At 39.8% G+C, this 220177-nt stretch overlaps 1 protein-coding gene across 12 annotated transcripts; it reads left to right on the forward strand.

Moving 5' to 3' along the window:
* The first annotated feature begins 9387 nt into the window (after positions 1-9387).
* Positions 9388-218827, forward strand: OSBPL6 (oxysterol binding protein like 6). 12 transcript variants are annotated; one of them, XR_013828658.1, is made up of 27 exons: positions 9394-9524; positions 97084-97276; positions 97793-97907; positions 126652-126909; positions 150943-151029; positions 157439-157561; positions 160086-160139; positions 161193-161306; positions 161423-161593; positions 164153-164285; positions 170717-170820; positions 171384-171476; positions 175902-175976; positions 181394-181559; positions 185300-185433; positions 193492-193599; positions 195276-195413; positions 201483-201570; positions 202379-202632; positions 203389-203526; positions 203870-203933; positions 205454-205532; positions 207254-207398; positions 209372-209516; positions 211557-211683; positions 211831-211893; positions 213289-213417. XR_013828658.1 is itself a non-coding variant. In XM_079923836.1 (27 exons), the coding sequence occupies exons 4-27, from the start codon at positions 126808-126810 to the stop codon at positions 214886-214888; spliced, it is 2874 nt and encodes a 957-aa protein (XP_079779962.1). In that variant the 5' UTR covers positions 9394-9524; positions 97084-97276; positions 97793-97907; positions 126652-126807; the 3' UTR covers positions 214889-218827. The 12 variants fall into 12 exon arrangements, 11 of the variants coding, with proteins under 11 accessions (XP_079779963.1, XP_079779958.1, XP_079779962.1 ...); XM_079923836.1 differs by lacking the exon at positions 211831-211893 and adding an exon at positions 214780-218827 and having other exon boundaries at positions 213289-213411; XM_079923841.1 differs by lacking the exons at positions 193492-193599; positions 211831-211893 and adding an exon at positions 214780-218827 and having other exon boundaries at positions 213289-213411.
* The last annotated feature ends 1350 nt before the right edge of the window (positions 218828-220177 follow it).

The raw sequence follows: 220177 nt of genomic DNA on the forward strand, positions 1-220177 counted from the left end.
CCTCATCTTAGAAATAAAGCCATAAAGTTACTTGTATTTTTGTCTAGTTATTTACTTTGCCTTTACTGTTTAGTGAACATACTTTGGAAATGTCAGTGGGTATCAGCTCTGCTAAATGGAACCAAAGAAAAGAACTTTGTGTTTGGGCCAGAATTCCTGGGAGTCAGGTGTGGATAGGTTAGGAGAATCCAAATGAGGACACCTAAAGAAGTGTCTCAGTGAGACAGATCCAGCGCCCCCCCCATCTTGACACTTAATTCTGGACCTACCCTTTAATAAAAGCTCGGAGGGTAGGGTATATTTTTTCATTCATCTATATACATTTAGCCTTCCTCTGTCAAGGCTCACATCCCTTTAGGGACATTGGTCTCCATCTGTTTAGTTTGTGAATTAGGTTTTGAAAAAAGAAAAAAGAAATCTAGATCTTATGAATTACTTTTGGCAATTTCCTCTCTGTATATTATGTTGATGAATTTGACTACCACTGTTTATTAACATCTCCAAAGTAATTTAAAACAACAGCTTTTGTTTGTTTGTTTTGGAAGTTGAGACATATACAGTGACTTGAATATTTCTACAGTTCTGTGATTATGGAATGGAGCTTAATAATAAAGACGATTGCGAGGTTTCATATCTATGAGGCGACTGGTTTGACAGATTGTTTTCACCAGGAAATGCTGATGTTAAAAAGGTAAATATATGTAAAGATCAAAACTGTCCTTGTGTTAGATGAGGGAGCCATAGCTCTGGACCTTGTGCTTCAGAGGTCCTTTGTGGTCCTCCTCCAGCCATGCACTCTTCTTCAGGCATAGATGTGCAGGACCCAGCTGGTATGCCCACCAGAGCCTTTGCTCCTCTTCTACACCAAGGACCCTGGTGCCAAGGGGCAGCTGTTTGAGAAAAGTATGGATGGAGCTTAGATGTGGGGGCTGGATTGTCCTCCTGTGTGAGCACGAAGACCCTCCTGGGATGGGTGAGAGCTGGAAGCGGGGAGAGAAGAGATGTAGGACACAGGCGTGAGCCTGGGCGTATCTTCCTGCACTGCCAAGTCATCCGGTTAGACTACAAGGAATTTGAATATTCTGAATACATTCCAGGTCATTACAAAGAAACAATTGTCAAGGTAGACTAGAAAATATTTCATTAAACTGTTTGTTTGATTTACAACTTTTGATTATTTATACATATGGTGTGTGGGCCTCCATCTGTATACCTGCCCTGGTCTCCAGGGCAATGTACCTTGTCCAGGGAATGGGAAGGTGCTTGAGGCCGAGAACAGAGTTCTAGAGCTTCCATGAATCTATGTGACGGTGGGCAAGTCACAATCAGTGCCTCAGCTTCCTCTTATGTCAAATGAAAATCTTACCTGTGTATTTCACAAAGTGGCCACGTGATAAAATGAGAAAATGAACTTGAAATGTTATATCTAAATAATGTCATGTAATTTGTGTAGCAATACATACTGCTGCTGCTTTTGGTATTGCCCATACACCTAACACTAGTACCTAGCTCTTCTTTTCTATATTGTATATCACATTAAGACATACTTACATCTCATGAGCTAGTTTGATATTATGGTACAATCTTAAGAATCTTACCAACCTAAACCTATCCTGACACCAGCTTTGAGAGCATAAGCCAAGAGCAATAGAATGCTTATTTATTTATTTATTTATTTATAATGCTTTTGAGGACCATTTCATCTAGTGTTTCCTAGCCACTTTCAGTGTAAAGACTCATAATATTAAAAGCAAACCAACAAGTAAATAGTGGGCTAATTCATAAGAGAATTCCCTGAGAAGAAAATCATAACTAAAACCTACTATGATCTTAGTCATACTTTTAAATGAATTGTACTTTATTAATCACAAGAGCATCCATGTACATTTGCAAAAGCGTAGGTCGTATTACGTGTGAGGTGGTGATTCTGTTTAGGGCGGTACCTTCTGTGTGTACAGATTCTCAGACCATGTGTTGATGAGTCCAAGGCCTCCTAGTGGTTGTCAGCAGATTGAAGCTTATAATCAAACAGGGAACAAGGCAAGTCCAACAGGATCTAGGAAAAATACAGGAAGCAGTCTGTGGGAGTTACAGTCATATTCAAATCTGGAACAGATCAGCAAAAGTTTCATGAAAATCATGACATTCGTGTTTCATCTCCAAGGAAGATTTTTGGAAAGCAGAGGTAACCCAAGTAATATTTGTCTCGAGGCGTCTACATAGGAGACTCTTGTAACATGTTACTGTAATAATCCTTACAACAACCTTACTAGGTTTGGGAAATTAAAAAAAAAAAAAAAAAAGAGCCTGGGGCTCAGACAGAGGTTCAGAAACACATTCAAAGTCAAACAGCTAGGAAAGGTTGAGCTTATAAGCTGTCTTTCTGACTTTTCTCTTTCCAATTTACTGGTTTTTTCTCAATTTTCAGTTGTTTTCTTACTACTTTTCTGACTTTTGGGAGGGGGATATCTATGTACCATCTACAGTATTTTTTACCTTGTATGTTTTTAAATAGACTCTCTTTTTTAAAAAATATTCTTAAATGAATGCATTTTATAAACAAATTTATACCACAAGCTAGAAACAAAATAAAACTAAGTGTAGTGAAAACCAACAAACATAGAATGTCATTAAATTCTGGAACCATCCTACTAGGATCAAAGGCTCTGAGCCTGGGGTCTGCTTGCTCTTTGTTAAAATGGGACATTTTCAAGTGTTAAAGGGAGATATTAAAAACATATAAGCACCAAATTGAGCCTTGCTTCTTGAGGTAAATCAAAACCAAAAAAAAAAAAAAAAAAAAAGGAAAAGAAAGAAAGAAAAATCTGAAAAGACTAACTCTGTAATTCAATGGCTTTAAAATACATGTCTGGGCACCACCTAAATCATCTCACCACACTTTTGTTACATGCCCTATTCTTTGTAGTAGAAGAAAGTCTAGAGATAAACAGAGAGAAATGACCCTTTCAGAGAATTGGAAGAAAGATATCAAGTGCCCCAGTTCAGCAGCATCCATCATTATGCTAATTATCCTTGAAGAGCTTTCAACTCCCTTAGCATCTTTGTCCATCAGGAAAGTTGAGTTTGTTCCCTCAGCCCCTCTGGAGGGAGGCCTGTACACGGAGGACTCAAGTAATAACAAGGGCACTTTAAGGATCTAGTCCTCCCAAAGGGCCTGTAGGCTGAGAAGGTATGTTCTGGGTCTGAGTTCACTTACAGGAAAGTTGTTTTTCAAATTAGGCCCTAGGCTATGAAGCACAGAGTGCATTCGGTTTTGCTGATTTTATTCAACAATTTTTGGGGGAGACTTCATTTTCAATTTTTGTGGAACTACGGGGCTGGTCGTGTCTGTGCCCAAAGAGTCTGTTTTTCCATGTGGGCTAATCCTGTGTTTGAGTGTGTGTGTTTGTGTGTGTTTTATAAAAACCCAGAGAATGGAGCACGGTTGAGTTGCTGGTCAGCAAATGGTATGAGCATGGTGACGGTCACCCTCAGGCCTTAGGATCCGAAACCCTAATGCCTGGATGTCCGGAGGCAGCAAGGCCCATGTCCCCTCCCACAACCTTAGCAGCAAGTGAGTGTACAATGGAAATAAGTCTCAATCATAACTCAAGCAAACACTTATCGCTGAGTACATCAAAAATCCAGTTGGCTCTACCTTTAAAACACAGATTAAATTCAACAGTTGCTTACCTTCTGGCCTGATCCAGCTTTATCACACACCTGAACGATGGCCCAGCCTCTTACCTGCTTCCACCCTTGACCCTCTATAGCCTATTCTTAACACAGCAGCCAGAGTAGCTCTTTTAAAACAAGTCAGATCATTTCACTCCACTGCATAGACCTGTGATTGATGCCCATCTCACTCAGAATAAAACCAAAGTCCTCACAATGGCCTACAGACCGTACATGATTTGGGCCCCATTCCCTCTCTCTCCTCATACTCCCTTCCAAGCTCATTCTATTCCAGGCACTCTGGCCTCCTTTGCCCTTCCTGGAAGACACCAGTCATGCTCACTCCCAAGGTTTTGCAGTGACTGGTCTCTCTGACTGGGATGGGAATCTCCCATCCCCATACATCTGCTTGACTAACTTCCTCATCCCCTTCAAGTCTTTCCTCAAATGTCATCTGCTCAACGAGGCCCAGCTTGACCGCTTTATTTAATACAGTAAGTCCCCTACACACAAACAAGTTTCATTCTGAGAGCGTGTTCGTAAGCCCAATTTGTTCGTAAGTCCAACAAAGTTAGCCTAGGTACCCAAATAATACAGTTGGCTATATAGTACTGTACTGTAATAGGTTTGTAATACTTTTCACACAAATAATACATAAAAAACAAACACAAAAAATAAAGAGAACATTTTTAATCTTACAGTACAGTACCTTGAAAAGTGCAGTAGTACAGTACAACAGCTGGCATACAGGGGCTGGCATCCAGTGAACAGGCAAGAAGACCTACTGACTGGAGGAGGGAGAGGAGGTGGGAGATGGTAGAGCTGAAGGATCATCAGCAATAGGAGACGGAGGGCAAGCTGCAATTTCACTCACGCCTGACATTGATGGAAAGCACCTTTGCATCTTGGAAAGTTCGCACTTGAAGGTTCGTATGTAGAGGACTTACTGTATTGCAGCTTGGCTACCCACTTCCATTTATCTTAATGTGCTCAACTTAATGTGCTCATATCACTTACGACTTTCTAATATACCGTGTAATTTACTTACCTGTTAGGTTTATTGTGGATTGTCTGTCTCCCCCTGCTGGAATGTAAGCTTTACGAGGGCAGACTCTATGTTTTGCTCACTCCTATTTCAATCACCCAGAATAATGCCTAACACAATAATGCCTAAGGCTCAATAAATATTTATTGAATCAAATGAACGAAGCAGGTACCCAAACCACCTCAACTTCCACAACTTATAACCTCAACAAAATCCTAATTCTCAATCCTTTTAGGCACTCTGATAAGCATTCTGAATGAAAGGTTCACTCTGAAACGGAGATAATATTCTGTGGGCTGGATCAGCAAGTCATCTGAGCAGATCATGACAATGTGGGGAATAAGCGCATGGGACTAAATGGAGTTTGGGACATGGAGGTTAGGCTTCTGAATTTGTCAGGTGTTTACACATTTTTTTTTAATTGAAGTACAGTTGATGTACAATAATACATAAGTTACAGATGTACAATAGAGTGATTCACAATTTTTAAATGTTATTGTGCATTCGTAGTTATTATAAAATATTGACTATTTTCCACACAGGAGTTCTTTTTTATTTTTTTCCCACACAGGAGTTCTTGATGGCAATATTCTTGGTAAGAAAAGATTCAAAAATATGTGTGATTTTTATGAAACATTGTAGGAATTATGGGGGGGATGTATGCACACATTCAAAAACAGCACCAAGTCTGACAGACAAACAAGCTGCAGATAAGGATAGATCAAGACCCCTCACCCTAGAAGCACTAGGTAGTATTGTACCCTTCCTGCAAGGACTCATTGTTTCAAAGAGTTTGCCTTTTGATTTTCTCCCTGTGTTCCTTTGGTATTGTGAAAATGGTAAATTTGTAAAAAACAAAAACAAAGAAACAAACAAACAAAAACCCCTTACTCTACAAAAAGTAAATTACAAAGGGAATGCTCATCTTTATACTCAACTTTACAACAAAATGAGAAACGCGGATAGGATGTTTCCGTAGCTAGGGAAAGATAGTAGTTATAATTTTCCAGCTGAGATTTGATTTATTGTTTTCCACGCAAGGAGCCAAAATGATGTTTCAACAAAGGTAAAATGAGCCATTGTTCATTTTGATAATATGGGAGTGATTCACTAAAGTAGGTTAATTTAGTAATAAAGTAGTGAATAATTAAGTAATAATAAAAATATTTTCAAGCCTGAAGACTCTTAATGAAAAAATACTAAGCAAATTATGAATATTTTTCTTGCTTGTATAGGACACAGCTACAGTACCTCCTCCGCTTCTCTTGGCCTCACGTTTCTCTTGGTCTCTGAGCTGCTTACCCTGCCTCAATTGCTCTACAGGTGACTGACCCAGTGCAGGCCTCCTGGAGCAGATCAACCGCAAGCTTATGCCCCTGGCCAGTGAGGTTCAGTCAGGGAAGGAGAAGCATTCTGAGTATGTTAAACAAGGAACTTATTAAAGGAATTAGACTTCCACATTTGCTGGAGGAGCTGGGGAATTGAGTCTAAAAAGTGGTTGTTGAAAGATCAGAGGCCAGTCCTGACATAAGCGAAGGAGTCCAAGCTTGCAGGGAAATCTGGAAGCTAGGCACATCCAGCTGCTGTTGTGGCACCACAAGGAGGGCTGGTGGAGATGCCTATGGAAGGTGGTGGGCTCTTTGTGACTACTACCTCTGAGACTCTGTGAAGAGTCTGTTAGCCTGACTGTGGTCACAGTTATTCAACCGGGGGAACGCAGGGCAGAGAAGAGTGAGAACAAGAACTCTCTTACATCCAGACATTTGTCTCTTGCCACATCTAACCAATGATGACCTTCAGAGTTTAATGGCTGCTGCTTCATTTTTGTTGAAATGAAACTCAAATCTCAGGTAACCTCAGTTTTATCCACCCAGACAAATACAGACCTTTAAGCATATAAGAAAGGGGATTCTGGAAAACATAGTTTCCAACATAACCAAGTTGCCTATAGAACAATACCATGTCTGCAGGGTATGGGGTTTGTTTCTCTTTGCCAGAGGGATCAGATGACTGAACCTGGAAGTTGGGGGAGTTAACCACCAGTGCGGTAAATTTTGACCAGTGGGAGATACGAGATGGGAGGGAGCTTGCAGGTAAATTTCTTCTTTGGTCCTCGCTTTAATAGACTGTTGCTGGGCATGTTTTCTATAGAGCCTGTCCATAGACACAGCACATGGCCAAGCAATTGGCTGCGTCTCCTCAGGGTCATGAAGCAAAGACCAGGTTGGTAATATATTGCCATGCATTTGCTTCCCATTCTTCCCTGTTGCACGTCTTTTTTCCTCACTCTTGATGCCCTGAGACTGCATCATTCAACGAAGCATTAGCATTTCAGCCTTCCTAAGAAATCCCAGCTAAAATTGCACCCATAGAAAAATTGCAATGAAAATGAAGTGTGAGAGTTATATGAAAAGAATTGATGGTGAGAGCTATGATTCCTGTGAGGCTCAGTTTATTTCCATATGATAAAGTTATAGCATTAGTAGTAGTATTTAAGAATATCATTATCTTCCTTCACTGAAAAGGCCTATGAACAAGTATTTCTGAGACAAACTGAAGGACTGAATCAGGAAGCAGAGATCCTTTTAGCCAACATATGACTTGTGACCTAAACTCTCAGCAAGAATACACTTAATGAAAACATTGCTTTCTGGCAACCTCTGAGCAATAACCCTGCCATAGCTCAAAAAGCAGTGAAAAGCCTGTTATTCATTTTACATATGTACGCCAGTCTGTTTTCAAAATATTGTGATATACAGAGTAGAAAAACTGCCTTGATGTTCCATGTCAGCTCACTTTATTCCACCCATTTCCTCAAATGGATGGGTGTAGTGCCATCACATCTTCTATGATCATTAATCAATGAGACATGTAGGAGACTTCCCCCTGATCTTTAGAACCTATTTTTAAAATAATAAAACAGGGAATTCCCTGGTAGTCTTGTGATTAGGACTCGGCGCTTTCATTGCTGAGGGCCCAGGTTCAATCCCTGGTCGGGGAACTAAGATCCCGCAAGCCATGCAGCGTGCCACACCCCGCCCCCCCCAAATTAGTTAATTAATTACAAAAATAAAATAATAAAACAGAGATACTATGGAATAGAGGGAAAGCATACAAGCATTCTTAAGGTAAAGCATGAGATTTAGGTTGTGATAGTTCCTTTCCCCTCTCTACTAATTTATGGTTCTCTGCTATTAGAGGTTTAGTGAAAAATTTTGAGAAACAATTCTTTAGGTTAAAGACTCTGTGTGTGCTCTCTCATCTCCTTTCACACTCGTATTTTCTTGTATATGGGATTTGGATTTTTTTTCTTTCTTTTTGGACAGAGAGAGCAGTTTCAGTAGAGTTTCTCTCAGTGGAACCCAGATGGAAGGGGTGAAAAGATGGTGATAGTCAAGTGAAGGTCAGAGCCCCAGTCGTTCCCTTGAGGAGACTTTCTCCACAGGGAAGGAGTTAAGGTGAAACTGTGACATGTCACAGGGTTCAGCATCTATTATTTTATGACAGGACGATATGAGAACGTTGTTAGTGAGGGTGGAAGTAGCTAATCCAAAAAGTGAGACTGGAGATTCAAGAGAAATTGTGTGTGGGAATGACTATGTTTCATAGCGAAGCAGGGTTTTTATCACTACAGAGAACAGTGAAATGCCATCACAGTTGCCTCTGTGGGTACCAATATCTTCAAATTTTGAGGGCACCTACCCCCCGACTCATCCAACCTGGACCCCTAGAGAGCCCACAAAGCACTCCAGCGCTGTTTCTCTAGTAGTTCCTGTTACTATCCGTGCTCTCTGGATTTTTTTCTCCTGAAGGTGGTGATGACAGAAATGTCTTGAGATACTTCCGACGTTTCCCCAATCATCCCTTTACAGAAGAAACGTCTGTGCAAAATTACCCCGTCTTTCCCAGCAAATTTGCCTTTAGATTAATCTGCCCTTGGGTATAGGCTGGGAACGGTTTAAGGGTAGAAGAGTTTAAGAGGCTGGGAAGGGTCGTAGTGAGGTGTGTCTCTGGGCCGGGGAAGTTTTTGCTGGGGAGCGTCAGGGCCGGCGGGGAGCAGGCACACACAGTCCCGTTTGTTTATTGATCAGCCTGAGCGACGGCCTGAGACAGGGGCCGGGCGGCGCCTCCAGGGAGGTGGCCGGGCTGCTGTTCCCTTCTGAATCCGCTCTCCAACGGTGCTGGGAGCGGCTGCGCTCCAGGCCCCGAGCGCTGAGACCATCTGGGTCCACCCCGTGCGAACCAGGGCTGGCCCACCTCCGACGTCTGGAGCTAGGGCGAACTGGGTCGTTTCTACGGCGCTCAGGCCCAGGGATGTCCGGTCAGGGGCTCCACAGCTGTGATCTCTGGGCACCAGGGGTGTTCCCACGGGGGCCGGGCCGGGAGTGAGCCCAGGCAGTGAGACCCCGCGCCTCGGAGGCTCGGCGCGCCCAGTCCGTGGCTCTCCGGGCAGCGCGGCGAGGGTGTCCAGCAGGTCCCGCACGCAGCTGGAGCTCCGACCGCCGCCGTTCTACTCCAGCCCAGCCAGCCAGCCAGCCAGCGGCAGCCGGGGGCGGGGAGTCCGGAGCACCGCCCCTCCAGCGCGCCCCGCCCGTGGGAGAGGAGGGGCTGCGGCGCCGCGGACCACTGGAGGCGCAGCACCGCCGTCACCGCAGCTGTGGGCGCCGGAGACCGCGGATCCACGCAGGCGGCGCCCGCGCCTCCGCTCCCCGGCCGGCCCTCGCGCCCTCCCGACCGCCGGGGCCGTCTGCAGCCTCCCGCCGCTGCCGCCGCAAGGTCGGCGGCGCCGCTGCTCGTCTTCCAGGTAGGTGTCCTAGCTGCGGAGGGGACCTCTGGAGCGGCGCGACGGTGCCCGCACCCCGGCCCGCGGGCATTGTGCGCGGCCGGAGGGCCGAGGACCCTGAGGGACGCACGGCCGGGCAGCCCGGCTTGGGCCTCTGAGGCATCGAGCCCTCCGGGGGTTCCCCTGGCCAGAGAGCCCGGGGCGGCGGTGCCAGTCCCTCCCCGCGGCCGAGGTGGGAGGGGGCGTCTGGGTCCCCGTCCGCGCTCGCCGCCCTCCCCTCCCCCTCGTAGTGGGGAATTCCGGCCGCCCGGCTCTAGTTCCTGCATCCCCCCCGCCCAGCCCCGCGCCCCGGCTGCTGGGATGGAAGCTGGGGCAGGGACAGGGACAGGGACTGATATAATTGTCTGCGGAGAACCCGACCGGCGCGCCCGCGCCCTCTCCAGCTAACGCCTACGCCTCACCTTTCAGGGAAGCTGGGGAGCGGAGAGGAGCGGCTGGGGAAGTTGTGCATTGGGTTTTATTGTGCGCGTGCACTGCGGACTGCCCTCTCGGGGCACCCCTGCCCACAAGCTGCTGGCGCCCCTGCAGCCTTTCCTGCAGCCTTCGTCCACACCCCCGGCCAGGGCCGAGCCTGCCTTCTCCGGTTCAGACCGGGACAGGGTTTTCATTGCAGTCAAGACGTGCTTCCCCTGCATCCAGCGGGAGCTGCCTGCAAAATGTGGGGCCGGGGATGCTGGGCGAGGAGGGGATGGGAGACCTAGGGAGGAAGCCGGGAAGAAGTAATGACACCAGCACATTTTTTAAAAAAGCCTCTGCTGTATACAGACACATGTGCATGACATCTTTAAAGCTGTTTTTGAAAGTTATGACCAGATACTGATTTTGTGGCAATCTGTTATATACCTGAAGGTAGCTTAAACAGAGACCTAAAGCTGGGGAAAGCATTACATAATGGACGTGAAGCAATTGACACGAAACTAAGTGAACCCATTGGGTTGCCAGATTATTTCTTCCTCCTGGATGCAAAGTCCTGTAGGCTTTTTCTCTATAAGAATTTCCATTTTTAAATCGCTGGATTAGTTTTAGCAAACTGTGCTTTTTTTCCCCAAATAACAAAATAATTTTTCTTGACTATCTTTTCTTAAATTTAAAAATTGCATGCTAATGGATAGTTGTATATCATAGAGCTGATTAGTATATGTGGTCTTTCTCCAGAGGTAAAAATTTTTAATATTCCTGCTCAATATCATTAACTTTGTTTTCCTCTTGGTTGTATTTTTTCTCCCTCCCTCCTCCCCTTTTTGTTTTTTGGAAGCATTTCTACAGTTTTAGGTACTGCGAGCTCACAAAGTTGATATTCCTATCCAATGCTACAGCACTGCAGATACAAAGACTAATAATAAATGAAACAGAAGACCTCACAGTAACTCAGAGTGATCAGGGTTCCCAAGGTCGAAGGGAAGCTGCAGTGTAACCGGGCTATAATCACCTACAGAGAATATGCATAGCCCTCCTTGGGTTATAAGGAAAGCCCTGATTGGTGGAATATTATTCCTATTATTATTTTACCCCTGGATTTCGTGTGTTTCCCCCTAAAACTATTTTTTTTTCTCCAAGTAGAAACACAATATTTTGAAATTAAAATCTTTGCTTTTAGAAAGCCTAAAAATCCAGGGTTTGCTCATATTTTCAGTTTTCATGTTGATAACTCCATTTTACATTCAGCGGATGGATTCCTTTTGGGATATCTCAGTTTCAAATTATGATGGTTTATCAGATGTCTCTTGCTTATAATATAATGTGATTCTGTTAGACTTTTACAGGATCACTTAATATATTTAAGTTTTCTTGTCCTTAGCTGGCTTTAACTTTACGTTAGTTAACTTTATTCCAAGAAAAAAGGTAAAGTCCTTTCAAGAAGAAATATTTATTTTTGGAGATCTGTAGCATCACTGCAGAAGTAGAATTAGGTTAATGCCTAAGTAGATAAAATTGTTTTTAAAAATTATTTTTGGCTGCGTTGGGTCTTCGTTGCTGCGCGCGGGCTTTCTCTGGTTGCAGCGAGCGGGGGCTACTCTTCATTGCGATGTGCGGGCTTCTCATCGCGGTGGCTTCTCTCGATGCAGAGCACGGGCTCTAGGCACGCGGGCTTCAGTAGTTGTGGCACGTGGGCTCAGTAGTTGTGGCTCGCGGGCTCTAGAGCGCAGGCTCAGTAGTTGTGGTGCATGGGCTTAGTTGCTCCGCGGCATGTGGGATCCTCCCGGACCAGGGATCCAACCCGTGTCCCCTGCATTGGCAGGCAGATGGATTCTTAACCACTATGCCACCAGGGAAGTCCTAGATAAAAGTTTTATGTGACTTTACTCATAAAACTGTTGGACTAGGGAGAAGGTATAATTTTTATTAAAATGTCTTGGTTAAGTAACATGCAGTAATCATTCAGTGGATACTTAACTTATTGAGCACCTGTCTGTTTAGGACATTGGTCTAGGCATGTGGGAGATACAAATAAGAGTGAAAAGATGCCCCTCTGTCCTCAAGAGTTTGTTGTCTTGTTTGGAAGGATAAGACATGAATTCTCAAAATAAGGACTTTTTTTTCTTTTTTTACTTCAAAGGTTAAGTAATAATTCTAATACTTTTTAAAGTTTGTTTTTAATTTTGAAAAAAAGGTCTCATACTATCTGTTGATGTCTGAGACTTTTTTTTTCCCACTCAACGTTATGTCACTAAGATTCGTCCGTATTGTATGCAGCTGTAGTTCACTGACTTACACTGCTGTACAATATTCCATCATTTGTCTGTAACACAATATGTTTCCCTGCTCTCTTACCAATGGCCTTTTTTTTTTTTCCTCATTTTTAAGAAGATTGCAAAGAGTGATGCTTTGATCATTCATGTTTCCTGGGGCACATGGGCAAGTGTTTCTCTTGGGTAAATACCAAGGTATAGAATTGTTGATTGTGTAGGATGTGTGAATATGCAACTGATAGATATTGCCAAATTATTTTCTAAAATTGTACTAATTTACACAAGCCAGGGAAACAAGCAAACATGAATAATCAAATACAAACAAGCATAAGTGTGTGCGTGTGTGCGTGTGTGTCGGATTGCCTTCCCTTGGCGTAGTGATTTGGAGAACACATTGCTGGTAATTCCAAAAGCAGTTGAATGACAATGTGGCAGCATCTTTAATACAAAAAAAAAAAAAAAAGACCTCCCCAGGAAAAAAGCTTGTTGCTTACCAATAAAGTCAGAATTTATCAAAAAAGCTCATAAGAAAGTAAAGGACTCTCTTTTTTATTATTATTATTAATAATAAAGCCTCTGTTATTCAAGGATGATTATCTACATCCCTTGCTTCAGCTATACATTCCTTACATCCCCTGCAGAGATGTGTGTTTATATGATTTGAAATCCAGAGTGAACTTAGTAGTTTTGATCAAGAAAATGAACTAAAATTAATTTTAGGGGTAACTGACATGATGTCCATCTCAGTTACTGAACTTAGTAGTCTGCTTTTCTAGTGGTTCTGAGTTTCCATGAACTTTGGAGGCAGTTCTACGTCCATCCATTCGATCACCAACCCCTTGTCCGGTCACTTCTGTGGGTCTCATGTGGCAGTGACATGGGCACATTGAGTGTCATTCTTCTTCATTCAGCCGGCGTTTATTGAACACCTGGTATGTGTCAAACACCATATTAGGTGCTGGGTCATAAACATGTCTGCCCTCAAGGATCTACCCAAAACAGACTCTACCAAAAACAAATCACTGTTGAATATGTATACGTGTGTGGGGTGGATCTGGCTTTGGTTTTAGAATTTGCATGAAGTATCTATTTTTTCTTTTGTTCTCTAAACTTTTTCCAGATTTATGTTTAGACCTCCTTGAGTTGGGAGTGCTTAAATATAGTTTTATTTTATTGGCTTTTTAAAAGCAGAAGCTTTAGAAGGACTTACTCATGGTAAGTCCTTTTGTCATGTTATCAAATAGGAGAAAGACAGAGGTCAGGGAAGAGATATCTGGATAGGTGAATTCAGATTTGCTGGGAATGGACCATGACTTAGTATCGAATTGATTTTTAAAGGGAAAAATAGAAAATAGACAAAGATGAATGGTTATTAAGAGATCCAACTTGGGTATTACAGGGAACTGAGTATATTGAGTCACGATGGTCTCAAGACGAATTTCCTGGTGGGTTATATGAACCCATTTTCTTGAAAGTTTGTATTCACTTACTTTGTGTATGTATGAATGTAGTTTTTATATTAAAATACATCATAATGCAAATGTTAAATATTTGTAAAAGGATTATGTTAATAGAGTGGTGAATTATGGGAAGCAGAAACGTCCAAGGACTCTTTCTTACAGTGGTTTGGCAGGTTACTTGAAAGTAAAAACTACCCCGTGTGAGGGAATTCCATCTGCTGGGGCCAGTGTCTCAGAAAATCTATATAGTAAGCTGACAAAAGGCAGAGCTTGAAAGGAGGTAACTCCAAGTAGTCTGATAGCCAGGACTGTCTAAGGGATAACTGGGTTAGAGGGAGCATTAAGTATGTAACTTCACTCTGAAAATAAGCTTAAGTAAGTAAATAAATAAATAAGCTTAAGTACATAACAATAAGTTTAAATAGGTAAAAAACATTTAAGTAAAATATTGCCAGAGTATCATTTAATATGTTTCACCAGTGTTATGAGACTGAGTACAAAGAATTCATGATTAATACACAAAAGTTACCTTCTCCTTAGAGATGATGGATTATATATTTTTCTGTTCAAGAAAAGCTAGATGTCAGTTTGTAAAATATATGAAGAAAGGACCCAGACACTGGAGATACTTATATTTGCTTGATGTGCTGATGCTTGAATGACCTTTATATTAGATTCATGAGGTGTTAGAGGTGAAAGGACTTTAAAAAATCTTTTATTCCAATTCCCACCTCTCCCATTTCCCAGGTGGAAAAACTGAGGCCCAGAGACTTGCCCAGTGAGGTGCTAGCACCATTAGCAGATAATGTGTCAAATAATTTACTTCTTCTGGTGGTAACAGGAAATAAAGCTCTTTCCTAAATTATGAGTATATGAATAAGAAGATGAACCAATAGCAACCTCTGCAGTGGATTTTAAGCTTCCTTTCTGTCATTCTCTTTGAGTGGTTGGTGTAGGAAGTGAAGTCAAGCATATCTTTTAAAATTTTCTTAGATTTTTAGAGAGAAGGCTTTGTTTTTGAGGGTATGATGAGAGGAATAAATGCTACAAATATGATTATTTAAAATTTTTTCATGTTTGCTATTTTGATACCCATAGCTTTGTCTTTTAACTCAATGGACGGGAAAGGATAGAGAAAATTAAATTATCCTGTGCTTCTTTTCCTTTGTCATTCTCTTTCCATAAGCTAATATGAGACAAAATCGAAGTGTAGAGGGAATTGAGTCAGGAATAGAACATCAACTTTTATTTTTTTATCTTGCATCTTATTGAGGCAATTCTCACTGTAGCTCTTGAGACAGACCTATCCACCTTTTGAAAAGAGTGTGGAAGTAGAAGGGAGAACACAGCAGTATATTTTCAGAATCTTTTTTTCAAAAGTCAAATCTAAAATAAACCTGGCCTCAATTTCCAGCAATAGCTTTATTTCACAGCTCCTAAACCAGTGCTTAAGTTTTACCATAAATTTGAAGAAGTTACCTTAATGTTTTTTATACATAATACAATGTTGCTACAAGTAACATACTGTGATCAACTACTAAAGTTTAAAGAATAAAGTATCTAAAAGAACCTTACAATTAAAAAATTTTTTTGTTACATGTCATTTCTATAGATAAAGTGGAAAGTCTGATTCTATTTTAAATTAAGATAACATTTTTGCTTTCTGTTTGACTGTAGCAGCTAGACAAGCTTTTGCATATTCGCACCCCATCAGGCAACAATCTGAACAGTTTTTGTTGTATAATTTCCCTAGAATAGAAAAAGTAGCACAATTTGAATGGCATGTTGATTATGAAAAGACATCAATGAAATTCTTTTTGATCTCAGTAAACCTCCAGTTGAAGCAAGAACTATAAAAAGAGTGTGATCTCCAAGGTAGGCCAAGCGAATGTAGGATCCATGTGAAACTTCAGGAAGATAGCAAGGGAAAGGAAGAGATCAAAATCCACAGGAACTCAGAATGATGGAACAGGAAGGTCAGGGAAGGAAGTAGATGGATATATCCCAGCTTGTTTTCCAGTTTTATTTCAAAAAGGGCCAACAGAGGAAATAAAAGTGTGAATCTAAAGGCTTTTGGAGATCAGATATTATAGAAGATGTCTATTTCTACACTTAAAAAAACCTTTTAAACATCTTAAAGAATACAGAAGGCATAAGATAAAAGATTGATAAATTAAACTTCATTTAAGAAAAGATAGTATGTGTAACAGACAGGAGATAAACATCACACCAGGAAGAAACTGTTTATAACATGTTGTAGACCACTGGTAACTTCTTAATATCCAAAGTACTCCTATGTATCAATGAGAAAAAATGACTGTTAATCTAACAGAAAAAGGGGCAGAGGAAATGAACAAACAGTTCACAGAAAAGGAATTACTAGTGGCACTTACAAATATGAAGTTATGCTCAACTTATAAGAGAAATGCAGTTTTAAACTATTTTAACCTGTTAAATTGGCAAAGATCTTAACGTTTGTTAATTCCTTGGGGTGGCAAGGCTTTGGGGAAACTGACAGGCTCATGCATTGTTGGTGGAGCACAGCATCTATGGATAGCAATTTGGCAATATGGCCAAAATGAAAAATCCACCTGCCTTTTCATGCCAGGAAATCTAAGAAATTTTGCCACAGATATATATTTGTACATCGCAAAATGAGTTTGCATCAAGACATCCACCATGGCATTGTCTGTAATGACAAAGATTTAGAGCGAGCTAAAGATCCATCAATATGGGACTGGTTAAATAAGGAGCAGAAACGAAACTAGGCAGCTGTTAAAAAGAATGAGATCATTCTATATTTGCTGTTGTGGCATGATCTTTCAGATGTAAGAAGGGAACAGATCAAGGTGTAGAGAAGTAGGTGGCCATTGATGTTAAATATGAGTTTATAAATATGTTTATGCTTGTGACTGTGGAGACTGTCTCTTGAAGGTGACCCAATAAACTGGTAACAGTGACTGGCTCTGGGGAAGAGAGCTGGGTTTGGGATGAGAATGGGAAGGACACTTATTTAGCACACTAATCTAGTGCACCTTTTACTACTATTTGAATTCTTAAATACCTGAACATATTATGTATTCAAACCAATATAATTTTAAAATTTCTTGAGGATCACTTGTATTGATCAAGAATGTTGAGTAGTTGTAACCAGTAGCATTCCTTTGCAACTTTCGGTCCCATTCTGTGTTGATAAAAGAATGTGGTAGTTGCCATAAAGACTCACCCTCATTACTACCCTGACAGGCTAAAGTTCAAAGAGGAGGGAAGCTGGAAGCGGTTGCCCTTTGGGACAGTGTTGGCGCACATTGCTTCTCTGCAGTTGCCCTGCCTTTGCCACTGTGCCCCCAGCTAACTGGTTTTACTGGAAAGGAGACTCAAGGGAGTTGATTAGGACCAGGGTACAGATGACAGTTCAGGGAGAACAGACATCGAAGAAGGTGGTGGCAGAAGCCTGAGGCTGGGAGAGCACAGAGAGCGAGATGGTAGTAATTGCTACCCCGACTCCAACAGAGGCAGCTTACAGTACTAAAATAGAGAGAAATGTTATTTTATGGGCCACGGTCTTGAGGTCCTCTGCTGCCCCTGAGGTTTGGTATGGTGTCTAGGAATCTGCCCGTTCTGGGAATCACACTATCTCTTTCACCCTCCTTGTTTTGTAGCTAAGATGATCCCCTTCATCCCTTGAAATATCCATTCCATGGAGTATTTTTCTAATTAGTTCTGAAACCATTTATATATTCTGCTCTTAAATGCATACACTCATAGAGTGATAGTTTCATCATGCCTTTGCCCTCCTAGAGCCCACAAAAGGATATCTAATACTAAGCTACAGAATAGTAAGAAGGAGAAAGCTGAGGAAACAACTGAATGGTTAGTGGGTCATAGCTTTGGGAAGTATGTGCTGATATGAATTTTAAAAGCAATAATATGAATAGTTATGAGTTATACTGAAGAAAAGGAAAAACTTGGTAACAATGAAAGGTATTGTACTGCAAAATAATTTTCCTAAAAAGAAATAAAAATAGTTTAATTATCATCATTAATATATATTTATGCAAAGTTAATAGACATGGCCTTCATTTGGAATTGGTCACTTTAAATCAGGAAGGACACTCACCAGTTACACAGTGGGGAAATGTTACATCAGTCTCTTTCTTTTAACCTCTAGACATGAAGTTAGGATTAAGTATGTATCCTAATAAATGAATCAAGTAAATAATATATTCCTTTTCTCTGTGGAAGCTCTGATATTATAGTAGGTATGTTCTTTTTTTTCTTGATGAAATTTTTAATTTTAATTTAAAATGATACAGAAAGTGAAATATATTATGTGGGTGCCTGATAGCCCTGTTAATTACCAGTAAAGCCATTTGTTCAAAGTGTCCTGACAAGGCATTTGCCCGATTTTCCACTGATGATTTCTCAGCATCCCAGCTTCAGGCAAGTCCGATGGGCAGTCAGTAGGTGAAAGGCACAGACCGACAAGGTGACCTGGATTTTGATTTCCGAAGATCTCCATTCTCTAAACTTAAGCATTGTCAGGATACCCACACTACCTGTAATACTAAAATGTGCCCATTTTACATATTTAGCTTTTATAAAGACGCAAACTATTCATCATAAGCCAAAATGAGTAAACTTCTCGGAAACAAAGTGCTTACATAAACATGATAAAAGTAAATAATTCTTCCATTACTTTAGGATTTTTAGGTCCCATTTGGTCAATTACCTCTTCAGGGACATCAAGCTATATGTGGTGCCCTGACAGAGTGCCTCAGCCTCACTCACAGAAGCAAGGGATCTGAGAATTGTCTTGTTCTGACTCATACTTGAGAGAGAATATAGGAGGAGTGAAACACTAGAGCAGTATTTGGCTGCCCAGGGATGGCCTGCAACCCAGTCCCTGGGGTGCTTGTGGATAAACCACAGGAGTAGCTATGTTCTTTTTAAGTTTGTTTAGAAACTAGGAGGAATAAGCAGCAGCCTCATAGTGGCATACCATGGGAAGCTTTGGGGGTGAAAGTGGGATGATTTGAAGAGCAAAGAATGATAGAGGTGGATGGGGAGAGGTCAGAGAAGCTCTTTATCACAGAAGAGGAAGCACTGGCAGGCCCTGTGGGTCATGTGTGCCAGTATCTAGGAGACCCTTTCCATAACTTACCAGGGCTGTTGAAATTTCAGGATGCATTTGATCCTTAATCGGTGTATCTAATGTGTCTTAATTCCTAATGGAATTTTAGGGGTAGGTTTAATCTGACATGAATGAACATGTATATTTCTTTAAGAGATTCGGTAGCATATGTTAAATACATGTGAACATGGTATTGTGCTAAACTGCTTCTTCTTGCCAGGCATTAGCTTCTTTTTTTTCACTATATCCCTCTTTGAAAATAGCCTGCTATCTTGTGGTGCTTTTTATCACAATACGCACTTTGGAGAAGCAGTATGTTTTTGACAGGAAGAGCTCTGGAGCAGGTATCACGGCTACCCAGGTTCTGTTCCCAGCTTCTCCTCTCGTTACGCACCTGACCCTGGGCCAGTAACCTCCGGGAGCCTCATCTGAGGGTAAATCTGTGGTTGTTGGAGTGACCACATTTCCAATTAGCATGTGAAAACACTTAGAGAACTATTAAGTCCTATGAAAGTGCAGTTATTAATCAGTACCTTAAATTCCCATTTACCTAGAATCCAGATAACCAGAAAACCAAAATAACTACATTTTTTCTGTAGACTTGTCCAGTGACAACTGATTTAATGCTAAACTGCCCAGTGGCACTATAAACTCAGAAGTTACTTGGAAATCAAATACCAATTACAATTACATTCAGTAGTTTTGTTTGTTTTTTAAGTGGTCAGCAGTCTGGTTCTTTGAAAATTAGTTGATTATATGTGGGAAATCAAAGTAGAAAATCCCAATTTCTGACCAATTTGGGGGAAAGCAGGCATCAGTCACGAAGGTCAGTCCACCTCTGGCTCCTTCCAAGGGTGCTGCCCTTCCCCCACTCCACCAGCAGCTTTTTGTCCCCTCGCAGCCTCAGTTCCCTTTCCACGCCCGGGGCTCTCTTTCCCCTTACATCATGCCAGCCACCCCTTAACTCATTCTTCCTGAAACCCCTGGGCAGTCACTATTCCCTGCAGCCCTGCGGCTTCTCCATTCCCCCTGTTCCACTGTGTGACTTCCTTTGGTTGCCTCCTTGTATGTTTTGCTTTCCCAAGCAGAAGGGGGCTCCTTTTTTTTAGGACCAGGTCTCGTTACCATTCCTTTCTGTCTTTCAAGCTCCTTAGATGTCCACTCTCTGGGACATTTGGTTGCTTCCCTCTGAGCACGCTTCCCTGCTCTGCGACTCTTCATTTTTCTGACATCATCAGTAAAAGAAGTGTTTCCCAAAAGTGACACCTCCATTAAACATGAACATCCCCCTCCCCTTAATTTTAAACCTTTAAAAAAAAATAGAAGTCTCTCTAGAATGTTTTATATGCTTCAGATAAAAAAAATTGCACATAGAGAATGCAACAACAGAGCCCGTTAAAGTGACGCTAGTAACTTTAGACTAAGAGTGTCCATTTTTGTTCACGCCTGTAATACAGAGGACTTCGGTTGTGGGGCAGCACGAATTGCTCCTTTACCAAATAACCCTAGAATTCTTCTCCTTTGACTTTCAACTGACTTTTTTCTTCCCCCGGAAGATTTTTTTGCTTTCTTCTTCCATTAGCAGTCAGCCTTCTGACACCTGTGCATGCTGCCCTTCCACAAGATGACATACAGGAAGTACTGAAGTAATTCTTCTTCAGCCACATCTTTGAAGTAGTAAGTAAGGAATACTTCTTACCGCTCATTTTTCTGAAGCTGTTTTTCTTTAGCTCAGAGGTTCATTTTCCAGATAGTACATGATAGTTAAGATGGTATGAAGTCTCTCTCAGTGCTAGATAGATCTGGTATTAGACTTTGTTATTAGATTATGGGAGGGTTTATAGTTTCTCTGAATATTGGCAATGAATTATCATTCTGACATTCTCTAATCCTATCATGTTTCTAACAGGATCATTAATTTATTTGACAAAATATTTGTGCTTAGAAGTCAGAAAAGGCCCCTGCTCTCCTGGAACTGACATGATAATGAAGGGAGACAGTCAGTAAAAGTACATTGCTCTTTTAAATTCTATTGAGAACTATAAGGACAATAAAAGTGACTGATGGGGCAACAGCAGTTGTTGTTGGTGGTGGGAGTATTACTTTCCTAGGGCTGCCAAAACACAGTACCATGAACTGGGTGGCTTAAAACAATAGAGACACATTCTCAGAGCGCTGGAGGCCAGAAGTCCAAAATCAAGATGGATCCTTCCTTGTCTCTTCCACCTTCTGGCAGCCCCAGGAATTTCTTCGCTTGTGTTTATACTTAAAGCTTTTAAGCCTCCTTCTTCACATGGCCTTCTTCCCTGTGTCTCTGTCTCTGTCTCTCCTTTATATAAGGACACCAGTCATAATGGATCAAGGGCCACCGCTACACCAGTATGACCTCATCTTAACTAACTACATTGCAACAACCCTATTTCCATCTAAGGTCACAGTCTTAGGTATTGGGGGTTAGGATTTCAACATATCTTTTTTGGGAACATGATTCAGCCCATTGCAGTGGGCTTCTTTGGGTGGACTGACCAGGCAAGACCTTGCTAGGTAAAGACATTTAAGCTGAGCCTGAATGATGGGAAGGGGCAGGTTGTGAAAAAAGTCTGGGAGCAGATCCTTTCCCGGCAGAGGGAACAGCAAGTTCAAGGACCTGGAGAGTGAGCCTGTTGGAGTGGAACGTATGTACCTTAGGTTTTACACTCTTAAAAGGGGCAAAAATATGTCTGGTTCAGGCAGGTTACTTTTAAGACAAAGGAATTTTACTTTTGAGCACTCTTGAACACTTTTTGCTTTTGGTCAGGCAAAGACCGAAAAAATTTTTCTTTAAAACATTAAATGCTGAGAAATCAGGCCTTCCAGCAGTAGCTAATCACATATTAAGAATTTTGTTGATTAGAAGTTCAGTTTGCATTTTAATAGTAGAATTCTCCATCACTGTATTTGGGTTTATTTACCTAAAAGCTTTAAATATAACAACAACCGAGAATTAAGCAGACTTTGTAATAGTGAAGATTATTTTCTAGTGGTAGGAAATTAATTAAGGCTAAGTATACTCTTTAAAAACCTGACGTCATATATTAAAGTGTCATTTTTCAACAAGATTGTAACTTTATTGTTGTTGTCCTATGTGACACCTATGCAAAGTAGCATTAGTGTGATTTTTGTTACATATTTATGAAAAAATCTTAGTTTTTTTGAATTTAAAAATAGATAAGAATCTAGAAAAATCTATATGGAAATAAAAATTTCCTAAGATAGTCAAGAAGATGCCACATTAGACTGGCAATACCGTTAAGCATTCAGAAGTAGGATAAAGTAACTTAAAACATTGTAATATTTAATGCAAAGTTGACATTATGAAATATGCAGTAGTACATAGTATACGTGTACATTTAGCCAGAAGCCTGGTGTCATTAATACAGATATATTTGTTTATATTACAGAGAAAATATATTACTTACGAATAACAAGTTTCTATAAAAAGTTGTGAGTTAAAAAATGCTTATGTAAAACTAGATTTTTATGGTGAATGACTATTTAGGTAGGGTTTAGGATTACAAGACCAGACTGGAGCCAAGGCTGTCTGGGTTCAAATCCTGACTTTGCTTCCTGCAGATGTGTGACCTTGAATAAGTCATTCTGCCCTAGTTAACTCGTTTGTAAAAAGGGAAATATAAAATTAATACCTAACTCAAAGCATTGTTGGGAGGATACAGTGAGTTGATGCGTATATATTTCCTGGAAAGGGCAGATAGTAAGTGCTAGCTGTTATTATTTTTAGCATGTTAATTGAAAATTAGACATATTAATATTCATTAGTTGGAAAACTTATTATGTAAAATGTAAATATAGTCAATGTCTCTTATGCCTTCTTACAAATCAAAAGCTAATTTGAGATAAGAAACGTGTCAACAGAATTTGCAAGGCTCTGTTTTAATGTTAATAATCTGTTAAAAGTATTTTATACGCTTACTCATTTACTTATAGCAATGACTATGTTCAAGAGACTTTGTTAGGTCGTAAGGGAGAAGGAAAGATGATTAAGCTGTTGATCGTGCTTTTAAGAACCTGCCTACCCAATAGGGCAGATAAGACATAATTTAGTATAACACGAAGTGTAATGAGGTAAGTGTCATGCCAAGAAATGTGATTTCGTGGTGCAAGTGTCTCTGGAGGTTGGGAAGCATCTGAGAAGGTTTTGTGGGTAAGAGGGGCATGGGTAAAAATGTAGGAACTGATGACATTTTTGAGGAATAGGAAGAATAGGAGAGATCTGAGGTAGAGAAGGAACAGTTAGATAAATAGGCAAAAGACTGAGCGTCTTGTCCCCAAGTCAAGAGAGGAAGGAATTTCTAGGAAGAGAAATGGGCTATCACAAAGACTATAGAAAATGTAAGGGGAGTAAGGATCGAAAAAAGACCATGAAAAACATTCCCTCCTCATCTTCCTTTGGGCCAGAGAGACTTTGTTGGGGATTCATTGGCTTTTCTTGACAAAATAGCATGTAGTAGCAGAATTTCTGGGACATGACATATAACTGAAAAAGCATCAGGTCAGTTAAGGTAGAGTCTGTTTATACTGATGTGATTCAAACACAGTGAAATTTCTAGGATGTTTCTGTTTGGTTTTGTTTTTAAATTCCTCACAGAGCACTTTTAAGACTACCTACCATTCGTTTAGCATTTTTTTGTTTTTGTCTGCCATACATTGTCCTAAACATTTGCGATGATCATCCTCTCACGTAAAGCCTTGCAGCTGCTTTTGCAGTAGATATTGTTACTTCCATTTTACAGATATGGAGGCCATGGTCCAGAGGGGAGGTGACCAGCTCTCAATCCTTGCATCTATAATAAGTGAACAAGCTGGAATCGAACCCAGCCTGTCTGTTAGATAATAATTGTTTAGTAACCTCAGGCATTTTAGAGGGAGAGCTGTTAAGACCAACATTTACTGATGACCAGCCACACTGGCCTCCTTGCTGTTCTTTAAATAAACCTGGATTATTCCCACTTCAGGGCCTTGGCACTTGTTCTTTTCTTTCTTTAGGACTCTTTCCCCCCAGCTTTGCCTGATGGGCTCCTCCTCAGCTTTCATGTGTCAGCTTCAATGGCAGAGGGGCTTCCCCAGCACCCCACTGAAGTCCGTCCATCACAACTGGTGCATCCCAACCTGAGAACAGCTCCCTCCTTAGGTGTTTTTTTTTTTTTAAACATCTTTATTGGAGTATAATTGCTTTACATTGTTGTGTTAGTTTCTGCCATATAACAAAGTGGATCAGCTATACTTATACATATATCCCCGTATCCCCTCCCTCTTGCATCTTCCTCCCCCACTCCCTACCCCACCCCTCTAGGTGGTCACAAAGCACCGAGCTGATCTCCCTGTGCTATGCTGCTGCTTCCCACTAGCTATCTATTTCACATTTGGTAGTGTGTATATGTCCATGCCACTCTCTCACTTCTCCCCAGCTTACCCTTCCCCCTCCCAGTGTCCTCAGGTCCATTCTCTACGTCTGCATCTTTATTCCTGTCCTGCCCCTAGGTTCTTCAGAACCTTTTTTTTTTTTTAGATTCCATATATATGTGTTAGCATATGGTATTTGTTTTTCTCTTTCTGACTTACTTCACTCTGTGTGGCAGACTCTAGGTTCATCCACCTCATTACAAATAACTCAATTTAGTTTCTTTGTAGGGCTGAGTAATATTCCATTGTATATATATGTGCCACATCTTCTTTATCCGTTTGTGTGTCGATGGACACTTAGGTTGCTTCCATGTCCTGGCTATTGTAAATAGTGCTGCAATGAACATTGTGGTACATGACTCTTTTTGAATTATGGTTTTCTCAGGGTACATGCCCAGTAGTGGGGTTGCTGGGTCATATGGTAGTTCTATTTTTAGTTTTGTAAGCAGTCTCCATACTGTTCTCCATAGTGGCTGTATCAATTTACATTCCTACCAACAGTGCAAGAGGGTTCCCTTTTCATCACACCCTCACCTCCTTAGGTGTTTATTTGTTGTTGTTTGCCTCCCAATATTCAATGTCTAGCTTAGGTGCTGCTTTATTCCCAGGACCTAGTTCGTATTTCAGTAAATATTTGTGGAATGAATGAATGCATAATATCTCAGAGCTATTGGATTTTAAGAACTTGGTGAGATTTTTTGGTTGAAGGAAATGTTAGAAGTATCAGTTCATCTCTGATTATTTCTTTCTTATTTAACCGTACATGCCTTTTTTCAATAACTTTGAATTGAAAACTGCATGATATTTTAAAGGAAAGTCCTAAAAATTCCTTATGTATTGAAAGTGATACAAGTTCATTGTAGTAAAATTTGCAAACTGAGAGAAGTATATTTTATTTATTTATTTTTAAAATTTATTTATTTATATATGGCTGCATTGGGTCTTTGTTGCTGTGCCTGGGCTTTTCTCTAGTTGCAGTGAGCAGGGGCTACTCTTTGTTGTGGTGCGCGGGCTTCTCATTGTGGTGGCTTTTCTTGTTGCGGAGCATGGGTTCTAGGTGCGTGGGCTTCAGTGGTTGTGGCACACGGGCACAGTAGTTGTGGCGCACGGGCTTAGTTGCTCTGCGGCACGTGGGATCTTCCCGGACCAGGGCTCGAACCCGTGTCCCCTGTATTGGCAGGTGGATTCTTAACCTCTGCGCCACCAGGGAAATCCAGAAAAGTATATTTTAAAATCAGCTATAATATTGCTTCTAGAAGCTGAATTGTAATATTTGGGTATGTTCCTTTAATTCTTTACAAATTGCTTTCTGTTACTCAACAATGTATCATGAGTATTTCTTGTGTCATTCATTATTCTCCTAAACTTCATTTTTAAAATAGAATTTCTTTTTTAGAGCAATTTTAGCTTCACAGCAAAACTGAGCAGAAAGTACAGAGATTTCCCAAATGCCCACTTCCCCCAAACAAGCCCAGCCTCCCCTATCAATACCCCACTCCAGAGCGGTACATTTGTCACAATCGGCAAACCTACATTGCCACATCATTATTACCCAAAGTCCATAATTTACATTATGGTTTGCCCATGGTGTACATTCCATGGGTTTTGACAAATATATAATGACATGTGTCCACCATTATAGTATCATACAAAGTAGTTTCACTGCCTTAAAAATCATCTGTGCTCTGCCTGTTCATCCCTCCCTCCCCACAGCCCCTGGCAACCACTCATCTTTTTACTATCTCCATAGCTAAATTTAATTTTTAATACATGCAGAATATTGCATTTTATGCACATACCATACTTAATTCTAGTTAGGCAGTTAGGTAGCTTTTTGGCATTATAAGTAACCTGATAAATGGCCTTGTGTAAAGATCTTTGTGTACAACTCTGGTTATTCCTTAGAATGGCTAGATTAAGGATTAAGGGATGTGAACATTTTAAGGCCTTCGTTACATATCCTCTAGCAGTCTAGGCCTCCAGATTTTTTAAAAAAAACATTTTTTGCTAAGAATGTATGAGAGGGCTTAGTAAAAAAAATTGTTCAAGCATGGTGAAAACGTAGACACACTAATAATAGCTGATATATATGCAGTTTACTATGTGTCAGACATTGTTTTAAGCACTTTATTTGAATTAACTCATTTAATAGTCACAGTAATGCTATTGATTACTGCTGTTATCAGCTCCATTTTAGAGATGAGAAAACTGAGGCACAAAAGGTTAAGTAATTTGGCCAAGTAATTTCCTTAACTGTAATCATGGGATTACTATTGGGACCTAAGTCTTGAGTCGTTATGTTGTGTTGAGTGTTCTGTGCTCTTCTGGCCCATTATCACCAGTAAAAACTAACCAGTTATCACCAGTAGTGTTAGGGAATCATCACTGTTATAGAAGTGGTAGCATCAAAGACATGACAACTAAAATGACCATAGAGAATTTATTAGCTCTTAGTTTTTCAGTTAATGAATAAATATTCAAACAGAAAGTTTCCCTCAAATTCAACTTTATCTAACTCACTCAACATTTAGTACGTCATTGGTGTTTAGTGACTACTATTTAATGAGAGCTTACGAATTTTTTTCTTTTCTGAGAGGAAATTGGCTGTATCATATATGTATTGGACACTTTGTATTCTTAACTCTGGTTTTGCTGACTTCAGTGTATAAATACTATCTGGCACATAGTAAAATAGGACTAAAATTATTAATCCCAATTGGTGATTAAAAGAAATATAAACTTAAAATCCAGTTTTCTAAATTCAAATGAGAGCTTCCATGTGTCAGTATGTAAAGGCAGCATTTCAGTTTTTGACTTTACTGTGGAAATTCTGCTTTAAACAAATACAAATCAACATTCTTTTCCCTTCTCTCTGCTATTTCCCCCAAGCCCCAACCATTACCCCTTCCACACACTTAATATTTCTGTTAATTTGCTCCTGAGGATGCTTGCATATTTGCTGCTAAGTTTTTCTGGGTCTTTTTAGAGGACGGACTGATTTTACTGCCTAGGTTTGGGGCTCCATCCTATGGTTCCCTGGGTTGCAGAGCTATCGAGTCTTCAACCTTTAGCTGCCTTTGAGTGACTGTTCAGATGTCATGGGAACCTCAGTGGGACTGATAACTGTCAAGGGTTGTTTTTTATTTTCACTTGTTAAATCCCCCAAACTAATGCTATTAAAGGGCTTTCAATAGAACTAGAAGGCGCTTTCTGTTTATCTTTTTAACTCCCACGTCATATAGCCTTATACGTAGTGGGCATTCAGTAAGTTGTTGAATATGTAATTTTTGTTAATTGATTCATATAAAATTACACTGTACATTGTTTGCTATTATAAATGCTAATTATAGGTTTGTTTAGTTTGTATTTACACTCTAATCTTCCGGAGAACTGAAGAAAAAACCTGTAGTTTTTCCTTTAAACTTTAAAAGGAAACACAACACGTATTTGGATAAAGCACTGCTGTACTTCTATTCTTAAATGTCCATTATAGGGTAGTTAACCGACAATTATTTGTTTCCCTGTAGAAGAAATATTTTTAAAAAATATCTTGAGAAGAATGCCTAATTATTCTTTATGAGCAGGTCACATAATGAAATAACGAGGTTTAGGGATTACATTTTTCAAAGCCAGGAATAAAGTAAACAAAGGCTAAAATGAATTTCTTTAAGTTGGAGATACTAGAGATTTTTAGTTGATTCTTTTTGGTTTAAAACAGACCATTTGACATTTCTCTGCAAAGCAATAACTTATGAATTAAACACAAGCAAGGTTCTGTTTCTTCAGACACTTTAACAGCTACCCACAAATCATAAGGTAACTTTCTTCATTTCTCCTCTGCTGGCATAGGTGTGATGACTGTACTTAAAACAGGAAATTAGTAATCTCTTTTTGAGGGTGATGGTAGAATGTTATCCCTGACAAATTAGCTCGTATATCTGCTCCTAGGTTTTAGTTTAAATGTGCAACTCAGATGATAATATTACATCTAAAATTGCTTTAGGTGACTTCCCTAGCAGTCCAGTGGTTAAGACTTTGCCTTCCAATGCAAGGGGTGTGGGTTTGATCCCCGGTCGGGGAGCTAGGATCCCACATGCCTTGCCCTCCAAAACCTAAGACATTAAAAACAGAAGCAAGGCACTTCCCTGGTGGCGCAGTGGTTAAGAATCCGCCTGCCAATGCAGGGGACAAGAGTTCGAGCCCTGGTCTGGGAAGATCCCACATGCCGTGGAGCAACTAAGCCTGTGCGCCACAACTACTGAGCCTGCACTCTAGAGCCCATGAGCCACAACTGCCAAGCCCACGCTCTGTAACTACTGAAGCCTGCACACTCTAGGGCCCGCATGCTGCAACTAATTAAATAATAATTTAAAAAAATCTTATATGCCTAACCATGTATTTACCATTTATGTTCCTTTCATGCCTTTTTGTAGACCCATATTTTTATCTGGAATCAGTTGCCTTCAGCTCAAAGGACTTCCTTTAACATTTCTTGTGTCTGATGGTGATTAATTCTTTTAGCTTTTGTGTTTCTGAAAATATCTTTACTTTGCCTTCTGTTTTGAAAGTTATTTTCACTGACTATGAAAATCTGAGTAGGCAGTATTATTTTCTTTCAGTACTTTAAAGATGTTGCTTCCCACTTGAAGAGTTTCTAATGGAAAATCTGTTGTTATCCATATTTTGGTACACATGGTATCTTTTTTTCCCCTTTGGCTGTTTTAGAGATTTTCTTTATCATTAGGGTTTTGAGCAATCTGATTATGATGTGCACTGATGTGGTTTTCTTCATGTATCTTGTGCTTGGGATTCATTGAGCTTCTTAGATCTGTGGGGTTTTCATTTTCAAGAAAGTTTGAAAATTTTCTGCCATTATTCAAAAGTTTTTTTCTATTCCTTCTTCACTTTCCCTTCTTTTGAGGTACTGTATTTGCCTGTATATTAGACCATTTGAAGTTGTCTTACAGCTCACTGATACTCTGTTCAATAAAAAATTTCTCTTTTCTTGCTATCTTACTTTGGATAGTTACTACTGCTATGTCTTCACATTTAGTAATCTTTTCTTTGGCAGTGTCTAAAACATTAATCCCATCCAGTGTATTTTTCATCTCAGATTTTGTTGTTTTCATCTCTAGAAGTGGAGATGAAATGTCTTCCGTCTCTCTATTTAACTTTTTGAGCATACAGTTATTATAACTGTTTTAAAGTCCTTGTCTGCTAATTCTAATATTTGAATCAGCTCTGAGTTGAGGGGATTGATTGATTTCTCTCCTCATTAAGAGTCATATTTTCCTGCTTCTTTGTGTACCTGGTAATTTTTTATTGGATGCCAAATATTGTGAATTTTACCTTGTTGGGTACTGGATATTTTTGAATTTCTGTAAATATTCTTGAACTTTACTCTGTAATGCAGTTAATTTACTTGGAAATAGTTTGATTCTTTTAGGTCTTGCTTTAAGGTTTTTTAGATGGGACTAAAACAGTGCTTAATTTAGGGCTAAGTATTCCACAGGACTGGACAAGACACTTGTGTTTACTCTGTCCAGTGTCCTCTGAATCATGAGGTTTTCCAGTCTGGGAGATGGGACCAGATACTGTTTTTGATTCTGCATGACTTCAGGCACTACGCTGTAACCTCTGAGCCTTTCTGCTGGTTCTTTCTCCAGCTACTTTAGTTTCCTTACAGCTGTGAGAAGGAATCAACTGCATTCTTGAGGGGGACTCTCTGCACATCTCCAGAATTCTCACCCTGTGAAGCTCTGTCCTTTCCTTCGAACTATAGCTGCCTTGGTCTTCTCAGACTCTCAACTCAGTAAGTCTGCTGATCCCTTCCTGGATTCCCTTCCCTTTGCCACAGCTGGAAACTCTCAAGGCATAGGCTGGTACAACTTGGGGACTCACCTCACTTTCCCATCTTTCAGTTCACTATTTTTGTTGTCTGATAATGTCTTGAAAACTGTTTCTTCGTGTGTTTGTCCACTTTATGGTTGTTTCAGATAGGAAGGTAAATCCTGTCCTTGTTATTTTATCTTGGCTAGGAGTGGAAGTTTTCCTGGGATCTGTTGAAAGTGAGGAGACTGACAAAGGAGTAAAATAGAGAACTTCAGGGGTTGTGGTAGAAGTTTACATGGTCAATGTGGTGAATAGGAAAGCCTAGCTGAGGTGGTAAGAGTTTCTTCAGCAGTGTTCAAAGCAACTGAGTGAGTTGGCTAGTGGTTTTATTGATTTATTATTTATTGTTCTTTTTTAGATACTGTTTGTTTGTTTGTTAAGTGCCTATTCTGTGCCAAGGTCTTGACATACATTATTTCTCACCCCTACAATAGGTCCAAAAGGTATTGTTATTGATAATCCTTCTCTACCCTAACCTCAGCCCCAGCCCTTCTCAATATTAGAAGGGGAAGTAGGATTGTCAAGTGAGTGCTGAAGTCCTGCAGCTTATAAACTGTATAATCCTATTTCAAACCCAGATCCTTGGACCTTCAGAACCAGTTGGTCCATAGTACTTTCTTCTTGCCAAGATTGAGATTTGTGCTGAGTGAGTGGGGAGTTGAGAGTGCTAGAAAGGGAGAGGTGGAAGGGACAGCTTATGATTAACTAGATCAGGAAAGGAGGGGGTCAAAGATGAAGGCTGATGTATGGGAAGAAGAAAAGTTGCAGAGGCCTTAAGGTCTCCATTGTGTTCACAATGGCTGTAATGGCCTTAAAGAAATAAGGGAGCATGTACTTAGTCCTGGATGATGACAATGACAGTGAGGTGGGAGAAGGAAGGTCCCCAGAATTTTACCTGATCTTCTAGTTAATCCTGGACCTCTAATAATAGTTCCAGATAGATTATAGACCTGAGAAAGGTAAAACAGAAATATTCTAGAAAAAGTAAGCAAAGATTTTTTAAACAAGATGTAAAGAATACTCACCATAAAGAAAACACTGTATTAAAGTTCTTTTCATCAAAAACACTGACAGAGAGCAAAAAAGCAAGCAATAGAGTAGAAGATATTTTCAGTTCATATATCCAAATCCTTTTTAGGTCAGTCACTTGGACAAATGAGAAGTTCCATTTACTCATTTATTGAAACACTAAAATGTTTTATTCTTTCTATCAGAAATTCATTAACAAACACCATGGCTTTGTATATTTCCAGAATTATTTGTCTAATCCTCTTAAGGGCATTATACTACTAAGCAGCACAGCTAAGTGTTTGACCAGTTTTAATTAGAATGATCATTTGTCACACTTTAGAAGCATTTGGCTCTTGACTATGGAAGTATCAAGGCTGGGCAGAGAAGTATTAATTCTGCCATCTTTTAAGGTTACATTTCAAACTGTTAAAACTAGTCACACCTGAGTCAGTATATAACCTTCAACTATTCAAGCCTGTTCGGTATGCTGGTTAATCAGATTATGCATCTAATTTTTCCACAATGTAATATATGAAGGCCATGTGATTAGGGTTTATCTTATTGGCTATTTTAAGAAAGTTAGCATCTATTTTTTGTCTTGTATGAAGAATTAAAGAGTTTTCCAATAGGTAGAATGAGACGAAATAGGATTCTTGGATTCTTGTTTGGGTTAAAAGGCTATTGCACATTATGTCAACACAAAGGAATGTGAGAACTCACAGATTATGTAATATTTTGTGGTCAGGGATTACCAAGTAAGACGTAGCAATGAGACTGAGTCCACAGCTGCATGTGAAAGTCAGTGTCACTGCTTAACAGTTTTACAGTAGACCAATGGGACACAAAGTCAGAACACAAAACCATGAGGCCACAGTAGTATAACCTATATACTTAGTGATATTATTATTTCTCCTCTGGTTTTCAAGGTGAGGAGAGAGTTAGAAATTTTGATTCATGTTGAATCACTCTCAGAAGGATTTAATTCAGTTATCAAAGGCTTTAGTAAACTCTTTACCAACTCTCCTTTGTAAGAATTGGGTTTTTTAAATGAGAAAGTCTTCTAACTGTTGGGTCCCTGCTTAAAAAGGTGGTGCTGAGTGAGTGCCTCTGTGTGTGTGGGTGTAGTGAGGTGGTATATTAGTTTCCCATGGCTGCTATAACAAATTACCACAAACTTGGTGGCTGAAAACAACACAAATTTATTCTCTTATAGTTCTGAAGACCAGCAGTCTGGGCTGAAATCATGCGGTCAGGAGGGCAACTGCTCCTCCAGAGGCCCCAGGGGAGAATCCATTCCTTGTCTCTTCCAGCTTCCAGTCTGCCAGCATTCTTTGGTGTTCCTTGGCTTGTGGCCTCATCTCTCCAAATCTCTATTTCATCTCTACATTGCCCTCTCTTCTCTGTCTGTCTTTTCTGTTTGTTTCAAAACTCCCTCAGCCGCTCTCTTATAAGGATACACATAATTGCATTTAGGGCCCACCTAGATAATCCAGGATAAGCACTTCTTCTTAATATCCTTAACTTAATCATCTATATTTATATATTTTTGCCATATAAGGCAATAGTTTTTCCTTGGCCATAATAAAGGTAATATTCACAAGTTCTGGGGATTAGGAAGTGAATATATCTTTGGGGGGTCATTTTTCAGCCTACCACAGTTGGTTTTTCCAGCTGTGAGTACACCTGCCATCAGGAGATGCCTGCAGAGGTACATTAGTGAACATCTGGATGCCATGAGCATGCAGGGAAAGTCACCTGTAAGAACCCCGGGTGTGTTGGGCTGGAGTTCCAGCTCCTGGGTGTGTGAGGAGGGGGAGAGATGGAGGTGGAGTGAGTATTGTGAAAGAATCTTGAGGAAAATATCAAACATTCAGAGGCCTTTCTAAAGCTAAGTAGTAAATGGTTTGAGAAAGTCTAAGAGGTAGTGACTTTCAGCTAATATTGAGAAAATGTTTTTCCTTCTCAGCTATTTGATGATTAACAAATATTAACCAAATTGTGGAGATTGATTTTGGAGAACTTGTATGCCAAAGTGATGATTAGTAAGGTTTTATTAGAAATGAAGCATTGTCCAATAGAATACTTTCACTATTATTGCTCACCATTTGGTCTTAAACCTTTTTGTTTTTACCACACTCTTTAAAAAATGTGCGGGCTTCGTTCTAAGCACTTTTTATATTATTAATTAACTTTACATGTATTGTACTTTCTTTTATTTATTTATTTACATTTAAAAATTCATAATAACTCTAGGAGATCAATAATGATCTCCTTACAGACTCATCTGTAAAGAAACTGAGGTACTGAGAATTAAGTAACTTGCTCGTGGTCACACAGTTAGTAGTGTATTACAGGATTTGAACTCAGTGTCTATACCCTTAATTGTACGTCAGGGTTTGGCAAGCTTCTTATATAAAGAGCTGGATGGTAATTACTTTAGGCTTTGCAGGCCATAATGTCTCTGTTGAAGCCACTCAACTCTGCTGTTATAGTAGTGAAGCAGCCATAGGTAACATTTAAATGAATGGATGTGGCAGTGTTCCAGAAAAACTCTGTTACAAAACAGTGGCAGTGGGTCAGGTTTGGCCTGTCTGGTAGTTAATATTATTTTCTCTTTTTAAATCCAAATTTTTCTAGGAACTTGGGCCAGTTCAGTCTGGAAAATTCAGGTCCTTAAGATCTGAAACATCTTTAGTTTTGTTGATGATTTTCTCCTCTTACTGTATTCTTTTTTCTGGAATCTTCTTATTTGAATATTAGACTTCCAGGATTCACTAGTTCTCTAATTTTCTTATCTCTTCTTGTATTTCTTCATTTTTAATCTTCTTCCCCTACTTTCTGAGAAATTTCCTTAAGCCTTATTTTCCAGCCCTTCTCTTGATTTTTTCATGTCTGAATTTCCTTTTTTTTTTAAACATTTCTTTCTTGTTTTATGGATACAGTGTCTTCTCCTACTCCTTTAAGGATATTAATGTTTTCTGTTTCCTGTATAACCTCTGTTTCCTCCATGTTGCTTCCCTTATGTTTGCTTGTTTTGGTCTGTCTTTCATGTTAGAGCTTTTCCTTAGATATCTGGTGATCCTTGATTGTTTACTTCTATTTAAGAGTGAGGCACCAGGGAGCTGATTGGGAAGCTCCCAGCACGCAAGGGGGCTTCTAAGCTGAGGACTTCACAGACAGAGCCAGTTCCATGAGGAGGTCCACCCTCATTGCCACAACAATATCTTTAGGTTTTTTTTTCCATTGGTTAGGAAAGATTTCACAGAGAACAATCTCCCAAGCGTCTCCCTGAAGGCTACAGGCCTGGCTGCCATTTTTCTTACCTACTAAGTAACTTAAAAGGCTTTTTAAGAAAATGTCTTTTCCTCTTTTGTCCATATTATTGCTATATATTCTGAAAAAAATAAGACTATATTAAACATAAAAGCTGTAGCTACATTAAAATTGTTTTTAAGTCAACAAAGACTCTAAAATTCATCTTCCTCTGCAATTAGGATAGACCAGATACTTTACCATTAGATGATTCAACCTATTTGATGGCCATCCTTTGAATATTGTGCCTTGATGGCTTTTCAGGTTTGGATATCAATTTTGGAAGACTAATGTAGTCTTGTACACTGGACATATAAATGACCACTCTCTCCTGGGATGGAGCAGAGGCCCAGACAAGGACTGGGGTGAAGGTGGTCATCTGAAGCCAAGCTGCCAAGTCCAGATGGGGTGACTACATGGATAGCCCCCGAGATAAAGCCAGGGAGGTCCTGAGCCACCTGGAAAATCCTGGGAAGTTCAGGCAGAGAACCTGTCTGTGTACAAATAGGGGAGTAGCTGCATGGCTTTTGATGTGGTTCCAGAGACTTTGGATAATAGTATGTCCTGAAGGGCCAAGGGCTCGCAGTCTTCGACTGATATCTGACCTTGCCTCTCAGGTTGTTGCTGGCCTCAGAACCACCTTTTCCCTCAGGGCTCCTGCCAGAACATGGTTGCTTCCAGCGCTTGCTGCTTCCTTCTGACCACGGCCTCTCGTCATCTTTGGTAGGGAATCCCTAACCCTTCTCTATCCCTACAGCCCTGCTAGGGCTGAGTCTTTGCTCTACCCCCCTCTGATGTGTCCCCCACATCCTTATCTTGGGGTTTGGATCTGTCACGTGGTAGCCACTGGCCCCGACTCCCAACTGCCGCCCCATCATTACCCCTCTGCCCACATTCCCAGCCTGGAGCCAGGTGAATCCTTTTCCTGCTGCTAGTGGGAGTGGCATCTTTGGCCACTCTGGGACTGCTGACGAGGAAAGATACACCTTTGGAATACTAAGTTGTGCCCAATGTATTTAATTCACAAAAGCCTTGTTATAAATGGTGGTCAGCAGCTCTAGTTAAACTCTTACGGTTTAGCATATGGCCTGGGCTCCACCATTTATAACACAACTTTTAAGGAAAAATGGGTTTTTAAGGAAAAATGGGTAGTAGACTCCGCACAAGTTCCCATTGGTAAGATGGGGGCTGCCTTGTAACAGCATGCAAAGGAGGAAAAATGTCATCATCAAATATTCATTAAGCTCCCGCTGTGCATCCTGCTGTTGTAACTGCTGGATCTGTGGGCCTCCCCGCTGGGCCTGTTTTTCTAAGCCACAATAAGGCACCTTACAGATTGCCCTCTGAACCTCAACACACTGTAGAGCTTTCTCTGACATATCTTGTATTGTACTAATGGGGAGGATTCCTAGTCTGAGAAAGTGCAATTTTAATTTAAATGCGTCCTTTCCTGGAGCCTAAGTTCTTTTAGTCACTGAGCTTGCACTAATTCGTGTGATTCTTTTGGGGGCTGGGGCACTCTTCTTAGAGCCTTATAAAATTAGTACTTCCTATTGGTTCAATGTTTTCTTTCACGTGAGGCACTCTTAGAATTATGTGGCCCATAGTGATTTTCAAAAGATTAAAGCAATGTGTCCTAATGTGAGCCTTGCAACTAATTGCCTCAACTAATTATACATAAAGGACCAAGTCATTAGTGTTAATAAGAAGTGACTTCGGAAAGTATAGTTTGACCCAAAGACTGAATAACTGTTGCAAACAGTAATCAGTGAGGTGATATCCATTGTAGAAAACACCTTAGCTGGAAATTATTCATGTCCGTTCAAATTAGGTTTTCCCTCGGTTGTTACCATATTTTTAAAAATTTTATTTTATTATTATTATTATTTTAACATCTTTATTGGAGTATAATTGCTTTACAATGGTGTGTTAGTTTCTGCTTTATAACAAAGTGAATCAGCTATACATATACATATATCCCCATATCTCCTCCCTTGGTTACTATTTCTTCTTCAGTGAAAAATGTACACCTTTTTTTTTTTGGCGGTACGCAGGCCTCTCACTGCTGTGGCCTCTCCCGTTGCGGAGCACAGGCTCCAGACGCAGGCTCAGCGGCCATGGCTCATGGGCCCAGCCGCTCCGCGGCATGTGGGATCCTCCCGGACCGGGGCACGAACCCGTGTCCCCTGCATCGGCAGGCGGACTCTCAACCACTGCGCCACCAGGGCAGCCCAATGTACACCTTTTTGAATGTGGAGGCTGAACTAAAATGGCTCCTGGAAAAGTTTCTTGTGTAAGTGAATGTGCACTCTGTGAATGTGGGTCTTCTCGACTGCTCCTCTTCAGGATTTTCTTCCACCCACTTAAAATGTCTGTGCTCCCAGGGCCCTGTCTTAGGTCTTCTTCCCTCCCTGTACTCCTTCCCTATTTGACCTCATCAGGTTCTGCGGACTCATCGGCAGGCGGACTCTCAACCACTGTGCCACCAGGCAAGCCCTCAGGCCATTTGATCTTGTATGCTCTTATCCCTAATTCACGACAGCTCAGACTCACTGGCCATCTTTCAGGTGCTTGAAATCATCTAGGTCCTTCCCTGCACAAGGCCTTTGTACAGATAGTTCCCTGGACCTGGGATGCACTTCCTCTTATGCTCTGCCTGGCTACTGCCTACCTACCCTTCTAGTCTTAGCTGCAGTGTCATTCCTCAGCGACATTTCAAAAGCCCTCCCCAACTGATTAGATTCCGCTACTAAATATGCCAACAGTATCCTGTACTTCCTAGCACTCATCATAATTATAATTGAATGAGCATTTGTATAATTACTGTTTTGATGCCTGATTCTCCTACTAGCCTGTAAACTCCCTGAGAGCAGGGACCATGCCTGTCTAGATGGCTCACCATTCACTCCCCAGTGCCTCTCATTACAATTATTTGTCAAATGAATGTATAATGAATACGGTTGGACAGAAGCCGTGGCATATGTTATGTGTATTTGCACTTAGGTTTGAATATGGGGTATCTGATGTTCTAGGACTTGAACACTTCCCACTCCATAATGAAGCAATACTGTGAAAGCCTTATTTAGATCTTGTTAACTGTTCAGCTGTTGCACTCTGTCGCCCTCTATTCTAGAAGTAGATTGTATCTGTCAGGGTTCTACCAGAGAAACAGAACCAGTAGGAGAGAAGAGATTTATTGCAGGAATCAGCCTTCTCACGTGATTGAAGGAGCCAGCTAGACAAGTGCGACATCTGTAAGGCAGGAGGTCAGGAAGGGCAGGCTGGAATTCTTGGGCGTGGGGCACAGGAAGGCTGCTGTTCACAAGCAGAATTTCTTCTTCAGGGAAGCCCCAGCTCCACTCTTCAGGCCTTTCAAGTGATTGAAGCAGGACCACCCAGATTATTTAGGATATCTTCCATACTTAACGTCAGCTGATTATGGACTTCAATTACATCTACAAAATACCTTCAGAGCAACACCTAGATTAAATTGAATAACTGGAAACTGTAGCCTGTAGCCAACTTGACACATAAAGTTGACCATCAAAGAAAACTTTGATGCAAAGCACCAGTTTAAAAACATAATTAACTTAAAAAACAAAAAACCCCACCAAATTTGACACTTCTGGGATGGAGAATGATAATTAAATATTTATTCAGTGGGCTTCTTATTTGCTATGGAAATAATGCCTATTTTAAAGAGATTTTTACCTGTTCTGCTGAAGTATTCCAAATAACCTCATTACTCTACTATGCAAAACAAATTTGTTACTACCTCAAGTGTGAATCAATAATAAAATTCTAGGAAAGTTGGCTCTTTTGTGTGTAGTGCTTCTAACAGGTGGACAACTGTGTCTTCTCAGGTGACTTTTTATTTATTAACACAGCCAACATTTACTGAGCACAGAGCTGGGCAGTGGAGATACAAGAAGAGGCAGAATACCGCCTTATATTTTGGAGCCTTGTAGTGGATTTAAGTAGACAAATAGGTAATCAGATAATTACAGGCCTGGAGTTCAGTGGGGTTGCAGTATGGAATGCTATGTAGATGTGGTTTGGTGCCAGAGTGTGAAGTGCCCTGAGTGCCAAGCTTGGGGATCCATCTTTATTTGGCTGGATCCTCTCTGTTGAGGAGGGGCACGTTCATATTATTTAGGAAGAGGAATCTGGTGTGGAAGTGAGGGAAGGAGAGAATGTTAAGGGCAGGAGTCTAAACTAGAAGCTAGATTCTAGCACTAGCAGTGTTTATCAACTGAGTGAGGGAGAGAGAAGATTTGAAGGTGACGTTGAGGTTTATTGCTCTAAAGATGGGGGCTATGACAAGATGAGTAATGGGGGTGGATGGTACCAGAGGAGGAATGGATATTTAGTGCTGAGGCAGGTAAAAAGATGAAAGGTAACACCTGCCACCGACTGAGCTTCTGTACTAGGTCTGGTGAGTTACACCCATTATCTCATGTCAGTTGAGATGCCAGTGTGACTTCTAGCCTGTATGAGATCACCTAAGGAGAGTCCTGAACAAAGGAAGATGTTTGAAGAAGATGCTTGGTGTCTAAGATTCTTTTTTAGGTCTTCTGCCTTTTTATAGAGGATAATATAGGTACTCCATTTTGAAAGTTACCTGACAGTGGATTCCAGGAGGTCTGCTTATAATTTTTTTTTTTTTTTTTGCGGTACGTGGGCCTCTCACTGTTGTGGCCTCTCCCGTTGCGGAGCACAGGCTCCAGATGCACAGGCTCAGTGGCCATGGCTCACGGGCCCAGCCGCTCCGCGGCATGTGGGATCCTCCCAGACCGGGGCACGAAGCCGTGTCCCCTGCATTGGCAGGCGGACTCTCAACCACTGCGCCACCAGGGAAACCCTATAATTAAAGATGAATGTCAGCTAGTAGATGTTGGAAAAGAAAAAAAAGCTAACATTCATGAATGATTTCTGTGTTGTCTTACACCTCCCAAATCAAATAGAAAAAGCAGAGTTTTTTTTGGCACTGAACATACCTCTGGGTATGTGAAATTGTATTCACTAAATCTGCTTTCCAAAAAGGCAAGTGCAAGGGGCTGTCACGGATCAAATCTGGAAAAATTGGAGCATTAAAATAAATAATGTGGTAATATATTATAAACCATGAACTGAAATAAGAGTTAATTGATCAGTAAATGAATGGGAATGGGGGAGGGTAAGCTCTTACAGGAAAATGCCAACCAATATATGTAGATGGGTAGAAAACAGGAAAATCATCATTTGGCAAAAAACATCACAGTGATGATTGATGAAGGCAGGAATTGTCAATGGATGGGTGGAGGTTTGATGAAGAACAGATATTGGCATAGTCTTATAGTATTTTCCACAAAATACTCATTAATTACAAAGAAGGAAATGGTGAAGACTGGCAGACACATAGTTGTCCAGGTGGTCAAGGTTAACACCGTCAGTGTTGGGGTGATCCGACATCCTGTGCCTCCTGATGTGATGTACTGAAAAGAGCACAGCATCATTTCAGTGGTCTTCTTGCAAGGAATACATGGCCTGAATCCATAGTCACATTGAATCCTCACAGTGTTTTGGAGCAGGTGTTTTTAATCTCCATATTACAGAATAGGAAATTGAAGCACAGAAGTTGAACAATTTACCTAAAATCAAAAATGGTAAGTGGCAAAGCCAAGTTTCAAAATCCAAGGTGAATTTCTAAACTTGTGGTGTTTCAGTCCTACTATAAAGCCCATGGGTGTTAGTTCCATTAACAATTAGATTCTACAGATAGTGCCTTAGGGTCCAAGGGTGACATTTAGATGAGTATCAGTAGGGAGCCACAGATAATGAGTCTTGTATTGCTTATTACACTAGTAGTGGGGGGAGGGAAAGCTGAGTTTTATGTCAGCATCTGAATGGCTGGTTCTTAGTGAGTCGTTATCTATAATGAGCACATGTTGCTGCTGAAAGCCATCCCATCGGACCCCTTTCCGCAAGATTCTCCGTTTGGAGTGGAACAGGAACTAATTATGCACTATTAAATCCAAGACCCATTTCATATTCAGAGGTTCCAGTGGTAAACCTCACATGTCAGGAGCAATTAGTGACCTTGTGACATGTCATCTTCAATATGCCGAACTGTGGACAATAAATCCTAGCAGGATGGATGGATTTAAATAACTACCTCCACCATCACCCTAGTGCCATCTGAGCAATGCTATTTCAAGGCGCAAATGCAGGACATTCTCCTAACTAGTATTATGAAGATTTCAGAAATGTGGGAATATAGTTAATTCTGAAAGTTTTCAGATTTTGAGTGCCTAGGAAAGGGGACAGAGATATTGGCAGAGGATGAAGTCACGCGATATGGTCTACGAGCTGATCATGGGGACACTGCTCCCACGCAGCTCCAATAGAATGACTGCCGTGTGCCGATGAAATCTGGGTGTACACATAACCGAAAGCTCGGATGAACAGGCTTGGCCAAGACTTGGCCAAGAAACGAAGTTCTGTTGTGCTAATTGACTATCTTGGATTAATGGGAAGTATTTAAGTTGAAAAATGAGCAAACTTCTAACTGGAATTTGATACCTTTGTTTATAAAATATATTTCATATTCTTGTTCTATTTTATAGAGAAAAATGAAGAAATTAAAACATCTTTTTAGAAGTAAAATGTGATGCTGCAGAAGCATCATCAGTTGAGTTGTATACATAGCCTTACTGTCGCTTGTGGTTCTGCTGCTTTTGCTGACATTAGGATTATCTCCTGAGGTGGGATTTTCCTGTTGATTTTGGATTTTTGCATGCTGCTGAGACACTCCATGGGAAAATGCAGTTACAGGAAGTTGCTAGCGTGTGGCTGAGCAGTGCAAGCATCTGAAAAAAACAATTGCTCTTGTGGGATAACTGGACTGTATCCATTAAGCCAGGTTCTGCCCCAGAATGCTGGCTCCCTTATGGGTTTAGATCAGCGGTAATTGACTCTTCAGCCCACGGAGGCAGCGCAAGGAATCCCTGTGGTAAAGAACCTCTTTGTCTCCCCTCCATTCTGGGACTTGGCTATTTCAACTAGACTATTCACATTGACTGTAAATTCTAACCACCACAAAACAGGCCTCTGGAAGTCCCGATTATGCACAGCTGAGAGATTGCCACTTAGCAAATGCCTAAGAAAACAAGAGAGAAAAGAAAAAGAAAAGAAAGAAGAAATATAAACCTGAATAAAAATAAAAATAAAGAATTTGAGGGGCATCGGTTCAATTTGGGTGGGCATGGAGTATTGTCAGCTATCTTAGTGTGGGGTAGAAGCATCACTAGGGAATACCTAATAAGCACACAGTACTATTGGAAGGAATGCATTGTAAACTGAATACATAGGCTGTTAATAAATGAGCCTGTCATTATTGAGTGAAACTGAAGGATGCACCCTGCATCTGCCCTGCAAGGGTAGATGAAGCTATGAGTGTGCTTTCTTGGAAATGTAAATTCTAAGATTGTTTAGTCCTAAACCTGTTTGTTGGGTGTGTGTGTGTGTGTGTGTGTGTGTGTTATAAAATTTTCACTCTCCTTTTCCAAGTAATAAACTTCTAAATAGCCCCGTAATGATATTAGCTGATCTTCAGTTTAAGGATAAAAGTTAATACTGTCTATCAGTCAAGTACAGTGTATTCTTACAGAGACGTGGGTTGAGTTTGCAAAGGTGTGGCTTTGATTAGTGAGTGATACTCATAGGATGATTGATTCAGTCAGCCAGCCATGTTTTGGGGGGTGGAAGGGAGCTGGTCTCACAATGGATGATGCATGAAGTAGCAAACTTGAGATAATTTTACTTGGCAGAACAGGTGAAAATGAATGGTTTTGCTTTCCTGAGCCCAGATCTATACTGTCAAGTGACCCCTCATAGGCACAGCATTTAAACTGTCCCCACTAGAGTAAACCTCCATGGGGCCCTGGTTGAAAAATCCTCTGTTAGATCCCACTTGCAGATCCCACGTTCTCTGTTACAATGTTGGCTTTTTTCTGTTTTTCTGTGGTGTGCATTGGGATTGGAGGGGAAGGAAGGAAGACATTTGCTAAGAAAATCACCCTTATGGAGCCTGTAACCAGTGATGGTTTGTAGCATGTTCCCTTCTAACCCCACGAAGTTCTGATTCTGTTGTTATGTCAGGGAGCAACCCTAGGCTGCAGCTTTCTCAGGTACCATCTTGGCTTCTAGGAATTGATGCTGGTGATGTCATTTTAGTCTCTTGTCCATCCATCTACCTAAAATCCATAGATGTTTAAGGACCTTCTATATTCTAATTCGTAGAGACTCACATTTTACGAAGAGGTTTAATAATGCTGACCTAAAGCAAATTTGCTGAAAAAAATAAAACAGTCTTGGTATGCATGAAAGGTAGTTACAATTTCTTTTTAACACTTCAAACTAAATGTTATGGGAGGTAGTATCTTTCATGCCAGAAAAAAAAATTAAGATAGAACCTCCCCCAGGAAATAAAAATCACTCATAATCCCACTCTCCAGATTTGGTGTTAAATACCCAGATAACATTTGGTGTTAAATACCCATATTTTCTTCCCTAGGATTTATTTTCCTATATATCATTTACTTATTTTCTAAAAAAATGGACACATGCTACTTTATAAACCTCTCCCTTTCCTTACCCCTTGCTGCAACCAGAGAAAGTATTTGAACTACTGTTCCATATTGGTGACTATATTTACATCATCACTTAGAATGGCTGTGAAGCCTGTGCTGGTTGTGTCCTTATTTTTGCTATAATAAGCAATACTGCGATCAACATCTTTGTACACATGATTGGGCACTTGCCTGATTATACACTTAAGATAAACTCTTAAATATAGAATTTATTAGATCAAAGCAGAGCCTATGTTGAAGGCTTAGGAGACTTGTTACTAGAGTGCTTTCCCAAAAGTTTATTCTGATTCCTTATTCATCTGTTACGTGAAAGGTGGTTTCTCATTGTTTTAAATTGCATCTTTGTTTTTCAGACTGAGCATTTCTCTGTATTGTATTGGCCATTTGAATTTTGTGGTCAATTGGCTAGTTCGCTTTTCCCATTTTTCTATAGGAATATTCCTGTCTTGGCTGCTGTTTTGTGAGAGCACTTCATGTGTGAGGGACATGGATTTCTTCTCTGCATTGTAGGTATTTTCCCTACTAAATTGGAATTTTGATTGAGACTTAGTCAAGTATAACATTAATTTGGTGGGTATGAGCATGTTTTTCAATGTTGAGTCTTGCTATTTGAGAATAATGTTTTAAACACTTCTGATCTAAGGGAATTATGAAAAGTAAAAGGACACAGAGTGACTTTTTCCAGGCCCTTCCATTTATTGCCTTGCCTCGGGGTAGAACTCTTCCTGAATCATTTGAGAAACTGAGTAAAGTGTTTTCACCAGCTGAGTGATTGGATTCCATCTGGTTGGTTTGTAAAGTGTTCTTTTTCATGATTTTAGCACACTCACCTATTGTGTTCCTTCTCTAAGCTAATATCTTTGGCTCTTCGAAATAGTCTGTTTGCGTGGGTCCTTGTGGCTTTGGGAGCCTGACAGTTTTACGATTATGCAAATGTTATGAGATTATCTTGATGGATGCTCCCTGAGCCCTTGGCTGACTGCACAGAGACTGAGCCTTTAACTGTCACAGGGTTGGCTAGTGTGACCTTCATATCGGGCTGCGTAAAACATGCTTGCCAGGCATCCTAGGACAATTTGGAGCGGTTGCCTGGGTAACCTCACTTGCTTCTAATTGAACGCCCCAAGTCCCAGTGGGAATGCCACATCTGAAGGGAGGAACTCTGTCCTTAGAGTAGCAACAGAAGTACATTTGTCTGTTTTAGGACACTCTACTAACATTGAGGGCAGGTGAGGTTTATGCTATGATCTGATGATGAACTCAGGGAAGGGAGAGAATGAAGGAAAGAAAAAAGGGAATCAAGAGAACAGGGAAGAAGAGAGGCCGGAAGGAGAAGGTTGCATTGAAGTCAGTGGTAGAAATCAAATAATAAATACGAGCAAATGGTTCATGCATAAGAAAACACTATAGCCCAGAGTGAGCAGAAAGGCATTGAGAATGAAGACTGAAAAGTTATGCTTAGGAAGACGATCCGTGGTCAATAAATGAATATCTGGGGAGACAAAAAGAATAGTGGAGGGACTTCCCTGGTGGCGCCGGTGGTTAAGAATCTGCCTGCCAATGCAGGGGGCAGGGATTCGAGCCCTGGTCCAGGAAGATCCCACATGCCGTGGAGCAACTAAGCCCGTGTGCCACAACTACTGAGCCTGCACTCTAGAGCCCACGAGCCACAACTACTGGGCCTGTGTGCCACAACTACTGAAGCCCGCGCACCTAGAGCCCGTGCTCCGCAACAAGAGAAGCCACCACAATGAGAAGCCCGCACGCAGCGACAAAGAGTAGCCCCCGCTTGCCGCAACTTGAGAAAGCCTGCGTGCAGCAACGAAGACCCAATGCAGCCAAAAAAAAAATTTTTTTTAATTAAAAAAAGAATAGTGGAGACTTCTGAGAAGTATACAATAAAAATATTTTTTTCACTGAAACAGACTTGTGTATATGATGTATTTGATCAACTCTGCTTTAAGGAACTAATGTTGTTTTCTTTCCAGTACTCTCCATTGTAGCCTGAATAAATCATGAATGATTTTTCTGGAATCAGAATGACGCCACTCAAAATCATAGGACACACTTTTACTCGTTACTTTCATGAATCAAAACCATTATAGATTTGAAACTAGTGTGGTTAAAGTCCTTTTTTTTTTTTTTAAACAAAACATCTACAATATTCCAGGATGGTTATTATGACAGGAAGCAGTGTTTTAGCTGCTCAAATAAGCGGAACGCAGGCTCAGGTAGAAAGGCATTGCGTGGTCCTGGGAAGAAAGCCTAGCTGGGGCTACCAGTGAGCTGACCATTCTCTACTCTCAGAACCCTCAGTCAGGTGCTTAATTCGTCCTATTAAAAAAAAGTCTGTGACTCACTCCTGAAATACCCAGAACTGCTCTTAAGAGCCCCCCTTTTTCAGATCTCAAACCAGGTGCAAGAGAGATGCAAATTTTACTCCAGTTGAAACTGGCACATTTAACACTTGATAAAATGTGCTGTCCAAGGTAGTCCTTCAGTCAGTGTTGGACAGTGACAGTGTTGTCCAGATTTCAGGCCCTTGGAAAACTTAAGCTTTGCTCAGATATTTTCTAGAGATTGGATTTTGCAGTTGCAGGTAATCATGGTTTCAGTCAGAGAACTGGCGGGTAAAGGATGGCATATTCTAAAGGTTTAACTGAGGAGCATTTAGTGAAGGAATGATTGAAAGAGGTAAAGACAGGATCCAGAGAACCCCCAAGTACCCTGGAGCTAGCAACTGTGGAAACTGTTGACTGTCTCTAGGTCAGAAGGAACAAGGAAGGAAGGAAGCATTGTTCCTGGGACCTAGTGAGTGAAAGCTCTGGCCATGGAGCTGTAAGTGTAGAAACAGCTATAGCCAGGACAGAAACAGGCAGGGAGATGGGGATGAGTGTAAATACCTTGACTCTCCTCTCCTCTCCTCTCTTCTCTGATCTCCTGCTGGTGTCTTCTGTTAGCCACATCCATCTGGAAGCTAGAGGTAAGGGATCTTGGGTGATGCAGTCTGTAGAGGTCAGCTTCCTGGAGCACAGGGAAGGGCAAGAGAAGGTTGGATAATGGTTCTGGAAGTGGGTGGCAAATGGAGAAGAACTAGTATGGTGTGCAACTTTCCTCTGTTCTCTAAGGATCTCTTTTACCCTTTGAGAGCGTAAGCATTTAGAAGAGAAGTTATTTATGAAAGAATGCCATTTGTAGGAACTGGCAGTAGAACAGGAACACCAATCAGTCTTATGATTTTCCCAGTTGACTACTCCCTTGTTTGTGCTACATCCAGTCTAGTGCATATTCTACAATTGCTGTCATTTCTTTAGGCGCGTCTCTCCCCCTCTAAACTTCAGGTCCTTTGGATTATGAACTTCCTTTCATTTGTCTTGGTCTCCCTAGCATCTAGCCAGGTGTCTGGCGTGAAGTAGGGAATTATGTCTTGAGTAAATGATGGAATGACTGCTCCTAGCCTCTTTCAAGATAAATTTGACTTCTATAGTGTTTTGTTGTTGTTGTTTTTTTGTTTTTTTTGCGGTACGCGGGCCTCTCACTGTTGTGGCCTCTCCCGTTGCGGAACACAGGCTCCGGATGCGCAGGCTTGGCGGCCATGGCTCATGGGCCCAGCTGCCCCGCGGCATGTGGGATCTTCCCGGACTGGGGCACGAACCCGTGTCCCCTGCATCGTCAGGCGGACTCCCAACCACTGCGCCACCAGGGAAGCCCTTCTATAGTGTTTTTCATAGTTAAACAGTTAATCCTCTTTCTCCAGTGCTGGGTCTTCTGCACTATTCTTTTTCAGTGAAAAGTAGGAAGAATTCAGGAATCTCAGCTCCCTACCAGCTGAAGCTCTGGCATTGTTATTGGTCGCAGTAGAAATACTTCTGCTCTCATTGTGAACCGTAAAATAACAGTTTCATTGAGCATCTCCTGTGTGACCAACACGTTTACTGATCCTTATACTAGGTATGAGACCATTACCCATAGAACATGTATGGGGAACAATCTAAAACTCAATGAGGCTTGAGCGTGGTGGTGCCAGTCAAATGCAAAAGGTTTAAAGAGAAGAGGGATCAGTGATACTCTGTTGTAGACTAAGTTAATTCTGAGTTTGACCTTAAAAATATGTATAAGGTTAGAGGAAGGAGAATGAACTTGCCCTACCATATATCAAGACCTGTTATGAAGTTATAGAAATTTTTTTTTTTTTTTTTTTTTTTTGCGGTACGCGGGCCCCCCACTGCTGTGGCCCCTCCCGTCGCGGAGCACAGGCTCCGCATGCACAGGCTCAGCGGCCATGGCCCACGGGCCCAGCCGCTCTGCGGCACGTGGGATCCTCCTGAACCAGCGCACGAACCCCCGTCCCCTGCATCGGCAGGCGGACTCTCAACCACTGCGCCACCAGGGAAGCCCTGAAGTTATAGAAATTTAATGTGGTACTGGCACTAGGACAGGTAATTGACCGGTGGAATAAAATAAAAAGCCCAGAAACATGCTGTATTAGTCTGTTAGGGCTGCCATACAGAACACCACAGACTGAGTTGCTTAAACATTAGAAATTTATTTTCTCACAGATGTGGAGGCTGGAAGTTCAAGATCGAGGTAATGCCGGGGTTGGCTTCTGGCGAGGACTGTGTCCTTGGCTTGCAGATGACTGCCTTCATGCTGTGTCCTCACATGGCTTTTTCTCTGTGCATGTACTCCCTTGGTGTCTTTTCTTCTTCTTATAAGGACACCAGTCCTATTGGATTAGGGCCACACCCTTATGACCTCATTTAATTTTACCTCCTTAAAGGCTGTATGTCTAATTACAGTCACGTTGCGGGTTAGTGCGTCAACATATGAATTTTGAGAGAACACAGTTCAGACCATAACACATGCCTACACACAGGTTTAGAACTTTGGTATATTTCAGATCAGTAGGAAAAGGAAGGACTATTCAGTAAATAGAGCAGAGAATAAATGGTTATCCTTAGGAGAAAAGATGAAAACAGATCCTTACTTCATACCCTATACCAATAAATAAATAAATAAATAAACTCCAGAAGGATCAAAGTCTTAAATGCCAGAAAAAACTCCACAAAACATTAAGACTTTAAACTTGGTCATAGGAAGGGATTTCCTAAGGTTGTATTTTTTTTAGACTTTTAGTCTTCAAAGGAGATTTCTTCAGACACAAAAAACATTTACTATAAAAGAAAGATTGACAAATTGGACTATATTAAAATTAAGAGTTTTTAAAATCTAAACAAGCATTATTGAAATTATACGATGCCTGTTATTTGCTTCAATATAATTTGTTGGAACGGAGGGGAAATAGGGGTATAGATGAAACAAGACTGACCATGAATTGATCATTTTTGAAATTGGGTGATGGGTACATGGGGTTCATTATACTAGACACACAAAAGATGAAAGGATTAGTAGAATATACAAAGAAGTCCAACCAATCAAGGAGAAAGGCATGAATAGCCCACTAGAAAAATGGACAAAGGATATGAATGGGTATTTTATAGATACAGACAAGGAAGTACATATGGCCAAGAAATAGTCCCAATATGTTCAATATCATTTGTGATTTGGAGGGAAATACAACTCAGGGCCACAATGAGGTACCATTTTATACCCATTCAATTGGAAAAATTGAAAGGTGTGTTAATATCAAGTGCTAGGGTGGATGGGGATCTGGAGCATCTCATACCCTGCTAATAAATTGGTACAGCTACCTTAGAAAATGGTTCTGGCATTATCCCATAAAGTTTACCACATTTCCAACATTTTGCTTCCCAGTATATATGTAAAAGAAATTCTTGCACATATGTACAGAAATATTTATGGTAGCACTGAACACAACATCAGAAACCTGGGAAACCCCCGATGTCTGTGGGCAAGAGAGTGGATGAGTAAACTGTTGTATATTCACCCAGTGGGAGATATGCCAGTCAAAATAAAGTATAATGAAAGAGTTGCAGCATAGATGTTTTAACAATATAAAATGAAAAAATTCTAAAAATATTACATATAGTGCTCTTTTCTCGAAATTTAAAAGCAACTAAAATCATAACCATAGTTTTTAGGAATACATGTAGATGAGATGATAATGTATAGGAAGGAAAGCAGTAGAATATTGAGTGCGGGATTCAGGATGGTTGTTACCTCAAGTAGTGGGAACCAGGAGGATGAGACTGGGAGGGCTATTTGGGTAGATAAGTTATTGTCACAGTTATTGTTCATGGTTGCATATTACAATATTAGATATGAAGAATGAGTGAATGAGGGCAGCATGTGTGGCCCAGGGATGTGAATGTGTTCATATCAAAGATGGTGATTAACCCAATTCTGTGCAATTGAGGTTGAATAAAACAAGAAAAAGGATTAGGATGAGTAGAAAGGGAACAGTAGCAGAGCACATTTACCACCAGAAATTTGGAAATTGTATATTTTTCATAGGAGGATAACAGGCTTCAGGCTAAGTAACTATTACAAAGAGACTGCAAACAAAACTAACTGTTCATACAAGATAGAAGGTCTCTCTCTCTCACTTTCTCTCCCTCATTCACATAATAATTTAGATCATCGCCATTGAATAAAAATATAATGTGAGCCACTTATGTTACAATATTAAATTTCCTGGTAGCCACATTAAAAAAGAAAAAAGTGAAATTAATTTTAATAATATATTTTACTTAGCTCAATATAATCAAATATTATTCCAGCACATAATCAATATAAAAATTATTAATGAAATATTTTATATTTTCATTTTAGTAAGTCTTCAAAGCCTTATATGTATTTTATACTTATAGCACATATCAACTCAGACACTAAATTTTCATCAGAAGTACTTGATCTGAGAGTTCATAAAATATACAGTTGAAAAAGTAGTTTCACATACCCAAGATGTTCTAAACACAGTTAAAAGTTTTCCATTAACTGAATCAAGCATTGGTATTTAAGATAATTAATATTAAATAATATTAAAGATTCAGTTCCTCAGTCTCACTAGCCATCTTTCAAGGGCTCGGTAACCACATGTGGCTAGTGGCCATCCTAATGAAAGAGCAGTTCTAGTTCATTAGTTAGCAAGATGTGCTCCCCCAGCATCTCCCACCAGATTGGGAGCCTTAATATCACCTTGGACTTGATAGAAATGCAAAGTGTAAGTCAGAAATTGGAGATGGGCCCAACACTCTGGGTTTAACAAGTCATGCAGGTGATTGTAGTATACACTGAAGTTTGAAAACCACAGATATAGAGGCCATTCAGAGACAACTGTCTATTACCTTGTTGCTCTCCAATCACTTGTAGTATTGACTTCATCTACAGAGTAGAAGCTAGCTGATTAGGACCACTTTTGCATCCTACCTGTAGGAAGATTGAGAGCTGGGGAGAGAGGAGTATAGTGGGCAAGCAATTTCCTTTTTTAAAGGCTGAATTGCACACATCCTTCTGCTCAGATCCCACTGAGTAGAGAGAGCTGAGTGGCCATACCTAGCTGCAAGGGAGGCTGGGCACTGTAGACTGGCTGGCTGATCCTGTGCCAAGCTAAAATTTGTGGAGGTGGGGTGGTGGAGGAAGTTCTGTTCCTGAAAGGAAGAAGGGGAAAATGGACACTGAGGACAATTTGCAATCTCACCACAAAAGATGGGTGCAGTTTGATTTAGTTTGCAACCTATGGCTTAGGCTTGGTTTTAGTATTTCATTGGCATATTGGGTTCCTTGGAAAAGTCGAATAGATGAAATATGGAATCATATAATGCCTAAGGAAGTATTAAAGATGTTATGAAATATGTCTAAACTTGAAAGGTGCCAGAGTGAATTCGAGTTACTAAGATCAGCCCTGACCATCCTCCTTTGAAGTGAAGAAGGCTTTCTTTGTGTGGCACATTTGTGGAAGGCAGGACTTAGCCTTAGGTAAGATTGTTCAAAGAATGAGTATATAACTGTCCCAATTCCATTCTACATAGATAATTGCCATTAACACTTTGATATGTCTACTACCTAGACTATAAATATTTTTTAATGAAATTATACTTTCTTGCTCTTTTGTAGTCTGCCTTTCCTGTCTAACTTACAGCACAAATACATTTCATGTCAGTAATATAGATCTGCATTGTTGAAGACTACATAGCATCCTGTAAGTTAATCAGTTCCTGTTGTGGGGATATTTCCATTGCTTCTACTTTGTTTTATAATTAGCACCACAGTGAATATCTATGTACATTTCCACCCACAACAATTCATGAGTGGTCCTTTGCCCACATCCTCACCATCTATAACATCCTCTTAAATCCCTGCAAATCGATTAAACATATTAATAAATTTAAACAAATAAGAGGTTAATCTTTGTTCAAATTTACGTCTTTGACATCCATTTTAAGGTTTCTTGAACTGTGCTCCCACCACCTACGACTGGACGCAGGTGTTCTGGGGTTCAGAGCCATAAACTGGGTAAAACAATAGTAACTTTTCTCACTTCACAGACAAAATAAATTACAGTATAGCTTTCCTCTATTTGAAGTTTTTCTTGTATGTTTTCCTTAAATGTTTACCATGTTTTGCTGTTTGCCTATTCTAAAATCTACCTAAGATAACTTGATATCACATAAAGATATCTATTACGTTTAAATTTACAAAATCAGTAATTTATGGTGCTTTCTCACGAGTGCCTTCACTTGAAAGAGGTAAGTTCGGACACCTCTAACCCAAGAGGCATAGGGCACTATGGCTAAGGGAGGGGAAGGCTCTGGATTCAAAGTGCTTGGATTTGAATTCTAGATTTGGCACTCCCAGCTGTATGATCTTGGAAGTTACTGAACCTATCAGAGCTTCAGTTTCCTCATATGTAAAATGGGATATAGTACCTATGTTATAAGGCGGTTGTCATGGTTAAGTATGAAGGTTAGTAGTACCCTTGCCTCAGCTCACTAACTATTAGCCACTCTTATGATTTTCTTATAGAGGAGGAAACTGAGTTACCTAGCTCGTTACTCTCAGGGTTTGAATAGCATGTTACATCTGCCTTTTTTCTATTGTCTTAAAATCACATGAGGTATTGTTCTTTATTTCCAGAACACTGAGTTTCCATTCAGCCCAATACATTTTTCTGGATTAACAGCTCCAAACTGGTCTTGCAAAAATAGCCCCAGCAATACCCTTCCTTAGAACCTTTCCATTCAGTGTAGTGGTGGTAGGACCTCCTCCTGGGCCTCAGGTCTTCTTGTTTAACTGCTGTGAGAAACATTTCACAGTGACTCACCACATCTGATTTTTTTTTAACGATCAGATAATTTGAAATTGCTACTGACATTGGATAACAAATCATTATATAAAAAAGATTTCCTAATGGCTTGACTAGAAACTGTCCATGGTGTGCTGCCTGGAATGTATTCGTTTTCATAATATTGGGAACTGTAAATTAATATTTTTCACAGCTTACAATTCTTCAAGCACTTTCAAAACAGCTGATTGAAGAAACATGTTTAATATTCTGAGTGTAAGAGTAGCAAGGTTTACTTCTTCAGTCTTTAAGTTTGGAATCAGGGCCTTGCCTTTCAGAAAAAAAAAAATTGAGAAAATACTCAACGGGAATCCTTGAATCGGCTTCAGAAACAAAATACGCAGTAAAAGTGAAATTAGAAATCAGATAACAGCCACTTCGTTGATGAATTTCTAATTCCTGTTAAATGGCCTTGCTCTCCTGAAGCTTGGCCTGTCGGGTTTGCTTGGCCTTATTTTATCATGGCTGCTTCCTCTGCATAGGTCGAGGCTTCTCAGTGGGCTGCAAGCAGGACACCTTCATGTCTGGCAATTCTGTTTTCACTGTTAATCCACTCACAGTAACTGGAATTACTGTTGACATTATTATTTACTCTAGTTGGTTGTTAAAATATTTGGTGTCAAATTAAAACCTTATCAGAAGCCAGAGCCCTTAATTTCTCTGACATTTTCAGAGCAGACCTGGGGGGGGATCCCTCATCCTCTGGGAATGTAGGGTGGTGATGACGTGGTGGGGGCAGTGACGGGGATTTCAGGTGGATGTTCAGTAGTTGTAGCATGAGTTCTAACATCATGGGAGATCTGGCCATGGACAAGCTATTTAATCTCTCTCTTTACCCATCTTTCATAACAGTACCTACCTCATGGGTTGTTGTGTGTATTAAGAAAGATGATCCACTTGTGATGAGATTAGTAGCACAGTATCTGGCACATAGTAATTCCCTTATGATTACTAGTAATTAGTTAGTATTATTATTTACAATAATAGAGACACTGAATTCTAGAGACACTGAAAATACTCTTGCTGACACAGTTTTATATATTGAGACAGTAACAGTTCTCTAGTGCCAGATTATAGTATTATAGATTATAGATTATAATACTAATCATAAAGTCTTAAAATCATAAAGTCTTAAAAACTAATGTTCACTCAGTATTACATTAATAGGAGAAAATAAGAATATTTTCATAACAGTTCTTCATGTTAATTACCACGTACATCTGAAGTCATATAATTTACTCAGTTTCTATGGTACATGTTATAACACTACTTCAGAAAGTGAAATGTTAATAATAATGACAACAGCAATAATAACTTTTGCACTTATATCTGAATTAATAAGGAGAGAATGCCTGTGCCATTCAGGTTAACATTGTTGAAGATTTCACAGTTGTAAATTACAAGCTTTGCTGGACTACAGTTCTTTAAAATAAATAACATTTCCGGCTGTAATATAACCCACCAACTTGTTATCAGTGTGATAGATAGCTAGACAGACAGGTAGTCATTTTTTAAAAAATTTTTTGTTTTGAGTTGATTGTGGACTTACAGGACATTGCCAAAAAATGTACGGGGAGGTCCCATGTACCCTTCACTCAGTTTTCCCCAAAGGGACCATCTTACATGACTATAGTATAAGGCAAAACCAGAAAATTGACATTGGTACAATCCACAGAGTTTATTCAGACATGCAGATACTTTTTTCAGTCTATAGCTTGTCTTTTCATCCTCTTCATGGGGTCTTTCATAGAGCAAACATTTTTAATTTTGGTAAGGTCCAATGTATCAACCTTTCCTTTTTTTTTTATTACTGGGTCATGTTTCTCAAAAGCTGGTCCACACAGCACCTGCTTTGGAATCATCTGAAGTGCTTGTTACAAAGCCCATTTGCTTGGGCCCCACCCCAAATATTCTGAATCAGATTCTCAGGGATGGAGTCTGGTAGACTGTTTAATTTAAGAAGCTTCTTAAAACCTGAGAACCACTGATTCACAGTTTGGCTTTGGGTTTTTTCCTTCTTGCTCTTCTTTGTCTATGGGTTGTCCCATTCATTTCTGCCCCTTGTATTATCAAATATGTGTAGATAACTTCTATACAACCTCTGATGAGCTCTGGAATAGCTGTGTTGCTGGATACTTTCTGCTACTGTACGTAGAAGGTCTTAATAAATAGATTATTGGTTAGATGTTACTTTTCTGGACCCCTATATATAAGATGTAGTAGAATAAAAACCATCCTAATTATTATTTATAGACTGTCAGAAAGCCTAGACATTGGTCCTGATGCTTGAAATTACTTAATTACATAATATTTGGGGGGAGGGTGTTTAGTTATATAAAATATATGTAAATATACATTATATAGTCTTGGGGTTATTTGTATCTTTTTTGGTCTAATACTTGTACCTCTTCTTCCCTTTATTGGAGCAGATAATTTCATGGAATCTGTATTTGGAGAAGAATTTACAGCACTTGATGAATATCAGTTTTCCTGTGGCTTAACAATCTAATATTTAGATGTTTGATTGCTCTTTTAAAAAATTTAAAGTATTTTTAAAATAAAGAATATAAAGACATGCATAAAGAATTCCTTGCATGTCTTTAATAGCCCTCTGAAAAATGACAGTTTCATATCTGGATGTTTTATTTGATTTTGGAACGTAATCAGAATATTATTAAAATGCCGATTTTAGAATGTCTTAATTTTATATCATTTGTTTGAACTAGTTAGACTACTTTTTAAAATTTATTTATTTTTACAAATTAAATTCTCATTTTTTGTTTTCTCCTGAGTCATTTGCTCTGTTCAATCCATGTTTCTAGCTGCTGCAGTCCCTTAAAAATTAAATTGTGCCTTTAAGATGATAGGGCATGCTGGAACAGGCCTTGTGCTAAAAGATAGCAGCTAAAATTATGATGCAATAAAACTGTGTTTCTTATATCTTCACCTTGGAAGAAAATGATACATTTAGGGAATAGTGCTTAATGTTGTTTGTGTCTTCAGACAGTACAATCGGTTAGAGTCCAAAAGGCAAGAAAGGAGAGCTAATTTTGTCTTGTTTGTAAAGTTGGATCCACTCATTACCACAGTAGAGAATAGCGATAGCTGTGGGTCATGATGTCCATCCTGTAATAAGGAATATTATGTGCTATTCTATCATGATACCATCTTTCTACATGTGCAACTCTCAGGAGAGTTTGATGTCAGAGAGGTTCGAGTTCCACGTGGGCTAGCTAGCCCTGGTGACACAATCTCGACTAACTTCAGATGGCCATGTCACTGATGTGTGCTGTGGGATATACAAGATCTAGTGATAGTGTGATTGGTGTACCTAAACAGAGGCATATTGGTAAGTAAGTGATCTCTAAAGACTGATGCTGGTAGGAATATATTAAGGATGGTGCAGTCTAGGATGGAGTACCCCCCCCCCCCCCCCCCGCAATGAATGTTAGAATTAGTCTACAGCCATGGCTTTGTCTTGGACCTCATCATAATTTGAAACAATTTATCCTCTAACATTTGAGACCCCAAAGAGTTACTGTCTTTGACCTTGGCTTCCTATCACTTTTTCTCCCCTCATTCTTCCTCCTACCCAACATAGTATCTGTCCCCCCCATGGAACGCAGCCTCCTTTATGTCTTCTCAGTTCATCTGGTCTTGGCATCATTTCCATAGCTTGGACATCACGTAAGCTGACTCAGCAGGACTGCCTAGTTTTTCTTACCTCTTGTCCTTCACTGATCCACCTGGCCAATCCTGACCTTGAGAAAGCTCTGTCATTCTCTTATCTTTGGCTCCTAGGATAAATAACTTTTTTTGTTGTAGATATTCAGGGAACTGAGTTGATTTTTTTTTTTTCCTCCTGCTGGGCCCTCATGGATACTTGGTAAACCTTTCATGTCCCTCTAATTGATTCCACTTCCACATGGGCTGTTCCAGGTGTTTTCTTCTCTCAAGACCCTAGTTCCATCCCCATATCTCTGCAGAATTCTTGCTGCTTACTTTTCTAAGGAGATCAACGTCATCAGATATGAGTTCCCCCAACTTTCATTTTGATCTCCAGTTCTCTGAATTTTTTGTCTTGCTTCTATTCCTCCTGTTTCAAACAACTTGAAAGGTCTTTTCCAGTTCTCAGCCACCTGCTTCTACCCTTAATCATATACCGTCCCATTCTTGTGGGACCCTATTTTGTCATTATCTCCTTCCTTTTTTGTAACTTAAATTTGGTAACTCCTCACCATATGAAAATGTTTGTATCTTTCTTGTTCTTTAGAATAGGATTTCTGAACTATCGACATATTGATACTTGGGCAGTATCAACCTTGCGTCGTAGGGTCTGTGCTGTGTATTGCAAGATGTTTAACAACAATGCTTTACTCACCAGATGCCGGTAGTACTCTGGAGTTGTGACAACCGACAATGATTCCAGAGGTTGCCAAATGCCCCTTGAGGGACAAAATTGCCCCCAGCTGAGAACCACTACCTTAGAAAGTCTTCCTCCAACCACACCATTCCGTCCATTACCATTCTCCTTTTCTTTTAATTTCCATTATCACCAAGTTTCCCTTGTGGCTTACTCACACTCCTTATCTCCCTTTCCTCACCATTCAGTCAGTCGTGAATCAGGCTTCTGACACCACCCATTACGGCAAATATTCTGAGAGGACCAAAGTGCCCTTCTGGCAGCCAAATCCAGTGAGTGGCCTTTTCTCAGTTCCTTAATTTTTTGCAACTTTTGACACTGCAGCCTCATTTCTGTGGTATCTATCTTATGTATTCTTTTGTGTCTACTCCTATCTCCCTGTTTCCTTTAGATCTCCTTTCTCCTATACTTTGTAAATATGGGCACTGTCCTCTGTGTAGCCCTCAGCTGTGTTCTTTTCCAGTTCTCATGCCTTCCCATTTCTCTTCTGGTCATTGCTGTATAGATGACATCTAAATATAGATTCCATCTCAGCTGAACTCTAGGCTTATGTGTCCTTTTGCCCTTTGACTATCTCTACTTGATCTTCTATATGACACATGAAACACAATATGTTTTTACATATTTAAAAACAAACTCCTTCCCTTCCCTTCTTTCATTGATTCCTGTTAATGGGCTCACAGTCCTTTATTTCAATGGTTCTCAAACGTTTTTAGTTGTATACCACAACAGTAAAAAGTTTTGTGCATGTTATATCCAAAACATGATATTTATTAATAAATATTATGTATATGGTGGTATTGTTATAAAACATAGGAAGTAGAAATTTTACAAAGATAAAGGAAAATGAAATTAGTACTTAAAATTTTAACAGTAAAATTTTTGTTCTCTCTAAAATATTATCAATAATTTAATATGCTTCATTTTTTAAAATCTGGATTTGATACCCTGTATTGAGTACAGTTTATTTTGATTCTTGATTTTAGTGTTTTAGTTGAAAAAGGTACCCTACAAACACACGTGAATTCAAATAGAAGAAGTATATTTTTAGCTATGCTTGTGAAATTGTAATTCTTAAGTAGAATGGTTGTCAGGTGCTGGGGAGGAGGGAATGGGGGTTACTATTTAAGAGGTACAGAGTTTCAGTTTTGCAACATGAAAAGAGCCTAGAGGTAGATGGTTGCACAACAGTGTAAATGTCCTGAATGCCACTGTACACTTAAAAATAGTTTAGATGGTAAATTTTATGTTATGTGTATTTTACCACAATCAAAAACAATAATTTAAAAAGTGCTCAACTGAGAACCAGTCATATAATAATCACTTAATAAAAGTTAATGTTAATAATTGCTATTATTATTTCTGTACCACTGTCCTTGCTAATTGTTTCCACAGGCCCATTCATACTTCTCAGTGTCCTAATTTTGATTCAGTAATTGATCACCTTGCCCATTGGTTCAATAATTAATCACATAGTTCCTTATAATACATAGTAGGCACTTAAGAAACAATTATTGAATAAATGATGTGACAACAATGGATTACAATCACTTCTTCCTTTTTTTTTTTTTTTAACTTGAGGGACTTAGTTCTATGACCATGGGCATGGCTTATGATTAAATGTTTATTTTGATCTGATACCTTAAATGTACTAATGGCATTCTGCACGGTTACATACTCATGGCAGAAGTTTATATTTAAGGCAGTTAAGCACATATAGCACAGATAGACTTTTTTACTCCAGAAATTATGTTGCTTCATATTGTGTATTGGTCATTTAAAAAGTTTTATTTTGTGACTTTAAAAAAGGTGTCTTATAAAGTTATGCCAAATTAACATGATTGCCTTGGACAAGGGTGGCTTTAAGATGATTTTAACATATATCTTGTGAAAGAGTGAGAAGCTATGTTTTTAAGTAGGTTAGATATGGAAATTGTGCACTCAGAAGAAGAAAAGGGAACACTTCAGTCTTAATCTTTCACAGCTAAAACTCTGTGTTTTACTTGCCTGCTTAACCAGTATTTGAGTCTTCCTATCTCATTTGACAAAGTACCTGCCTTTTCTTTCTTTCCTCACTGGCTACCGGTAACCGTTTTGAGCAGTTGTCTACCTCAGCAGCCACATTCCAGTAAAACGTAGTCACAGTTCCCACATCTCTCTCGGCTTCACTGTCTCCTCCTCCTATTTCCTCCCTCTCCGTGAATCAGCAGCTGTAGATGACATCATCTTTTCGTTTGGCAGTCGGGCCGGTGTTAATCATCGCTCTGCCAGAAGTCAAGTGTGGCAAGCGTGCTTCAGCAGTTTTTGCTCTTATTTAAATTGGTGGAAATTTTGAATGAACAGAGCATTTGAATCATGGAAATTTGGTTAAAAAACCAAAAAGCAACCCAGGGATCAGATATGGGTTAGGAGTTCCTGTAACCTGAAACCATGAATCAGTGATGGGTGCCGATCATTGATTTCATACCATCCTGTGGTGCTTTGCAAAATGCTACTAGCTGGCCAAAATGGGAGTAGGATAGTAATGCCTTAAGTTTTTATCAAAGAAATGTCCGATGAGCTCACTTAATCATCTAAGCCCTGTCTTAAACATTAAAAAACTATCATTTTGTTTTTTTTATAATACAGCTGCGAAACAATATATAAATATATGTACGCATAAAGCCTTCAAAAATGTCCTTGTATTTTCAGATATAAAATTTATTTATATAATATTATTTAAATTATATTTCATATATTTTATTAATATATTTATATAAGTATATAATTTATAAGCTATATAAAATTGTTAACCTATATAAAAATTTATAAAATCTATAACCCCATGTAGCTGGTATATTACAAAGACTACTTTCTCAGGATATAAATTGCTCTGCTTGAGACTGAGCACTGTTCACAGTTCTTCGAGAGGACCTGTGTTCCCCTCTCATTGGCCTGCTCCTTGGCAGGGAATGAACTGTATCTGGAGGTGAGTGAGAGGGTGGGAGTGACTCCTTCAAAGAAGACTGGACAACCTTTACCTGGTTGAGCTACTAATCTAGATCATAAGAGTGAAGTGGCACATGCATTACATTTCTGTTTCATTTAATCCCAGCATTTACTTAACATTTCCACATGGAGATCTCACAGGTATCTTTAACTATTTAACATTTTGGTCAAAACCAACCTTTAGATCATCCCCTACTTACCAACTAAGCCTGTGCCTCCTGTCTTTGTGTGAGATATCTCCTCATTCAGTTAGTTGCTCCAGCCAGAAACCTGGGATCTCGTTTGATGCCTCTCTTCACTCACTGCTCTCCCCCCATATTGAACAATCCTATCCAGTCATCTCCAAAATATATCCCAGACACATCCTCTTCTCTCATTTCCATTGCCATAGCTTCCTCATTTCTTGTCCTCCTCCATTCATTCTTTTAAAACTACAAGTCCCATTCTGTCTGTACCCTGTTTGAAGCCTTTCACCACCTCCCATTGCACTAGGAAACAAAAACAACAAAGCAAATTCAAATCCTTTATTTGGCGCTGAGTTATTTGGTTCTGACCTACAAGCATCACTTCATTTCACTCCTTCCTCCCCTTGCTCACTCTGCTTAAACTCCACGGGTCTCTTTTCAGGTCCATAGTATGCCCAGCTCTTCCTTGCCTCAGAACCTTTGCACATGCTGTTCCTTCTGGCTGGAGTTTCTCCTCCCACTTTGACCTTCAGTTTTTAGCTTAAATGCTGATTCCTCTGAGAAGCCTTCTCCTACTCTCAAGTTAAACTCGGTCCCTGTTATTATTTTTCCCCATAGTACCGTATCTTTCCTTCTAGCATTTAATATTTGTAATCATATGCTTAGCTGTTTAATTTTTTAATCTGTCTTTCCCATCAGACCATAAGTCCAGGAGAGCAAGGGCAGGTCTGTTTGGTGTAACACCATATCCCCAATTCCTAGCACTGTCTGCCACATAAAAGAGTCATAATATACTGCATGAGTGAACAAATGAATATCTTTTATAAAAAGAGAATAATAATAATATCACATTCCTAACATTTCCCCCGTAGTGTTAAAGGTAGTAAGTAGATGGCTGTCTTGAATTGAAGGTATTCAATAGCTGGTGCTACTACTCTCTGTGCTTTTAGAGTTTCACGTGATCCTGAATATCCTGGTGTTTCTATTCAGAGGGAGACTACCGCTTATGCTTATTTCATGGTTCCTGACGCTTGGTTAACAATTTAATTTTAAATCACTACTGAGATTTGCCTCGAATGCAAAAAAAGAATTTTATCTAGGTTGTTTAAAATGTATGAGCCTTGGGCTGCCCTGGTGGCGCAGTGGTTGAGAATCTGCCTGCTAATGCAGGAGACACGGGTTCGAGCCCTGGTCTGGGAGGATCCCACATGCCGCAGAGCAACTAGGCCCGTGAGCCACAACTACTGAGTCTGCACGTCTGGAGCCTGTGCTCCGCAACAAGAGAGGCCGCGATAGTGAGAGGCCCGCGCATCGCGATGAAGAGTGGCCCCCATTTGCCACAACTAGAGAAAACCCTCGCACAGAAACAAAGACGCAACACAGCAAAAATAAATAAATTAATTAAAATGTATGAGCCTTACTGTACTGTGTAGAACAGCAAAAGTAATTTGCTGCTTTGGTCGTGAAAAAAATGTATTTTCTCCACGTGTGTTATTTTTTCCCCCTACAAAGTGCCAAGTAACAGATCCGGTATTATCTCTGTAATAAGAAGATTTTGATTGACTAGTAGGTAAGGCTCTAGCAGCCATAATTAAAACGTACTTTTCCAGAGTATGCTTTGTTTCAGGGGTAACGGGGATGCAAATATGAAATGACATGATGGATTTGACTGCAGCAACTTCTTACTTGGTGATTCGGCAGTGTGTCTTCCGCTTCCAGTGGGTTTCTACCGCAGGAGGGCTGTGTGGGGAGTGCCTTTCTCCTTGCTCAGCTGGGATGTGGTGGTTGATTTTTCTCTAGATGCCTTTTCTAGATCCAGTGGCTGAGTATGCTTGGAGTATGATTGCTTACCGTTTTCTGCTTAATTTAAAAAAGTCACTGACTGTAATATATGGAAACCTTTTCATAATTGCACTTCTGCTAATTTGAAAATGCTGTTACAAAGCATTTTCTGTTGTTTGCTAGGAGTCTTACTAAAAACTCAGGTTGGGAACCAGGTTTAAGTATGGTGGTGTCCCTGTGTAGTGGTGTGGGACATAGAAAACAGTGCAGCCTCACGCTTTCATGAAGAGGAGGCTGGTTCTTAGTCCAAGTTGGTGCGTGGTAAACACCTGGGTACAAAATACTGTTAGACCCTGTGTGGAATGCACACGGATTGAACTGATCCTCCTCTAGTGGGAAACAAGTGTACGTGGAATAACTAGAGCCAATGATTTATGCACAGGGGTGTTCTGTCTTCAAGGTGCATCCACATATACACTGTGTTTTGGGGCCTCAAAGCAACCCTATGAAGTAGGTGGGAGCGTGTGTGACTGTTACTGTTCTACCTAATTTACTGATGACAAAACTGAGCTTCGGATGACTTACGACGTGTTCATGGGTATATAAGTGGTAAGTGGCAGAACTGGCACACAGACCTGTGTCTTAGACTCTAAGCTCCCAGCCTAAAACTCCATAGTACATGCTATAGGAATTCAAAGAAGGGGAGGATGTTCATGTGCCGTTGGGGTGGTGGCTTGGGGCACCCTACACAGCCCCTGCACTCCTTGCTGTCATGGTTTTGGAAGAGACCCTGAAAGCTGACCTCTTAGCCTCCAACCAGATGCTGGCCCCTTCCTTTCTTGCTCCATCAGTTCTATCCTCTTTTTGGTGTTTCTGCACTTCTGACCTTACCACTGGTTCTCTCCTGTCTCTCTGCTCCCAGTTTTCCCCTTGATCCAACTTCCCTTTCATGTCACCATCCTCTGTCTCCCTTCTTCCCTTCACCGCGAGAGCATTTCCTGAATCTCCTGTATGAATGCAATTCACCCCTCAACCTGAAACTTACTTATCAGTAAGATCCCCAGTGGTGTCTGAGTTCCCATCTTGGCCCTTCCTCTCCTTGGTCTCCATGCAACCTGCCTCTGTGGACCAGCCATCATTTCTTGAATGTCTCGGCTTGCGGGTTGGATTCTGGGCACCTTCTCTTTTGGCTTCATTCCTGCTGCTGCTCTGTCTTCCAGTGCTCTACCTCCACTCTACCCCTTAAGTATTGACACCTCTAGAGTTCCATGGTCTTCTGAGGCATGAGAACTGAATTATCCATGGCCATCTCTTCATGTCCAGTGGCTACCTTGTCACCAAAAGATGGCCACCAGTTCCTGTGCTCTCCCGAGGTTCTGATCTCTACATATGATATCACACTGTGCCCAAAATGGAACAGAAGTTCTTTCCATCTATTATGGAATCATTCTCCAGTTTCCCAAAATAGAAGCCTTGGTGTCATCTTCATATGGGGTCATCAGGAAACCTTGATGCTTTTCTCTTAGAATTATTTATGTTGGCCTCCTAATTAGCCTCCCTTTCAGTCTCACCCCACTCCAGAAAGTCTTCCATTCCACTTCTACAGTTACCTTCCTCTGAGTTTAGTCTCATTATATCACTCTCCTGATTAAAGGTCCCTGACTCCCATTTGTCTTCCCTAGAGGGCAAGAGCCAATTCCATTCACAGTGACTAGCAATTGGGCCCTGAATGCAGTAAACACTCAAAAATATTTGTTGAGTGAATAAATCTGGTTCCAATCTCGCGTGTCAACTTTACCTCCCTGTGACCTGCCCCCATGCTGTTGTGTACCCGACTTCTCACCATTTCCCAAACATCTCCAGTTCTTAACTGTTTCCTGCTTTTGTTGGTTTTATACTTCTGTGTCCCTTATTAAATTTCAACTCAAACCTGTTTTCTCTTGGGCACCTTATAAATTATTTTTCAGTTCTGAAGAAAGCATCCTTTGGTCTTTTTCTTCATTTCTTTGTTGAATTCAGTCAGCTTTCATTGCATCTCTTCCTTTTTTGTTCTTGTCTATTTCTGTTGTTAATTTTTGTATTTCTGATTCTAGGTGATTTTTTAAAAAAATTCTCCAAGTGCTTGTGTGAGGATATTTAATTCAGTTTGGAATGTGGTGTTAACGGTTTTCTTCTGCTTCATGGTTTTTGGTGGGGAGAATTTTCAGCAGCTGTTTGATCTTAGGCTGAAAGTTTTCTATTGCTAGGCGTTTCGTGGGTGTGTTTCCTGGTTCAGGAACTCTCATTTCTGTCAGAGGGGCAGTTTCTTTAAGGGATGATGATGGTGGTGGTGATGGACCGTGAGGGTCTGAGGTGTTGCAGTATCCTTAATTGCTCCTTCTAAGGTCCCTCACTGTGATGGCGCTACTCCTTCCTTTATTTCTTTCTCATCCAGAAGCGGTACTTCTCTGAGGCCTGGGTCTCTCTCTCACATCCAAGGCCTTTCTTGACATGTAGCTGGTACTGAGAACTACCAGCTCTCAGGCCTGTGTGCGGTATGTGAGCTCTTGGTGCCGGAGCTTCTTCCCCCTTTGCGGGTAATTTTGTTTGTACTTCATCTCCGTGCCCCTGTTCTCCTTTTCGCAGAGCTTCCCCACTCTTCGTGCTCACTGGTTTCCAGCAGCATCAAAGCAGTAGCAGGAGCTGCACTGGAAATTGGTGTTTATTTCTCCACGCACAGGCAATTTGAAGTCTGTGGTATTCTCTGTCCCTGATAATGCTGAATGGCTTGGGTCTCGTGATCGTATTTGCCCTCTTGTTGATTTTGTGGTCTTTGGGGGAGGATGTGTAGAGTGATTTGGGTCCGTGCAGCTGTCATTGTCCTCCAAACCTGAAAGTTCCTGCAAGGAAAGTTATATTCTCCCCACTTTTAGATGAGAAAACGTAAGAAACGCTAAATGACTTGGCCAAGATTGCACAGATACTATGTACTGGGAGAAAAGGGGACCTTCTTCTTTCCCTTACATCAGAAAACGTTTAATCTCCTGTTGTGAAGCTTATTTATGGTTTGGCAGAGGGTCATTGTAAACTTTCTTGATAAATTTTAAGAGTGCTATGGGGAAGTGAAGGTCCTCTGAAAGTGTTTAGTGTTTCTCTAAAAGAAATTTCAGGTTTGGTTGGGGGTGTGAGGGTATGTAAATGTGTACAAACTGAAAGTTTGTGTGACTTTCTCTTTTTGCAACGAAATGAAATTTTTTCTGTCATTTTCTCTCAGTGCATATTGTTGAAGATCAACAAAGAATGAGGTCCAGTTTGGGACCCTGATGTCAGTTGTGTTAGGGTTAGAAAAGGACAGCCACTGGTGGAAAACATGGTTCTATTTCGTTAAGGAAGGATCAGGAAATACTGCTGTCTGTGCCTGCAACAGCGTCTGGTTCCTTTCACTGCAAGGAGGAGGATGGAGACGTTTGTGTCATGTCTTCAGTCTCAGTGTTTCTCCTGCGCTTTGGTTTGGGGATTTGAGGACTAAGAGTGTTGGATATTTTCGAGGAAGAGATGAGAATTCTCTGGCTTGTTCATTTTCTCTCTATATGAGTAACATTTACTTATGCTGATATTTGAAAAATAAAGGAGTACTAAAAAAATCACCTAAAATCTTATTATCCGGAATTCACTTTTGTTAATTTTCTGGTATTGTTTGCCCTGCTGGTAGTTTTTTTGTTTTGTTTTGTTTTATTGTGTATTTTTTAAAAAAATAAAATACTATATTGTGCGTGCTAGTTTGTAGCCTACTTTTTTGATGTACCAATAAAATGTGAACATTTTTCCAATAAATCATCTATGACATGATGTTTAATAGCTATACATTTAGTCCCTTACATAGATGTGCCATACTTTACCTAATCAGTCTGCTATTGTTGATTTCGGTTGCTTTAGGTCATTTTTGCTGTTACAGCATTATAGTGAGTGTTCTTGCAAATGTATCTTTGTAAACACTTCTGATATGTAAGGAGTTACTGATTCTCCTGGTAAGATTGATTGTCCTTTTTTGGTTTGGAGAAATAGAATGAAATGTACAGAACCTTTTTACGTCTGTTTCCTTTGCTTCAACTTTTCAGTCTTTGTTTTGTGTTTGAGTTTAAGGAACCCCCTGCAGGCTCATTCCTTGACCCTCAGTTTTTCTTCCTCCGGGCTTACTCTACATCAAATTATTCTATTTTCTACAACTTCGGGTGCCATCTCTATGCTGTTGACACCCAGACACTGACCTTGTAGCCAATTTATAAGTAAATCTTCAATTGCTATTATAAAAGCTCTAACTAGATGTTTGATTCATAATCTGACAGCAGCATACTCTAACCCTGAACATGCATGATACTCCCCACTATCTCCCAGCAGGAGAGTTCTGGACTACAGAGCCGAGTTTTCTAACTGCCTGTTGGACATTTCACTAAGGTCACCGATAAGACATTTCAAACTTCAAGTGCAAAATAATAACTATAGCTGCTAATATTTTATTGAGATTATTGTGTGCCATGCTAAGTGTTTCACTTTACATGCATTAGTTTATTTTATCCCAACAGCCATATAGGTGGTACCATAATTCCCATTTTACAGATGATGAAAACAGAGGCACAGAAGCTTACATAGAAGCTAGTAAATCTTACTGTGCTCTTCACAGATAATGCTGTGTGGTTTACAAAATGGAGTTCTTGATGAACTTCACCCTGTAGTGTCTTCCCAAAGTATTTGTTATCTTGGGAAATGGTGCGCTACTTAGGAGCTCAGACTAGCAAATTGGGAGACATCCTTGGTACCTGTTTCTCCCTCCTTTGTCAGTATCCCCTGTTGATCCTACCTTCCAAATATATCTTGAATAATGCCACTGTTCTGCACACCTGCTGCAACCCCCCCAAAGCAGGCCACTGTCATCTCCTGCCTCAACAACTCCTAGCCCATGCCTCTGCTCTTACCCCCTCAGGGCTCGTCCTCACACACCGGATGGTCTTTTACAAATGCAGATCTAATCCTTCACTGCCCTGTTCATAGCCTCCCATTGTATTTAGAATGAATAAAAATCACCGCTCTGTTTTAGAAGGTGCTGCTTCTCTTCCCGGCCTCACTCACATCTCCCTTGACCAGGCCACACCTTCTCTTCCTTAGGGCTTCTGTACTTGGCTATTCCTTCTGTCTGAAATACCCCTCAGCTCCTTTCTTCACCCGAACAACTCCCGTTCCTTTTTCTGATTTCATTTTATTTATTATTTATTATTATTATTATTATTTTGCGGTACGCGGGCCTCTCACTGTTGTGGCCTCTCCCGTTGCGGAGCACAGGCTCCAGACATGCAGGCTCAGCGGCCATGACTCACAGGCCCAGCCGCTCCGCGGCATGTGGGATCTTCCCAGACCGGGGCATGAACCCGTGTCCCCTGCATCGGCAGGCGGACTCTCAACCACTGCGCCACCAGGGAAGCCCCTCTGAATTCATTTTAAATGTACCTCCACTGAGCAGAAGCCTTCTCAGGCCCCTGATATAAATGAGGCTTCTCCCTTATGTTCTCAGACTTCTCCTCCTCACCCTCATGTACCGAATACGATTTATAGACTCATAATCTTAGACTTAGACTCATTTATAATATAATCTTGGACTCTGAGGAATTATTTATCTGATACCTTCCTCCCTGTGCCGCCCCACCTGTCAGTGCCCTGAGAAGGCTGGGGCTGTGTCTATTTTGTTCACCTTTGAACCTCAACCCTAAGTACAATCTCTGGCAGATAGGAGACATTCAACAAATATTTGAGTGAAAAAAGAAAGTATAAATATATTGAGCTCCTTCCAGGCCGTGCCTGGAAGGGAGATGAGCTGAGATGTCTCTTTCTCCGTACAGGGGTGAGGATGTGTATTTGATTCTCTGTTTGTCCAGGCGGAGCCCAAGGACTGAAGGCCTGGGACTCACGTTTAGGCAAACAAGGGAGTGGTGGGCTCAGGGAGTGAAAGATGGTCCATAGCGGGGGAGTAAGAATCAAAGGAGGGTAGAAAGAGCCACAGCTCTGCTTCTGTCCCAGTGGGAGAGCCCATTGTGATCCCTCATAGGGGTTGAAGGATTGAATTAGAACCGGTTCTTAAAGTTTTTATTTGGTAAGCCCTCTACTCTGTCAATATTGTAAAGCTGAACTTAGCAACAGTTACTATGGGTTTCTTTTCTTCTTCTTCCTGCTCCTCTCAACTATTGGAATATCTGTGTTTAATTTTCTGTGGCATAAAATTTCATTAACTGTGGGTGTGCCGTGTCTGCTTACAAGGGCTTGCCGTGGGAGCAGAAAGGAGGTTACAAGGGGCCTTCAGGGTTGATTACTGCGGAGGAGGGGGCGTTCAGAAACCATAGTATGTCCTTCTGGCAATCCAGTCTGTCCTACAAGGCACCTGTGTGGGGACCTTTTAAGGCTCGCAGTAGTTTCGGTTTTGAAGGCAGTTTTTTCTGATCACGCGCTCTTCCTGCCTAAAGCGGTGAAGCCACAGAAGAACTGTGTTGATTTAAATTCTAAATTTAATGACAGTCCCCTCATAGGCACTGGCGCCACATGGAGACGATTTCTGTATTCCTGTTCTACCGCATTTCCCTCATCAGACTACAAATAATGGTGGCAGCAGCCATCCTACACATGTGGTTGTCATTGTGTAATCTCACCCTTTGAAATGCTGGACTCTGAGCAGAAAGAAATGTGCTTTCTCATATTTCCGCGCCTGCACGTTTATCCTTTGGATTCTTAAGAATATCTGAGACCAAAGAGCAGTGTTCTGTTGAAACTGCACTTAACCATATGAGCTACTAACACCAAAAATGTTTGCTGGACACTTGAGAGATTGCAAAGACTGAGTTCTTGATTGCATTGGAAATAACTCGTGCACTGGAAAGCTACCATGCATTTTTAGAAAATTGTTGCCCAAAAGGTGTAGAGCCTTGAATGTTATCACTTCATTTCTCCTTTTTAAATATGGGGTTAACGTTAGTCATCTGCAACAGGGATTGGCAAAATTTACAGCAGGGCCAGATAGTAAATATTAGGAGTTTCATGAGCCATACCGTCTGTTGCCAACCACTCAACTCTGCCTTTGTAGTGTGAAAGCAGCCATAGACACTACACAAGTAAATGGGCATGGCTGTAGGCCAATAAAACTTTTATTACAAAATAAGCAGAGGGCAAGATTTGACCCATGGACCATAGTGTGTTGACATAATTAGCATGATTGCCCAAACCAAAACAGTTAAAGCAGGGGAGATGATTTGAGTGAAACAAAAAATAGGAGACTTGCTCTCATATGGTCAGTGCCTAAACTCAGATTTTAGAGAGGACCTCGGGAGTCTTTGTTAACTATGACCAAGTTAGATGCCATCTGCGTCACAGATAAACATTGGTTACTTGAGACCATTTGAATAGAACTTAATTTAGATATGCAGAGAGGCATAGTTCCTACCCCATTCCTTATGATTAGTGCTAATACTATAGACTGTGTTTAGTCAGCATGAATTAGATGTCTACTATTCATTCCTTCCTGACCTGATGAATTCATGGCACAACTCTATCTTAGAATAATTTTTGATCTTTGCTAAAATAATATGAGCTTTTGGTAAACAGTACATCAGGGATTACCATGTGTAATCATGGCCCCTGGTGAGATCAGTATGAGGGAGCACTAGTTTCTCTGTAAGTCCTGAGCATTTCTGATATAGGGACTGTAGACAGAATCTGTAGAAGGTAGCACATATTAGAGAACATTCAAAACACCGAAGAAGAGAAGTTGTCACCACTGATGAGTTGTGCAAAAATAGGTTTCAGGAATTGCTTTTGAGGGAGAAGTAGAAATGGATGACAAATTGAGTTGGTTGGTTATTTGCTTTTGTAAAGAAACTTCTTCCAGGATTCATGAGAATTTCAGACATTGATGACAAAATTTGATATGAGTAAAGGTTTGTTAATAATTCAGTGGTTTAAAGGAATTTTAGATCTGGTCCAACTCTTTCACAGTTGGGGAAATTGAGGCTATTTGATTAATATCACCATACTCATTTTCTTATTTTGCTGTATTATCTACATGCTATATATTCTGAAGGGATAAATTCAGAGCTAGCAAATCAGAAGTGGATATAACAGTTTGTGTTATTTTTTTTATGTGCATGTTTATTTATTTATTTATTTATTTTTCTGTACGCGGGCCTCTCACTGTTGTGGCCTCTCCCGTTGCGGAGCACAGGCTCCGGACGCGCAGGCTCAGTGGCCATGGCTCACGGGCCCAGCCGCTCCGCGTCATGTGGGATCTTCCCGGACCGGGGCACGAACCCATGTCCTCTGCATCAGCCCGCGGACTCTCAACCACTGCGCCGCCAGGGAAGCCCATGTGCATGTTTATTTTATCCATCATTGTAGTGGAGGTGGGGCTACCAGTTGCCATATTTAGCAAATAAAAATATAGGATACCAAGTTAAATTTGAACTTCAGACAAACAAGGGATCATTTTTTAGTATAAAATTGTAGTATTAAATGCAGTATTTGAGACATACTTATACTATACGATTCCATGTCTGACATTCAGATTTAACTAGATGTCCTGTATTTTATTTGGCAACTCTACTGAGAGAACACAAGATGAAAATTGAGAAAGACTAGCCATGATGGCTATCAGAATTGGCTAGCTTGCAAATCCTAGCACCCACCTGGAGAGCTTACTAAAAATTCTAATTTCCAGGCCCATACCAGAGAGTCTGAATCAGTAGGACTGGGGTTCGGGGGTTGGGGTTCAGGTATTAGTATTTCTAAACAGTGTCCCCAGGTGATTGTGCAAAGCTTTGGGGCCTGCTGTTTTGTAATGTGCACTCGCTGGTGTTCTCTGAAACAGAAGTTTTCAAGGAGGTAACTCTCCGGTCTGGACACCATTACTTTCCACTGGCTGAGACTCTGTAATACAGAGTTTTGTTCCATCGATTGGGTAGTTAGCACTACGGAGGTTGTCTTGAGGCTTACTTACCAAATTACTCAGCCCCTCACCTTCATTTCCTTCATTCACAGTGTGAGATCTGGGCCTGGGTTTAGGGGAAAAGTGGGGACAGATTCGATAAAGTGAACTAATTTGGAGGAGGGGGATGACAGAGGAATGGTTCAGTCTGAAGTCCTGTAGAGCTTCCTTTTCAAACACCCTGTTCTCACTAAATTCCTCTGTCCTCCCACTTGTCAGTGTTTCCTCCTATATGATAGGACTTAATTGTTAAAAATGACCTTTGAAGAAGTCATCTGGTCCAAAATCCTTGGGATGAATCTATTCAAGCCTTGGTGTTCACATCATCCTGAGGTTTGACCTTGATGTCTGGTTTCTCTGCTACAAGAGGTGGCAATCAGGAATTGGGTAAGCAGTTGAGAAGCGAAGCTCCTTGACTTGGTGGACCACACGGGCAGTTACATGGTTTTATGGACATTGGGAGGCTTTTCTCTTTGGCAGAAAAGCTGTACAGCCTTGTGATGTTTTAGAGGAAAAAAAAAAAAAAGCAAAGAGCTGGTGTTTAGAGAAAGCAGCATAGCCTCTTAGAGAAAAGATCCTTTCTATGGATAGGAGATGTTAAACTGTAAGGGGAAATATAAACTTAGAACCTAACTTTAACTAGAATGTGAAGGTTTTGCTAACAGGATGATAGCTGGAGGGGGCGGGGGTTTAGCTTCAAGCCTTGGTTTTTCTTGAATCGACCAGCCCTTTAACAGAGGTGTTGTGCAATGTTCTTTACCATAACAAAGGAATAAGAAGTGGACAGTTTCAATCATGATTTTGTTAAGTAATTTCATATTCAGCAGCAGTTCAGAGGGTCTTCCTAGGGCCATCCTGAAATCCAGCGGTTGGCAGGGTTAACAGGCACTTTTTTTTTTTTAAGATTTTTTTTTGATGTGGACCAATTTTGAGAGTCTTTACTGAATTTGTTACAATATTGCTTCTGTTTTATGTTTTGGTTTTTGGCGGCGAGGCACTTGGGATCTTAGCTCCCCAACCAGGGATTGAACCTGCATCCCCTGCATCGGAAGGTAAAGTCTTAATTAACCACTGGACCACCAGGGAAGTCCCTAGCCATCACTTTTTAGGGAAGTCATGGAAAAAAACGGCTGTGGTGTTTGAGGCCACCTGAGGAGCTCACCAGGTCACTTCATGCAGAACTAAAGGCCATGATGGAGAATGAACTGAAAGGAACATGTTCCCCTAAACCAGATCTTAGAAGACAGTGGCACACTGCAAATAGGCACTTGGTACATACATCTATTATTTGAAGATAAGATTAATGCAAAAGAATTTATCTAAGTGATTTTCTTTTAAATATATTTTGAACGAGAATGTGCTTATTTAAAACATCGCTTTGACATGCTTATTTACTTTGAAACTTGGTCCTACAGCAGCACACCAGGCCAGCCTGTTTGTCTTCTCAGGGTACATCTTGGCTCTTGGAGATTAGCCTGGGATGTTAGAATAGAATCACACCGGGAAAACAAACACACTCCCTCTCTCCCCTGCCCCCTCTCTTTGAGTTCTATTTTGTACTAGTTGTAAGGTTAGCCTAATAGACAGGTTTAAAAAAATAAATAAATGAAGCCGAGATGTCCACTGGGCTTCCTTGAGTTGAATATATATGTGCCTTAACATTGGAGAGCCAGAAGTTTAACATCTAGCTTTCTAAGTATAATCAATTTGCATTAAGAATTTAATGTTTCTTATTCCTAATGCTGTGATTTTTTATATGAACTAATGAGCATTGTTCTGGATGGGCAGGCTTCAGTGGATTTCATAAGGGTTCATTCTCAATTTTGAATTTGTGAATTATCGACATCATTTAAAATCCTAAACCATCTTCTTCTGCGGTGTGGTTTTAGGCATCTTCTCTCAGCCATCAAGTTAATATGGGCACAAGACACTCAAACTTTTCCTAAAGGCCTAAATTTTTGCATTATGATGCAAAATAAATCATACAGTATATTTTGTAACCAAATATAAATAGGATTTGTGCTATACATATTTTTGACTTATCAGTTCTATTACTGTTTTTTTCAGACAGGAATTATTGAAAAACGAGTGTCTACACCTCATGTTTCTGTTGAAAGAAATATGTTAATGTTCTCTTCAAACATTCGGGATGGAATGTGGTCTGTTAGTAATTACAAATCTTAATTATTATTAATTTTCTATATTTATTTATTACCTTACAGTTTAGAAGTTACTTTTATATCCATTGCCTTGCTTGATACTTAGCAACAACCCAGGGCTGTTTTGAGTGAGGTGTGCAGGGCTTGTTATCTCCAGCTTATAGATGTGTAAAATGAGGTTCAGAAAAGGTCCAGAGACCCAATAGCTACTAAGTAGTGGAGAGGGGATTTAAGTTCGAATTTTTTTTAAAGACCTGTAGTCTTTAAAAAAAACATTGGAATGTTTCAAACATGTACAAAGTAAACAGAATAATAGTATGGTGAATCCCCATGTACCCATCACCCAACCTCAACAATTAGCTGTATAGTTTTGACAAATGGATATACCTGTGTAATTTACAGCCCTATTATGATAATTCCATCTCCCAGAAGGTTCCTTCATGCCCCTTCTCAGTCAACTCCCCATCCGTCTTAGGTAACCACTGTTCTGATTTTTTTTTCACCTGATACTAGTTTGCTTGTTCTTGAACTCTTCATAGGAGTAGAATCTCTCAGTCTGGCTTCTTTTGTTCAGCATCATGGCTGTGAAGCTCTAGTCTCATGACCTAGAGTTCAGTGCTGTTGGTTCAGATGGGAGCTATATCTTCATCTCACAGTTATAGAAAGATGATTCCCTGAATGATAGACATGAACAATTTTTCTTTACATATGGAGGATCCATCATTCTCTTCAATGACAGCTGATTCTGTTCTGAGGGTTGGTGTTGGAGGAGGTGCTTACCATGAAATAGTTTGCTAACTTAGTCATTTGCTTCTAAGGCATGCATCCTCACCCCTCAGGTCCTCAACTAATTTCTCCTAATGTATCTGCCTATATGTTCTTGGCGCCCTCTTGATCAAACTCCCTTTGAGGCTGTGCTGAGTTTTTACAGTCAAGTACTGATAATTGTAAGATCCAGAAAGTCATTTACCTGTCTCATCATTTATAATTAGATTACTTAATGGTTCAGTTTTGCAAATTAAGTAGAAGAGAAATGATCAAAATAGTTTCAATTACTCTATCCAGATCTTGCTTTTCATTTCATTTTATTTATAAGAAATCAGTGAGGACTCAGTAGTAGAATTAGATCCAAATGTGTTTTTCTTCTGTAGGGAATTTTCTTTGAATTCTTTAACTCAGTTATCTCTGTTTTAGGTTAGAAAAGGCCAACATAGACCCAAAAAATTTTAAAAAGGCAGAATGACTCTTAGCTTTTAGGGAAGAAATGTTTAAGAATTTATATAGGGAAGGCTCATAAGTAGAGCAGTGAACTCAAGGAAGGACTAATTTACAGATGCCTCTGGCTCCTTTGACAGGCAGCAGTTCCTTTCCCAAAGAAAGTTTACACACTGATGTTGCTGAATGATTCATAGTTTCTTTAATTGATTGGAAAGAAGAGAGCCTGAAAGGTCAGAATAACTTTGACTTTATTCCCTTCGCTGTGTGTTTTAAGTTTGAGTCGATACTCGATGACTCGTTTCCCCATATTAAACTTTTGAAGGATGTAACTGGCTTCTGGTAATCATAGCAGCCATCGATGATCATTGCTGAGGTCCCATTCATTCACTAGGAGATAAAGAATGGCATTCTTCTAATTCTAACATTTTTCTTCAATTATTAGCTGGAATAAATTATTAGCTACTATAAAGAGAAACTGTTTTGTATCGAGGCCTCAATATCCTGAGGTATGGCTTGTAATAGAAAAGCAGGGTAAATGCTGATTCTTTCCCTATATTTGCCAGTTTCAAAATGAGTTGGTTAGCTGGCCTCCTCTAAAGGTGACCAATAATTTTTTTTTTTTTAAGATATGGTCACCTTATCTTTGATAAAGGAGGCAGGAATGTACAGTGGAGAAAGCACAGCCTCTTCAGTAAGTGGTGCTGGGAAAACTGGAAAGGTACATGTAAAAGTATGAAATTAGACCACTCCCTAACACCATACACAAAAATAAGCTCAAAATGGATTAAAGACCTAAATGTAAGGCCAGACACTATCAAACTCTTAGAGGAAAACATAGGCAAAACACTATGACATAAATCACAGCAAGATCTTTTTTGACCCACCTCCTAGAGAAATGGAAATAAAAATAAAAATAAACAAATGGGACCTAAGGAAGCTTCAAAGCTTTTGCACAGCAAAGGAAACCATAAACAAGACCAAAAGACATCCCTCAGAACGGGAGAAAATATTTGCAAATGAAGCAACTGACAAAGGATTAATCTCCAAAATTTAGAAGCAGCTCATGCAGCTCAATAACAAAAAAACAAACAACCCAATCCACAAGTGGGCAGAAGACCTAAATAGACATCTCTCCAAAGAAGATATACAGACTGCCAACAGACACATGAAAGAATGCTCAACATCATTAATCATTAGAGAAATGCACATCAAAACTACAATGAGATATCATCTCACACCTGTCAGAATGGCCATCATCAAAAAATCTAGAAACAATAAATGCTGGAGGCGGTGTGGCGAAAAGGGAACACTCTTGCACTGCTGGTGGGAATGTGAATTGGTACAACCACTATGGAGAACAGTATGGAGGTTCCTTAAAAAACTACAAATACAACTACCATATGACCCAGCAATCCTACTACTGGGCATATACCTGAGAAAACCATAATTCAAAAAGAGTCATGTACCAAAATGTTCATTGCAGCTCTATTTACAATAGCCCAGAGATGGAAACAACCTAAGTGTCCATCATTGGATGAATGGGTAAAGAAGATGTGGCACATATATACAATGGAATATTACTCAGCCATAAAAAGAAACGAAATTGAGCTATTTGTAATGAGGTGGATAGACCTAGAGTCTGTCATACAGAGTGAAGTAAGTCAGAAAGAGAAAGACAAATACCATATGCTAACACATATATATGGAATTAAAATAAAAATGTCATGAAGAGCCTAGGGGTAAGACAGGAATAAAGACACAGACCTACTAGAGAATGGACTTGAGGATATGGGGAGGGGGAAGGGTAAGCTGTGACAAAGCGAGAGAGAGGCATGGACATATATATACTACCAAACGTAAGGTAGATAGCTAGTGGGAAGCAGCTGCATAGCACAGGGAGATCAACTCGGTGATTTGTGACCGCCTGGAGGGGTGGGATAGGGAGGGTGGGAGGGAGGGAGACACAAGAGGGAAGAGATATGGGAACATACGTATATGTATAACTGATTCACTTTGTTATAAAGCAGAAACTAACACACCATTGTAAAGCAATTATACTCCAATAAAGATGTTAAAAAAAAAAGATCATAATGAACTTTGGGATTTAAACACATTTGATATGTTTCAATCCATTTGCAGTAATTATTTTGATGATCAAATTGTCCAGTTTTGGCCAGGGGAGCCTCTTCCAGTTGGCTTCTGAGCTGCATATATGGTATGTATGTATGTACCTATGCATGTATGCATCAATCAATCATCCATTTATCTATATTTCTATTTATTTATAATATGGTCCTGCTGGTCTTTGATAACAAGATGTTCCTAGCTCATTGTACCTTTTGTTTCCAGACCTGAAATCAGCTGCTTCTCCAAGGAATTCTGGTTCCTTTTAACGGAAATTGTATTTCAAGACACAGTATTAACACTAGCGGTAGAGATCACTACTTGGTTTGTCATTATTTATAGGCCTTTTCAGAGGATAAAGTTAGGAAATTTTACCTTTACGTAAACTGCTTCGTGAGTTCATACTGATAATTCTAATTCAGATTGAAGATTATGAAAAAATGATGATTAGGTGGAAAAGAATGGGGTGAATAAGCAAGGGCTTGTAAGACAATGTAAAAGGCGCTAACGAAATAATGAAATTATGGAAAATAGAACTGCAGAGGGATCTTAAAATAGAAATGAAGCTTTGAAGTTTCATTGGTCTGTTTTTCTACCTATTCCTTTGCCCTTTCATAAAAGCTAAGTTTGAACCTGTCTGAGTAGAGAAGAGGTTCAGGAAGGTGAATCTCAAATATTAGTTAACTGGCCTCAGCAGTACAGAAATGTCTGGAGGCCTCGATGTGAAGTGATTTGTGTGAAGTGAAGAGATCAGAAAACAGATTACAGCAGTTCAAACGGAGAATTTTGTATAGAGCAAGTTTCAACTTTAGTTGACCCTCCTGCAACTGTTTTCTCACTTTGAACTTTTTCTTGGAAAAAGGCTTTTATCTCTAGCAGTGAGAAATTTGGTATGTGAAAACAGGGCAAAGTTAACTGCCGACAAGCCCCTTACACGCATGGTGGTTCTGGTTTTCCTTTTTGGTCAAAAGAGCTCTTGGTCATCATTTTTGTCAGATTTCTCCTACTGATCTTAACTTTAATGTTGCTGTTATTTTTATTTAATGAGAGGCAATATGTAGGACATTTGGACTAGTATTTTGTATTATACAGGGTGGAGGCAAGAAGCCCAGGCTTTAGCATCCCCAGTTTAGTCTGGAAGGCGTATGTGTTCATGTATACAGTCAATATCTAAGGCAAAACATTGCATGTATGCATGTTATCATAATTAGAGAAACTTGAATTACTTTACTTACTCCATAGGGAGATTCAGAATTAAATGCAGAGGTAAATTTCTTTTTTTGCTTTGCTAGAAAAACTCTGCCCATACATGTTTAAAACACCATTCTTGGGCTTCCCTGGTGTCACAGTGGTTGAAAGTCCACCTGCCGATGCAGGGGACACGGGTTCGTGCCCCGGTCCGGCAGGATCCCATGTGCCGCGGAGCGGCTGGGCCCGTGAGCCATGGCCCCTGAGCCTGCGTGTCCGGAGCCTGTGCTCCGCAACGGGAGAGGCCACAACAGTGAGAGGCCCGCGTACCGCAAAACAAAACAAAACAAAGAAAACCGCCATTCTTGAAAGTATGTCTGTTTTCAAATTGAATATCTACAGTAAATGAAATAAATATGTTAAATATCCCCAGTTCTTTGAGCATTAAATTTTCCTTAATGCATGTTGCAAAAGAGAATTGTTTTGGATGGGAAAAAAATGCAAATGTTACCGGCTTTTAAGGTTAGTATCAAAATGTTAGCAAAACTCCATTTCATTATTATTATTTAGAATCTGTCTCCAAGGGGAGCATTTCATGAATCAGGATACATAAATGAAGTGTTATTGTGTTTCTTTAAACTTAGTATTCATTTTTAAAGAAGAAATGTTAATATTTTGAAGTAGGCATCAGTGAAATGCAACGTTATAAGGACTGGTTTCCTTTCAATATTTCAACAAAAAATAACGTAATAGCCTCCCTCTCTAGGGCTATGGGCTCCAATGGACTAAAGATGGAAGAGACTGGCCTTCCTTAAAATTAAAACCTTCTACTCTGTGGAAGACAATGCCCAGAGAATGAGAAGACAAACCACAGATTGGGAGAAAATATTTGTAAGAAACGCTTATGATAAAGTATTGTTATCCAAAATATATAAAGAATTCTTTACAAACTCAGCAATAAGAAAACAAACAACCTGATTAACAAGTGGGCCAAAGACTATAACAGCTCACCAAAGAAGATATACAGATGGCAAATAAGATACAAAAAGATGCTCCATTGGGCTTCCCTGGTGGCGCAGTGGTTGAGAGTCCGCCTGCCAATGCAGGGGACACGGGTTCGTGCCCCGGTCCGGGAAGATCCCACATACCATGGAGCGGCTGGGCCCATGAGCCATGGCCGCTGAGCCTGTGCGTCCAGAGCCTGTGCTCCGCGACGGGAGAGGCCACAACAGTGAGAGACCCGCGTACCACAAAAAAAAAAAAAAAAAAAAAGACGCTCCACATCATATGTCCTCAGGGGAATGCAAATTAAGACAACAATGAGATTCCTCTACACACCAATTAGAAGGACCAAAATCCAAAACACTGATAACACCAAATGCTGGTGAGGATGTAGAACAACAGGAACTCTAATTCATTGCTGGTGGGAATACAGAAATGGTATCTGCCACTTTGGAAGACAGATTGGCAGTTTCTTACAAAACTAAACATACTCTTACCATACAATCCAGCAATCACACTCCTTAGTATTTACCCAAAGGACTTGAAAACATATGTTCACACAAAAGCCTGCACAGGGATGTTTATAGCAGCTTTGTTCATAATTGTGAACGCCTGGAAGCAACCAAGATGTCCTTCAGTAGGTGAATGGATAAATAAACTGGTATATCCAGACCATGGCATGTCACTCAGCACTGAAAAAGAATGAGCTATCAAGTCATGAAAAGACGTGGAGGAACCTTAAATGCATATTATTAAGTGAAAGAAGCCAATCTGAAAAGGTTACATACTGTATGAGTCCAATCATATGACATTCTGGAGAAAGCAAAATTATGATGACAATAAAAAGAACAGTAGTTGCCAAGGGTTGGGAGGTGAAGAGGAATGAACGGGTGGACACAGAGGATTTTTAGGGCAGTGAAAATACTCTGTAAGATACTCTAATGGTGGATACGTGTCATACATTTGCCCAAACCCATAGAATGGACAGCAAGAGTGAACCATAATGTAAACTATGGACTTCGGGTGATTATGAAGTGTCAGCGTAGGTTCATGAGTTGTAAAAAAGGTACCAGTCTGGGGCGGGGGGGCGGATGTTGCTAATGGGGAGGCTCTGCCTGTGCAGCTGCAGGGGGTATATAGGAAATCTCTGTATTTTTTCCTCAGTTTTGTTGCGAACCTAAAACTGCTCTAAAAAATAAAGTCTTAATTTTTAAAAGTTTGTGGAAAAAGTGGTACAAAGAAATTAGAACTTTTGAGTTTCTGTATCTCTCACTGTTTCTTGGGATTAATGAATTGGGAAAATATAAAATAGAGGTGGTGAATCAAATACAGCTGAAATTCGGAGTTGGAGAAAGTATGTCTGCATCCCATACAACACCCGATATACCCAGCACCTGGTACTTGATTATCCCTTGTTTTATCAGAAGTTCAAGATTCAGTATTTTGTAGATATAGTTCCAAACTTATAATGGAAATGGATTTAAAAAATAATATTTATTTTTTAACCTTTTTTTTTTAAAGCTGTTATGAAATGAGAACTAGTTCTATAATGGGTTTCTCCAAAAGCAAAGTGTTAGTGTGATCCTGGACAAAAGTACACATAGAATAGTCTGTCAGAGCTGGAAGGAGCTTTGCCATCATCTGGTTGCCTCACATCCTCAGTTTATAAATAAAGAGACCAAGCCTCAGCAATGCTTCTCAATGACTTGCACAGAGTGACACACTTTGAAGCAGCAGAGCTGTGACTAGGCACCCAGACATTCAATCCCTGGTCAGTGTGTTTTGAGCTGTATTGGGATGCTTGGTGATTGCGTCTTTCTCTCTGTCTTCCACATCTTGGTTGGAAAGCTTAAGGGCTTGCAGAGATACTGAAATATATATGTGTATGCATTATTCAGAAGAGGCACCGAAAATTCTCAGTATCTTCTAAAATGATGATGATAAATTTAAACTTGGCTTCAGGATATCAGGAAGCCTCTGACAGTGTAGCCTTTTGGCAAGCGCTTTTACCTCTTTTGCTGGCCAGAGTCACACTAAGCCCATATTTAGGATAAAAAGGGGGACTGTGACATGGTAACATGATGCTCAGGGAGCTCTCCGGTACAGGTGCAGGGCCTCCTTTCCTTATGACCAACAGTTGTGTTGGGACACAATTCATGCACTCTTCTTTTTTTTTTTTTTTTTTGGCCACACTGCATGGCTTGTGGGATCTTAGTTTTCCGACCACGGATTCAACCAGGCCATGGCAGTGAAAGTGCCGAGTCCTAACCACTGGACCTCCAGGGAACTACTTTTGTACTCTTCTAACTCATGAATGCCAGTTGCTTTGTTCCGTAAGATCTTCCAGTTATTCTTGAGTTTTGGTAATTATCTAACCAGGGGAAAGTAAAATCCCTAAACATGAAAAAAAGTAAATTAAGTCCTTGAAATTACTTGATCATTCTGTCATGTAAATGTCCAAACTGACCATCCCATGAACTCTGTGGATTTATAGGACATCATCTCCTTTTAAGACCTTATAGCCATTCACAAATGTTGATTAGTGAGTACTGACCATATACCTCCTTGCATGCCTTGTGAATTCTGTAAGGAGATTGGAAACAGTTTTGGCTCAGAGTAATAAGGGCACATTTCACAGGTGTACTTTTTCCATCAGTGCCATGGGGAACAGGACCGACTCTACGTAATTTCTGAACTGTGTGACTTTGAACTATGTGGATGTTGAGGACTCTTTAAACACACAGAATTTCATGGCTTTCAACATGGTAATAATTGGGTTTAATGTATTCAGTCTACAGGCAATACTTGCTCGTAGGTGCATTTGTGAGGCCCTCCCCGCCCCGAAATAATCTCATAATCTCCAAGGGGTCCCTGGGCCTTCGGTTGGGAATCATTGGTGTAGACCTCCAGGGAGTGTGAAGACTGTTATCAGTGGGGCACAGTGTTTTGTTTTTGTTTTATATTTTACTTTTTAGAGTTTTATACTGATTATTTGTTTCCTTTAAAAAAGTGTGTGTGTATATGTAAAATAACTAAATACAGCCCCCGAAGTTTGTACTGTACACTTTAATTTAGTTCATGCCGTTTTTCAAGTTCCAGGATTGAATGATTGTCCCACAGCTGTATTAGTGGTCATGGACTCTTTTCTGGTGGCTTTGACTTAGAACATTTAGGCCAGCTTTTGTAAGCATAGCAACATTTTAGTGGCTAGTGTGACCTAGGTCAGCATTCCTTCCCCTGCCATTGACCTAAATCTGACAGGACTGAAGCACGTATGCAGTAGACTGCATGTGTCCCCCCCGAAATCCATGTTGAAATCCTAACCTCCAAGGTGATTGGAAGGTGGGGCCTCTGGGAAATGCTTAGAGCCCTCATGAAAGGGATTAAGTTTCCTTATAAAAGGAACCCCAGAGAGCCCCTCACCCTTCGACCTTGTAAGGACACAGGGAGAAGATGGTGGTCCATGAATCAGGATGGGGGGGTTTCACCAGACACTGAATCTGCCCGCACCTTGATCGTGGCCTTTGCAGCCTTCAGAAGAACCACGAGGAATAAATGTTTTTTGTCCAAGACCCGCAGTCTGGTATTTTGTTACAGCAGCCCGACAGACGTGGACGATGCTCTGTATTCTCAAACCTTTCTCTTCCCTTTTCTTTGTCTCTTGCTCTTCTTCCCTCCTTTATTCTTTTCCTCCCCTCTCTCCCTTCTTTTTTCCCTTCCTTCCCCACTTTGTTCTGCAGATACTTCAGCACCGTGTAGTCTTGGGAAGCTTACAGATTAGTGGTTAAAACATGTGCTTCAAAAGAAATCACAGAAATCTCTAATTGCAAACTGTGATAAAGTGCTGAAGCAAAAATGTGGGTGCTGTGAGACTGTGACAGAGAGAGGCAGCCCTGCCTGCAGGATCAGAGAACACTTCCCTGGGGAGCTGACAGTTGGGCTGATTTGGGATTAACTAGATGATAAAGAAAGGGAAAGATGTGTTTTCCAGGCAGAGAAAACAGAATGTGCTTAAACAATTAAATGGAAGAGCGATAGACATGCTGTGGGATGAGGCAAGGGCAAATCACACCAAGGTTTGTAGGGCCTGCCTGTTCAGAATTCTGGTTTCAATCCTAAGAGTGGGTCTTACGTGAAATGCTTTTGTATGCCCAAGCGATTCAAGGACCACATTGAGCCCAATGAACCACTGTATACATGTTCTCTGATTTTCACGGGACAGTGCTAACCCCACAGCTCTTTACTGCTTCTATTAGTCTACCAGGGCTGCCATAACAGAATACCACAGACTGGATGGCTTAAACAACAGAAATTTATGTTCTCACAGTTCTGGAGGCTACAAGTTCAAGATCAAGGTGCCATCGGGGCTGCTTTCTTGTGAGGACGCTTTCCAGCTTGTAGACAGCTTCTCACTGTATCCTTACATGGCTTCTGTGTGTGCTGGGGTGGGGGTGATTGATCTCTGGTATCTCTTCTCCTTATAAGGACACTAGTCCTATCAAATTAGAGCCCACTCTTTGACCTCATTTAACCTTATTTACCATCCTAAAGGCCCTATCTCCAAATACAGTTACACTGGGGGTTAGAGCTTCAGTGTATGAACTGGACAATTCAGCACGTAACACCGACCTATCACAATCTGGAGTGTGACTTGTGATGATTGTTCCCAGGACCATACCTCATGATTTACAGTGGGCAGGTGTCTTAGAAGAGGACAGACCTTAAAGCTCTGCAGCATTTGAGCTTCTCCCTTTGAATACCAGTGAAAGAACCAAACAGAAACAGATTCTGTCAAGTCACCATGCTCCATCACAGAAGCCCCATGGAAGCCACGAAGCTGGGGGTTGATCACCTTGCTGCGTCTCTCAAGTGGGCATAGCTCTTGTTGGGGGACAGATGGTGCTCAGTCGCTGCGATGCTGCAGGTCGGCAGGAAAGTCAACATGAAACCTTAACACACAGAGAGAGGCTGAGACTTCTAGATGCAACCCTCAGTCTTGTGACTTCAGGTGATAACAGTTAGCTTCAAGAATCATGTGAGACCTGCTATATTTAACAAGACCACAGAGGAGAAAACTATGAAACTAAAGTAATCCACTGTTCTTGCCCTTTTTGTGAGAACAATGATAACTATTGTTAACTACATTCAGTTGTGGGGCTTATGCTTTTTCCTGGCTCTTTTAAATTAGTGATCCTTCAAAAAGTCACCTTTAGAAAAAGATCCTAGGGAAATGAATCAGCATGTCATTCTCAAGGGTATTTTCTGGGTACGTTGGTAGATATGGCATCGGCAGGGCCGTGAACACTCTAGAAAGGGGAAGCTAGAGAGAGGCATGGCTATTTTTGTTTTTGCCAGTGCATCGCAAGCTATCAGGGCAAGGCTTATCATTTTCTCCCCAATGACATGAGTTTATTGATTATGTCTGTACTTTTCCCACTTTACCTCTTACATATTCTTATTATAAGATCCTATAATAGGATGAAATTATATAGGATGAATTTCAATCTATTATAGGTTGAAAGGGTCAATGAAAGAAAACTTAGAATAAAAGAAGCCCTATCCTCCACTCTACTGGTAGATATAGTATATGTAAGTATAAACAGTACTCTCTTAAGTGTTTTACAGCTCTTCAGGCTTCATAGGTGGTGGAAAAAGTGAAAACCTGGAGAAAAGAACATTTGGCAGGAAACCTGAGTCAGAGAGAGGTTCTATGATGTGATAGGCTAATAAATTATCAAACACTTGCGCTGTATAAGACTGTGCTTGGCATTCAAGGGCATAGCAAGATTAAAAAACAACCAAGGAATTTACATACTAAGTTAGATTAGCTGTAAACCTAAGCAAAATATAAAATGTCAAGTAACTGAAGAAAAGTACAGATGAGATGTCAGAAGCTGGTATATGATTTATTGCCAAGTGATTAGTACTACCAGTGAAGAGTGAAGAGTGAAGAGACTTTCTGCAGTAGCATCCAAACTCTGTAACAATGAGAACCATGCTTGCAGTGCTTGGCATCGTGGTAGGCGTTCATTGGAATGAACAAATGAGTGGTGTTTTTGCTTATTTGTTAAAAAGGTTCTAACTTATGTATAGCAAAGTATACAGATTCTGAAAGTAGACTCAATTAATTTTCTATATCTATGTCTATGCGCAAAACTATCTCCAGATGAAGATATAGAACATTTTTGGCACACTGGAAGGTTCTTTCATGCCTCTCCCAGTCTGTACCACCCAACAGTAAGCACCGTACTGACTGCTGTCACTGTGCATTAATTCAGCCTGTCCTTGAACTTCATAGAGATGGAATCGTACAGTGGTTCTCTTTGGGCTGAGATTCACCCATGTTGTTGCTTTAGTAGTTGCAATAGCTTTCATCTGTAGTTGATTTTTTTTCATTTCTGTGTATTGTTCTTAATGGACACTTGGGTTTCAAGTTTGGGGCTAAAAGATTTGCCTTTTGATAGACATAAGCACTCACTTCTCTTGAACATATATCCGTGAGTGGAATTTCTGTGTCACAGAGTATTATTACCTTTAGCAGACATTTTTTCTGAAGTGGTCATATCAATTTACATTCCCACCGGCAATGTAAGAGAATTTAAATACAGATTCTGAACTGTTTTATAGGTTTCAGTAAAGTGTATTCAAAACGTATAAAGACTCTGGTCATTCTAACTTGAGGGAGGGAATGAGTTTTTCCCAATGTTAGTATTGCTTATATTTCCAGATTATGAACCCTCATGGCCACACAATGTAGGCATTCAGTCAGTATCTGAGTGGGTCCTGAGATACGTCCATAGCTCAGGAAAGAAGACAAATATAACAGCAGAGCATTGTGGCAACCAATTATTTAATTCTGACTTTTATAGTTATCAAGGCTCCCAGCTTTATCGCTGGTCAGTTTCATGATGCCATTCATTCCACAATCCTAATTGAGAGTCTGCTCTATGCCAAGAACTCTTGTCCTTCTGTTGCGGCTGAATAAAATTAAGAGTGTCGGGCAAGGCCCGTAATAACACAGGGGCTGGTGCCGGGATGGATTCATGACCAGAGCTTCCCTACACTCCTTCCTTAGGACAGGTTGTGGACTGCACCATGAGAGGAATCTCTGATAGGGCCCTGCAGCAAGGTCGGGGGTGGGCTCAGGTCAGGTCTGCACCAAGTAAGACAGGAATTAAGCATGAATGCTTTCCAATAAATTCCTCAGTTTGTCTCTCTTATCAAGGAAGATCCCTTGTTTTCTTTTTGTGGGGAAGGGGATGAACAAGGAAAACCACAAAGCATGACCATGAGTTAAATTTGAGTCTGGATATATATGTAGTGTGACTGTTGGACAGACCTGCTTTAATAATAAAAACTGACATCGGAAAAAACAAAACAAAACAAAAAAAACTGACATCGGGCAGCTCTTACGTACCAGCTATTCCTGTTCAGTCCTCAACCCTATGAAATGCGTACTCTTAGTCACTCCATTTCACAGATAAGGAAACCAAAAAACAGAGAAAAGACATAACTCTCCCAAGGTCACACAGCTAGAGAGGGGCAGAGAGGAATTTGAACCTAGATGGTTCCAGAAACTGGGCTCTTAGCCACTTACTGCCTGACAGTTACCTATTAGTTGTGGTTCTTTGAACTCTTAAATTCAGTCTTTATTTCTAAGAGCCTCATAGAAGTTGGATATTTGACAAGAACATTTCAATGACTTTTGCATGTAATTTCTCACTGGGATGGCAAATTTGTAGTCTGAAGAAAGTACAGTCAGCCCTCATATCCGCAGGTTCTGCATCTGCAGATTTGACCAACCACAGATCGAAAATGTTCAAGGAAAAAATTTTTCAGAAGGTTTCAAAAGCAAAACTTGAATTTGTGGCGTGCCGGCAACTACAGGCATACCTTGGAGGTATTGAGGATTTGGTTCCAGAGCACTGCAATAAAGTGAGTCATACAAATTTTTTTGGCTTCCCAGTGCATATAGAGATTATGTTTACACTACTGTAGTCTATTAAGTGTGTAACAGCATTATGTTTTAAAAAACGATGTACATACCTTAATTTAAAAGTCCTTTATTGCTAAAGACTCATAACCATCACCTGAGCCTTCAGTGAGTCAATCTTTTTCGCAATAGTACATCAAAGATTGCTAATCACAGATCACCGTAACAAATATTATAATAATAATGAAAATGTTTGAAATAGTGCGAGAATTACCAAAATGTGACACAGAGACACGAGGTGAGCAAATGTTGTTGGAAAAATGGCACCCATAGACTTGCTTGACACAAACCTTCAATTTGCAAAAAATGCAGCATCTTCGAAGTGCAGTAAAGTGAAGAGCAGTAAAACGAGGGAAGTCTGCTTGTATTTATGTAGCATTTACATTGTGTTAGATATTATAAGGAATCTAGAGATGATTTAAACTGTATAGGAGAGTGTGCATAAGTTATATGCAAATACTACACCATTTTATATAAGAGACTTGAGCATCTTAGGATTTTGGTATTCGCAGGGAGTGGAACCAGCGCCCCACAGATATGGACGGATGACTGTATGACCTATAGAGGTATTAGAATAATCCATAGATCTCAATTTTTTTTTTTTTTTTTTTTTTTTTGCGGTACATGGGCCTCTCACTGTTCTCACCTCTCCCTTAGCGGAGCACAGGCTCCAGACGCGCAGGCTCAGCGGCCATGGCTTACGGGCCCAGCCGCTCCACGGCATGTGGGATCTTCCCGGACCGGGACACAAACCCGTGTCCCCTGCATCGGCAGGCAGACTCTCAACCACTGCGCCACCAAGGAAGCCCCATAGATCTCAATTTTTCAAAAGAAAAATTTTAAATCTAATATCAGTAGATCTGAATCAGAAGGTATGTAAACTGGCAGCCAAATATACTACTCAATGATGTCTGTGTATTTTTATGTAAATTATGTGTGTATGTCACGAGAACTAAAGAATATCTGAAGTCTGAAAATTTATGAGTTAAAAAATCTCTACATAATTAACATTTGGACATCTCTCATAGGATACGTGCAGTACTAGATCCTGAATATATATCATCTGTAATCCCCAAAGCAACTCGAACTAGGTTTTGTTTGAGCCCAAATCCCCATTTCTCAGATGAGGAAATTGAAGATCAGATAGGCTGAGTAACCTGCCCAGTTTCATAGCTAAAAAACATCATAGTTAGAACTGGCATTTAAAGTAAGCCTGTTTAACTCCAAGCCCCGTGCTCTTTCCATGATGCCACAGATTTCCACTTGAGCCCAAAGGAAGCACTCAATTTCAAAGAAAATTGCTGTTTATGTGATATCATAGTCTACCCTGCTTTCTCCATCCATTTTTTTTAATCCATCTATGACATCAAATCAAATTCCCAGAACAATTTTGAATTGTAATGGATGGCATTGTTCACTGTCTCAGCATTTTAAAATTTATTCTGCTTTTACTGCCAGTATCATCTATCTAAATACAGGAAGCTTTAGTCATAAGAATGTTAATAGGCCTGATTTAGTTGTCAAAGTTTTTTGTGGTCTGATGAGCAAACAAGTAAGTCGCTGTGGAAACCAAACAGAAATCTAGATGAATTGATACAGCAAGAGGCCTAAGAAATGGGCAGCTTGAAGTAATTCCATCAAAGTAGCATAGGAGGTAAAAGAGACTGGCTCAAAGAGAAATTAGGCCAAGGTGATTCAGTTAAGCCGTGTATGGAAAAAAATACAGATTACATATACAAAACTTACACTTGTTTAGGGTCTATTTTATCATTTCGAACCACTGTATAATTTATGGTGATGCCACTGACAATGTATACCTAATTTGTTAACAGATTTTAATATTATTTTGACCTCAGTGTGTATGCGGTGGACATATTTGTACTGTAAAAGAACATATAGTGATTTTATAGTTATTGTAAAAGTGCTTAAGTTAAAAAAGAGTCTCCTGCTACCTGCCCGAAGGATTCAATTGCCATTCCAGTAATCTGAGAGACACCAGCAACGTGATCTTGGAGACTGAATGTTCCAAACGTCATTGATATGAAAACCATCTCAGGGAGCACACTCAACAGAAAACTTCCTATTAGCATGACTCTGAATCCAGACGTCCCTATAAAAATGTTCTTCATCTGGGTTTAGGACTTAAGTCATCTGTTCTTTCAGGATTTGGGGTTTTGGAAAATTACTTATATTTAGGAGTGCATATTAAAACTCACGTATGTAACAGTTTGTGAACTGAGTCGGCAGAGAAGTGTCGTCTGTGAATATAGGACAGTGGGCAGCTGTTCAGTGGTCTGGCAAGAACATACCAAGCAGCACAGCCCTGGAGCATCACCCCAGAGTGAAGTCAGCCTCTCTTTTGTGATCCAAATAAGTGTTTCAGTTAGCACCATTCAAGTGACCTATTAGGACTAGTGAACTTCTGCCCAAGCTATATCAGACTGCCAGGGTTTAGGGGTTCTTTTGTTAATCTTTCCCTCTCTTGGCACTTGTGGGTTCTGTTATTTATCAGATTCTCTGATTTTGGTCCTTGAATATTTAGAGTTTAAGGCGCATTAGATGTGATGATTGAAATTATCACTATGTACACAGGTCTCTAGGGCTCTTTTCCAAAGCCCAGAGGCAAGTAGTGCTTTGAGTCTATAGTAGGGGAAATACAGGACCAGCTATCTTATGCTTTCTCTAACTTTGGAAGTGTATTATCACTTATATAAATGGGAGGGAAGCTTTTTAAGCACCACTGTTAGTAGTTGTTGACAAATCACCAGTTGGTAAATGTTAATGGTGGTTTCTTTGCCCTGGGAGCAACATTAAAATTCTCATCTCCCGGGGCTACCCTGGCGGTCCAGTGGTTAAGACTTCGCCTTCCAGTGCAGGGGGTGCGGGTTCGATCCCTAGTTGGGCAATCACATCCTAAGATCCCACATGGCCAAAAAACCAAAACATAAAACAGAAGCAGTATTGTAACAAAACTCAATAAAGACTGAAAAAAAAAAATTCTCATCTCAACTTGCTTCACAAGAAAACAAATCTTATTGCATATCTTTTTAACTGAAGCCTTTCTTCAGCAAAATTTGTGTGAATGCATGTTCTGTCCATCTGGTTTCAATGATCAGTCACAGCGAGCTTTAGCACACTTTAGCATACTTCTGGTATACATTAGCGAAAAGTATGGGCACACTGCCATATGCAGGTGTGCCAGGTGCAGTTGTGCTTACAGAGATGGAGCAGGTGTGGGTGTTGCCTGCAGAGGCCATCCATTCTGGGGAATGAAAGACATGTGTGTCAAAAACTCTGATCAAGATGGACTGAGGAAAGTCCAGGAGGTGCTGAGCAAGGATTATGAAAGTTGAGAACCTGGAGAATTGCTTCTAGCTGAGCCATAGGAAGTGGCTTCATGTCATCCACACAGGGTTTAAAGGAAGGATGGACTTTAGACTTTGGAAATGTAAGGAAAACTATTTTCTTTAGAGGAAACACATAGAATAGGCAAAGAGTGGGTATGTTTGGGGGAACTGCAAGGATTTGTGTTTAGTAGAAGATTTCAAGGAGCCTATCATGGAAGATGAAGTTGGAAAGTTGGTTGGAGTTAGATCATGGAGGACCTTTAATACTAGGATAAGGAAATTGGGCTTTATTCTCTCCTTCCTTAGTTTCCGATATTAGCTGGAGAACAAAAACTACTGTTACGCAACTGCAGTATGTGTCTGGGTCAAATGGCTTTTTTTTGCTGAAAATTTTCCACAGAGGCTGTGCCAAATATGTCACATAATCCTATCACTCAGATGAAAGTCAGCTACATCGTTACAGCATGCACTTATTTTGATTCCTCCCTAGGTTCAATGATGTTAGGATTTACATTTCACACCTTTTTTTTTTTTTTTTTGACCAGGTGGGTGGTGCTAAAATGCCTAATACCCCATATGTCTGGCAAGTAAGCTGGTTTGTTTGAAAGCTGAGTCATTAAGCTCCTTTATCTTTCTTCTCAATTTCCTACTTAGCATTTTCCCTTCATATTGGGCACTTCATAAGCAATGAGGTGGCTCATTAGTTTGCTGCCCAGGAAACAGCAACTCTGTTTTTCTCTTTTCCTATTCAAAGGAATTATTTTAGTCTACTTGTGGTGTGCCTTGGAAATATTCTGAGCTGATAATTTTAGCTAGTGGAGGCAAAAGGAGAAACATCTGAATTTTATCGGGTAGACTTGGAACACTTCAGTTCATAAAAACATTAGTGAAAAGGGCCATTATTGTTAGTATTCTCTGGCTAATTAACTCAGTTGACTAAAGCTTGAGGCTTATGTGGCAAGGTCCATTAGTTTTGCTCTCTGATTATCTCTTAGAGCCACTGGTCCTGGCCGTTGATTTAGAAAATAATTATAACAACAACAAGCACTTACATAGTACTATACACATGGACTCATTTAATCTTCAGAATAATCCTGAAGGGTAGGTACTGTTATTCTCTCCATCATTACAGATCATGAAACTGAGGCATTGAGAAGCTATGTCACTTGCCTGGGGCCCCATTACTGGTAATTGAGCCAGGATTTTGAACCTAGGCACTTGGGTTCCAACGTCTTTACTCTTGACCTCATTAAAATCCAAGGATGTCCCTAGACTTAAGGAAACATAATGTGTGTCTAAATATTTAAGGCTATTTATTTTGTATAGTATGAAGCTTTGAATTTAAGAAATTTCAGACCAGTGTATGATATACAGACACCAGAAATCTATTTAGCATCTCGTTTGTTGTCCATGCAGTGTTGTGCACGTGAGCAAGGCTTCACAGAGGTGACATTTGAGACCTGAGCCAGGACTTAAAGGATGCTCAAGTGCTCAACAGGCAGAGAAGAGCATCACAGGTAGAGGGAATAGCACGTGCAAAAGGCTTGAGGAGGTGAAATGGCATTTGATGTGCATGTTTGAAGGAAAGTATGATGTTCACTGTATCTAAAACAGGGTGGAACATGAAGAGAGTGACTAAGATGCAATTTAAGGTTGCAGATTGTACCCTGATGAACAGTTTAAAAATTGTCCTATCAGGCAGTGACCTTTTTTTAAATCAAGGGCTCACAAATTTTTGTATTCAATTTCAAAAGGTTCCCAGGTGCTCTGAAACTCACCTGTAGGTCTGTAGAGTCCTTCCCCCCAAGCAGTAGAGAATAATACGATCCAGTATATGTTTTAAGAAAGATGACTCTGGTGCCAATGAAAGATGGCCTGGGAGGAGAGAATGATTGGAAGCAGAGAGATCGCAGGGACAGATATAAAAAATCTAGCTGAGATGACAAAAAGAGAGCGATGTCTCTGAAAGATACTTAGGATATGGAAGTGAGAGGATCTGGGCTGAGTTAAATGGGAAAGTTGCACATAATATAGTTAAAAGTAACTGTTGTTTCTAGCTTGGTTTAGGATAGATAGTCATGTCATTAACAAAAACTAAAGGAGAGGAAAGGGGCAAGAGCAGAAGGATTATGGGCTTGATTTTTAGACCCACTGAGTTTCAGGTGCCCATGATATATTCCAATGGAAATGTCTGGTAGACAGTTGGAAATGCAGTCTGGAAAAGAAGTTAGCATTGGATAGAGAGAGATTCAGCTGTTCTCTAGCAAATGGTAGGTTGAAGCCCTCTGGGTGGGTCAGGGCCACCCAGGAGAGCCCAGGCTGAGAAGACAAGGGCAGAGGAGGAATATCCGGTAAAGCTGGCTGCGGAGACAAGACTTGGGAGCAGCAGCAGCATTATAGCGTTTGAGAGCTTCCTGTTCTGAACACCGCATACATTAACTGGCCTGATCCTCAGATACCTCTGTGAAAGGGCTACATTTTACACATGAGGACCCCGAGGCACAGAGAAGTAAAGTAATTTGCACAAGGGCACAGAGCTAGTAAGTCGCTTTCAATGGTAAATTAGTGGTAGCCTCATTAAGTTGATGTGATTGAATTAAGACAGTTTTTGTCGCAACTGTTTTACAGATTTAAATATAGATTGGTAAGCTTTGATGATAGTATTTCCTTAATTTCCCCCCTGCTCTATCAAGTAAATATAGTATGATCATCAGAATTCATGAAGAAAGTATGATCTGAGACTTTCATAAATTTCCAAATTCCTTGGCTTTTTCTCACATGAGTATTCTGTCAAGATACATGCATTTCTTAAACATAATTTTATTTAATAGGTTAAGTTTTCCCTGAAGTTTTCTCCCAATTAATAAGAATTTTTGGCATTAATTGGAGCACTTCCTGAAATGGTTTCATGAGTCATATTTTCATATTTCCACTTAGAATATACGTTGGACTCTCTTAGCAGTGATCTGAGACATCATCAAACTCTACATTCTTATTTTAATTTACCCAAAACTTCTCTTGTCTCCTTGAATTCATCCCTTCCTTAGAATATCTTCATTATATTTTCCCTTTTATCAGTACACCAGCAGTGGAGATTTTTCTTGGAGCCCATTTTCTCAGTGATTTTTTTATTACTTCATCAGAGTTATGCACACCAAGGAGGAAAGAACGATGAAGCCACACCAGGTTGACACAGCTGGACTATCTGCTAGACTGGAGTCAGCAGACTACAGTCCACGGGCCAAATGTGACCCCTCACATTTTTGTAAATAAAGTTTTATTGGAACACAGCCATGCTTAATCATTTACATATTATCTGTGGCTGCTTTCCTGCTACAAGGGCAGAGTTGAGTAGTTGCATTAAGTGGTGCAGTGCATGACCCACATAACCTAAAATGTTTACTGATTTGGACCTTCACAGAGAAAAGTGCTGACTCTTTCTCTGTAGCATACTACTTTTGGAAGATTAGGAATTGTCCAAAGCATATTTATAGTGCTTTAGAGTTAAGACAGTTCTCTTTTAAATAAAACTTTAAAGAAAATTTTACTCAGCTGAATAACAGAACCATTGAGTGGTTTCTGTAATATTTGTTCTTTGGGTCTAAAACAGATACAGTCAGGGGAATAATGAAACTGAAGACTCCTTTAAGCAATCTAGAATCAGAATTCTTAACTGTATAATCAGTCATCTGAATTTTTGTCAGTTTTAACAGAACTGTTTAATTTGGAAGAATTTCTTTTTCTTTGAATGCTCAGTAGATGCCAGGTCTTTCCTTGTGCTCAGCTTTTGGGATTTGCAGAAATATTACATTTCCCTACCCTCAGAGAAATATGTCTCAATTGGAACCAAGTTAAATACAAACCAAAAAAAATCTGGAAAAATTGACCTAGATCATAGATATGTAACAGAATGATAAAAATATGTTTTGTGTTGAGTACATTATTTTAGTTTATTAGCATGTTGACCATATCTTATGTTATACTTCAATCACATTTCTGAGAAAATGAATGTGCTTTCTTTTCTTTTTTTTAATTGAGGTGTAGTCGACATACAGTATTATGTAAGTTTCAGGTGTACAGCATAGCGCTTCACAATTTTTAAAGGTTATATTTCATTTATAGTTATAAAATATTGGCTATGTTTCCAGATGTGCTTTATTTGCCATTATTTTTGTTAATCCAAGAAATATGTGAGGGCAAATGGGATCACATTCTGCTCTGTCAGATACAAGTTCTTCACTTGTCCCTCGTGAATGGCCACTCTCCTCAGTAGTTCTCCCCTCCCTTTTTGGCTGCTGTGGCTTCTGAGGTCCTCTCTTGCATCTGGGTTTTCTTTCCTGTAATTTGTTCTCCAGGATCTGGCTCCCTGGAGCATGATCACATGACTCCCCTGCTCTAAACTCCGCTCCTGTTCTCTGTAGCCCACCCAGCAAAATCTGGTCTTTCACCAGCATTGGAGACCTTCCACGCTGTTTCAAACCTACTCTCTGCCTTTTCTTCCCCCACTGTCCTTTTTTGTACCCTGAACTCTGAGTACTGTGACTACAGTCTGCACTTTCCCATCTCTTGATTTTCATACACATTTCCTCACTGTTTGAAATGTCCTTTAACCTCTGTGATATATGATAGGACTAATGAGATTAGATAGATTTCCAGGTTAAAAGTCTGCTCTTCAGGGCTTCCCTGGTGGCTCAGTGGTTGGGAGTCCGCCTGCCGTTGTGGGGGACAGGGGTTCGTGCCCCAGTCCGGGAAGATCCCGCGTGCCGTGGAGCGGCTGGGCCCGTGAGCCATGGCCGCTGAGCCTGCGCGTCTGGAGCCTGTGCTCCGCAACGGGAGAGGCCACGACAGTGAGAGGCCCGCGTACCGGAAAAAAAAAAAAAAAAAAAAAAAAGAATTAATCTTCAATGTGTATTGTCACAAGGAATAATCAGACTTGAACTTTATAAGCTTAGCACCTTGGGACTTCTGCCCCGTATGCAGTTTATGTGCAAGGTAAAACAAGGTCTTTTACAGTTTCTAATTAAAACAAAGTTTAGTTGCCACTTGGTTAACTTCCTGGTTTTTGAATAAAACTTAATATATTAGTCACCTGGAAATTTGGAATTTGAATGCGACAATAGAAATCTTTCTGTCCTAGTCAAGTTTTTGAAGCTGTACTGAAATGAATATTCCTCATATTTCTGGCTTCAGTAACTATCAGGGATGATTGATTACATGTGAACCATGTATTGATAGATCGGTAATTTTTAATGCAGAGCGGTCAGCCCCCCTGAAGGTTATAGAAGGCACCAGACTTTATAATCATGGTTGTTGTCCTTCTGAAAATTTCGCAGAATGTCCATATAAACATCATTTATAGTCTTAGAACCAGCCAAAACCCTTTACAAAGTACATATAAATAGAAACCTTGTAAAATTCACTTTTTAACTCTCACACTTACGCTGTGCAAGGAACTAAGGTCTGGTCCCTGTTTCCAGAGTCAACACAGTCTGTTAGGGGAGATAAGCGGTGTAAGCAGCAAGAAAGACCAGGACAATCTCACATTAGTTAGAATTGACCCAAGTACCAGATGTGATGAGAAGCTCCTTCTTTCTAGCTGGGAAAATGGATGAAAGAGTTGGAAGTTGTGGTTTTGAGCTGGGCTTTGAAGGATGTATTAGGCAAAGACTGTGGGGAAAGAGATGAATGAAGGGGAGAATGATCCCCAGGCCAAGGTCTGATTTACACAGGCTGGAGACAGGACACGCACACAGCGTGTGTCCTGTGGGAGGGGAAGGGGTCCTTAGGTGTGATTAGCAAGATTCACCCTCCCTCCTCCCTCCCCTCTGCTGCTGGATTGGAGGAAACCATTACCCCGTGGTCCTCTATTCTCCCTCACCTTCCCATTCGCTATTACAGGATGGTAAGAAGTTATGGAGAATAAGACTAGGGAAGAGGAATGGGGGTGGGAGTGTGCACAAAGAACTGCAGTAGAGCACAGGGGGCTCTTTACCATATTCTTTTTTTTCCCTCCTCTTTCAGTGTTCTTCCTTTTCCTAAGCTTGGCAGAATTCATCATAGGGAAGAGCAAAGAGAAGGTGGATAGGGCAGTTTCTGTAGCTGGCTATTCATATTCAGTCTGCCTATAATTCTATGAGATTAAAGAGCATGCATTGAGTAGTGTTTGCAGAAAATAAACATATAATGCTGAGCATACAGAAATAATCTTGGTGGACCCTAAGCCTAGTTTTCTATGTCATCATCATAATCATCAGTTTTATTTAGGAATTGTAAGATGCACAGAATTTTCTTACAACACAGTAGAGATCTTAAAAGCTTTTTTTGTAGAGGTAGAGGGGCATTTAGAACAAACTTTTTTTTTTTTTGCAGAAAAATGGCACTTAAGGAGCAATCACAGCATAAAATACCCAGTAGACATAAATCTTTTGCACTTTTATTAAGTCATAATTTTTCAGAATGTGTGTGTGCTTTTTCTTCTCTATAAGTAGAAAGAGAAAAAACGAAAACAGAATGAAGCAGTAGGCTTGAAAAATAATCAAACCTGGGGAGTAAGTTTTAAAGCTGCCTTGTGAATAAACAAGGCTGCTAAAGAAAGGTCTATGGCTTGAAGGGAAAAACTGCTGCCACATTGCAGGGTCAGATTTTTTTTTTCCTTTCTCTCTTTGTTTTTTTTTAACTTAAAGTGAACATGTTTTATCTTCCCGTAAAATATTGTTTCTTTGCCTTCTGAGAAATTATGTCAGGTTGAACACTATGCTTTGCCAGTATAGTCAGCTCTTTGTGCTAGAGGATCGTTCTAGGAGTTTGGCAGTAATTCTGCTCTGTTAAGACAAATTAGAGACTAGTAATGGGTCTTTATCTGGGTATTGGTATTGTACATTTATATGCATGTGTGATGGAACCACTTCATAGTGACTGTTTTAAAAAACTTTTTGAGGTTTATTACATTTAATTAGAGGTTTAAACATGTTTCTGAAAAATATACTTCGTCTCCTTTTAGAAAATATTTGCTTTATAAATTGAGAGTTTTCTTACTCGCAGCTCTGGGTAAGATGTAAACGATACATGCTACTGATTGCTGAGGAGCTCAGTGGTTGTCTTTGAGATTACATAGATTGAGCAAAGGAGGTAGAAAGCAGGGGGGCCATCCCTTATGAACTTTCTCCTCAGAAGATAAAGTGGAAGGAATTTTCTGTCAGCCACAGATGCTCGTGAAAGGTCTATGGAGATGTATCTATACAACTGTAATCTCTCTTTTTCAGCCTCTGTGCCTTCCTGCAAAAGATCAAGAGAAGGAACTCAAGGAGCCACTCTTATAACTTACCAGATAACCCCAGCAGGCTCAGTAGACAGACCAAGTTCCCAGGAAAAAAGCTACAGGCACTTGAGGATAAACTGCTTCCAACAGCTTTTAGCTTAAAGCTGACCTGGAAGGCTTTGACTCCCAATTACAAGGTGAGTTAGGAGAATGCAAGTTTAAAATCAAAAGCAGAGTTAGATTAGGCAATGCTTAATGATAGCAAAAGATTACTGAGATATTACCAAATCACAGGAACATGTTTCTATTTTTTATGTATATATCAGATGGAAAAATAAGACTTGGTGATTCTGGTTATGTTTAGCCATCTTAATAAAAAGTTCTGCAATATTTTTTTTAAGGATAGGAAGTAAAAAAAAAAAAAAAAGCCGAAATATTGAACGTTTTTCTGTCTACAGTTTGGCATCATGTGAAAATAAAGTGCTCCCCTTCCCTTCTGCAATAATAAACCTGCGCCTGAAAATGGCTGAAAGGTTATCCTCGCTTTCATTATATATGCATGACACACACACTCTTAAAATGCATACAGTTTTTATAGTCTTTCATAGTAAACAGGTAGACGATTGATTGTGATATTTTTACACATGAGGCTGAAATAAATATGATAACAGCAGTGCTCACTTTGGGGTCCTTGTCATCTTTGATATTTGCAGTTATTATTTTCAGAACCACTTCAGATATGCTGTTTGACATCTTAGGCCCAGTGGGTTTGGTCTTCACCGTTTGGACACATCCCTCCCAGTTATACGAAGCTTTCTACCTTCTGAGGTCAGTGACCCCCAGAGTGGGAGGATGTGCCATCAGAGCTCTTGGGGATCTTTTGCAACGTGTGTCCTCTATTCAAACCCTTATTTTCTCTGGAGCACAAGGGCAGCAGTGGTGGTGGTGGTGGTGATAGTTCAGACATCTGTAATTTGGAAAATACTCACAGGTGTTCTGATACCACTTCGACCTTTTCCTTGCATGGACTGCTCCCTCTTGGTAGGACAGAAACCATGGCTTACTAATTTAGTGTAATCACTGTTATGTCAGAAGATTTCTGCTTATTACTGCATTATTTAAAGTTAAATTTTATTTATTTATTTATTTTTTTGGCTGCATTGGGTCTTAACTGTGGCATGCGGGATCCTCGTTGCAGCATGTGGGATCTTTCGTTGCAGCTCCTGGGCTTCTCTCTAGTTGTGGCGTGTGGGTTTTCTCTTCTCTAGTTGGGCGCATGGGCTCCAGGGTGTGTGGGCTCTGTAGTTCGTGGCACGCAGGCTCTCTCGTTGAGGCGCATGAGCTCAGTAGTTGTGGCGCGCAGGCTTAGTTGCCCCGCAGCATGTGGGATCTTAGTTCCCCGACCAGGGATCGAACCTGCGTCCCCTGCATTAGAAGGCAAATTTCTTTACCACTGGACCACCAGGGAAGTCCCTTAAAGTTAAATTTTAAAGCACAGCTTGCAGACTGGTGGCCTACAGGCCAGATTTTAGACTATAATTTTTTTAATATGTAAAAGTTTTCTTTTTTAATATTGAGTTAATTGCCAACATCTCAAAAAGGAAACTTCACATAAAAAAAAGAAAAAAAAACCCCCAGCAAAACAGATACCTGGCTTCTCTTGGAAGGTTAAAAATCTGGTCTTGTTACTATTTCAAGACCTGAAGTTTGCTAGTCGTTACCATTCCCTAAGTCTTTAACCCAACCAGCTATACAGATTTGTGTTACCTACCTGGCATCTGTAGGCTTTTGAGGCCAAGATTCATGCTTTAAGCATCAATTTTGTCTCTCCTTACATGAAGTCAGTCCCCTGTAGTTTACACATAACACTCTCTTAGTCTTTATTCTCTTTTGGCATTTTATTATTTTATATAAAATGTGTGCACTGTGAGAATGGTGGCTTTCTGAGGTTAAACTAACACCTGCCAGGCTTGCCTACGAAGAAGGAAAACTTTTCCAAAACCAGGTGGCCCATGGTTCTTAGTTTGGAAATCTGATTGGCGGAGTGATACGGTCTGAATCATTTTTTCCAGACCTGAGGTCGTCATCTCAGAGTTTAATATGTCACAACCTAAGGGTTCCATTGCCTGATCTGACTGTTTTGGTCCCAGGGAGGTAAAGTGATTCATTGGGTTGGCTTCTTTTTGAATGACACCTATAGGCATTTAGAGTTCATCTCTTATCCCCTTATTCATTCTGGACACCAGAGTGATTCAGTGAGCTGTGTGCTACGTGCGCAGAACTTTTGACACTGAGAAATCTCACCATCAGAATCAGATATACCTTCAAGCACAGTGGGTTGTAGTTAATCACAAAACTTCTCTTTCCGGCTTCCCTGGTGGCACAGTGGTTGGGGGTCCGCCTGCCGATGCAGGGGATGTGGGTTCGTGCCCCGGTCCGGGAAGATCCCACATGCCCCAGAGCGGCTGGGCCCGTGAGCCATGGCCGCTGAGCCTGCGCGTCTGGAGCCTGTGCTCCACAACGGGAGAGGGGAGAGGCCACAACAGTGAGAGGCCCGCGTACAGCAAAAAAAACAAAAAAAACACTTCTCTTGCCCCATCTTTGATTACTATATATTGTTGGGGACTGAACTACTTGCAGTAATGTTCCTTTTAATTTGATATTGAACCAAACTTTTATATAATAATAAAGAGCCTTGGGCTTCCCTGGTGGCGCAGTGGTTGAGAGTCCGCCTGCCGATGCAGGGGACACGGGTTTGTGCCCTGGTCCGGGAAGATCCCACATGCTGCAGAGCAGCTGGGCCCGTGAGCCATGGCCGCTGAGCCTGTGCGTCCGGAGCCTGTGCTCCGCAACGGGAGAGGCCACAACAGTGAGAGGCCCGCGTACCACAAAAAAAAAAAAAAATAATAATAATAATAATAAAGAGCCTTAACCATGGAAGCATTTTAAATCATAGGGCCCTATGGGCATAGCACTTCTCTGTCTACATCAGCTAAACTCAGCCATTAATTATTTGATCATAGTTTACAAATAGGGAGAAGCTGACTTGATCCCAAAACAGTGGTTCTTATCCCAACAACCCATTTTTCAAACGGATAGTGCCTGTTACTCAAGCAGATTTTAGGCCTCAGGATATTCATTTTTAATGTTGAAGCAAACAAGAAAGAAGCCCAACAGGACTGGATGTTGACTTCTGGTAGTTTACTGTCCTCTGGCTGCATTACTTTTGCTCTGTCTCATGGGATCTCTTAGGTCAGTATTGCCTAGGATCTCTTGATACTTGACCACACGTAAAGGTGAAATATACAGGTTTTCCCTGGTGGCGCAGTGGTTGAGAGTCCGCCTTCCGATGCAGGGGACGCGGGGGTTCGTGCCCCCATCTGGGAAGATCCCACATGCCGCGGAGCAGCTGGGCCTGTAAGCCATGGCCGCTGAGCCTGCGCGTCCGGAGCCTGTGCTCCGCAACGGGAGAGGCCACAACAGTGAGAGGCCCGCGAACCAAAAAAAAAAAAAAGATGAAACATACATGAGTCCCTTTGACTATCAGGTTTACGTTCATGGAAATGAAGTAACTAGAAATTTGTCTCCACACATTCGAGGAGTTGTGACTTGACTGTATGAGAAAGAAATTAAACTCTTCTGAAAAGGAAAAAGCAGGTGATTGGCACCTCATTTCCTTAAGGAAATGTGTTTATTTTCATTCCTGTTTTGTCATAGGAATTAGTGTGTATGCATGTATACTCAGAAATGCTTCCAGGAAGCCCTTTATCTCTTTTTTCCTTGGCATTCCTGTTATTGGCTCCACATTCCACTTCCCTTAACTTCCTGAGGAAAGGACACCTAGGACTGAAAAAATGAAACCAATGAGGGCCATTATTGACATATAAAACGGGTTGAAATGTGGTGAAAAAGGTAAACCCAGTAAATCAGCTAGCCAGTCAGCAAATATGACATTGGCAAAAACTGGAAGAAGAGAAAGAGTATTCAACCCTGGCATGGCATGAAAGCTGACATTTGCTCCCTTTTACCTCTTATGAAGATCATGAGACTTCTCCCTCAGTAGTAGAAACGGAGAGAATATCCAATGAGAATTGGCAGTGCTGAGACCATTTTACTTAACCTCTTTCTTCAAAAGGTGATCAAATATATTTCTTTGTTCTTTTAGGGGGACAGTTCCTTTATTTCTTGAGGATCATTGTAAATTCATGGATTTTAAACATCTTTATGATTTGATTAGTTGCAGTGACTTTTTTTTCTGGATGCTCAAATAAAACCTTCTTTGTTCCTTGGGAGCCCCTTGAGATTGGTTCCTGTATATACATACAGAAAAGAGAACCTATCAGAAGTGAATCACAATGAATTTTCACAAACTGAACATTCCCATATAATCAGCACCCAGATCAAGATACAGAACATCCCAGAAGCATCCATGTCCCATTAGTTTTTTTGACACTGCTTTTTAGTTCAACAGGATACTTTAAGCTCCTCTTGTTCATTTCACAGTCCAGTCTAAGAATCAGTTATTACAAGGAGCTCCGGTTCCTTTTAGTAGAAAATGGAATTTAGAAGCCACAGTCTGGGCATTAAGGGTGCTCATTCTTTTTTTTTTTTTTTTTTTTTTTGCGGTACGCGGGCTTCTCACTGCTGTGGCCCCTCCCGCCGCGGAGCACAGGCTCCAGACGCGCAGGCTCAGCGGCCATGGCTCAGGGGCCCAGCCGCTCCGCAGCACGCGGAATCCTCCCGGAGGGCGGCACGAACCCGCGTCCCCTGCATCGGCAGGCGGACTCCCAACCACTGCGCCACCAGGGAAGCCCATGGGTGCTCATTCTTATCGGTCATCAGTGTTTCCAGACTTTTTCAGGGAACAAAGTTGGAAATAATTATATATTTAAAGTAAAAAATTATGAGTTCACATTGAATTTTCAAAGTTAACTTTATGGAGTTTTACTATTATTTGATTTTATATTTGTATCTCATTTCTCTTCAAATGAATAATCTCAGCATTACTACTACTAATTGTTCTATTTTTATATAGAGAAAAATGTAGAGTTTTATTTACCTTTTATTACTATCATTATTTTTGGTCTTTCAAATTTTATGTATGTGGTCAAAAATGAATTTCCCTCACCTCCATTTTTAGTATTTAGTGTTGATATATTTCTATTAAATCTTTAGTTCACCAAATAATTTGAGTTATTTGCAATTCATTACATCATAAGCAGGAGATGTTCCAGAAGTAACAGTGGGATTATTGTACTGTTTGGATGGTGGATCAGTTTGTGCTGCACTGAATGCATTTATTAGTGTCCACCCTTCATCACAGTGCAGGTCCAGAAATAGAAGAAAGATAAATGTTCTAAATGAAACACAGAGCCTGAAAGTGCCCCAACGGTTTTGTCCTTCTTGCTTCTTTTTATCTGATAAATGGATATTTTATGGATGCTTACCTTGGAATGATTTCTTTTCCCTTGGTGAGTCAAGGGATCAAGTGCTTTGATTTTTGGATATATTTTGTAATATTTGACCTTGGGAAACATGTAAGTGTTCATAGAGAATATAGGAATAGGTACTTTTCCCTCCGTCCGTCTGTCCCTTCCTCCCTCCCTCCCTCCCTCCCTCCCTCCATTCCTTCCTTCCTTCCTTCCTTCCTTCCTTCCTTCCTTCCTTCCTTCCTTCCTTCCTTCCTTCCTTCTATCCTTCCTTTCTTTTTCCTACAACCAGGTGATTCCTTGAACTTGAAGCTGAGGGGTAGGCAGTGGGAGGGAAGAAGGAGAGCTGCATCTCCCCCGCTTTAGTCTTTTAAGCTTTTCACCTGTCTTCTCAAAATGTCTCATTTCCAAGCCTCCATAAGGTTGGAATCCAGTATTTTTGTCTTTTCCAAATATATTTTTAAGTACAGAAAGATGATTAATTAGACTTTAATTAGTCTAACTTTAAGGGTGATTTAAATGTTTCTTTGGACTTCTCTGGTAATGCAGTGGTTAAGAATCTGCCTGCCAATGCAGGGGACACGGGTTCGAGCCCTGGTCTGGGAAGATCCCACATGCCACAGAGCAACTAAGCCCGTGCGCCACAACTACTGATCCTGTGCTCTAAAGCCTGTGAGTCACAACTACTGAGCCCACTTGCCACAACTACTGAAGCCCGTGCACCTAGAGCCTGTGCTCCACAACAAGAGAAGGTACTGCAAAGAGAAGCCCACACACCGCAACGAAGGGTAGTCCCCTGTTGCCACAACTAGAGAAAGCCCGTGTGCAGCAACGAAGACCCAGTGCAGCCAAAAATAAATAAAAATTTTATTTAAAAAAAAATGTTTCTTTGTTGACTTTTCACATCAAATGAATAATGCCAGGAAGTACTGAGTGCAATAAATGAACAATACAGATCTACTTTGAAAGATTTGGCTTTCAGAGTGCAAGGGTTTATTAGGAGTAACAATTCTAGACTTTGTCTCAGTAAGAAGTGATTACGAAGATGGTAGACTAACACATAGGTTCCCCAAAACTTCAACTGTGTATGGCTGGTGTTAAATGTTTGAAATTTCAGAAACAATGACAGTTTAAATAGACGTCTTTTATCATGTGCCTTATATCACCCCTGTCATATCTAAGGTGTTTGCTCATTGATTCATCCAGCAAAGTGTATTGAATGTCTCTACTCAGTGTGTACCAGGCACTATTCTGGGTGCAGAGATTATAACAAGGAGAGCAGGAAACAGATGATGTCTCTAGGGATAGACAATAAGCCAATAAACAAATAATGTAACTATTGAGTGAAGTAAGTGCTGTGAAGGAAATGAAAAGAATATTGTGCAGAAAAGTGGCAGGGCATGTGCCTATTTTGAGGCGACAGAAGCTGAGAACTGAAGGGTGGTTTGCTGACTGAATTTTCGTGTGTAGAAAACTAAATTTGAAAGTACTGTACAGTTTATTTAAACAATTGGGTTTCCCTGGTGGCGCAGTGGTTGAGAGTCCGCCTGCCGATGCAGGGTACACGGGCTCGTGCCCCGGTCTGGGAAGATCCCACATGCTGTGGAGTGGCTAGGACCGTGAGCCATGGCCGCTGAGCCTGCGCGTCCGGAGCCTGTGCTCTGCAACGGGAGAGGCCACAACAGTGAAAGGCCTGCGTACCGCAAAAAAAACCCCAAAAAACATAAACAATAAATACATGTTTGGCATTTGAATTTATTTTCAAATATCTAATTTTTTTTTCAACTGGCATTATAAATTGTTGAACTTTAAGTTTAAAATCTCTTGTTTTGTCAGCTTCTGGAAACTGAAGGAAGTTCTGGGTGAGGGGTATACGGGAACTCTCTGTCGTAGATTTGTAACTTCTCTAAAAATCTAAAATTATTCTAGAATAAAACATTTAAAAGGAAAAACTGGCGAAGAAATACCAAAATTTATACTAAATCAAATACAGTGTGGCAAAGATGAGGAATCCAGACTACGTAGGAGGGGTCTGCAGGGAGAATGGTGGGTGTTGAGAATTCGTTACTTGGATGCTCTTATATAGACTTTTGTCTCATCACTCATTTTTGGACTAAATAAATTTTGCCCCCTTTCGTGCTTCTTTTCATCTTCTTAAATTTTATAAACTTAAAAAACCTTACAATAGAGTTAGTTTACATTTTTCCTTTTATTAAAAAAGTTTATTCATTTTCTTAAAATATTCTTGGACTACTTAGGATGTTATCCTTCAAGTGGAAATTAGCAAATCTTTTTCACATGTGGCTTTTAATAAAACTGGCATCATAAATAAAAGTTTTCTCTGATCAGAACAATCTTCTCTACCCTTTGTTTTATTAGTATTTTTCAATTCATGTATTTCTAAGCATAAAGTACCTTCTTTCACACATTAGAAGAAACAGAGAAACCTGAAGTTGGCAAGGAGCCAGTAAATTCAGAATCTCCTTTGTAAATGCTTTGCCAACTGTAGCACAGATTAACAGACCTGCCATGGGAAGCTCTTTGGTAATCTATAATCTTTGAAAGTACTCTCCAGTATCTGGTTCCAAGAATGCTTCCTAATCTTTCATTATCTAGTTTAGGAGTCAGCAAATGATAGACTACAAGCTTGCAGTCTTGCTTTGTAAATAAAGTTTTATTGGAACATAGCTATGCTTATTCATGTGCGTATTGTCTATGGCTCCTTTTCCACTACAGTAGTTCCCCTTTATCCGTGGGGGATACGTTCCAAGACTCTCAGTGGATGCCTGAAACTGCAGATAGGACCGAACCCACTATATGCTGTGTTTTTCCTATACATACATACCTATGATAAAGTTTAACTTATAAACTAGGCACAGTAAGAGATTAACAATAACTAATAATAAAATAGAACAGTTATAACAATATACTGTAATAAAAGTTCTGTGAATGGGGTCTTTGTCTCAAAATATCTTATTCAGACAAATTTAATGCCTTTTCCATCTTAAGTAAGCACTTATTATGCACTGTGGCCCTAACTTGCAGTTTGAGGAGTGATAGCAAAATTTATTTTTCCGTCTTTACAATTGCACAGGTAGATTCATTCTTATTGTAGATCTTACCAACCTCAGGATATGATTTTTTCTTTCCTTATTGAGTTGAGAACTTTCACCTTTTCACTTAAAGGAAAGACTTTATGGCTTCTCCTTCACAGATCTGAATTGCCAGCATCACTACTCTTGTGTTTTGGGGCCATTATTAAGTAAAGTAAGGGTTACTTGAACACAAGCACTGTGATATTGCAGCAGATGATCTGATAACCCAGACTACTATTACGTGACTAATGGGTGAGATATGCTGGACAAAGACATGATTCACGACCTGGGCAGGACACAGCAGGATGGCAGAAAATTTCGTCCCGGTACTCAGAATGGCATGCAATTTAAGATGTATGAATTGTTTATTTCTGGAATTTTCCATTTAATATTTTTCAGACCATGGTTGATGTGGGTAACTGAAACCTTGGAAATCAAAACCACGGATAAGGGGAAACTACTATAGAACGGTAGTGTTGAGTAGCTGCAGTGAGATGGTATGGCTCACAAAGCCTAGAAAGGTTTCTGCCAGGCCCCTTATGTAAAAAGTTTGCTGACTTCTGGTCTAGACAAAAGCAGTGACTGGGTTATCTCCTTCTGTTTCTGAATTTGGGATCCAAGAAATTTTGCAATCCCAAGGATTAGTAGACAACAAAGTCCTGTTGGTTCATGGTAGAGCTTTCTGCTTTATTTTTTTTAATTCATAAATGGAGGTACTGTTTTTTTAGTAAAAGTTTTCCATGAGCTTTCTGAAGTTTTTAGAAATAATTTTGTAATATAAAGTTCATTTTTGTAAACGTTAAAAGATAAATGCTTTAGTTATCACTTGAAATTCTTCTTACTATTTTTTTAATTTCTCAGGAAAAGTCTTAAAAATCCTTTTATTTTTGAGGCTTTAGGCCTATTACTTGGGAGTGAATCTGTGTCTAATACTATATATTGTAATTATTCCCTGTGACGAGCAGGGCCCCTTTGGCAATCATCGACACCTGCTACATAGTTAACAGGCTTGTTAAAACACAGAGTGTTGGGCCTTAGAGTGTTTGATTTGCTGGTATGGATGAGCTCAAAAATTTGCATTTGGAAATTCTACTCCTAGGTATATATCTGGAAAAAAAAACCCCACTAATTCAAAGCATGCACCCCAGTGTTCATAGCAGCACTGTTTATAATAGCCAAGACATAGAAGCAACCCAGATGCCCATCAACAGAAAACTGGATTAAGAAGATGTGGTGTATTTTATATATATATATATATATATATATATATATATATATATATATATATATATATATATATATATATATAAAATACACACACACACACACACACACACACACACTGGAGTAGTACTCAGCCATAAAAAAAATGAAATGTTGCCATTTGCAGCAACATGGATAGACCTAGAAAATATTATGCTTAGTGAAATGTCATACAGAAAGACAAATACTGTATGATATCACTTCTATGTGACATCTAAAAAATAATACAAATGAATGTATATACAAAACAGAAGCAGACTCACAGATATGGAAAGTAAACTTGGGTTACCAGAGGGGAGAGGGGAGAGGGAGAGGAACAAATTAGAGGTATGGGATTAACTGATACAAACTACTATATATAAAACAGATAAGCAACAAGGATTTACTGCATAGAACAGAGAATTATATCCATTTTATTGTAATAATCTATAATGGAATACAGTCTGCAAAACTACTGAATCACTATGCCGTACACCTGAAACTAACACAATACTGTAAATCAGCTGTACTTCAATTAAAAAAAAAATGACTTTGCATTTGGAATAAGTTTCCAGGTGACACGTTGTTCCTAATACCACCTTTCAAAACCTCTGTAGTAGACAGTGCTGGCATTTCCCAAGCTTGGAATTTGGGGGACAGTAGCTTTTTTTCATCACAATTCAATATCAAGTGACATTTTAGACCTTCCTTTATATTTCTTAAACTTCCACTCACCGTCTTTTTGACTAGATTCACTAATGACCCAGATACCATTTTTCCACTTTTATCTGTTTTCCAGTCCCCAAATTCTGTTGCTACTGTCCCCTGTCCTCACCACTCTTGTGGGGTTTTACTTAAAGAAAAAATAAAGTCACTGTTGTTTTTAGTGGCATTTTGGAGTGAAATAGATCCTGTATTCAATCTGCCAGCTTTACTCCAAGATGTGTGTGTGTATTTTAAAGTAATTCTTTCTTGATTCTCATAAAATCCCATGAGGTAGGTTGGGCACAAAAGTATCTTCTCTGTGCAGAGGAAGAAAAGACCCTGAGATAAGAGATCCCATGATCTGATAAAAAAGGAATGCTCGAGGTCAGGCCTTTTGTCATCCATTTCTTTGTTAATTATAATGTAGCATGAGTTTGACATTATCTGGACCTCAAACCATCAGGACTCCTATTCCTTCACTTAAATCAGTATCTCAAGTATTTTTTTTTTAATTTTAAAATTTTATTTATTTTTTTATACAGCAGGTTCTTATTGGTCATCAATTTTATACACATCAGTATATACATGTCAATCCCAATCCTCCAATTCATCACACCCCCACCTCCACCCTGCCGCCACTTTCCCCCCTTAGTGTCCAACGTTTGTTCTCTACATCTGTGTCTGTTTATGCCCTGCAAACCAGTTCATCTGTACCATTTTTCTAGGTTCCACATATATGCGTTAATATACGATATTTGTTTTTCTCTTTCTGACTTACTTCACTCTGTAAGACAGACTCTAGATCCATCCACGTCTCTACAAATGACCCAGTTTTGTTGCTTTATATGGCTGAGTATTATTCCATTGTGTATATGTACCACATCTTCTTTATCCATTCATTTGTCTGTCGATGTGCATTTAGGTTGCTTCCATGACCTGGCTATTGTAAATAGCACTGCAATGAATATTGGGGTGCATGTGTCTTTTTGAATTATGGTTTTTCTGGGTGTATTCCCAGTAATGGGATTGCTGGGTTGTATGGTAATTCTATTTTTAGGTTTTTAAGGAACCTCCATACTGTTCTCCATAGTGACTGTATCAATTTACATTCCCACCAACAGTGCAAGAGGGTTCCCTTTTCTCCACGCCCTCTCCAGCATTTGTTGTTTGTAGATTTTCTGATGATGCCCATTCTAACTGGTGTGAGGTGATACCTCATTGTAATTTTGATTTGCATTTCTCTAATAATTAGTGATGTTGAGCAGCTTTTCATGTGCTTCTTGACCATCTGTATGTCTTCTTTGGAGAAATGTCTATTTAGGTCTTCTGCCCATTTTTGGATTGGGTTGTTTGTTTCTTTAATATTGAACTGCATGAACCGTTTATATATTTTGGAGATTAATCCTTTGTCCGATGATTCATTTGCAAATATTCTCCCATTCTGAGGGTTATCTTTTTGTCTTGTGTGTAGTTTCCTTTGCTTTGCAAAAGCTTTTAAGTTTCATTAGGTCCCATTTGTTTCTTTTTGTTTTTATTTCCATTACTCTAGGAGGTGGATCTAAAAAGATCTTTCTGTGATTTATGTCAAAGAGTGTTCTTCCTATGTTTTCCTCTAAGAGTTTTATCGTGTCCAGTCTTACATTTAGGTCTCTAATCCATTTTGAGTTTATTTTTGTGTGTGGTGTTAAGGGAATGTTCTAATTTCATTCTTTAACATATAGCTGTCCAGTTTTCGCAGCACCACATATGGAAGAGGCTGTCTTTTCTCTATGGTATATCCTTGCCTCCTTTGTCATAGGTTAGTTGACTATAGGTGTGTCGGTTTATCGCTGGGCTTTCTCTCCTGTTCCATTGATCTATATTTCTGTTTTTGTCCCAGTACCATATTGTCTTGAGTACTGTAGCTTGGTAGTATAGTCTGAAGTCAGGGAGTCTGATTCCTCCAGCTCTGTTTTTTTTTTTTTTTTTTTTTTGCGGTACGCGGGCCTCTCACTGTTGTAGCCTCTCCCTTAGCGGAGCACAGGCTCTGGACGCGCAGGCTCGGCGACCACGGCTCACGTGGGATCTTCCTGGACTGGGGCACGAACCCATGTCCCCTGCATTGGCAGGCAGACTCTCAACCACTGCGCCACCAGGGAAGCCCTCCAGCTCTGTTTTTTTCCCTCCGGGCTGCTTTGGCTATTTGGGGTCTTTTGTGTCTCCATATAAATTTTAAGATTTTTTGTTCTAGTTCTGTAAAAAACGCTATTGGTAATTTGATAGGGATTGCATTGAATCTGTAGATTGCTTGGGTAGTATAGTCATTTTCACAATATTGATTCTTCCAATCCAAGAACATGATATATCTCTCCATCTTTCTGTATCATCTTTAATTTCTTTCATCAGTGTCTTATAGTTTTCTGCATACAGGTCTTTTGTCTCCCTAGGTAGGTTTATTCCTAGGTACTTTATTCTTTTTGTTGCAATGGTAAATGGAAATTAAGTGTTTCCTTAAGTTCTCTTTCAGATTTTTCATCATTAGTATATAGGAATGCAAGAGATTTCTGTGCATTAATTTTGTATCCTGCTACTTTACCAAATTCATTGATTAGCTCTAGTAGTTTTCTGGTGGCATCTTTAGGATTCTCTGTGTGTAGTATCATGTCATCTGCAAACAGTGACAGCTTTACTTCTTCTTTTCCAATTTGTGTTCCTTTTTTTTTCTTTTTCTTCTCTGATTGCCGCCACCAGGACTTCCAAAACTCTGTTGAATAATAGTGGCGAGAGTGGACATCCTTGTCTTTTTCCTGATCTTAGAGGAAATGCTTTCAGTTTTTCACAATTGAGAATTATGTTTGCTGTGGGTTTGTCGTATACGGCCTTTATTATGTTGAAGTAGGTTCCCTCTTTGCCCACTTTTTGAAGAGTTTTTAGCATAAATTGGTGTTGAATTTTGTCAAACGCTTTTCTGCATCTATTGAAATGATCATATGGTTTTTATTCTTCAATTTGTTAATATGGTGTATCACATTGATTGATTTGCGTATATTGAAGAATCCTTGCATCCCTGGGATAAATCCCACTTGATCATGGTGTATGATCCTCTTAATGTGTTGTTGGATTCTGTTTGCTAGTATTTTGTTGAGGATTTTTGCATCTATATTCATCAGTGATATTGGTCTGTACTTTTCTTTTTTTGTACTATCTTTGCCTTGTTTTGCTATCAGGGTGATGGTGGCCTCATAGAATGAGTTTGGGAGTGTTCCTTCCTCTGCAATTTTTTGGAAGAGTTTGAGAAGGATGGATGTTAGCTCTTCTCTAAATGTTAGATAGAATTCACCTGTGAAGCCATCTGGTCCTGGACTTTTGTTTGTTGGAAGATTTTTAATCACAGTTTCAATTTCATTACTTGTGATTGGTCTGTTCATATTTTCTATTTCTTCCTGGTTCATTGTTGGAAGGTTATACCTTTCTAAGAATTTGTCCATGTCTTCCAGTTGTCCATTTTATTGGCATAGAGTTGCTTTTAGTAGTTTCTTAGGATGCTTTGTATTTTTGTATTCTGTTGTAACTTCTCCTTTTCATTTCTAATTCTGTTGATTTGAGTCTTCTCCCTTTTTTTCTTGATGAGTCTGGCTAATGGTTTATCAATTTTGTTTATCTTTTCAAAGAACCAGCTTTTAGTTTTATTGATCTTTGCTATTGTTTTCTTTGTTTCTATTTCATTTATTTCTGCTCTGATCTTTATGATTTCTTTCCTTCTGCTAACTCTGGGTTTTTTTTTTTTTTTGTTCTTCTTTCTCTCATTGATTTAGGTATAAGGTTAGGTTGTTTATTTGAGATTTTTCTTGTTTCTTGGGGTAGGATTATATTGCTATAAACTTCCCTCTTAGAACTGCTTTTGTTGTATCCCATAGGTTTTGAGCCATCGTGTTTTCATTGTAATTTCTTTCTAGGTATTTTTTAATTTCCTTTTGGATTTCTTCAGTGATCTATTGATTATTTAGTGGCGTATTGTTTAGCCTCCATGCGTTTGTATTTTTTACAGTGTTTTTTGTGTAATTCATGTCTAGTCTCATAGCGTTGTGGTCAGAAAAGATACTTGATATGATTTCAATTTTCTTAAATTTACCAAGGCTTGATTTGTGACCCGAGATATGATCTATCCTGGAGAATGTTCTATGAGCACTTGAGAAGAAAGTGTATTCTGTTGTTTTTGGATGGAATGTCTTATAAATATCAATTAAGTCTATCAGCAGTGTTTTGAAAGAATTACACTGCTGCCTCTATTCCTATTCCTAATGTACAACTCAGCACCTGGGAGAATAGGACCTAATAATAATGCTCCAGGCCTCTAGAGCACCATTAGCAGCCTGATGGGTCCTTTTTTAGGACAGCCCGGAGGTTTTCTCTTGGGAATGTTGAGCTTTGTACAGTCTTTCTCTCTAGTTGACTACTGAACAGATAGGGAACTCCAATCTGCACATCACTTGGGTTATTTTGGATTATCTTTGTGCAAGTATAATAAAATCAAATAACTGACATGATGATGGTTATCTACAGGCAGACTGTACACACAGTCAACTGTACTTAATGTATAGAATGGAGGCCTTAAGTCTTAACTATAAAATGATAAGCCCAGTAAACAATCTGAGTGGTTTTTGTGGCCCATGACATTAGACTGTAATGTTGAATGTGACATAGTCCCCACCCTCAAAGATCATACAAGATCACTACAGATAAACTCAGTGCAGTGTATGTTCAATATGTATGCATAAGTATAGACGTAATACAGGTTGAAAGGGCAATTTTCTCTAATAGGTTAGGAAAAAAATTATAAAGAAGATGAAACCTGAGCACAGAATAATATAATTAATGCCTGCATATTATGAAAGTCATTATAATTGATGACACAAGAACATTTTTTATTGTAAAATATACATAATATTTACCATTTTTAAGTGTGCATTTCAGTGGCATTAAATGCATTCGCATTGTTCTGTAGCCATCACCACCGCTATAGTCTGGATGTTTGTGTCCTCCCTAAAATTCATGTTGAAATCCTAACCCCTAAGGTGATGGTATTAGGAGGTGGGGCCTTTGAGAGTGATTAAGTCATGAAGGGAATTAGTGCCCTTATAAAAGAGACCCCACAGAGATCCCTTTCCTCCTTCTGCCATCTGAGGACACAGTGAGAAGACAGCCATCCATGAACTAGGAAGTGGGTCCTTACCAGACAGCAAATCTTCCAGTGCCATGATCCTGGACTTCCCAGCCTTCAGATCTGTGAGAAATAAATGCTTTTGTTCTTAAGCCACCCAGTATTTTGCTATAGTAGCCCAAAGGGATTTAGACAACCTTTTTCTATCTCGAGAACTTTTTCATCTTCCAAACTGAAACTCTGTACCTATTAAATACTAACTCCATTTCCCCCTTCTCATAGACCCTGGCGACCACTCTTCTACTTTCTGTCTCTCTACAAACTTGACTACCCTAACTACTTCATATAGTACTCTACCAAGTAGAATCATACAATGTTTGTCCTTTTGTGTCTGGTTTATATCACTTAGCATAATGCTTCAGGTTTCATCCATGTTGTAGCATGTGTCAGAATTTCCATCCTTTTGAAGGCTGAATAATATTTCATTCTACAGGCACACCTCATTTTATTGCACTTGGCTTTTTATTGTGCTTCACAGATACTGCGTTGTTTACAAATGGAAGGTTTGTGGCAGTCCTGCATGGAGCAAGGCTATTGGTGCCGTTTTTCCAACAGCATTTGCTCACTTCATGTCTCTGTGTCACATTTTGGTAATTCCCACAATATTTCAAACTTTTTCATTATTATTAGATTTGTTATGGTGGTCTGTGATCAGTGCTCTTTAATGTTACTATTCTAATTGTTTTTTGTTTTGTATTTTTAAATTAAGGTATACACTTTTTTTTTTTTTTTTTGCGGTACGCGGGCCTCTCACTGTTTTGGCCTCTCCTGTTGCGGAGCACAGGCTCTGGACGCGCAGGCTTAGCGGCCATGGCTCACGGGCCCAGCCGCGCCGTGGCATGTGGGATCTTCCCGGACCGGGGCACGAGCCTGTGTCCCCTGCATCGGCAGGTGGACTCTCAACCACTGTGCCACCAGGGAAGCCCCTGCACTTTTTTTTAGACATAGTGCTATTGCACACTTGACTACAGTATAATGTAAACATAACTTTTATGTGCACTGGGAAACCAAAAATTCATGTGACTTACTATATCGCAATATTTGCTTTATTGCGGTGGTCTAGAACTGAACCTGCAATACCTCTGAGTTATGCCTGTATGAATATACCATATTTTGTTTATCCATTTATTGATGGATACTTGAATTGCTTTTACCTTCTAGCTATTATGAATAATTATGCTACAAATATGTGTATACATATATCTATTCAAGTTGCTGCTTTCAATTCTTTTGGTATACACCCAGAATTGGAATTGCTGAATTTCTATTTTTAATTTTCTGGGGAACCACCATACCATTTTCAAAAGCAGTTACACCGTGTTACATTCCCAGTAGCAATGCACCAGCATTAATTCATGAACATTTTTAACCTAAGCCCTTTCATCTGCCTTAGCCAACTCTTCAGCATACCTCAAGTCAGTACAGAAACTGTTGTTTTGACAGGAAATTTCGCTGGAGAATGGGACATTGTTGTTACCTCACTTGGTGCCTCAGTAAGAGTTTACACACACTCAGCATGGATTTATGAATCATTATTCAAGGTCACAAAGCAGAGGCAAAAATCTTTGATGTTTCCTGTTATTGCCAAAAAGTCCTCACTCTGCTGGCAATCAGTACCTATTAGCAGTCATGGGAACCTTATTTCCTAATGCTGTTTTTTCTGTTAAAATATAAATTATGACATTACCAAGCGTCCTTTCAAAACAGGTTAGCAAGGGCCAGAAACCAAATGATGAAGGAAAGAGTGACTGACAATTCTTAGAAAATTAGCGCTGGTAAAATTATCAAATGATGGTATCGAAATGGCCTTGTCAGGAATGTCCATGGCACGTGCTACCATCAAAATCAAATGTCCTGCGATCTCATTATATTAAATATGTTGTACAGCTTTTGTGCCCATGGGTTTTTTTTTAAACCTGTGCTAATATCAATCCTTTTAGAAATATGAACTCCCAAGAATGTACATTTTAGCCATTTGATAATCTACTGAAAGCTATTGAATATCTCCCTAGGAATATAAAATGTATGTATAGCCAACACTTTTCATATTGTTTCCGGGGTTTAAAGAATACGCTAAACTTGTCATGAACCCAAGCTAAGAACCTCTATAAGTGCGTATTGTATGCCATCAATAATACCGTAAAAAACTTGAGGGCTTCCCTAGTGGCGCAGTGGTTGAGAGTCCGCCTGCCGATGCAGGGGACACGAGTTCGTGCCCCGGTCCAGGAAGATCCCACATGCCACAGAGCAGCTAGGCCCATGAGCCATGGCCGCTGAGCCTGCGCGTCCGGAGCCTGTGCTCTGCAACAGGAGAGGCCACAACAGTGAGAGGCCCGCATACCAAAAAAAAAAAACAAAAAACTTGATTTGTTGCTTAGGTTATTCATTTTGATTTATTAGTAAGTTAAGGGTAAACAGCAATGAAAGAATTTGTTGCATGGGCTTTGATCTCACGTAGATTTGAAAACCAGCATGAGGACTCTGTTTAATAAACTTCCTAAGCCCTACTTTCCTCATCTGTGCACTATGAATATTTTTATTGGTATTTTTTCCCCCGACATTATGATAGAGCAAGCTAGGAAGGAGGTAGGTGATCTTTTTACAGGACTCCAACCTCAAATAATATTTTTGATGTGCTGTTGTTTACTCATTGATAATTTTTTGTAAGGCTGTTAACGTTTTATTAATTATAAAATTAGCAGATGTCCAACGAAAAGGATTGCTTGGGGAAAGATATAAGAGGTAGTTTAGTTCTTCAGGAGAAGGAAGTATTCCCTAATCTCTTTATGATTAGCAATTTTTGGAAGTTCTGAGAACAAGTCAATGCATAATGCCCCAAACCAACAAAACCTAAAATAGGAAAAAAGAGCTTTCCATGTTCTTAGAATATAAATTTCATACCAAGTACAAAATTAAAGCTAGATTTGGAAGAATATATAATTATTAAATCTAGGGGCATATGTCCCAATTAGAGAATACATCAACTCAAATTACATTTCTCAGATAAATACATTATTACATTATAATTTAACAGAGATTAGTGTTATATTAGAAAATGGCTAATTTAAGCTGACTTTCAGGGAAACTTCCATATGAATAGTAACAAATAAGTGGAACAATAATTCTTAAATAACTGAAGAAAATTTAGACTGGTTCAAAAAGCTAGAGGCTTTTTGTATACCTTTGGTATACAAGACTTTTACTTAGACCGGAAATATAAATGTTTAAAGTATACTGAGGAACTATTTCTCCCTCTGGAGTCAAATCATGCCTTTGGAGTCATTTTATGTAATTTGTCCAGTAAGAAGTGATTTCCCCTAGTGGGAAGCAGCCACATAGCACAGGGAGATCAGCTCAGTGCTTTGTGACCACCTAGAGGGGCAGGATAGGGAGGGTGGGAGGGAGAAGCAAGAGGGAGGGGATATGGGGAAACATGTATACATATAGCTGATTCACTTTGTTACACAGCAGAAACTAACACAGCATTGTAAAGCAATTATACTCCAATAAAGATGTTAAAAATAATAATAATATAATCAATAATGTAAAAAAAAAGTGATTTCCCCACATATTTGAATTGTAGAAATACTTCAATTGCATTGCCTTTTTAATGCAATTTTAAAGGCCACAAGACTTGGACGTTACTTGATGGTTTAGAAAACCCATATCTTTCTTCCTTATGCTCTCATTTAAAAAATGTATGTATGAGAACGTGGATAGTGTTTCAGATTTCTCTTGTGTTGGTCCAGTGACTTTGTGTTCCGTTAGGTGTGTGCGTGTAATAGAGAATGTGTGTGTCTACCTTTCTTTCTCCTCTCACAATCCTCTTCTTTGATTCTCTGCTTTAAATAGACATAAAATAGAATATTTTAGCATGTTTTATTCATATTTATCCATAAAGTTTATATGCCTTTAAAAGCAGATTTAAAAGTTGAATCATATGCTTTATCTCAAAAGAAAAAAAAAATTTCAAAGTGGAAATTGCTTTATTATTTCTCCTTTAATTAATATATACCCAGTATAAAAAAAAGAATGAATATTTAGAATTTGGGGGGAAAAATCATCTCAGGTTTCATCACCTAAATTGTTGATATTTGTACCATAATTTATTTCACCAATTTTAGGGACCTTGAATTGTTTTTGTGTTTTGTTTTGTGTTTTTTTTTTTTTTTTTTTTTTTGTCTCTGGCTGCACTGAGGGCTTGTGGGATCTCAGTTGCCTGACCAGGGATTGAACCCTGGGCCACGGGAGTGAAAGCCTGGAATCCTAACCACTAGGCCACCAGGGAATTCCCCCTATTGGATTGTTTTTATTTTATCACAAAGATACATACATCTTTACACACCTGATTATTTCCTTAGGACACATTCTTAGAAGTAGAATTGCCTAATCAAATTAAACTCTTCCAGAAAGGTTAAACCAACCTAAACTACCATCACCAATGTATTCATTATGTTTCTTCCTTTGTGAATTGCCAATGCATGTTCTCTATCCATTTTACTGATAATGTTTTAATTTATCTCATTGATTTGCAGTAACTCTTCATATATTAAAAATATTAACACTTTGTCATAGATTTTTTTCCTAGTTTTCTTTCTTCATGGATACTGATTTTGTTGCCATGATTAGTACATTATTCTGCATACCAAGTTAATTAAATATTTACCTAAAATATTTTCTACTGCTTTTTATGGTTTTCATTTTACATTTAAAATTTAAGCCATTTAGAATATATTGTGATCTGAAGTATGACGTAAGAGATTCAACGTTTTTATTTTTCGAAGTTGTTAAATAATCCTTTTGTTAAATAATTTTCTTACTGATATAAACATATTAAGGGTTTTTTAAGTTTAAAATTTTATTTTTTTATTTGAAATTTATAAAATATATTTTAAAATTTAAAACCACTCTTTACTTTTTTTTTTTTTTTTTGGCGGTGCGCGGGCCTCTCACTGTTGTGGCGTCTCCCGTTGCGGAGCACAGGCTCCGGATGCACAGGCTCAGCGGCCATGGCTCATGGGCCCAGCCGCTCCGCGGCATGTGGGATCTTCCCAGATCGGGGCACGAACTCGTGTCCCCTGCATCGGCAGGCGGACTCTCAACCACTGCGCCACCAGGGAAGCCCCACTCTTTTAAGAGCAGTTAGGTTCACAGCAAAATTGTGGAGAAAGCACAGAGAGTTCCCCCATCCCCCCTCCTCCCACCACACACACATAGCCTCCCCCATTATCAACATCCCACACCAGAGTAGTATAACTGATGGATCCACACTGACAAGTCCATAGTTTACTTTAGAAGTCACTCTTGGTGTTGTACATTCTATGCGTTTTGACAAACGTGTGACTTATGTTCACCGTTATAGCGTCATACGGAATAGTTACACTGCCCTAAAAATCCTCCATGCTCCACCTAGTGCACCCAGTCTAGCCAATCGTTTTTCTGTCTCCATAGTTTTGCCTTTTCCAAAATGTCATATAGCTGGAATTATGTAGTATGTAGCCTTTACAGATTGGCTTCTTTATCTTAAAAATGAAGATATATATATATACACGTACATACATACACATATATACTGTAACCAGGTACTGTAATGAAATCTTTTTTTTTTCCTGTTTGATTTTCATTTGAGTCTCACGTGCATTTCAGTTGGACAATGTTATTGTTCATTAGTTAGCACTCTGTGAACATAGTGTCAATAGGATGATAACCAGTGTTATTATTTTGTTGCTGACATCAATAGAAATGGTAATAATCTTTCACCATTAAGCTTGATGCTGGATTGATGGGTGTGTGTGTGTGTGTGTGTGTGTGTGTGTATGTACAGAACAGCACAAACATGTAAAGACAGGTGTTCCAATATTTGTTAGGAGTTCATAAATATTTGGGAATGGATATTAAATGGATGGCGTACTTTTTAAGTCAGGATGATTGTAGAATATTCTGACTTCTTATTAGCTTTAGTTGTTTATTATGGATTGCAACAATTATCTCGTAATTTAGTATCTTCTCTTCCTTGGCTATATACTTTTTTTTTTTTTTTTTGCGGTACACGGGCCTCTCACTGTTGTGGCCTCTCCCGTTGCGGAGCACCGGCTCCGGACGCGCAGGCTCAGCGGCCATGGCTCATGGGCCCAGCCGCTCTGCGGCATGTGGTATCTTCCCAGATCGGGGCACGAACTTGTGTCCCCTGCATCGGCAGGCGGACCCTCAACCACTGCGCCACCAGGGAAGCCCGGCTATATACTTTTTGTAACCTTATTTCTATATTTATGATTCCTGTTTTCTTACATATTTAAAAATGAAAATATAAGTAAATACATAAAGTAAAACAGTTAAGTTTGTAAATCCAAGAGTAATTATAGTTACTTTCCCTATATTTATCTTTACTAATTTTATAAGTTTATACATGTTAATGCATTTGTTTTTATTCTTTCATATTTAGTAATAGAAATGATTAAGACCATGAATTTTCCTTTTATTATAGCTTTAGCTATGTTCTACATTTCTAAATGTGTAATATTTTCATTACAATATTTTGAATGTTATTCAATTGCCTTTATCTTTAGTTTTTCACCCTTGAGTTAATTGGAGAATCCACTCTACCGCTCAGAGAGAAAGAGAGGGGAGAGAGGGAGAGGGACAGGATCGAGTGCTTTTGGCTTCTACTTTTGTCTATTTTCAAATATTCTACGATATCAGTTTTATTTTTCTTCAACCCAAGACATATTTAGGAAAGTGTATTTTTCAAAAATTTTCTAGAATTAACCCCTACTCGCTTCTTCTTTTTCATTAATATTTAATTTATTGAATTGCTTCAGAGAATGTGATCTAAATTCAGCAATTTCAGTAGGATCTATCTTATTTTGATTTGCTTTTTACTAATTTTACCTGATGAAGCCTTTTTTAAATTTGCCAGATAAAGATATTTATTTTTATTGATAAAGATTTCATTTTCCAAGTTGAAGTCTTCCTTATGTTCAGGAATATTTTTTAATGTTATTTCTTTTCTTTTTGCTTATTGTTTTCAGAGTCATTAGTATCTGTAGATCCAGGCTGCATTATCTGTTAACTTTTCCCTGCCCTTCTTTCTGTTTGCAAGCTGATTTCCTCAGCTTTATCTTTCTAATCTATTTTTTGTAATTTGTTTTTTTTGGCCACACTGCAAGGCACGTGGGATCTTAGTTCCCTGATCAGGGATCGAACCCAGGCCCCCACAGTGAAAGTGCTGAGTCCTAACCACTGGACCACCAGGGAATTTCCTCTCATTTATTTATTGACTGGCTTTTTTTTCTGCAGAATCTTTCTGTCCTTCATTAATATTTTAATTACTGCATTTAAATTATGGTGTCATTATATGTTTCCTTAATTTCCTACCTTTGCCAGTTCCCATTGCATCTGAGCCTGTCTTATCTCTTATTCAGAGACTCCATTTTTCTAAAAAGATGTTGTGAAAGTGTAAAGCAGTTGTGCTCTAAAGCTACCTCTCTTTTTTTTGCTAGAATTAACATTCCAAATAAACCCTCTATCTCTTTCACATAATAATTTTCTCTATCCGGGGAATAATTTTTCATAGTGCTTTATACACATACTTTTTTTTTTATACTTTGTATAAAAGCTGCTCTTTGTCAAAAGGTTATTTGTGCCAAGTATCCTTGGCTCCCTTCATGTTTACTTGGTTAGCATTCAAATCCTCTTAAAATTCACCTTGAAGGGCTGGGTGATATAGAACATAGGTTTATCTTTAGTCATTTACTTAGTGTAAAGAGCCTTAGGAGTTGTGGGGAGGGATTAGAGTCTTGGTTGGTCACAATCAGAGAACTTGTGCCTGTATACATTTTCCTCCTTAGTTTTGCAAACGACTCCACCAGAGGCCAGCTTGGGGATTGGAGGCTGTATTTTGAGGGTGCATTGGGACATGTCCATGATGCTTGTCCAAAGGCAAGATTGAGGAAAGCAGCAAAGGGCAATCAAGGTACCTGTGGACTTGCCATGCCAGGAGAGGTGTGCCTCCATGGCCTCTGAAAGCTATTAATCTGTGGCCACCCTTTTCCCTGTGCCTCTTGCCACCTGTCTTTCCAGTTTTGAGGAAACTGGTGGAGCTTCCCAGACTTTCTTCCTATACCACTTCACTGTCTTGAGAAGGGGAGTCATATGTTGGTTTCATACATCCTGGTTTGGTCCTGAATGAAGTGATTCCTTAGACTTTATGGCATGTGGTGGCCACTGTTCCCTAGAGTAAGTACTAATGGTCTTTTTTTTTTTTTTTTTAATCCTTTTAGTCACTGCTGTTTAGTCATTTTCTAGGAATATCCTTATCAGATGTTACCCTGCCATCTTTCCTGGCAGTCTCCAGCTTACCTTCTTGAAATCAGTCCTTAATTTTCTTTTTCTCATCTGTGGCTTAATGACTTTAGAAATAAAAAAGATTTCCTACCCTTTCTATTTAAGGAAAAAAAACTTTATTATATAATGACATTGTAATGACTATAATATATAATGACAATAGGCATTTGTTGTTCTGGTGATGATCTTGATAGAAAACCAGTTTATTCCACCTAGCAGTACAAAGACATTTGCGTTGATAAGGTCAGTTGATAGGAATGTCCTGCTCCAGGTGACTGGTGTCTAGGATTATCTAATGTGCCTCCTCCTAATTCTCTGTAAATAAGTGATGCAAATACTGGAAAAGGCAAACTATCTCTAACCCGAACACTGACGTAAAACAGAATCTAATTTCAAAACTGTGGAGGACTAGACCCCAATTCTATGATATCTCAAATTGAGGAAAGTCTAGCCAGGTCCTGATTATGACAAACCTCAGCTGCACTTGAGGAGAAGGAGACTGCTTGAAAAGGGCAAAGAAAGGCTTTGCTTTTCTTAGTCTGTCCTCGTACTTAGAGGTCTCAGTTGGCCCCAAACAGAAAAAGTCATATCAGCTCCTCGCTATTGCTCTCGAATCCTAAGCGTGATTCTGCAAAACTCCAGATTAAATCACCAAGTTGAGATGAAGGCTGAGGAGAAATTTTTGATTTTTGGGGGGGGGGGGCCAGGGGGAAGGGAGGCTTATATTGCAAGTGAAGACTCGAAAGATGCCATTTTACTCTTGACTTTGTCACTTACAGACTCCAGGTTCCAGCATGATTTAGAGAGACTTAAAGGAGAACATTAATAGAACTTTAAAGGGGGAATTGTATCTTCCAAATTAATGGGAAATATAAAAGTCAGTTAAAACCATGTAAAAAGCAGTATTATAAGGAAAGGCAGATTATATAGGAAAAGCCATCACCCATTAAAGGAAACGAAGAAGAACCAAAAAATAGAAAGTGTAAAATGGTATGACAGGAGTAAGGCCAACTATTAGTGAAACAGTAAATGGAAATGGGGAAAACTTTACTAAAATTAGATTTTTTTAAAACAACCCAACATGATCATTACTAGAGGAACACATAATACAAAAGAATAGAAATAGAAAGTTTAAATGTAAAAGCATGGACAAATTTCATTAATTACAACAGAAAGAAAGCAGGTGATATCAAATAAAGCAAAACAGTGAAATAAACAAAGCAGGTCATTTTATAATAATCAAAAGTGAATAATCATAATGAACTCTTCTGTAATAAATCTCGTTGTTTCAGAATAAACTGAATACAATCTAAATGTCCCACTAGAAGAATAGTCAAATGTATTGTGTTACGTCTGTGTGGTGGCCTTATATATAGTGATTAAGAATGGTGATACTAAAGTTTTTTTGTTCACAAGGAAGGCTGTTACCAATGTATTGTTGATTGAAGAAAGCATATTGCAGAGAGTATGGACATTTTTCTTCTACTTTGGTTAAAGTGTAACCAAAATGTTAACCAGGATTATTTCTAGGTGACGAAACTAGAGTCAATTTAAATATTTTCATCTGTACTTTTAATCTTTTCCTGTGGTAAATGTAGTACATCATATTATTGTGCCCAAGTAATCACTACCTCTTCTTCTGGGAGGATTATACTTTCATGCCTCATGGACTTCAATTTGCCCATGTGACTTGCTTTGGCCAATAAAACGTGAGTGTAAGTGGCATGTGCCGCCTACAAGCAAAAGCTCTAAGAACTGTCGAGTGGTCCTGCCATGGCTCTTTTCCTCCTTCACATGGGGGTTTCTCCTTTGGCCTGGAAGGAAGAGGATATAGAGCAGGGCAGCAGCCGACCTCCTAAGGACATGTAAATGGGTAAGAAATAAACCTTTCTTTTAAGCCCTTGAGATTCTGGAGTTGTGTGTTACCACATCACAACTTAGCCCAGGCTAAGTAGTCCCCAGTTTCAGATGTTTTTCTGAACACACACAATGTATGATGCCTGTAAACAACAAGTTGTAGAAGTCTTTCCTGCCACTTTTTGCTTTAGTTAGGTCCCTAGGTCATAAATCTGAATTTTATGTCACTCAGTGTAAATGCAAATGTTACAGTACTTAGAAACAATTGTAGTGATCCCACTGATGTGAAGGAGGAATGAAACAAGGAAATTAGATGTTAGGCTCTCATATTGCTGTTTTCAGCCACAATACTTTTCTCATTGAGTAGAGGAATTATGTTGGTGTTGACATTAAAATGTATGGTCTAGGGCTTCCCTGGTGGCGCAGGGGACGCCGCGGGTTCGTGTCCCGGTCTGGGAAGATCCTACATGCTGCGGAGCGGCTGGGCCCATGAGCCATGGCCGCTGAGCCTGTGCGTCCGGAGCCTGTACTCAGCAACGGGAGAGGCCACAACGGTGGGAGGCCCACGTACTGCAAAAAAAGAAAAAAAAAATCTATGGTCTAAAATAGGTTTAGAATTTTGTTTCAGCGATTTCTGAAAATGTGCTTTGACAGAGATGAAATAAGTCTTTTTTAAAATGTCACAGCAATTCTTACATTCTAGGAAAAATGAATAAATAGTTGCAACCTACTAAGAGAGTTTAGACTTACTTTTGTAATGCATTTTGAAATAGAGCAGTGATCAGACACTTGATTTATAATCAAATTGGAATGATCTTTAAAGGTCATTTCATTCAACCTTATATTAGGTACCTGAAACTCTTCTTGTTAAAAGAGATTTTTAAAAATAATAGAAACAAAAACAGTAACCTCAAAAACAATTCTTGGAATGAATTAAATTCTCTCACTCACCTTTTCCACATTCCTGACATTATTCAAGATATTCATAATTATAATTCAACCAAAATGCTGCCCTTTCTTCAAAGACAGATTACCCTGAAAATATCATTTTAAATTAAAACCAAGGTGTTGACATTGATGTTAATGAGGAAAGTGCAGTTGGTTGCTGTTAGGGAAAAGAAAAAGTACATCAGAAGAAATGTTGGCCCTTGATGTAGCTTGGATTAAATTTACTTCCAAATGGATGAGAGTTTGATGAGTTTGGTTGTCTCGGCCTCATCCCTTGGGGCACTTGAGCACATCACAGAACTTTTAGCTTCCGTACTTCTAGCTCAAGTATCAGCATATACTTGTAAAGCATCTTGGACCAGAAAGCAAAGTACTTCACATCAAGACTTTGAGCAGTGTTCTTGCTTTCTGTTTGCTGGCACCAGAGTTTGGCTTGAGAAACTTTACTTACGCTTATTAGGCTACCTTCATAAAACAGAAGGATTAGCTGACCACCTAGCAATTGTCAGCTTATTACTGTCTCTTGCCAGTACTAAACAAAACCTGATCTCAAGCCAAAGAAAGAGCTCCACAGCTCTTTACATTTCTATTAGCCCAAACACTAGTTTTGTTTCAAGAGAAAGTCTTCGAATTTGGCAGTAAGTAGCTTTTATTTTCCCTGTGGTGACAGGTGATGTCAAAATCTTGTGAAAGGAGCTGCACAACTTCTATTCACTAGAAAGTCCCAGGTTTTTCCGATTTATAGTCATTTGCCTTTTAATTATTGGGATTGTTCTTTTGAATATTTTCTATAACCTATTAACCATTAAAATCCTGATTATATTCAGGGTCCCATACTCCGTTAACATAATGTTGCAGATTTAAAAAATACAACTATATGCCTGTATAAAATTTAATTTGCTTGCACTTGCAGAGCTTACATGATCTATACATAAGTCATTCGATACATTTGTACTGTTAACATAGTCTATTAAACATTTGTCTCCAGCCTAAATCCCTCAGAGCTCCAGACCTACCTTTCCATGTGTTTGTCCCCACTTGAATGCCTCCTTTGTACCTTAAAGTTAACACGTCTGAAACCATACTCATGACCTGCTGTCAGTTGTGGATTTCCTTTGGCCAGCCCTCGCTAGGAATACCAGAAACCTGGGAACCATCCTCAACACCACTTTTCCTCCTCCATGTCTACTCACAACTGACAGGACTAGGTGCTGAGTTTCCTGCCACCTCTCTAGTTCACTATCTCTTGTTTCCTGATCAGGCCTCCCTCATCTTCTTTACTTCCCCAGTTTGGTTCTCCTCATGGCTTCCAAAGTGATCTTTTAAACACACAAATCTGGTTATACCTCACCTCTGTATGGCCTCCTATGCTCATGATAAAAATCAAAATGCTGAACATGGACTACAAGTCCCTGCAGGAATTGACCTGTGCCTTTCTTTGACCATCATGGCACTGTCTCTGTGTGCTCTGATCATATTGACCAGCGTGAATTCATTGATCACACCCAGCTGGACAACCAGACACCTGGTTAACTCTTTCGTATCCTTCAGATCTCAGCTCAAGCCCACTTGCACAGTGATACCTCTGACCTCCAGACCTAGTGAGTTGCCCTCGCTGTGTGTCCTCCTAATACTCCATGCATCTTCATCCTTTTTGATTTTTTTCATTGACTGTCTCTCCCTCTGGACTGAAAAGTTTAGGTCTCACTTTTCTTTGGCCTCAAGATTGATTTCTCTTCATCACCAGCAGCTTTCTTTTCTAATTTGTGCTAAAGTACTTACCCAAGGGTTCTATGCTTCCTTCAAGGTATTATGATTAAGATTGGGCCTGGAACTTAGCCTTCCACCTTCTTAGAAGAGGACAAGTTCACTTTAGTTGTCAGTGCTTTGGGACACAGATTGTTTGTTGTGTAAGCTTTTCATCTATCATGCTTACCTTTAAAAAAACTATCATGCTTACACTATCATGGTTACCTTTAAAAAAAATTTTTTTCTAGCAACCTGTGTTGCCAATTGAACAATGCTTCTCTTGGGGACAAGTGTTTAGCTCTATTAGTTACAATGCAGACTTTCCTTATATAAATCCAAATGAAAAATGAAATGGTTCTTGGCTGTGGATAAGTGAAGCAACTCCATCATTACCCCAGTCCCGGGACATGCCTGTCAGTCTGTAGATACTTGTGAGCCTGCTGGTTGCTGCGAGTCATATGTAGGTATGCTGTGGTCTTGAAGTACAGATAACAGTACATATGTGTATTCCTTGATCCTTCCCAAATGCTGGATCATATGATGCATAAAGTACATCAGCTCTTTTGCCTTTTGTCACTGACTGCTTTTTGTCAGATTTAACCATCACATGCATGACATGACTGAACTAAACTGATGACAAACATGGATGGAGCTCTTATTATAATCCACTGAGCAGGGCAAATTAAATTTCAAGGGAAGAAACTGATATACTTTGGCATGAGGGTCCAGAACATAGCATTGTAATCTGCTTTAAAACAACAATACAAGGGAAGAATATCACTTTAACGTGTGGTTTCTTCCTGTTTTCCATGTTGACAAACTTTTGTTACATACTAATGCTTTTATCCTCTACCTTAAAATCTAGAAGAAGAAATAGTATTTTGTAATGTGTCAGAGTTCTCCCTCTCACCTTTTAGTACTGTTGCCTAGAAAAAATGATTTTTAATTTAAGGATTTTTAAATCATTCACATGAGGTTTTATTGTTTGTTCATTTTGCTTTTAGGTGTTTTGGACACCCTCAGTATTTGCCTCATCTTTTCTAGTCAAACCTGATTCATGAAATGGACTAAAGCTGAAAAATCATCTGCTTCTTTGTCTGTGAATTGGAGACACGATTGGGATGGTCTTCAGTGCATACAACTAGATTCAAACTGCAGCTATGAGTTCAGATGAGAAGGGCATATCCCCTGCTCATAGAACATCCACCCCCACCCATAGAAGTGCCTCCTCTTCGGCATCCTCTCAAAGGGACAGTAGGCAGGTAAGATAACAGTGTAAAGTGCATTTTGTTATTTTATGCAACTATAGTACCATTAGGATATGATGGGATTGCTAATTAAGTCTGAAATTTTTGCTGCGAAGATTTTTATTCCACAGGAAAACTCTCTGTTTTCTGTAGATCTACCTGATGATGTCGTGAAGATCCTGCTCTAGCTTTTCTGTGATTTAGAATCCTTTTTCAGAGTACAAACTACAGGAAGGGTAGCTAAGTGAAGCCCTGCAGTGTTCTCCTCACATCTGTACCTGGAGGCAAGAGGCAGCTTCTGGAACATGAATGTTCTGTTCTTCCTTCCTCATTCATGGAGGTGGAAAGGGATCTGAACAGTTTTTCTCCAAGTCTCTCACTGGTCTGCCAAGCCCTAACTTCTGTTTGGAGTTTCATGGAATCTGGTAACAGTCAGATTCAGGAATCAGGTTACAAATAAAATTGTAGAATCAGGGAATTAAGAGAATTAAAATCAATAGAGGAAATAAATTATTGGTGCTTAATTATCCCATTGAGCCCATTCTGTAAATTATTTTTGTTTACACAGTTACTTTATTACTACTTCAGTGCCTATTCTACAGGCAAGGTTGTATGGGGATTAGGCATGTGAATTCTCTTCATTGTCAAAACAGGTGATTGTTTTGGTCAGCACTTGTTTGAATATTATCATTTGCTATTGTAATATTGAGAAGAATTTCTTGTGTAACTGGAAATGCACAATAAGCAGAGGTTAACTTTTCATGAAAACTTTCCTTTTGGGGGACATTTAATTAGTGAACATTCTTGAAGAGTTTTCCCCCCCATTTTATTTTATTTTATTTATTTTTTAACATCTTTATTGGAGTATAATTGCTTTACAATGGTGTGTTAGTTTCTGCTGTACAACAAAGTGAGTCAGTTATATATATACATATATCCCCACATCCCCTCCCTCTTGCATCTCCCTCCCACCCTCCCTATCCCACCCCTCTAGGTGGTCACAAAGCACCGAGCTAATCTCCCTGTGCTATGCAGCTGCTTCCCACTAGCTATCTATTTTACATTTGGTAGTGTAGATATGTCCATGCTACTCTCTCACTTCATCCCAGCTTACCTTACCCTTCCCCCTCCCCATTTCCTCAACTCCATTCTCTACATCTGCATCTTTATTCCTGTCCTGCCCCTAGGTTCATCAGAACCTTTTTTTTTTTTTTTTTGATTCCACATATGTGTTAGCATCCAGTATTTGTTTCTCTCTTCCTGACTTACTTCACTCTGTATGATAGACTCCAGGTCCATCCACCTCACTACAAATAACTCAATTTTGTTTCTTTTTATAGCTGAGTAATATTCCATTGTATATATGTGCCACATCTTCTTTATCCATTCATCTGTCAATGGACACTTATGTTGCTTCCATGTCCTGGCTATTGTAAATAGTGCTGCAGTGAACATTGTGGTACATGTCTCTTTTTGAATTATTGTTATCTCGGGGTATATGCCCAGTAGTGGGATTCCTGGGTCATATGGTAGTTCTATTTTTAGTTTTTTAAGGAACCTCTATACTGTTCTCCATAGTGGCTGTATCAATTTACATTCCCACCAACAGTGCAAGAGGTTTCCCTTTTCTCCACACCCTCTCCAGCATTTATTGTTTGTAGATTTTTTGATGATGGCCATTCTGACCAGTGTGAGGTGACACCTTGTACTTTTGATTTGCATTTTGCATTTCCCTAATGATTAGTAATTTTGAGCATCCTTTCATGTGTTTGCTGGCAATCTGTATATCTTCTTTGGAGAAATGTCTGTTTAGGTCTTCTGCCCATTTTTGGATTGGTTTGTTTGTTTTTTTTGATATTGAGCTGCATGAGCTGCTTTTATATTTTACAGGTTAATCCTTTGTCAGTTGCTTCATTTGCAAATATTTTCTCCCATTCTAAGGGTTGTCTTTTTGTCTTGTTTATGGTTTCCTTTCCTGTGCTAAACTTCTAAGTTTTATTAGGTCCCATTTGTTTATTTTTGGGCTTATTTCCATTTCTCTAGGAGGTGGGTCAAAAAGGATCTTGCTGTGATTTATGTAATAGACTGTTCTGCCTGTGTTTTCCTCTAAGAGTTTTATAGTGCCTGGTCTTACATTTAGGTCTTTAATCCACTTTGAGTTTGTGTGTATGGTGTTAGGGAGTGTTCTAATTTCATTCTTTTCAATGTAGCTGTCCAGTTTTCACAGCACCACTTATTGAAGAGGCTGTCTTTTCTCCATTTTATATTCTTGCCTCCTTTATCAAACATAGAGTGACCATATGTGTGTGGGTTTATCTCTGGGCTTTCTCTCCTGTTCCATTGATCTATATTTCTGTTTTTGTGCCCATACCATACTGTCTTGATTACAGTAGCTTTGTAGTATAGTTGGAAGTCAGGAAGCCTGATTCCTCCAGCTCTGTTTTTCTTTCTCAAGATGCTTTGGCTTTTTGGGGTCTTCTGTGTTTCCATACAAATTGTGAAATTTTTTGTTCTAATTCTGTGAAAAATGCCATTGGTAGTTACACACGGATTGCATTGAATCTGTAGATTGCTTTGGATAGTATAGTCATTTTCACAATGTTGATTCTTCCAATCCAAGAACATGGTATATCTCTCCGTCAGTTTGTATCATCTTTAATTTCTTTCATCAGTGTCTTATAGTTTTCTGCATAGAGGTCTTTTGTCTCCTTAGGCAGGTTTATTCCTAGGTATTTTATTCTTTTTGTTGCAGTGGTAAATGGGAGTGTTTCCTTAATTTCTCTTTCACATTTTTCACCATTAGTATATAGGAATGTAAGAGATTTCTGTGCATTAAAGTTGTATCCTGCTACTTTACCAGATTCATTGATTAGCTCTAGTAGTTTTCTGCTGGTATCTTTAGGATTCTCTGTGTATAGTATCATGTCATCTGCAAACAATGACAGTTTTACTTCTTTTCTGATTTGTATTCCTTTTATTTCTTTTTCTTCTCTGATTGCTGTGGCTAAAACTTCCAAAACTATGTTGAATGATAGCGGTGAGAGTGGGCAACCTTGTCTTGTTCCTGATCTTAGAGGAAATGGTTTCAGATTTTCACCATTGAAAATGATGTTGGCTGTGCGTTTGTCATATAGGGCCTTTATTATGTTGACTTAGGTTCCCTCTATGCCTACTTTCTGGAGAGTTTTTATCGTAAATGGGTGTTGAATTTTCTCAAAAGCTTTTTCTGCGTCTGTTGAGATTATCGTATGGTTTTTATCCTTCAGTTTGTTAATATGGTGTATCACATTGATTGATTTGCGTATCCTTGCATTCCTGGGATAAACCCCACTTGATCATGGTGTATGGTCCTTTTAATGTGCTGTTGGATTCTGTTTGCTGGTATTTTGTTGAGGATTTTTGCATCTATGTTCATCAGTGATATTGGCCTGTAGTTTTCTTTCTTTGTGACATCTTTGTCTGGTTTTGGTATCAGGGTGATGGTGGCCTTGTAGAATGAATTTGGGAGTGTTCCTCCCTCTGCTATATTTTGGAAGAGTTTGAGAAGGATGGGTGTTAGCTCTTCTTTAAATATTTGATAGAATTCACCTGTGAAGCTATCTGGTCCTGGGCTTTTGTTTGTTGGAAGATTTTTAATCACAGTTTCAATTTCAGTGCTTGTGATTGGTCTGTTTATATTTTCTATTTCTTCCTGGTTCAGTGTCAAAAGGTTGTGATCTTCTAAGAATTTGTCCATTTCTTCCAGGTTGTCCATTTTATTGGCGTAGAGTTGCTTGTAGTAATCTCTCATGATCTTTTGTTTTTCTGCAGTGTCAGTTGTAACTTCTCCTTTTTCATTTCTAATTTTATTGATTTGAGTCCTCTCCCTTGTTTTCTTGATGAGTCTGGCTAATGGTTTATCAATTTTGTTTATCTTCTCAAAGAACCAGCTTTTACTTTTATTGATCTTTGCTATTGTTTCCTTTCTTTTTCATTTATTTCTGATCTGATCTTTATGATTTCTTTCCTCCTGCTAACTCTGGGGTTTTTTTCTTCTTCTTTCTCTAATTGCTTTAGGTGTAAGGTTAGGTTGTTTATTTGAGATGTTTCTTGTTTCTTGAGGTAGGATTTTATTGCTATAAACTTCCCTCTTAGAACTGCTTTTGCTGCAGCCCATAGGTTTTGGGCCATTGTGTTTTCATTGTCATTTGTGTGTAGGTATTTTTTGATTTCCTCTTGGATTTCTTCAGTTATCTCTTGGTTATTTAGTAGCATATTGTTTAGCTTCCATGTCTTTGTATTTTTTACAGTTTTCTTCCTGTAATTGATATCTAGTTTCATAGCGTGTGATCAGAAAAGATGCTTGATACGATTTCAGTTTTCTTAAATTTACCAAGGCTTGATTTGTGACCCAAGATATGATCTATCGTGGAGAATGTTCCATAAGCACTTGAGAAGGAAGTGTTTTCTGTTGTTTTTGGATGGAATGTCCTATAAATATCAATTAAGTCCATCTTGTTTAATGTGTCATTTAAAGCTTGTGTTTCCTTCTTTTCATTTTGGATGATCTGTCCATTGGTGAAAGTGGGGTGTTAAAGTCCCCTACTATGATTGTGTTACTGTCGATTTCCCCTTTTATGGCTGTAGCATTTGCCTTATATATTGAGGTGCTCCCATGTTGGGTGCATAAGTATTTATAATTGTTATATCTTCTTCTTGGATCGATCCCTTGATCATTATGCAGTGTCCTTCTTTGTCTCTTCTAATAGTCTTTATTTTAAAGTCTATTTTGTCTGATATGAGAATTGCTACTCCAGTTTTCTTTTGATTTCCATTTGGATGGAATATCTTTTTCCATACCCTCACTTTCATTCTGTATGTGTCCCTAGGTCTGAATTGGGTCTCTTGTAGACAGCTTATGTCCGGGTATTGTTTTTGTATCCATTCAACCAGCCTGTGTCTTTTGGTTGGAGCATTTAATCCATCTACATTTAAGGTGATTATCAATATGTATGTTCCTGTTACCATTTTCTTAATTGTTTTGGGGGTTTTTTTGTAGGTCTTTTCCTTCTCTTGAGTTTCCTGCCTAGAGAAGTTCCTTTAGCATTTGTTGTAAAGCTGGTTTGGTGGTGCTGAATTCTCTTAGTTTTTGATTGTCTGTAAAGGTTTTAATTTCTCTGTCGAATCTGAATGAGATCCTTGCTGGGTAGAGTAATCTTGGTTGTAGGTTTTTCCCTTTCATCACTTTCAATATGTCCTGCCAGTCCCTTCTGGCTTGCAGAGTTTCTGCTGAAAGATCAGCTGTTAACCTTATGGGGATTCCCTTGTATGTTATTTGTTGCTTTTCCTTTGCTGCTTTTAATATTTTGTCTTTGTATTTAACTTTTGATAGTTTGATTAGTATGTGTCTTGGCATGTTTCTCCTTGGATTTATCCTGTATGGGACTCTCTGTGCTTCCTGGACTTGATTGACTATTTCCTTTCCCATATTAGGGAAGTTTTCAACTATAATCTCTTCAAATATTTTCTCGGTCCCTTTCTGTTTCTCCTCTTCTTCTGGGACCCCTATAATTCTAATGTTGGTCCATTTAATGTTGTCCCAGAGTTCTCTGAGACTGTCCCAATTCTTTTCATTCATTTTTCTTTATTCTGCTCTGCGGTAGTTATTTCCACTCTTTCATCTTCCAGGTCACTTATCCGTTCTTCTGCCTCAGTTATTCTGCTATTGATTCCTTCTAGAGAATTATTAATTTCATTTATTGTGGTGTTCTTCATAGTTTGTTTGCTCTTTAGTCCTTCTAGGTCCCTGTTAAATGTTTCTCGTATTTTCTCCATTCTATTTCCAAGGTTTTGGATCATCTTTACTATCATTACTGTGAATTCTTTGTCAGGTAGACTGCCTATTTCCTCTTCATTTGTTTGGTTCTGTTGGGTTTTTACCTTGCTCCTTCATCTGCTGCATATTTCTCATTTTGTTTAGCTTACTGTGTTTGGGGTCTTCTTTTCGCAGGCTGCAGTTTCGTAGTTCCTGTTGTTTTTGGTGTCCATCCTCAGTGGGTGAGGTTGGTTCAGTGGCTTGTGTAGGCTTCCTAGTGGAGGGGACTGGTGCCTGTGTTCTGGTGTGTGGGGCTGGATCTTGTCTTTATGGTGTGCAGGGCCACGTCCGGTGGTGTGTTTTGGGGTGTCTGTGAACTTAGTATGATTTTAGGCAGCCTCTCTGCTAATGGGTGGGGTTGTGTTCCTGTCTTGCTAGTTGTTTGGCATGGGGCGTCCATTACTGGAGCTTGCTGGCCGTTGGGTGGAGCTGGGTCTTAGCGCTGAGACGGAGATCTGTGGGAGAGCTCTTGCCGATTGACATTACGTGGGGCCGGGAGGTCTCTGTTGGTCCAATATTCTGAACTCGGCTTTCCCACCTCAGAGGCTCAGGCTTGACACCAGACCGGAGCATCAAGACCCTGTCAGCCACACAGCTCAGAAGAAAAGGGAGAAAAAAAAGAAAAAGAAATAAAAATTAAAAAATTAAATTATTAAAATAAAAAAATTGAAAAATAATTTTAAAAAAGAAGAGAGCAACCAAACCAATAAACAAATCCACTAATGATAAGTGTAAAAACTATACTAAGATAAACGTAAAAGTCAGAAAAAACTCAGTCACAGATAGCAAACCCCATGTCTACAGTTGCTCCCAAAGTCCACCGCCTCAATTTTGGGATGATTTGTTCTCTGTCAGATATTCCACAAATGTAGGTACATCAAGTTGACTGTGGAGATTTAATCTGCTGCTCCTGAGGCTGCTGGGGGAGATTTCCCTTTCTCTGCTTTGTTCGCACAGCTCCTGGGGTTCAGCTTTGGATGTGGCCCCGCCTCTGCGTGTAGGTCGCCTGAGGGCGTCTGTTCCCGCTCAGACAGGACGGGGTTAAAGGAGCAGTTGATTAGGGGCTCTGACTCACTCAGGCCGGTGGAAAGGAGGGATACGGAATGCGGGGCAAGCCTGCAGCGGCAGAGGCCAGCATAATGTTGCAACAGCCTGAGCTGCGCCACGTGTTCTACTGGGGAAGTTGTCCCTGGATCACAGGGCCCTGGCAGTGGTGGGCTACACAGGCTCCCGGGAGGGGAGGTGTGGACAGTGACCTGTGCTTGCACACAGGCTTCTTGGTGGTTGTAGCAGCAGCGTTAGTGTTTCATGCCCGTCTCTGGTGTCCGAGCTGATAGCCGTAGCTTGCGCCCATCTCTGGAGCTCGTTTAGGCGGCACTCTGCCTTCTGTGGGCAAACAGGGAAGAAATCCCCTCTCCTCGTGCACCCTGAAACAATGGCCTTTTGTCTCTTAGGCAGGTCCAGAATTTTTCCCGGACTCCCTCCTGGCTAGCTGTGGTGCACTAGCCCCCTTTAGGCTGTATTCACACAGCCAACCCCAGTCCTCTCCCTGGGATCCAACCTCTGGAGCCTGAGCCTCAGATCCCAGCCCCCACCTGCCCCGGCGGGTGAGCAGACAAGCCTCTTAGGCTGATGAGTGCTGGTCGGCACCGATCCTCTGTGCGGGAATCTCTCCACTTTGCCCTCTGCACCCCTGTTGCTGTGCTCTCCTCCGTGGCTCCGAAGCTTCCCCCCACCTACCCCTGGTCTCCGCCAGTGAGGGGGCTTCCTAGCGTGCAGAAACTTCCTCCTTCTCAGCTCCCTCCCACTGGTGCAGATCCCGTCCCTATTCTTTTGTCTCTGTTTTTTCTTTTGCCCTACCCAGGTACGTGGGGAGTTTCTTGCCTTTTGGGAAGTCTGAGGTCTTCTGCCAGCGTTCAGTAGGTGTTCTGTAGGAGTTGTTCCACATGTAGATGTATTTTTGATGCACTTGTGGGGAGGAAGGTGATCTCCACATCTTACTCCTCCACCATCTTGAAGGTCCCCCTCTCTTTCCCCCCATTTTATATGTTGAAAGTATATTGCCTAGTTTCTAGAAGTACACACATCAGTTATCTGATATTCCATAGTACAGACTTGGGTCTTGAGACAGCCAGTTCCACGTGAGAATTCATTCTTTTAGATGGTGGGAATGCGTTTCTGGGGGTGTTCCTTAAGAACCCTCAGTCTACAAACCCTTTCAGAACTCCCTCTCCTATTTCTAGCAAGAGATTGCAGGGGAATCTGTAAGAATCAGGGTTTCCTTGTGTGTATATCTTTCACAGATTCTAAAGCAGATATTTCTATCCTTGGGAATTTTTGACATTGGTGTTTTTGTTATAGAAATCAAAGAGGATATCTACATTCTGTTCATTAGAAGCAGTTACACCGTTAACTAAATCTGTGATTACACACAGCTATAATGTTTATTGCATTACATTTTTAGAGTTTAAAAAAATTAAGAGTACCATGAATGAAAACACATTTATGTTAAATTCCTACTGCATGCTGAGATGCTTTCTAAGTTTGCAGTTTTAATCTACCCTTCACTTGGCTCTCTGTCCTTTCTCGTTATGGCTTCTTCATTTTTCCCTTGCCCTGGGCATTTAAATTGAGAGACATTTTAAGCAGCATGGCCTTTCTGGCTGCTGAGGGAAGGAAGGGATGGACCCCATTCACCCTGGAGAATTATAGCAAATGGAAAAGACTGCTGACTGCTGCAGAAACATCTGTCACGCACTGTTGAGCTGCTGTTGCATCTGAGCTCTGGGGTGAGCGTGCTAAACAACAGGGAGGAACTGAGATCCTGGTCTGCCAGAGGACATGTAAAGGTGGAATGGGTGACTCCTGGCTGGCTTGTGGATGGAAAGTTTTATTATGGGAATAAAGGAGCACGTCTGCAAATTGATAATGAATTCTGGAAAAGTAAGAGACACTGTTCAAATGGTTATTATTCTTTAAGGAAAGAGTTTACTTTCATTCTTGTTTATCTCAGCAGGTGGAAACTCTCCCAAATACTTTCTCCTCTGGTTCCTTCCTGCCTCCTCTTTTGTGTCTGTTAATCCCCCTCAAGGGAGAGAAGAATAAAGAACAATTACAGTTCTTTTCTCTCCCTGTCTCATCACTTCTTAAAATCCAGTATTAACTTACGGAAATCAGAAACTCTGAGTGATCTTGGGATATAATATGATGTAGTGTATTTTAATGCATCTATTTTTGTGTGATGGCTGTTTTCGTAGAGAAGGGACATAGAGAAAGTGATGAAGTAGTCTTCATTGAATGTTACAGTTCTGATTTGACTGATATCTGTGTAGATGGTGCCAAATTGCAAAGTCCATCCCTATTTCTCTCCTAAGTTGATCATATTGGTAAAGGGTCTAGCACACAGCATATACCGTACAGTGGTACCTTACTGCACCTATCTTGCCTGTCCTTCCCACGTTCTAGTCCTAGATCACTGATTACTTGATTGGGCATCTCTCCTTAGTTGTATCATTTTCACCTTAAATCGGTATGCTTAAACCAGTTTGCTATGAGGGTCATCATTCTCTCATGGACCCAGTGTCAAAGCCATTCCTTTCTTCTTTGCCTCTCCCACACTCAATAGGTTAACAAGTCCTATTGATTATTTCCTCCTTCATAATATCGTAATTTCTTTCTAGTCCCACTGTCGGCTCCCCAGACCAGACTCTCATCACCTCAACCTGGGATCCTGCAGGGTGCTCTTGCCTCACTGGCTCCTTATGGCCTCCTGAGATCGAATTTCCTGAATCTGGCAGATTCACGCTCAAAATCCTTCAAAGAGGGCTTCCCTGGTGGCGCAGTGGTTGAGAGTCTGCCTGCCGATGCAGGGGCCACGGGTTCGTGCCCTGGTCCGGGAGGATCCTACATGCCGTGGAGCGGCTGGGCCCGTGAGCCATGGCTGCTGAGCCTGTGCGTCCGGAGCCTGTGCTCCGCAACTGGAGAGGCCACAACAGTGAGAGGCCCGCGTACCGCAAAGAAAAAAAAAATCCTTGAAAGACTTTCAGTTACCTACATGATTAAGGCCAGATTTCTTTACCTAGTATCCAGAGACCACCAGGATCGGATCCAGCCTCAGTGTCCCATTTTCCTCCCAACCTGTACAGTCTTGTCTGCTTAATGGTTCCCAAAACTGCCTTATCTCCATCTCTGCCCTTGTCTTTCCTGCACTGAATTCCCACCACCCTCCTCTCAACCTGATACCTCCCTATGCTTCAAAGACCAGCTTATGTGACACTCTCAACTGGCCGCTCAAGCGGCCAGGGAAAGTTGAACTTTCCCTTCTCTAAACTTTATAGAACTTCTTGACAATATTTGACATTCATTATCTTGTTATGTACTGATCTCCTCAACTGTATTGTGAGCTCTTTTAAACAGACTACGCACTCTTAATTCTTCAGAGACAAGCCTTGCCCCTTCAATATTTTAATGTATCCTAGAGGTTATTTTTAAAGACCTGCAACAATATTAGTCTTGTCTTTTTATTACAGATTTTACATTCCAGGTTTATTTGTCCTCTCCCTTCTTCCTTCCTCATAGATAAGTAAAACAAAGAACATCTGTCAAGTGCATAGTAGTAATTGGCAGCCCTTCCTGTCACTAAATTATGTAGCCCGACACGTGAAGGAGGGAGGGGAGATGGGAAATGAAGTGATTCGGTGCCCCTGTGATTTCACTGTTTTTTCACCAAGGAGAGGTCAAGGTCCCACTTAGTATTTAACAAGTTGGAAGATTTTAGTAATTGCTCCATTCACACTTTATTCAAGTCTGGTATTAGATGTTAGAATATCTAACAAAATTGGCTGTGTGTGGTGTGTGTGTGTGTGTGTGATCAACTATGACTCTTAAACTGCAAGGTATATACTACCTACAATTTTCAAAGAGGAAATAGGTTGATTAGACATCTAGGACTTTTGCATGAACCAGCATTTCCCAAAGTATGTGCCAAGGAACGCTTGTCCCTTGAGATGCTGCCTGAAAAGAGGGTCTGCTGTCAAGTAGATTGGAGAAATGCTGAACACAATCTTTTTTTGCAATTTTTTAAATTAATAACTTAAGGACACCGATAAATCCTGCAGTCAGAACTTGATTTAACTGAGCACTTCTTGAATTTGATAGATCATGGAACTTTTTTATTTCGCTAAGGTTTGGTTGTTGAAAATCCAGATTCTTCTTTCTATTTCAAAATGGGAAGGTAAAGGAACACGGGGCCCAGATTCCAAATGGCAACTAGACTGGGCTCAGGAGCAGCTTCCCCTTTAGATGGGGCATTTACTTTCTCATCAGCCACAGTCTCTACTTCTCCTTATTGTATTTCAATACTTCATGCTTCCTGCCTGGCCCTTGAAAGCATTTGAATTGACAAACCCTGATCCGGGGTGTCAGGAAGTCAGCCACTTAAGTGACTTAAGTGACTCTTAAACTGCAAGGTATATACTCCCTACAATTTTCAAAGAGGAAATAGGTTGATTAGACATCTAGGACTTTTGCATAAACTAGGGGTGACTAGGGGTGATCTCCCCTTGAATGTTAAAAAGGCATCTCAAGCCTAACATATCCAGACTTCCCTGTGGTGCAGTGGTTAAGAATCCACCTGCCAGTGCAGGGGACATGGGTTCAATCCCTGGTCCAGGAAGATCCAACATGCCGCGGAGCAACTAAGCCCGTGCGCCACAACTACTGAAGCCCGCGCACTCTAGGGCCTGCGTGCCGCAACTACTGAGCTTGCGTGCTGCAACTAGAGCACATGCGCCTAGAGCCCATGCTCCACAACAAGAGACACCACCGCAACGAGAAGCCCGCGCACCGTGACGAAGAGTAGCCCCCCGCTAACTGCAACTAGAGAAAGCCCGTGCGCAGCAATGAAGACCCAGCATGGCCAAAAATAAAAACAAACAAACAGCAACAACAACAATAAAACTTTAACTGTCCAAAACGGAACTCTTAATCTCACTCTCAAATCTACTCCTTCCCAGTCCCCCTTATCTCAGTAAACAGCAACTCTGTCCTTTCATTTGGTAAAGGCCAAAACCCTTACCAGGAGCCATCCTCGACTCCTCTCTTTTCCTCACACCCCACTTCCAGACCCTCAGCAAATCCTGTTGGTTCTGCCTTCAGGATGTGCTTGGAATCTGACCTCTGCTTCCCTCCTCCTCGCCCTCCACCCTGGTCTGAGCCACCTTATTTCTCACCCAAACTATGGCCATAGTCTTCTAACTGCTCTCTGTGCTTCTACCTTTGACCAACGTACAGGTCATTTTTTACAAAGTAGTTAGAGTGATCCCTTAAAAACCTAAGTTAGGTCAAGCCTCTCACCTGCTCCAAGGTCTCCAGTGGTTTCCCATCTCTCCTGAAATATTTGAATTGCTGACCTTTGTCTACAATGTTATTCATAATCTGGATCTGCATATAGCTCTCTGGTCCCATCTCCTACCACGTTCCACTTCAGTTAGTTCTCCCCAGCATTTTCCTTCGATGTGCCAAGCAGGGTGCCACCTCAGGGCCTTTGCATTTTTGGCCCCCCTCAGACCAGCTCGCTTTTCTTCCAAGTATCCCCATGTGCGCTCACACATTTGAATCATTCTCCAAATGTACCCTTTTTGGGTAGCCTTCTCCTGCTCTCCCCTGTGTATCCACATCACTCACTGTACACTTACCTGCTTTTATTTGTCTTCAGAGCATTAACCACCACCTGACACGTTACATATTTATCTGTTTTTATTTGTATCCTCTTCCTCTATTCCGTATCACTGCCGTGTAAACTCCCTGGGAACAAGGGTTTTCTTTTGTTAATAATGTATCCCTAGCACCTCCTACAGTTCCTGGCATATGATATGGCTCAGAATATATTTGAATGAACAAATGAATGAGGACTTGGCATGGAGAGGAAGATTGTGGACCAGGTTCCAGAGGCCTTGGTAGCTGTGAAGGAATAATCATGCAGTTGGGAGATGATTAGTAGGACAGAAAGTAGTATAGTTGGGAATTCTGAGTCTCTCAAGAACGGTGGATTTTGAGAGTAGAAGAGGGGATGGTCCAGAGGTGGCAGAAGGTACCAGGAGAGCACAGACCCTCCTGCTTGCTGCTGACAGTGATTGTGTGGTAGAATAAATGGCTTGAGGCTTATGAAGGCAGTGATATCAAACAGAAGCAAAGCATTGGGAGCATTCTGCACAGATGTTAAAAATATTGGTGGGGTGGGAGATAACTCTATTTTAAAACAAGAGTTGTTTCCAGTCTCTCATAGTACTTATTTTACAGTAATGTTATGTAATTGGCTAAGTTTATGGCTGGCTGACTGGATTTTGTTTGTTTGTTTGTTTTGATAATTACCCTTACGATTACATATTTTAGAGAATTTTTACAATATACAAGACTGGGACCACCCTGTAGAGACAGTTTCAGTAGTTTGGGATCAGCCAAGGATCTACATTTTTTAAAGTAAGGCCCCTGCTTAGAACCAGTGATTATTTTTATTTGTGTCACTATCAAGTCATTTCAGAAAATCAGATACTATTCCTCTAAGAACTTGGGATTTGGAACACATAATTACCAGGTGATAGTATCCATTACTAGAGTGAATTGTTATAGCTCTACCGGGTTAGACATTGTAAATGCTCAAGTGACTCAATCTTTTTGTTTAATAAAAAATCAAAGAAAAAAAATACCAGCTATTCCTTATAATGATTTAAAGTTTACAGGAGCTCAGAGATCATAAAATAAAGAACTTTTTAAGGGAAAAAATATTATTAATCAGTCATAAGAAGCTGGTAGTTAATCTTCTTGCCAGTTGTTAATAAAATATATATTCAGTATTATGGTCAATCATTCCAACCTAATAGATATCAATTACATGGGTATCTAAAAATGTTTCCTATACATAATCAACAGTAATTAACAAAACCAACCTTGGCTCATTCAGTTAATGTCCTGACTGGTAACATGTGAAGGCTGGTAACATGTGAAGGCTGTCCCAAGCGGTGATTCAGTGAGACTCATGTAACCATGGGCTGGTTTACCACCATATAACCACCCAGTTCTGATATCAGCAGCATCTGCTATTTTTGCAGTGTTCATTATTAGTGAAGAAGGTATCTAGAAAACTAGAAAGTAAAAATGTTCCTCATCAGTGACTATACTTTATGTACAGGGTTTTCATAACAAGTTTTCTTCTTGGGCAAACAGACAAACAGATATAAAAATATCCCCAGCATATGTGTGAACTGACTTGGAATATTTTTCTTCCAATTGAACCTCTGAAGCATCTTCTTCAAATAGCTTTGCTAAATGAAATAACCAAATTAACTGCTTTGAAATACAGTATCTTTATTTTCTGAATATGAAACCTATTTCCATCTTTGGGTTGTGAAAAATATAATGATCCTCAAACAAAAATTCTCTCATTTCCGGAGAGAAGAATTCAAGCATTCTTGATTTATACCTAACCTCCAAATTAAATCATCTTCAGTCTTATCAGTGAAGAGGAATATGATTTGAAATCTGCCAGTATCTAAATAGAAAAATCGTAGAATTCAGTGGATCCAGGGATTTGCCGGGTGACCCTGGGACCTAGCTCTAAGTTCAGGGAGAAATACTAACCTAACATGAAAATGTGCAGTGTCCTCACCATAGTGATGCTGGTAAATAAAGCCCGTGGTGCTAGGTATGTTTAAATTCCTGACTTGCTTCCAATTTAGGCTTTTGGGGATTCCACTCATCCCAAGGAACCTAACTTTTAGGACTGACGACCAGTGTCGATAGGAGAATAATATCCGCTTGCAGAAACTCACACTGTGACCAACTTTTGTGACTTAGGTACATTTTGTAAATTGGGTGTTCTGAAAAGCCTAAATATTAGGAAAAGTTCATGAATAATAGAGCAACACCAGCAACAGCTGACATCTCATGAGTTCTCACTGTGGAAGGTTGAGCTACCATCACCTTTTTCAGAAAACTAAACTGGCATAAAGTGGTGAAATATCTTGGCCACAGCTAATGAACAGCTAAGACAGGGTTTGCTCCCTGGAAGCCTGATTCTGGACCCCTTTTCTTGACCACTTCACTATTTGCTCTGTGGTAGGGCTTGACAAGCTGGAATGTCTAGGGGAAAGGCCTTCTGTACTTGTCTAAGTGAACTTCGTAAGGCAGCATTTGTCAGTTATTTTTGAGTTACGCATTTCCTCCTCATTTTTTTTTTCACTCAGCAACAACAGTGATTTTTCACATCCTCATTGGCCTGGGAAGCAATAGACCAGAAGGTACATAGACGAAAATGTTAATAATTATTGTGAAGTACTGGTATCAAAGGTGAATTTTATGTTCTTTGTGCATTCCTGAATTTTACATTTTCTGTACTTTCACTACATGTATTGCTTTTGGAATGAGAAATTCTGATCATTTATTTGTTTACTGAAAACTGCAATTAACCTTTTCCATGAAACAAAATGAGCAGCCCCACAGATTTCTTGCTCTCCCCACCATTTGGATATTGCTGCCCCTTCTGCTTGGTGTTTACAGTATGTGTTCAGTCCATGTCAAATGTGCTGCAATTGAGACCACTGGAAGGAAATTTTCCACCTGGCACTCACGCTCATTACCCACAAGTGATTTAGAACTCAACATTATCTGAGAAAGAATCTGTTCACTGCTTGCCCTGGTATGTTTGCCAGAACACTTTGGCTCTCTTGGCCTGCCTTAGTTTCTCACTTAAGAAGGTATCTTGGGCTTCCCTGGTGGCGCAGTGGTTGAGAGTCCGCCTGCCGATGCAGGGGACACGGGTTCGTGCCCCGGTCCGGGAGGATCCCGCATGCCGCGGAGCGGCTGGGCCCGTGAGCCATGGCCGCTGAGCCTGTGCGTCCGGAGCCTGTGCTCCGCAATGGGAGAGGCCACAGCAGTGAGAGGCCCGCGTACCGCAAAAAAAAAAAAAAAAAAAAAAAAAAAAGAAGTTATCTTATTACCTTGAGCTGGCTGGTTTGGGTCAGCATGTTTATAGCAGCAAGGTTGTGAACCCCAGAGGGTCTCATTCGTAGGTTGTTGACGAGGTCTGGGAATCTGTTGTTTATAGAAGCTTCCGCAGGAGACTGTTATTCACCCAGGTTTGGACATCATTGCTCTTACAGAGTACATTTTCAGGTGTTTCATTAGGACTATAAAAACATCATCCCAAAGGACCATAAGTTTACAAAACTGCTTTATTTATTTATTTATTTATTTATTTATTTGCAGTACGCGGGCCTCTCACTGTTGTGGCCTCTCCCGTTGCGGAGCACAGGCTCCAGACGCGCAGGCTCAGCGGCCATGGCTCACGGGCCCAGCCGCTCCGCGGCACGTGGGATCTTCCTGGACCAGGGCACGAACCCATGTCCCCTGCATCGGCCGGCGGACTCCCAACCACTGTGCCACCAGGGAAGCCCGAGAGTTATTATTAATGCAATTCTGCCGTCTTTCAGTGAGAGTAAGATAACTGTTACTATAGAGAAAGTAGTAGAATTACTACTTCTTCAGTCATGGCCTTCTGGCTTCGGTGATTTTAATATTTTATGCTCTTCCAAAAATAATAAAAGTAATTCCTTGAAGGACATTATTAAGAAGGCAGCAGGCAAGTCCATGCACCACTTTTGCTGTAGACATTCAGAGGGATGCAGAATGTGCATTGCCATCCGCTGCTGTTGCTTTCCCAGTGGCAGGTATCTAGGGCATCTGTCTCTACTCACTTTGTCAGCTTTCTCTGTAAATTCCGATGCTCTGGTCATGACGTGGTGCTAACTATGGTTGCTAGATTGACCAAGTAACATAATGGCCATGTCAGGTACGGATTCTTTGCTTTCAAAAGGGTACTCAGGTGTGGTACACCTGCAGGGTGTTTGAACACATCTTTCTGTGGAAATAAGAATGCACAGTATTCCTGAACATTTATTCTTACAGCATTTATAACTGAGCTGTTAGCTACCATTTATGGAATGCCTGCTGTGTGCCAGCATGTAGGCAGCACTGTCCATACACTGGGTGCCAACTCAGTGACTTGCAATGTTTTCCAAGCTAGACATTAACATCCCCATTTTACAGATGGAAAACATGGAGGCTGAGAAAGGTTCATGATCTGCCCAAGGCACATGGTAAATAGCAGCATGGGGGTTGGTATGCTTGTCTGTGTGACTGCAAAACTCATGTTGTTTTCTCTGCGTCAGACACTGCATTCCTGAAGTAAAAGCTAGCTGGCTTGCTCTTAGTTTTTGAAACTTGGAAACAAACCTCAAGGTTGTACCATATTTAAGAGTGCTGTAGCCTTTTTTGTTTGTTTGTTTTACTCATTTCTGCCCCTCTGTTTCCATGAAAGGTTGTGGTAGATGTGTTCAGTTAGTCTTGAGGTTAAACACTACTTGAAATTGCTGTGATTTTTTGTCGTCTAACATTAGCTTTAACTTTAGTAGAGGGCAGTATTTAAAAGCTTGGAGTCCAGAGGAGAATCTTGATTTCCATTCCAACTCCAATACTTATTGACTCTGTGTCATTAACCTTACTGTGCCTCTCTCTGTTCAGTCAGCCATAAAATAAATTTAATAGTAATTAGTTAAAGGCTTTTTATGAAGACAGAATGAAATAATCCATGGAAAGCATAGAGACAGGGATATAGGAAGCACTAAATATTAACTCTCACCACTGTCATCATCATCAACACTATAAAGGTTACTAGTATCACTGAAATAGTGTTGCTATGTCAGAATTAGGTAGAACTAGAAGAGAGACAAGCCTAACAGCCAGAAGCTTGAATAAGAAAATACTTTAGAAGTTTATAAATCATTTTGGATATTTTTCTTTGAAAACATTTTATGTAATTCATGAATAGAAAAATAGCTTAGATAAAATAATGAGACGAACAATTTCAATGGAGTTAACATTCAGAGAGTAATGGTCCAGTTCTCCTTATTACGTCTTAAATTTGTACGAAAAGTGAGACTGTACAGAGGTTGGTAGCCACAACCTAAAATATTTCCAGCAGTTCTCTTACATCTTTAAAATGAAATTAAAGTAAACGACAGGCTGGACAAACCAAGAGACTCATTCAGCAGTTCTGTGGACTTTCATTCTGAGAGTCACGTTTCTCTCTGCGGGAGTCGCAACTAAACCGTTCAGCTATTGTTAAATGCCTCATTGTCTGTTTACCCACATCTTTGACACCAGGTAAACCAGACTTTAGTCATGTTGGCAGATTTCTGCTTGCTGCCGAGGAGGTATTGAGATCAGTGGATGCTACCTGGGGAACAAACTTTTACCAAATTAAAGAGCTGCAGTGAAGTATGTGTGCTAGACTCCTGGTTTTAAGCTAAGTGTGCATCAGTTCTCTCTGAGCAGGGGGAACAAAGGATGGGTGAGTACTTCCACCTTCTCTGTGTGTTCTTAGGTCCTTAAAAAACTGATCTGGAATGAACCTAAGTTCATCAGTTGTCACAAATGGTACCACTCTGGTTGGAGGTGTTGATAATGGCGGAGAGCTATGCATGCGTGGGGGCAAAGGGTATATGGAATATCTCTGTACCTTCTCTTAGTTTTGTTGTGGAGTTAAAACTGCTCAAGGGAAAAAAAAAAGTCTTAAAGAAAAAACACTGACCTGGAAATTAAGTTGTAACTTTAGTATTTGAAAGAAAACTTGATTTTAAAAGAATAATTAACAGGTTTATGTAACCCTTTAGTTAACCTGCTTATATAATATGTATAACACCTTGAAGGTACGTGGCATGTGTTTCCAAGTCACCATGAAAGAATATGAAAATAGCCAGCTTGTGAACAAAAGTCCAAAGAAGTACAGCACAAATTTTGATATTAAAGGAAACGTTATGAAGATTTAATTTGTAACTGAAGATGTTGCCACATTATATTTTTTTGTGTTCTCCATTGACCAGTCACAGCTTCAAATCTAATAAACAAGAGCTCTGTGATTAATTCACCAGATGTTCCTATTTTAAAAGTCCTTATTTTAAAATGTTTTCAAAAGTTCTATTCTATTGGAGCTGTGATTTTGATATTTCCAAGATGAAGCTAGAAGGCAGTTTTATACCTGATCTTGTGTTAATGATTGCTGAGGGACTGTTCTCTACAAATTAATCAGAGAGCACTGAAAAATTCTAGAAATTGACTGGCTATGGTATGCAGGGCCTTGTGCTAGGGGTAAAGGGAGTGGGATACCAAGGTGAAGATGGGCTGGTTCTTACTTTCATGGAGCATCCAGTTGAACTAGAATCCAAGACTGAGTATGACAGATTTGGAAACTGTCTTCTTCATATCTGCAATTTTAAAAAGTAGCATTCAAGTACTTGTATATTTCATTAAAAATAATGAGTGGTTGTGTATGTAATTACAAAACTTCAGGGATATACTTTTGGCTCTTATTTAAAAACCATGAGTTTGAAGCCAATTCTTAAGGTAGTGGATTAATTTTTTATTATTGGATAGATGATACGTTCGAATAATATACAAATATACAATATACTGCACAAGTTTGTGTAAGAGCTTTTGGCTTCTTATCATTATGAAAATTAAATAGCTTATTTTTTGAAGCTAGTTACATTTATAATAATAGGTATCAGCTGGTAGTTTTATAAATCATGCTTTACTTTTTCAGTAATATATATATATATATATATTTGTGGTAATAAAAATATTCATGTACTTACTGTATCTTAGGAAACATTTTTATAATTCTCTGTTCCTTGGAAAATCAACAAAATTTGGGGTTTGGATTGTTCATTCAGTTTACGTGTGTACTATATTATAAATGTTTGAAATGAATGAACCTCTTACTTTTCTTCCCTAATATGAACTTTTGTAAAATCAGGTGGAGAAAAGACTAATGTTGTGTTTCTTGTGACAGGTACTGCAGTAGGTATTTTACAGATGCTGTCCTGGTTTGTTTGGTCACTAACCCTTCTGACCCACAAAATCCCAGCAACATTTTAAGTATCCCCAGGTCTCTATATAGAGACAAAACTCATTTTTTATCACACTTTAAATACCCTAAATTGATTTCTGTTTCTGTGGCTTGATTTGTAAATTAGGCGATTTACTTTCTTTCACCTGGCTAAGTTCCTGAGTTAATCCTTTATTTCTTGCCTGCATAGTTGCTAAGGTCAAGTTTCTTTCCAAGTTTTGCATTTCTTACCATGTTTATTTGTTGGGGGGAGGGGGAAGCCGGAGGCAATGTTATGTGTATTTTATTGCCTAGCCATCTGCAAGTGTGAAGATAGAGAAGGATCCTTATGTTATGTACCCTCTGAAAAACTCCACTATACATTAGTGAGAGAATGAGAGTAAAAAAGGCAGATAACATCTTGGTATTGTTATAAAAACAATTTTCACCTTGCACATGCCCTGAAAGGGCCCTGGGGACCTCCAGGGTTCATGGACAACCTTTTGAGAAGCACTGCTGCAGAAGCTAGAGGGGTGGGGAGAGTAACAGTGGGGTGGGAACTTTGACTTCTTTTATATATTTCTATGCTGTACTTGAATTTTTTATAATGAGCATATATTACTTTTGTCATTTTTAAACACAAAAAAGAAAGTGAAGGGGTGTGAGGGGAGATGATTACATCCTAGAAAGTAATACAATTTTTGCTTCAACAACAATTCTCATTTTAGTTCCTAATTATATGATCTCAGAATAAATCTAAATTTCATATTCAGCTGCTATGTTTTAAATAGGATCCCATACAGAATATTAACATGAACAAGTAAATAATGCAAGTCCCAGGTCATTTGTTCCCATTGTCTTTTTTTTTTTTATTGGAGTATAATTGCTTTACAATGTTGTGTTAGGTTCTACTGTACAGCAAAGTGAATCAGCTATACGTATACATATATCCCGTCTTTTTTGGATTTCCTTCCCATTTAGGTCACCACAGAGCACTGAGTAGAGTTCCCTGTGCTATACAGTAGATTCTTATTAGTTATGTATTTTATACATAGTATCGATAGTGTATATATGTCAATCCCAATCTCCCAATTCATCCCACCCCCTCCTTTCCCCCTTGGTATCCATACGTTTGTTCTCTATGTCTGTGTCTCTGTTTCTGCTTTGTAAATAAGATCATCTATACCAATTTTTTTAGATTCCACATAGATGTGTTAATATATGATATTTGTTTTTCTCTTTCTGACTTACTTCACTCTGTATGACAGTCTCGAGGTCCATCCCCATTTCTACAAATGACCCAATTTTGTTCCTTTTTATGGCTGAGTAATATTCCATTGTATATATGTACCACATCATTCAGAGTAATAATAGTAAAGATGATCCAAAATCTCAGAATGGAGAAAATACAAGAAACATTTAACAAGAACCTAGAAGAACTAAAGAACAAACAGTGATGAACAACACAATAACTGAAATTAAAAATACACTAGAAGGAATCAGTAGCAGAATAACTGAGGCAGAAGAACAGATAAGTGAGCTGGAAGATAGAATGGTGGAAATAACTGCCGCAGAGCAGAATAAAGAAAACAGAATGAAAAGAGTTGAGGACAGGGGACTTCCCTGGTGGTCCAGTGGTTAAGAATCCACCTTCCAGTGCAGGGGACTAGGGTTCAGTCCCTGGTCAGGGAACTAAGATCCCACATGCCACGGGGCAGCTAAGCCTGTGCGCCACAACTGCTGAGCCCAGAGCCACAATGAAGGATCCCACATGCCGCAACAAAGTTCCCGTGTGCCTCAACTAGGACCCAACAGAGCTAAATAAATACATAAAATAAATATTTTTAAAAAGAAAAGAATTGAGGACAGTCTCAGAGACCTCTGAGACAACATTAAATGCACCAACATTCAAATGATAGGGGTCCCGTTGTCTGTTAAAGATCTGAACACACACTCCCTGTTTTTCTCTCTGTAGTATGCCTTTGCTTCTGACTCTCCCACAAAAGGCGCTGGCGCTGAGTATGTCGATGCTCAGTCCCTTGTATCATTTTTCCCTGTTAATTCAAGTGAACCTGGGAATGGAAAGAGCAGAGTCCCATTTAATGCTTAAATCGTCCTTGGACACTTCAGCTGTCAGATTAGGAATTCTCGCTTTCCCTGCCCAACTTTGTATTTGGCCCCAAAATATCTGTTCTTATTTCTTCTGCTTCCTCACAAGTTGGAGAAATAGGAGCAATTCCTAAATCTTTCACTTCAGTTATCCTCTTTCTAATAAATGACTTAAAAAAGCATTCAGGTAGGATTTTAAAAATTTATGATCAGACTTCTTGTTTTCAAGGTAACAGAAATAACCAAAAGCTTGAAAACCTAAAGAAATTAGAATAATTTGGCTCAGGTCAAAGTGTAATTTTCTTTATGAAAAAAGCAAACATTAATCTGATAGTTTTCCAGTGAGATACTAAAAAGAGACCTTAATAAGTAATAAAATCCAACTTTGTCTATTGAAACAATGAAATGTTATAACTAGAGGAAAAATGTTACATTTTCAGCCTATATCTAAATATTAACTCCATTGAATTATTCCTTTAACGTCTTTCAGATTTATCCCTTCATATAAAGTGCTTAATTTTTTCCAAATATAAAGTAATGTATATTTTTTGCACTAAAAAATTAGAAAAAAAATTAAGAAAAAATTAAAAATCATCTATAATCCCACCACCTCTATACAGCTACTGTTAACATTTTGAAATATATTTTGATTATATGTTTAACATCATCATATTCTACATACTCCTTATAGCCTGATTTTTTAGTTGACAGAACATCATGGCTATTTTTTCCATACCAATAAACAGAAATTCATGTCGTCACTTTGATTCACTGCATGTTATATCCTTATAAGTCTGTACTATTCTCATATGTATTAGATTTTTTTTTAATTTTTATTTATTTATTTTTGGCTGCGTTGGGTCTTCGTTGCTGCATGCGGGCTTTCTCTAGTTGCGGCGAGCGGGGGCTACTCTTCGTTGCGGTGCGTGGGCTTCTCACTGCGGTGACTTCTCTTGTTGCAGAGCATGGGCTCTAGGCGCACGGGCTTCAGTAGTTGTGGCATGCAGGCTCACTAGTTGTGGCTCACGGACTCTAGAGTGCAGGCTCAGTAGTTGTGGCGCACGGGCTTAGTTGCTCCGTGGCCTGTGGGATCTTCTGGACCAGGGCTGGAACCCTTGTCCCCTGCCTTGGCAGGCAGATTCTTAACCACTGCGCCACCAGGGAAGCCCTAGATTTTTTTTTTACTATAATAAAATAATGCTTTAGTAAGCACGTCTGTTCCTATATCTTTCCATACCAGTCTGATCATTTCCTTAGGGTAAAGACTTAGCTGTGGGATTGCTGGGTCATTGCGGCAGGTACTTTTTTTCCCAAAGACTTTTTAATACAATTGCAAAATTCCTCTTTAGAAAGACTGTACCCAGTTTATAGTCCCTTTCCCCCAACGCTGATCTATTCTTGAATGTAATGGGTTTTTAAAAAATCATTATTATTTTGGTTTTCACTTCTTTGAAAATCTTTGTGGTTGAAGTTGAACATCTTTTCAAATGTTCTGCACAAGTTGCCTGTTCATGTGCTTTGCCTCTTTTCCTGTTGGAATGTCATCTCACTGATCTGTGAATGCTCTTTATAGTCTTTGAAAGACATCTACTGCTTATTATATGTGATGTATTGTTTTCTTCTCTGTGCATTTAAGAATTGTCATATTATTATAATTATAATAATTATAATATATAATTATCCTATAAGGATTATAAGAAACTCTGGAGACTGAATGGTATTAAGGCTCTGGGCTTTTTGATGTCGACCTTTCTCTTTGTCTCCTGCCATTGGAGAGATGAGCAAATATTTCTATGTAAGGCTAATTGTCGAAGTAGTAGGTGTGCCACCATTCTCTTAGTTATAAAAATGTTGAGACATAATCCATGTTGTTTTTTTTTTAATGTATGTGTTCTCTGACTCTTTCTCTAAGACTGAAACCAGCGTTGCAGCAGAAATTCACCAGCAAGTCCATAAGGGGAGAAAACAAAATCCTTATCCTCGCATTTTTCTTACAGTTGTTGCTACCTTTGGTCCCCTCAGGAACTTGCGGTTTTTAATATAGCTCACTGTTCTTACTGTGATCTGTGTGATCTCATCCCCATGTCCATCAACATGAGAAATGGGTCCTCTAACCCTAGGCTGTATTTCCATGTATTTTCAGAGTATCCACATACTGGAGAGGACTTCTTCCTCTAGCACTGAACCTTCTGTAAGTCGGCAACTGCTGGAACCGGTCCCCCTCTCCAAGGTCAGTGACAGAATGTGTTGCTTTCTCACATGGTAGGATGCCTGGCCTGTGGCCAGTTGAACAATACCTCTTACACCTGACTCCCCTAAGGTAGCTGTGACACCCATTGTAGAGCTGCTCTTTCACTTCTTTCCATCTCCAGTACGTAGGGTTTCTTTGCCCTGCGTAAGGAGGAAAGAGATGAAAGTGTATTTGCTGGGATGTGCAGGGTTACATAGAAACGTCCAGAATTCTCTTTATTTTAAGGGAAAAGGGCAAGAGAAACTCTTTGTCATTCCCTGTTGGTAAGATGAGCTAATATTTCTATATCGAGGTTATAGAAAAAAATCACTGGGTCCAGCAGTAACAACACAACAACAGGTACAATTGTTGCCCATGCACTGCACACCAGGTGCTATACTAAGTGCTTAGATACATGATCCCATTTACTATAATCCTTATGAGCAGTTCCATGCAGTGTAGGTTTTTATTACATTTTACAAGTATGGAAACCGAGAGTTAGTAACTTGCCCAAAGTCAAAAAAGCTGCTAAGTAGCAGAGCAGGAATTCAAACTCAGACTTGTTTAAGCTCTACCCCACCTGCAGAGTAAAACAGTCCCTAGCCAGAGGGGCTGTTGTACATTCAGAGTTCCAGTCCCCTTCTCACATCTGGCCTTCCTAGCAGTGAGCTCTGAGGAGAACCCTGCGGACTACTAATGAAGACCTTTTCTGTTTCATGGAAGCCAGTGTCCCCTCCCCTTCAACTTTCTCTTCCTCGGACTAGGAGAATATCTAAATTCATTTCTGTCTAAAATGCAAAAATCACAAAGAAAAGTCAAGAAGACACCATCCTACTCACCCCCACCCCTTGCTCGATTCCCTGAGATTTTCGGTGGGTTGGCTCTCCTACTGAGAAACTCAGAAAATAGAACGCATGGGGATTTTGAATCCAAATATAAAAACAGCACTTTAATCTCCCGGAAAGATTAACTTCTAAGTATGTATAAGTGATCCATCCACATTGCTTTTCCTATATTAAACAGAATCCTTTAGGAAAAGAACGCTCTACCACACTACTATATTGTAGAATACAGACATTTGTACCTCTTTACACTTTGAAGGCATTACAAACTATAAAGTTTATTCCATCAGACAGGAGTAGACTGCTAAACTAAAAAAGGGGGAGTTATTAAACTATTTTTAAAAAACTTAGAAATGAAAAATGATCTTATTTCTGTTTGAATGGCAAACAGAGAATGTCTACTTGGTAAATGTGACGACTAATCTCTTTGAAACCTCAGTCCTCTCTTATACACAGCTAAAGGACAGAGAGAATAAATATTGATTTAGGGGTGATGGAGAAGGCAGCTAACATTGACTGAGCACCCACTTTGAGCCAGGCACTGGATTAGTACATACATCCTCTCAGTCAGTCCCCAACTCGATGAAGTGAGTACCGATACCATTCTCATTTTGTTGATAAGGAAACTGAGACCTGGGGTATGTATAAGTAAGTTGTCCAGAGCCAGATAGCTGTGAAGTATGTGACATTTAGAGCAGTGGAAACAGAGAAAGGAAGACTTGTAGAATGAGACACAGAAATGGAAAGGAGAGGTGCTGGTATTAAAACAACAAGTAGGGAGCGACACATACACATGACTTGCTCTGGCCACTCCTGGCCCACCAGCTACATCTCCAGCTTCTTGGGCATTTCACTTCATACTCCAGCTGCAGCCACCTGCATGCAGTTCCCTCCGGCCATGCCTCTCTCTCTTCCACTGTTGGGCATCTGTTTCTTCCACCAGGCCTGCAGGAATGCTGTCCTGCTCCCTTCCCCTTTCTTCACTGAAATAAACTCCAACTTCTTTTAAATTAGGCCCACAGAAACCCTTTCTCAAGTGCTGGTCATTGACTCCCTCAGCCCCAGGCTGTCTTATGTAGCCCGTCTCTGTACCTACCACACTCATTACTTTATTTCACATTCTTCCTTTATGTCAGATTCCCTAGGACAACCTGAGACTGAGCTTAAGGTGCCTGTGATTTATGGAGGAAGAACCCTTAGGAGGAAATGGGTGAGCGAAGAGGTTAGGACAGGTGTCGATGCTAAGCAATAGGGGGTTCCAGCTGGAGTCCACCCTCAGCCTGATCCCATGGTGAGCTCTGGAGCATAAGTTTACCTCACAGAGTTGGACTCACCCTGAGGCAAGAAGGACTTTTCATTCCCTCAGATGTTTGTACCCTTGTGTCCTTCAGTCCTTGAGAGCCGTGGGGGAGGGTCATGCTACAGCATAATTTCCCAGGTGAAGGCCCCAGCTTGGCCAAACAGCAATTCCTGGTAGAAGAAGGAAGCTGTTAGCCTTAGCAGTTCACAGTGCTCACAGCAGCTGGGACATGGGTCCACTGGCCTGATAACAGGGATCTGGGTAGGGCACCAACAGTATCCACTTCCCATTACTCCTCCGTGCAGCTGCCCGCTTGGACCTTGCTGTACAACTAATACTCTTGTGTTTTTCTGTTAATAGATAACACATCTCTTGGGACCTGATGAAATCAGAGAATCCCATCCAATCCAGACACCATAGCATCTCACCATCTCTCAGCCCCTTTGAGAGAAGATGGGCTTCCTGGGCACTGGTTGGTGGTGGAAGAACATTGTTTGAAGTACACATACTCCTGTCTCAGGATTTTTCCAGTTTCTTTGTTTGGTGCTTTCACCTCCTAAAGCATTCCATATATCCCCTGCCCACTCACACATGCACAGAGAATATACCCTTGAGAAAGGAAGTGTCTCTGGCTTTTTCAAATGAGCAGACTGGGGCTATAATTAGGTTACTTTCTGTTTTTAGGTATTGTTATTACATCAAAGGTCTTTTTAAAGCCTCTGTAAGAACAAAAATGTTTGTATAATCTGATTCAAGTACTGATGTGATCACATTAGGGCTTTTGACTCTGTTTCTAAGTAAACCTATGAAAGTTGGTGGCTTTTAAGCAGAAAATTAATATCAATTGAAATTATGAAAAAATTATTCAATATTCAGAAAGTAATTTTAGCTTTCTCAAGATAGACCTGGTCTACTAAGTATAGAGATGGATTGTACTAAGTCCTGGGATGGGATATTTCATTTCTTACACACCTTATCTGTAACATTATCATCAGTATTTATTTATTTATTTATTATTTTTGGCTGCATTGGGTCTTTGTTGCTGTGCGCGGGCTTCCTCTAGTTGCAGCGAGCAGGGGCTCCTCCTCATTGCGGTGCACAGGCTTATTGCAGTGGCTTCTATTGTTGCAGAGCACAGGCTCTAGGTGCGGGCTTCAGTAGTTGTGGCACGCGGGCTCAGTAGTTGTGACGCATGGGCTTAGTTGCTCTGCAGCATGTGGGATCTTCCTGGACCAGGGCTCGAACCCATGTCTCCTGCATTGGGAGGTGGATTCTTAAGCATTGCGCCACCAGGGAAGTCCCCAGTATTTATAATTGAAGTAGAGAGAGTTGTTTGTTCTGGCTTTATCTTTTGCCTTTTTGTCTGTTTGACAGTTTGCTTAACTCTAAGAACTATGTTAGGATTCTTCCTAATTTCTTTTGCTGGGTTTAGTAATTCTGCATCAGAGCTGCTGCATTTATGTTTAAAAAATACATTTTAACTTCTTGCTTTTCCTATCTTACTTATCTATACCCCCCCCCCCATTTTTTTTCCCTCTGTGGTTAAATTCCCAAAGAAGAAAAAAACTGCTGTGATAGAGATCAGTAGTCATAGCTCCACAGGGACAAGCTACTACTACCTTCTGATTTTAATTAGAAAAAAATTCAAAAAGCATTTGTACTTATTATTAAATGTTTCCATTTTCATTAGTACACACACACAATAAATACACATACACACACACAATAAATCAAAGATGAACACTAGCCTTCAGATAAGATAAGATCTAGCCAAAAATAAAAATGCTATTCTTCTGGAGATGGTATCTATGGATGGGGCTACTAAAAATAGAAATATCATTAAATACAGCTGATATCTCTCTAAGAACAGAGAGAGCACTAATGAATATATGTACACATGTATAGAGAGTTATTCTTTTAATTTCTTGATTATACCAAGGCTTTCTAAAAGAAATCTATAGAAATCCATCACTTTTATGAATAAAAATCCATCATTTTTATCTACTTTGCTGATGAGAGTAGAAAGCCAAAGATACTGGACTTTTTATGAGAACCTACTATTTTCTTCTATTATTCTAACATTATTTATAAGCAATGCTCACCTGAATTCAATTGCAATTCATTATTAAAAACTGAAAATTCCAAAACGCTCTGCTTTGTACTCCTGATGATAATCCCTTTTATTGTCCAAAAAACATGGTTTAGAGCCTTAAACTGTCTCATCAGAAATATATATATATATATATATTTTTTTTTTTTAGGTAAGAAGTGGATTTATTTAGAGAGATACACATTCCATAGAGAAATGTACATTTTAAAATTACTGTATCTAATTAACAGTTCACACCAATCACAGTTTCTGACAGTATTCAAGTAGAAAATCAGTTTGGGGGTTGTTTTCTTATGTTAAGGGGAAATTTACAGCTCCTTCAAAGGGTTCTTAATGTTGCCAAATGAACACTGGTAGGTGCGTTTCTGTAAGGGCTGTAGTTCCTTCACTAGGCACCCCTCAGGGATGACCAAGCAGATGGAGAAATAGCACTGATCTCACATTAGTTCTCAGGGCAGTGGTGGTTGTAGGGTTGGGCTTAGATGGGGTAGAAGCACGACGCTGGCTTTAGAGGGCTCTTCAGAAGCCAGGAGTATCTCCTAGGCTTCATGATGTTTTGCATGAAGCAATGTTCAGCCACATCTCCTGGAAACAATTTTTGCTGAAAATCCCCCTCTATTTACACATATTTGGGCTTAGATTTGACTCGGCCATAGGGCAAGCAGCTTCTGAGATGAAAGGAGAAGACAGGGGAAAGAGGCGTGGATGGCAAATACACAGCCCTCTCGCCCCCTGCTCCTGTGGCCGACATCGGTAACCGATTACGGCCCCTTTGCCCCTGGGTCCTGTCAGAGCGTCACAGTCCTGCAGCAGGTTCTGGGCAGCCACCACCCAGACATTGGGCCAGCAAGTCCAGCAGCCCTGAAATGGAACCCACTGCCATTCCCGTTGAAGTCTTTGTGCTGTGGTCTAAAGATGATTTCTGATAGAACATGTCAGAAGGCAGCTTCCTGAGTCAGTTTGGGTTGGGGCGTTCTGCAGAGGGGCCTGCCCTGATCCGTAGAGCTGCATCCGTCTTTCCAGAGCTGAGGCAGCCGAGCAGGTTATGCTGAGGGAGTTTGCTTCCTTGCACTGTGGGCAGGATTGCAGCGGTCGTGCATGGGATGTGACCTCGTTGTTTCTGCCTCTACTTTGCTGGATTGTGCCCCAAGCCTGAGATCTAGAATAGGAGTGTTTGCCAGATCAGCGGTTACGTTAGAGCTGCGTGAGCCCTGAGAAATCACCTGGTCCAGGGATTTTAAAACCCAGGATGTCGCTAAGGGGCTGGTATCTAACATGGAAGCAGACCCAAGGGGGACTGTGGTAAACTGAAGACGGGCAGCCGTCCTTCAGGGCAGGCCCAGCGTTGCCAGATCTTAGGCTTTCACAAAACACTAGAAATTTGGATTTTTAAAGCCTGCAATCCTCTGATGTTTAAAATGTTGACAATTCATTTTTAAAACATTTTTTTAACACCATAGACGAACAAAACACGTCTCATGGAAGAGGAAACCATGATTTAGTCTGTTTTTAACAGAGGAGGGTGATATGGACTCTAGAATCCCAGATTACTGGCTCTTTCATGGGCTCCTAAGGGTATGTGTATCTCACGATGTATGTCTTCCAAGCACGGACTTCTTGGTGGGTGTTTGGCAAGCGGGGCATTTTATGCTCACTCTGAAATGCACGCAGCCTCACTGAGAGGAAACAGATGCCCACAGCGCTGCTCTTCAGCATGAGAAGTCATGAGCCACTTAAGCTGCTGCAGCCTTTTCATTTCTACAGAAAACCAGGCCCACACACGCATTGAACATGTTTCACCAAAATGATCTTATTTTAAAACTTTAAAGTGCCTCTGTGCCCAGAGATGAACTGTCTGGAAAAATGCATTTTAAACCTTGTGAATGCAGGCAATCAAAAGTCCATTCTACCCCAGACTCCGCCTCCATCCAGCTCATCTCTGATGGACCCTCATACCTCCAGGGGTACCCGGAAACTCGTTCTCACTTCAATTATAAGTGCATAGCTGGGTCTGAGGCTAGAATTTGCTCCAGAATGTTGTTCAGACTTCTGGTGGGTTGAGTATCGCTTTAAAAGCAATTTCTACTTAAGAATCTGCTTTAAGTGTGTCATCAAACACTGAGAAACATGTGATTTGTTTTTCTTCTTTTCTCTCAGGAAGCTGACAGCTGGGAGATTATAGAAGGGCTGAAAATAGGCCAAACCAATGTCCAGAGACCAGACAAACATGAAGGCTTTATGCTAAAGAAGAGAAAATGGCCTTTAAAGGGCTGGCACAAGGTAACATTTTCATCATATTATCTTCAGATCATCTTCATAAATAGAGGCTCTTATTTGGTGTCATTAGGTGGGAAACCAAGAGTACAGTTGTATGTGTAAAGCTAGTCTTCAAGGCCTTGTTTTAACTGTACAGGCTGCAACCTATCATACCTATTTAAGTCTGAGATCTGTAATGTCTGTATGCAGGGAAAAAATATTTTACACGATATTTAAAATCCAGTTTGGACATATTTTTGTTTACTCTGCTTTTTTTTTTAACTTAAATTAGTATAAATATGTTCTTATTAAATACTCTTCTAAATATGAGATTTTATAAAATGCAGGCATGGCTTCCATTGGATGGATTTATACTAATTCCATTATTGAACCAGTTCCCTATTGCTGAATATGTAGCATATGTCTAATTTTTTATTGTATGAAGTTGTGATGAACATTCTTATACATGAATTTCCATTTAAGTCCTCGGGGTAGATTCCTAGAATTATTGTTACCAGTGCAAACTAAAGATGGAATGTCACTGATCTTGGAAGTTTGTTTACTGCCCTTTAACGTATATGGTTTATTCCTCTCTACCCAACTCCACATTCTTTTTCCATCTTCCAGTTTTAATTATGGAGAAAATATTTTACACTGTATTGTTGCAGTTACGTGAGTAGCAGGAATTCTGGATGCTTAGGAGAAGAAAGTTGTCCTCTATTTTCAATATAAGCCTTTTGGTAGACCACCAGTATCTTGTCTGAAATCACTGAAAAAACAGGTTCATTACCTGCCACATCTGCTGATGGATTTCATCTCAAGGCAGATAGATTTGTGGGCACAAATGGCAGGCTGGTGGCTGCCCACTGACCCAAAAGGGGAAGTTATGGATTATAACATCCTTGAGGAAATATATTTTTTGCAATTTAAGAGAAGGATTTAAAAATTAACAGTTGGGAAATGTTGCCCCAATCCCCTATCTCTGAGGGTGGAATAAAAACCGGTCAAAGAGTCTTCTTCCCTCTCACTTGTCAGAAACCTTGGCAGTCGCCCCTGCACCCATAATGTTATACCAGTGCCAGGAATCTCTCCCCACCCTTGTTCTTTCTTGGATTTTGGCCAACTGGCCACACTCCTTCCTGGAATCACCTTTGCCTTTCATCCTGACCTTACCACTTTGCAATTCCTCAAATCAGTGGCCTTGCTAATCTCTTTCCCTGTGACCATCCTATAGGTTATCCCTGCTAGAATTCTTTGATAGATAGGAATGGACAAACAGAAGAAAGGGGTCAAAGAAACACATTTTATATAAATGGCTAACTTTAATTAAACACTCTCAGTCCATGTTTCAGCAAAACTGGCTGTGGTTCAACAGCAACTCTTTCTGGACCTTCCCTTAGACATTTTGCTACATAAGCAATAGGAGGTTCTCCCTTGCATTGCCTTTTCTCTTGGTCTCTAATACCATCAGATATTTATTCAAGCATCAGCCCATTTGATTGCCCAAGTCATAGGCAGTCAAGTGTTTTTCAGCTATAGAGATTCCTTCTTCCAGTGCTTACTTCTCCCCCCGCCCCCCGCAACCCCAGAACCTATAACAAAGGGGTTACAGTGACCTTCTGTGAGTTCTGTGTAGGGTGTCTCCAGGCCTGACTGCCTGTCACCTCAGCAGCTAAGAGTTCCTGAGTCACATAAAAACTTCCCGGCAGAGTAATTTACCAGCCACAGAAAGACTCCCTGCATCTGTAGAGACTAGAGGAGGACACTGGACCCATTGTTTGATTGGGTCCTTGAATGCTGTTTTTTCTCTAGTCAATTGTCCATGGAAAGGAAGTCAACAGCAGAGAGTTCCTGAGGTTTGTGGAGCAAAAATGGCTAGATTCATTTGGACTGGACCATGAGTGTCTTGAAAGAGACAAAAACTGCCCCAAATATATATATTTTCCCCTTAATATAGTTCAGAAATAATTTTTAATCTCTTTTACTAAGAGTGAACTGCAAGTATTTTGCTAAGTGGAGATGCAAGCATATTGATAAGGCTACTTTTTAAACTTTGCAGATAATTCATTATTCATAGCTCCAGTCCACTGGATTCCTCCCTTCCCCCCCAACCCCTGACACCCCCATTAAGAAAAACCGTGGTGATGGGGGAGTTCCCTGGTGGTCTAGTGGTTAGGATTCAGGGCTTTCACTGCCATGGCCTGGGTTCAATCCCTGGTCAGGAAACAGATTCCACAAGCTGTGCGGTACAGCCAAGAAAGAAAAGAAAGAAAGAAAAACAGAAAAGAAAAGAAAAACAGTGGTGAGAGATTTCATCCCCATTGGATTATGTATAAAAGGACCCTACTAGGTAAATAGTATGGAACTCGAGCTAAGATTTCCTTACCATTTCATGTGACTGACCGTGGCCAGGTGCACTGAATTCAAATACATGAAAATGATCAAACATACTGATTACAAAATACCAAGCAATGTTAGACCCACACTTGTGAATGTTTTATATAATTCAAAATACTGACAATAACTGGGGATTGTTTGGTTCTTGCAGCGTTTTTTTGTCCTGGATAATGGAATGTTAAAGTATTCAAAGGCACCACTTGATGTAAGTAGACACAAAGATTGGTTTAGAATTCTGCTTGAAGTGAGTAACCACCACAGTGTACAAGTGTTGTGCCATAGTTACCAGCTCTGTGCATTGCTGTGCCTGCAAGATTTAACAAATGTTGCGTGGAAGGTGTGTTTTACGCTTATGCTCAAGCTAGCATAAAATCTCAAACTGGTGCATGAAGATTTGACTTAACTATTGTGATGTGTGTTGTTAAAAACAGAAGCTTAAACCTAAAAGTCACCAACTAATAAAAATCACCCTTTCTGTCTTAGAGAGAAAACCCAAGTAGGCTTTTTTCCTGCATCTCTCAATAAACTATGCTATATGTGCTTTTTTTGAGGTTTAAAGCAACATTTGTTCTTACTGAAGTCTTTTTAAGACCTATCTTATGAACTTCATTTCTGTTTCATACATTCTTTTATCTTGGCCATCCCAACTCTAAAATTATTCGAAATTATTTTTCTTTAATATAAAAAGTCATTGTTTGCATGCAAAACTGGGAAATGCTCTCCTTCTTATCATTGTATATAGGGTAAGTAACAGAGGGCTCAGATTTCAGTTCTGTCCCCAGCTCCTTCATTGAATCAGCTGTGTGTCCTTGACCAGATGAGGGCAGCCAGAAGGAAGAGCTGGCTGCTCCGTGCACTCTGTACTAGCTGCCCAGTTTTGCCCCAGCAGCAGTCTTCTAGCTGATTACTTGGGGGTCTTCTGGGTTGTAGGTCAGAGATTGACCATAGTTATTTTAGGAACCAGTAAAGGTATCTTTTTTAGGATATAAACTGTGCAATCTAGAATTATGAAGTTATGCCAAAAACAGGAATGAGATGAATAGTCTTACTTATTGAAATTGGTATGAAGTCACTGCAACTTCAGCTGTCCTCAGATTCAGGACCTTAACTTCAGAACCTTAGCCATTTCCTCTTTGTAGAGGTGGTGTGATGTTCCATCTCCTATAGATAAGTTAAAGATTACATTAAGCTCACTTCCGTACAAAAGCATGTCAAATCACATGTCCTTCCAGCCTTTTTACCAGTCTTTTGATTTCAGATTCAAAAAGGGAAGGTCCACGGAAGCATCGATGTCGGACTCTCTGTCATGTCAATTAAAAAGAAAGCTCGGAGAATAGACCTTGACACAGAAGAACACATCTATCATTTGAAGGTAAAATTGCCTTTCAACAGTTTCTCTGCCAATATCTGGGGAAATCACTTGCCTATATCAGTGGTAAACAGGAGATTGGTTTCACCATTACCTACTCCTCTTGTTTATTGTTTTAGGTGAAATCCCAGGACTGGTTTGATGCATGGGTCTCCAAACTGCGCCATCATCGATTGTATCGGCAGAATGAAATTGTGAGATCACCACGAGATGCTAGTTTTCACATATTTCCTTCAACCTCCACAGCTGAATCCTCACCAGCTGCTAATGTTTCTGTTGGGGATGGAAAGGTATGACATTGTTATATGAAAGTCAGCCCAGAAATTGCTTGGAAAATTATGCAGACATGTTAACTGTGTCTCATTTTACAAAACAGAAAGAGAAGGTGTGCTTTGTAAACTAACCCTCAGAAGACAATAGTGATATTTACCATCAAAGTTAATTACAAGTATAGATTAGGTGGAAATGTGGACCAAGAGAATTAAGTTTTCCTTTCTATGAATGGAGTACATCTAAATTATATGTGGCTTTGTGGGAATATTAAGAAGTAGAGTGAACATTTGGTTAATCAGCACCTAGAAATTGATGTCTTCCTGGGTGGTAATAGGAAGACCACAAAGCTTTTAAAGTGAAGCTTGTTTTTTTGCCTTGAGCTGTAATATATACATGACCGTGAGAGAGACCAGTGAATTTCCCCATGAGGTTAATGCAAGTGGGCTAGAGATTGTGACAGTAATATAATATATTTGAATATAATATATTTGAATGACTAGGCACTGTGTTTAAGCATTGGACATTCATTCATCTCTAGTCTTAAATATACCCAAAGCTCAGAGACAGTAAAGAATTTTTCCAGAAGTTAAATAGACATTAAACAGCTAAGCCAAGGTCAGAATCTTCATCTTTGTTTCCAAAATCAGTGCCTTTTTCATTATACCAGGTACCAGATTAAGGGAGGCTGAAGCTATTCTTTCGGCCGTATTAAGAGTTCTTTTTCTGTGTTGCTGAAAAGCTAGAGGTGTTGCCTGTTAAAAACCAAGGTTAAGACAATAGACAGGGAGACAGCTATTTCTGCCTTTGCCTCAATAATTAAGTTTTCTGAACCATAGCCACATTGCACCGCCCAGGGGTCTTCCGGTTTCTCACTTGGCACCTGAGATTGAGAATAGAGACATCTGTGAATAACTAGCTGCCACAAGGAGTGGAGTTCAAATGTGTTTCAGCGAAGATTCTGCTTTTCTCTGTTTTCCTACATAGCGATATATGGAATAACATATCCAAGTTTCCTCTGCAAAGCATTGAAAAACCTCATGGAGCAACTGCAAGACTCATCAAATCAGATTAAATGAAACACAGCTGTATTTAGTTTTTGCTATTTTGATGGAAATTACTTACCTAATTTTTGTTAAATCCCATAAATTGTATTTCACAAGGCTCTCAAACCTTATTTCATTATGGAATATCTCTCTCCTAGGAACAGGGTATTGGGTTAACCCTAGTACTAACTGCTTCTGAAATCAAAGGAAATGAACCAGCAGGTCGGGGTTATTAGGAAGTAGGGCACTTAGTGAATGACCCAACACAAGATGTGCAAGATAGTCCCCAAGTTTCTCTGGGCCTCCTGTGTTCTCATCACAGAATAGAAGGAATCCCAGAGTTAGTCCAAATTAAACAAGAAATGTATCCCCGATGGATATTTAAAAAATATAAATGTTTGATCCTTTGGTTCTTCCAGCTTCTGCCTGTGTCTTCGGCACAGAGTGTTGATAAAAGACATATTATTTTCATCCCTTGTATTATTTGTTAAATAACTTGGGTGACATCCGAGAATGGAGAACTGAAACCAGATCCTCCCCCCTGTTTGCCTTGGAATAAGAAAGCTCTTCAACTCTGGTTTTCATAGATCTGTTGCTCTAGCTACAAATGACATACCTCTGAGATCTAACTCAGTGAAAGATTTCTGTTACACTTATCAAAATGCAGTAGAGTGAAAAGAGCTTTTTATCACTTTGCTTGAATTCTAAGCATCAAATTATGAGACTCTCAAATGTTAATTGGTTTGTGGCCCTGTGAGGGTAATAAATAAGTCTGGGTTTGCTAAGTATGTGCATCCTTCTCTTCATAATGATTTAGAAGAGACACAGTCAGTTGTAACTGAATATTAAAGTCAAATATGGAGTTTTAAAGTTGTTTCAGCTTTGGGGGAAATAAGTTTCTGCTTTTTTCACAGCGTTTACTGTACTCACTTTAGTGTCTACATACTTCATACAACTTTTATTTCACATAAAATCCCTTTAATGGAAAGTCTATCAGCTATAGATACTAATAACTTGGCAAGACTGCCATTTTAGATGTTACAGTTTTCAATACGCATTCACAGCATGACAAGGTTGCTTGCTGGTGGGTAATGTATTTAAGAATCACAGGTAGCTGATGAGACCATGAGTTGATCATAAGGGTACAGAGAGCTTTTGGAAAGGAAAGGCCTTCGCTCATGAGTTGAGTACTGCAACAAGGACACTGTATCAGCTGTAACTTACTGAGTAATGCAAAACTATTGAAAATTTGAGTTGGCGTGTCCTTGCGAGTATGAGATATAACATACTTGAACGTTGTCCCCTTTGTTTTTTTGGTGGAGATGGCAGTTTAACAAGTGTCGTGTCGTTATTGCTTAGAAATTTTGGCTGTACTGAGCTCATACCACATTTAGCCAAGAGGCTTCTTCCATATTTTGAGCGTGCCTTTTGTTCCTCTTTTTTCTAATGTCGCTTTGAGTATACTTGTGTTCTTTTTAGTAACCTAAATGTACTATTTCTGCCTAACCATACGCGTTTTTTTATTCATCGTAGGCGCAGCCAAACAGCTTTCCATGGCAGTCCCCTTTACCCTGCGGTAGCAGCCTCCCTGCAACCTGCACGACCGGGCAGAGCAAAGTGGCAGCCTGGCTACAAGACTCGGAAGAAATGGACAGGTGTGCAGAAGGTTAGTTCTTGCCCATTGTGGGCTCTCAGGATGAGCCAAAGAAACAGACGCAAAAGGGGCAAATTGTGGGTGCTGTACCTTTCACCCCCCAACCCCCCTTAATGCCTCCAGCTTTTTTTTTTTTTCTTATTTTTATATCCCAGATCTCCTCTTTGCCGTGTCTCGGGCTTCTTACCTGTCCGTTCTCCTGCGCCCTCACAGCTCCTGAATCTGGTTTTTCCCTTACCCGTACTCCCACCCACTTCAACCTTCTCACTTCATTGCGTTAGCAGTTCCCTCTGGCTTCATTAGCCTCCCACACCCCGGACCCTGGGGGCGATCACCCAGCTGAGTGCTGCCTTGGGAGCACCCTCCAGCCTCGCTGCTGACAGTCTACTAGGTCACTTACACAGCTGCCTTCTCTGCTGCTCCATCTGGCCCACGGAACAGTGTATGTTTCCCAACAACCAACAATAAACAGCAAAATTATACTGATCTTAGATCCACAGTTACCTGGTAGTGGTGTTCCACTATGGATCAGTTATTAAATACTCCGAGCTAATACATGATTCTTCACTGTACCATCTCTCAGCCTCTTAATCTGCAGAAACTTTCTCCTTCCTTGAAATGAGCCTTAGCACGTTGGTCCAAACTGGATCCACAGACCATTTCCAGTCTGTGAGACAGCTTTCATTTGACCTTCAAAAATGAACAAAACAAAACAACACAAAAACAACATAACAAGTATTTAATATATCTAAATTGATTTAATTATCTTGAGATGATGTTGGGCCTAAGTTTTTTGATATTAAATTTTTTTCTTTTATGAAGTTACGGTGAAAGGAGATGTTATGTTATTTTATGTCCTCACTTAGAAAAATTGAGATTTGGCAACCTGTGTTCATGCCCCAACCAATTCTTTTTTTTTTTTTTTTTTTTTTTTGCTTTACACATGTGTGAACTCAAAGTCTGCAGCATTTTTATTAGCCCTCTCCACATTCCAAACTTAATCTTTATGTGAAAATATGGCTTTAAGGGGGATGTTATATTCATAAAGTGTGTCCAGCTAACATTCCATTAAAAGGGTTTTACTTGAGTATATTCACAAAACACACAGACATTACTTTGCCTTTATGAACTTCAGGTTGGGGAAGAAGCTGACCTCACTGTCCTAGACACTGCAGGCTTGCCTCTGCGGCGGTTCTAGACAGTCAGCCTCTCCTCTAATTTCTGCCACTTTGCACACGCTTTTGGAGTTTAACCTGGCCACCGACATTGCTGAAAAGATTGAGACTGTCTACTGGGACAAAGTCCATTCATGTGACCAAAAATAAATTGACATTGACCTTGATGCCAAGAAGCCCCTGGCTGGTGGGGGGATGTCTTTGTCTCCCTGTATGCTTCAGATACTCTGTGGCCCATCCCTGTGCCCTCTCTCCAGTCTCGGGGGTGACCCTGCTTCCCCCCATCCTGATCTCTCTACCTGTGTCCTCATCCTGCCATTCTGTTCTCTTTCAGGATTTAGTGTGGTAATGATCTCCTGTCTTGAGAACAACCTCAGCCTTTCCCACTTCAGTCATTCCTACCCATAGACTTCAGCTTCTCTCCCATAATTTGACTTTGCCCTTTTTGCTCTATAGAAGAAGCATTCTTGGCAGCAGGACACCATCTGCTTTCTGCTTTGTTCTCAAGCCTCATCCTCTGGCCCGCCCTGCAAGACCTTCTTTAATGAGCCTCCTCTTTTAGGCCCCGTGAAGTTTTCCTTTTTTTCCAGCTGCTTCTTCTCTGTTTCATTGGGATTCTCCTCTGGCCAACCTTGGTTGCAGGGATGATCAAGATAAAGTATTCTGCTTTTAGCTTCAATAATAGTAACTATAGCTTGTTGAGTGCTCCTATGGGCCAGGCACTGAACTAAGCACTTTACATATGTGGTATTTTATAGATTTTCACAATAGTACCAAGCAGGAATTTTGAACCATATTTTTATAGGTAGAGAAACTACAGCTCAGAGAGATGAAGTAACTTGTCCAAGTTACACAGCAAGTACTTGACAGAGCTGAAGGGCTAACCCAGGCCAACTTGATCCTAACGACTGTGCTCTGTGCTTTGGAGATGACAGGCATGCTTCTAGTTTCAACTGCAGTCTCTGGGCTTTTTTTGTTTTTGTTTTTTTGGGGTTTTTTTTGCTGTACGCGGGCCTCTCACTGTTGTGGCCTCTCCTGTTGCAGAGCACGGGCTCCGGACGCGCAGGCTCAGTGGCCATGGCTCACGGGCCCAGCCACTCCGCAGCACGTGGGATCTTCCCGGACTGGGGCACGAACCCGCGTCCCCTGCATTGGCAGGTGGGCTCCCAACCACTGCACCACCAGGGGAGCCTTGCAGTCTCTGTTTTGATGATGGTAGTAGTAGTGGCGGCAGCTGATAGGTATGGGGTGCCACAGGCACTGTTCTAGGTGTTTTAAGTGCGTCAGCTCATTTAATCCTCTCAACTCCACTTTACTCCACTAGATGAGAAAACTTAGGTACAGAGAAGTTAACTCACTTGGACCCAGTTCACACAGCTAGTAATGGTGGAGCTGGGATTCAAACTCAGGCAGTCTGACTCCAGAGCATGTGCTCTTAATCACTGCACCATATTTCTCTCAAAAGGGCTGAAAACTCTCTTTAAATTTCAGACCTCTGTATCCAGCCCGTGCTACATTCCCACCCCCTCCCTTGCTGTGGACTCTCTCTGCCTGTACACTCGGTCACGCCTTCTCCTCAGCCTGTCTAAAACCAAATTCGCTGTCTCCTCTGTGGAAATGGTCCCAGTTCCTGGGCTCCCCTGTTTTTGTCAGTGCTGCTCTCATAACCACTCCTGAAACCTCTGTCATCTCTGACTCACCCACCCTGTTCATCCAGCTGAAACTGAGTTCTGTTATTTCTTTGCAAACTTCCCCCATCTCCCCTCCCCCTCATCTACCCTTCCTCTGGAATTCCATTTCTGCTGTCCTAACTCAGGCTCACCCTTTGCCCAGTCTCTGACTGGTACCCGCACCCTCAGTCTCTTGCTCTGTGGCTCCGTCGCTCTCAGAGGCTCCTGGGAAATTACTGTGTTTGGACATGTTTGCATCCAGTGCCGGCACTTAGCAGCCGTTATCCCGTTGCCCTCAGCTATGAGACGTAGGTATTGCTACTGTCCCCGCTTCACAGATGAGGAAAGTGAAATGCACGGAGGTTAAGGAGCCTGCCCAAGATTACACAGCTGCCCCGATAGAGAGGCTGGGACTCCAGCCAACCCACATTTGACTAATCCCAAAGCCATTCTTTGTTCACTACATATAATAGTCCCTCAAGACCACTATTTCATAAAATAACTTTTTGCAAAAATCTCTTCAGGTGGTTCTCCGTGAGCTCTTGGGCTTTAGTCCAAACTACTTAGCCCAGGGTTTAACATCCAGCTTTCAGCTTTCTGGCCCTGCCTACCCTTTCAACCTTGCCTTCCATAGGCCTAATTAAACTTATTTGCTATTTCCTAAACGTGCTTGCATGTTCCTGCCTCCATGCCTTTGCACAGGCTGTCTTCCCAACCTGCAGTGCCCTCTCTGCCCTCCTCCACCTTCCTGTTTTGCTGAAGCCTTTTTATCAATCCTCCAGACCCACAAAAGGTTTTACTGGCTCTTATAAGTCTACTCTGACGACCTCAAACCACAGTAACTGTCCCTTTCCTGAACTACCACAGCACTTTTTTTTGGGGGGGTGGTCTATTTTGATCATTTCATAGCATCGCAATATTGAGGTTGGTTGCATTTCAGAAGTTCATCAAGTAACATCTTCTTGAACCCATAATATAGCACATTTATAGTTCCAGTACTTAAAGAGGTTAGCTATTCATAGGTCTGGACTTCCGTCAGTCCAGATCTCAAGTGTGTAAGGGAATTTCTTGGTGCTTGGAGAGCATTTTTTCCCATAGAAACAAAATATTAAATTAGTTTTTCTGTTTTTTTTTTTTTTTTTTTTTTGCGGTACGCGGGCTTCTCACCGCTGTGGCCTCTCCCGCTGCAGAGCACAGGCTCCGGTCGCGCAGGCTCAGGGGCCATGGCTCACAGGCCCAGCCGCTCCGCGACATGTGGGATCCTCCCAAACCGGGGCACGAACCCGGGTCCCCTGCATCGGCAGGCAGATTCTCAACCACTGCACCACCAGGGAAGCCCCATAAATTAGTATTTTATATGCCATCCTTATGTACCAGTATATGCCATCACTAAAATGGTATGTAATAGTTCAACGTACAGATTATTTATTGTGTACATTTTCTTTAAATCAGAATGTAAATTCCATGAATCTTATTTTATTGCTATATTCCCTGTGCTTAGAACTGTGTTGGGTGCATAGTGTCTTCCAAGTCAGTGATTCCTAAATGAAATAGTAAATGGATAACTTTGGATATACCTTAATTTATTTAACTATTCTGCAATTGGATGTTTCTTTTTATTTTATTTAATTTTAAATTTTATTTTGGAATATAGTTGATTTACAATGCTGTGTCAGTTTCAGGCGTACAGTAAAATGATTCAGTTATACATATACATATATCTATTCTTTTTTCAGATTCTTTTCTCATGTAGGTTATTACAGAATATTGAGTAGAGTTCTTTTTAGAACAAGGTAGGGAAGATGAGAAAGTAAGTAAACTGCTAGATATTTAAGTTTTAAATTTTTTACTGTTATAAACTGTCTCAACAGTCCTTTCTTGGCATAATATTTCCTTTTTCCCAGATTCTAAAATTAGATCTAATTTAATGTAATTCTAGAGATTTCTTTTTAAAGGTATTTTTATTGTCTTGGGCAAGTCCTTATAATCCTTACATACAACCAGACACTTAAGCAAGGAGCAAAATTCTGCCAGGGGTTTCATTTCTTCCATGATAGAAGTGTCAAGGAATGGTGTGCTTGTTCCAAGTTAAGGCCCTAGAAGAATGATTAAACATAGTGCAGTTAATGCTCCATAAAGACCATTTCTGGTTTTCATAGAATTTTCTCACCTCCCATCTCAGTTGCTACTTTCATTAGGAAGGTAAGAGAGTAAATAGTACCGTCACCACTTGACAGGTAAGAAAACTGCAGCTGAGAAGTGTAAAGTAAATCAGTGTCTCCCGACCCTTAGTTTTGGATCCTTTTGCCTTGAATCGAATTCATTCACCAAGTTCTCTTTCCATTCTGTTAGAAAGGATTTTAAGCCTCATTTCTATATCTCTACGCTACTTACGTACACCATTTGTGTAGAATAATCACAGTTATTTAGGAGAATTAATGTAATATTTACTGGATAGAAGCTTTAATGGATAGGTAGTGTTAGATAATGTCCGTACCAGCATGGTGCTTGTGATGTCGTTTTGTTCTTTAAAAGGCAAGTTAAAATGTAGGTCTCTTGGGCTTCCCTGGTGGCACAGTGGTTGAGAGTCCGCTTGCTGATGCAGGGGACACACGTTCGTGCCCTGTTCCGGGAAGATCCCACATGCCGCGGTGCGGCTGGGCCCGTGAGCTATGGCCGCTGAGCCTGCGTGTCCAGAGCCTGTGCTCCGCAATGGGAGAGGCCACAACAGTTAGAGGCCTGTGTACCAAAAAAAAAAAAAAAAAAAATAGATCTCTTCTAGCCAACTCCTTTCTCCTCTTCCTTCTAACCCCTGCCTTCTTTCTTTGTACTAATTTTCTCCCTCATTCCTTCCCGTTTATCTTCGGTATTTCCTACCCTTCCAAGTCACTCACTTTATTTTCTTCGTGGGGCGCGTGGGAGGAGTACAATGGTGCTGCCTCCCCTGAAATGGGGAGGGGGTGGTGGAAGGGTCCTAGCCCCCTCAGTACTCTCTTCCGTCACCTGCGTTGGGTGATTTCCTTTCTTGAGGAATTTAAAGGCCACTGATGGCCAAGAGTTCCCTGGAAGAACCACAACAGCACTTGAACAGCTCACCTAGGGCTCCACCCTAGGGCAGATGCTGCTGAGAGATGGGACCTGGGTGGGACCTGGCCCCTGATGTATTGCTGCTGCCCTGCTCTCTGTAGAGTGTGCAGAGATTCTGAGTCCTATATGAAGACCTTCAGAGCAGGTAGACACATTCCTAACAACAGAACTGTACAACTGCTGAAGTTCCCTTGAGTGTGCTTCTGATGTGACGAAGCCCACCTCAGCAAGAAAATGAGCACACCCAATTTCACTGGGATTTTAATGGCTTTCTACACTAATAACTGTGCATTTGTAAGAGTGGGTTTTGAGGTCATCCAATAAATAATCAGCGGTTGTATGGTTCTAAACCAGAGACCAGTTCTGTTTTCTTTCATTTGCCAGTATCATCATTCTATAAACATAGATCTGCCTCATCATATTTGCCATAATTTGGATAGAGTGCCTTTTATTATCATCACCACCACTCCCTGCCCAGTTGTAACATATTTTAATTTCTGATTTGTATTAGACCTTGCACACTGCCAGTCAAACCTTGTGGAACTTAGCAAACTCCTGCAGAATTTGGAAATACTTCAGAGAACTCAGTCAGCGCCTAACTTTACTGACATGCAGGTAAACATTTTACTGCTGTTGGTCAAAGGACCTTAAGATATTCACTCAGAATTTTTACTGGATTGTTCTATGAATATACAAGGTAACATTTAAAGGGAAATAACTACAATAAGGATTGGTTTATATTCTGGATTTATTCTTAATACTTTTGAATCTTGGTGTCATTGTGTTAAGATATATGTTTTGAAATGTTTTACATTTAAATACAAACTAACTGGAAGAAGTAAATATCTGAATCATTCTTTCATTTTTGTGTTGCATTAGAAATGATAGTTATGAAGACATAACTTAGATACTCTCAGAATTATTACTGTCTTTTCATGTAGCAAAAACGCTAATCCTGTTTTCATTTGGTGTAGCAGAAAAATATGTTTTATGGTTAAGTTTTTATCTCTGCTTTTAATGCCCACTGTGCATCAGATATACCTTTATCTCCTGGCTGGTTTGCTTTAGGTGTCTAACAATGATTCTGTACTAACTTGCTGTGCTCTCTTTGTCTATACCTGTATCATCTGTGTTAACTTAATAATGCTTTGTTGCTTTTAACTATTTGTGTAATGTAGGCTAACTGTGTAGATATTTCAAAGAAAGACAAGCGGGTCACAAGACGATGGAGAACAAAAAGTGTCAGCAAAGATACAAAAATACAACTGCAGGTACAGACTTTACTTTTCCTTCATTTATACTTATATATATATTTTAAAATATTAGTCTGTATATATCAATTCATAGAAGTTGAAAAGTTTAAAGCAGCTTTTAACTGCTTTAAAGCTAGTGCTTTTCAGACTGAGTTATATTATCTAAAGTAGTGAGAAATCTATTCTTATTCTGGCATAAGTAAAAAGAATTTAAGGCTAAAATTATGTAATATGGCTGTAAAGTGGCATTTTCATCCTCAATTATGGCCTTGGAACCATTAAAACATATTTTAACAAAAAGTCACCTTAAAAATCTAGACTGAAAATCAAATGGGTTGTAATGAAAATTCACTTATATATACTAGATCTTAAAAGAGGCTTTTATGTGTTAACCCTGTCCAAACTTGTATCTATCAATAAATGAGATGAGGACTGCAATAGGTTAGAAAGTAACAAACCTGGGTTCTAATCTAATCACTGTGATTTCCTGGCAGTATAATCTCATGCATTTCTGTTAAAGTTTCGGGGCTTCCATTAACTCCTGGGTAAAGTGATCGAGTTTACTTGATGATCTCTGAATTCCTTTTCAACTCTAAAATGCTATGATTCTACAAAAATATTATTGGCCATCAACATTCACTTTTAAAATTTGAACTAAAGTCTTCATGGCTTGTGATAAATTTACTTGAAATTCATTGTAAATAAGTTATTTAGTTGAAATGAATAGTTTAAAATTTTTAAAGTAAGATCCTTTTATGTCATTGCATGGCAGTGATACAAAATATGGCAAATGCCTAAAATCTCTTACGTCAAAATTCATGTTACTTTCAGAGCTTTAAGCTTGAATTTCTGCTACTCCAATTCTAGCTATATATTATAAAGGACTCTTGCCCTGCACAATCAAAATTAGACTTATGATTTTGTTTTTCTTTTTATTGCACTAAAATCAATCTATATTCTAACACAGAGGTAAAAGGGACTGCCTTTTAGAATTCTTCAGTCTTTTAAATAAGTACAATAATTCTTCCTTAATTCTAGTTTTATTGATAACATTCTTTGTGTTTTAATTCTGAATGTATGAATAACAAACTCTTTGTTGCTTTGCTTGCTAATCTGATATATTTGAAAATAAATTTTCACAAGCACTAATGATCGGTGTGTTTTTTTGTTAGAATGTCCATATTCTATGAACACAATTTTCTGTGGTCTTTTGTTCAGTATGTTTCTGTGCGTTTTCCCTTCTTTTCAGAAAATTAATACTATAGAGACAAATGTGCCAAATGACTTCACAAGAAAATTGCCTAAAATTGCTTTTGAGCATATGATTGTCTAGTTTTGTGGTGGTCGTTTTTTGTTGTTGTTGTTGTTTTTTAAACATGGTATCTATGGTTATCATAGCCAGGAAAAAAGAACCTTAATTATAAATAAAATAATTGAAGAAGGCCAGCATCATAAGAACATACACATTTGTGGATAGATAGCATTTCAATCTTGTTTTTATGAGGTATCCCACTGAACAAATTCCCATTCACAGTTGTGGTCTGCAATAGGTTGGTTCTCAACGTGTATGAGTGCAATGCCACTGGCTGTCCTACTGTGGTTACGAGGCCCACCATGGTCCCCATATCACTCAGTGTTTTCTGGAGGAAACAGAGTGTAATTCTGTATAGCCCTCCTATTCACAGGCTGTGCTTTTCAATGTGTGGAGAGTTTATGGAGATTTTTTTCTGAGTCATCAAAAGAAGTTGTTCAAAAAGCAGGAGAATATTCTCCATTTCATATTCCTGTCACATTTTGGGGTGGTTTGTTCTTAAATTTTCATTTATGCTCTTTTGCCTTGTTTCTGTTTTGCCAAAGAGTAACAAAATGGCCCTTGTGATTCTAGTTTAATTATTTTGGGGGGAAATTGAAACCATCTCATCCCATACTCAAAGAAAACGTTAAACTTTCGAAAGTAGATTTAGCTCCAACTCCAGTGGAAATAAATAGACTGAGAGGTGGCGGTAAGCTATCAATCCTTCCAAGAGAAACCTCACTTCCACTTGATCTGGTAAAACAAAGGATCGTAGGGTGAATGCTGCAGAATTTGGTACCATCCCTAGACATTTTCTGCTCACCCAAACCAACGGGCCTTCCAGGATCCCTCAGGATGCTCATTCTCTATCACTGAGAAGTTACTTGGAAGTTTCTTCACCATGCACACCTGACTGGGGAATCTTAACATCAGCCAGGGATGACTATGACTAATATGACTGTCATTACTCATCAGTATTTTACCTACAGAAAGTCATAGCATTTATTTTTACTGTAGTGGATTAAACATACCCACCACTTTCTCCCACCCTAATACACAGGTTTTTCCCTCCTGTTTTAAATGTTTCTTGACCATCAGAATCCCATCTCATGATACCAGGTAGTTGTTTTGAGCCCTTAATCATCTCACTACTTGAACCACTTTCTTCATTGTTGTGGCCAACTTGAGAGATTTTTTTGTAGTGAGTGGCTCATTTTTCATCCCCTCTATCATCAACTTCTAGTCCACCAGACATTTATGCAGGAACCTAGACTGCCTGGTGGTGGTGGTGGTTATTGTTCCTGCTATTGTTGTCATGGATCTTGTTTTACTGAAGTTTGTATGCAGCGTTCTGTAGTAGTTGTAATTTTTGAAATAATTATAAAATAGGTCATTTAAAAAATTGACCTTAGGAAAGTAAAAATGAAGAACATGTTATACTGGATGTTTGATTGCTTATTCTTAGGTAAGTTAGATTGTACTGTCGATGTGAATGTGAATGTTAAAATTTGGACCATATTTCTCCTTGAAGCCACTGGGAAGCTAGCTCAAGAATCCATTGTGTAATTCATTGGAGGCAATAGTTGTCCTAGACGTCTCTGTGGAATTACCTTTTAGAAAAAATACTTCCTGTGTCCCAAAGCTCAAATTTCTCATTCTCATAAAAATCTCAGTATCATCATCATGCAGTAAAACAGTTTGGTTGTGTTTTAAATGAGGTGGAGGAGGGCAAGAAGAGAATGATTCTATAAGGGTTGCTGTAGAAGAGATTGCTGTTACATTTCCTGTGTTGCTAATAGCATGCATTAAATACTAGATCCGTAGATATTGCAGAGAATCAGGAATAGTAGGAGGTATGAGGCAGCAGATAAATGATCTTATGTCATTCATGTGCAGCTATCCTAGATCTCACAGATGCTCAAATTACACTGAAGAGTAAAAATATATTCTTTCTCCTTTTTTTTTTATTACAGTAGGCATAAAGGAATTTTGTATAGGAAATGTTTTGTCTAGAGCAGATTATGTGTGTGTGTTTGTGTTTAATAAACATACATATACGTACACAGAAAATTTATGACGATTGAGAGAAATGTGAATATAATTTGCAAAATTAAAGAGAATTGGAGATATAAGAATTTAAAATATTTTTCTGTTATTCCAAAAAGACTAACACAGCCATGCTGGTTTTTTTCTCAGTCTGACTGTTAGGTGACTCTGAGAACATTTCAGCTAATTAGAACTGAATTTATTGCTCACAACCTTGAAGAGTCAGGGTCTGTCAAATGCAGCAAAGCTGAGTTGATTAGAAGGCAGTGTTATTACCCTTTATCGTGTCCACCAAAAAGAGAAGAAAGAAAAGAAAGAAGGAAAGAAAGCAAGCTCTAAGATTCTTCTACTGGTTTATGCATAGTTGCACATCACTAAATGAAGCCTATACTTTCAGATTTTCATAGCCGATTTTTATAGGTGTTATCCCAGCACACTGAGGACATTGAGATTACTTTCCTATATTATGGGGACTGGCTTCCTCCTTGGAAAATTTTTCAACCCAAAAATCAATATAATTCTTAATATTGAATCCCAGAGACCTTTATAGTAGGAGAAAACATAGGGAGTTGAGGATTCCTGGTATCCTTCCCCTTACTTTTTCCTCCCAGCAAGAAACAAAAAATTCTTCCTGACCAACAGGAGGCTCTCATTACAACCTGTTTACTTTAGCCTTTGCACATTATTTATTTAGTCACTTTTCCCTGAACTCATTTTTTTTTTTTTTTTTTTGCTTCAATCTACTGAATGCCTTTTGGCTTCGTAGAACATGACATTGCATGAATAAAACGACGTACATTTATTTTACCTTGAAATCGTAAGCTCTTCATCACTTCATAACTTTCCATCTCCTTTTGGGGTAGGGGTTATATTCAGCAAATAGATTCAAGTGTTTGGGTGTTCTACCATGAGAACAATAAACTTTTCTCACAGTATGAATGCCCCTCCAAGCTATTTTCAATGCTAAGATTTAGCAAAAGTCAACTTTGAGTTAAAAATTCTCCCTCTCCCTTGTCTGATTATCTTTCATCCTCCCATATCCTGTCTTCTCCCTCCCCCATCCCATGTTTTCTCCTCCCTCCTCTTCTCTCATTCACTGTCAGGAAGGGCCATCTTCGAAGGGCCAGTTCAGCACAACTCGGCGCCGGCAGAGGCTAGCAGCAGCAGTGGCTACAACAGTGAGTGGATTTCAATCTCAAGTGGATGTTTAATGAGAATGAGAAACTGTGTACTAGTGTCACCCTGCCCCGCGTTCTAATGGTGCCACTCGTGTGGGATGGCATCAAGCACAGCCCTCTCCTGTGTTGGCGGGGTCCTCGCATGTTCTCTGGCTGTCTTTGCACTGCCGGCCTCGCACACAGGTGTTTGGGTTTGCAATGGAAAACTATCATGGGATCCAGATCTCTACTTCTACTCTCGGTGTGAGAAACAGTTTAAATTCAAGGATGCAAAACGGAGTGTGTGGGCGATTTCCTGAAACGGTGTGGGTTTGGGGGTTTTTCTTTTTGGTTTTTTATTTGTTTTTTTTGCCATACTGATATTGGAACCGTTGCTAACTGATTTCTGTTTTTCTAAGAGAAACCATGTTACTACAGATGTAAATTGTGCTTTTTTGGTAGCAATGTGACTGTTTGAAAAGGATGTGAGAATAAAGAAATGAGAGGGTGAGAAAAGGTGAATTTTGATATCATCTCTCAGCAGCTACCCAAACTTACACTTAGCAAAGGAAAGTTGTTTTCTGGAAAGAATATTCAGCTGGAAATCAGAAAATATAGTGTGGAAAGGAGAGAACCACAGAGTTAAATGGTGTTTAATTCACATCTAGATGTTGGTTTGGCTTTTTTTTTTTAAAGAGAAGATAGGGTGGATGTTAGGAGGATAGAGGGAATATTGAGATATATAAGGCAAATAACTTAAAATTGAAAAGAAGGTGCTTAGAATAGTGAACTGCCACGTGGAATATAAAATAGAATATGTAAACCAAGAACCTTATGCTGGATAAAAATAAATCATAATATTTGTTTAATCATGACATCCTATCAACTTTTTATATACAGAATACTGAGTTCATGGCAAACATTAATTTTTTGGCTATTACGTAAGATTTCCTGAATTATCATAGTGTTGCTCTTGCTGCTGGTGGAATGTATTTTAAGACTAGAATTGCTGAAAAATATGAAAAGATTTTGGTTGCATTGTAGGAGAATGGATACTGGTGTATGGATTGTTGGTTTTCTACTTTATAACTCATGACTGACTCTTGATTTATATCTGGGTACTCAGCTGGTTTGTTTGAGAGACAGAAATAATTTTGATTATGAAATGAACAAGTGACATGGAATTTATTACGGACTGACTTTTTTTTTTTGCGGTACGCAGACCTCTCACTGTTGTGGCCTCTCCCGTTGCGGAGCACAGGCTCCGGACACGCAGGCTCAGCGGCCATGGCTCACGGGCCCAGCTGCTCCGTGGCATGTGGGATCTTCCCGGACTTGGGCATGAACCCGCGTCCCCTGCATTGGCAGGCGGACTCTTAACCACTGCGCCACCAGGGAAGCCCCAGGGACTGACTCTTAAACTCACAGTTTTGTGAACACTTGAACAAACAAATTTTTGAAATTGATTTCATGGTTAATGTCTATCTTATGCATGTATTCAAATACAGATGAAAAAAGTGTCTCATACTGACATGGTAACAGATTCTGACAATAAATTCATGTAAAGTCAATTTTTAAATTCTTAAATGTAACCTTTCATTTACAAAATTCAGAAATCCAAATGATTATTAGAGAGAGAACAATATCTCAGTCTGGAAAGGGAGGGTCAGTCATTTTATGAAAATACAAATGTTTCCTTAAATAATGTACTTCTAAGATGGCATGCAGGGAAGTGATTGTGTTTCTACTGTGTTCATTTTTTGATTGCAGATAAATATAGTGAATATAATAAAACTGAGATTAGAACCTATTTGAATAGGTTGATTTTTTTTTTTTTTTTAGTTGGGAGTACAAGAGAAAAAGCTTTTGAAAGATGGAGGTATTAATGCTCACCTCCTCCAGGGTAGCTGTGACCACAGAGGTTAAGAATAACTTAGAGCATCTAATGAATGAAGCTGGCAGCATTTAGTCATGTATTCAGGAATAACTAGAGGGAGTGGTTACCCTAAACCCTCTAGGATCTATAGCTTTTAACTCCATACCAGAGCAGGACAACATCTAGCAGGACCTTCCGCTGGCTCCCTCAGCCCCCTTGCCCACATCGCAGTGACCTGTTGCTGGTGACTCAGCCCTCCTGTTTCTTTTAGTGCAGTGGTTCCCCTTAATTCCCTGCCTTTCCTCTTGCCAACAGTAAAGTTAGCCCACATATTTGGAGTCTGTCCTGTCCTGCTAGTTGCCTTTTGTCTGGAATTCTTCCAAATGACTCCAGCTACTTGTTCTCCTTGCCCACTTAGGTGTGTAGGGCAGCTGAGATTGCTCCCAAACACAAGTACACCCAGGATGTTCCAGAGATTTAGTCTTGTTGATTCTTAGCACTAGCATCCATAATGGTCCACTTGCACCATCAGGCAGGCCCAACAGAATAGGGGGTTGGAAAGGAGAAACGCTGGCCCCTCCCCATGGAAAGACCCCAAGAGTCCCAGTGCAATCAGTACCCCACACTAGCATCCCTGTACGTGTGATGCAGAGTACCAGTAGCAGGTGACTTTTCATATTGGCTCCGTGAGTTGTGTATGCTCAATATCTTCCTTAGACTTGCTGTTGTGTGTTCTCTTTTTTGTTCATGTTTACCGCTGCTAAATTTCAGTGCCAGTCCACTGTTCTGTTTCTCTTTTGGCTTCTTTATAGACAGGTGATAAAAGCGTCTCCTAACAGCCCCCTTCCAAACTGCAGTTACTGGTACCAGAATATTCCAGGATCAGGCTTCCTCCCTGTCACAGGATTTCAAGGAAGCCTTGGATTTCTTTCCTAAGGAGGATGTGAAGTTGCATTTCCAGCATTGAGGTTTCTCACATACAAACATTGAGAGCTGTAGACAGCCCCACTCCAGTCATCACTGACAGAGAACCTAGTTACCGTTTAAATTTTCAAATCCCATAATACTCACATTGATGAATAAAAAACTGAGTAAATAAGCCCCCAGGCTGAAGAGATATTCAGTTAGAGTTAGATTAATACATCTCAATTTGTATTTTCAATTTCATTTCATGAATTTTTCAATTAAAATGATCCATTCCACATACTTATTTTAACCAAAAAAAAAAAAAAATCAATGTAAACATTTTCAGTCAGAAGTATATAAATATTAGTTTTCAGTGTCCCAGGGAACTGTTTGACTGCAGTTTGAATAGAGCATTCCAAGTCCCTTTCCCTGTGGGTTATATGCAAAATCATTTTTACCATTTTAATTGCCAATTTAAACTTCCATTATGTTCAAAATATAAATTTGTAACATGTTTTTCTTCTCAGTGTCTGATTCCAACTTTTAATAAAGAGCCCATTATCTCAGGAACAAGTCTGGGTCCTCACTGGACTCTCTGGGCCTCCACTACACCCTGGCCTCCCATCACTACTGCTCCCCCAGCCTCCCTATCCACTCAAGGGAGGAGACCCCTCTCCTACGCCATGCCCCTCCTCGGAGCGTTGAGGGCACCTGAGTGCAGATAAAACCCTTTTGTTGATCCTCAACACATTTCATTCCCCACCACCGAACATGCACATTCCTTTTTCTCAAATGCTCTTCTAGTTCATTGGATCCTGAAACCATATCCTTAAATCTGCAAACTCCTTGGTCTATCCATTTCCTCAAGTCACAGTCTCTGCCCATGACCTTCTCATCACCAACCTTTCCATGGATTCTCTCTGTCCCTCCTAGAGGGCCTTGGGCTGACTGCCCTTTCTAGATTTAGCATCACCACAGGCAAGGACAGAAATTTTCTTTATCTGTCTTTAAATATTCTTTCACATAAACCCCATTCCCTTATGGATATCCTAAAAAACCTCAGTCATTACTGTCACAAAGTTGCCTGGATAGGATTCCAGCAAACTACTGAACCCAAGGACTCCATTTTCTCAAATGGCTTATCTGCCACTTTTGTGTCTCTTCTCTGGAATAGCCAGGAATTCAGATCCTGATGAGATAAACAAGCTGTTGACACCTCCCAGCCCAGTGTAGCCAAGGTCCCCATGGGGGATGAGGAAGAGTTACTTTGATGACTCCAGATACCAGATTCTTCACAGATCATATATTAACATGCTTAGCTTAGCAGAACTGGGGAGAAAGCTTCATGCCCACTTTCTTTCCCAGTAAGCCTTGGATATCTTTTGAGATAAATAACTCCTTGCCAAGACAAAGCTACATCCTAAGGACCCTCTCCAGTCTCAACTGCCCTCACCCAGACCCACCAACTGCAGCTCAGGCTAGATTTTTGGGGTCTCTCCATCTCCTCCATCCCTGTATCCTCCATGCACAGGCACATGCTTGCTGGGTCCCTCCCTCCCCTCTTTTTCTATCATGAGGTTTAAAGCTAAATAAAACAATGAAAAAAGGAAGTGGTTCTGACATACATGTACATCAGACAAGATATTGGTTCCTTCCTCCTACAGCATATTTTCTCTTAGGTAGAGGGTGTGAATTATCTTTTAATTCATACAAAATTCAGCTTGTGGAGGAGTCTGAGAGTCTGATTCTTGAAGATAATTGAATGCATATCTGTGTGGTAAGAATTAGGGGAGGTTACTGGTAATCTGATTTATAAGAGGAATTGGTATTCTCATTTTCCAAGAGTGTTTGGCTGACAGCATTTGTAATGGTCAGGTAGAACCTTCTAGAAGGAGAGGGAAAGGTGCTTTGCCTCCACCCATCAGAAGCCTAGCCCAGATCCAGCCTGGGCAAGGAAGTACCTCTAGCCATTTGGGAAAATCTATAGGAATATGACTTTTTTTACTTAATGCTTTTCAATATTGGCCAGTTCATAAGCCATGTTTATGTAACATACAAAGGTAAACTACAGTAACTTACATTTCATTTACAAATACATCTTGATAAATCAATTTCAAATTTAATTGTGAGTCCCTTTAAGCCATTATTATATTTAGTATTAAACTTACTTATGTTTTATCTAATGGCAATGGAGCAAGTGAATCTTTCTGTATACGCACCTCTTGAATTTTCACCTGTTCAGTAAATTCCTGCTCCAGGCTCAGAAAGAAGTAGGCATAAAAAGTGCTCTGATTTGAGTACCCAGACTTTGTGAGAGAAGGTCAGCTACGTCACAGTTCAGACTGCTTTCTGCCAGCACTGTTTCTGTGGGTTCAGAGCTGAAGCTTATCTGGGATTGTGCCTGTTCTTCCTGTCATTGTGTAATCATCTCTCCCTGTGACAGTGAAAAGCCAGTGAGTCAGTGGCAGTACTAAATCAACTATGGGAAATGAGACTCCTTCCTACCCAGCCACCTGCAAAATAAATGAGTACTGTCTCCGAGTGTGTCCTCAGAGAGGAATCTATTATTCTGGAGACTGGAAGAGATCTTTTCTATGTAAGAGAGGGTGGAACAATGTGCTGTTGCTCTCTAATAATTTGTGTCCTCCCCTTTCAGGTTCCTTTCAGTGCTACCATGTCCCCGGTTCGCTTGCATTCCTCCAACCCCAACCTTTGTGCAGATATTGAATTTCAGACTCCCCCTAGCCACCTCACAGACCCTCTGGAAAGTTCAATGGATTATACAAAGCTTCAAGAAGAATTTTGTCTAATTGCACAGAAAGGTAACAATAAATATAATGTGCCCTTGAGAGAAGCTCTCTTTCTTGATGGGAAGTTGCCATTTATTCTCTTATCCTTGTTTAGGTGGTCATGGTAGAAAGGTCAAATGGTTTATGTATTTATTGCAGTTCTATAAACAAAATGCAGTGGGATATGATGCCCGCCTCCTGGGAGAACACACATCATAGGGTTACAGTTTTGACTGAGTAAAGAAAGTAGCATTGAGGGTGAGAAAAGGCAGAAAGGCAGAAAGACAAAAAGGGTGTTAACCTTTGATGACTGTTCTTCCTATTGCCTTCAGGCCTGGCACTAGGATTGTAGGTCATCATAAATTAAAATTTGATTTTCTTCACTCAGAGAATATTAGGATAATGGGATTATCTATTTATTCTCTGAAATTTGCGGAATCAAACACTTAGGGGGAAAACAAGGCATTATCCTAGGCAGGTCAGCAGACACTACTACTCAACATCTGTTTTTCATCACTTAATACATACTTGTGAGTTAGCCTTAGTAAGGGAAAAAAAGAAAAGAAACATTCTGTTTGAAACTCTTTTTTTATTAAATGACATAATAAGTTTTACTTTACAGTTTGTGGGTAAGGAATTCAGGAAGGCTCAGCTAAGCAGTTCTTCTGTGCCACGTGGCATTGGTTGGGCTCCCTCAACAGTATTCAGCTGGAAGCTGGGCTAAATTGTTCAAGGTGTCTTCACTAGCACTTTGGTTGGACCGCTGGGAGGCTGCACACAACTCTGTCCCTCTCCTTCTCCCTCTCCATGGCAGCTCAGGGCTCCAAAAGAATGGAGTGGATTGGAATGGAAGCAGCCAGCTCTGGACCTGAAGCACTGTCCCTTCACTGCACTCTACTGGTCAGAGCTTCCCAGGCCAGTCCAGATTTGAGGGGAGCAGAAGTCCACCCCACCTTGGAGTCTCCTTTTTGATGTTAAGTTTTCAATAGGCATGTTGCAGAAGTTCAATTGCTGTCATCAGGCACAGAGAGTAAGAGTATAATAAATAAGAAGCAGGAGAGTGGAGTGTAGGTGGATTGGGCAGTCTTGTCTGTGTTTACCAAGAAGAGCCTCAGCTCCCAAATTAACTCCCTCCCCTTATTGCTGTAGTATTTAAATTTCAGCCACTGAAAGTTTGTGTGTGTGTGTGTGTGTGTGTGTGCGCGTGCGTGCGTGTGTGCGTGTGCTTTATGATAGTACCTTCCCAGTCTCTTGGAGAAAGATACACATTATGTTGTTTTCAGTCACTAACATCTTATTATGAATCAATCACATTTATTTCCTCTGGGCCCACTGGTAATAGGTTATAAAATATTCTTGAAAATGTGTGTTAAATGGAACATCTCAAGTAACCCCCGTAATACTCAAGAGCCTAGTGACTCAGGAAAGAAGGGGCACACACTGAGGACATCTCTGGGAATGCTGAAGTCAGCAAAAATGTATAGTCTCCTTTTTTTTTTTTGGGGGGGGGGTACCTCTCACTGTTGTGGCCTCTCCCGTTGCAGAGCACAGGCTCTGGACGTGCAGGCTCAGCGGCCATGGCTCACGGGCCCAGCCGCTCCGCGGCATGCAGGATCTTCCCGGACCAGGGCATGAACCCGTGTCCCCTGCATTGGCAGGCGGACTCCCAACCACTGTGCCACCAGGGAAGCCCTATAGTCTTATACCATCAGCAAAGATATGCTAGCAGAGATTTCTTTAATTCCACAATCCTGAAGCAATTAAACTATCTCATCTCCCCCACCTTTTTTTTCTATAGATTTTTCAGTTGAGATTCTGTAAGGCCACCTCTCTTTCACCTCCTGTTTTACTCCTTTCACATTTTTATTGCATGTCTTAGCTGGATGCTAATCATGTCATTAGACTAGAGCAATGTTATTTTGTTTATGTAACAGCATAGATTTATGGCCAGGAAACCAGTAGCTTTTACTTCTAATGTGAGGTTATAGCAGCAGGTAAAATGAGACAGCAAATGTGTGAATTAACTATAGCACAGCTTCTAAAGGAAGATGGGTAAATTTGAAGGTAGCCCTGGGAAAGCTTTGTGTATTTGGTTGCAATCCCCAGAGGCTTTCAGGAAATCCAAGTTTCAACAGAATTTTAAAGCCTTTGTTGAAACAACATGTTTTCTTTTCAGTTGTGCTAGAAAAAAAAGGGGGGTGCTTTTCTATGACTATTGAATGAACTCTTTAGGAAGAATTATGGATTTTGAAATGAGTGAGAGTCCACTTTTAGAGCTGCCAGTTGGGTTAACATATTTCAGCTATCAAGTTATTACCTTAAAATTGATAACTAGAATGTAGCACATAAATCAATAGATTGTGAATCCCTTATGATCTCACCATTTATCCCCTTTAATTCAGACCACTGTTTTATGCTAAATTTTTCCACTTCTTTAAAAAAATCCTTTCTCTTATAAGGAAATCCCTATTTTAGAAGACTTTGCATTTTATAGAAACTGTTATTGTAAAGATAGGAGTTGGAAATTCAACCTTTTTGTGTTTCAGAATTAAAGACTGCCTTGAATTTTTACCAATGTATGTTGTTAGGTATGCAGAAATGGTGGTGGAGGTTGTTTTTATTGTTGCTTTTATTTTGTTTTATTTTATTTCCAGCTCTATTGAGATATAATTGACATGTAATATTGTATAAGTTCAAGGTATACATGTTGATTTGATACACTTATATACTGAAAATAATTGTGATAGCTAACACCATACCATTTCTTTTTTTTTTAAATATTTCTTTGGTTGTGCTGGGTCTTTGTTGCAGCAGGCGGGTTCCTTAGTTGCAGCCCGCAGGCTCCTTAGTTGTGACTCACTGGCTGCTTAGTTGCAGCACGTGGGCTCCTTAGTTATGGCTTGCTGGCTCCTTAGTTGCAGCAGGTGGGCTCCTAAGTTGCGGCATGCATGTGGGATCTAGTTCCCTGACTAGGGATTGAACTCGGGCCCCCTGCATTGGGAGTGTAGAGTCTTCACCACTGCGCCACCAGGGAAGTCCCACCATTTCTTTTTTGTGGTGAGAACATTTAAGATCTACTCTCTTAGCAACTGTCATGTAAATAATACAGTACTATTAACTATAACACTATACATTAGATCCCGAGAACTTATTCATCTTATAACTGGAAATTTGTACTCTTTAAAAACACTTCTGATATCATGATGTTCTTGGCTGAGAAAGTAATGCAAGTGCTGTTCTTAAGACCAAATCATTTCCTACCCGAAAGAGAACTAGTTAGAACTTCTAAAACAGCTGTCTTATTTATATTGGCAGGACTCATAAAATGCTCTTGTTTGGGTGCACACTTTGGGGAAATAATTTTCGATAGTTCTAAATGATTTGCATGAGGCTTCATTGTACACAGAACTGCTCAAATATTGCCTTCAAATATAGCAGAGTAAAACTTGTTCCCTTTTCTTTCTAGGAATTATAGTTTAGTTTCTAAATACTGAAATTTAAAAATTGATAATTTTTTATGCTGCTTCCAGGTCTTTGTTGGTTTATCTGGTTTGAAATGCTAAAACTTTCATCCTGATTAATTACCATTCCTATATTTGTTTTGTGTATAGATATTCTGGTAGATTCCATTTTATGGCTGACTTTCAATTAGACTGTAACATAAACTTTCCAGAAAATATCTGTGCATGAGTTAAAGTACTGAGAAGTTTATAATTTTGTATATTCTTTCTGGATCCATTTGATCTTTGTTTCTTACTTTTCTCCCCACGCAGTGCATTCTCTTTTGAAGTCAGCGTTTAATAGCATAGCTATAGAGAAGGAGAAGCTTAAGCAGATGGTTTCTGAGCAGGATCACAATACAGGCCACAGCACGCAGATGGCACGGCTCCGACAGTCACTGTCTCAGGTAAATGAGAGTGTTTGTTTCACTCTCATAATACATTCCTAACCCTATAAGCCAAAGATGGGGGTGGAGGCAATCCATCATGGGGATGGCACATCATCTGAAATTCTCCCAAGACATTGCAGTGTCAATATTATGTTTTATTACTTTTCTTCCAAACAATATCAAGGTAAGAGTGAAAATCAACCAAACTTGCTTGCAAACATAATTGCTATTTTGGTTGCTTGAATACTTTTAATGCCTCTCTGTAATCATTATAAGGCAGTTCCTGGTTTAAAAAAAAAAAATCGTGCATTTATACATGATTTACATACACATTTAAACAGTTATGTTCCAGAATATGTTTGATCCAATGTCAAATAGACAAAATCTACCAGATCTTCCACACTTACTATTTTTTCCCACTTACATTTTAATCTGTTGAAAATTACTGATAACTATTACCTATTTTTTCTATTCTGATTTGCACTCTTAGGATTTTCTTCCTAAGTTATGCTCCCTGAGGCTAGACTCTTATATATATTTCAGTATATATTTTACACTATAATAAATATTACTCAATATATATTATATTGATCTTATTAATACTAATCAAGTCCCTGTGTATTTCAAGGTTGAAATCTCTGTTAAAAATCCTTTAAAACTGCCCTTATGCTTTCTTACACTGAGCCCTTCCTCTGAAATATTTTCATTTAGTCTATAAATTAACCTTTAAAACTTCCTTTGAGACTTCAATGTTGTTATTGATTTTGTGTGAGAACTCAGTGTTTATATAAAATATTGTTCACTTCCTGGTGCCTTGGATCAGAGCGAAGGAGCAAGCAAATCCTGGGTAAGTGGTTTTCCATGTGGATCAGCTCCTGCTTGAAGGGTTTGCCTCAGTTCCTGAAAATTAGACTTAAACTGGTCTCACCATGTTTTATGTACCTGACCTGTCAGCTTCTTTTCAGCGTTAAGTTTCACGTTATTGAATGCTGTTTTCTGGGCCACACGTTCTGCTGTTTGCCATCAAACACTGTCAGTTGAGGTGCATATGCTGCTTCCAGTGCAAAACTAGGGAACTCGAGAGCCTGAGCATTCAAAGCGGCAACTGTGTTCCAGTCTTCAGAGGGCTTCCTTCACATGCACACTTGAACGGTTTCCCTGTACTGATCTCATGTCATGTATCTGTTGAACACCTAGTCCATGTTAATCAATCTTCTGAATCGTGATCCTGAAAGGATCATGAATCAGAAAGATCAGAAAAAAGATCAGTAAACATCTTGTATGTCATCTTGTAAATGTGTCAAATACACTGTTGTCCCCCTACATGTTGCAGTGTTTTTCTTCAGATGTATTAAGGATTGAAGTCTTAGTGGTATGAGATAAGCTTGTACTAAGAAAATATGCTTGTTTCCCGCCTGCTTGCTTTTATTTGCTTGTTGGTAAGACAGAGAATAGTAAACACATCTAAGTTTGGGAGGTCAGGTGAGATTAGAAATGGTGATGAAGAGAAATTTTAAAGCAGTCATTCATTTGTTCATTCATTCATTGTGTTTCATTCAACTACTGTACCTCAGGTACAGTGCAAGGTATAGGACACCAAGTTAAAAGTAGCCCTGGCCATGTTCCCAGGAAGTTCATGATCTGACTACTGAGATGAGCAGTATTTACTCAGGAAACAGTTAAATGGACCATGCTGTAGTCCATTCCCAGTGGCACATGAGCAGTGCAGATTTCCAGGCCTCTGCGTGTTCAGAGAAATGAGAGATGCCTGAGCTGTGAGCAGACCCAGAGATCAGGTTCGTGGAAGAATTGGTCCTTGATGGACCTCAGGAGACAGCAGCAGCTGTTACCAACCTAATAAAAGTAAAATAAAATGAAATTACATCGACTGCGTGCTTTGGGTTAAATGTTTCCTTCTCTTGTCTAAACATTTATTTGCATCTAGGCTTAGAACCTCAATAGATTTTTGTTGGATTATTTGCAAGGGGCAGGGCGTGTTACATTTACTTCATTTTCTTGAACTCAAAAAATTTGAAAATAATTTGGGACTATAAAGATAGTTATACCCTGTCCACTAGCGAATTCAGTGCTTCCAGTTCTGTGTTATCACAGCATCTTGGCTGTGTTCACATCCTTGTGTTCTGTACATACCTTCCCATTGGGTGGGTCGTTTCCTCCTGAGCTCTAGGGCTCAGGAGAGAGGCCCTGGCAGGAAGATGTGGATACCCCCGTATATCGGTGAATTTATAGATGTTGATAAATTGTGTTTTCAGTCAGAATAAAAGAGGCCAATGGAGCTGCCATAGAGAACATTAGAATTTAAAGGACAAGCTGAAAAAACAAGGATCCTTTGATGGAAACCCAGGGTAAACAGCTGACAAATTTAGATAGCTATGATCATTGAGATCAAGGGTAAACAGTTTTGATAATTTCAAGAACGAAAAGGTTAACAGGGTCTGACTTAGCAGCAAATGATATATGGACTGAAAGTCAACCTTGAATTTGGCAGTCATCTAAGTTTGTTTGTGTCATGAAGGGAAGGAACTAGCAGATAAGGAGACATTGAAGATGGGAAACAATTAACTGAAGTAGCCATCCTGATTGGCCAATTCTATTGTTTTCATTGTGCCTCTTTAAATATAGCCCTAAGGATTGAACAAGATATGAAATAGCTTGAGTACATTGAGACAGCTGTTCTACGTATGTTTCTATGTTAATATAACTTCACATTATAGTGTGATTTTAGGTAGCCTAAAGACATCTTTGATCCTTATTCAGGTATCATCAGTTAAAACCCAGATATTTTTTTAATGAACAGTTACCAATCCAAGTCTCCCCCCAGAAAGGGAAGGAGAGAGAGAGACTGTTTAAATAACTTCTTAGATTAGTCTTACGTTTTTAAAGCTTATTTTTTATTTGACATAAGTCTGATTTGATATAGGTCTGATGATTAAAATGCAGCTTTTCAATAAAGCTTCTAAATATATCAACTTGGCAAATTCCATCATCCTTTTAGAAGGTACATAGCATAAGAAGATAAGTAAAATTAGCATTCTTCACTACATGCTCAGCATAAATTTTTACCTGCCTTGGGCATGTAATAATTTGCAAGGCTGAACAGTATAATGAATTTCTCTTCTAAAGTAGTATTTCATCCCTGATCTATACATATACAAAAATGTACATAATTCTGTTATTTTACCCCATGAAACTTTAAAAGGAAACTTTTACACCTGAAAGGCAGCATAGATGTTGGATTTACACCTGTAGGACAAGGTATTTTGTGTGGCATGTATCCCTTTGTAAATGACCTTATTTCACAGCAGCTATAATTTTAAGTACTGAACACCAAAATCAAATAGTATATAGTAAGCCTATGGTAAACTCAGCACCCTAGATTACTATAAGGAAAGATTCAACTTGCCTTGAGTCTGTCCTCAATACATTACACTCCGTCACTATTACCAGTTTGATTTCTGGCCCCGGAGTTTGTACACAGCTTTTGCTAAATGCATTGGGTATTGGGTCCATACAAATGTGAGCAGCAGAATATGACCCAATACTCAGTCTAGAGTTACTGAATTTCATTAAATCAGTACGGCGTCCACCGTTAGATGTGCTGTCATTCTGTGCATTACTAAGAAGGAAAAAACTGTCAGTTAAACTGACCAGTGCTTCAGAGGTGTTAATGTTTGAGGAATTGTGCGTATTAGAATCGGTGAAACGTGGTATGTTTGGGAATGTAAGCAAAAACATTGGCTTAAGGCACATAGCAGCATAATTAAGATCCCAGTCATAGCGTTTACCATCCTTCCTGTCTACAACATTTTATACATCCAAAATAAGTATTCTGTGTTGGGATAAATGTTTTAAGTGGATTTGTTCCTGAATTTCAGAGTTCCCTGAGACTTGGCCAAATTTGTTGTATATGAAGATATTCTTCATAGAATCCTTTACATCTTTTTTTTAGCTATCCAGTAACTTTAAATTGATGTCATTTTGGACATAATTTGGCAATATTTATTAAAAGCCTTAAAAATATTTCACCCTTTGACCCTTTGGTCCATGGCTGATATGTATAACCTAAGGGGTTAATGCTGAATGTAGAAAGCCTATATGCACATAAACGTTCATGGCAGCATTATTTATCCTAATAACAATCAGTAACAACGTAAGTGCCCAAGAGTAGAAAATAATCACTTGTTCTGCAGTTATTAAAACCACATTTGTGAAGAGTTTGAAACATAAAATAAATATCTGTGTACAAAGAATAAGTGGCAGACACAGGATGTAGAGTATGTTCCCATTAAATAATGTGGAAAATGCATAAGAAAAAAAGCTAGAAAGAACTATACCAAGCTACCAGGCTTCCCTGGTGGCGCAGTGGTTAAGAATCCGCCTGCCAATGCAGGGGACACTGGTTCAAGCCCTGGTCCGGGAAGATCCCACATGCCGCGGAGCAACTAAGCCCGTGTGCCACAACTACTGAGCCTGTGCTCTAGAGCCCACGAGCCACAACTGCTGAACCCACATGCCACAACTACTGAAGTCCGCACGCCTAGAGCTCGTGCTTCCCAACAAGAGAAGCCACCACAATGAGAAGTGCACACACCGCAACGAAGAGTAGCCTCCGCTCACTGCAACTAGAGAGAAAGCCCACGTGCAGCAACGAAGTCCCAATGCAGCCAAAAATAAATTAATTAAATAAATAAATTTAAAAAAAGAAAGAAAGAAAGAAATATACCAAGCTACCAGAAATTGGTTGATCGGGTAGTAAGGTATGAATTTTTAAAAATATTTTTCTACTTTTTTGTGTTTTCCAAATACACTATAATAGTATTTTTTTAAATAAAAAACAAGGTGATTTTTAAGAGATACCCAGGTTCTTGATAGCTCTAGCTTTGACAGTTTCCATACTCATATTCTCACTCCTTTTCAACCAGTTTTGCTTTTATCTGAGGGGTGTAAGTCTTCTGGTGATCCCATATTGCCCTGTTTCATATCCTTCTCCAGCCTTCAGGCTTCTATGTGTCCTTCCCAGAACCCACAGTTCCATTCAGTAAAATGCATATGCTATGCCAGAGTCTCACCCAGTCTAGGGTAAATTCTCACCCATTGTCTGCCTAGGAGGGTGAATGGTAGTTAATAGCCAAGGAGGTGAGGATTTGGGCAATTAACTCTGGCTCAGAACTTCAAGATGGTAACTTCTTTTATAGGTGGGTCGGGAATTATGTGTTTCTTGGATATATTACGCTTGAGTGTGTATGAGGGACATGAGGTGTGGGAAAATGAGTATACTTTGCCGAGAGTTTGTAGTGCGGTCTGAACTCACTTATGGAAGCAAGTAGTGAGACTTCCTAAAGAATCTAGGCACAGTTCCTGAGCCCGAGGCTGCTTCCTGCCTGCTAGGCCTTGGCCCCGCCTGCCACTCCTGGAGCAATGTTATTACTCACAAGTTCCCATGGCTTTTCTTGCTCATGAGCTGGTGCAAGTGGCTGGCGACGTGCCTCCTTTTCCCTCGCTTCTCCACGGTACAGACTCCTCGGGTGCATTCTGTATATTGTTTCTGCCATCAGCTGGGCTCTTCTATGTTAATTATCACTAATAGTGTCATTTCACTGAAAATATCTGTATACCTCGATGTTCCCAAGGATGTTTCCATAATATCGTTGTAGAGAAAATAGGTGAGCTTCAGGGAGGGAGGTAACAAATGTGGTCCTGAGCACTCCCTAAGAGCGCTCATGGCGCTTGGTTGTAGCCAACTTCAAAACAGTCTGTGTGATTGAGGCAAAAGGAGGAGCCGTCCTGGCAAGACACACAGAAATGGGCTGTTGCATGCTCCGCATCTGCTTACACCCTCTGCCCTTGGGGTTGCCAGAGTTGGAATAGTTATTTATTTCCACGCTTTTTTGTGCCACGTAACGTTTTTCTACCACTGCATATATATTATTAATACAATATTCCTTTAATTTTCATCTCATTTCCTATTGATATTATCAGCTAGAGGCCACCTTGTGTGCCTTCACACACACACCTGTAGGCAAGATTACATTTAATGAATACTGGATGAGATGAGCGCTTAAATGGGAATTTAACTTTCTTAGACATCCAGAGCAAACAATTCTCCAAGTTTCCTTATAAATGGGAAACTTGTGTGTAAAACTCCCACCCTCTGAAAAAAACATTACTTATCCTTGCCCTTGAGTTTTTGTGGGGTTTGTTTTGTTAACTCTGTTCCAGGGGCAACAGAAGGTGCAGTTACTCTGGAGGAACCCTTAGTTGAGGTTTGTGTGAAACCCTGAAGCCATGAATGTGATTCTGCAATTAAAACCATCAAACAACCTACAACAAGGCCTCCTACTTCCAAGACAACAAAATATATCTGGTTCTAATTACTTCAATAACTAAGACAGCTTTCAGTACACTTGTGGACAGAAAAATAATGAAAGAACAAATAAGCATATGTAGTCACAAAGAATATGAATGATACAGTATTTTTTTTTCAAATTTCAAGTGTTCGAGATTTTGCTCCAAGAAAAATGATCCTGAGCACTTTTGCAGAATATAAAGGTATTAGGAAGCACATGGTTTATTTACTAAAAAAGTAATCACCTTTTTTCTCACTAACACATCCCTGTTTTCTCAGAGAACTGGACACATATTTCCTCCTGTCTGCAATATGACTGTAGGATCTGTGTCCACCTTTAATCCATCAATACTTGACAGCCCACAAGACCAAGTGTGTTCTGTTTTACACATATTTTATGAACTGGTTCTAAAGACTTTAAACAAAAGCCAAAAGCTGTGAGTGAACAGTTTTCTTCTTAAAAAGCAAAAGCTGGGATGAAGGGAGAGGAGCTGTTCTGTGCTCCATGCCCAAGGATTCTGCACCACTCAATGCAAGTGTGAAGTTTAGCCACTGTGTAATTTATCCTGGGTGATTTAATAGGTACAGAGTTATAGTTATGCTGTTATATTTGTCTATGTATTGGTTTCCCGTAGTCATCGACTCTTTACAAAGAAAAGCAGAATCCTCACTCCCTGGGGCAGATGTGCTCTTCAGTAAGTCCTGACATTTATCTTTCACTCTGAAACATTCACTTCCATCTTCTAATTGCTGGTTTTAATGGAAAGGAAAGGAGCTGTCCAGCTTTTCACTGGGCTTTGTCCTCACAAAGGTCTTTTACTTGAGACTTGGTGTAATCCAGTCAGCTACATGTGTCTTCTGTATATGGAACAGGTTCCCATGCACTAATGTGCTCCATGTGCCTCTGTCCACAGGGCCCCTGTTAGGGAGCCCATGCTTATGTAAAGCTGTTCTCTTTCTGCCCCACCCTCTAAACTGGGTTGTAGCAGATGGTGTTTTACTGATGCTGACTTAGGATGTGTTAAAAGTCATGAGATGCAGGTAGCTTGGAGTTAGTTTCCTTTTTGTGATATGTTCTTTATTATACTTGTCGATGTTTACACTGTTCAAGGAAGGCATCTTTGGTCTACGCTTGAGTTAGTTCTGCGGTACTGTCATAGGTATTAATTATGTGCTCCTAGAAAGTGGAAAGACAACTATTTTCTTTCACCAGACTAAAATATAGCTCTAGATATAAAATAAAGCCAGTTCATTGTTCACTACATTTCCAAATAATTTTTAAGATATCTGGTTTTGAAACAACTCCCAAATTTTAGAAACTAAAACCAAAAAAAAAAAAAAATGGAAAGAATCAATAATTTTTATACTAGGGTGTAAAATGTGATATATATGTGGTGGTAGACTGGGCTTGGGTGTAATGGACCTGACTGTAAGGGAGAGAAAAATCCCATGAATCATTTTTATGAAATCCATGAACTCTTTCAACCCACTAACCTACTAAGTAGTGGTCTTATATTGCAAAAAAATGAGTGCCTCAATTCTGAGCCATTTATTTCCTTCTTACCAGGGGGATCTGGCCTATGGTGGCTCCAAAAGTTTCAGCTAAGAACATCATAAGACTTTGTTGTCTGAAGTGTACCTGTGTGCTTGTTCTGCTTTATGCTTGCGTCACAACTTGAAATTACATATGCGGTTTTTGTTATTTTAAGGCACTCAACCAGAACGCTGAACTAAGGAGTCGGTTGAACAGAATACATTCAGAATCTATTATTTGTGATCAGGTTGTCAGTGTAAATATTATTCCTAGCCCTGATGAGGTAAGACTCATTTTTAATAGATGTAGAATACTTATTTTATAGCACCTAAATCTACTGCCTATTTTTATTTATTTTTTATATAGTTCTTTCACTGCTGATATGATTCCCTGCATAAATATTGTGTTGCTGACAGTTCAGTGTTCTTTGGAGTGAAGGATGTACATGAGCTTGACATCATTGATTATTGGTGATCCGTTGTCCGTTTTTATTTATTCCTGTGTTCATCTCATGCTACTGAATATTTAGTTTGTATATACTCCAGCTTGTGAATTTTCTCTCACTCTTCATTTGAAATATTTCTTATCGTCAGTGGCCCATGAAATGTTGAAAACAAACTCTTTCAGCTGAGAAGGTGCTAAATAAAAGTTTGCTTAAGGTTTGTTTTAAAAGTCCTATCTAAGAAGAGCAGTCACCTGACCTTGCTAAGATACTACTATTAGTGCTGCTACAGTTCCTACTGATGATGATGCTAATAATTAATGGTTAACGCGTGTCAAGTGAATGCTTACTATGTGCTTGGCATTGTGCTAACCCAGTTTATACATGTTATCTCATTTCACACCCCCAACAACTCTCTGAGGTAGGTGCTATTACTCCATTTTTCAGAAGAATTTTTGAAGAAATGGTTAGAGGATAGGAGAACATTCAGTATTTGGGCTAAACTTGAGTGTATAATTCTGTTTATAACCCTTTATAAAATTATTATTTTTAGCCATGAGAATTTATACTTTTCAACAGTAATACATGTAACAAGGTGAGAGTTTTAACTAACACTGAGGCCATATTTGCACCAAAAATGTACATTTTTCTAGAAATCTGTGGGTGCAAGTGTTCTGCCATCTAACTGCTTAGGAAATACCATCCCCAGACAGCTTCTCTTTGATGTAAGTTACCCACCCCGCGTCCATCCACCTCCATGGGTCCTGTGATCTCTGATGACACTTATGCCTACTCAACTGCCCAGAATCTAGAGGTATTTCTAAAATTTTGTCATTCAAAAATTAGTCAACCATCTCAGTTTGAATCTTCTTTGCAACTTGAAATGTGTACTAGAATATATATATTTTAGTTCTCTTACATATTTTTCTGATTGAAACTTAAATTGTATCCTTGAAAACAATATTTATTACTTACTGAATAAAAATGCAATTTGAAATAAGGTTCAATACTCTAATCATATGTTTCATTGGATAAAATTCATGATCAAACTGGAAAATGACTTTTATATATTCCGTCTCAAAAATTAGTCTTCTAGACTGTTTTCTTAGCATATCTCTAGTGGTTTCTACAGATACTGCTTGAGGTGTAGTATACTGGTTAGAATATGGCTAGTTAATGACAAGCCTAAGCATGTGACAAGGAACTTGTCTCCACAGTCAATTCAGAGTATTGATAGGGGCTCAACCTGTTACATTCCACTTAATATTAATTGAGCATAGATTTAAAATCAACTCACCTTTCAGCTGCACCTTTTGGATTCTTTAGGCATATTGGAAGGAAACTTATGCAGTGGTCATTACTCAGTTGCAAGTGAAAATTAGCTGTGGTCACCACTTTTTTAACATATAGTATGAATTTTTCTAGAAATCTGGCTAGTACGTCATGGTCTCATTTGAACAAATAGCCATTCTTACAGGGAAGAAAAGGATTACACCATCTGCTTTTCTCTTCTATAGGCTGGTGAGCAAATCCATGTCAGTCTCCCCCTGTCACAGCAAGTAGCCAATGAGAGCCGCCTCTCCATGTCGGAGTCTGTCTCTGAGTTCTTCGATGCCCAAGAAGTGCTCCTCTCTGCAAGCTCATCAGAGAATGAGGTAAGGTTCCTTGATGCATCAAGCCTAACTGCTTCTGGCCATGAGTTTCGGTTAAAGAAAGTAAGACTGTGGAACTTTTTTAAAAAAAAATATTATAGTAAGATGTCCAAATAGTAGCAAAGCCAAAAGCATGCAAACTATATGGTTTCCATTTACTGAGCCCTTAACACTGGGCACCAACTCAATAGTCACAAATTTGATGAATGAAAAGAAAGAATCAAGATTTATTCTGACTTACCTGTACAGTTCATATTTCAGGGTAAACAAATAGTTGATAACAGACTCCTTTATAGAAGGAGACTAGCTAATAAATACATTAAGCGTGAGAAAATAAGAAAATTACCATTCATGTTTGTACAGACACACACACACATCCATACACATCTTTACCAGAGACAAGAATTTGAACTTAGAAGGATAATGTCTAGCACATATCTAGTTGGCTAATTATCATTTTTGGAGGTTACCACTGGCTACCATAAAAGCGTTATTGGATTGCTTGTCATGCCTGTGAATCTTGACAAGGTCTTGGAAACAAGAAATCTCTTCCTTGGTCAGGTTGCAGAAATTCTTTTACTGAAATTTAGTCAAGTACACTTAGAATTTTTTTTTTTCTTTTTTGGCATGGGAGAAGCAGCCAAAACTCTTTCCCACACAGTTGTTTAAGAATTTTGCTATTTGAGATTGCAAATCTGTACTGCATTTTTACAAAAAGGAGATGAAATAGTTGCTCAGTGTTATTTCCATATGCATGGAAAATAGATTGAAAGGAAAAATCCTGACAATTAGTAGTAGTTCTTTTTGTATGTTTGGAAGTATGAGTGATTTTAGAAACAAAAATAAGTGGAAAATAGAAAGAAAGAGTGAACACATCACTTTTCTAATGGAGAAAAGCTAAAACAGAATTCTTGTATCAGGTACTGAATTTGTTACCACATCAAGCTAGGCACTTGCCTCTCAGATTCCAAGTCATACATTAAAAGATTCACAGAAACTCCCATTCACAAGACAGAGAACTAGTTTAATGCTAGTTCTACATGCTACCGGCATTTTTTTCTCTGACGCTCCCTTTTCTGGGCTTCCATTGCTGACCCAGTTCTTTGTCCTTATTCAAGCAGACAAACTTAACTATACATTATCTGGGCTTTGACCCATCATCTGATAAGTTTATAGCATAGCCCTATGAGAGCAACCTAATTTCCCTGTTTCTAGTTCTTGGGGTCACATTCAACTGGGCACCCAGTTGCCACTTGCACCAGCCACTGGCAATGCTGAAATGAGGATGTGAAGCAGGTTACATGCATGAGTCCAAGCAAGAGGGTGGTGCTACCCCCGTGAAAGAAGAGTGGACCAAGTGGCCGATAGAGGGGCAAGGTAGTAGATGACAGAGGCGTGTAGAGTTGATATACTCACTTTAAGGCATTGTGAGTTTATCAGACCTCCCAGTGGAGTTATCTGGCAACCTGTTGGATATTCAGGTCTACAGCTCAGGGAGAAAGCAGGTCTAAAGAGAGAGCAAGAGTCAGCTCAGGATCCACCCAACCACCTGCCTGTGAGACATTGCCACCTCGGTGCTCCACAGACTGTCTAATTCAGCATGTCCAAGTGAATTAATCAGCAGCCCCCTTACACACATGCACACACACACCCCCCAAGGGGAAAAACTCAAACTTAACCCATACTTCTCATATTGCTTTTCTAAGTGCTTTTCTCCCCAGTTGTTCACATCAAATACCTGAGTTGCCTCAGTATTTCCCTTCACTACCACCCATCACCCATGTTGATTTACTCATCGGGTTCTGTAACTTCTGTCACCTAAATACTCTCAGATACATATAATTTCCTAAAGCTTCACTGCTGCTACTGCAATTCAATCCTTCATCAGCTCCCCACCTAAATTACCCTGTCAGTCTCCATAACTAGTTTTCCTGCCTCCTTTATTGCCTCCTCGAATCCATTTTCCACTGGGCAGCCTGGCTAATCTTTCCAAAATGCAAATCTGATGATGTCCCTATTCCCCAGTGTCCAATATAAACTCCTTAGCTATCGTACAAAGACTCATAATCTGGTCTCTGCTCTCAGCTGCAGCTTCTTGCAGCCTCTCTTCTGGTGCCTTCCAGAGGCCAATGGAGTGCTTCCTGCAGTTGTCAATTTGCTCCAGACACCCCTTGTCTGTTGCTGAAATAAGAAAAGTGACTCTCTCCTACAACCCACACTGGAAAGAACTAAGCTATACATCTATTCTTTGTGACTGGATCTTACAGGTTTTCATAAAATGTCTGTGTTTTACTTAAATCTTTCCCCTTTATCACAACACTCAGTCTTAAGTATTTGAAGAAGCTAGACCAGGAGATAAACCCAAGTGACAGGCACCTCCATGTTCTCAAGGTTGCTCTTCCCCTTAGGCTAAGACTTTGTTCCTGAGGCAACCTCATCTGCCCAAGTTTCCAAGTTCCCTTGTGATGAGATGCCCCCAGAAGGCTCCTTGAGTCTCTGGACAACAGACTTGGCAAGCCCACCTGGTTAGTTTACTGTACATGTGAGAATCCTAGTAGCCGCTCCAGGATGGGCTCAACTGCATATTCTGCATGACAGCTGCCAAAGGCTCTTGGGCCTCTGCATTGCCGCCCACCCTGGCTGAACACTTCAGCGCCACGCGGTCAAATCGCTCACTCACTTCAGTCTACTCAAAAGTCACCTTCTGAGAAGCCTACCCTGGATGCCCTACCTACAATGTAGAGCTACCATTTCCTCCTCACCCCTGACCTTTCACATGCCTCTTCCCTTCTGATTTTTTTTCCATAATGCTCATCACTATCCAACAAAATATATATTTCGTATGTTTATTGTGTGTCTCCCCCCACTAGAGCGAGGGCAGAGATTTCACCACTCTGTTCCCAGCACTAGAACATTCTGGTGAACCAGGAACTCAGTAAATATTTGCTAACTGAATGAAGGAAAGAATGCTTATAGCTCATTACATATGATTAATCGGAGAACCATCTGGGCCTTAGCTGTCTTACATTAACATTTTCCATAACTGAGAGAAAAATCTTTATGTGCTTCACTTAATGAATGCGCAACCTCTTTAAAAAAAAAGTTCTTCTCACTTCCAGAATGATCTACTTCCTTGCCTTTTAAACTTGCCTTTTAAACTTGTTTCTGCAATGCTGCATGCCTGGTCGCAGTTAGAAAAAAATATTTCCTGAACTCTCTTGAATCCCAAGCCTCTTAAAGAGAAATATTTGGCTCCAAGACTTCTTGAGCATGGGAGAGAAAACTAATATATATTAACTGTTTCAGTATAATATGGCAGAGCCTTAACTGTATATACAGGACAACGTGAGTGGACCATAGCCAGACTGCCCGGCCTTAGCTACTGCTCACACATACGATAATATAGATCTTATTCAGGGCCCACTGTCATTGTAGAGCTCTTTTATATTCTACACGGAACTTTCTACATGGGCATGGATATTGGACTATTTCTATCATATATTAGTTTGGGTGAAATTAGAAATTGAAGAGGACTAGACTGTTTATAGCTTCTAAATGTTCATGTAATAAACATGCATGCAACATGAATTAGGTTCAGGCAGGCCTTTGTCTTCTCTTAACATAATTGGATGTGATTAGCTTTTTTCAGAGAAATCACATGGAAGAGTTTGATTTACCTTTTATTTCTATCAAGGTTTAGAATGTGGCTTTCATGGGCCTAAAGGCTTAGCCTTCCATTTAGTTGCAGTCAATGAGAACTGGAAGCCAGCTGCAGTGGGAAAATACAAATGAGAAAAAGACTTTATTCTCAATTTGCTATCTTTATAGCATTGCTCAGGGCGCAAAAGCAAAACTATCATTATTCATTTACGCAAAATCATTCTGAGTATAACTCTATCTCCCTAAATATATGAATTCTCCCCAACTCTATTAAAAACATCAGCAATAAATCCAGAAACCTTAAAGGCAAAGGCTGATGGTTTTTATTACATACAAATTTAAAACTTTTACATGGCCAAAAAGAGTGGCATAAACAAATTAAAAAATAAATTGCAAACTAGAAAAAAATGCAGTGTATATGACAAGCTGAAAAATGTGTGAAAGATAAGACAGCAGTTTCACTAAAGATGAAATTCAAACGAGATCTTTTATGTGTGTTAGGTAGATACATACTAATATAGATTGATAATGTATAGTGTTTAAGTGGGTGTGAGAGATGGATGCTCTCATATACTGATGATGAGAACGATGTAATACAGTACAGTCTTCTAGGAGAGCAATTTGGCAACATACAGCTAAAGCCTAAAAGAGACTCATTTGACCCAGCAATTTCGCTTCTGGGAATAAATCTTAATGAAATTGCCAGACAGATTCACAGAAATATGTTTACAAGGATGTTCATCCAAGTATTGTCTGTAAGTAATAAAAAATTGGAAGCCACGTGAATGCTGGTTAAGTTCCTTATGTTATATAACTGTCTAATGAAATACGTTGCCATTCCAAGTAAGGATGAAGAGCTATATTTATAAGAATGGAAGTATATTCAGAACACTATAAAATAGTATGTAAAACAATCCCCTTTTTCAGTATCTAAAGATAAACGTATCAGTGTGTTTACATAGGCATTTTGAAATTGGGGGTAGTACCTATGAAATGTTGAAAGTGATTTCTTTTAGGTCATAGAATGGATGATTTTCATATCATCTGTTTAGCTTCATGTAATTTCTAACTTTTTACGATAAGAATGTTTGTTTTTATGTTCAGAAAAATTAACAGCATATTTCCATTTTGAAGATAGTAAATAAGTATCAACAGCTTTCTTGCCTATAGTAGAAACATTGGTTTTCCCATTCCTCTGAATGGCTCTACAGTACTTCTCTGTTTTCTTATCTGCTCTGTCTCTAAATCCCCTTAGTACATATGTTGCCCCTTAATTTTATTCTTTTTTTTTTTTTTTTTGCCTGTGCTGGGCCTTCGTTGTGGTGTGCGGGCTTCTCTAGTTGCAGCACGCGGTCTCTAGAGCACATGGGCTCGGTAGTTGCAGTGCGCGTGCTTAGTTACAGTATGTGGGATCTTAGTTCCCTGACCAGAGATCAGACCCAGGCCGCCTGCACTGGGAGCACGGAGTCTTAACCACTGGACCACCAAGGAAGTCCCTGCCCCTTAATTTTATTCTTATGTGAATTTTGGTTTCATTTTAGTTCCATGTTTCTCTCACGTAGAGAATGGCTTAGTTCTCGATTTCTCCCTGTCCCTAAATCTTTCTCCCCTGCCCCCAGATAATCTGCCAGATTTTGTCCGTATACTTCAGATGTGGTTCCCAAATGCAGTTTAACTACTTGATCCTTACTGTGGCCATCTTAGTGTTACTGGTCAGTATTTCTTACCCAGATCTATGTAGGATCCTATTGTCTGGCCTCCCTAGGGAAAGCTGCTGAGTATCTTCCTGAGAATTAAATATGACTCTGTCATTTCCTTGCATTTAATAACTCATATGATTATATTGTGAACTCTTTATGTTGACATGAAAAACCCTTCACAGTCGGACCTCATCTCGTTCACCCTGTCCTCTGTTACAGCCACTCGACTTCTTAGCACTCCTAGAATAAATGTTTCTCTCATGGTCCTTGCTGTTGCACACTATCCCTTCTTCTTGTGCTTCTCCCCCTTCTAACAACTGGGCAACTCCTGCATCCTCCAACACCCAGTTCAAATACTACTTCCTCCAGGCAGCCTGTCCTGACTCCTCTAGGGGGATCCATAGGGCCTCCTTTTTTTGCACATTCTTACTGTGTTGAATTGAAACATTTCTGGTTATGCGCTGGCCTCCCCCAGCGTCTCAGCCCAACTAAGACAGAAAGCTACTTAAAGACAGGGCTGCTTTCTGGCAATCCTACATTCTGGCTCACGGGGGACCCTCAGGTGTTCATTGCACATATGCCACATACAGTTCCCACTGTGACCTCCGCTTCTCATTTGGGCAATATCCTGTTGTTTTTCATTGTTTGATTTTTCTGAACTTTCAAGACTGAATGAGAGTTCTGATCCTTTCTACTTTCTTCCCTTCCTTAGGCTTCAGATGATGAGTCTTACATCAGTGATGTGAGTGATAATATATCTGAAGACAACACCAGTGTTGCAGACAACATTTCTCGGCAAAGTATGCATCCTTTGAGCTTCCAGGTGGTTCTATCTACATGCCAAGTTACAATGCTGATGATTCAATGAACAATCATTTTGACCCCATAGCTAATTTTTCCTTTTGCAGCTGATCAATAAATTGTTACTCATATAATCTGGTGAGGTAAATGGTTGAAAATTTTGTTAGGTAGATGGTTAAAAGAAAAAGTTTAAATATCGTATATTAACGCATATATATGGAACCTAGAAAAATGGTACAGATGAACCGGTTTGCAGGGCAGAAGTTGAGACACAGATGTAGAGAACAAACGTATGGACACCAAGGGGGGAAAGCGGCGGGGGGGTCGGGGTGGGGGTGTGATGAATTGGGAGGTTGGGATTGACATGTATACACTGATGTGTATAAAATGGATGACTAATAAGAACCTGCTGTATAAAAATATAAATAAAATAAAATTCAAAAATTAAATAATAATAATAATAAAAGACATACAGAAAAAAAGAAAAAGTTTAGTTCTTGGGCAAACCAAAATTTTATGTCCTTCGTATTAAATATATTTAATTTTTAGAAGTTTGACTTGTCTTTTATTGTGTAATACTTAAGTATATTTAACACTTTGTTTAAAAAACTGTACGTTGATGTTTTGTGCATTTATCAGCAACCTTGTATTGAAATAATTCTCTTCCCTCTTGAGAGAGTATAATGAAGCCTTAAGAAATGTATCACAATCAGAATTATTTGAAAGGGTTCCTACCCTCCCAGGTTCTGGGAAATAAGAAAAGCAAGATCTCTTGCACTGTGATTCTCCTCTTTCTCCCTCTTCCAGTCTTGAACGGGGAGCTTACAGGAGGAGCCTTCCGAAACGGACGTCGAGCACGCCTGCCAGCTCCCTGTCCCGACACCAGTAACATTAACCTATGGAATATCTTGAGGAACAACATCGGTAAAGACCTGTCTAAAGTCTCCATGCCTGTGGAGCTAAACGAGCCACTCAACACTCTGCAGCATCTCTGCGAGGAAATGGAGTATAGTGAGCTTCTGGACAAGGCTTCGGAAACGGACAGTCCCTATGAGCGCATGGTAATAAATAACAGAGCAGCGCCCTTTGGAGATTTGCCAACCCTAGACCTGGGCTAAGGCAGAATTCATTATGATAGCATATTTGGTTGTTGCCTAATACTCTCACCACATAGGTAAGAGGAATCCATTGCATAAACCAGGCAGGGCCAAAAAGATCCAGATACCTCTACTGAAAGATACACACCTTGTGACTTATTCTTGGTTCTGGGTGGTTCTAAAGTTAGAATGTAAAGGTATCACCCTCCTCACAGGTTTAAGACATGCCTAGCCTTGCTTTATCAGCTTTTCCTGAATGCCAGGGGAGCCCATTTGTTCAGGAACTTAGGTCTGAGAAAGTAACCTCCTGTTTGTTCTTTGCCCTGGCCTCTACTCCATGTGATTGTGGAAAACTTGACCTGCCCTCTGAAAAGCACCACCAGCCACAACCCTCCTGCTAAGATTGTGCAAATGGCATAACCTATACACTGGCTTTCAGAACCTTGAACTCTGTGATACTCAGGAAGTTGGACAGACAGATAAATGAAGAATATTTGGCTTCAGTTGTCTGCTGGTTCCCATGAAGAGAGTTTAAGCTCATTTTCAATTATCTTTTTTTCCCTATGAGTATATGAAGAGTGTGTGCAAAAAATAGAAAATGCAGATGCCGCCAAATGAGCACCCACTGATGGGGATGTATAAAATCTAGAGGAATAAGAGACAAGCAGACCTGGAAGTAGTCTCTCCTATATTATTTTCCTTTCTTAAATGTTTTAACAGGTTCTTATTGCTGCATTTGCAGTTTCAGGATATTGCTCCACCTATTTCAGAGCAGGAAGTAAGCCATTCAACCCTGTCCTTGGGGAGACTTATGAATGCATTAGAGAGGACAAAGGATTCCGTTTTTTCTCAGAACAGGTAAGTCCCACTGGACTCAGTGAGTTTCTGTATAGAAACTGTAGGAGTGCTGTTTGATGATGAAAATAGCTTTTTGATAAACATCTGATTGAGATGGGTTATAATACTAATTAACAGAAAATTCACTTAGCCTATCTATATAACTACAACTTCTAAATGTGTTTAAGCATGAAGTTGTAAAAGTTAAAGATTCAGTAATTTACTTATACATTTTGAGAATAATTCACTAATAGAGATGGATGAGTTGAGTAGTTTTTATTTGGGGGTAGCCAATATACGTTGTAAAAAATTACCATTTATGGAAGTTTTAACACTGATGTCATTTTTTGTTTTTAATTCCCAGGTTAGCCATCATCCACCCATTTCTGCCTGTCACTGTGAATCCAAGAATTTTGTGTTTTGGCAAGGTTTGTATTTCAATTATCACTTCAAAATCCAATTGATGAGCCTATGAGAAAGTTTCTAGTTTCCAAAGTACTCAGTTTAGATTTCTACTTTTAGAACTCAGAGAATATTGGTAGTTGGTGTGGAGTTCAGTTTGAGAAATTAGATTTCTTGATGTAAAGATGGAACCATGTCATCTAGGAGATGGGATTATTTATTTAGGAAGCAAAGCCCTATGGGACAGCAGAGCTCTATGCTGACTATGCCAGCTCAGGGCTATTTCCTTACCTCATTCAACTCATTGTCTGCATCTTTAGCACGGAGGTTGTATCTGCTGGCTTCTTGCTTCTTGAGGGTGTGCAAAGAGATCTTAATCCTCAAAGAAGGCTCTAGAACACGTTGTATGTGGTCACAGTCTATTTAGGTATATATACATTGCAGTGATTTCTGGTCTTTTAACTCACTGAGGCTTGGGGGTTTGGAATGAAGTCTCTACTAAATCAATACCCATTGTTCGATTAGAATGTTGCAAACTCGCCTAGAATAAAAAGTTTCAAAACCCCTCTAGAAAGAAAAATATATATATATAAATTTACCACTAAGTGTGAATAGTTCCCTCACATTCAGGGGAGGTCCAAAGGGTCCTTCACTGATCGCAGTATGACTCTTCTTACATGTACTTCCTCAACCTAAAAAGGATATAAAATGATAGAGCAGCACTGTGACTGTACTTTATTTCAGATTAAGAAAGTAAATCATTTCTTGTTCGTCAGAACAAGAGAGTCAGAAATTTTGTGGAGATAGCACTAAGCTCCCTTATTTCATCAGAATGAGACCGGGCAGTTATTACAAATACACAGATACACCTGAGTGACCACAGGTAAAACATAAAGCCATCATGTGAGATGAAGTGCTGGGCCCTGGGTAGTATCTTAACAGCCAGCGCAGGAACATATTCATTAAGTTAATCCCACTTTCTCATAAATCTTACCTATCTGTGTTTAGAGGCATTATTTTTTTACTGTTCTCCCAAGTCATGTACTCTTTAAATGTGTATATAAATCAGTCGTACTGCAATACCACAATCTGCAATTACTTTTTCTATACATCATACACACACACATATACACATACACATATATATACATATATATATAATATTTCCACCATTTAGTTAAAACTTGAAACAACATTTATGGAGACATTAACGCAGAGTAGAGTCTATGTATGTGTGTATGTGAATATGCACACACACACACACACAGGTTATTCCAAGACTTTACCAGTTTTATTTGTTGAAAACACATATAGAGCATATATTATGGAAAAATATACATAGATATTTGCGGGGGGGGTTCACAATTAATCTTCTCACCTTGGGCCATCCTCAGGCACTTGTCTTATTAAAGCAACACTATAGAATCAGTTGGGATTACAAAAGTTTCCTTTGTAAAATATAAAGTGTAATACAAAAGTTCATTTTTCTAGAGCAAATGATTAGATATGGAGTGTATATTCTTGTCCTCTGCCTTATGTCGTTTAGATATCAGATGGAAAAACAAGTTCTGGGGGAAGTCGATGGAAATCCTGCCTGTGGGAACCCTGAACGCCATGCTTCCAAAGTAGGTTGCGCTCATCTTCCTTTTGGTCTCTTATCTGCTTTTTTAAATCATAAATGGGTATTTGAAACTCTAGAAGGTACCAAGGGGCCATTTTCCTGTATGGCCAATGTTTCTGTTAACTTCACCGAAGTTTTGAGACTGGGCCCCGACAAAAGCAAATGAGAACTTTAGCAAATGTGTCAAAGCTTCCTTTTTATCTCTTCACATCCTGCATTCATCAGTCAGCGCCTACCTGTCCCAGTCACCACATTAGTTTGCATTTTATATGAAAATAAAATGCAAACTAAAATGGCTCTTTTTAGCCATTTCTTTTTTATATAATCTATACTTTCACTTTTGAGTTCATCTTAGATCCAGGCACTATTTTTTTTTTTTTAACATCTTTATTGGGGTATAATTGCTTTACAATGGTGTGTTAGTTTCTGCTTTATAACAAAGTGAATCAGTTATACATATACATATGTTCCCGTATCTCTTTCCTCTTGCGTCTCCCTCCCTCCCACCCTCCCTACCGTAGCACTATTTTTAATGTATAGTTAATTAAGGAAGTGATAGAATCCTTTTATGGTTGTTTTCTAGAGGATATAGCCTATACATCTTAAAATTAATTGAAGTTTTCATTGAGGCCAAAGGCTTGATTGTTTTTCTTTCTTTCTTCATTTGGTTGATTTTTGTTCTGTTTTGTTATTGTCTATTTGAATGACAGAATTTGCTGGTAGATTCAATATAGAGGACGGTGGGGAGAGGGAGGAATTCCCACGGCCACAAAATAAACTTTCAATATTTACAAACTCATGAGGAAGAGAGTTTTCCATAGTGCCTACATCATACCAATTCATAAATTTTTTAGAAACCCAGAAGCATTTCATTTTGAAACAGTGTTTTATTTGAACATATATGTAATGCGCAAATTTAAAGGTGAGTAGGAACTGTCATCGCCTTCCTTGGCAGAAACTCGGTAACCTTACTCTCCAGAATTTGTATTAGATTCATGCCATCTATGCTCATCAGTCTTTTCCCAAAGAATTATTCACATATTTGGCCTTAACTCACAGCATGAAACAATGTCCTCAGAGTAGCCTTTCTTAAATGTACACCCTACTCTCTCCTCCCTGGGACCCTACTGTGATGGCCCATTGCCTATAGGGTAAGTCCAGACTCACTGGTGGGTCATTGAGGGCTTTGTCTGCTCTGCCCTGTCCCACCTTTCCAGCCTTACCTCCCGTCACACCCACTCACCTGAAGCATGCCACACACAGGTCCCCGGATGCATTGTGCCCTTCTGGCCTCTGTGGCTTTGTCTCTGCCTTTCCCAGCCTGTAGTACCTTCCTCTCCACCCTCCAAGCTTAGACCAGACGCAGCCTCTTCTAGAAAATCTTCCTTGCCACTCGCCCCACGTTCCGGGCAGATCTAAGGACACTCCTCTGTGCTCTTATAAGCGTCCATCTATCCCTACCGTACTATTGGCTCCAGGAGAGCAGGAAACAGACCCTATTCAACTTGGTAGCTTTAGCACCTGGCCCATAGAAAGCACTGAAATGTTCCTTAAATGAATGAATCATGTCATAAATGGCCTTGACCACATAGAAACTTCCAAGAAAGAAATAAGAGAAAGATGAGGGGAAAGGAAGCTATGGCTAAAAAGTATTCTCATTGGTAGAAACAGTAATATTTATTTGTTACCTTCACTGTTTTTAATCAGTGCTGTATTCTTCACTAGGTATGGAGATTGCTATGTGTGGAATAAGGTCACCACGTGCATACACAACATCCTGAGTGGGAGGAGATGGATAGAGCATTATGGAGAAGTAACCATTAGAAATACCAAAAGCAGTGTTTGCATTTGCAAACTCACATTTGTCAAGGTAAATAATCTTACAATAGCAAAGGACATAAAATGCTTCCTAGGGAAGAAATAAAACAATTACCTTAAGCCGCAGCAAGTGAGTTAGTTCTGTATCATTGATCCTTATGGACATTTTAGATAAAAAAGCAGGACCAGCTGGTGGAGTTGCTCCGGGCATGCAGACGTCTGACGGTGTAGGGGTCAACAAAGGCACCATCTTGAAAGAGAAAAAAAAAATTCTTGTTAAAGAATTTTCTTTTTAAGCAGCCAGTTCATTAAGTAAAATTCCAGAGAGTACTTCTTGCCTATAACAAGTCTCCTGGTTTATATTCCATTTATATTCCTGCTTGATTATAACATATTCAAGTGATCTTATTTTAGGGAACTAAATATATCGCACTTGTCATTTTCTGAAGATGCATAGAGATGATAGCTTCCAGTTCCTATAAGCTTATCCAACTCTGCCATTATTATATATAATCTTAAATAAGTTCAACAAAAAGCAATACCTTTATTAACAAGAGAAGATGTTAGATATTTTTCTTTTTTCCTTTTTTTCTTAATAGACTGATTAAGTGGTTCAGAACTGAGGAGCCAGGATCACCATTTGCGCTGACTGGGTCGTGCGTGACAGTAACTGTGCGCACTTAGTTTTTTAGGCTAGGAGAAACTTAGATTTAGGCCTGCCCCTAATATTTGCAGAGCTCAGGGCAAGAGTACAAATGGCAGTCCCCATACCGTATGTGTAAATATTTAAAGTATGTAAATCAAGCCCACAAGCTGTCAAATAAAATATGTTCTATCCTTTCACGCTGACAAAAGTACCTTTTTTGACAAAACCTGCAAGTCCAGGTTGGACACTTGGGAACACCGAGCTGGAAACCTGGCAGCGCAGGAGAACCAGTCTGGCCCACGGCCTTCCCCACTTGCTTCCCACCCCCAGCTCTGCCCTGCGCTGCAAGGGGCCGCAAACACGTGTGTAGGCAGTCCAGTCCACACCCCCACAAACAGCCACCCTTGGCCACCCCTCAGGCCTAACGATAAATCCAAGGAAAGGCCTGTGCAGGCTGTGGAATAAGCTTAGAACCATTTGTGGGTTTTTTGGTTTTGGCTGTGTTCGGTCTTCGTTGCTGCATGCGGGCTTCCTCTGGTTGTGGCAAGAGGGGGCTACTCTTCGTTGCGGTGCATGGGCTACTCATGGCGGTGGCTTCTCTTGTTGCAGATCACAGGCTCTAGGCGCGTGGGCTTCAATAGTTGTGGCACGTGGGCTCAGTAGTTGTGGCTCACGGGCTCTAGAACGCTGGCTCAGTAGTTATGGCACACAGACTTAGTTGCTCCATGGCATGTGGGATCTTCCCGGACCAGGGCTCAAACCCATGTCCCCTGCATTGGCAGGTGGATTCTTAACCACTGCGCCACCAGGGAAGTCCCGCTTAGAGCCATTTGGACAAGGAATTCTAGGGTCTTGCGTACTTGGGGCCTGATCTAGAATAGGGGCCAAGGGATCCAGATGGGTAAATTCCTGCCGACTTCTGACCCCTTGGGGAGGAGCATGGCTGGAAGAGAGCTAGAACAAGGTGTTCCTGATTAAATTTAGTCATTTACAGCTACTATGAAAATGATTTTACAAACTATTTCTCCAGTGTTGCCAATTGAAAATCATTAAAATCCATGAGCCAAGGGTAGTTCAAGACAGGACAATGGGAGGAAGAAGTTGCTTAACCTGTAAATTAATATTCAGTTAAGATAGAAACTGAGCCTTCTCTGGGCTGTGGTCTCATGCTCTAACATGGAGTGGGGTCATCCCTTTCTTAAAAGTTAAGTCAGCTAACACTTAGATAGCCACCCTTCCATGCAAAACATTTTGAGATAGATGCCTGGAAATGGTTTGCGTGAGAAACTTCAAGGTTAAGAAAATTTTCCATGTGGAAGTTACAGGGATTGGTGTTATTAAAGAGATTGAGTGTTTTAACTGGAGTTTGGTTTCTCCAGGTGAATTATTGGAATTCTAATGTGAATGAAGTCCAGGGGGTTGTGATGGATCAGGAAGGGAAGGTGGTGCACCGGCTGTTTGGGAAGTGGCATGAAGGGCTGTACTGCGGTGTGGCCCCTTCCGCCAAGTGCATCTGGAGACCAGGTGAGACCGGCATGAGTGTCCTGCCTCAGGGGGGCACCATGAGTGGCAGAAGGCAGGGAAGGTCAGATCATCCCATGCGGTACACCTTATGTTTTCTTTTTCTTTTTATTTTTTTTGCGGTATGCGGGCCTCTCACTGTTGTGGCCTCTCCTGTTGCAGAGCACAGGCTCTGGACGTGCAGGCTCAGCGGCCATGGCTCACGGGCCCAGCCGCTCCGCGGCATGTGGGATCTTCCTGGACCGGGGCACGAATCCGTGTCCCCTGCATCGTCAGGCAGACTCTCAACCACTGTGCCACCAGGGAAGCCCCTTATGTTTTCTTTTAATAGATTAAAAACATAGATGCTTAAGACAATAATATTTACATCTATACTCAATCCACAAGTTAAATAAATTCCAATATTTGATAGTAAGGAGTTGTAGAATTGAGACCAAATCTGACGTTTGGTCAGAGATTGGGCTTCATGTAAAATCTCTCTAAATGTAATAACTGCATTTCAAAAACTAGGTATACTTATTAAACCATTTGAATAATTGAAATATACAAACTCAAATCCCTACTCGTGTTATTTATTCTCTGTTTTAGTAAAACAAAGGAAAGCCTGCAAACATCCATAATCCACAAATTCAATAATTTAACCAGAATAAGTGATCTTTTTACTTGAGCATCAAAGAGCTGCAATATGCTGACATTTAATAAAAGACATCAAGAGAGTTCTGGTAATACACTAGCATATAATTGACTATCAAGTACAAATGGAACAAGGCTCCACATGACATTTATTTTCATTGGAATTTTGTCAGTTAATCCCTAACTTTAAAATTAGTTGTTGGTTTCCTCAATGAGTATTTAAATTCCCTGCTAGTAGAGTGGTTTGTTCATTCACTTGGCAATTATGTATTGAGCCTGACTGAGCATCAGGCTTTGTTCTAGGAGCTTGGAGCACATTAATGAGCAGAGCCTACAAAGATCCTGCTGTCGAATTTAGTTTGAAAGTGCCAGTAAATGTTAATTTAGATCTGAATCTTTTTCTTTTCTAAATGGAAGTAAATTGTAAGTGTTTTTTGGTGAAATCTTAATGCTTATAGTTAGTCACCCAAGCATTTAGTTACCCAGTTGGGTATTTGAGAGAAAAATTAACCAGTGAAGACTACTGTATGTACAAAGTTTTATTTTAAAAGCTGGATTTTATTAAATATATGAATCTATCAGTTCTGATAATCAACATAAAGTTTCCCATTTAGCAAAATAAAACCAATTTAGTTCACTTAAAAAATTTGTAGGGACTTCCCTGGAGGTCCAGTGGTTAAGACTCTACACTTTCAGTGCAGGGGGAGCAGGTTCGATCCCTGGTTGGGGAACTAAGATCCTGCATGGCACGCAGCACGGCCAAAAAAAAAAAAAACAACTTGATCCCAGGCCTTAAGAATTCCCACAGATGAAGATCCAAGGGACAAGAGCTCACAGTCAAAAATCGCAAAACACAAAAGGAACCCAGGCAGAGTAAGACTTACCACACTCTGAAAATAAGAGCACTTGATATTTCAAGAACTAAGAGACCTCTTTCAAAACTATGATTAAATATCAACATTTATAGAGAAAGAAAACAATATTTACCACGAACAGATCCTCACTAAATGAATTTCCAAAAGATGCACCTTTATCATCCCACATAAAAGCTCAGAGATACAAGAAGGAACAGTGAGCAACCATACTGTGTATATGTGGGTATATCTAAACAAACAATGACTGCAAAATTAACAGTAATATCTAACTCGTCAGGGAATAAGAATAGCACTTACATTAGAAAGTGGTGATCTTCAAGTTATTTGAGAGGAGGGTGAAGATACTGATTACCTACCCAGTGTCTTAAATTAAGTGTGCAAATAATCATTAATCCTTTAAAAAATTGCAATCTAATGTTTATGACTATAAATTTGATGTTAATGTGAGTATTAATTAAGCACCCGAGTTAAGTCAGCTTCTGCATGTTCTGTAAGCCTCTTTGCCTCTCACAGTGGTTCCTTGGCCTCATTCCAGGTTCCATGCCGACCAACTATGAGCTCTACTATGGCTTCACAAGGTTCGCTATTGAGCTTAATGAGTTAGATCCTGTACTAAAAGATCTCCTTCCACCAACAGATGCCCGATTCCGGCCGGATCAGAGGTGAGCAGCGCAGTGGTATTTAAAATGAACACTAGGTCATGGCATGGTGCTTACAGAAGTCATCAAGACTTTCGCCACCATCATTTATTTATTCATTGAATCATTCATTCCCTTATTCACTCAGTAATAGCTGAGTCTTCTACCTAGGTAAAGAGCATTCAGAGGATGATCATAATAGAAGATTAGCTCAACAAAAGTTCCCCGCAGAAGGTAACACAGACGTTTTTTAACAAAAAGTGCCCCCCCCACCAATTTACCAAAGGTCTGCAAATTATTGAACTCTTCACACAATCACTCCTCACCTCAGTGTTTGTATTTCTATAGTTCTATTACTCTATAACATGGACTATCTTTTTTTAAAAATTTTTTATTGAAGTAACATTGGTGTTACATTATATAATTGTAACATTACATATATAGTAACATTATATAATTTTCACGTATGCAACATTATTTCTACTCCTGTATACCTGTGTATACCAAAAATTTTGTTTCTCTCCATCACCATACAGTTGATCCCCTTTAACCATTTCAGTGAAGAATAAGAGGATAAGATACAGGGGTACCTAGAAATACTTTGAGTCAAAGTGTGGAGTTTTCCCAACATGTTTTTGATCCCCTGGGGTGTGAGATATACTCAAAATACAGTACCTTTAATACCTTCTGATTCTTTTTTTTTAAATTATTCTTACATTGTTCTGTACTCATGTCCATTCCTACAGAATTAGTTTTACTTCTTACAAGAATTCTACATGTCATACAAATTGTATCCAAGATCATTTTCTGTTCCCAGTGTCTTTGTGGCTTTATCTGTCTTCCACCAAAATGTTCCCAGTATTGAATGTTCTACTATTTAGTTCCCTCATATTCCCCCCTCTTTCTCTAGAACATGCAGTCTCACTATTTGACATTCAAACTTATCAGTAAGCTTCCTGTACAGTGTGTATCATACTGTATACCTGTTCTTTGCTCTCATTTTAGAATTTAAATATTTGCAAATCACCATTGGGTCTGCTTTTTTCTTCTCAATTCTATTTTGGTATTCCCTTTCTGAATTTCATTTACTGTTCATTTCCTTTCTGTGGCCTTTTGTAATTTCCCCCAACTGTTACCTTATCCTTTTTCATCAGTTTTGCTCTCTCCAATAAAACAGGAAAACTCCTTCCCTCTCAATCTGTTCTAAAAGTAGCTGAAGAACACTCAGGTACTGTCCTCCATGTTGTGGCCTTTAACAAGTGCTTTGTGATAACATGGAAAAGGAGCACAGCCGGGGACTTCATGATGTCCTAACCCCAGACTCTCTAGTCAACCTGAAAATCTCAAGTTGTGGAACCCTAGACAGCACAGAAAAGTCTTCAAAGCCAACCACTTACTTTTCACTCCTCCCATTTTATTGCTGAATTCAGTTCACATACACAGAAAGTATGTTAGCTGGTGGCAGACAGAGAGAGTGTGGCCTGGGGAAGGGGCAAAGGGACATAATCAGAGCATTACTGTTCACTGTGTTATGTTCACAGCAACCAGAATTTAAGTTTATGCAAATGAGATTATTTTGTTCTCAGAGAAGAAGGTAACGTGTTAAAAGATAAACTGCTTTCTCCTTAGATTTTTGGAAGAAGGAAATTTAGAAGCTGCAGCAGCAGAGAAGCAAAGAGTAGAGGAACTCCAGAGATCTCGAAGACGATACATGGAAGAAAACAACCTTGAACATATACCAAAATTTTTTAAGTAAGTCAGTTTTCATGTTTTGCAAATGGTTGCCACAAGCAATGAAAAACCCTAGGTAAAAAGAAAATGAGGGATAGTTTTATGTCCAGGAAACTTCAAGGTGGAAAATTAAACTGATTTTCATCACTGGTTTTGCCAGTGAAAATACTGAATCAGATTTTGGTCTTGTGAAAAGTTTGTAGGGCTTCCCTGGTGACGCAGTGGTTGAGAGTCCGCCTGCAGATGCAGGGGACATGGGTTTGTGCCCTGGTCCAGGAAGATCCCACATGCCGCGGAGCAGCTAGGCCCGTGAGCCTATGCGTCCGGAGCCTGTGCTTAGCCACGGGAGAGGCCACACAGTGAGAGGCCCGCGTACTGCAGAAAAAAAAAAAAAAGTTTGTAACCATAAAAATAAATTTTCCTCGACATCTCTTTTCCTTTCATGGACAACAATAGAGAGTGAGGGTCTTGCCCAGAGGTTCTTTGTCCTCCAACTACCCCCTTTCGAATGGTAGAAACTTGTTCCCACTCCCTCACCCAGAGATAAGGTGGGACCCCACTGCCCACAAGGTCATCCTGGCTTCCTTAGTATTTAATTTTATTTCTATCACATGGAGCTTATATCCGTTCAGATTTGATCCTTCTGTGGTGTGATCGTGGGTGATTATTACAGGATTATTTGCAGGATACATCACACAGACTAAGCTGTAGTTTCCAGATCCATCTGTTGCCCTTCAGAGCCAGAACAGATCAGCTCAGAATAACCTCATACCCTTTCTAGTTGCCATCTCCTGGCTGCGCTGGAGCAGAAATGCAGTCTTGCCCTTTAGATGTTGAAAGTGCCCTCGCGTGGACCCTGTGGAGGCTCTTACAGCTAATGAGGTTGCATACTTTCCCCACAAGTGAAGCAGAGAAAATTCTTGTGGGTCTGGGGTCTGAAGTTCTAGTTACAAGGTTTGTACATGCTTTGTCTGGGCCACTTCACTTTTTTTTTTTTTTTTTGGCCATGCTGCACAGCATGTAGGATCTTTGTTTCCCCAACCAGAGATTGAACCTGCACCCTCTGCATTGGAAACATGGAGTCTTAATCACTGGACCACCAGGGAAGTCCCTGTTTGGGCCACTTCACTTTCTAGTCCTGCCTTGAGGTGATTTATTCCCACTCTTAGCCCCTCTCCTCATGACCCTACCCACTTCCATTTCAAACATTTCACAACAAAAGTGGGTTTATTTCTAGTCAAAATAGTCAGATCATCCATCAGCAGATAGGATGCTCACTGGCTTACCAAGTACTGCTTATATGTACACGTCTTATCTACAGGAGAGGGTCCAATTATCAGGTCACCTGAATGAGATTTGTGTCTAATGTTGATTTTTATACTTTCACAGAAAAGTGATTGATGCCAATCAAAGAGAAGCCTGGGTTTCTAACGACACCTACTGGGAGCTGCGAAAGGACCCTGGGTTTAGCAAAGTAGACAGCCCTGTTCTTTGGTAAACTGGGAATATAGAGCTAGCCAACATAACACGCTCTGAATGAATGAATAACTATGCACAATTATGTTTCTTAGAGCTCCGCGTGGTTTCTGGGTCGACTGAAAACTGACCATTTGCTTTTCTATTCATCTTTATAATAGACTTTCAGAAGTGCATTAGACAAGGCCCCTAACCACTTTCAGATCCTTTCTGTTTTGCTGCAACCATATTCCTTAAAAAACATCCACACCCTCCTCGAAAAGCATAAAAGGAGCAGAATATAAAATCTGAGGTCTGAAGAGTCTATAAAGAAAAACAAACTGTAACTGGTGCTTAAAGCTGATCCAGAGAGTTTAAAGCAACATGACATATGAACCACGCATTCGGTCCTTTTCTGGAAGCGCCATCCCCTCATTGCAGGAGCTCCTGGGCCACAACAGTCAGCTCAGATGTCGAGTGTGTCTGTTTGATGTGGTGTACTTGTGCTGGCCTTGTCAAAAAAGACGATGCTTTTTTGACATCGTGATGCTTCTCAGAACCTGTTCCATCTGTACGCCATTGTTCATGCCTTAAGAAATGCAAAGATGTACAATAAGTCATTTTTTAAATGTGTGCTCCTAGGTTTATGTGAAGGACAGATGTTTTGAATCATGGCATGATTCACTTTCTGGGATCAGAAGAATTATGAGACTAACTCAAATGGATTGAAAAAAGTAAACAACATGTGCTTTACTTTGATATATTGGTTACTGTATCATATGTCTGAAGGGCAAGAAGGAAAAGGTGTGCTAAGTAGATCTCTGTATTCAGTTGCTCGTCAGTTTCCTGTCCTGCGTACAGTTAATAAACCATCCCTCTTCCACCTAACCTCCCAGTGTGCCCTATTATTTGGCAATATCCGTATTTGATTTGAACACTCGGCATCAGTGTTAAAACTTTGGAAGGAAATAACAAAAAGCATATGGAATTTGTCTGTGGGCTTAGGAGTACTGTAAACATAACTAATTTTGAGTGAAACACAGTGTAACCCACATGTGTCCTGTGCCCAACCCATCGGCACTGTTGGAACTCCACTGGGAACAGACGTGAGACCACTAGAAGCTTATTTGCAATGTTTAAATGAGTTGTATGCAAATTCATATTTCATATTCTCATCAAGTGTTTCTGTATGATACATGACCACATATTAAACATTTACCTTGCTATTGGCAGAGATATAAAACTTAAGCTAAGGAATTTATCCATCCCAACAAAAATGGGGGGAGGTGAGGGACAGAAATGTGTTTTGAGTACTTCAGGATTTGTTTTTTCCTCCACTAATATATAGAGGCTTTTGTAGTAACTTGCATTAGTATTCCTGAGTTTCTGCACATAGATAACTATTTAAATGCCTATATATTTTTTTAAAAATCTCTTTAGAGATTTTCCTAGAGAATTATAAAATCATGTATATTTTATTCTGTTACGTTTTTATTCTTAGACTCTTACCATCAGATTTTACGTGTTATTTTAATCTCTGATAACAAGGTTACTAACATCTTACATTTTGTTATGAGGTGTTGATTTTAGTGTTGTTTCTCCCACTCAAAGCATTCCTAGTAATGGCTATTCCACTATCAAACCAAGACTGCTGAGAGCATAAGGGAAAACTCTGAAGTCTCCACTAGGTGGAGCAAGTTTTAGTTATCCTGAAACTCATTCCTCCTTTTATCTTAGTCCATACGTTATATGTACAGCATGCACTGGTTTAGAATGAAATTTCATTGTCAAGCAAACTCCCTAATCCATCACTAGCTCTGAGCACGTAAGCAACACCCTCCCTCGGTGTCTCAATGTCTTTAATTCCTATTTTAAGTCTTGGGTGCCTTCTCCCATAGTAGTAAAATTTCCCTTATTATCAATTCTTTTTCTGCTCATTCATCTTGACGTTCTTTTATCTGCATCCTGAGATATATGCCTTTAATTTTAATTAGAATTTAATTAGAATTTTTTTGACTTCCTCAGAGAGGTATGTTCTCCCATGATTGGTAAAACTTTAGATACTATTTACAGTGCTTCTTGTCTGTATTTACTAGCACTTCCCTGAAGAGTCTCCATATTTTAGCCTAAAGGTAAGGAAAGAATTCTGCAAACAAAGGTACTACAAATAGGAAGATACCACAAGTAGGAAGGTGAGGCACCAGGTGACCAACGATAGTATCAATCAGGCAGCTGGAAGAGGACCCAGGAGGGAAGCAACTACTGTACCTCACAGTGAGTTTTAATTAAGAAAGAGAATAACTAGTAGAATGGACCTTTACTACCTAATAAGTTAAACAGACAAATCAGGTAGGTGAATGTTGGTCAGAGCTAACCTGAAACTCTGACTAGGATTTCAAGATGAGAATGAGAAGAATGTCAAATTAATTAAAATCACCACATTCTTTATAATGTCCCAGATTTATAATTTATTTTGAGGTTCTGATATCCCCATTAGAATTCGAGTTCAAGTGAGCAATTAAGTTTTAGGTAACGCTCCTATAATACCTGATTCACAAGTCTCCCCATCAAACATTCATACCAATGTAATGGCCCCATCCCCTATTTCTTTCTCACTTTTTATTTATTTGATGGTTACAGAATTGTGACACTTATTCTGTTCGGAATTTTCATCTGCATAATTTGGGGGCTTTTGAGACTAGTTTAAACAGCAAAAGGATAGAACAGATATTAGGTCATTCTTGATAAAACATGACTTATTTCTTAGAGTTTTATATAAACCTTTTTATTTCAGGGGCACTTTTTTTTCCCCTAAAGCAATCTAGGATAGAAGTGGTCTTAATATATCTTTATACCTCCCCTGTGATTTACTGTAAGCTCCTTCATGTTTTTGAGCTGGTCATTAAGGAAAGCAGTAAGTGATGATGGTCCTATGGATGTGGCTAGGCAGAACAGATTGATGGCACACACCAGCATGCATAGAGGCCGACCTGAAACTAATTATTTTGCTACCCAGGGTGCAAATTTACTCTCAGATTTTACTGTTATTTTATTGGGTTGTTTAATTAAGTCATTATTTTTCATGGGTTACTTGAAATTCCAGGCAGTCGTAAAAATAAACCTCATTTGAGATACCTTTTAATATTGCACATCAATTATATGTGACATAAAAACTACCAAATGTATTTTGGTAAGAGAAACCAAGGAGTTTTTCATACAAGGGATGCCACGTTGTGGATTTTCTAAACCTTTTGCTGCTCTTCCTCGTTCTGGCCCCAGGACTTTTAGCGATTCCACTAATCAATCATTACGTTGGGTCCTGCCCCCAAGGAGCACTGGAGGGCGGAGTTAAAGAGGAAACTGAGCCGACTGTTTTGCTTAGTTCTGATTACACCCTTGGCTGGAGAAGGGTTTATAATCATAATCGAATGTACATTTTGTTAGTACCTTGTGGATTATCCATTTTGTCTAATCTTGTTCTCTGTCATCCAGATAATGAAGTGTGGGAGCAGAGCTCCTCACACACCAGGGGTTGTAATAAATGTTTGCACTTGACTGAGTTGGTATATTATGACTGTGGCAAAGTAAATAAAGTTTGTGTACAAAATATTTATTTCTATGGGAACCATTATGTTCAGGATATATGAAATGTATCTAATTAAACAATTATGAATCTATTTTGTGCTCTAGAAATATTCTTTTGGAGGAGAGATGGAAAAAATGTCATTGGAGCTAGGATTAAAATGTGTGGATTTTTTTTTCTTTTTTTTTCCAAAAAGCTTCCCAGTCATTTAGAAATAGTGCTTATCATACTAGGATTAGATTCTCTAAGTTTTAATTGAATTTCTTTTGTGAAATTGATACATCTAAAATATATATCACATGAATCATGCTGTTAAACCTGACTTTAATACATAATTTTAAGACTGAATTGTGACTGTGTTAAACCTTTGCTGAAGCCTTCGCTATTAGAGAAAATGGCAAATTGTTTAAGAAAGGACTAGCTTTAATTTTTCCAAAATGTATCTAAAGAAGAATGAATTTTTCAGAAATTGCTGTGCTGAGTCAGCATTCCCAACATCTTAAGCAAATGAGCCCCACGATTAAGGCAGCTTACAGGTGGCAGTATGCTGCTACCCAGGGTGCAAATTTACCCTCAGATTTTGCTGGTTTTTAATTGGCTTTTTAAAAAATTAAGTCATTATTTCTCATGGGTTACTTAAAATACCCCATAATTTCCAGCTTACATGCCTGTCAGTCATATGCATACTTCTATTTTCCAAAACAACTATCTTGATTCATTTTCTCTTTCCCTCTGATCCTGAAATGGTGAGGGGCAGGGATACATGTGTCTGTTCTTTTGCACTATGTCACTGAGTGTTTATAAAATATGCAACATTTATGCACAGTTGCAGGGTAGTATATCAATATTAGAACCACTGCATTTAGCTCCGTGGAACACTATTAAATGTTCATGGATTAAAAATTACCCCATAATTATGTATTATTAGTTTCCTCGGTATCTCCAGATTGGTAGGAAAAAACATAAAAAAGGAATGCTTCTATTTTCTGCAAAAAAATTGTTTTTTATCATTTCTTCCTTCTAAATATAAATTAGGACAATTTTGGAAAGCACTGTTAAAGACAGAATAGGGCTTCCCTGGTGGTGCAGTGGTTGAGAGTCCGCCTGCTGATGCAGGGGACACGGGTTCGTGCCCCGATCTGCGAAGATCCCATATGCCGCAGAGGGGCTGGGCCCGTGAGCCATGGCCGCTGAGCCTGCACGTCTGGAGCCTGTGTGCCACAATGGGAGAGGCCACAACAGTGAGAGGCCCGCGTACCACAAAAAAAAAAAAAAAAAAAAAAAAAGCATTTAAAGACAGAATAATGCTAAAACTATCACTTCTTTTATCCTAGGTAGCAACTCCCCACCCCCTTTAATTATCTTCATTCAGTTATTTCTTTAGGAAATAATGTGGCTGCTAGAAACTTTTTTTTTCAGTCATTTCAAGCTTATTTTAAAAGTTTTATTGAGGTGTCACTGACATACAATAAACTTTACATATCTGAACTGTACAATGTGATACATTTTGACATATGCATATACTCTTGACACCAGCACCACAATTACAATAGTGGACATATCCATCACCAATCGTTTCCTCTGCCCCTTTCTAATCCCTCTCTCCTCCCCCTCCCCATGCTTCACCCCGAGGCAATCATTGATCAGCTTTCATCACTTTTCAAAATCTGTCTATTTTCTTGTATTAATTGCATATGGAATTTTTCTAGGAGGCTGTATGCATATGGGAGAAGTATGCCTCTAAACCCC

Source organism: Stenella coeruleoalba, assembly GCF_951394435.1.
Source record: "Stenella coeruleoalba genome assembly, chromosome: 6".
NCBI lineage: Eukaryota > Metazoa > Chordata > Mammalia > Artiodactyla > Delphinidae > Stenella > Stenella coeruleoalba.

Bases quoted from the DNA above. Each gene is read 5' to 3' on its own strand.
- OSBPL6 (XM_079923837.1), top strand. From the start codon at position 126,808: ATGAGTTCAGATGAGAAGGGCATATCCCCTGCTCATAGAACATCCACC. The intron at 193,600-195,275 runs GTAAGACTCATT...TCTCTTCTATAG, and splicing joins TTATTCCTAGCCCTGATGAG to GCTGGTGAGCAAATCCATGT. The intron at 209,517-211,556 runs GTGAGACCGGCA...GCCTCATTCCAG, and splicing joins CAAGTGCATCTGGAGACCAG to GTTCCATGCCGACCAACTAT.